At 39.2% G+C, this 239,871-nt stretch overlaps 7 protein-coding genes and 2 long non-coding RNA genes across 11 annotated transcripts in view; 6 read left to right on the forward strand and 3 right to left on the reverse strand.

Moving 5' to 3' along the window:
• Positions 1 to 16,869: 16,869 nt before the first annotated feature.
• On the forward strand, positions 16,870 to 22,849 carry nubp1 (nucleotide binding protein 1 (MinD homolog, E. coli)). Its single transcript, XM_077559306.1, has 10 exons — positions 16,870 to 16,964; positions 17,576 to 17,680; positions 17,957 to 18,090; positions 18,281 to 18,349; positions 18,512 to 18,544; positions 18,997 to 19,087; positions 19,556 to 19,710; positions 20,012 to 20,122; positions 21,207 to 21,393; positions 22,313 to 22,849. The coding sequence occupies exons 1-10, from the start codon at positions 16,934 to 16,936 to the stop codon at positions 22,363 to 22,365; spliced, it is 969 nt and encodes a 322-aa protein (XP_077415432.1). The 5' UTR covers positions 16,870 to 16,933; the 3' UTR covers positions 22,366 to 22,849.
• A 1,356-nt stretch (positions 22,850 to 24,205) lies between these two features.
• ciita (class II, major histocompatibility complex, transactivator) lies at positions 24,206 to 37,369 on the forward strand. Its single transcript, XM_077559296.1, has 20 exons — positions 24,206 to 24,318; positions 25,169 to 25,231; positions 25,751 to 25,798; positions 25,879 to 25,935; positions 26,563 to 26,667; positions 26,758 to 26,823; positions 27,068 to 27,271; positions 27,473 to 27,529; positions 29,551 to 29,613; positions 29,693 to 29,910; positions 30,038 to 31,272; positions 31,454 to 31,969; positions 32,046 to 32,225; positions 32,299 to 32,364; positions 32,484 to 32,564; positions 32,648 to 32,731; positions 34,687 to 34,770; positions 34,844 to 34,927; positions 35,098 to 35,181; positions 35,275 to 37,369. Exons 1-20 carry the CDS (start codon positions 24,252 to 24,254, stop codon positions 35,348 to 35,350), a joined length of 3,438 nt encoding a protein of 1,145 aa, XP_077415422.1. The 5' UTR covers positions 24,206 to 24,251; the 3' UTR covers positions 35,351 to 37,369.
• Positions 37,370 to 37,690: 321 nt separating this feature from the next.
• Positions 37,691 to 39,941, reverse strand: dexi (Dexi homolog (mouse)). The gene is made up of 2 exons (XM_077559295.1): positions 39,055 to 39,941; positions 37,691 to 38,849 (listed from the first exon to the last, which is right to left on the reverse strand). Exon 1 carries the CDS (start codon positions 39,439 to 39,441, stop codon positions 39,172 to 39,174), a length of 270 nt encoding a protein of 89 aa, XP_077415421.1. The 5' UTR covers positions 39,442 to 39,941; the 3' UTR covers positions 37,691 to 38,849; positions 39,055 to 39,171.
• A 297-nt stretch (positions 39,942 to 40,238) lies between these two features.
• clec16a (C-type lectin domain containing 16A) lies at positions 40,239 to 77,198 on the forward strand. Of its 2 annotated transcripts, none has more exons than XM_077558366.1 (23): positions 40,239 to 40,432; positions 40,843 to 40,971; positions 41,407 to 41,540; positions 41,622 to 41,770; positions 43,032 to 43,137; positions 46,493 to 46,616; positions 46,876 to 47,050; positions 47,146 to 47,196; positions 48,646 to 48,762; positions 54,024 to 54,348; positions 55,747 to 55,858; positions 55,938 to 56,038; positions 56,516 to 56,635; positions 56,723 to 56,832; positions 60,239 to 60,283; positions 61,970 to 62,020; positions 62,130 to 62,258; positions 62,375 to 62,495; positions 69,695 to 69,846; positions 71,966 to 72,170; positions 73,208 to 73,378; positions 73,457 to 73,594; positions 75,337 to 77,198. In XM_077558366.1, exons 1-23 carry the CDS (start codon positions 40,359 to 40,361, stop codon positions 75,858 to 75,860), a joined length of 3,363 nt encoding a protein of 1,120 aa, XP_077414492.1. In that variant the 5' UTR covers positions 40,239 to 40,358; the 3' UTR covers positions 75,861 to 77,198. The 2 variants fall into 2 exon arrangements, with proteins under 2 accessions (XP_077414492.1, XP_077414493.1); XM_077558367.1 differs by having other exon boundaries at positions 54,024 to 54,282.
• Positions 77,199 to 80,747: 3,549 nt separating this feature from the next.
• On the reverse strand, positions 80,748 to 83,382 carry socs1a (suppressor of cytokine signaling 1a). The gene is made up of 2 exons (XM_077557799.1): positions 83,264 to 83,382; positions 80,748 to 81,857 (listed from the first exon to the last, which is right to left on the reverse strand). The coding sequence occupies exon 2, from the start codon at positions 81,803 to 81,805 to the stop codon at positions 81,185 to 81,187; it is 621 nt and encodes a 206-aa protein (XP_077413925.1). The 5' UTR covers positions 81,806 to 81,857; positions 83,264 to 83,382; the 3' UTR covers positions 80,748 to 81,184.
• A 13,170-nt stretch (positions 83,383 to 96,552) lies between these two features.
• Positions 96,553 to 97,831, forward strand: LOC144044412 (uncharacterized). The gene is made up of 4 exons (XR_013291263.1): positions 96,553 to 96,841; positions 97,145 to 97,206; positions 97,287 to 97,399; positions 97,464 to 97,831. It is a non-coding gene; the product is annotated as an uncharacterized LOC144044412 (long non-coding RNA).
• Positions 97,832 to 100,445: 2,614 nt separating this feature from the next.
• Positions 100,446 to 203,120, forward strand: LOC144043211 (protein kinase C beta type-like). Of its 2 annotated transcripts, none has more exons than XM_077556526.1 (17): positions 100,446 to 100,881; positions 102,277 to 102,308; positions 129,332 to 129,414; positions 139,241 to 139,352; positions 140,974 to 141,102; positions 148,829 to 148,985; positions 151,159 to 151,293; positions 152,318 to 152,414; positions 157,403 to 157,543; positions 163,365 to 163,538; positions 166,713 to 166,804; positions 167,655 to 167,717; positions 168,740 to 168,878; positions 168,982 to 169,062; positions 169,611 to 169,718; positions 178,178 to 178,318; positions 198,778 to 203,120. In XM_077556526.1, the coding sequence occupies exons 1-17, from the start codon at positions 100,703 to 100,705 to the stop codon at positions 198,928 to 198,930; spliced, it is 2,016 nt and encodes a 671-aa protein (XP_077412652.1). In that variant the 5' UTR covers positions 100,446 to 100,702; the 3' UTR covers positions 198,931 to 203,120. The 2 variants fall into 2 exon arrangements, with proteins under 2 accessions (XP_077412652.1, XP_077412651.1); XM_077556525.1 differs by lacking the exon at positions 198,778 to 203,120 and adding an exon at positions 182,687 to 184,732.
• Positions 203,121 to 213,649: 10,529 nt separating this feature from the next.
• Positions 213,650 to 239,871, forward strand: part of cacng3b (calcium channel, voltage-dependent, gamma subunit 3b) — a 34,075-nt gene continuing 7,853 nt past the window's right edge. The window contains exons 1-3 of the mRNA XM_077555623.1: positions 213,650 to 214,625; positions 233,560 to 233,643; positions 235,626 to 235,766. Of these exons, the coding sequence (XP_077411749.1) occupies positions 214,409 to 214,625; positions 233,560 to 233,643; positions 235,626 to 235,766 (442 nt within the window). The 5' untranslated portion in view covers positions 213,650 to 214,408. The remainder of the gene's footprint in view (positions 214,626 to 233,559; positions 233,644 to 235,625; positions 235,767 to 239,871) is intronic.
• LOC144042722 (uncharacterized) overlaps positions 235,138 to 239,871 on the reverse strand; it is a 13,455-nt gene continuing 8,721 nt past the window's right edge. The window contains exon 3 of the long non-coding RNA XR_013290966.1: positions 235,138 to 235,854. This is a non-coding gene — a long non-coding RNA (uncharacterized LOC144042722). The remainder of the gene's footprint in view (positions 235,855 to 239,871) is intronic.

Below are 239,871 nucleotides of genomic sequence, written 5' to 3' on the forward strand. Positions count from 1 at the left end.
CTAAATTTGAAGAGCACCGTTCATGTGTTAATTCTTTTGACATTTAATGTTATGAGGACGTCTTCAACATTTTTGGATCCACTGCACACACTCATCCTCCTCTTTTTCTAATCAGTTAATTACTTGCATAATTTAAAATGGGGGGAAAATTACCCCAATATTTTGACATGAACAAATATTCTAAATGTGATACGCAAACATTTATTAAATGCTTTACTTTATTGCATGTAATTATCATCCGCTGTCTTGCTAAGGGATAATCTATGGTCAAAATTAATAGTGAGATTAATCTGCATTAATTCATGATTAATGCGATATTTTTTTTGTGATTAATTAATCAGTTAACGCTTTAACTTTGACAGCACTCATTTTTACACAACTGTCATCCTCTATTATACTTCTGACACCAGTAGAACAACTACATGTTGTTAGAGAGGCAAAATTGTATACACTAGTTGACATTTGCATGTTACTATTACTACTACTCAAGCGCTATTTGTTATACTAGTAGCAAACAGTTGTCAACTAGTGCAAAGTTTTGCCTCCCTAGTAACATGCAGTTGATGAGTGAGCCATAGTCACTCTATTAGTGCACAGAAATATCAAAGAGTTGGAAGGCAGTACAGACGCTCCCCTACTTACGAACATTCGAGTTACGAACAACGGTACATACGAACATGTCTGCGCGCATGCGCGCATGTCCAAAAATGTTCGGAAAGAGATGCTGTAAGTTAGATTTTGTATTGCGCACCTTTTTCCGAGTACTGTAGTGCTTCTTTCCGCCGCTAATACCGACGCTTGGCGCTGTGAGAGCTCACCCAGCATTGGAGGCTCAGCAACGTGTCGAGGAGGAGGAAGAAGAAGAAGAAGTCGCTCATAGATAAAGCCATCGCACTCTTCGAGCAGCAAGACCCAAATATTGAACGTTGCACAAAGGTTGCAAATCAATTGAATGATGCCATACAGTGCTACCGCATCATTTAGGATGAAAAAAGAAGAAAACTGTGCAATCGTAGTTAGATCGCTTCTTTCGGCCAGTTTCGAGTAAATCCTCCAAGGAAGATACTCATCAACCCTCATCTTCTTCTCCGCGACCCTCAACTTCTTCCTACATTGAAGTTACGGAGGAGGAAGTAACTTTTGAAGCCCATTCCAGCGACGACGAAGAACCTCTCATGATATAAAATCCTCCTCCTCCTCCTCCTCCATCAAATCCTTAAGCATCGAGTACATCTTCCAAAAGTAAGTTAAACTTCATTTTATTTATCTTATTACGTACATGTACATACTGTGTGTGTCTCTCGCTCTCTCTCTCTCTAACATATGTAGTACAGTACTGTACGTATTCTCTTTAAACATCAATTATAATACAAAATATAGCACTGAAGCAGCTTACGAACAAATTCACCTTACGAACGATCGCTCGGAACGTAACTCGTTCGTAAGTAGGGGAGCGCCTGTATTGGACAAACGTTATTGGTAAAACATGGTGGTTCTACTAGTAAGGCCTAGTTTCCCAGTTATGGGATCTGTTTTGGTCGTCTAACAGAGGTCCCCAACCCTGGTCCTCAGGGACCGGTATCCAGCCTGTTTTCCATGTCTCCCACAGCCAACACAGGTGGAGATCGTTATCAGCCTTCTCCAGAGATTGCTGATTAGCTGATGATATGAATCACCTGTGTTGGCTGTGGGAGGCATGGAAAACAGGCTGGATACCGGTCCCTGAGGACCAGGGTTGGGGACCTCTGGTCTACAACCATACATTTTTTAGTTAGCTGGTCTCCATGTTTACACTAAGCATAAGTCAAACGAAAAGTGAACTTTCTACCTTTACAAACTATTAAATGATGACGTCTATTTCCGTTGCGTGTGTAACTCTTTCCATCTTTATTTGTTTTTCATTCTTGTTCTCCTGCATGCTCTGCTCCATAGCTCAGGATCACACCTCCCCGCACTGCGTAGGGTCAGGCATGCTTACACGTATGGGTCATCATAACCAAAAAGGTATGGCCTTTCTCTAAAGGTGTGGAGATGTGTCATAAAGCACAAAATGACATTGAAGTCTTTCAAGGCAGCAGTATTCATCAATTTACCTGCAAGGGTGTGACATGCAAGTGTTTATTCACCGACACACCCATCTCTAGAGGCATGTCAGCTCTGGGGTGGAGCAATTCTGTTATTAAGTGCTGCCATATGCAAATAATTGATAACAGAAAAATCAACACTGAAATAAAACCTCAACAATAATCCAAAATGTCGAAGCCGAATTAACTTGACCAAAAGAATGCATTGTGAAGGAAGTGGATTCATGTGTAGAGTCATAAGGATATTGTTAGCCAGGGCAGACATGGGGTGAAGAAGAGGGTATTGTCAAGGCTCGTTATGCTGCAAATAACTCTTTGCATTTCTGGGCATCCTCGACACAGGCTGCCATGCAGGAATGAATGCGACTCATTCTGCCTGTTGTAGACAAGCAGACAATCTCTTTTGAGCTAAATGTCATATGCAATGTTAAGATTTTCTGCTGTAGGTAGAAGATGTCCCAATGGGTAACATTCCAAGGTCTTTTTCCCCCACTGCATTCTAATATGAACTTTACAGTAATAAAAAATTTAATAAATCGTTAATAAATTATGTGTTGCTGTCTGTTGAATGATGCAGCTCAGAAGGATCTATGTTACAACTCTACTTTCTAAAATGTTCACTACGCTTAGGGAAGTCCTTCGAGCCCTAACTTTAAGCCCCTTAAACATCTAGGAATAACTACAGAGATTTGTGGGCTAGGACCTCTCTGTTTTGTTTTTTCTCTCCTAGATAAACAGTTTAATTAATAGACTGCAAAATATTGTACAAAAGTCACCATGGAGTGAATTGAAGCTGTTATAATTGTGACGATGCTTTCCCCCCTTACATTTTATTTAGTGGGAAGATGTGCAAGCAATGAACAGAGCAGATGGTCTTTGGGCAGACAGAGCTGATTGGATTCTTTTCAAATGCATATTGCTGTGTAATAACAACAGGTAACCATGGACAAAAATTCTCAATGGCGAACAGTTTAATCTCATAATGTTTACATTTAGTGTGCACACACCGACATACATTACTGTTAAAATATATGCTTTGGAACAGTCACACACAGGAAGCCAAGATGGAATCTCTCGTCTGTTTTCGCAACATAAGACAGTAAACTCTATTTTCATTCCCATTGCACGCCTGGCACGAGGCACAATCTAAATCTGTGAAGTGGTGGGCTAGATTAAGTTTTAGTTTTTTTTTGCAGACCCATTAACTCTTTGACTGCCAGACGTTTTCAGAAAAGGGATGCCGTGGGTGCCAGCCGATTTAAGCATTTTGACTGATCTTTCAAGGTCCACAGACGATTATGTGTTTGGACTATGGAAACACACATACTACCAAATGAATGATTGGACTCTCATCTTTCATCAGAAAAAAAAGTTTGTTTCTACCTTATTCTGTTTTTCAGTAATCAACAATAGAAAATGGTTAGTTTCACCTCTGTTTTGAAACAAACGTCTTTTAACGTCTTTGGCACTACTCCCTAGGATTTTACTAAACGTTATTTAACGTTTTTGGCAGTCAAAGAGTTAAGTAGCGTGGCGCATTAACAAATGGCGTTTTGCGCCATTGTGGGCATGAGCATGGCCGACTTGATTCAGCACAAATCAAAGTGTCTTGTTTTACTCCAAAGGGTAACTCAACAGGAAATCAGACTCTTGCTCCACTCCTCACTAAGGTTTGAAATCAAACCCCACACGTATACACACAAATTAACAAGGTGACCAAATGCACCAGTTTTTACACTCAATCGCAGCAGCTGCGCTCTCTACGAATATAGAGCCTGATGTGTTTATATTCGCACTGACTGAAACAATACACACAGACTCACATGAACACAATTAGGTCAGAACACACTCATGTAGCATGGACAGGGGGGGTGGGGGATTGAATAGATTTCTGTGGGTTGCACACTTGCCGTAGTATCTTCCTCAAGTCCAAAAATACGCAAGTTAAGTGCAACAAGAGAAACCAAATGTTTCTGGTTTTCTACAAGGAGAGCCATGGGAATGTAACTGCTCATTTACCTGCAGGCCATTGTGTGTTTAAAAACTGTGTAAACTTTCTCTGACACTTCTAAGGTGTGAATTCTTCAAGCCAAGTACAGCAATGATACTTTATTGGTTGTCAGTGATGTGCAATATGCGTTTGCTTCAAAGCAGAAGCTAGGAATAAATAAAATGATGTTGCAACACTGCAACAACACAAAAGTGTGTGTGTGTGTGTATGTTTGTGTGTGTGTGTGTGTGTGTGTGTGTGGTCTTGTTTTTGTGGCCAACATTTCGGGATTTCACAGAGTTGTGGGGCCCACCCATCCATGCGGGGCCATTTTGCTCGGCCCACAAGTTTAGACCTCTTTTTGAGGGTCAAGACTTGGTTTTTGAGTTTAGGTTTGAATTGGGTTATGGTTGAGGTTAGGGTAAGGAATAGGGGTAGGCAATAATTTTTAATGGTTGGGGTTAGGGGAAGGGGCTAGGAAATGAATTATGTCAATGATATGGCCCCACAAAGATAGTAAAACAAACAGTGTGTGTGTGAGAGAGAGAATTAGAGAGAGAGAGTTCTTTTCTGAGTTTTTGACTTTTTTAACTTCTGAAGAAAGTTCTCCTTTTTTTAATCCTCCTGTTGAGTTTCTTAGGAAAATGAATGGAAATGTTGTAATGCTAATAGAATGGAAAGAATCATGTCTTTGTTTGGCAGTGTTTACACTGACGCAGCTGCACATGGATGAAGCTTCAGTGTCTTTGTTCATTTTGTCAAAAATTGGCAATAATTGTGCTTAGGGTGTGATTGTAATCGTTTATTTTGTGTCTCTGAGCCAAGTTCAATTCATGTCAGAAATTAGTTTCTGTGAGTAAGGGGGGTTATAAATAAAAACAAAGAAATAACTGTTATCTTAATCATAAACCTTACATTTGTAATGTGATACGTAATATTTTACCTCACATTTTCAGATCAACGGTCAGCGATGTTTTTGTGAGTAACTCATCGTAATTGCCTTACTAAGATCAGTCTCAGTAAAGTGAGGGCATTTCACCCCAGACTGCTCTATTTGACCAATGACTGTAAAAGGCAGCTCTTTTTTTTTTTTCCCATGTTAAGCGCTTACTTATACTCATTCACCTATTGCAATGCAGCATCAGCAGCAACTGGGGCTTCAGTATCTTGCTCAAGGATGCTTCGACAAGGTCACAATGACCTGGGATCAAACCCACAACCTCAGAGTTGCGGGACAACCCCTTTACCACTGATACAAACGCTTTTAGCACTGTAGTCAGTGTCAGCCAAAGTAGGAGTAACATTAAAATGGGAAATCATATTTAATGTAGATCAGGGTTCTTAACAAATATACCACCATTTCCATGACTCCATAAACATTAACCCTGATGTGGATGGTCTTATGACTGGCTTTGCCTTCGGCCCCCAAATGGCTAAGTATGCACGTGACTCAAAACAGCCATTGATTTCCTATTCCATTTGTCTTTGGAGAGTCACATGGTCTGTTTCAACAGACTTCAGAAGAAAGGTGGACTACAGCTTGGATTGCTGGTAAATTCAGTAAGTGCGAACTGAGCCACCACCGTCAGGCAACTTAAAAAACTATTAAAAAGAATCAGTAAAATACCAATAAGCAGCATTATGACGGCTTGGCTTGGCGATTAGCCTTAATTTGAAACAAATTTATGTTCAAGTAACCTTAAAGATATTGCAGCTTTACATTGTATTATTTAAACATTAAGTGCATCATGGACACTACATGGCTAACAATCCACAATAAATTCTCTGGCTTAAACAAATCTCATACCATAAACAGAAAGAAATATAGTATAGCAATCACTGTCACGCTTCTAAGCTCCCTATGTTCATGTTTTCCAGTTTTCTAAATATGTCTCATAAACATTGACAGTATTTTTAGATTTATCTTTGCACCCCTCTCAACAAGAGTCAGAGGAAGGGGGAGAGGAAAAGTTCTAGGAAGTCGTTTCACTGCCAGCGTTGTTCCACAATCACAAATCTTTCACTTGCCCACTCTCTTTTTATCATAATTATCTAATTTTTTTCCATCTCCTATCTTATTGTGTCACTTCTTTTCTCTCTAGTGGAGTATTTGTTTGTTGTTTTTCTGCCATGCTGTTCAATGTGCCTCCTGCTGATTGCCTACACTAGCAGGCCTCTACACTCGCGTGCGCACGCAAACACGCATAAATACACACTCTGTGAGAAACAGGAACAGGGGAGGAGGGGGCTGCTTCCTGTCTGCCTGTAGATAAGTATGCTTTAGAGTGTGCTTGTCTGGCATACTTCCAGATGTGAATGCTGCTGGGAATTGTGGTTTAATGGTCATGCAGGAGGCCAACTGTATGTAATGTACAGGGCATGAAAATAACTGAAACGAAACAACTTATCCAATATAAAATTATTCACAGAACATACATTACTCAATATATGATGAAGAAAATGGGACTCTCAGACTCCGACATTTGTCTCCAATGTTTACAAAACACTACAGACACTTATGTTCATGCTTTATGGTTATGTACTCCAGTTATGTATTTCTGGACTAAAGTCTTAGAAAAACTTTCCGCTATTTTGGACTGTAGGATACCTTTATCTCCAAACTTGTGTTTGCTAGGCGACCTAACAACAACTGACTTACCGCATAAACAATTTCAATCTACACTTGTAGCCCTTACTATCGCAAAAAAAAACAATTCTTGTTAACTGGAAAAATAAACAAACTCTGAATATCGACCAATGGTCTAACCTCCTCATAAATCACATTTTAATGGAAAAAATATCTGCCTCAAATAAAAAACAAATATCAAAATTTATAGAAACATGGTCTACGTATATAGAATTTTTTTAACCTAATTCTGGTTACTTAATTCTGCCTGTTAGCGAGAGCCACTACATCGTGATAACTTACATTGATGTTTCTGCATTTGGCAATTTATTATTATATTATATTATTAGTATGGGATTTTTTTTAATAGGTTTTAGGTGAACTAATGAATACACACACACTCGCACGCACGCACGCACACGCACATACACATACTCACCCACAAAAAATATATATATATATATATATATATATATATATATATATATATATATATATATATAAAAATAAAAATAAAATAAAAAAAGGAGAGCAATGATGACATGTCAAACCGAATGAGCAATACTGAGCTCTCCAGGAAGAAAAAAAAAAAAGAAAAAAAAAAGAAAATAACTGAAACGTAACATGGGGCGCCAGTGTACAAAATTTCATAATGATATGGATTTTCTATTTAGATTGAGGAAAAAATGCAATTTCAATGTGCACGAGGTAGCAAAGACTATTCTGCCCCAGTCAGATACAAAAAGGTACTAAAACACCTTAAGATTGGTAGTAGGCGTGTACACTTTACTGTATTCACCTGTTCAACAATAACAATAGCAGGTAAATGATATGCGTCAGTAGTGACGTTCAGTGTGTGACACCTGATATATGGCAGAGAGGTTGAACCTGTTAACGAGAGTGATAGTAGGGGGTTCTGTTGCCTGAAGGGCTAAGGATGATGGGGCTGCTTTGTTGTTTAAACAAGCCTTGGCCTTAGACTTTTGTGAGCGGGCGTGCGCGTGAACGCGTGCTTGTGTGAATGTGTGTGTGTGCAAATACACTGCTAACTGCCAACAAGTGGCCAGAAATAGTCTGCGAGCCCAGCTAATCTTCCTTCCTTCACACAAACAGTCACACACAAGAGGACGCGCAGTCAAAAGGCTTCCCTTCCTTACGATCATTTTTATCGTCATCCTGCTGACAATACACACGCATACACTCACGCACACACACACGCGCAGAGAGACATAGAGGGGGTGTATTGCCTCCTATCAGCTAGCACATAACAGTTGACACACAGTACATGCAGGCTCTTCAAACCTCAACGTTGTGATGCTGGTTGTGTGACGTGGGAAGGTTTCAGGAGGTCAAAGGTCGCTTCAGGTTGTGTCTCCATACGAGCTAAATACAGCGTCACATTTACACTCATATACACTTGCAGGCGCTCATTGCATTCACATCAATTGTTTAAAATATGGCGACATGTGTAAATGCACAAACACAAGCTAATGATATCATGTTCAAATACAAATGCCCAAAAGTGGTTTTCACTAAAATTGTCATGTTGACTTTTAATTGAATTTGCATTGAATGCTTCTATATGTTGCCCCTCTCATAAGGTTAACAAAATGTTTGTGACATCTCATTATGCAGCAGTTCTACACAACTCAAAACTAACCCTTTTTTTTTTTGATGATTACTAATTAGTACTACTTGGTTCAACTTCAGCACCCGCCAACACTGGTTTGTTTTCATGCTGGCAGAGAGCCAACCCAAAGCTACATCATTACATTACCAATATAACTTCCATTGGTCAGCATTTATTTAGAAAGCAGTGCACCACTAGAATGTACTGCCTCCTAGTAAAATAACAGTTGAAAGTTCTCACCGAGAACCTGTCGTCAACGCCCTTGGCTGCTGCCTGCTGACAAAATAGTACTTGCGTACCAGCAAAGAGTTGGGGCTCGTCTAGCACCAGTTTTGAAATGGATGCTGTTGAAAACAGGTGTATTTTTCCACATGGCCTGTATGTCTATACGTTTTGTCCAACACCTGAAAACATTGAGGACTGTTGTGTTTTCCGTAGGTAGAATCATAATAATAATAAAGAGCAAAATAATTTTGACATTTTTTTTCTCTATGAAAAGTAAGCAGTTTGGTAGAAGTCAATTGCGCTGAACATTGCCAAATAATTCATACGGTGACAAAACAGGGCTTTAAAAGTTCATTGCGGAGTTAAAAATGTTAATTAAATATTCTTTCTACATCATGCATGCTACTAATGCCCAGATGAGTACAAAGAGCCCTGACCTTTTAACTGTGACTGCGCCTCTTAGCTTGTGTGTGTCCTTCATTATGGTTGGTTATGGCCAGAAATGAGTAGAATAGCCAAAAATTTTACTCAAGTAAGAGTAACGTTATGTCAAAATAATACTAAGTAAAGTAAGTAAAAAGCAGTCATAAAAAAAATCACTCAAGTACAAGTAAAACATTTGCTGAAAAGAATACTCAAGTACTGAGTAACTGATTTATTTTTTGAAAAACAATGTCATCAGATAGACAAACACAAAATTATGTGCAAATTCTGGCATCTTCAAATCATAAAATAAATATTTGAACTTGTTGTCTTCTAACTTCTGCGATGGTGCTAAAGCAGGCATGCTCAATGAGTAGTGTCCTCTTTTGTTTCCTTTTTTTGCTAATCACTCACTTACAAGTTAATTGTTTGATTGACGCTAATATGCGAAGATGACGCTCCCTCCAAAAGCGAAGGGTGGCATGCGGGGGGGGGGGGTTGAACGGGTCTCTATAAAGACTCGGTTCCCATCGTCACATTGAACAGCCGTTCAAGACTCGATTCGTTCGTGAACATCACATCACTAGTGTCCGCGGAAATGCTCCCACACAGTCAGTCAAGCGGAGCGCTTCCGTGAAAATAAGGTCAATCTAATGTATGAATGGGGCAACGGGTAACGACTCTAGTGTAGCCCAATATAGCGGCGTAAGAGTAGCGTTACTTCTTTACACATCTACTCAAGTAAAAGTCAAAAGTATTGTGCGGTAAAACTACTCTTCGAAGTACTTATTTTTCAAAAAGTTACTCAAGTAAATATAACGGAGTAAATGTAACAAGTCGTTACTACCCACCTCTGGTTATGGCTGATTAATAAAATGCAACAAAAAACGTAAATCCACTGTATGTTTTTATGTACCTGAACGAGCAACACAAAAAAACATAAAAAAGGGTAACAACGGTCACTATTGCTTATCAAAAACTGGGGTATACTGTAACAATAAACGTGATGCCACATTTTTATGTAACTTAGCAGCGTCATTCTGAACATAACAAGGCCCTGCAAAACAAATATAAAGTCAATGAATAACTCACTATAACGCTAAATCAAGAGCCGTTTGATACATATTGTGAAGACAAAGTGGTTCGCGTGTGCGAGAATCACCTGTCACCGTAAATCCATATTTCAAGCAGGTCTCCTGTGAATGCCCCTTCCTCTTTTTTCTTGGTCATATGTGTTGTGAAATCACTGGGCCTTTTCCTCGTTGCAAAGAAACTTTCCAAATACCCCTCTTTTTTACTCATTTTGCTATTTCTGCTACGCAACCAAGATACTGTAATTAGTATCTTGACATGCCTTAAGAGTGCTATAGACATGACAAGCCGTGGCAGATTTAGGACTCGGGTGCAGAGATAAGAGTTTGGCGCCAGGGCAGATATTTATTAAACATAAGGCATTGCGTTTTGGGGAGAAAAAAGAAAAGGCTATAAAATGTTAAAAACTAAAGGCGCTCCAAAAGGGAGGATGTCTAATCTACAAACAAAACAAAATCACTCCTTAACTAAAACTATACTGTGGCTATACAAAGTTACAAACAAAAGTTCACACAGAAGATAGGACAACAAGGCTGAGGACTATGACTGTGACTGGGCGAGAGTGACTCTGACAAAAACACTTTGGCACAAGACAGGGGAGACGCAGACCATTTAACACATGAGGGTAATGGGAAACAGGAAACAGAGCCATCAGGGTTGACACTGACACCACATGAGGAAGAGCAAGTGACCTGAAGACGAAAGGAGAGTCAGAATTTTCAAAATAAAACAGGAAATGACAAGACAGTAAAAGCCCAGACGAGACAACCTGTGACAAGACACTTGTAATAGAGAGAATCCTGTCACTTCAAATCAAAATGGTTTTTAGCCTCGGATAATGAATAAACTGGAAATACAGTAAGTTTTTTTTGTTTTCATCCTTCTTGTGCAGCCCCAAAATGGTCCACAGCCTGGTGGTTGGGAACCACGGAAATATAGCATAAACATACATACATACTAACAGACAATAATATTCTGGACGACCAAAATCATCAAGGACACCACACAACGTTGCTGCAGTCAGAGACTCTGTTGTCCTCAGACTAAGCAAGTCCGTGCGTCGGCGAAGTCAGGAGCTTGGAATCAACCGGGAGAGTCTGTGCGGAGAATTTTGATGGCAGATCTGTTTGTTAGTGTCTTTACCATTGAAGTTATGCACAGTCCCATGGGTTCTGAACTTGTTGACCCATCTGTAGACATTGAGTGGACAGGAAATTCACAACATCCGAACCGTTCTTTGAATTGCAATTGAGCTGCGTGAATAGACTTCAGCTGAAAATATGCCATCCATCCATCATCTAGCGCTTATCAGGGGGCGCGTCGCGGGGGCAGCAGCTTTAGCAGGGAAGCCCAGACTTCCCTCTCCCCAGCCACTTCAACTAGCTCCTCCAGCGGGATCCCAAGGCGTTCCCAAGCCAGCCGAGCAACAGTCTCTCCAGCGTGTCCTGGGTCGTCCCCGGGACCTCCCGCCGGTGGGACATGCCAGGGAGGCGTCCAGGAGGCAAATTTGGTAGACTCTTAGAACATTAATTGTTCTTGGTAAATCTGAAAAATAAAAATAATTGATTCATTATTTCTAAAGTTATACAAGTTTAGGTGATGACCGTTTTTTTTTTTCGTGTCACCCTGTACTTGGACTGTCATTTTATTTTTCTATAAAGGGAAAGTGAAACAAATCAGAGATTTTATCTTAAGATTGTATGTTCTTCATCCAGCCCTAATTGCCACACTAGCAACAAATGATATAGCACCAACACGCCACACAACTGTGGATGTGAACCGGGATCCCCAAGGGTGGTAGCTTGCAGTCGTAAAAACGTGTCCACACCTGCCCATAAAGGTCAAAGATCACTGTTGTTGGAGATGAAAGAAGGCCTGACTTACAGTTGTTCTTGTTAATCTCAAAGACATTTGTTGATGGTTCAGGTCTGGGCTCTCATGTTATGTGCATCAAACCCATCCAAAAATGTTTTTTATCAATCCCTTTCCCACACACAGTCATGCTGGAACAGAAAATGACCTTTTTAATGCCTAACTTTGCTGGACGTGGTTGGTGGTATCTTATTGTAGAGTTTGTGCAAAGTGAATGATAACAATCGATCTTTGTGTGGGGTTGAATTTAAGTCAAGAGAAAAATGTCTCTCTTACAACCAGGGAAAAGGAGTCCAAATCTCCGTCACTTCTGCAGACACAGACAACGTTTGGTAAGACACTGGAGTGTGTGGCAACAAGGTGCAGTTACAAACAGTTAGAATTATCTCAAAGGGTATGACCCCACAGCTGAGAATATCATGTGGGTGAAAGAATGAAGAGAGAGTGGTTTTAAATGGTAGACGAAGAAGGATGGACATAAGCCTCAGTATGGAATGCTTTACTTTCACAAGCAGGACTGAATTTAACTCTTTGACTGCCAGACGTTTTCAGAAAAGGGATGCCGTGGGTGCCAGCCGATTTAAGCATTTTGACTGATCTTTCAAGGTCCACGGAAATTATGTGTTTGGACTATGGAAACACACATACTACCAAATGAAAGATTGGACTCTCATCTTTCATCAGAAAAAAAAGTTTGTTCTTACCTTATTCCGTCTTTCAGTAATCAACAATAGAAAATGGTTAGTTTCACCTCTGTTTTGAAACAAACGTCTTTTAACGTCTTTGGCACTCCTCCATAGGATTTTACTAAACGTTATTTAACGTTTTTGGCAGTCAAAGAGTTAATATAACGTTCAAACCATTTAAACCCAAGGACATGAAAATATTTAAATATCTTATTATGAATTTCAGCAACATACTGTATAAGAAAAGGGCTCTGTGACACAGATTCTCTGACTGTTGTGTTATATTGTGCTGTGAATGAATTACAGTCAAGCCAAGAATCAGTTCTGATCGAGCCGTACAAATTTTGCCTAGCTACAAGTGGCCTCACAAATGTGTGACGTGACCACAAAATGGATAACTTTAGCACTTAAAGAGAAAGTACAATGGCATTTTTTTTTACTATGTAATGTGCATTCCACCTCAGACAGTACTGTAGGCAGTACTCCCCCCCCCCCCCCCCCGCCTAACTGAACATTTTCTAAATTGTTTAATGCTTTATTGTGAATGTTGACGTCATTAAAATAAAATGGACAACATTTCCGTTACACACGTTAGCATTATCTATGTAACACACCCTCAAAGTTCCTTTTTCCCCTTACTTCCTCTTATATTCCTCAGCAAAAAAGTGACATCTCTACCCAGTCACTCTTTCCCCAGAAAACACACCCACTAAGTCTCCCAGTTTAGATTTACAGATTGAACACAGATCGTGTGTGCGCCAGCATTGTGTGTGTGTGCGTGTGTGTGTGTGTGTGTGTGTGCGCGCGCGTGGTATTGTTCCTAGTGTGATGACTGCTCGTGCAGCCAAGGCTTAACTTTTTTGCTGAGTAACCCTGCGACCAAAGTCTGTCCTGAGTCCAATAGGATGTGTGAGTGTGGCCCACTTGCTGAATTGACAGAATGTGTCTTCATTGACTTCATGAGAGGTTATCTGCTCAACTGAACCACGCATGGAACACAAAATATTCGAGAATCTATCCATGATAACGATATTGCTCTTTGAATAACAATGCCGGTCACACTGTAGTCACGATGTACCCCATGGATGGCAGCAGACCTTTGCAAAGGTGTCAAATTGCATCGTTAACATCAAATCCCAATGATATCTACACAAATTAACAAGGTGACCAAAATATTAGAAACACATCAACAACTACAATTAAACCCACAAATTCATGGTATGTATCCCACAAATAACTTCTAATTTAATTCATGACCAACAGCGTGATAAAGTAGATTTCTGATAGATCAAAGCTTGTATAAGCAAAAAATTGACACAGATCTACTACCTTTTACTACATTGTGTAAGTATACTTTACACACTCAGCCATCCATAGTTGTAATAACCGAAGGCTAAAATGATAACCATGCACCACACAGTCTGTCAGGACTGGAGCATATACCATAGAACGCCTTACAGGTGTGTGCATTGTAGTGTTAACACTACACTGCTACCTTTAGGGGGGGATTTAATTTTTACTTTTGTACTTCCCGAATCAGGTTTGTCCCATTTCATATGACGTTAGAAGTAACATTTAGGGCCCTATTTTCGTTCCCAGCTCAAGTCTAGCGCAAAGCGCAGCCTAACTGTTGGTATTTTCGCAGACTTTGCACAGGTAAAATTGTGTAACATGGCGTCGTTAGCGCCGTTAGCGCCGTTATGCACCATTGTGAGATGGAATGCCTTTTTCTGGCCAATCGTAGCAGCATCCCTCATTTACATTGAAATCAGGGTGGTCGGAGCGCAAGCCGGGTTTGACATTGTGGATACAACATTAGTAGGTAAAGTCCTTTTGCGGATGATGTGGTCGGCAGCACATGTGAGTTTGAGTGAATAAGTGGTGTAAACAGAATCTCACTTTTTATAAGCATAATCTCTTGACGGGCATCTACTGTACAGAATAATACAGGGGGAACGGGGAGAGGACATTGAAGATATATTCAAAAAACCCAAACAACAGCCCCACTGCTCTTTGTTTCTGCATGGAGCCTGGAAGGATGAGTTACATACCCAGCGACGCCTCTGTCTCTACTCCTTCACTCCGCTCTGGACCTCTCTGTTTGCAACTTTGTATACAGTATGTCTGTATCACCTCTTGTGTCTATTTTTATCTCTCGCAATCCTTGTCTAGTGTTGATGTTGCACTCAAATGCAAGAATTCGAAATAAAAATAACAAATCTCTGGAAGTTCCTTGGAAGACTATCTGTCATTTTATGTGATAATATATATATATATTTTATTTTTATTTTTATTTATTTTTTATTCAGGATCCTTATTACGCCAAAAATAAACAACTCTGATGAATATAAAACATCCTTGGTGGAAGTAATAAAGTCACCAGACAAAACGGTCACTGCAGGGTAGAACACTAGCAAAGGTGCCATTAACTGTTTGGCAGTAGGCAATAATAATAAGGTGGCTGGCATATGTAGTGCTGAGTAATTGAACTGGGTGAACTGATAGCAAAGTACTAGAGAGTAAAACTGGCGCACAATTGTTGAGAGCATGAAGAGTGGCGTTGTACCCGCAAATAGCATAGCCTATTAGTAGACATTTTCCTCTCTTGTCTATATCATGCAATGCACAGTATTATGTATGGAATCATACAGTAAACCATCTTGACTTGATGTGTGAATAAATATCTGCCTAACTATATGAATGATAAGGCCATGACCACAATGTTAATGTGGTACTGCACTTCACTCTTCCGTCAAACTGTTTAGTTAGCTCCGCCCCAACTGGCTGAGGGTTGAGTGTTTGTAATTTCCGATGCTCCATAATGTATTTAATTTTTTTTTTTTTTTAAATAACGTCATAAGACGGTGCATCATTAAATTTGCAAATTTTGTTTAAAAAAAAAGAAAGAAAATAAATGAACAAACCATTTATTTATTTTTTATCTGTGTGGGAGAAGTCAAACGTTTAAGTCCACCCTGTGTGGCTCCATGCCTCAAACTGCGTTCTGCATCCAGGGCAACTCGCAAATTCAAGTTTTCAGTAAACATGCAACATGTAGACAGCATTAGTTAGTTTGAATGTATCACAACATATAGTCAGAAGTTTTTTTTAAATTAATTTTATGTTCCCTTTAACATAACAGCCTAGTATGAAACTCCATTAGGCATTAGCTCCATCTGCTGTACGTGTAATGGCAGAACACAGCATATAGGCCTACTGTATCCTTAAATCTGCCTTCTTCAAATGATAATTTGCCACACAATAAATTATACCATCAACTTAAAAATCAATGTTTTGTTGGAGAAAAAAAACATTGATACAGTATATTCCTTTTCATATTTTAAATACAATTTCTTTAGGCTCTCTGACTGCACCTACTTCAAAACATTTCCTCCCTTAATGACTCTTTTAATTTCTTTAGTCCCTTCAATGTTTCTATTTGTCAAGATTTCCACCCTTTCTCTTTTTTTCCTGTCCCAGGCATATTATGTTTCAGTTGTAATATAATAACATAGGTTATTATATTTTGTTTAATTATTTTTGCATTATTGTAGATGTTTTCGCTAAAATTTGTCAAATAAATGTATTTATTCATGTTCCAAGCCTTTATCTCTTCAAGCAAGTGTTTCATTTATTTATTGTAAATACAATAATTATAATAATAATAGCCTTAAATAGGCTAATTTTAGAATTGGCCATTTATTTGCTGAAATAAATGTTTAATTGAACTTCAATTATTATAAACAATAAATCCATTAATCCATCCATTATTTTAAATGAATTACTTTACGTTTTACCTACACGTTCAAACATTTTTGTACCTCCAACAATGAGCTGGCCCATTTATCCGTTTTATAAATCATAAGTGGCCATGACCCCATTGTATCATGTCTGTTAAAGATCTTTGTCTCTTCAAGTATGTGTGCGTGCGGGTGAGTGTAAAATGTCTTAAAATGTTAGCAATTAAAATGTATATTGTTTGGAGTCGCAAGCCTGCACGTATTACAGTGAAATAAATACTGTTTTCATGGAATACGCATGTATCAGATGCACCATCTAGTGGAGAACAGATACAGTTGAAACAAGTACTGTACGATATTGATCTTCAAATTCAGTGCTTATGTAGCTACACTAATGTCCTCTTCTGTCGATGTTTTACTCACTAAATAATTCCAAGATTGCTTGTTTATGTATTTTCTTTTAAAACTCTTATTCATTCCAGGTCCACGTTCCCTGTCCCATTTTAGGTCTGATGTTACACCCGGAACCTTCGATGAAGGGAAGATTAAATGGTCGGACACAAAGATGGAAGATGTACCGTCAAACGCGAACCAGCGTAAGTTTTGAAATGTTTATATTAACAATTCAACTTTAATAAACGAAATGTGAACAGCTAAATTATTTTATTTTTTAAATTATTTTAATTTCTATCGAGTTGTATGTAAATATTGATTTGACTTACTACGTTACAGTTCGACACATCCTATTTTTGCCTATAAATGATCTGTCACTTGTTTTATGTTTTGCCAACGTAAATATTTTTTTTCAGGCAACTAATATTAATCGTGAGGGTTTACATTGAACCTTCACAAAAGTTGTCGAGTCACAATGGCGCAGCTCCCAGCCCATGTTGTGATAAGGAGCCTAGAAATAGAACATTTCTAATCCATTGTTTTCTAGCCACATGACTCTGTTTTAATTTAAACAGAATGAAATGTCGCAAACGCTCGGTACAGTTGACAAGTTAAACACAATTTACGAATACATACGATTTAGGTAGGATTCCATAATGTCGAGATTTGAGACTCTTGTTTCACTATGACTGTTGCATTTTCAATAATGAACGAAAGGTAATGATCATGAATTCATTTAATGCTAGCCGGAACTTTTTAAAAACTAAACACACTGGAAACAGGACTCTTTGACCTTTTTTTCCCTCTCTCTCAGACTGTCCAGGTACAAAGAGTGAGCAGGCAGGGAAAACTTCATCATGTCAGGGCTGCCCTAACCAAAAACTGTGTGCCTCTGGAGCTACCAAGGCCCCAGACCCTGGTACAGAATAACCGCTTAAAACTGAGCTGGTGTCAGTGCTGGTTCATCACTTGAAGTATCTCAATTTTAATGCTTTAGCTTATTAGTAATGACACTAGAAGCTATTGCAGGATTATCCAGTTCTTTTAATATGGCAGTAGTTATTTTGTCAACTAAAACCAGCACAAACCAGCACTGGCATTGTCTTAGTATGAAAAACTAACATTTGGGCTTGATACAAAGTGTAACAAAATTAACCAAATGTATTCTGTTTTTAAATATCTTTGGCCTCTGTAGCCATAAAAGAAATAGGATCAAAACTGTCCACGGTCAAACACAAGATCCTCGTACTATCTGGGAAAGGTGGTGTGGGAAAGAGTACGTTCAGTGCTCACCTGGCCCATGCGTTGGCAAGTGATAACACCAAGGAGGTAATGTTTAGTTTTTTTGACCATTCAAAGGTAGTGGTTGTTTAGATTGGGGTACAGTGAACATGTGACCACATTTGAATCTGTTATTTGCTGTGTTTACCACCTTGTCTCACTCCAATATGACATAAAACAATGGAAAATACAATGCAGGGTTTTACTGTAGGCCTTATTCTTCTTTCTTTTTTTTTAGGTTGCCCTACTGGATGTGGACATCTGTGGTCCGTCAATTCCTAGAATCATGGGGTTGGAGGGAGAGCAAGTGAGTTATATGGCTGCTTTTAACAGAAATGCAGTTATTTAAATAATTCGATTTTTTGAATGTACAGCATGTTTAGATGTTGATTTAAAATCAGTACTTCAGAAACAAGGAATATTTTATGTGATATCAAGGCCACTAAATTGTTTGTTTCCCTACCTGTAGGTACATCAGAGTGGGTCAGGCTGGTCCCCTGTGGTGAGTCACTTTAGACAATGCTTGAATGTCTCAGCAGAAAACAGTAATATTATACAGTCCACTTGCCGCCTATTTCATTAGGTACAATTGCACATAATGAGGTCCATGACAAGTAATTATATTATATATCCTGCCTTTAAAAATGTGTCGCTCATTTCTTCTTGGATTAATAACTCTGGAATTGAATGGAATGTTTTTTATATAGCACTTTAACTACACCATATGGTGTCCAAAGCGCTTTACAATTGAAGCCTCACATTCACCCATTCACACACACACTCATACACCAGTGGTTAGGGATGCCAGGTCCACTGGGATCAAATCTGGCAACCAAAATTTGGGATGTAACCTCTTGTTCTGGATCCCATTTGATGAAATTGTGCGGGTGTACTTAAAACAAATTGTCCATTGAACATAAAATTAAATGTGTATGCCTTGTGCTTGTGTTTCAGTACGTGGAAGACAACCTTGCTGTCATGTCTATCGGCTTCCTGCTCGGTAGTCCTGATGATGCCGTAATCTGGAGAGGCCCCAAGAAAAACGGTACAAAACTTGTCTGTCTGATCTCATCTGATCTACACACTGTGTGTAAATGCTACTTTTGTGTGATATAAAAATAAGACCAAAACAAGTCATTTAAAAAAAATTGCACTGGTAATGTGACCTATAATCTGTTTAAAAAATAAATAAATAAATAAAAACAGCGGTCACTAGAGCAAGTAAGTAAAAAAAATTAACAACTGAGATCATGTATTTGTACAACTGTGAATACTCTTAACCGGGGATAAGGCTCTGTTCAGCATTTACCAGTCACGTTCATACTCATGTAAAATAGGAAATCAGCACTGCCATCTCACCGTTTTAATTGCCTGCCCTCTGATTAACCCCAATTTAAAAAGAAAAAGGCTTTTGAACATGGGCTGTGTGGAGTCATGCAGTGTAAATGAGGAATGATCAAATGAATACTTTATTATTACTTGTACTGCAGTAGTATTTTATCTACCATTTCAGGAATGATCAAGCAGTTTCTGAGGGATGTGGATTGGGGGGAACTGGATTATCTCATTATTGACACGCCCCCTGGCACGTCTGACGAGCACCTGTCAATTGTGCAGTACCTAAGCTCCACCCACGTGGATGGAGCAGTCATAATCACAACGCCGCAGGTACACACATGGACATGGTGCATGCTTATTAGGGTTACAGGTGAGCTGGAGCCTTTCCCAGTCAATCGCAGTGAAAAACAAGTGATGGGCAAAATATTCCCTAATCAACCTAATGTGTTTTGAATATGTGATGTGATGTACCCAGAGAAACTGACCAGCAAAGGGCAACAATCCTTTCGTCTATGAGACAAACTAACCATTCTGCTCCCATTATTAACTCTACATGAGATTTTACCATTTGTCACGTATTAAATGTTTTGAATAATCTCTCATTCCTAATTCACATTCTTCCTTACTGTAGGAGGTGTCTTTGCAAGATGTTCGAAAGGAGATCCGCTTCTGCCAGAAGGTCAAACTGCCAATCATCGGAGTGGTAGAAAACATGAGTGGCTTTGTGTGTCCAAATTGTAAGGTCAGTGGACAGACGGCATGCAACGTTGCATACATATTTGTACATATTTATTACACGTTTATTCTTAATAATTTATCCAGCTGTTTTGAGGGTACAATGGAGGACCTCAGGGCTGCAGAGAATGTTCATGCTTTTAATAGCAGGCTCAAGACCTACCTTTTTAATTTAGCCCTCAGTTGATATTAATGTACTTTTCTTAACTCATTCACTGCATTGGACGGCTATTGATGGCAAAAATTAATTTGAACTATTTCTATTAGTTTTAAAAAAAATTCCACTTTTGTTAACAAGAGTATGAAAACCTAAAAGAAAAAAATATTGTACATCTAGAACAGATATAAAAGGTATGATTAATCGGGAGTTAACTTTTGAAGTCATGCGATTAATTACAATTAAAAATTTTTTTTTTAATAAATCGCCTGATACGATTTATTAAAAAAAAGAAAGAAAAGGTTATTAAAAATTAGGAGCGTCATGCGATTACATTTTTAAATCGTAATTAATTGCATGACTCACGAGTTAACTCAAATTAAAATTTTATATCTGTTCTAAAAGTACAATAAAAAAATTGTAGGTTTTCAAACTCTTGATAACAAAAGGGTAAAAAAAAGTCAATGGCAGTGAATGAGTTAATATTCATATTTCATTTATATCTACTTTTCTTTTGATCTTACCTAACTCCATATTATTATCTATGTTATGTTTTTAGTGGGTTTCATTATTTTGAGTCTTTTTCCAGTGTTCTTCTCGGGGAGCTGGCTCCGGCTGTCGTGGTGCTGTCTCGTGTGGCCCGGGTGAAGGCTGGGCATTCGTCCAATACTTCCTCCGGGCGCCTTGGCAGTGCCCTGGTGGTTGTGGGTGGTGTGATCTCTGGCTTAAGTTTTTTATATATATAGTGTGCGTGTGTGTCTAGGACGGGAGTGGGGTACGTACAACTGCAATTGTGGGGCTTGGGAACTGGGGTGATTTTAATCTATAAAAGCACTTTGTGTTACAATCCTTGTATGAAAACAAAATTTGGATTGATTGATTGAAATGTATTCATCATAACAGGTTTTTATGATGTGTCCTGTTTTTTTTTTAGAACACATCACAGATCTTCCCTCCCACCAGCGGGGGCGCTGAGACAATGTGTGCGAACCTTGATTTGCCCCTTCTCGGCAAAGTGCCTCTTGACCCAAGAATAGCGAAAAGCTGCGACGAGGGCAGGTCTTTCCTCAATGCAATTCCGGACTCACCTGCTGCTGAAGTCTACAAGAGAATTGTGCAGAGTGTGTTTACTTTACATTATTATTAGTACCTTATGTTGGTTTATCATATAAAATCTCAACTAAACACACATTTAGATTTGTGATTGCAAGGTCGCAAAATCTGAATTTTTTTTTAAGGGGGGGTGAACACTTTTTCAAGGCACTGTACAGTACATACATTAATACAGGCAGATTTTATGGTTGAACATGAAGAATAATAAGCTGCAGTAATATAAATATAAAAGCTTATGATATTATTATGATAAAAGCCTGTGAGTGTGAGTATTGTTAAATCCCCTTTCTGCATGTAATGCGTGTGTTCTAATATTAATTTTTAAGGAACTACCACAGAATAGATGCAAGTTTTTAATAGCTTAGTCTTTGGGCTTTTGCATTGTGGGTTAGCTGTAAATTAGCAGACTTTCATTTAGCAAAGTTATGAGATTTGCTTAAATACATTATATGTAATTATCCTTTCTATGTTTGGTCATCTTCAACTAGGAGTAGCAATGAACAGCAAGCCCAATTGTCATCTTTTTGAATAATTTCTCACTATCAGCCAAACTTCTGCTTGAAGGAGTTTGCTCTTGCCAATTTAGCCGTTGTAACTCAAATCATTGCTCCCAAGACAAGGCAAAAAAATCGGCCAAGCGACAGCCGTATTTAAAATAAATAATGGGTCACTCATAAAACGATGTACCGCTGTGTTCTCCCTGTTGAAATGATCCTCACTGAAGGTTACTTGGATACCTTCTCTATCACATAATCTGCAAGGAGAGGGAATGATGAACCGGGTTAACCTGTTCTGTTCTGTATTGTATGGTTTGTGCATACTGTATACTGTTGTTTGGGGGATAGTATGTTTTTACACGAGTCTAACTGAAAGACCATACACACTTGCAATTACAGTATATCATGTTTCTTCCCTTTCCTCTTTCAGGCATCAAGAACTACTGTTCCATCCATGCCACAGACGAGCAGAACGCTATATGAAGCTCTTTTTTTTTTATGGTAGTCCTTGTGGACCAAAGCTAAGACATTATTACATTTAGAGACACACTGAGGAAAGACTAATGGACGCCAGGTGATTATTGTTGTTATTATTATTATTAATCTGTGGGTTTTCATTCACGGAATGGTTTAGTGGAGTCTGAAAATCTGTCAATTAAAAAAAAAAAAAAATTATGTGATTTAAATGAATTTGTTCAACTTTGTAGTACGGGGACAGATGAGAAACAGATGTATGTTGTCTGAATTCCCTGTTAAGTATGAGCCAAATTGTAACAGTTGTAATTATATACAGTAGATCATGTAGTTGCTCCAATATCCTGCTGGCTGACCTATAACCAAGTAAGACATACAGTATGCTCACATTTGTAAGTGGTAATACCAACAACAACAAAAAACATTGAGGAACTTTTATGCTAAAGTGTTTGGAACCATTATGTTCTGTTTCATAGCAACGCAATAAAATGTGGTTTGTTGAGAGTGATATATATACAGTGCAGTGCAAATGTCTTGGGCCACTATTACATTTATTTATTTATTTAGCAATGCTATAATCATAAAAACTACAGTGCCACTAGGTGAAGGGCAGACTTCCACTAAAAAAAATAACTACAGTATTACTGTATTTGTTATAGTTGGCAGACTGCTTCCATATACATGTATACAGATGGGAGTTGTCAATACTATCCTGGGGGTTGGACAGTTCAATAATACACATTTATACAGATTACCACCCAAAAAAAACTTTTCTTCTCCAAAGTTGTGTGTATTTGTTTAAACCTGCTGTGCCTTATTAGTTCATGTTTTATGCATGCACTTAGGCCAATAGCCTACATCTGAAACAAAAAGTTGTCTTCACCAGGTAGTCAAACAAATAGTATGTTTAATAACTGAAGGAATTTAAAGGAATTTTGTCCTCTTTGCGTGTTCCAAAAATGAGGATAGGTTTGATGTAAGAAAAATACACCTTTTGCAAAAATGATTTAATAAAAAAACAGAGAATCTCTGGACAGATAACAGCTTCCGATTTCATCACTTAAAGAACGTGGGATTTCAGAGCGTCAAATGTGCTCTTCTACGTGTACAATAGCTTCTTATAGTTAAAAAGACCTCCTCCTTTTCATTTATAGACTAAACATACTCTCTGGTACTTTTCCGTGAGCAGATGGCGTAAACAAGGTCAGGTGGATGTTTTTGAGACAGAATGTGTTATATAGTTGAAGGATTTTCCCATAGCAAAATCTCACAAACAAGTTGAACCAAATTTACGGTGGCCGTGACTGATGAAGAAAGTAAAGAGTGTGTGTGTGTGTTATTTCAAAGCAAATTTTGTTTTCAAGACCGAAATGTGTTTTCGCACAAAGCGCTGAGAAGGAACTTTTTTTAGACTAAATAATATGACCCAGTTTAAGGTCATATTATACCGAGATCAACACCTTCTGCTCTACTAAGGACACAAAACATCTCGACAAGGTCAATATAAAGAATTAGAATGTTAATAATGTGTAACAATGGTTGATATATGAAATTAGGTATTAAAAATGTTATAATATCTTTCATAACTAAGATTCTTGAATGGAATTGCAGGTTCTTTCCACATCACCCCCAACCAAGGTATTAGTAGATCGGTTCAGAAGCCTCCCCCCTAGGAAATGAAAGCACAAACATTCAGACTGAATGGATTGCACTGTGCTTGGGGAAAAAAATGTTTGTCTCACATAATTTATATTCAGTTTCACATTGGTCCGGAGCACTCACTTCAAGTGCCAACTTGTACAGTACTCGTCGTTTTGTGGAGCGTCAAACAGAAAGTGGAAGTTAATAGAGCCGTCGGTCACTTAAGGACATGAAGCAGCAAGTGTTTGACAAAAATGCATCCAGCTACCAGCGAGAAAAACAGGACTTGGTGCACAACATCCAGTCGGACGAATTGGCCAGGTAAGTTTCATCGTGATGCGCACTTCTTCCCTACATTCCTTCCTTCACCTATGATCTCGTTGCTGAGGTGGCTTGGGCAATGATTAGGGTTCTTCCTGGACAGAGCAGGACTGGGTATCTGTCATACAGTGCAGACGCCCGGTGGGAGGGTGACTTTTGGCTTTTAAGTCAAAATGCCAGGGCCGATTTTTGTGTGTCAGTCCAGCTCTGCTCCTGGATGCCTCTCAAATGAGGTGTTCTAAGGATGACAGCAGTATGTCTCCCGGCTGGAAAGAGATGGACTGTGGTTAGGGAGAGGGAAGCTTATATAAGGTGCTACCAAACCTTGATGTCATATTTACATTTTGAGAGGCTATAATTTCCTAAAAAAATACCCAAACTTCAGCTCGCTGAGTTGATAGCATCTTTGCACCATGCGATTTCTTAATCAGTGTCGTAAAAAGTGGATACAATCGATGCAAAGGTCGTATCTGGAGGAGGGAAAGTAACCTTTGGAACACATTGTGCTTTCAAACATGACAAGAGGATAAACAGATAATATTCATGAACATGTGTCGTGCACCATGATTACACATGACCATACAAAAAGTCATGTCTATGTCGTCTTGACTAGCAAGTTGTCTAAGGGGCAGTTTTTATTTGATCAAATCCATAACACTGTTGTTGGAAGAGGAATTAAAAATCACACATCAGTAGTGGAAATACTGTTCTTGTTTCATGGTGTCATAACTAAGCGGTTAATTATTACCATAACAAATTTAAACATCATTGATTTTCAGTAGTCCAGATTTCCATGAGTAACTCTTTGTGCGTGTTTTTATTATTTTTTTATTATGTGGGTGTGTGACAGGTTGCACGATGCAGAAAACAGACCAGGACCCAGTTTTATGTCCTGACTATGGAGCTTTACCAGGTTAGTATTTTACTCAAGACGAAATACCTAAGCCTTATTATGAAGGTCATGGAAGCTTCTTCATCAGCCCCTTGTGTCAAGTCTAAAATATTATTGAGAATACATGATTGAGATATTAATAAATGCCTAAATATATCGGCATTTGGCTGTATCTTAAAAATATGACAGCCAAGTGGTAAACTATACTTTGACATGGACAAAAAAAAAAAAAGCACTAGCAACAATATTATACACACCTGCAAAAAGACATGTAGTAAAAATGCAAGTTGGTAATATTTTTATTGCTGTAGTTTGTAGCCCTACATTATTGTGAATATTAATAATTAACAGTAAAACACCTCCTGCCATGATGCAGTACAGTTCTTTCAAACTACACCCACCATCATAAACATATTGTTACATATTGCTCTGACATTGTCAAACAAAACTAAGAAATAGCGTATTTGTAATGCCAGAATTGAATCTAGTCCATAATGTTATGACTGAGATGTTTCATCATGTGATAATTTTGTGTTTCAGATGATTTATCAGAATTCATGAACGACAATTACCTGGTGAAGATGCTTGGTATGTTGCTACCAAAAATGAATGCATGTCATTAAAACGTTATAAGATGCTCGTGTGTGTGTGTGCTACTTTTCATCTAGACACAAATGGCCTCTTCAATGATGATCCCATGTTGACTTTTGATGACAATGACTTCAGTAAGAGTCTCTTTTATGTACTTTTGCATGAAAAAACTGTTACATGAAAATAAAAAATGGCATATATTTGAAATCAAATTGCACGTTGAGCAATGCCATTAAAAACAAAAATCTGATCTGATACCATTTTCATGAGGGAAGTGAAAATAAAGAGGAACTTTCTAACGAGCAATGATGCATATTATTGTGGTTATTTGTTGCAGCACTCCTTAAAATGTCAACTTGCAGTATAGTGGAATCAAATACAGAACTGTGTCTTTTTTTGTTTTGTTTTGATAATCTTAGAACATTTCTTTACTCTAAATGTATTTTAAGTTTGCTGTCTAATGTTTTAACATTGTCAATGTAGGTTCTTTTTGTAAATTTTGTAAGCTACTTTGTTTTTTCTCCTTTGCTTCTGAATGTTGTTAACTGTTGTATTTGTTGCTTTCCTTGTGTAAAGTAAATTGAGTTGCCTTGTATATGAAATGTGCGATAGAAATGAACTTGCCTTGCCTAAAATGATGCCTTTGCCGAGGTCATAAATCTCAGGTTTAAATGTCAGACAGGTATTAATTCAATATGTTTATTATGTTAATGTTGTTAGTAAAAAGACCGGACAATTACAACCCTCCCTATGACTTGCAGATGACACTTCCTTGGCAAAAGAGCTGCCAAGCCAACGCAGAAACCAGCAGGCAGATCAAATTATGCTGAAAAGAAAAACAAAAATTCTTCAAAAAAGGCCCAGAGGTGAGCACTCATTCACTTACATAAAATTCCAAAAACGTTTCCATGATAACTGCTAAATAATGAAAAGGTGTTGTTGTTTTTCTTCATCAGCTACATTATCAAAACAGAACCCAACGGCAAAAAAGAACTGTACTTCAAAAAAACATAAAGCTGAAGGTGAGAAATCATGACTTTCCCTTCTGAATATGTATGACAGTTCATCTTAACTCACAGCGCCCAACATTTTCTCCCAAACATTTAGCACAAGACTATGGGCAAGTGCCCGCTATAACAAAACCATGCTGAGTGTGCCGGGAGTGCACGGCAAATGATGTTATTCCGTTGTGACGGGTGATAATGTATAAACGTATGATAGACATGACTAGAATTTGTTTCCCGAGTTCTCTGGCCTTTTCTCCAGGTAGTGACACAGAATCAATGCAGAGTCAGGGAGACCTTTCGTGTCTCTCCCCTCCGCCGTCCCAAAGCAGCCTTCATCTCCATCCCTCCATCCAGTTTGTCACATTCCCAGACACTACATCTCATCAGTTTAAGACACCAACGATCTGTCCTCCAATTATCCACCTTCCATTCCCCGCTGCTGCTCTACCAACATATGTATTGGGTGAGTGAGCAATCATTTAAGTTAACAGTTGCAGGGTTGTTGTACTTTCATTACAACAACTTACATATAAACACTATAAATCATTAAACTGTAGGTTATTTACACTGGGTAAAATACACACACATGGAGGGAGTTCTTTGCCAAAACGTGATTCTCATAACATATTTTCTGTTTGTTTACTCATTTGTCCCATGGCTGCAGTACATGTACCTTCTTCACCATCAGTATCCAAACTCCAGGTGCCACCCTTTTCCATAGGTGGGTGACATTCCTGCACAACATTCAGCAGAATCCAGTAGGATTTTACACACTTCAGTTTATTTATAATTTGCCATTTGGGGCAGTGCGTCACTATACAGTACCTTCATACAATGCTGAAGTTCTTTACTCACTTTGTATGAGGCCCACCACAGTCAATCTGGGCCAGGGGTCTTTTGGATGGCACCACTCCCTGTGGTTGTGGACTGTCATCCCTCTCGCTCTCCCTCGGTGGCTTTCCTCACATGGTTTCTCTGTGCCCCGCCATGTTGTGTGTGTGTGTGTCATTTGATTTAATAATATGTCCAAATGCGTGGTCATATTAACCAATATGAAAATTCATTCATTCTAATACATTACAGTACAATCTCTAAAAATATTAATTGGATTGAAATACCTGTCATGTTTATTTTCAGTCTTGTTTACTCCCTGTCATGTTTAGCTTCTGTTTTCCTTGTGTTTTCCCCTTGTCTTGTCATTTCCTGTTTTATTGTGAAAAGTCTGACTCCTCTCGTTTCAGGTCACTTGCCCTTCCTTGTTTGGTGTCTTTGTCAACCCTGATCCCTGATTATGTCCACCTTTCCCCATTACCCTCATGTGTCATCCAATCAGTGCCCTCAGCCAGGTGTGTCTTGTTATGTCATTAGTGTTGGTGTATTTAGTCGGTTGTCTCCCCCCTGTCTGTGTCGGTTCATTGTTGCCACTGTCGTAAGTCTTTTGCCACGTCACGTTGACCTTTTTTTACCTTATCAGGATCCATGTCATGTTGTTAGTTTTGCCTAAGTTGTTTTGTCATGTTTAGCGTCATGTTTTGTTAAGTTCAGTTTATTTTGTTCTTTGAAGTTAGCTTTTTGATTAGAAATTAAAACCTCTTTTTGGACTGCACCTCTGCCTTCCCGCATCTGGGTCCTAAAGCCCCCACCTTACTGACAATACCAATACCTAGAAAATTGTTCAACTACAAACTTATAACAAAATGTAAGCTACATTTGGTCATTCAAAGCATATATTAAGCAATAAATATTAGAATATTTTGTCAAGAGTAATTGAAAAATATTTATAAAAATCACTGTTAAGGGACACACAGCTCGTGACCATAGGTGAGGGTAGGAACGTAGATCGAATGGTGAATCGAGAGCTTTGCCTTTCCGCTCAGCTCCTTCTTCACCACAACGAACCGATACAGAGTCCCCATCAGTGGAAGCGCTGCACTGATCCGCCTGTCGATCTACCGCTCCATCCTGCCCTCACTTGTGAACAAGACCCCAAGATACTTGAATTCTTCCACTTGGGGCAGGATCTCTATCCCCGACCCGGAGAGGGAATTCCATCCATTTCCGACTGAGGCCCATGGTCTCGGATTTGGAGGTGCTGATTTTAATCCTAACCGCTTCACACTCGGCTGCGAATCGCTCCAGTGAGAGTTGGAGATCACAGCTTGAAGAAGCCAACAGCACTGCATCATCCACAAAAAGCAGAGATGCAATGTTAGAGCCACCAAACCGGACCCCCTCAATGCCTCTGCCATGAAAATTCTGAAAAGAATCAATGACAAAGGGCAACTTTGGGGCCTGATCTGAATTGATCACGGATCAATGATGATCTGTTGCACCACTATAACCCATCCATCCATTACCTGAACCGCTTATCTTCACGAGGGTCGCGGGCGTGCTGGAGCCTATCCCAGCTGTCATCGGGCAGTAGGCGGGTACACCCTGAACTGGTTGCCAGCCAATCGCGGGGCACAAATAGACAAACAGCCATTCACACTCACAAACACACCTAGTAGGGACAATTTTGAGTGTTCAATTAACCTACCATCCATGTTGTTTTTGGAATGTTGGAGGAAACTGGAGTACCCCATAATGGATAAAACATTTCATAACCCAGCGGTTGAGTAGATCAAATAGCCCATCTTAGATTGAGGGCTTTTGACCCATCTAAAAAATAACCCAAAATGCAGAGAGCATGTCATAACCCTGTACTGTACAACTCAGCGTTTGTTTGTGTGTACATTTCAGAGATGATTGAAAATAACGAGTCCACCACAGTTCAACAGTTACCAGCTACCATTGATATACCTCGTAAGTTTTAATTTGTCAGAAGTTTGAATGGAAATCTGCATTGAACCAGCGTGATAGATACGTTTTGTTTCATCCTCAGATAATGTAAAGGACTACATTCAAATTGCCAAAGCCCATATGTACAAAATCTGTGAGGAGATGGAGCCAAGGCTGAATTTAAGCTCTCATTACGTGGATGTGCAAGTGATCCAGAGAGAGATGTTTTGTTCAGGGAAAAAAAACACCAAGAACCTGAACAAAGACCTGCTGGCCATGGGTGATATGGATAGACAAAAACGATTGATTCGTTTGAATCAGGTATATGTTCATCACCAACAGCGTATTGTCGATTGAAACGTATTGTAGATTTTTAAAGGCTACTTATTCATACAATATTGCTGGATAGGAGCAAATGTATTGTAATGTTTCCATTTTTTTTTGATAGATATTTGAAAACTCCAATGGAGATAAACCGAAACGATATATACTACTACTTGGCAAAGCAGGCCTGGGAAAAACCACCCTGATCAGGAAGCTATGCCAGGACTGGACTATAAGCGGCTTCCCACAATTTGATTTTGTATTCTTGTTGAATGGCATAGATCTCATCTCTTCAAAAAAGTCACGCTGCAGTCTTCAGACCCTTCTACTCGACCTCCCCACCCTTGCCACTTCCATCATTAACACTGAGGAAGTGTACGCACAAATCCTTGCAGCCCCCAAACGTGTGCTCATTATTTTCGATGGTTTTGATGATCGGGACTATGAAATTCTGTTTCAAGAAAAAGACTTCACAACCTTGTTAGAGAAAGACAGTAAAGACAAGTCCTCTACGGTTAGACAGCTGTACGCTGCCATCCTCCAAAGAGTGGTCCTTCGAGGATGCGTTCTTCTGATTTCTGTCAGACCAAGAAGCACTACCTGCCAACTAATACGGCGAATGGACTGCCTTCTGGAGGCTAATGGATTTACCCCTACACATATAGAAACATATTTTTCCAGATACTTTGCCGATCCTGATCTCAGAGAATCTGCTTTAAAATGTTTAGAAAAGTCCAGCTATCTACGTCAACTTTGTTGGAATCCTGGCCTCTGTCGACTGGTGTGCTTGGTTTTGGAACACTCTGAAAGTTCAGAGGGTCTTCCAAGAACTTTAACTGAGCTCTGCCATCAAGCACTTTGTATTCAAATGAAAAATGACAACTGGAACTGTTGCTCTCAGGCTGAAGCACACGGCACAAGAAAAGCTCAGGTGAAGCTAATAACAAGGAGGTCAACAAGGAGGAAAGGCCAAATGAAAATAGATGAGATAAAAACTGCTCATGGGGAGATTTGTGGGAAAAAAATTATGTCCCGTTTGTGCGATTTGGCCTGGGAAGGAGTGAAGGCCAACACGTCCATCCTGCCCGAAAAAGTAAGTCTATGCTCAAAACTCAAAACGTTCGGAATCAGTAAGGGACTCTTCCTTGCTTATCAAGTAAGGGTAAAACAGGACAGCTTCCATTGTGAGACAGAGGAAATAAAAAGAGAAGACGAAATGAGATCAAAAAGTGAAAATGCAGAACAAAGGCAAGACCAACGAAGTACGGACTTTGAAAAAACAACAAATGGTAACATCTTGATGTGGACAGATCCCTTCCTTCAGAGTTACCTGGCAGGACTCCATTTGTCCATGGCAAGGTAATTGTTTTCTCTTTATCTAATAGAAAGATTGAAAATTATGAATTGAATTTTTTAACGAGAGACAAATGCAACAGAAGCCTTTAGAAAAACTGATATCCTAAAAATCATTAATTCAATGTTGAACAGAAAATGTACTGTAAGAGTACGGTATATCCAATGCTGAGCTCTCTTTCCCCAGAAATGTTTGGTCTCAGAACCCCCTCCAGAACATCCTTTCCCAGTCTTGCCAAAAGGGACGTCGGCGTTCCCAAGGAGAAGTGCAAGAGCTAACTCGGCGTTTTGCCTTTGGCATCCTGTTCCTTAAAAGAACCGAGTTACGCAGGCTTCATTTAGATGTGAACTCCGACAAGCGAATCTTACTGGCTAAACGTTTTGTGGGTCTTTCCCTTGCTGACCTATGCCCAGATCAGGTCCTGGAAGTGTGCCACTATGTTTTTGAAGCAAGTTTCTCTCATGAAAACGTGAACGGTGACAGTGACGAGGCACCATTGGCCAATCACCTGGCAGCAAACCTATCCGAGGTCCTCACATTTCATGGAGTTCCACTTGGCCCACCGGATGTATATGTTGTGCAGAAGATTCTTGAAAGGGCTGAAAACGGAGGCCAAACTGTTTCTTTGGATCTTGAGAACACTGGGATACCGATTCCAGGACTCAGGTCTCTGGTGGGTCTTGGCAGCTGCAGTACATACAGGTATGGGTTGGTTTAACAAACCCTGACTCCAGACATAGCAGAGTAAACCTTAGAAAGTAATGATGATTTGTTTTAGGGCCTGCATAGCCGATGTCATCTCCCTGTGGGAGCAGGTAGAGCAGAGTGATGAACGGAATCGCCTTCAACATTTTGTGACCAAGTTCAAGATTCACCCTCTGAAAGTCACGCAAGTGTGTCAAATAGAACATCTAGCAAAGCTTGTAAACATTCACATACGCAGGAGACTGTCAGGCTGGTAAATGACCTGCACATTGGTTTATGCAGTACACTGTGACACATACATTAACAAATATTATCTTTACTTTCAGTGAACCTGATCCAATCCTTGAGAAGGGAGTTCCAGCAGTCAAGGAGCTACGCAAACTAGAGTTACAGTGAGTAGTACAGTATTTGTATATTATTACTGTTGAGACCATCCACAATAACTCCAGTATTTGCTTGCTGTGGTATGTTTATACTTTATCTAAATTAGTCTGATGGTCTCTCCTTCTAGGGTTGGTCCAGAGTGTGGGCCCCAGGCAATCACCAAACTTTTGGAGTTTCTACCAAGTTTACATGACCTCCAGCACCTCGAGTAATACAAAGCTCTTCCACTATTTTTGTCTCAGTGTGTCAGTTACTTTATGTATCTCACCAACTTGATCTCCCCCCCTTCAGTTTGGAGGGCAACAACATTGGAGACAATGGAGCTGAGCAATTGGCTGATACATTTGCCTCCCTCTGTTTTCTACAGATACTCAAGTGAGTATGACCACATACAGGAAGTGCTCTTTATTGCTATTGTGACCACAGAATACTTTGGGATTAGTAGAAAGCAAAGATACTATTCTTTTGTAAAGTGTTACAGTAGGTTTGGTGTTGTTGTTTTTTTAACAGGTTATCCTGCTATTTTTAAATGCTTTCACAGTGGATTTTAGGTGCAGTTAGAGCGGGGGTGGGCACACCCGGTCCTCGAGGGCCGGAGTCCTGCAAGTTTTGGATGTTTTCCTTCTCCAACACAGCTGATATATGATCACCTCATCAGCAAAGCTCTGCATAAGTTTGGTTAACGATCCTGTTGATTGGAATCAGCTGGGTTGCAGCAGGGAAACCTCCAAAACCTGCAGGACACCGGTCCTTGAGGACCGAGTTTGCCCACCACTGAGTTAGAGCCATTGAGAGTGTTTCAGACTAGCCCACTTTTATTCACAATATTGCGTGTGCATTCTAGGCATTGGCTCATGCTTGTAACTCCCTCTGTAACCGAGAAGTTATTGTTTAGCATACCATCCACAGTTAGGGTTTCATGAAATAAAATGCACATACTGTATATCCTAGAATTATGCTCAACACACTCATAATACAAGCAGGATCAAGTCTTAAGTAAAAAGCAATGCTTTGCTGATCTTAATTTACTTAAGAAAAAAAAAGAAGCCATTTTAAATGCCATTGCTTTGCTTTTGTGTATCTCATAGTGTACTTACCGTATATTACAGCTGATTTGTATTTGCTTGCTGACAGCTAATTTTGCATACTGCGATTATTGGCCCATTTATTCAAATCATATCTAAAAAGCACAATGACACCAACATCTCTTAGTTCTTTACAATTCTCAGCACTGCTTTGTTCTTCGGTTTGCTCTAGCTTGTATTATGAATGTGGTGACCAAGGTTCTGGGTATGTGTGGGTTTACTTCTATGAAACCATGATTGTGAATGGTATGATAAATAAACTTCCCAGCTGTGTTGGTTGTTTACTATGATGTTAAAGTAATCGTTTTGATTGATACTGACTTTAAGAATTCAATTGTCTTGACAAAGGGAAGTTTTATTTCAAGTTTGCATTAAATTGTAGATTTAATCTTTACAAAATATGAATGTATGTGATACATATATAAATCATGGCAGAGTGTCAAGGGATCCAATGATACTGCATTCTTGGGAAAAGGGCAGTAAAGACACAGGTCTCCAAATTTTCCCCAAGATGTGGAGTAGCCAGCGCATACAAAATAGTGGCCCATGGTGTCAGTAAGTGGGGGCTTTAAGACCCAGATGCAGGAAGGCAGAGCAAGGAGGCAGAGGTGCAGTCCAAAAAGAGGTTTTAATTTCTAATCAAAAAAAAGGCTAACTTCAAAATACAAAATAAACTGAACTAACAAAACATGAAGCTAAACATGACAAAACAACTAAGGCGAGACTAACAACATGACATGGATCCTGATAAGGCAAAGAGGTTAGCGTGACGTGGCGAAAGACATACGACAGTGGCAACAATGAACCGACACAGACAGGGGGGAGACAACCGACTAAATACACCAACACTAATGACATAACAAGACACACCTGGCTGAGGGCACTGATTGGATGACACATGAGCGTAATGGGGAAAGGTGGACACAATCAGGGTTGACAAAGACACCACACAAGGAAGGGCAAGTGACCTGAAACGAGAGGAGTCAGACTTTTCACAATAAAACAGGAAATGACACGACAAGGGGAACACACAAGGAAAACAGAGGCTAAACATGACAGGGACTAAACAAGACTGAAAATAAACATGACACATGGGAAATAGTCATGGTGCTCCAGATGGGCTACTTATTTGTACAGTACAGTATCTTTCAATTAACCTAATACAAAATAAACATTTTAATTAATTACTATAGCAACAATAATATATTGTGTCTAAATTGTGTTGTCCGGCTTTGTCCTTTGCAGTCTGTCGCAGAATTACATAGGAGACATTGGGATCAGAAAGATGGCGACTACATTAAAGGATCTACCCAAACTGCACTGTTTCATGTATGTAATCACATATTCACACGCATTAGTGCACTAGGCTTGTGTACTTCCCTTTCTTTGCCTCTTTTTCCAGCCTCTACAGCAATGTGATTTCTGATGAAGGTGCCGCCACTTTAGCCGCTGTCCTCCCGCACATGGCATCATTGACTGACCTAGAGTAAGACTTCATGACTTGCATCTTTAAAATGTACTGCACAAGTCACTTATGCTGTGATAAAACATATCTTTAGATCTTCTTTTTTTTATTAACTCATGTCATGAAGCTCATGAAAAAACAGGACGGTAATGAAGTGAATACATTTAAAGTGCAACTTGTTTTCCTGACAGCGTGAAGTATAATAAACTATCAGATATCGGTGCACAATGCTTGGGAGCCAGCCTTAGAGAATGTAAGAAAATGAAGACTTTAAGGTGAGAAAAAACTTTTTCCGGCTATCAATGCAGCAACCTAAAAGAAAAATAAACTGTTTTTGACATGTATCTGCTCCTTTTCTTCCATTCCAGGATGTGGAACCCGTGTATTCCGTATGGTGCATTTGAGAGACTTCAGCAGCAGGATCCCAGAATCCTTTGGCATTAGTAGTAATGCATCCACACACCAATTTCTGGTACATTTAATCATATGTATCATATGTGCAGGCCATATAGAACAACAGCATACATAGAAGATATATATATGATTTGTCTATGGTTGACAGTCCAATGTTCCACTCAGTGCTGAAATGAAATTGGCCCTTTGTTGCCATACAATATGTTCTCTATATGTGCTAATGCCACATGTGCATTTGTACAATTATTTGAGACTGGAGAAATGCCATGTGTCAAAGATGAGCAATGTCTGTATGTTTGCTCTGTTAATGTGCTTTTATTTCATACTGTTAGCATTTATTTGTCACTTGGAGTTTATTTTATTTTATTTTTTATTGTATTTACATTTCACACTTGGCTCAGTCATATTTAATGCACGTAATGGAAATAATACTTTACTAAACTATGTCTTTTTGCAATTATATAACTTCAAATTACTCATAGTCCAGTGTGGGCTGCACATTCGGTACATCGCTTGATCCAGCTCTTAAAGCTTCCCACATTTATGAAAATGCACTTTAGTGGGGTTTTCTATCAATAATATGCATCCCCGGCCTGTCTATAATCCAACCAGGTATGAAAAAAGTCTGTCCGCAACTTCTTTGGTTTTCTTCTCCTTTCTAAAAAGTGTGCTTCAAACGGGCAGATTAAATTTGCGTGACTTGGTGACCTTGAAAAGACACGAAAGTACACTCGACCCAGCCCCCTCGGGTTAGTGGCACCACCTCTGGTAAAGGTTTGTCACGCCCACTGAAATTCGAGAAGCTGGCTGCTTCCTTTCTTTTTCTCCCCGTGCTTGCAAATGCTTCGTGGAGAGGGGAAATATTGATCAGGAAAAAGTGGTTGCTTTCTTCGTCCCAAGTCTTTGAGAAGACAGTGGATTAATTTTATTTTTGAAGGACGTGTTCCAACATCATTTCTCAAAGGACTGGCGGGCAATTAAAACTCTAAATTATTTTTTTTAAATGCTGATACTGATATAACATATACATATAATATATACGTATATTATTAAATATAACATGTAATATTTACAACATCTCTTTCTCTGACATTGTTATGTCCGGTCGTACCGGAGGAAAGTGATTCCAATAATCGTAGACACAAAATAAGGACCCACAAGGAGATTACAAAAAAGCAAGATTAGAAAAAGTACAACAAAAGCCGATGGCAACAAAGAGTCAGGATGAAGTGGTAGGAACACAAAACACTTGCAAAAGTCAAGGAGAAAAAAATAACCGCGCTTGCTATAAAAATGCAAGGATAACAAAGAACAAAAAAAACACTTACTTCATGTAGTTCAACTTTGTCAATGTATGTTCTTTTCATAATTTTTGTAAGATACATTTGCTTTCTGTTTTGCTTCTGAATATTGCTAACTGTTGTGTTTGTCGATGCTTGTTGGTGTTGTGTGTTTGTGTAAAGCACATGAATTGCCTTGTGTATGAAATGTGCTATAGAAGTAAAACTGCCTTGCCTCATCTTTACATAAAACTTTGGACACAAGAAAATATGAAATCCTTTTATTTTTATTTTAATCGTTGGATAACACAGTTTCTATTTAAGATGTGGATTCACTTAGTAGCAACTAATCATAGTTTATTTTTTTTTTTTTATTGTGAATCAATCCGAGTGTCATGAATGAGTAGCTTTTGACAATAGCAATTATTGTACGTTCCATTTGGTACAAGTATGCTACAAACAAAACTTTTTCTGATCGTGTGTGTTTTGTTAGATCTATTAGGTAAGGGCTATTTTTGTGTGCAAGGACTATTACTGTTGTCTTCATTGTGCACTGACAGTGACACCCCCTTGTGGATACAATGTGAGCGTGACACGCGTAAAGCACGTGGTTTCAAATAACAGACAGCTAATTCAGTTAAAAAAATGTTTTGCAAATTGTCCACACCCTCCGTTGTTTCACTCGATGCCACGTTGCTTTTTTTTTTTGGTATGTATAGGCCTACTTGAGGCTTGAGCTAATAAATTTATATACAGTAACACTCTTCTTTCATTCTTTTAATATTCAAGGGTACAAAATCAGCATGGATGTTTCAATCTATGTAGTCAAGGGTTGCCTCCAATTAGCAATGAGTTGCAATCGATTGCTAAATACAATTGATTTCAATAATTGCAAGGTGTAGTACTGCTGAAAACAATACCTTTAAAGTTTTTAGGGTTAGGGTTAATAAGTATACAGTGTATGGCAATTATTCTTATGCCATGATCATATTCGTTTATTAATGCATTTGCGCTATTGGCTGCGAAAAATTCTAATGTTTTGTTTTATTCTGCTCAAAAACAAACAAATCAATTAAGTATATAAACAATGTCTGTTTATAAGGTGGTTTTATTCCATTCACACACAAACACAATCTGTGCCTGACTGAAATTTCAAAACCACTCATACATCCATCCATTTTCAATACAGCTTATCCTGCTTGGTGTTGCCAGACAGAAGCGAGAGCCTATCCCATCTGACATCAAACAAAAGGCAGACTACGACAAAGATTGATCGCCTGTCAAAGGGCACATTTAGGGACAAATATTCACACTCACACTATCACTGAGTAGAAACTGTAGCCAGGCTACCTGCACGGAAGTCTGATGAATGTGATCTCACTCATTATTTAGAAGCCAATTTGCTTAATTCAGTTCATTATTGCTTCAAGGTAAACTTTTCTTAAAAGAAATTGTTCAAACCCTAACAGGAATTAAAAAAAGAATAAGATCTAGCTAGATCCCAAGATATCTCAAGACATTTAACCAGCATCGCAAGTCTGTTTCAATTATCTTACATTTGGAAAATAAAAACATATTTACAGGATACAATTGTGAGTTCAATATGAAGTAGCTGCTTCTAAGATTCCTTTTAAGGGTTTCACCAGTTCATGGTTTAGTTTTGTGACAGTGACCCATGCAAACCAGGAGTACAATCGTAGAAATCCTTTATGCTGGATACGTACACTGAAGAGAAATTGAAAGTTTAACGTGCGGAGCAAAACAAAGCAAAACCAAAAACAATTGCCCAGCATACTACTGCATCTCCAGTGTCATCTTTGAGAGGTGCACCCACAAAGCACCAAAAGAAGCAGATGTGAATAAACTCGCATCATGTTTAACACATATCTCAAATTAGGGGTGCCTGCAAAGCAAGTGTACATTCTCCTTACATCAAATCTACTGTACAAACACTCCCGCGCCAGAGTCACTTTAGTCTTTGGAGCAACCGACCGACCGATCTGATGTTGATACAGTGCATATGATTTGCACCAAGCTCCTCATGGCTGGATCAGTACTGTGCTTTATACACAGCCAGAATGTCTTCTCATTTTCAGCACAAACCACTGCCTTTTTTCATTGTGTCCCAAGTGCAGGACACAAATGCTCGTGTGCACGTCGAAGTGGCGGTGCGGTGATAGAATGAGTCTTCCCAAGGGAAAATGGCTGAACAGTTGTTGGCCCAAAGGTCAGTTTCACACTGAGATGACCTGTAATCATATCGAACACAAATGTCATTTTTTAAGGCAACATTTTAAGATTTAAAAGATTTTACCATTATTCATTTTAAATGATCAGCTCCCATGTTTTTTTTTTTAAATGCATGTCCCAAAAGATAATAAATTCATTATAGTCATAGCAGCACATCAGTCATCTAATCAAATTCAGTCATTCAAAATTCCCCAAACTGCTTACCTTGTTCCCCTCTGTCCAAAAAGACAATGAACACCCAGCAGACAGGCCAGGCCTCGTATGACCCTGATCTCTCCATCATCTTCATCCTGCATCATAATCCAATACATCACCACATTATCAGTCCAGATAGCCCTCAAAAACATCCAAGTCTGTGTCCGAATCGTAGGGGAGGGATGCTGGGTCAGAAAGCACCCCGAGGTCCACCAGAGCCCGGTCCATATCCTCAGGCATGAATACTATCCCCACATTCAGGACGATGTACTCCATCAGAAAGGCATAGTAGAGGATGAGGACGTTGACAAAGAATAGGCCCAGATAAAACATATAGGGATGCTCGTCCAAAACCGATTCAACTGAATCGAACTGGGCGTAAATTGCGTGGATCATAGAGAAGAAAGTCACGGTTTAGACACTCCAGTGTTTGAGCGCCATAGCTATTCAAGGACAGAAGTTGTCACAGCTTCAACTCTGCATATCCGGTGCGCTTCGGACGCACATTTCGCCCGTTCCGACTCGAGAAAGTGATGTGTACTATTATAGCTGTACATTGACGAGGGATAAAGACAATAAAACGTGCGCATGAAAGAGTCTCGCGTTCATATCTACTAATAGTTCACTGGCAGTATCAAAATATCACACTATATCACTGCTTGCTATGCGGAATTCAAGCCATGCCAAGTGGCCAGGGCTAAAAACAGTCTCACGCAACGTGAGCAAAAACACGGACCCTAACACAATGCATGTAGTATTTCTATATGCACACTCGTATTGTGAAAACAAACATACTTCTCCGTTTCCTTTTATCAGCCCACACGTCTTTAGCTAGTTACCAACTGCATCAAAACATTGCGGTCTGCATAAAGTGATTCACATCATTGGTCCGACGTCAACGTCATCATTAATTGACGTCTCTATGAAATGACGACATCGGGTGAGCGTTTATTTTCCATTCATCCTTAGGACTTTACGTAAATCCGTAATCCATCCACGACTTTTCCGTGGGTGAGCGATGATCCAGGCCAGACAAACTTCTCAAATCACATTTTGATTTGGCCTCGTGTAGTGGTGCGTTTCTATCTTGTGTACACGCAATAAAAAATAAATGAAAAAACTACAATTCCCAAACATCCCATTTGCCGACCACTGTTACGTAACGATTCCTCGCTCCTCCGGTCTACAATCTATTACCGATTGTTTGCTAAGTGGCTAGCTCCACCAAAAGTGGGTGTAATGGACAGATACAGCCGCTAACATCGGCGAAATAACCCGCCTGTCAAATCATCAACCTCCTTACAACCACAGCCATGTTTGGCAGGTCACGGAGCTGGGTTGGAGGGCAGGGGAAATCGAAAAATATCCATTCCCTGGATCATTTAAAGTGAGTAGCTAGCATGAACACACAAATGCTAACGTTACGTGCATTGTAATACAGTACAGAAATAGCATTTTAGTGACGAACGTCATTATTTACTATTATTTGGCACCCGCTGTAAAAATAACTTTATTTTTGCTGTCCCAAGTATATACTATACTTGCATTTAGTTAACTATATTCTGCTTGGCAACTCAGATGAATATTACGACTAAATTTAAGTGCTATTTAATGATGAGCTCAACACATATGTTGTACGTTGGAAGTGAACTTTTACTCCTTGTCACAAAGTCCACGTTTACCACTTTAAAAAAAATACAAGTGTTGTATTTTTGCTTGGTGAAGATCCACCTCCCACACACAGTCTTGTATATGATTTTTTTTGCTCATACTGTATGTATTTTATGTTGCCTGCAGGTACATGTACCATGTCCTGACCAAAAATACTACAGTGACAGACCACAACCGCAACCTCCTGGTGGAGACTATACGTTCCATCACAGAGATCCTCATCTGGGGTGACCAGAATGACAGCTCTGTATTTGAGTAAGTCACGTTCAACATTTCACATAACCCCTGTATGAGCATTTAATTTACTATTATTTAGATTTTTGTTGTTGTTTGACTGCAGATTTGTTCCCCCGTAATAATTAAATGGCAATCTATTTTAAATTTTTCGGAAATTGTCTTTCAGGTGGGGGACACAATTAACTCAGTATTTTGGGAGTAAGACTCAAATTGTAATTGGATGGCTCAACTAAACATGCTTGTGAATGTTGTAACAGTTGTTTGACCTTTTGACAAATTACACTGGAAAAAGAAGCATTAAAGCATCAACAAACGTGAATACATTTAACATTTATTTCCCTAAATAGTATATTTAAAAAACAACAACATATGTTTGGTAACTGTTGTGTTCAATTCCATAAACTATAAAGCTTAGCCATTAAGATGAAAACATGATTGATTTCCTGTGGTCAGCTTCTTCCTAGAGAAGAACATGTTTGCCTTCTTCCTGAACATCCTGCGGCAGAAGTCAGGGCGCTATGTGTGTGTTCAGCTTCTCCAGACTCTTAACATACTCTTTGAGAACATCAGACACGAAACATCTCTGTGTAAGTATTTGCTTATCAGACCAAAGTAAAACCAAAATAAGTATCGGTTATATAATATAAATTGTCCTCCCTTCTGTGCAGACTACTTATTATCAAACAACCACGTGAACTCCATCATCGTCCACAAGTTTGACTTTTCAGATGAGGAGATCATGGCCTACTACATCTCCTTCCTCAAGACACTGTCGCTCAAACTCAACAGTCACACGGTGCACTTCTTCTACAATGAGGTGAGGCACTGCCGGGTTTTATTTAAATGTCTTGCAGTTAAGCCGTCGCTGATTGACAAAGTAGCATAAACCTGGTTAATTGTTGCTGTAAAAAGGTCATCATGCTTCAATGATTCAATTATTTTGTTTTTAAATGTGCATGCAATGATAGTGCTTTGCTGACTTGAAACACAAATCACACAGTGCTGACCTAATCATTACTATTGTGTCGGAATGGCCTGAACAGTCTCTCGCATGATAGACTTGATAGATCATTCTTAGATAAGACCAAAAGGCTTCAATTTTGAGGGAGACTCGCTGATCAAATAAAAATGCTATTTAACTAATATGGCCAGGATATGAATGAATATGTTTTGCCTTAACTGGGTATAGTTTTATGATGCTTGTTTTGTTTTGGAAAACTGCTCTGGGTTACAATTGAGACTGGTTTCTAATATTTTATCCTTCCTATACTGCATTTATACCATTTTGGCAATAATAAACATAATGTTTGATTAATCATTTTCTAATGTCCAAACCGGGCATTGTTATGTCAGAGATGATTTAATCCTTGCGTAGTATTAGATATTTGTGACATATTGTCTGAATTGTTAATATTAACATAGGCTAGAAATAATGTTGCACTGATGGAGGTGAAATATTTTGCAGTAATAAAAATGAATTCTTTGCTGCAATGAAATAACGTTTGAGAGTGTAATTTTTTGCTGTGTTTGCAAGCATGGCAAGGCTGGTTGATTCTGTTTGGTAATCTACTAATCCCGTCTGGTTGACACAACAGGTGTCAGCAGTCTTTCTGTTGGCCTGTGTGTACAGGGGAAAGTTAGTGTTCGGTGTGCAGCATGTACCTTAAGTGAATATTTGAAGACAATTCTTCTGTATTAATTGACATCAGGGTCGGGTCTTTGTAGTATTATTTGTATCTGCTGATGATGACTGGCTAGGCTGGCTGCTTTCACATGTTGACATACTCAGACTGACAACAAGAATCAATATTAAAACATTTTCTTGTTAACTCATAATTTGAATTTGAAACGGTTTAGCTGAGATCCTCGGGCTTTTCGTTTTTCTGTTGAACTCATGAATCTTTTGGTTCTGTGTTTCCTTGTTAATACACATAATGTTTAGTTGTAGAAAGTTTTTCTGGATCATTTTTTTTTCGGGAAGGGGGGGGCTTCCCTCCCTTCAAATTGGGCTGTCCAGTGTTTGTGTTGCCTTGTGGGGCACTTGCTCACTGGTGCCCCTCTCTGTCTCCCATACACAGCACACTAATGACTTTGCGCTGTACACCGAGGCCATAAAGTTCTTCAACCACCCCGAAAGCATGGTCCGCATCGCCGTCCGCACCATCACCCTCAACGTGTACAAAGGTGAATTTCAATAATGTGCATGACACACATCCATGCAACATTCCCACACATCCTCTTCCATTGATACTGTACACTTTTTTAAATTTGTATTTGTGTTCTAAGAGTCCTTTAATGATACACTGCATGGCTTATAAGCAAATGGTAAATATGTTGTTTGACTGTATGGCCCACCCTAGGGAAGTCGTATGAATGTATTTAGAGTACTAAATATTGGACGACTGACAGTATTGTACAAACAATCTACAATGCCACAAATGTACAGCCTATTCATATTTCATAGATACAGTTGAACCTCCAAGGTCGAACGCAAACTATTCTGGCACATTGATCTTTTTTCTAGATTATAATTTTTTACAACAAATCTGTTTTAGCATTAAACTCTTGCCATCATAAAATGTTTAGAAATTATGCAGGCTGTGATGGAGTTAATTAATGTTTTTTCACGACTTATAAAAGGTAAAGCTGTATTACCGTTATAACGAATTTTTAAAAAAAAATGTTCGGTAACAATACTCACCTTTTGTTGATGCATATTATAGGTGTAGCGAACGTGGAATTGAGGACGGGGTGGTGAAAATGATTCAACATCATGCATCACATGTTTTGCCATTCTTAGAGGTCAGACAAGTGTAAAAATAAGCTTAAACGCTGTATGTAAAAAAAACAAAAAACATGATCACCCGCAAAGTGTTTTCACAGTTACACTAGAGAGAGCTGAAGTTGTGGTTGCAATGAGCAGCAAAGTCTGGTGGGATTGGTTTTGAAAGTTGAAATAAGTACTTTTTCTTATTTTTTCCTCTTCACCTTCACTAGCCGAAATGCCACCACAGAGCAGTAACTTTGGGATTCACAAAGTAAAAAACACAAAACAAAATAGCAAAAGAAATAGCCAGTTTCCAGTTTGGTTGCCTTATCAGTGTTCCTTTTGCAACCACTAGTATTCGTGTTTAGTGACATTGCAAAAAAAGTAGTCAAGGAAGAAGCAAAGTATGCCTGTAATGTTAGTACTTGCATCTTATAAATGATGTCATATGTTCTGATTTAAAGTTGGTTTGTGTGCCTTGAAGTGTATTTCCCACAAGAAAGTTCTATTGTACGTGTACTTTGTGACATTAGGGGCTTTCGACTTTGGAGGTTGCACGGTTGTACCATACAAAATATGTTTAATCCAAAACATATGAAAAGTGATGTGAACAAATTCATTTCAATCTGAAGAGTACAGTACTGCAGCAATGATGCTGCGGGTGTATAACAGGAACATGTTGCTGTTGACAAGGTTTAGCTTGTTTCTACATTTCTTCACTTTGCATAACATTCCATTGCATCGACGTATGTACAGCCGTTGCAAAAATATTTGCAACGGCTGATTTTAAATCTGTCTTGTCCTGCATGTTACCTTGGTGGTCAATTACTGTACTATTCTACCTCTATTTATAGACCACACTCCCAACCGTGAGGAATTAAAGCCTTTTCAAAAATTGTATGAAAAAGCAAAGTACACGTTATGGCTGGGCTATTCAAGAGCTACATGTTCAGCAAAGACATGCTTAGAAGGATGTTGTTTTTTTCCCTATGTGCAAACTTTTTCCTTAAACGTATTACTTTTTGATTCTTCTGGTTGATCACTTTGGATAAGTACTGCAACAACACATGTTCTGGAATAGGATTTGGTTCTGCATTCTTCTTTCACCATGTAACCTGTTTTTAGTATTTCAAACTATTGAACTAAGTTATTTCTATGTAAAACAATGGAAATCCTTTCCCAATATTGATATTGTTAGCAGTTTTTGTGTAAAACAACAAATGTTGTGGTTCCTCCCATCCTCAACCCCATCACAGTCACCCCAATACTTACATTAACACTGAGTTTGTTTGTTTCTCCCCGCCTCCCTCCTCAACAACCACACCTCCTCCTCCGACTCTCCTTGTCCCTTATCCTCACCCCTCCCCTCTGCGTGCCCCATCTGCCTAACTCCAGTCTCATGTAAGTTGGTTCCATTCATTTAGTCTTGTTCTTGGGCTGGGTATTACTGAATCTACTTTTTGACATGATGCTTATACAGGCAGCATGCTGACAATCACAGCTCCCTCAAAAAAAGCTGAGAGTTCATGTTATGGACGTTTTCAATGAGACTCAATTGGGTGGTCTACATTTGCGAAAATAGCTCAAAATAATATGACTGGAACTCACACGTCAGTTTTATTGATACCCAGCCCAGTCTTATCTGTTTGAGTGTATTTGTTATAAATATGGGACTGTATTTGCAATCCCTATGGTTGATCATTATTTATCACCCACGTACATTCACACAGAAATTTGCATGCCTTTTTGTTGTTGTTGTTGTTTTTTGTGGTGATAATGACTGACTTGATTTATGAGCTTTACACACTTATTTTGGTGATTGATTTGATCACTGCTGTCTGATTTATTTTTTTCCAGGGATAAAAAAAAAAGTCTAGTTTGTACTCAGGCTAATTTAACATTTCCCTATGCTTTGACTGTTTTTGGTCTGCAAAGTTTTAAATAGGTGATGACCGCCTTCACTTTCACTCCCTTTTAATGAAACATCTCTGCATATATACATTTTTCTAAAACATTATTTGTGGCAATTACTCCTGCATGAAAATAGAGACACATTTTGAGTTGGTCTCCCCTTTGCAGTTAAAACTGCTTCACGCACAATTTTGGAATGTGCCTCTGTATTTTATTTCTTTTTTTAATTTGTGACTTCAAGGGTCACTGATGCTGAGCAAGAGTACCTGGTACATATTCTTTGTCATTTCTAGTCCCAATGTTTGATAGGGCTGAGATCAGGCTTCTCAAGTTCTTCCACACCAAATTCATCCAGGCTACTGATTCATTGATTTATTAGATGATTACAAGTTGTGTCCCAAGACCTTCGTCCATAATAATGTATTGTTTATCCAAATCAGCATTCGGATACTAGTTAAGTTACTATAGATTTTTTTCTTTTATAATTTGAGTAAGAGTAAGTATATACAGTATATTTTTTCCCATTTGGTCTCCAAACACAAAATCTGTACAACCCTTGACTGAGTGTGACTTAATCGGACTGCAGAATTCATATACCATAGATTTGGATTCATCTAGGTCAAAGGTGTTTATTTCTTTAAAATATATGCAGTAATATAATTATTCTTTTCTTTGACTTTACCTTTGTTTTTTGCACATTATATTTTAATGCCACTGCCAATTTAGTTTTTCTGTTTGCAGTTACAATGTATGTCTTTACGTGCATGTGCGTGTGTGTGCGTGGTTGTAAATTTTTAAGCGTGTGCATTGTATTACAAGCTTGTGGTAACAAGAAGTCTCCCTAACCCTTATATTCTTTAGTGGACAACCAACACATGCTGCACTACATCAGAGATAAGACAGCGGTGCCATACTTCAGCAACTTGGTCTGGTTTATCGGCAGCCATGTCATTGAACTGGACAAATGTGTGCAGACAGATGAAGAGTAAGTGCCTGTTGCCTCCTTATTTCCTATTGCTAAGGTCCGTGTTGTTGCTTATGACCTGTAGAGGTCAGGCTTGTCCTTTGTAAGCACCCAGAAAGACTTAAATCAAAAGTATAAAATGCAGTCCAACTGTTTATGCTGCTATAACTGTATTTTATTTAATTTTTTTTATGTGAACAATGACAATCAAAAAAGATATGTGATTTTAGAGTATCTGTCTTTTAAGTCAATACACCAAAATCTCTCTGTTGTGTTTAAGGCACAAAAACAGAGGCAAGTTAAGCGACCTGGTAGCCGAGCATCTTGACCACCTCCACTACCTGAACGACATCCTCATCATAAACTGTGAATTCCTTAATGATGTCTTGACCGACCACCTCCTCAACCGCTTGTTCTTACCTCTTTATGTGTTCTCATTGGTTAGCCAAGAATTGGTAAGATGGATCAGATTTTTGGGGACAAATAGGAAGAAATCACTCTCTATGACTTCTTGTGACCTTGACTTGGATGTATGATGTTGTTTTTTTAGCATGAAGAGCGAAAGATCAACCCTCAGGTGTCCCTCTACTTGCTGTCACAAGTAGGCAACACATGCACAACACTAAACTAAAAATGCATGGTTAAAGATCTTTGGATGAACAGTATTCCACTGTACAGTACATATCAGATTTGTCTTGTATTCAAAATTTCAACCTTTTGATAAAAACTGCTGCTCCGTATTGATACTGTACATATACAGTGCCTTGCAAAAGTATAGGTTTTCACAAATCACTGTATATACAGTATGTATTATGTGTGTGTGTGTATCTATAACTATTTCAAACTATTTTTAATCATATTAATCAAATCTTAGAATTTGGATTAATCATGATTAATCACTTAATTACAAAGGCTGTTTATCAGCCAAATTTGAAGAGCACCTGTTATGTGTTATTTCCTTCTACATTTAGTGTTATGAGGGCTTCTACGACATATTTCGATCCACTGCACAATCTCATCCTCCTCTTTTTCTCATCAGTTAATTACTTGCATGAAAAAAAATGACCCCAATATTTTGACATGAACAAATATGCTGAATGTCATACGCAAACATTTATTAAATGCATTACTTTAATGCATGTAGTTATGTTTATTGCTCAACAGCCTGTGCTATCTTTAACTGAATTGGTCTTACTGTTACGATACTTTTGGGGAATATAGAATTTGTGTCCCGTGAGGTGAAGATTTTAGACCCTAACGCAGACCAGACACGTATGTTGTAAAACAGTCTTTATATACAAGAATAAAGTTACAACAGACAGCAGGGCTAGATTCAGATGGCGTTGAAGAAACTTGAACTTCAACTTGAGAACACACTTGAACTTGAAACTTGACCATGAAAACACTTGACGGAGAAACATTGGCTAAGAAGCTTGAGTGGGTTGGATGCAGAACTCAAAAGTATGGCCCGCTTACGTGGAAGAAAGCTTGCATGGAAGAGTTGAGATAAGAAACCTCAACATCCTGAGGGAAACCTCGGCTAAGAGACCTCGACGTACTGACAAAAGTGTCACTCAGAAATTCTATCTAAGTAACTAACTAGGCAAACTAATCGTGACTTAAGAGCATAACAACATTCTCATCCTAAGGGACATTTGCATAAGACTTGACAAACTATGAGTGACTTAACACCGCATCTAACATAAAGGACATCGTAACTGCATAAGCATAACACAATGACTTCATGACCTGCATAAGCGTAACTGCATAAACGTTCTCTGCATCTGCCTTAAAAGAGCTGTCTTTTAGCGCACTCTCTTGCAGTTTTCACCTGATCTTCCCCAGATCTTCTGTTTGTTGCCTTACACCATTTGAAGAACTCCAGGCTGCTCTGCAGTCCCGTGTATTGTACTTGCCCTTTGTTAAAGTTACAATGTACTTACAGTATACAGTACAAACATCCAGACAGTAATGGGGGGTGGTGAATTAAGTATATTTACACCTAATTGTACAATGTATTTATGAGTTGTTTCCGCCCTGTATTTCCCAGGTTTTCCTGATCATCCACTATCAACCCCTTGTAAACACCCTGGCTGACGTCATTTTCAATGGAGATCTCTCTGTCTTTATCCCACAGACAGGTGTTCACTACACAAAAAAGAACACTGTAAGTAATGTGCCTTTTTGCATGATACACAATCCAATGTGGAAAATACAGAAACAGCTAGGTCAGAACAGATACAAGTAGTAAGACCACCACCATGGCCATCAACTAGGGATGCACCGAAATAAACTTTTTGGGCAGATCCCGAAAACCGAAAATGAGAAATGCTTGGCCGAAAACCAAAACGCAGATTAAAAAATTATGTCATTTTTTTTTTACGATCATTATTATAAAATATTTATTTAGAACTGATAATTTAACAAAGCACAATATAAATTGAAATGCGTCCACACCACAAACATCTTGGCGAATGGTACATTAAACACCAAATGCAGGGTGAGCATTTTCTGGCAGTGCGATGCTATAGTCAATGTACAGTAGTAGTTCGCACGGATGCGTGCGGTGCGGATGACGCGTTTGTAGGCTATTTGGAGCGGGACACGTACGGTGCGGCTCACTTAAAATCGCACATTCACATTTTCACCAACGTTTAAAAATAAATAAATACATTTCTTCGCACTGACCAATCGACTTTGGGAACGCACTGCAAAGTCACACACGGCGTCCTTTACAGATCTGTAGTCACCCAGAGAGTGTACTGGTAAGTGTTTACTTGTTTAATACTGTTGATAGCAATAGTGTTAACATTAGCTAAAGTATTTAGCATGGCCACCATAATGCAAGTGAAAAAACGGAAGTGCTCGAGGGGCTCTAATCAAAGAAAAAAGGAAGGTGATGCGGGAGAAAGAGTGTCTCACCTGTAATGCAGTACTCGGCAGCGCTCTCTTTTTTCGACCCGCTGAAATGCTGGACAATAGTTTACCAAGCGATGCCCCACCCCTTCTCCGGTGTGAATGAAGCTGGTATTCACACGGTAAAACGCCAGCGAGCAGCGAGATGGACACTCAGACGGACACTCACCCCCGCGTTTGGTGTTTAATTCAAACAAACGCTTGCTTGCAGCGTTTATTTTTTATTTTTCACCACAACATCCTCTTTCGGGCATATTGTTTTGGTTTTAATTTTATTATTTATAACATTTTCGGTGGCCGAATATCCGGTGCGTTACACACAACTGAAAACTGACATGAAAGATGTACCCCAATATACATACATATAACTTGGGCACCCCTGCTCTAGCATAAATAAATAAAAAACTTATTTTTTTTAAAAAAAACGTATAAATACGTTTTGGGGACTATGGCAATATTTAAAATAGAACGTGTTTATACATTTTTGGGAGCAAATGAGTTAAGATCGTCATCTACTATCATGGGGACCCAGGTTGAAGACCATCTCCAGACACATGGCTACATTGTTCTTGAGCAAAACACCGATACCCAAAAATGCTCCCAGGCGCTCTTCCTCAAGTGCCGAGTTTACCAATTCCGGTCCTCGAGGTCCGGAGTCCAGCAGGTGTTAGATGTTTCCGCCTACCAACACACCTGACACTAAAGATCAGAATCGCTATGAGCATGCTGATTATATGAATTAGGTGTGGAGGGCGGAAACATCTAAAACCTGCAGGACCTTGAGGACTTGAATTGGTGAACGCTGCTTTAATAGGTGCCACTAGCAGTATGTATTTGCTGTAATGGGTCAAATGCACAGGTCAAATTTTGTGTACATAACAAAGAAAGAGGATCTTCTTCGTCTTGTGTACAGCTTATATAATACTGCAGTGTAAATTTACAGACATCCATTAATATCAAAACTGCTGACAACAAAAGTTATTAATACCAAGTGAAAATGTCCAAATTTGGTCCAATTCTCTAGTTTTCCTCCATGGTGTCATGCGACTCTTTAGTCTTATAAGGTCTTTGCCTCTCGTGTGCGCCTGGATAGGCTTGTTAAATTTGGTGTTATCACTCTCACACTCTCTTGCCGGTCACTTAAAGTTAAATATGGCACCTCATGGCAAATAATCGAGGCTATAAGAAGATTGCCAACACCCTGAAACTGAGCTGCAGCAGTGAGTCCAAAACCATTAAGGCAGTTTAATAAGACGGCTTCCACTCAGAACAGTTCTCACCACGGTCGACTAAAGACGGAACGTTTGGGGAACTTTTCAATTTACCTTGGTAAAATTCAGTTTGCGCGTTTTTCATCAACCACAATTTCCATGGTAATTAAATTCCCCAGGGGGTATCCGAGTACTATCTCAGCAGCAGGGTCTTGCTGAGCTAGGCTGGAACTTTGAGGGGGCGGGCTGCACTGACCAAGGCTGATTGGTTGGTCAAATTTGGGAGTGTATCGTTTTTATATCGACTGGGCTCATCAAACTCAGACTTCAGCAACTTCATTTGAATAAATTACCAAGAACTCTAAGACGCTGTGGAAACACAATTACAAATTCCCTGCTGAACTTTTACAACCAAGAACTCCCTTTACCCAGAACTCAAAAGATCCTGGGCTTGTTGGTGGAAAAGCAGCTATTGAGTGCACATGCTCAGTATCACATCAAGAGGATGTTTTTGTTTTATATATGTTTTACATTGGCGGGTACAGTGAGATGAGAAAAGACATCAATGTCTTCACTGGTTAGTTGGTGTCCACATTGACGAGTTAAAATCTAAAGTTGTTCAGCTACTACACGCACTGGATGTTAACAGTTCACTGAGGGAACCGTGAATGCAGACGTACTGTGGCATACTGAAGCAGAGCATGATCCACTCTATTCGGCAGCTGGGCTGAATTTCAACAGGATGACGACCCTAAATACCTTCAAGATGACCACTGCCTTGCTTAAAGTAGCCGAGGGTTATCACGGTGGACTGGCCAAGCGTGTATTCAGACTTAAATCCTGTTAAAACATCTGCTGGCATCCTCAAACGAAAGTTGGAGGACAAGTTCTCTTTAATATCCACTAGCTCTGTGATGTTGTCATGCACAAGTGGAAGAGGATTCCAGTAGCAACCTGTGAAGCTCTGGCGAACTCCATGCCCATAAGTGTTAGTGCTGGAAAATAATGGCCAGTTGCTCCAAATTTGGGCCTTATTTGCACACTTTCATTACTCACTTTTGTTGTCAGTGGTTCAGACTTTATTGACTTATGTGTTGAGTTATTTTGAGCAGACAGTAAATTTGTAATTGACAATATAATTGTAATTAATTATTATAATTGACTGCTTGACATGGTAGAAAAGTAATTTCTTCAGTGTGTGTCCCATGAAAAGATAGGAGGGGGGGTTACAAAAAAAATGTCACGGGTGTATTCACTTTTATGAGATACTGTAAGTTCTTTCTTTTCCTTTCTCTCTCCCACCCACTTACTTTCCCTTTTAAATCCTCACATCTCTCCATTTTCAAATTTACAACCCCGCCCCTATTTTCCTTTTCTGTTTTGACCATCTGTTTTTGTAGTTGGGTGGGTGTGAGCAAAGTAGTGAGCGTTTCTGAGAACATTTGTGGTTGTTCTCTGCGCTAGTTTTGTGTTTTTCAGAAGCAGCCTACCTTTTCAGTGAATGTGGGCTGAGGTGTGACCTCTTATAAACAATGATGTTGGTTGATACTACCACAACAGAGATCATCTGCACCCAAACATGCCTGCCTATTTTTTCTATATAAGTAGACACTTTGTGTGTGTGTGTTTTTTTATAGCTGCGGTTTCAAAACGACATTAATGTTAAATCGATTTTCACATTTTTTTAAAAATATTTAGCACTTTTTGGGCAGGGAAAAAAGTTTTTTGCTGGGTTAGCTATTCAGTTCATCTTTTGGTGGTTTTGTGTTATTTTATGTTACAGGAGTCCTTTTTTATCAAACAGACATTTTTTAGTTGTGGACCAGAAAGTGACTTGAGTGTGTGTCTGTGTGGCTTTAATGTACCATGACCTCCATTAATTTCTCAGCAGCGTCTCGAGCGCGTGAGCGGTTTACCAGAACAGAGTCATCTAACGGGTATAGCGCACAAAAGAGTCTGTGGATCATGTGCTGCTGCAGCTCGACAGTACAATTCCACACGTTTCACTTTTGAACTGTTCACTTCTGCTGGAAGGATCAAGTATAAATTGTTTTCGTCTATAGTAGACACACTTAATATTTGTTTTGTCATAATTCTATCACATGCTTACTTTAAAAGTGTTAAAATGAGTCTTAAATCTTTTCATAATTAACCTGTCTTGAGTTAGCTATACATAGAGAAAGACAATGAAATGATGGCAGAGAGCGTCAAAACAGGGTTAACAAAATATTTTCAATGTGCACAAATCTGGTACAACACAAACCATTCCGTGTTGCTGTTTGACCTTTTATTAAGTAAAAAAAATAAAATAAATCCCATTTGACATTCCATTGTATACTTCGATCCTGTAGCCAGATCGATACAACGTAAATAACCAAATAAGATGCAGCCCCTAAATAATACATGCAGGCCCACCCCCCCGAGAAAGACGCTTTTGTTTAAATACATTTGGGAAATGACCCCTTCCGGCACGTGAGTATGCTGAGAAACTGCAGCTGTGCCTGTATGTGTTTTCATGAGAGCGAACACATACACATATACAGTCAACTGTGCTACATGCTCACATGAATGTACATGGTGGTTTGTGCACGTGAAGTAGGTAACCAGAGTTTCAGTTTAAGTGACTTCTTTTGTTTTTGTACCACAAAGACACTAAGAAGCAAAATGAGAAGAAACTGTCCTGGTATTTAGTGGGTGAAAAATTAGGTGCAGGTCTTATGTTTATTTGTACTATGGAGTTTGAACTTCTTATTTGTATTAATATTTGGCTGGAGTGGCGGACATCTTTTTTGGTTCTTAACTTTTGAGGATATTACCTGGCGTGTGTCACTTTTCTCAAATGTTGTTTTTTTTCCCTCAATTACTCAGTTTTACTGTAAGACCCTTTTTTTTTTTAAATCCCCTTGCAGGTTTCTTATCTTGCACACCAGCTGTTTCCTCTGCGAGTGCACATCTGTGGTTGCGTCTTGTATGTGTATATGAGTCCCTGCTTCAGTGATGTTACATGAAATCATAAACTGACTGGGATCAACCTTTCACATCACTACCAATTTCTAGTAAGAAGAGTGCGTGTCTGTGAGTAAGTGTGGCATGTGGTCTTATATCGGTGTCATCTTGGTAACTGAATACCGGCAAAGGTCATTATTTTATATTCACTTTCTGGAAAGAGTTATTTCTCTCGGGTTAGAGAGCACTTCCTAAATCTTATAACTTACATTTACTTTACACAGTACGCACAATTACACATACTTGTACTAGATTTTTGGCATTCATTTATTAATACCCATGTACGGCTTTTCAGGCTAGTTCCGGAGGTGTTCGTCGCTTTACTAAGCCACCAGAATCTTTGGAGCGCTCGCTGGAGCTCTCCCGCCACCGAGGCCGCAAGAGAACCCAAAAGAGGCCAAACTACAAGAACCTAGGCGAGGAGGACGATGACGGGGGTTCCGGGGGAGGAGGCGGCGGAGGAGGAAGCAGCAGCAGCCGGGAAGGGGCAGATGAGGGCTGGGACGATAGCGGCCGAGGAGGCGAGGGAGGCCGAGAGAGGGAGAAGGGAAAAGGTACAGAGGTTGTAGGAGCAGGTGGGAGTTCTAAGGGGAGCAGAGCGATTGGGGAAACGGCGGAAGGTGAGTGTGAGACCTGTTGGACACAGCAGTGCAGGATTGTTTGCATTCGTTTACCCCCCATTAGTCTAAAGTCTGCCATAATGCAACCCCACTTTCTAAAAACAACCTCTGCAGCAGTCCTCGTCTCCAAACGGAAAAGAGAAACAAGCTCCAATATTGTCTGCAACTGCTTAAACACATTTTGTTCACCGGTCTTTTAATTTAGTAAATGGTGAGCAGCAGCGCAAGTCCGTAAAAGGACAAAACACTAGACAGACACTAGAGACCAAAAAATACATGGCATTAATAAATTCTCTTTGCCTAGTTTTGAGATGAAGCCTTCCTGCCTCCCCTGTTTGGCACATTTTAATTTCCCCATGGTGACCACTGATCACACATCAACTCCCTATCATTAGAAGTCAACTGTCCATTTCCACAATGACATATCATCCATCCTGTGCTCCTCACCTGTCCGCCTGTCTCTTACTCGAGCTCTGTGTGCATGTGTGTGTTTTCAGTCAAATGCCTATACAGTGGAACCTCTAAAGTTACAGCACAATCCACTGCGATACTGGAATTTTTCTTCTTCCATAGGCTAATAATCAGTTCTGTGGTCAAGCACGTCTTCCAGACTATTCTCAATCCACTTTACGCAAAAGATCACGTACAGTACGTGACCCGACCCATAAAACAGTTTTGTGGGCTTTCTGTTAAAAAAAAAAAGAAATGAAAAAAAAAAGGAAAATACATGTATATCATTTTATACAAATATGATTATATGTACACATGAGCAAACAGCTATTGTAATCTCTGGTGTCTCTGTGGTGACACCTCATGTTAAAAAAGACACTGTCGACAATAGACATTTAATTAAGATAGTTCACTCGGGTGCTATGTCACAGTCCCCTACTCCATTCTCCCAACTGTAATATAGCTGTGTCACCTAAAAATAATAAAACACACAATCCCAATTTAGAGTACATCACTCTTGCCATGTTCTTTAAGATGAAGTGTTCTGCAAAAAAAAAAAAGAGGTTTCACTGTCCATTTTAGTCTGAGTCCTTCTTCACTTCGACTGATGAATTCTAGGTTTCTGAAGCGCATGTTCTTATTTGCATAATATGTCATACTGTTAAGACAGCAGCAATAGCAGCTTGGACTGTAGGGATTCAAAATGTGGGGTTTTTTTTGTTTAAATTTTCAAATCAAATAGTCATTCAAATCCATATGGAGGTCCAGATTCTTTTTTTAAATTTTTTTTAAGAAAAATAATTTTTGCAAATGTTAAGGTAAATGCAGCGATCATCAGTGAAGTGAAGAGGAAAACACCTTCTGACTTTTGTCCTTTTGATTTAATGTGTAGTTTAAAACGTCATCACACATATTAGATCAGCAAAGTGTGTGTATTTATGCTTATAGAAATAGAGATGGTGGTGATGGATACTTGTAAGGTGTCAGAGTTGACTGAGCAGAACATCACGGATGAAGAGAAGACTGCAGCAGCAACGCGCACGCACACACAGAGAAGCAGGTACACCTTCACATATGCATAAACAAGATGCCATCCGCAAATGCAGAGATTTGTAATTTAATCCTGCCTCATTTCACAGGCCTTTCTTAGAAATGGTGTACAGTGCCCTAGACTGCAGCAATGATGACTACCATGCCCTGTTTGTCCTCTGCCTGCTCTATGCTGTTTCACACAGCAAAGGTTTTATTCATTTACCATTTATTCCCATGTATTTAATTTTTTTTTTTATAGATAGTCGCTCTTAGCTAAATACCTAATCCCTGTTACACATTCTCAGTGAAGCAGCAGAAAACAAAATAACTTTAAGGCATCAAATATACCATGGAATGCAGTAAAGAGCCATCATCAAATGGTCAAAAAAAATTGCACAAGTGACCAAGAACTGGACGACCTTCCTTTTTAATCCACTTATGTGACCTTATGTAACCCCAACTCTGCATTATGCTTTATATCATGTGAGCCTTCCCAAAATGTTCAAAAATTGAAGCATAGTAGTATCCAAAATGAAGAATTCAGATTGTAAAGGGATTTAAGGGTCAAGGTAACTCCCAATTGATTTATTGATAAACTGATTAGTTAATTGAGAGTTGTGTCTGATATATTTCCTTACCTAATACTGTCTTATCTTACTTACCCTTCCACCTAATATGTCCGTAGGTATAAACCGTGACCTTCTGGAGCGACTGCAGTTGCCAGTTCCTGACCAGGAAAGAAGCTCCTACAGTTTGGTACTTGCAGAGAGGTTGATCAGAGTAATGAGCCAGGCAGCACAGCCAGGTAATATGTACATTGCTGTTATTGTGCATGTGACAGACATCCTTAACATGGGCTCATGATTCATTGATGTGTTTCTTCTGTGTTTAGATGGTAGAGTTCGTTTGGCAACTCTGGAGCTCAGCTGTCTTTTATTAAAACAGTCTGTTTTGTCTGGAAGTCCGTGTTTAATCAAAGATGTTCATCTGGCCTGCTTGGAGGTATGGCCACACAATGTTCCTATTGAGGCATGACATACTTTAAATGCACGTAATAGTCACAATCCGAATATATTTTAAACTATTGATGATTCTGTTCTTAACCCCCCCTCAGCCTGTTTGCACACGCTTCCGCTGAAATTTGTAATTGATTCCTACAGTTTTTCATTGATAAGGGTGCTATATCTAGGGCTCTCATTTCAAACACCACATTTGACCCCTTTGTCCATGGCCCTCGTTTGACATTGTTCAATTACTTTCAATGCTGTTTCCTTGAGGTTTATATGGTTCGCCAGATTAAGTCATCCGGAATCAGTTCCTTCTCATTTCTTTGAGACGGTTCTCGTAAGTACTGGTAGATCAGTTTTGGCTATTATCTGGCGTAGTCCCCCAACATTTTTAAAATGCTGTGGTGCACCACTTGCTCAAGAATCTTGGTCCTGACCAAGGTGTGCTGGGGAATTGTAGACCCATTTCCAATCTGCCTTTTATTGCAAAAAAATTGGAAAAAGTGGTCTTCTTTCCTGGATGAACATAACGTCATGGAGGAATTCGAGTTAGGTTTTAATATGCTGCATTAGACAGAATCAGCCCTGTTACAAGTTTTTAAAGACATCGTCTTGGCTAATGACACTGGAATGGAGTCTGTGTCTTGTTTTGTTGGATCTGACTGCAGCGTTCAATATAGTGAACCACGGTGTAATGTTGGCTCGTTTGCAGCACCAGGTGAGCATATTTAGTGGTAGCGCTCTAGAGTGGTTTAGATCCTATTTGGCAGACACACCTTTTTGTGTTAGCCTTGGTAGTCCCGCTCTGCCCCACTTGTCGTATGGTGTTCACACATGGGTTAAATTTTGAGGCCCCAGATGTTTTTATTGTATTTGCTGCCTCTGTGTTCCAACTTAAGAAAGCATGGTGTTTGCTTTCAGTGCTCTGCGGATGAGAGTCAGATCTATGTCCCGCTGAGCAAAAAGGACACTTTCCCATAAGGGCCTCTTTTGTCCTATGTGGAGGAAATAAAGGCCTGGATGGCAACCCTGTTGACTTGACTTGTGTCTCCAAAATTGCAAAATGGCAAATTGGTGCCGTTGTTAAATCCGTCTTTTTTTTTTTAAATCTTAGGCAGGGATGATTAGCATTATTACCGTAAGAGTGCCATACAGAGCAAAACAAACCAAGTGAGCCCAAATACAGTATGAGAGACAGAACGAAACCGAGACAGTTTGCGCCCTCATTTTGGAAAAGAAACGGGGAAGTGCATAAGATGCTGCATCCACAGATCCTTTTCAAAAAATTTGAATACCATGGAAAAGTTCATTTATTTCCATAAATCCATTGAAAAAGTCAAACTTCCATATATTTTAGATTCAGGGCCCACATTTTAAGAGATTTCAAATATTCATTTGTTTATTTTTACATAATTTGGGCTTCTAGCTCTTAAACCCCACAAAAATAGGATTTCAAAAAATGTGAATACTGTTACGAAATCCGCCCAAATTTTGCAGGACAGATTTTTTTTTTTTTAAACTGAGTGTCATCTACTAAACTCAAAGCATCTACACAGGATTCCCCAGGTGTCATTAAATGTATTCAGTTTGGTTCAAATTTCTCTGTTCGGTTCAATATAGGGAAGACTGCAGTCAACTTCTGACAACTGGCCAGAAGAACATAATTGATAGGCTGGGTAAGCCACAAACGTTCATAGCCAAGGAGGCTGGTCGTTCACAGACTGCTGTGACCAAGCATATCAAAGCATAAAGTCTCACGGAAGGGCAAAAAGAGCTGATTGCAACCATCAAGGAGATCAGGGCTTTCATAACCCAGCAATGCCACAGTCTGATTGCCTCAATGCCACGGTGCATTGAGGCTGTTATTAAGGCAAAAGGATTTCCAACCAAGTATTAAAAATTGACATATAATTTTGAAAGTACAATATTTGGATTGATTTTAAGTGATCTTAATTTCTTTCTTTTTTCTGAGAAGTAAATGGTGATTTCTTAACAGTATTCTAATTTTTTTAAATCCTGTTTTTGTGGGGGGTTTTGAGCTGGAAGCCCAAATAATGTAAAAATAAACAAATGGATACTTGAAATCACTTAAATTGTAGGCCTTGAATCTATAAACCATAAAAGTTTTACTTTTTGAATGGAATTATGGAAAAATATGAACTTTTCCGTGATATTCAATTTTTTTTAAAATGATCAGTACGTTAAAGGCTATCAACCTGTTCGATTCTGACACTTAGGAAGAGGACAATGGCATGAGAATTACCGGTAATTACTGACTTTTCTGCTATAGCTGGTTATTTTTGTTACAGTAATGTATATTTGTACTACCGTGTTACAGGCAAGCACTTTTAAAAACGGATTTCATTTAGCCATTTGACGTTATTGCCTCATCAAGTGCTGTAAGTTTTGTTTTGTTGTTATACTGTAGTACTACTACTACTACTGTGCCTGCAGGACGTGCACTGTATTACTTGTTCACTTCAGAAATGCTGTTCAGATGTTAATAAAAGGGACGCTTTGTGTTCCCAAACAGTCATATACTGTATGTCCCAACAATCCCCTCTGTGATAGTGGGAACCCTTATATTCTGATGTGCTGGTAGCATTAAAACACCTGTGGCTTACAGTTGGGTGTGGCTTATACATGTAACAATCTCAAGTAGGCCTATTCCCCAAATTCAGCTACCGCGGCTTATAGTCAGATGCGCCTTATAGTCTGGAAATTACGATACGGAAGCAAGACACATATTTAACCCTTTATCTTCCTCCAGCCAAAACCAACATCTTTAATTCAGCATCACAGATACTGATTATTTATATGTTTGTGCTTTTAAGATAGGCTAGGTATTTGCATTATTGACATTTTACACGAGGAAGATCTTTATAAAAGTCCTTTTGCTTTTCACTCATTGATTGCAACAGAACAGCTGACGTTTGTTGAATGACACGTGTGATATTAGATGTGTTTGAACATACAAATCCAATTGTGGTAAAACGTGTTGCATTTGTCAGCCTGTGATGGGCGTAGCAGCATATACACAAGTCATCTATAAGACTGCTGATTTGCAGGGATTAAAGTGGGTAGTTCTGGTATGCTATTATTTAATATTCCATCGAGGTTGTATTTCTGATTAATGAATAAAAGTCTTGTACAAATCATAATAATAAAAGCCTTTTTAATACGATTTCAATTATTATATATATATATATATATATATATATTTTATACAGTATACCTCTAAGTATGTTTATAGAAGTTGTTTATTTCCAAAAGTTTTATATAGGACTACTGTACATATATACTGTATTGTAAAGTATGTTTGACTATAAGAACTAGTTGTGCTCATATACTTTACATGTCATTTGCATCTGTTTGATATTTCCTGTGTGTCATGTACGCAGGGGGCGAGAGAGGAAAGTCTGCACTTACTGCGGCGGTTTTACAAGGTGATTGCGAAACCTAATGCACACACTGGAACACCTTCAATCAGTACACAATTATTACTGTACATTGACGTACTGCCGACCTGAAAGTAAAGCACTGTTTACACTGTTCCCTCCCGGCACCATCTGATGTTGGTAGCTTGACACAAGGCAGTAAAATGTATTGGTGTGTGTGAGTTTATTATACACTTGTTGACTTTACTTTCTCTGCTTCGATTGCTTTCTCGTTTGGATTCAATTACTACAGTTATATTAAGCATTGCAAACCATAACAACACAGCAGTCGGTTTAATTATTATTTTTTACCTCTATTTTTATGAGTGATGAAGACTATAAAACATGATAACATGCTTTCTCTCTTCAAAAACTGCGATAAACAATAAGACGTATGGCTGACCTGGCTTGTTTCTCTTTGTGCACGTTTTGAAATGAGCTTAAATATTTTAAAAGATTTAACATGCACATACAACGCTTACTGTTGGCATTGAAAAAAAGAGTGATGAAGACATTTGTGTGTTGCTGTATTAAATAACTTCATATACATTTTTTTTTGGATGATACATTTGCAGGGAGTTAATAGAAATAAAAATAATATTGCATCTTAGTTACTCTGCAATTCTCACTCAAAAGTTGGAAGCACCACAGTATGAAATATGAATTGTAAATCTATCTTGGACAACACCCTATTATGAATCATCTTCAAATAAATCTTGAGGATTAAGAAAAGGAAAATTTGCAGAGGGCAGGTCTCAGCACAACACTAGGCAATTGACTTGGTTTGTTAAGTGTACCTTGAGATGACTATAGCTGCTTTTCCACCAACAAGCCCAAGATCTGAGTTCCGGGTAAAGGGAGTTCTTGGTTGTAAAAGTTCCGCAGAAAATTGCGTCTTAGAGTTCTTGGTAATTTATTCAAATGAGTTTGATGACGTAAGTTTGATGAGCCACGAAAATTGTTGTTAGTAGGAGTGTGAATTGCCTGGCGATTCAATTCGTATCACGATTCATAGATCACGATTCGATTTGATACCGATTAATCCCGATACGAATCTATAAATTGATTATTGCGATGTTTTTTTTTTTACTCAAATATAGAAAATACTAATCAGTAAACTTGTACATATACACTGGAAGATTTATATGAAAATGTATTTATCTGAAAATTCAGGCTCAGAACTGAGACACTGCATTTAACAAAACAGGTTGCAGTCTGTTTCATGTTTGAACAGCACTGAAATCAAATATTAAGGCTTAATGTTCCATTAATATAACATTCTTCCATGCTTAATGTTTGAATCCTAACCCTAACTAAGACATTTTGCTGAATATTCCCATAAAAAAATTGATGTTTAAAAATCGATTCGGCCGCATATTGAATCAATTCGAGAATTGCGTGCTGCGATATATTGCCGAATCGATTTTTTCTAACACCCCAAGTTGTTAGTGAAAAAACGCGCAAACTGAATTTTACCAAGGTAAATTGAAAAGTTCTTCAAAAGTTTCGGCGGTGGAAAAGCCCCTTATGAACCCAAATTCACGCATGCAGTAACTAACCCTTAACAAAAGCGATGCAAGTTTGGGATTATATTGGACCTAAACCCCTTATTACTTTGTTATACAGTCCACAAAATGTATTGGCCTGCGTTTTAATACTCTGGATTTAAAATATGTGTTATTCACTGAACTGCAGGGCGAGGAGATCTTTCTGGACATGTTTGAAGACGAATACAGGAGTATGACGGTGTGTTGGCTTTTCTTTTCTTTTCTTCACAAATAAATAGCCTGCTGTTTGGAAAGTGTATTTTTGCTGTTGTTTAAGTGTGTCTGGTTGCGGTGCTTTATCATTTTAGAGTAAACCGCTGAATGTGGAGTACCTAATGATGGATGCCTCCATACTTTTGCCACCGACCGGCACACCTCTGACTGGCATTGACTTTGTCAAGAGGTTGCCTTGTGGAGATGTGGAGAAGACACGGAGGGTATGTCAAGTCATACAAACTCTCTTTATGGTTTTGTTGGTTCTGTGTATCTCAAATAAGATAACTACTGATGACTCTCGCCTTTGTGTTTGTGTGGATGCTCTCACTGCCCTCAGGCCATACGTGTGTTTTTCATGCTGCGGTCACTATCACTGCAGCTTCAAGGAGAACCAGAGACACAGCTGCCTCTTACCAGACCTGAAGATCTTATTAAGACTGATGATGTCTTAGACCTCAGTAAGTCACATACAAACACAAAAAATTACCCCAGGTATACAAACCCAATTCCCCAAAAATTGAGACACTTTACAAATTGTGAATAAAAACTGAATGCAATTATGTAGAAGTGCCAAATTCTAATATGTTATTCAGAATAGAACATAGAGAACAGGTCAAAAGTTTAAACTGAGAAAATGTCATTTTAAGGGAAAACTATGTGGGACAAGGCCGTTTTCACCACTGTGAGGCATCCCCTCTTCTTCTAACAACAGTCTACAAACGTCTGGGGATCGAGGAGACAAGTTTTGAAATAGGAATGCCGTCCCGTTCTTCTCTAACACGGGTCTCTCGAACTGTTCGACTGTCTTGGGCTTTCTTTGTTGCACCTTCCCCTTGTTGCACCTTCCCCTTTATGATGCGCCAAATCACTAGAAGTGAAAGAAGTGGACTGCAGGCTGGCCATTTCAATACTCGGCGGGATCCTTTTCCTACGCAGCCATGATGTTGTAATTGGTGCTGCATGTGGTCTGGCATTATCGTGCTGAGAAATGCAAGATCTTCTCTGAAAGTGATGATGCCTGGATGGGAGCATATGTTGTTCTCCAATCTCAATATACCTTTCCAGATGTGGAAGCTGCCCATGCCACACGCACTCATGCCACCCTATACCATCACAGATGCAGGCTTATAAACTGAGTGCTGATAACAACTTGGGTTGTCCTTGTCCTCTTGAGTCAGTTATGATATATCGTCCCAGTTTTCCACAAAGAACTTCCAATCGTGATTTGTCTGACCACAAAACGGGTTTCCACTTTGCCACACTCCATTTCAAATGACCCCTGGCCCAGAGAAACGCCTGCGCTTCTTTAGAAATGGCTTCTTCTTTGTACTGTCGAGTTTCATCTGGCAACGGCGGCTGGTACGGTGGATTGTGTTCACCCACAATGTTTTCTGGAAGTATTGCTGAGCCCTTTCTGTGATTTCCCTTTCTGTGATTTCCCTCACAGTGCGCATTCCTGTTTGCGGTGCAGTGCCGTTTAAGGGCCCGAAGATCATGGGCATCCAGTATGCTTTTTCGGCCTTGACCCTTACACACAGAGATTGTTCCAGATTCTCTGACTCTTTGGATGATGTTATGCACTGTAGATGATGATTACTTCAACCTTTCTGCGCAACATTGGAGTAATTGGTGATTCTCTACCCATGTTCGCTTCTGAGAGACACTGCCACTCCGATAAGCTCTTTTTATACTCCAATCAAGTTGCCAATGGACCTCATTAGTGGTAACTGGTCTTCCAGCTTTTATTTTTATACGTGCAATTGACTCTTATTGCTACCCGTCCCAATTTTTTTTTTAGATTTGTTGGCACCATGAAATTTACAATCAACATACATTTTCTCAGTTTAAACTTTTGTCCTGTTCTCCATGTTCTATTCTGAACAAAATATAGAAATTTGGCACTTCCACATAATTGCATTCAGTTTTTATTCACAATTTGTATAGTGTCCCAACTTTTTGGGAATTGGGTTTGTATACAGTCAAATCTTGATTGCATATACGGTAATTTCAGGACTATAAGGCGCACCTGACTATAAGCCGTGCTAGGTAAATTTGGAGAATACTCGAGTTTGTTACACATATAAGTTGCACCCGACTATAAGCCGCAAGTGGTTTTTTTGTGTTTTTTTTAAATATATATACATATATATACATATACACACACATATATATATATATATATATATATATTTTTTTTTTTTGTATGTGGGTGAGCATGTGCGTGCGTGCGTGTGTGCGTGTGTGTATTCATCAGTTCACCTAAAGCCCATTAAAAAAAAAATCCCATACTAATAATATAATATAATAATAAATTGCCAAATGCAGAAACATCAATGTAAGTTATCACGATGTAGTGGCTCTCACTAACAGACAGAATTAAGTAACCAGAATTAGGTTAAAAAATTCTATATACGTAGACCATGTTTCTATAAATTTTGATATTTGGTTTTTATTTGAGGCAGATATTTTTTCCATTAAAATGTGATTTATAAGGAGGTTAGACTATTGGTCGATATTCAGAGTTTGTTTATTTTTCCAGTTAACAAGAATTGTTTTTTTAGCGATAGTAAGGGCTACAAGTGTAGATTGAAATTGTTTATGTGGTAAGTCAGTTGTTGTTAGGTCACCTAGCAAACACAAGTTATGAGATAAAGGTATCCTACAGTCCAAAATAGCGAAGACTTTAGTCCAGAAATACATAACCGGAGTACATAACCATAAAGCATGAACATAAGTGTCTGTAGTGTTTTGTAAGCATTGGAGACAAATGTCGGAGTCTGAGAGTCCCATATTCTTCATCATATATTGAGTAATGTATGTTCTGTTTCGGCTGAGTCCAACAACTGGAACCATTTAGCCGTAGGTTTAAATGGAATCATTGAGAAAAAATAGTTTATTTTGGGTAAAACTTTCATTTCAATGGTGGCTATTCGTCCTATTTGAGAAATAGGAAGATTATTCTAGCGCTCCAAGTCACTATAAATGTTATCCAGAAGTGGAGAAAAGTTTAAATGAATTAAATCAGTTAATTTAGGTGAGATTTTTATGCCTAAGTATTTTAAATTACCTATAGGAAATGAGTAGTGTGGGTCCTGGCTTGCAGGGTTCCATGAATTTTCTGTAATAGGCAGAAGTGTTGATTTTGTCCAGTTAATAGAATAATCTGATAACTGTGAGAATTTAGTTATTAAGTTAAATACTTCCCCTAGCGAAGTAGCCGGCTTTTCTAAATAAAGTAAGATGTCATCGGCATATAGATTAATTTTATGTTCTGTTACCCCAGAGTGAATTCCTTGAATCCTTCTTTCCTGGCGTATGGCTAATGCAAGTGGCTCAATAAATATTGCAAATAATAAAGGGGATAGTGGGCATCCCTGTCTTGTGCCTCTCTGTAAAGTAAAGCTCTGAGATATAATCCCATTAGTAGTAACTGTAGCTTTTGGAGAATCATATAATACTGATACCCAGTGGATAAATGATTTCCAAAAGCCAAATTTATTTAAAACAGCAAAGAGGAAGGACCAGTTAACTTTGTCGAAAGCTTTTTCTGCATCCAATGATATAATAACTGCCTTTTTATCATGCCGCTGTGACATGCTAATAAGGTTAAAGAGTCTCCTAATATTATTAGTAGAGTGCCGTTCTTTAATAAAGCCTGTTTGGTCGAGATTACTGTTTCTAGTCTAGATGTGAAAGCCTTAGTGATAATTTTAATATCAGTGTTAATTAGTGAAATCGGACGGTAACTTGATGGAAGGGTGGGGTCTTTTTCTGGCTTTAATAAAAGTTTAATTGCTGCTGTATTCATGTGTGGGCATATGTAACCCTTAGTTTTAATTTCTGTTACTACTCTTAAGAATAGTGGAGCAAGCATTAACCAGAAGTGCTTAAAAAATATAGCCGGATAACCATCCGGGCCAGTTGCTTTGCCATTAGGCATACTATCTAGAGCACTGTACAACTCGTTTATAGTAAGTGGCGCATCTAACGTGTCTTTATATTCAGTAGTTAACTGAGGTATATTTAAGATACTGAGGAATGCCTCAATATGCTCAGGGTTAGGCTTGTTAGTTTCTAAGTATAGGTTACGATAATAGTTATAAAAAATGTGATTAATTTCTTCTGGTGATTGTGTGCATTCACCAGTTGTCCCTTTAATAGCCGTTATAAGAGACTTTTCCCGATTGCGTTGAAGCCGCAAGTGTTTTAATGTTACCGCAATAGGTTCCCGCTACTTTCTTTTCCATAATGAGGGCACAAATTGTCACACTCTCGTTCTGTCTCTCCTACTGTTTTTGCTCTGCCTGATGCACTTGCGCTTCTTTTACAGTGCGCCCCCTTGTAATCTGATGGATAAGCCGCACTTTTGTATTAGCCGCAGGGTCGAATGCAAGTGAAAAAAGTAGCGGCTTATCGTCCAGAAATTACTGTAAACCCACAATCAGATTCTTGCCAAGATATTTACCCAAAATCTTTAGCGGCACAACAATACAAAGTTTTTGATTGACACTGTTATTGGCGAAGCACAAAATACAATAGAGATCCCACACTGTTGAACAGCTGAAGCTGTACATCAAACAAGAATGGGGAAGAATTCCTCCTACAAAGATTCAACAATTAGTGTTTTCAGTTTGAATGTTGTTAAAAGAAAAAGGTGATGTAACATAGTGGTAAACATGACCCTCTCCCAGCTTTTTTGGAACGTGTTGCAACCATCAAATTCTAAGTTAATGATTATTTGCTAAAAACAAGTTCATCACTTTGAGCATTAAATATATTGTCTTTGTAGTGTATTCAATTAAATATAGGTTGAACATGATTTGCAAATCATTGTATTCTGTTTTTATTTATATTTAAGACTAAGTCCCAACTTAATTGATATTGGGTTTGTATATATGTAGGCCTACCTGTGGATGAAATATTGACACATGTAGACTTAGTGGCAAAATTGCATGTAGCATCAGTGGGGTATGCAGCAGCTTTAACAAGTGCCATTGTTAATGTTGGATCGTGACATGTTCAAGCTCTAAAAGTGCTCAATGTGACACAGTGAATGACAGTAACTACCGGTAACTTAAATTATCCCCAAAAAATCATTTGGATTTATCCTCTTTGTTTTTTTTTGTAGAACACCGTTAGGTTAAGTTATAGGTACGTTGCTTAGCAGTGATGACTAAACAAATCTGGCAAGGTTTAGGTAATATGTCTTATTGTCTTAATATGACAACTCAACAACAAATGTGTTACTTCTCTGAAAATTTTGCTCACTGAATATAAATGTAGACATGTCAAAACTGGCAGAAGAAATGAAATAGCTGATAGGCATTCTGTGGGTTTGTCATTAGTTTTGTGGCCTGTTGCAATAGTAACAATTATCTAGAGTTTATCTTCAAACTACATGAAACGTCAACAGTGTCTCAGCATCACCCTGATTCTTTTTATTATTATTATTATTATTATTACTGGTGGTATGCTTGATGTACCGTTGCTTTAATTAATTTATTTAATTTACCAGAATTAAATAAATAGATATAAAATTAATAGTGTAAATATTTAAATTCCCTATAGAGCTGTACTTTTAAATCAAGACAGTAGTTGCAAAATGATTGACTGTAATATTTTAATTAGTTCAGTGTACCTTGCATGATTATCTTTCTTTTCCAAATCTGTTTGACATTATTGTTACGCTGTAAAAAAACAACAAAAGTTGTTTTTATGGGGGAAAAAACTGGCATCTGTGGTTACCAGAGAAATTGTGTAAAAAAATAAAAATACTGTGCAAATGTAAACAACTTTACAGAACAACTTCTACATTTTACTGGTATTTAATGTACAATTAACAGTAACTGCTTCTAAAAATCAAAATTTGCATGTAAATTTTACAGAACAAAATACTTAAATAGTATAAAAGCAACATGTTGTTGTTAAATGGTACTTCATTTGTATAGCGCTTTCTTACTTTACAAGACCCTCAAAGTGCTTTGCATTTTGACTATTCATTTACCTACTGATTACACAGCATCAGGAAGAACTGGAGTTTCTTTAGCTTGTGCATGGATCTTCGACAGTCGCACTGCGCTGGGATCGAACCAACAACCTCAGGGTTGCAGGACAACCATTCTACCAATGAACCACGCCACCCTGTTGTTGTTAAGGTATCAGTAAAGTACTGTTGAATCTAGTTTTAAAAAGTACAGTTTTAGGATATATAATACAAAAGTTGTTCTGTAAAGTAGTTTATTTTTGCACAGTATTTTTTAGTTATTCTAGTAACCACAGCTGCCAGTTTTTTTTCTGTAAAACAAAATTTTTTTTTTTTAAGTGTACTGATAAATTAAGAATTAGGTCTACAATATATCAATTTTAAATGAACATAATACATTTAGTTTAACCTTTATATTCAAATGGTTTTAGCATATATCTAAATATTCTTATCTGTAACATGACTTTGTCAAATGCATGTTTCTTTTGGCATAAAGAAAATGTACCAAAGAACCTACTGACCAAAAGTGTTATTCTAACACTGCTATGATGTAATTTTAACTGTATCCCAATGTTGTTTGTTTTACAGTTTATCTGTGTTTAAATTACAGTAATTTGTGAATTCTCCTAAAGATGTGATCTTATTAACATTTTCTTACTGTCAAAACAACAGTTGTATTTGGTTCAGAGTTTACTATTAATTAATGTAAATTACACAATGCTTCATTGTTTTTATATTTACAGTTTATGTCACTATCTTACAGAAATTCACTGTTAATTCTACAGACATTTTTTACAGTGTAGTAGATTTGCTTAAAGAGGAAGGTTGCACCACACGCAGTAAAAAAGAAACTGACAAAAACTATTCCTCAATATAGTGAAATGTCCTGTATTATGTCATTTGGTGAACTGTCCGCAAAAGTCTTTCTTAGGAATTAACAGCTCTCGAAACTAAATGCGAGTCATGTAAGTGGCTTTGTGGTTGTTAGTTACATTTAGGGAATACAACACCTCCGTTGTTTGTTTCTGTGTGAAAGGTTCAAGTGACACCTTTCTCGGTGGCTTTGACGTAACCCAATACGTCAGACAACAAGCTTTTTATCAAGGCTCTATCTGTCAGGCTAACTAATCCACCCTCCTAAAATAATAGGATTTTTTTGTTTTTGTTATTTTTTTCAAAAAACATGAACAACTGAAAGTAATGCTTCTGTTTTATTTATATAGTATTTTATTTTATTTCTTATTTTTTGTGGGGGGGTTAACAGGAAGTAAGACTCTCGAGATGTCATATGTCATTGTGGTAGAAACATTTTGTCCTTTGAGTGTGTGTCCGTAGTACTCATTGCTGAATCACTGTGCTGAACTCTTGCAACAAGCGTCACACATGAATATCCAGCAAAAAGTACCCCCTTAAAATACCATTCAAAATGGGTAAAACCAACATTTATTAATACTATCTGTTCCGAGTCGTTTTTCAATAAGTGGTGTGCAAAGGGTGGTGCTGAAGAGGCTCACAGCACGACCAACCCAGACCCCAACCCCATCACCCTCAAAAAAAGAAACTCAATATTTAGCTAGCAAATTGGTGTTTTTTGTTGATATTGTGACAGAAAGTCAAAAATGATTTGGACAATTATGCAGTTAGGCTAACAATGTGCTTACGTCTGTTTTTCAGATAATAGCGACTTGATTGCATGTATGGTGGTCAGTAAAGATGGCGGCCAGGCTCAAAGGTTCCTCGCTGTAGATGTTTATCAGATGAGCTTGGTTGAACCAGAAACCAAACGCCTCGGATGGGGTGTCGTCAAGTTTGCTGGCCTATTGCAGGTATTTCCTTGTCTCTGTGTATCTGTGTGTGTACTGTCAAAAAGAAGAGGTGTGTTTTTCCTGATTCTGATTTCTTTTTATTATGGGACTGCTGAGCGTAGCAAGCAGCACATATTACTATCCTACAAAAATGGGTTTATTGCGGTTATTATATCATCTTCCACGGATTTTTCCGCTTAAATGCGGCCCGTACCGTAGATCGCACCGGGACAAATGAGGTATCAAACGATGCGGCTCGATCTGACTCGGTGCGGCATTACTTTTCTAGGAATTCCGAGTTACCATGGCGACGCAATTCCCCAAAAACTCCCAAAAAACTCCCATAGGAAATGAATGGAGAAAGGGGGAACAAATTACAGATCAAGCACCTTTTTCCAAGACACGCTGCGCACGCATACGTTATCCGAGCGATACGAATTTTAACTCATTTTGTAGGAATTTTTCCCATCTTTAGCTCAGTGTCAAAATCTTTTTTAAGGAATGTAAGCTCTCCCCTCTGTGCGGGTTCAAAGACAGTGAGCAAACAGCAGACAAATAGCCTTCTCCCATTGTTGTGTATTGCAAGTGCCAGAGTGGAGCAATAAACTTTAGAGTGGCGGGAACAAATAAATGTACTTCCAAAAGTTTCACTTCAACTCGTCACCATGGCCACAATCTTTGCTCACTAGACATCAAATTCTCACATTTTGTAGTCACGAGTGTCTTCTTTCAGACAAACTAACTTTTATTTGGCTAAGGTGTCATTTAGTACCTTTATTTTCACCTTAAGCAAGAGAAGTCGGACTAATTCGCCTGTCTTTTACATGTTAATTTCAGGCACCTTCCTCTCTCCATTTCTGATAAATCATAAGTTTTCAACCTGCTCTCATTTGGTCATTTTTTATCCGATTAAGAAAATGAGAACATGCTCGTGTTCCCCAAACCCTTGCCGTTCTAACGAGCCATTTCTTGAATCTGTATCTTCAACCGTTAAGTCGTGAGAGGCTTTTGTTCAAGGGGTGCTTCTCTCATGCAATCTCAATGGAATGTGGGGCGCGTGACGGCTCCAAGTCAAAAATGTGTGTGCGCTCTTAAAGTGACAGTGACATATTTTTACATTATGGTTAACTTCCACATTTCTTGACCGATTCCAGTCATTTAAATTTTAAACTGTTCAGCTCATTTACATTTTTTGAAATACATTTTCAGGGACAGTGAGATACTTTTAGTTGATGTTCATTATGGTTAACTTCCACATTTCTTGACCGATTCCAGTGGTTTAAATTTTAAACTGTTCAGCTCATTACCAAAGAGTCAGCAGTCCCATTCAAAATTTCCGCGGGAATTTTTCTAGTTCATTTTATGACTGGTGAAAGAATTTAATTACATGTATTTTAATTATCAAATTTTAGCTTGGTGGGGGTGCAAGGAAAGCCTAGTAGGCCGCCAGGCTAATAACACGGTGGGGGGGGGGGAGCCTGGCTGTACTTCTGTTTAATCACATATCCAGACTCTATCTTCAGCAGACCACACATAATTTGAGTTTGAGACACCTTTAACCCGTGGTACCCAACAAGTAGACCATATACAGTACATCCTGATGGGAAATATATTTATATATATACATAATATATATATATATGTATGTCAGTGTGTGTCAGCTGATTAAAACGTTGCTGCTTAACAGCATTTTCTAACTGCTTTGTTAAGCGTACCATTTTATCCTATGTTGCCTATACTCGCCCATTGGTGCTTTCATGTCCTCCTCTTTTAGAAAAACACACACACTCATAAGCGCACACACCTGCACAAACATGCACAAAGAGAAGCCCTTTTATTCAGCATCACAATTGTGGCCAATAAGGCTGAGTGACTAATAACTCTGGGAAGCCTCTAGCCACAGTGGCTGGTGGGCAAAAAAAAGGTACTGTCAAGCCCAGGTAAATAGTAATAAAAATGTGCGATATAGCAGAATGCAAACAATTAACCATGATACATAGTAGGGGAACACTGCACTCCAACTTGTTTGCATTTTTCTTCAGCGGTCTGTTTCTTCCACTTGAACTTCTTTCCATGCTTTCTCTTGCCCTCTCATTTTCACCTATGAATCCCCATATTTATATTTTTCTCCCACCACCAGGACATGCAGGTGTCCGGTGTTGAAGATGACAGTCGAGCTTTAAACATCGTCATTCATAAGCCCAGCTCCAACCCGCATGCCAAACCGCTGCCGATCCTACAGGCCAACTTTATCTTTGCTGACCACATCCGCTGCATCATCGCCAAGCAAAGGCTAGCCAAAGGTCGCATCCAAGCCCGGCGCATGAAAATGCAGAGAATAGCAGGTGAGCATGCAAAAAAGTGTTTAACGTCACAGTCAGCTTTTTACAGGAATGGCATTAGGCATAAAGAAAGTGAAAGAACACTTCTGTAATCACAGTGCCTTAATCAGATCTAATCTCTGTTAGTAGTCAGGTATTTTGGAATATTAGGTCAAACTTACCTCTAGCCTTTTTTTTGTAGCACTTCTAAGTGCTAAAATTACAGTTATCAAAGACTGTCTTTATCTAAGCCAGCATTGTTCAACATCCAAACGTTTGTTTGTTTCAAACCAGTACTTAACAAGTAGCAATAAACGCTGAGGAATTTTATTAGTCAAATCTAATCAAAGAGAATGGGCCATGTGACTTACTATAACTAATTACTATAACCGCCACTACCCTAAAAAATTGATTGCCCAAATATAATCATTGTTCATTCATAAGCTACTGAACCCTTTGAACTGGTGTATTGAGTTTATTTTTGTTGCAAAAGAGTTTTATATGTAACACATTTAACTTCAACATACAACTTATTTACACATTGTAACAATGAAAGGCTTTTCATATGGTCCAAAATCTGTTTTCTTTTCTTAAATTCTGATGTATTTGTCAATGGTATTCAAAAGACAAACAACAGTTTTATTTAAGGTCACGTGACCAAATGGAACCAAATTGTTTTGTGGTAAATTACAGTCGGTCTGCGTGATGAATGGATTTTCAGTTTTCATCGATGAGTTCAAAATGACAGATTGCTGTTTTTTTTTTTATATAAAGTTGAATTTTATCAACTTCCGTAGTTTTTTTTTCTTTTCTTTTTTTCTGGAGAACTTCAACTTCCGTAGTTAATAGCGCATCCCCGCTGACATGCACTGCTTTCAGTAACGTGTGAACAGGGAGAAGCTTGTTAAATTTCATTTTTGCAAACTTTTTGATTTAATTTGGTTGTTACATTTACTGGGCACCAAGACTTGTGTATTATAGCTTAACAGTATGTTTTTATTGATTTGCATTTGCAGTTCAGTTGCTGTATTTTGTACATTCTGTCACATCTCATTACGCAGCTCTTTTGGACCTACCTGTGCAGCCAAGTACGACAGAGGTGCTGGGCTTCGGACAGCCAGCCAACGCCTCCCCCGGCGGTCTCCCGTTCCGTTTTTATGAGCAGTCCAGACGAGCGCCCAATGACCCCACGGCCAGCAGAGCGGTCTTCGCCTCAGTTGATAAAGTCCCAGGTCAGATTGTGATGATCAGCTCATATCAATCAGTGTCTCAAGCATCTGTGTGTTAATGTATATGTGCATCGTGCACAGGTTTTGCGGTGGCTCACTGTGTGTCGCAACACACCCCGTCTCCTCTCTCCTCCCCTTCAACTCCCTCCAGTGGGAGTGGAAGCACAGGACGATGCGACTCTGTTACGACGAGCACCATTTCAGCTCAGAGCCCCACAGGTACAAAAAGTCATACATATACATTCCTCAGAAATATCGAGACACACGTAAAAGTGCACACAGGGGTAAGCCGAGACTCCTTTAGAGCACAATTTGTGTAAAATTCACACATATTTGCATGCCGCTCTGTTTAAGGTCATCAACTGTAAATGTAAAGAACAGACAAAGATAACCCAACTAAAGACAAAATGCTGTTTTTAAATGGTGGTAATAGGAGTGGTGAACTTTCCCCAGTGTGGCCATCTTACAGAAATGAACCCAAGAAAACTGTGAAGACTCATCCAGGAGGCCACAAAAAAAATGAACCCATGACAACATCTAAAGAACGGAAGGCCTTCCTCACCTCAGTTAAGGGCAGTGTTTATGATTCAATGAAAAGGATGAGACGAGGCAAAAATGACATCCATGGCAGAGTTCCAAGGCGAAAAGCTCTGCTGACCAATAAGATCATAAAGGCTCGTCTTACTTTTTTTTAAAACACATCCGAGTTATTCCCAAGACTTTTGGGAGAATATTCTATAGACTGAGGAGCTGAAAGTTTAGATTTTCGGAAGGTGTGTGTCTCGTTACATCTACAGTAATTTCTGGACTATAAGGCGCACCTGACTATAAGCCGCGCTAGCTAATTTGGGGGAATACTAGAGTTTGTTACACATATAAGCCCCAACTGACTGTAAGCCGCAGGTGTTTTTAATGTTACAGCACCGGGATCCCGCTACTTTATTTTCCATAACGCAAATTGTCTCTCCCTCGTTCTCTCTCTCCTACCGTATTTGGGCTCACTTGGTTTGTGTTTGCTCTGCCTGACGCTTCCTTTATAGTGCGCCCCCTTGTGATCTGATGGATAAGCCGCACCTTTGTATTAGCCGCAGGGTCGAATGCAAGTGAAAAAAGTAGCGGCTTGTAGTCCAGAAATTACTGTAGTGTAAATGTAACTCAGTATTTCAGAAAAGATCATACCAACAGTCAAACGTGATAGTAGTGCAAGGGTCTGGGGCTACATCACTCCTTCAGGACCTGGACGACTTGTTGTGATTCATGGAACCATGAATACTGCTCTTTACCAGAAAATAGGGAGAGGGTTGGGGGGGGAAATTAAAGTGATGGTTTTGGAGCGGTCAGAGTCAAAATCAGGACTTGAATCTGATGCTGTAACATGACCATAAAAAATCATTCATGCTCAAAATCCCTGTGAGTGATTTTGAAGCCGTGATTTTCAAACTTTCTGGTATTGATGTTGTATTTTAATGCAAAAGCAGAGCCATTTATTTTTTGTATCTATAATCATTTTGAAACCTGAAAAAGATCTATCACACATCAAAACTGGAATTTTTACTTTGAAATTCTTTTTTATTTTATTAAAAAAATGTTGCGCTATTTGTGTAACCTATTTCAAAATAAAGTCAAATGAATGTGCCCTCATTTCAGGTAAAAGTAAAGAGGAAAACGACAATATACAAAGTATGGGGTAGACATTGGAATCATTAAATTATTAACAATAATATTATTTATATATTATTGTAATTAATGCTGTTTATTTTTTGTTTTTGTTTTTTTATTATTCGTCTAATTTCATTTTAATCAGAAAAATGAAATACAGCATTTGTGCACAGTTTCAGCAGCATTTTTTACTTTTGTTCAATCATTTATCTGGCTTCTGTTATTCTTCAATTGAAGCTAAAATAAGTGAAAGGATCGTTAATCATCTCAAACACTAAAATGGTCTCCTTCCCCACCCAAAGATGACGGCACGTTCTTGGAGAACACCCCAACGTCCTCGTCATGCGGAGAAGGCGAGGCAGGCGGCGGGGACGTGGCGAGCGCCCCTTCGACCCAAGGCCCGCCGCCGACCCTGGCCCCCAGCCTCACCCCGGCCTCCCAGCCCACAATCTCCCTCCTCACCGACAGCAACGCCGACACCCTGAGCGTGGAATCGCTGACGTTGCTGCCCCCTGCGGACTCGCCGCACCTGCACCCTTGCACCAATCCCCTGTCTGCGCCCGCCCCCTTTCTCATGAGACTGGATGAGCAGAGTGATGAGGAGAAAGAGGCGGAAGTCTTGCAAACTGAGGCAGATGGGACGTTAAAAGAGGATCAAAGTACGGAAATGTTGATACCCACACATGACGCGGTAGAAGATCCGCTGGGTGAAGATGAACCAGAGGGTGAGAACTCTGTGGGGAGAGACTCACCTCAGCGGGTGGAGGAGCAAATAGAAGATGGAGAAAAGCACACGGAAGCACCTGACTCAGCCGAACAAGACTAACGACACACGTTCTCACTGGTGCACTTGAGCACATTTCACACTCAACCAGACAACATGTTGAACCGAACCGCCTGGCTTGGCTGCAGGCTGTTCCCACGCTGCAACCTGAGAAGGCCATTTCAGCCTTTCCTATGGAAAAGACTCACACAGACCGAACTGGTGCAAGGCTCAAAGCACATTTGGGTTCATCGGTTTCACCCACATGAGGTTTTAGCACGCGCCGAAGCGTGTAACCAGCATCTTCTTCTTTTTTTTTTTTTCTTTTTTTTTTTACTCCTGTTTGACAGGATTGTCACACGCATTACTGCTGATGTGAGGCTTTTAAAAGATCGGATCTATTTTTATGTTTTATGTTCACATAGCCACTGACATTTTGTGATGAACGCATACGCACACTGCTGCCCAAGCCTTTTATCTACTATTGTATGTGTGCTGCATCTGCTTACGTCTTAATTAGCCCAAATGTGAAATTCTAACATTGTGTCCCCACTCAAATAGCTGCTTTTGTACGAAATGCTTTGGTAACCTGCGATCTGTTGCAAAATGGCCCTGCAGGTAGAAGTAGATTCAAAACATTCAGAATCAGAGCAGTTAAAAAAAAATAAATAATAATAATAATCCCAACCAACTTCCTGGAATGTGTTTGACACAAGAAAAGTTTTTTGGGCAAGTCATCTTGATTTCTGGATGCTTCCTTGTCATGTGCTTTATTTGGAAGCCGGCAGGCACATTAAGATGAAAGAACACGAATGGAGAAAATGAATAGCAGCGCACCACTATATGTGGTGTCAATGTTGGAGTTGCTCTTTTGTCCTTCCTAGATTCACATGAAGCCATCTTTTATATTGAATGTATCTGGTTGACTCGCCCTCACAGAGCTGACCTAAGATCCGTAGAACCAACAAATAAGGATGGCAAGCGTAGCAAAGGTTTATCACAAAAGTTCACATTACCACTAAATAAAAGATATGCACATTTGGTGTAATTACAGTGGCTATCAACATCGCCATTATTTAACATTTTGAGTTTTTGCAGATCAGACCTCCACAACGGCAATTAACGGAAGTTTTTGTGAAGGTCAAAAACGAATGTAACGCACTATGCCCCTACCTATTGTGGCATTAACTTGGTGTAGTTTACTCTTATAAGGCTTTATTTGTAAAAAGAGATCTTTGACTTTCCGGCGTCATCTCTCCTCTTCTGTGCCATGCTCTGACTTTTTCATCATAAACTTCTCACAGTTGAATTAGTAATTCCACCACTCTCCTCATCTTGCTGCTGTAAATAGCACCAGGGTGAATGTGAAGATATGCTTAAATAAATGACAAAAAAAGAGCATTTCAATGGATGCTCTGGAGTCACTTTTCTTCTCCATCTTGAAGATGTGTCGCCTTGACAACATCTACCTGAAAATGCCATGACAAGCTGCCATTATTTAGTATCTGATTGTAGTGTGTGTGTGTGTGTGTGCGCGCGCTGTACTGCAAAATGCTTCTGCCTTTTAAACATGTAAGTATTGTTAATGACTTTGAAACAGATGAATAAATAAAGAGCTGCAATAAATTATTCTACCTAAAAACACTGAGACTGCAGCATGTTTGTAAATGAGAAGGATCAAAAGTGAATGTATGTCGGTGAGCGGAGATCGTTTTTGCTTTGTGCATGCGTGTCAGAAAACTGACAAAAGTGTTTCCTGATCAACGTTCTTCCTGTTTTCAAGGAAGTCTGTGTGCACGTGTGAATGTGTTCCAGGCACTCCGATGACGTGTGCGTGTGCACATATATCAGTACTACGCTACTGTGGTGTCACCATGAAACTGAAGTTTTTGATTGTGTTGATTCCAAACAGTTAAGGGTACAGATCAACAAAAAATGTGATCCCGTGTCAGATAAGAGCGTCGTTAGATTAACTCCCAACACTTGTCGAGTGTCAAGTTCAATGCTGCCAACACAGAACATCTTGTTCCCAACATGCTCAATGGAAATATTTTCAATCTTTCTGCTTCAAGGACTGAAAACACACTGTTTACTATAATTCATCCATTTTCTTTATCGCTTGTCCTCAAAGGGGCATTGGCTGTGAGATGCCGAGGCACCCTGGAACAGTCACATTCAAATGATGACCCTTTAATTCGCAAGGCATGCAATGACTTCAAATTCTTTAGTATCATTATCTTGCGATTCGGAGAATTACACGAATGTGAGCTCATAAACGAAGATCAACCAAGCAGATAAAGAAAGATACGATTGGGGATGCACGCCAAATGACTAAAGAGGTGTTACCAAAAATGACGTTTCTTCCTGACAAAGAGCTATTAATGGCCCCCAGAACCAGGCTGAACCGCTACAAGAACTCATTCCTGCCGACATCCATCAAATTGCTTAATAACCGACATTAACTAAGTGGTGCAATATATATATATATATATAGGAGTGTGTGTGTATTATTTATTTTAATTATCTCTCTCTACTCTACTGCTGCACTTCTTATTTAATTTTGATTTTATCTCTTTCTATTCTGTTGTTTTTTCCTTACTGTAAACTGCAGGTTCCCCACGGGGAAAATAAAAGTATATCCTACCGTATCGTATCATATCGTAAACCAAATCAACGTCCAATTTGTTTCAACCAGAATGTTCTTAACAGTCACTGATAATGCAGTGGTACATTTGCCTGACTAATAGAGAGACAGCGTGGGTTCAGCTCCCACTCAACGATGGTATGAATGGTTGTCTGTCTGTGGTTGATTGGTGTCCTATTCAGGCTGTCGTCTGTCTTTTGCCTGATGTCCCCATGACACTGAACAGGATAGGCGGTGTAGAAAATGGATGGATGAACACCTTCAACTCAACCTTTCAAATAAGTTGGCAAAAAAAAAAAAAATCACTAAAGCTTAGAGTGAATCTGTCTGATGCTTACTTGAACTGAAAAAGTCTTGTGAGGACTGTTGGAAGACAATTTTAGTGTCTCATTTTTCCCAGGACATGTTGTTTGTACTGTGATGGACATAAATCAGTACCCCCACCCTTTCCCTGAACCGCAAGCTTTTGTAGCCTGGTATTTCTTTTGGCAACGCTGAATGAATTTATTATAAAAATGACATTTGTGATTGTGTGTGAGCATTGGCGGATGGTCAATGTGGTTGGCACTTGTGGGAGTATTTTTTGTAGTGCCACAGACAATACGGTATTCCCAGATGAACTTTGCCAAACTGTGCATGGCGGTTTCCTCTGTGGCATTCGTGGTGAGCAGTGGACTATGCTTTGTTATGTTTGCCAGTCTTGTTAGTTACACTGAAGTCTAGACTGAGCTGTCCTCAGACAAGTCAGATGACAGTTTTCAGTTTACCTCATTTACTGCGAATGACGGCTATAAACGTCAAAAATGAATTTAAACTATTTCTATTAGTTACATTTTTTTCCCACTTTTTGTTAACAAGAATATGAAAACCTAGTTGGTTTTTTTTGTACATTTAGAACAGATATGAAATTTGTGATTAATCGCAAGTTAACTAGTGAAGTCATGAGATTAATTACAATTAAACACTTTAATTGCCTGAGGCCCCAAATTTTTAATAATATTTTCTTTCCTTTTTTTTTTTTAATTAATTCACTGCCGTTGACGGCTATGAACGTGAAAAGTTAATTATAACTATTTCTATTAGTTTTTGGGGGGGTTTCACTTTTGTTAACAAGATTATGAAAGCCTAGATTTTTTTTTTTTATTGTACATTTAGAACAGATATAAAATTTGTGATTAATTATGAGTTAACTAGTGAAGTCATGCGATTAATTACATTTTTTTTTTAAATAACCACCTCTTGCCTCTAATTTTTAACAATCTTTTTTTAAATGAATTTATGGCAGTGAATGAATTAAAATGTGTCATTTTAAATTTCTTAACAAAAAACGAGTGCAAAATGTTTGTATTAACTCATTCACTGCCATAGACGGCTGTAGATTAGTTTCACATTTTTTTATATGAAGTATGAAAACCTAGGAAAAAAAGGTATTGTACATATTGAACAGATATAAAATTTGTGATTAATCTTGAGTTTAAATAATTAAGTAATCAAACAAAAAAGAAAATATTATTAAAAAATTGTGGGCGTCAGACGATTACATTTTTTTATTGTAATTAATCGCATGGTTTCAATAGTTAACTCACGATTAATTACAAACTTTATATCTGTTCTAAACGTACAATACATTTTTTTTCTAGGTTTTCATACTCTTGTTAACAAAAGTGGAAAAAAATGTGAAACTAATAGAAATAATTCAAATGAATTTTTGACGTCTATAGCCGTCAATGGCAGTGAATGTACTGAGCAACAACCCAATTTCAGAATGTCATTTAAGTGGTCGTCATTGCACTCTCCAGTGGACAAAATTAGCAACAGTTTAGTGAAAAACAGCAGCTGTGTTCTGCCCTTACGAGAGGTTGGTTGTGGCCCACGGGCCATATGTTTGACACCCCTTGTTTAAACGTTTATAATTATACATTAAGGATAAGGCATATATTAATCTTTTCAGCTGTCTTATTGGATTCCATTCAGCCTTTTACATTAAAAAAAAATTGCCTATTCAAAATGAACCTTGACATTTTCCACTCGAGACGCAAGCCCCCAAAATTTCCCACTTCCTTATGAGATTTCAATCTGACCCCGCATTCATTCATAATACTGTTGAGTTCACGCTTACTCGTAATGTGTCAGAGCTGCGCCTGTTTCTGGTAAGCGTGTCTGTCATTACTACTAAAGTAAGCCACCCGCACCCACTTGTCACTTTGATGATTGTATTGACCCAACCCCGTCCTTTGACAGTTGGTGATTTTATTACTCTAATTTTCTCTCAAGCACACACACAAAAGACAAATCAAGACATGGTATGCACTTAGTTTGTTTAATTAAAAACAATATTTATATAAAATATCCATTTTTGACCAATGTGTCTGCCTGGCAGACATAACTGAAGTAAAGAGGGTAGCTCCTGGTAATATTAGAGTATTGCAGTGGGCTACAGAATTGAATCTCGTGGTAGGAGCGCCTGCTTTCAAGCGCACCCTCCACCATGCCTCGTCGTTCCAAAAAGTACTGAGGAAAGTGCACAGTATTGTTCTTATTATTATTGTGGTGCTTCCACATCCTATGCGTTCCAAGTAGTCTTTTTCCACATCATCATCTCTGGATTTGTGTGTCCTTAGCCACAGAAAACAGTTTGTGTGCGTTAAAGTGGAGTCGTTGGAGGATGGTGCAGTACCACGCATGTTCTCTAGGTGGCAGCCTCCTGATGAGAGTGTTACAGTCAAACTAAAGCATAATAATGTCATAACTTGTAAGGGAATTCCAAGAGGAAACCTTGGGCGACATTGGTGAGGGGCAGCTCCGAAACGTTCCTCCCACCGCCGCAGAGTTCCATGACGCGCCTCCTGCAAAGCTCCTGCAGTGTGGGCTCGCATTTCCTGTATGGGACCCTCAGGCTCCTCTTGGGAGAGTCGGTGTAATGCTCCAAGAGGGCAAAGAGAGAAGGGAAAGTGCGCTCGTTTCCAGCGAGGGAGAATTTCTGCCACTTGTAGTCGATGCGGACGCTGACCGGCCCGCTCTTGGCGTGATAGGACAGCGTGAAAAAAACGTCTTTCTGCCGGCTGTCCCGGATGAGGTAGCTGCCCGGCGGGGCGTCCTTCAGCATGCGGTGGGCCTCCTCTACTCCCAGGGGACCCCAATAGAAGCCGCTCAGCTCCAGCTGGGCCGCTGTGTCCGTGATGATCCGGCAGTCCTCCTTGCAGTTGAACGTGGGGAAGTGGGTCAGGTACTTGCATGGCGCCAACGCACACTTCAGCTTAGGTTTCGGAACGGCGCGCTGCCGAAGCTGCTCCAACTCAGAAGATTCTGAGCTTGAAGAGCCTGACAAGTGATGCTTGCCGTCTGCCGCGCTGTTGGTTACCATCCTCCAGGAGGACCCAAACCCGCTCCCATTTCTGAACCACCACGGTGGCACCCTAAAAGAGACAACAGGAGGTGGTCAATACGGACAAACAAACCGCATGTCATGGATGACAGTATATTAACAATTTCTCAAAAATTTTACTAATAATTAAGTTGTAATATATTCAATTCAAATGAATTGTTCTAAAAAGTTGCATACCTTAACATTATATATATATATATATATTTATTTATTAGGGGTGGGAATCTTTGAATGTCTCACGAATCGATCCCAATTTTTGGGTCTGCGATTTGATTCAGAATCGATTTTCGATTAAGGACGATTTTTGATTCAAAATGATTTGATTGACAAAGATTTTTGCTTCAATCTATAGATGTGCAAGGAATTGGAATGATCTACTCCAGTCTGACTCACTAATGCTAATTATCGCATTACTCGCGGCACTTTTATCACTCAAAAGAACGGCTCCACACTGCAAAAAAAAACACTGTTATTGGAATAACTTGATCATGACTTTTTCCTTCTACTCTCTAATGTGGCTACAACTTATCAGTGTATTAGACCGCGTGCAACCACACTGCCCCTAAGTGGCCAAATTGGATACAACATGAACAACGCTCCAAATAAAGGCACACACAAACAAAGGTAAGACAGTATAAATTTATTAAAATAAAATCGATTTTGGGACATTTGAAATCTATTCTGAATCGTACTAAATGAGAATCGATTTTTTGGCACACCCTATATATATATATCTATATATATATATATATATATATATATATATATATATATATATATATATATATATATATATATATATAGATATATAGATATATATAGATATATATATAGATATATATATAGATATATATAGATATATATAGAGAGAGAGAGAGACACTTAGTTTAAGTCATTATCCTCAAATTCTGCAGCAGTGGAATCTTGGTACAGGCACAATTTTTTACATCTGGTAATGATCATGCAGATGTAGTTAGTGAGGAATCAAAAAGTAAGTGAATCCCTAACATCTTTGACATGTTGGACACCAGCTTACTTTGTCCCCAGAGCTATGACATTGCTAAATTTGCACAAAGCCACAACTGTTAAATTATAATTCTGTGAGCGAGCCTCTATCTGTTAACTGACGTTCTCGTATTAACTGTTTCGAAACTATTTTAATGGTATTTTTACTCTGACTGCAAGATATGTTAAATGTTTGCGATTATTTTGTGAGCGCTCATGGTGTGAGCTGCAGTGCGATACAAATAAAATAGCTATACAATCATAGAACCCAATTTTGATCGGATACTTTGAAGTTGACTGCTATGATCGTTTTCCAAATCCACTTAACAGCTAGAATGCTACAAAGCAAACGTTTATTTACACTTTTGACTCTCTAGTCTGCAAGTACAAAAAGTCGCCGCGTATGTGGATATCCAGCATGTAAAGTCTTACCGTTTTGTTTCAGTTTTATCCCAAAGGTGTTGCTTCTCTGTCTCTCTCAACCTAAACTGAATCCTCTTTGTGTTTGTCTCGGGTAGATTCTTGCTTTTATAGCCCCGCCCGCTATTCAGCCAGGGTTGGCAAGTATAAACGAAACTGAAACCTCCCTTTCATTTCATGTCAAGCGGCGTGCTTATTGGAAGACTACCACGCAACCACGACATGCATGTCTGTTGAGAGGCGAGTTCTTTATTGTATGAATATTCATGTAACGTAAATGTTTGACGCTATAGGGACTAGAGAGTGTTTAGGTTTTATTGTGCGTGTGTGGGGGGTGGGGTGGGTATTTTAACCCCAAAACTGTGTTAAAAAGTAATGTATTTATAAGAGTGCCAACCACGCCTACCCAATACTCATGTATTAGCATACGTTGGAAAAAATGAGCACCCCCAACAGCAATTTCACTGTTTGACACGAAATTGGATTGGCATTTTGTGGACCCAGGTATACACATACCGGTAATCTCCCACATTGCTTAAGGGGACAGTCAGTGTGTAGAATTTTTCAAATTTTCAATGTTCATTCACAACCCACTATTGACAATTCCAACCATCCTGGCATTTCTGCTATTTCAGTGAAAACAAACGGCATATTTGTATTGCGTCTGCCTATGACTAGCATACAAACCAGACAGATTGTTGTAGTAGTCAATTGAAATATTCCTAAAAAATTAAATGACAACGATCTAAAGTCCATTGCTTTTCAATGCGCGGAGAGCTTCCTTTCCCTGAGTTGATGCTGCATTCGAGGAAAGTGGGAAGTTGGAATGGTCCCATTTGGATTGTCTCACTTCCTACCTCAAAGTGAGGCAAAGGTAAACAACAAAGATGGCTGATTACGATAAATTATTTATTTGTTCTTGTAAATGGTTGAAGCCAATCTGTGACGTAGGTGTCCTTTTCCTCCTTGGATCTTTTGAGTTTAAAGGGGCCCATGCACACTTCCTGGTTTGAAGTCGGAAAAGTCCGACTTCCCACCTTCCTCTCAGTAGGACTTATTAAACGTAGTAATTGGTAATTGCAAAATGCTGTCTATCTGAAACACCATTATGTGTGAGCTACAAAATGCTCATGCTTCAAACTTAGGTCGTTGCATTCTATTAGTTCACCACTAGATGGCAAAAATTCTACACACTCTGTCGCTTTAATTACAGCTGGGTGTTTTCCTGTTTTTAAAGGATCTTTGTGCAGTTTGTCACTTTTTTACTCGCGACTGTCACCTCTGGCTCAAAGCGTAACTGCAACACCTGTGTCAGGCTCGTTCATGGTGCGCGTGCGAGCACGTGCACAATCTTAAAGCGACAGCCACAGTTGACAAACGAAGACATGACTTCAAATGAGGTCATAAAAACTCTGCCCTTCCCTTCCCCAAAGAAACTGTGGCGTGTGAGGGTCCGCACACTACTATAGAGGGAAGATAAAAGCTGATAGATGCAGTCAGAGTAAAACAGTCAGGGCTCTTTGTACTCATCTGGGCATTGGTGGAGTATGCATGGTGTAAAAAGAAAGCTTTACTATTGCCTTTTTAAACTGCACAATGCAGCTTTAAAAATGGCCTTATTCTTATTCTACCCACCCTGGATTAAACCCCATAAATGTACATTGCATTGTGATTTCCTATAAGAATGTTGCAGAAGTGATCATTTGAAAATGGAAGTGAAGACCAAATAGAAATAAAGTGTTGCATATGATAATAGACAAATTTCTGATTATCGGGAGAAATCATTAACATGGTCATTGTCTTCATATAAATGAATATCATTTAATGTTATTAGGACGTCTTCAACATTTTGGGATCCACTTCACACGCTCATCCGCCTCTTTTTCGAATCAGTTAATTACTTGCATAATTTAAAATAAAATAAAAATGACCCCAATAGTTTGACATGAACAAATATTCTAAATGTGATATGCAAACATTTATTAAATGCTTTACTTTAATGCATGCATTTAGGTTTATTGCTCAAACACAACCTGTGCTACCTTAAACGTAGCCATCCGCTGTCACGCTAAAGGATCATCTATGGTCATAAATAATAGTACGATTAATCTGCGTTAATTCATGATTAATGCGCTAATTTTTTGTGATTAATTCATCAGTTAACGCTTTAACTTTGACAGCACTAGTTTTCATGTAATTCCACTGAAAGGGACTCCACAGTTTTTGCTTGGAAGTGGCTCTGAGTTTTGTTTTGAGCTGAATTGACATGTTAGCTGATGGATAATCTTAACTATGTATCATGTAGTGTTTCAATAAAGCCCTGCAATTATGGAGCATATGTGGGAGGGAAAACAAGTTTTGTTACTCTGCTGTAAAAGTTAACTGGAAACGACACCGGATGTTTAATCCGACTGTCTTTCCCATGTACATAATTAGTTGATTGTTTATTTTTTAGGTTTCATTTATGTGAAACAGGGAGAGACTTCGGAGCATGCGCGAGCTTTTTCTATTTGCAGTGCATGTGCACACACCAGTTGTGGCGGATTATTTGCTTAAAACACTGCAGAGAATAAATCCAAACTCCAATGCATGCGTTACAAATTACAATTGAAACTCTATAAAGAAATTAGTTATTGAAGGCGTTGACATCCCAATATCTAATATGATTATTACAGTTGTATCAACATTTTTGCACTGGATCATACTCATCTTATTTAGGCACGTACACATATTTGATGCATCTGACAGGGTGATATGACTGAACATTAATAAACCATATTTAAATGAATAGCTTGCTGAATAATTGAGCATTTTCTCATAACATTTGCATGTGTACTCTTTAGGAGTATGTTGCATTTGAAATTGAGAGCAGAGCAAACAAAGCACCTGTTGTTATAAGTGGAATTGCATGGACTTCCTTATATGGAAGTGGAAAGTTCATTTTTGAAGTTGTTTATGTGATTGTAAAAAAGGAAAAGAAAAAAAAGTGGTCGTGGGGAAATAACTGAACAGTTACCGATCGTCTTGTAAAAGACGTCAGCCCCCTTCAAGTGGTACAATCCTTCACACTTCACCTACCAGCTGTTACCTTGTGCAACCACGTGTGTTTGATACGCTTTCAGCATCCCCTTTCGGTCACACTTCTGCATACAGTGTTTATATTTTCGTCGGCATGGATTGTTAAATTTTCTGGGGAAGGGGACACTTTCGTTCCGATAATCTGCTTTATAAAATCAAGGAAATGCATCCAAGCTGCTTTCACTTTCAGCTCCTATATCACATTTCAAGGATTCGGTGAGTTGTGTTGTTATACCAACACAAGTCTCCACATCAGATGGCACAGAATATGATACCCGTGGTCCCAAGTAAACCCACTAAGTCCCAAGACTTGTGAAACGAAACATAGTTTTGATTATGTAACATACGGTATTTATAGCCATGTCTACTTTTTTCCATTTTGAATTTTACGATACAAAATTCATCCCGTGAAACCACTTTGTGTATTTTATCTGTTTGGATTGTTAAGGAAGTGGAAGCAGAGCTGCGGGGAAAAGAGAAGCAGCGTTTCAGTGAAGCTCTACAGATGATTTGAAGGAAGTAGGAGGAATACACCGAGGCATTTATGACTTGTAACTGCATTACGGTTTATTGCGCAATAGACCACATTAGTCCTCTAAATGTGAAAGCAAACCGGACTACTTCCCTGAATTGCAAATTTGAAGATTTATGGGAAGCAAGTACAGCTGTTATAAATTTTGAGTCAAACAAGCCAATTAAAATGCTTCACAATTAAGGTACAATATAAGAGATGATTCTAAAATGAGATGTTCAATGTCAATAAAAAGTTGAATTTTTACTTTCGTTTTGGTCTGCAGGTGACCAACTGTGACATTTACTGTCAAAGTGAAAGAGAAAGAAGCAGTTAAAAATTCCTTTCCTTCTTACTGGAATAACTTTAAGCGCAAGGAAGCACAAGATGTGTCATATAGGAAATGAGAGTCATGAATGAAATGAGTGGACATCATTTGTGGACTGAATGAGAAGGTTCCAGTGGGGCTGATGGACTGATTCATAGGAATAAGAGTATAGTTACCCGGAATGAGACAATGGGAAAACGAATGGACAAGAATAAATCAATCATAGGCTGAAAACACCCTTTAAGTTCAGCAGCCCCCAACAACAGGGCTGTGGGTTGGTGTTGGAACCTGCTTGTTGACAACACTAAGTAACTTTCACTTTACGTTGATTATGGCGACACCATATGGACAAAAGCAATAATAATAATAATAATATGCCTGAAGGAAGACCACACTTCCCATGAGGACAAGCGCATTGCGCCGTTTTTCGTTTTCTTTTCCATGCTCCGACATTCAAATTGACTTGCGTCTTTGTAACGAATGGGGAAAGGGGGGAAGCGACGTATGCCATAAAGCAGTCAGCATATTTGTAGTTTTATGTGTGGCAGTTTTCCTACCATCCTCCTCAAAGTTGCTTAGTGCCAGTAAAGGTACAATTCAACTAGTTTTAAGTCAATGTTTCATCAGAAGAGCTATGAAAATATTTTGTCAAGGTTGAAAAGTTCCTTAGTTCTACTTTAATGATGAGTTGCTTTCTCAATCATTTGGTTTATTTCTATTGTGACCCATCAATATATTATTTTATGTGAAACCACCTTGTATGTTATGAGAATCCTTTTATTCTGCCATTTTCTTGAAGAAATTCTGACAAAACTGCTGCTCTTGAAGCGTCAATGTCGATCCCTTAGGGCCCTTACTGTTTACAATCTTAATAAACTAATAGAAAAGTGAAAGCTATCACGTGTTCATTAATCTTAATTCATTCATTCATTTACAAGACATATAATGCCGAGATGAGTAGTAGGATAAAGCAAAGGCCTCGCTGCTGGAATGAACTGTTTCACTTTCTTTTGGGACAAATGGAAGCATTTCTGCATAATTGTTCTATCGTGTTCAGGGACACCATAGAGATGGAAAGATTTTTGTCCAGGGGGACTTGGCCGTTGCCCTGCGTGGCTGCCTCAAAGTGCACAGTAGCTGGCCAAAATTCCGCTGACGGCCCACCGAATTTCAATCAATGGCCACATATCAGACGCCCACATATCTGGAACTAATCAAACAGGATAGCTGTTTTCCATATCAAATTGTGGAGAACAAAGACACGATCAGACCAAAGCAGAGCAAAATTCGTATACAAAAGATGCCGGCCCACCAAGCATCTGCCCCGTATGCTTTGATGCTCTGATGTCAGCTTGTGGAATCCCAAAGGTGCGTAAAAAATCCCAAAAGTCCAGACCAGTGGGGTTTAAAATAAAAATCCTAATCAGAACATGTAGATGTTACATAATGAAATGAAACCGCTGTTGGTAGTTTTACAGAAATCGAAAGTCTGTTAACATTAACACGTGTCTTTTTGCGGGTCAAGTATTATATGTAAAACTACAGTGGGTTTATTTGGAAGTGTGACATCACTGAAAGAGGGAAGCAACACTTCTCTGTAATTATTTTTCAAACAAACGGGATCTATGTAAAGCATTTACAGTAACTGAGAAAGTGTTATGTTTTGGTTTCCTGCTGTTTCCTGTTTACGATTTCTTCCTTGTAGTTGCTGGGGAAACAGCTGAAGGGCGGAGCCTGCCGACACACCTGCTGCCCATTAGGCCATCAGGCTGAAATAAAAGCCTGGCAGCAACAGAGAGGAGTGTTGGGTTATTGCTCCGCGATGGTACTCACAAATGCCTGACGTTTTGATACTGCTACCTTTCTAGCGGCAATCTTTCTTTGTGTTGTGGACACCACTAGTAATTAGACTAGTAGCGTATTTTTTTAATCAACTTTGCATGCTACACTCCTCTCTGTTTTATCCGCTCTCCGGCATGACTTTGTGACTTAAAATTGAGTGACTTTCGCCCTGGCTGGGTCTGCCCTTTTTTATGGGGATCCAACAAACACAACCCATACGTGACGAGAGGAACCTTCAAAGTCCTACACTATCTGTTTCGTGATGCTGGTTGACCTCCAGTGCGTTCTATTTTCACAAGAATTTCCCGTTAGGAAATTATGTCAAATGAGTAATCGCACAGATTAATTTATCCATTGCCATTGACGGCTATAGACGTCAAAAATTCATTTGAACTATTTCTATTAGTTTAACATTATTTTATTGTACATTTAAACAGATATAAAATGTGTGATTAATAGTGAGTTAACTAGTGAAGTCATGTGATTAATTACGATAAAAAAAAATGTAATCGCCTGACGTCCCTAATTTTTAATAATCTTTTCTTTTTTTCTTGTTCTTTTTTAAATCGTGTCAGACAATTTAAAATTTTGATGGTAATTAACTGCATGACTTCAATAGTTAACTCACGATTAATCACAAATTTTATTTCTGTTGTAAATGTACAATATTTTTTTCCTAGGTTTTCATACTCTTGTTAACAAAAGTGGGAAAAAAATGTTAAACTAATAGAAATAGTTCAAATGAACTTTTGACGACTATAGCCGTCAATGTTAGTGAATGAATTAATCTAAAGACATACTAATGATTTAGTGGTTCACTTGCTTGACTTCCAAGCAGGCAGTGTGGATTCAGTTCTTACTCGTGATATTGTCAAATTGCATGCGTGTCTTCGCCTGAAGTCAGTTAGAATAGGCCACAGCTAATCTTTTCTTAATATTTTTTAAGCACTTCTGGTTAATGCTTGCTCCACTATTCTTAAGAGTAGTAACAGAAATTAAAACTAAGGGTTACATACGCCCACACATGAATACAGCAGCAATTCAACTTTTATTAAAGCCAGAAAAAGACCCCACCCTTCCATCAAGTTACCGTCCGATTTCACTAATTAACACTGATATTAAAATTATCACTAAGGCTTTCACATCTAGACTAGAAACAGTCATCTCGACAATCATTCATAGCGACCAAACAGGCTTTATTAAAGATCGGCACTCTACTAATAATATTAGGAGACTCTTTAACCTTATTAGCATGTCACAGTGGCATGATAAAAAGGCAGTTATTATATCATTGGATGCAGAAAAAGCTTTCGACAAAGTTAACTGGTCCTTCCTCTTTGCTGTTTTAAATAAATTTGGCTTTTGGAAATCATTTATCCACTGGGTATCAGTATTATATGATTCTCCAAAAGCTACAGTTACTACTAATGGGATTATATCTCAGAGCTTTACTTTACAGAGAGGCACAAGACAGGGATGCCCACTATCCCCTTTATTATTTGCAATATTTATTGAGCCACTTGCATTAGCCATACGCCAGGAAAGAAGGATTCAAGGAATTCACTCTGGGGTAACAGAACATAAAATTAATCTATATGCCGATGACATCTTACTTTATTTAGAAAAGCTGGCTACTTCGCTAGGGGAAGTATTTAACTTAATAACTAAATTCTCACAGTTATCAGATTATTCTATTAACTGGACAAAATCAACACTTCTACCTATTACAGAAAATTCATGGAACCCTGCAAGCCAGGACCCACACTACTCATTTCCTATAGGTAATTTAAAATACTTAGGCATAAAAATCTCACCTAAATTAACTGATTTAATTCATTTAAACTTTTCTCCACTTCTGGATAACATTTATAGTGACTTGGAGCGCTAGAATAATCTTCCTATTTCTCTAATAGGACGAATAGCCACCATTGAAATGAAAGTTTTACCCAAAATAAACTATTTTTTCTCAATGATTCCATTTAAACCTACGGCTAAATGGTTCCAGTTGTTGGACTCAGCCGTTACAAAATTTTACTGGAATAAAAAAAAAAGCAAAGATTAGTCTATCTGCTCTTCAGAAAAGTAAATCCAAAGGTGGTCTAGAGGCACCAAATTTTATGTACTACTATATAGCTAACCAGCTACAATATATCGTTCTATGGGCACAACCCAACAGAGACACTAACTGTTGGCCGGAACTAGAACAGAAGGATTGTAATAACCTCAGACTTCGAGATTTACTCTTTATTACAACATCGATTAAGCGACATAATTGTTTTAAAAACCCAATGATTTCTGCCACCGTGACTGCCTGGTGGAAGGCACTAGAATTGACAAAAGCCCAAGTGGAGCCCTGTGGGCTTTCTCCCCTATGGCATAACCCCGACTTTCAACTTAACAACCAACCGCTTTATTTAGGTGTGTGGGAGCAGAAAGGAATTACACATCTCCACCACCTCTTCTCAGACAATATGTTTATATCATATACATCCTTGCTCCAAAAATACAATATAAAAAATGGAAATTTTTTACATTATCTACAAGTTAAAAATATGATAAAGAAAAAAATTCCAACACTTCGGGGTACGCTCCTACCGCCTGTTTTAGCTAAAGATATTAACAAGCTTTCTCCGACAACAACAAAAAAGCTTTCAAAAATATATAAGTTACTTTCATATACTGATAAAATATCTTTACCCATCTCGAAATGAGAGACAGACTTGTCTATAGCACCGGAATCTGACTTTTGGATTCAAGTTTGTGAAAACGCATTTAAAATGACAAAACACACAAATTTACAACTTATCCAATATAAAATTATTCATAGAACATACATTACTCAATATATGATGAAGAAAATGGGACTCTCAGACTCCGACATTTGTCTCCAATGTTTACAAAACACTACAGACGCTTATGTTCATACTTTATGGTTATGTACTCCGGTTATGTATTTCTGGACTAAAGTCTTAGAAAAACTTTCCGCTATCTTGGACTGTAGGATACCTTTATCTCCAAACTTGTGTTTGCTAGGTGACCTAACAACAACTGAATTCCCACGTAAACAATTTCAATCTACCCTTGTAGCCCTTAATATCGCGAAAAAAACAATTATTGTTAATTGGAAAAATAAACAAACTCTGAATATCGACCAATGGTCTAACCTCCTCATAAAATCACATTTTAATGGAAAAAATATCTGCCTCAAATAAAAACCAAATATCAAAATTTATAGAAACATGGTCTACGTATATAGAATTTTTTAACCTAATTCTGGTTACTTAATTCTGCCTGTTAGCGAGAGCCACTACATCGTGATAACTTACATTGATGTTTCTGCATTTGGCAATTTATTATTATATTATATTATTAGTATGGGATTTTTTTTAATGGGCTTTAGGTGAACTGATGAATACACACACGCTCGCACGCACACACACACACACACACGTACACATACTCACCCACATACAAAAAAAAAATTATTATATATATATATATATATATATATATATATATATATGTGTGTGTATATGTATATATATGTATATATATTTTAAAAAAAAAAGAGAGAAAAAAAAACTTGATTTTTTTTTTTTTAAAAAGGAGAGCAATGATGATGTCAAATCGAATGAACAATACTGAGCTCTCCTTAAAAAAAGAAAAAAAAAGAAAAAAAAGAATAGGCCACAGCTTGAGTGGTATAGAAAACCATTGCACATTTCCTATTTGCCATTAGTAGGACCCTGTCTGGTGGCATCACAAACAACACAAAAAGCCAAAGAAAAAGACACACCTGGAAGTTGGAACCAGTTCTTTAGTTCTGTTTAAAGTCTAAAATGTGCAACCTCAAGGAGTTCTCACTACAATATTTTAAGTTACATTGGTCAACACTATGGATTCTGAAGGCCGTGGGCAGAATAGATGACATACATGTCAGCACACAGAGGCTGAAATCTAATTGGGCAAAAATGTGAACATCCACATACGCTACTGGACGCATTTACAGTCATGAGAAGTGCTATCACATGAAGAGAATATACCGTACTCTTGGGGGGAATATGATAACCAAGGTCAGGAAACGTGGCAAAATTTAGGCTGTAAAGTGGGCCAGTGCTTCTAAAATAATTTAGGCCAGTAGAGAAGCACCACCACTGGTGAACACACCACGCAGAAACGCTTTGTATCAGATTTTGATATGAAGGATGACCATTCTTGTTAATCCGTTGGTATGGAGGAACAAAAATGCCAAAATAAATACATAAAAGTGAAAATAAAAACGGATGTAAAAACATTTAATAAAATTTAAAAAAAGATATATAGAAATAGAAAAAAGATAAATATTTAAATCAATCAAAGTAAAAAAATTAACAAGATTAAATAAAGTAATGATAAATCTAAAAGTGGAAATACATACAAAAATAAATATAAAAATAGAATTAATTATCAATCAATAAATTAAAACGCTCTGCTCTCATATTTATTCACTGTCAACACAAAATGCATTGTGAAATGTTAATCAAATGAGGGAGGCGGTAAGCGTATCTTATATATTTTGTTGTTTTTATTTCCATTTATATTATATCTGTTTTTATTTTTTTATTTTGGTCCTCATAAGTTAGCCACACGAAATTGTGAAACCATCATCAGTATATATTGAACGTACTCTTCCTGCTTTTATGTTATTTGTTAAATGTAATGTAAATTTACCTGTACAGAAAAGCAACAAAGTCTGACATTAATAATGGCAGACAGTTTAGGATTTGGAAGGAGTAAGGTGTCCGCCAGGTGGCGCCATTGTATTGGCTGGCAGGAGCTTTCAGAAGAGGAAGCGATGACTTGACACATTTAAGGGAAAATTAAATAATGGCACAGGTAGGAAGAAACCGTTGAGACACGATAGGCTGTGCTTTTCGAGATGAGAGCTCGTGATGGCCGCCAGGCTGGAAGGAGAACGTCAGTGTTGTACCTCTTTACGTCTTTCCATACAGTAATATATCTCCTCTCATCCAGTCTTCATACTCTAAATAGGAACGAGTGGGTAAGAGCAGATGTGCAGGCATCTACTTAGTGTAATGACTTACTCATCATTCAATTGAGCTTCAAGATAAAAAAAAACAAACAAACAAAGACCTGCAATTGAACTACAACTACACTACAAATACACCAATTCCACTCAAAGTCCTTTGATATCTAGCTGGCATTACTTAGAATTAGGGCTGTGCAATTAATCGAAATTCAATTACAATTTCAATTATTACACTCCACAATTACAAAATTAGCATAATCAGGAAAAAAAAAGATTATTAATACTAATTTTTGAGTTGTTTAAATGTATACATTGCCACCTTTTTAAATTTTACATTTTGTTTCATCCAAAAGGAACTTGCATAATTATAGTGTTTCATTTTATTTGACTTAATATTTTTTATTTGTTTTTCTATGTTTAAACATTTTCTTGTTTTGTACCAAAAAATAAATGATCGTCCTACTGCAAAATGCACATGCTGCCCTCCAACTTCAAATTTTTGCGAACATAAATAAATAAATATATATTATAAATATATATTATTATAGATTCTGTTTGTATGGAGGACCAGTGCCAAAATTAAATCAATGAATACACCATTAAATAATAAAATAAATGTGTCATTTATTAATTAAATATGGAATTAAATAAACCAATAATTAAATAAATATGTCATTAATTAAATTACCTATATATATATTTCTGTATTTATTTATTTTATGTTCCTGTGTTGCAGCGTTTCATGAATTTATTTTATCTGTCAAACTCGCCCGGCAAAGTCAGTGGGCGGGGCTGATTCACTCAAATCTTGTCTTATCGACTGTTTCGGCCTGAAGAGGTTAGAAACTTGTCGGCGACGGTGATGGATTTTTTTGTGCTGATATAGAGTGAACAAGGCTTGTTATTGTGCAAAACCAATATGAAAATAAAAGCGATATTTCTACTATTTTGCTTAAGTACAGTTTTGACTCGTAGGTGTTTCCATTGAAGAGTGATTTGCTTCTGAGGCGTAGTTCTCGTAATGTCCCGCCTCGTCTCTCGCGAGATCTCGCAGTTCTTGTAGGCGGTCACGTCACGCTTACGGTCTCCTCATGAACGTCACGAGAATAAATAGTATGCGTTTATGGAGCTGGCTCAATAAGACTTGTTGTCCCCTGGGAAGCAATTCCAACACAAAAGCGAGTGGCCTTGTACTTCCACCTTCCTTTTCTTCCTTTTACCGGGCGGGGTCACATGACTACAGGAAATGCAAAAAAAGTGACTTCCATTTCAACACGTCTCAAAAAGCACCTCATGAGAACGTAAATCTGAGTCTAATACTAACGCACCTATTCAGGTGAATAGCGCCACGCAGCCTATCGAATTGTGTTTACAAGCTACTCACTCTGCATCAATTCATTATTCTGAAATGGATTAGCCCTAACTTGGTGAGCAGGATGACCAATCAGGTGTTAGGACCTGCCCACCAAATTTTGATGGATGAGTTTGACAGATAAAATAAATTCATGAAACACCGCAACACAGTGACCATGAAATAATTAATTAAATAGAGAAATAATATATATATATATATATATATACAAATAATCATAGTTAATTTAATTAATTAATGACACATTTAATAACATATTGATTTGTTGAATTCCATATTTAATTAATAAATGAAACACTTAATTAATTAATCACACATTTATTTAATTATTTAATGGTGTATTCATTTATTTAATTTTGGCACTTTTGGTCTTCCATATGTTTGGTCCAAAAATAATATATATATATATATATATATATATATATATATATATGATAAATTCTTACATAATTATAGTGTTTCTATTTTTTTTAATCGGTCTTAATATTTTTAATGCTTGTACCAACAAATAAATAAACTTTTGAATAATCGTGATTTCAATTATTGCCAAAATAATCGTGATTATTATTTTTTCCATAATCGAGCAGCCCTACTTTGAATCCTTGGGAGAAGTTTCCATATGCTCCCAGACTCCCACCTTGCTACCGGGCCCCTTCCTTCCCCTCATCCTCCTCCTTTTGAGCCAAAACAGACGGTAGGAACATTTGTTCATTCTCTGATATTGTTTGGTACACAATTAAGGGGTGGGAGATTCAGGCAACTGAAAACTTTAGCCCACAAGTTTTTGTACTAATAAAATTGTGATTACAAATCATTTTTTAGTTGTTTAGTGACATAAAATAGCAGACAGCTCCAGCAAACAGACAGACAGAATTTTAAACTAAACTCTCAGCCAAAGTCATCTTGGATTTACATCCAGATACCTGCGACCCAAATGAACATAAAAATAATAGAAAATGGATTGATGGCCAGTGTTCTCCCGGCCAGTGTAATTGAGCGCAAGAAGAAGAAGCAGAGAAGGTCCTCAACAGAATTCCAGTAAAAGTCAAGAAGAGATAATATGCCTGTGAGTACTGTTGTATGCCATCTTTTTATTTGTTTCTGCACCCGGAATATCTTAAAAGTAGCAGTTTGTCATGTTTATTTTCAGTCTTGTTTACTCCCTGTCATGTTTTCCTTGTGTTTTCCCCTTGTCTTGTCATTTCCTGTTTTATTGTGAAAAGTCTGACTCCTCTCGTTTCTGGTCACTTGCCCTTCCTCGTGTGGTGTCTGTGTCAACCCTGATTGTGTCCACCTTTCCCCATTACCCTCATGTGTCATCCAATCAGTGCCCTCAGCCAGGTGTGTCTTGTTATGTCATTAGTGTTGGTGTATTTAGTCGGTTGTCTCCCCCCTGTCTGTGTCGGTTCATTTTTGCTGTTGCAACTGTCGTAAGTCTTTCGCCACGTCACGCTGACCTCTTCGCCTGATCAGGATCCATGTCATGTTGTTAGTCTCGCCTTAGTTGTTTTGTCATGTTTAGCTTCATGTTTTGTTAGTTCAGTTTATTTTGTATTTTGAAGTTAGTTTTTTTTTGATTAGATATTAAAACGTCTTTTTAGACTGCACCTCTGCCTCCTTGCCCTGCCTTCCCGCATCTGGGTCCTAAAGCCCCTATCTTACTGACACAGTTGTTTGAAGGTTTATAATTACCGTTGTTCATGCTAATTTCTATGAGTACTCGTGTTTTGCAGACGTTATGGCTTGGTAGAACAAATTGGTGTTTAAATCTGCAAGTTCTCGTTTCTTTTATGAGGTTAGTATTACAGTAAACGCCAACTGGTAGTGACAAACTATACAACAAATTATGCTTTTTATACGGTCTCTTTGTCGCAGAGTTTCACCCATTGCGGTTGGTTCTGGAACGTAACCTCCATGATCAACCAGGGGTTCACTACAGCGATCAACAGGCCACAGCATCTGTCGTGCATATGTTGAAATCCGCCTTGGTTGGTGCTGTCTCCAAAATACATGCTGCACAAATGGTGTAACTATGAAGTTCCTCCTGCACAGGTGAAAGCGAGCAGCTGGAGCAGCGCAGCATGCGGGTTGTTTACTCCCTCCTCGGGCCAATAGTGGGAGGAAGAAGCAATGAGAACAACAGCGTGAGAGGGGAATTGACTGGTCCAGTGTGGGGGCCGAAAAAGGGAAAATATGCTTTAAAAAATACAGTCATAAAGTCCTCCAGCAAAACACAACTTTTAGTGCCAACTTTCACGCACAAATTCACAAATGCGATCATTTCACTATAGCCTATTGTAATTATTATTAGCACAATATTGGTTGACAGACTTACTGAGAATGAGCAAATTATTCAAAAGTGCAGTGAATTTGCTTAGGACCACTCTGTATTAAGTAAAAAATTATACTATCCATGCATCTTTCCTGCCCAATCTTTGGAAACACGCTTTCCCTGTTTCACAGCTACATCAGATCCAGAGGAAAAAGAAAATAATGTCTTCTGAGCAAAATGAGTCACCATGTGACATTCTATATATACCCGATCGGCGTCCAGGTACTCACAGGGAACACTTACGTCAGCACCAGAGCCTCTTGATGCCGAAACCCGCCGCAAACGAAGACGTTCCCATCATTTCACAGTCTGCAGGGTCACATGATTATGCAACAATGCAGATATCTGGAGCTCCCATCTAAGATGTTTCATAACAAGTGCGATTTTAACTCCTTGATTAATCAGGCTTGCTAATCTTGCATTGATGTAAGCGGAGTGAATGCCACTTGCTGCAACAATGTTTCACACCTTCTTTGGAAATGTTCAGGTGATTCTTTAACTTAGAAATGTGATGAGCCTAGTTTGTCATAACAAGGAGTAGAAAGGATAGACATCTGTTCTCAAAGGCAGTAAAAGTCTGTGGACTGGCGACCAGTCCAGGGTAGGGTTGCCACCTTGGATTTGGGCACTTAACAGTCAAGCGTGAACTTATTCATACCCCCGGCAAATTTTGAATATGTAGAAATTTTAGCATGACAAAATCCCAAAACACACATCAAAAAATGGTGGGAAAAGGTGGAAGGATAAAGATTAGCGTGATGACAAGAAGAGCTCATTGCTAAAGATGAATGGGTAAAAATATCAGCCGAGTCATGCAAAAAGCTGATCAGCACATATAGGATGCGTTTTATTTCCTGTAATTGCCAATAAAAGCTTTTCTATTGCTTTTTGATGACAAACGTTCGAGAGGAGGACTGAAATTACCGTAATGACAGTACTTTTTCTGTAAAGCACAAGGGTTTAGCTTTCAGACACCATTTGCATTTTTCAGAGGGTGCCAGAGTTATAGTAATCCAAAGTGCACCTACGGAAATGTGCCGCCGGTGGCACGCTCAGTAACAAAGTGTTAAACAGTAGCGCAGGAGACATTTTTAGACTACAGAATTAAGGGAATCAAATTAGCTTTTGGCATTCTTCCTGAAAAAAAAAAAAAAAAACGGGGCAAATCGTGTCCTGGTTGAGATTTTTATTTTCCCAGGACAGCTGGTAAAAAAAGAGAACAATTCTGGGAAAAACTGGATGGGTGGCAACTCTAGTCCAGAATAAGATGGCCAGAATAAGCGCTATAGAAAATTAACGCAACAGCCACCTGCACGATCTAGTAAAATGCAGTCTATAATCACTAATAAATAATTATCATTGTGTATATTGAATGTTTGATACAGATCTTCCTAGCTGTATTGTGCAACTAATGAAGTGTATAGTCAAGTGAATGTATGCTCTTGAATATACTCCGTGAAATGAAAGTCATACAACAAACACAGGCAATCCTTTTGAAGGCAAAAGAAAGCAACTAAGCAGCTGTGCTTTTGTTTTCGGCCCTTTTTCAACCCAAAAATAATAACTACAGCATTTGTTGTTTTCCACTTGTCACGTGATTGTTCTCATTTTGGGAAGCAGCTTTCGTCGGTAGCAGGGTTTCCAATGAGTGTTTTTGTTGGATGAAATATTTCACATTAGAATCCTTTGACCCAAGGTGCAGCAGAGACACACTTACTGACATGTTTAGCCACCATTTTTGTGCTACAGATACACAAAAGAGAAGAACTTTGCAAATGTAGGTAGCCTGTGGTGGTGCTTGCAGCTTCTGTCAGACCCAATGGGTCGACCACTGCTTACCTTCCACAGGTGGTCGGTACAGAGTCCAGTGATTCGGGCTCCCGCCCCTTGTCTCCCTCTGCTTTGCTCTCGCTAGCTTTTGATAGCTTCTACCACTAGCCACTCTTGCTAGCCTGTCCAGCTAGTTCCTGCTAGCTGCTATTGTTAGACGCTCTCCAGTGAGTTCTTGCTAGCCACTCCCACCACCTCCTGCTCAGCGGGCTGCTCACTCGCGCAGTTTAGTCTCTCTGAGGCACCTGTGCTTCAAAATAGTTGCATTCTGATAGTTCACCACTAGATGGCACTAAATCATACACACTGTACCTTTAATGAGCCAATTTTGGAATAATATGTGTCTTGTAAATTTTTCTATTTTACCACTCTATAAGATTCCCATAATGGAATAGTGCTTCTTTTCTTATTTCCACCCAATGTAAAAGTGTCTTATTTCAATCATTTAATTATGATTATCTCACCAACAATTTGACTAAATAATCGTTTTTTTTGTTCAACCTCAGATTTCGAACCTCAAACCCCCCCCCCCCCAAAAAAAAAAATGATTGTGTCTTTTATTTACAGATCAGGACCAGAAATGACAAAATCAGGTGGACCAATGTGATCTAAAAAATGTAATTGAGTTATCTCTCTCTCTGTCTCTCTCTGTCTCTCGCTCTCTCTCTCTCACTCTCTCTCTCTCGCTCTCTCTCTCGCTCTCTCTCTCGCTCTCTCTCACTCTCGCTCTCTCTCTCGCTCTCTCTCACTCTCTCTCTCTCGCTCTCGCTCTCTCTCTCTCTCCTTCTCTCTCTCTCTCTCTCTCTCTCTCTCTCTCTCTCTCTCTCTCTCGCTCGCTCGCTCACTCACTCGCTCGCTCTCACGTCGCTCTCCGTGCTCGCGCTGGGAGGCAAACAAGGAAGCAGTTGCTGGCAGCTTTGCAGCGACTTCCACGCTCGTCATCTCCACTCAACATAGAATCCGACAATTAAACATTCGGCAGCAGCTTCACTTCGTCGTATTTCATTTGCTCTCTTACCAGCTCACACAAAAATTGATTTGTTTTTTTTTTTAAACACAGCTGTGAGCATTATATAGATTTTTTGTCTGGTGCAAACTTGCGGTGACAGTTTAAAGTTAAAACTCAGGCATGGCTGACAGTGCAGCGACAAACAGCGATGGAGAGGACGGACCCCGGGAGCCCATGAGGGGCTTCGCCCGTCAAGGAGCCCTCCGTCAGAAGAACGTCCACGAAGTGAAGGACCACAAATTCATCGCTCGCTTCTTCAAACAGCCCACCTTCTGCAGCCACTGCACCGACTTTATCTGGTGAGCATTGCCTCTGATCAATCAGTGGACTTACTACCATGAATTTTTGTTTGAATGGAAGGACAGCAATTTTGTGTTATTGAGATGCAACCTACATGACAGTCAGTTGAAGTTTGGTGACTGCAGAAACAAGGGAGAGCGTGTGCATGGATGCACGGTGTTCCCAAAATAAACACCGAATTGCGTTGTAGCCGTGCACTTGTTGATGCACAGGTGCATCTGTGGCCAAGTGAGTGAGCTGCAGCCACAGAAAAAAAATGGCTGCTAAGTGCTAATATAGAAAGCCATTTGAGAATGGATTACATCACACCATGTATACAGGTTTTAGTATTTTCTTTGTCCAAGCGTTTTAAGGTAGTAGTGGGGAAAAAAATGTTTTTTTTTAATTAATTAAGACATACAGTAGTTGTTCAACTAGTACACGCTCGGTGTTTTACTAGTGTGCTTAATTGTGTTACCATGTGTACAATATACTGTAACTACAACAAAATGTGAACAAAATCTCTACTAGTGTAACCGTTGGATTAAGCGTGGCTTGAATGGTTATGCCTGCACCCCACTCTGCAGGCATGACCAATTGGTATACTAGTACATGACTGCAAATAATAATAATAATAATGATAATAAAAAACAATCAAACATAACACAATATTGAGCTTGATCCTTCGTTCTGCTTCTGTCCCTTGCTGATCATTTCAATGTCATCAGACCACCAGGATTGCACTCAAGTTATTAAATGATTTTCCGTTTAGTTTGTCCTAATGTCCCACTTTATTTTTTAGCTTTGTTGTGTGTTACTCCCAAAATTACAATTATGCAAGCCTCATGATGATGGCTTTTTAATTTGATAATGGACACGACTCAAGCCAGAAGAAAATGACTGTGTGCGTGGTTATAGACCAATGTTTCCTGTTTACATGGGAAAACTCTCACGCTAAACCCCCTAACAAAAATTTCACAAAACGTATCTAGTGTTATAGTGAGATAATCATAATCATTTTCTCATTTTATTTGCAATTTACTTTAAATTTGTTTGTTTGTTTAGTCGAATAAGAAGCTATTTGTTTTTCTGTTCCTATCTATCTATCTATCTATCTATCTATCTATCTATCTATCTATCTATCTATCTATCTATCTATCTATCTATCTATCTATCTATCTATCTATCTATCTATCTATCTATCTATCTATCTATCTACATGTTGATCTATCAACGTGATGAGCAAGAACAATGAGAGTGCTAAGTGATTGTGTACATCAGGGAGATCATCTATTTGTAGCATCAATATAAAAATGAACACACACACTCACACACACACACACACACACTGTGTGCGACAGTGCCTGGCCAACCTTCTAACCTGTTCTTTGCGTGTGTGTATGTTCTCTTCTCAGGGGTTTTGGCAAGCAGGGATTCCAATGTCAAGGTAGGCCCCCAACCCAACACCGCCTTTCACAATTTAACACAAACTTTTCACACAAGCGTTTTTAGCACATATTTGCGCTAAAATGAGATCCTAATGCTAATGTCCACATAGAAACGTTTGCTTGCTGAAAGATGAGTAAGGATGAAGCGTGTGCAAACAACACGCTGGTGGAGGCCCAAGACTGGAAATGGAGGCTGGACTTGATTATTGAGTCACACAGAGGATCAAACTGTAGGAGTAGGTTCAATTATGCGTAGGGAATGAACAACTACAATGCAAATTTCCACACTTGACAACTGAGGCACTTTGTCTGCGGTTGATCTCCAGAAATACATGCTTCCAACATGCGACATGAAACTAAAGTGACGTTTTTAGCTTCCATTCATGATGTACTGTATAGGCTAAATCTTTTAGTGTTGTTGCATGCAGAGTTAAAGCGCCGATGCTTGCTGAACTGTGGTCGGCTGTAATATATGGACGTCTGGCATCATGCCATGCATGACGGTGGTACAAAGTCTCAAAGTTAGTTTGTCATTTGGACCAGACATTATCACTCACAGTTCTATGGTTGAGGGTTAGAATCCGGGTTCCGGCCTACCTATGTGGCGTTTGCATGTTCTCCCAGTACTTGTGTACATGTTCCTAAAACGTGCATGTGACGTTTATTGAAGATTCTTGTTTGCCATTCAAAGAACTGCATTTGTGAGTTGGTATATTTTAAACAGTAAGACCCTGCATGCTCAGTACAAACAGCAGTGTTACTTCCTTCAATGATGGAGCATAACGGTGTCAGCACATTTTGTAAACCGCATACAACTACTGTTAGAAAACAATGTTGTGACTCAGTAATTGAAACAATTGAAGGCCCAAATCTAACCATGACAAACTATTATTTCCTTTAAGACTTCTCTCTGTGTAAAATGCTTTATTCTTCCTTTCACTCATCACCTCCTGCGCTCTTCTTTTAGTACCCATCATCTGCTGTCTGGACAGCACCTTCACTTTGTGTCTCTTGTGTTCACAAATGATGAACAAATGCGCAGGGACATAGCTGACAATAAGGAGTGATATGCCTGCCTCAGATGTCTTTTCTTTTTATAGATATAATTTATTTCATCATCGACTGGATGTATTCAAGGATTTTCACGTCTCCTAGCAACAGTGGAACACAACTGCCTGCCTATAAGATGGAAGAGGTGCTGTTCAGTACAGCGGTGTGATAGCTGATAATTAGTCTGGGTGAATATGTGGTGCGTCAGTAGTGTCCTTTAAGAATGCATCCGCTGCACTGGGGGGTGGGGTGGGGGTGGGGGGTGCTTGGAGAGGAAGGTAGTGTTGTAGGTGGAGGGGTAACTGGGAATTGGACTTTAAATGTCTTTTTTTTCACGACATTAGACAAAAGTGCCTCCTGTGGGAACATTTTGAGGAAGGGAAAGCAATCATCAGAACACCAGTGAGCACCATAAGTGAACCAAGATGGCATGAAGAGGTGTGTCTGGTTGCAAACAACCTTTGGTGCCATTCGAACCCTTTCATATGAAATGAACCAGAAAGTTCAAGGAAATAATGAAAGACATTGAAATCTGCCGTCTCATTGCGCCTTAGCTGCGATTGTGCAACAGAGGAACTCTTCGTGTCAGCTGCTAGAAAAAAAAACAGCATATGCAACTTTATCAGCATATTTTTTTAATTGGACAACTTTTGATCAAATGTTAAAGATGCCAGAATGAATGGTATATGGGTGATACAAAAGGCACCATGTACTGTACTGTGCATTTGGTTTGGTCGGGAGTCGAGACCAGAGAGTCATAAGTAAGAACACAGCTGGTGAATTATGTTATCAATCAAGGCACTTGATTCACAAACAAATCCAAACTATATTATCATTAGAAAGTCAGCATGCTTTCCATCAAGCTTGTAGCCGCTATATTAGTCAGCGTGCGTGTGTGTGTTTATAAAGGAGAATAGTTGTGAGGTTGGTTGGCTCTTGTATGGTGTGTATCTATTGTTGCTGATTCTTTCTCTGTCTTTTCTCTTGTTGCAACTGTAAACAAGTAGCTGACTTGCCTGCAATGTGCATTCAGGTCAGAGTGCGAAAATGCCGTCCTACTCAATTTGTGTCTGAGATAGAACTAAATTGGAGAGATTTGATTGCCCATTGGTTTATTTATTTAGTGAAATGGTAAAGGTCTGCGCGGAAACTCAACTGAGAAATAGATCCACTGACAACAATACTTGTTGGTTCGAATAATAACATTACCTTTGACACTGCTATTGGGCAGCTGCTGCCCTCAGCTCTGTAGCAAATTCCAACCCTACCAGTGTTCAAATCTCACAAAGTAGGGACATATCAAATACAAGATTGTGCCTTTACTAAGGCCATATAGCATAAATAAGCACCAGGATTGTGTCTGCTAGCATAGTGGAAGAAGTATATGTAAATATAAAGGAATATGTAAAATGAATAAATATAATAAATAAATGAATCTATTTAGCACATTTTGATCAATTGAACAGCTTGAGTCAGATGTCTGCATATGTGCAGGCAAAATGTAGAAGCAATATGAATTCCGCTCATAGAAATATTTTTGAAATGCCACAAACAGAAATTCAAAATTGGGCTCTGACTTGTAGCCGACAAAACACATTTTAACTCTGCATTTCATTGCGTTTGGGTCATTTCAATGCACTGTGACTGTTTGGTGTTAAGTTTTAAACACAATGTTAAACACAGGATAGGCACTTGTGAAGATTTATTTAAAAATAAAACAAAACTTCATTTTTATGCAGTTGTTGTTGGAGCAAGGGACTTATTTTCTATATCTCTAACATGTTTGTTTCTTTTCCACAACACTTCCAATTCCCTTAATTCAGAGGTGGGCAAACTCGGTCCCCGAGGGCCGGAGTCCTGCGGGTTTTGGATGCTTTCCTTTTCCAACACAGCTGAAATATGATCAGCTCATCAGCAAGCTCTACATACGCCTGATAATGATCCTGTTGATTGGCATCAGCTTGTGTTCGAAGAGGGAAACCTGCAAAACCTGCAGGACTCCGACCCTCGAGGACCCAGTTCGCCCCCCCCCAGCCTTAATTCCAACCACTTACAGTGAATGAACACACAATTTAGCGCCCACTATTTGAAATCTTAGGAAATAATGTATGAGTGCATGTGCTTCATACTATTACAAACTGTGAGAACATATTGAGGGACTGCATGCTTGGATTGGTTATGTGTATGTGTGTGAAATTTTAAATGACTGCGTTAACAATCAGTTTCAGTGTTTAAGAGGCTGTTGAGTGTCCTCCACTCTTTCTACATTGCAATAATGGACAAATGTTCCCTTTTGAGAGCTTAAAAGGGACTGATGTGTGTGTCAGGGGAGGGATATTTCCTGTGAAGGGGCTTGTAAAAGGTTCACAGAGTTGACAAGGGGGTAAAAAAAAAAGAAATACAATTTAATTAAACTTAAAATAATAATAATAATAATATATGTCTATAAAAGTCTAAATGAGTTCAAGGGAGAGTATGTAGGATTTAGTGCCATCTAGTTGTAAACTAATAATTCATTAATTTTAAAAACTCTTACTATGGAAAAAAAAGAAGTTCTATCACATCAACATCAACGTACATTTTTTAATATAATGATAGATCTAGTCTTTTCCACGTGTTGAGTTGCCCACGGTGAGAGGCGCAGAGCAGGTGTGGGCATACTGATTGCCCCCCGGCTTGGCGCCTGGCGCCTGTACGTTGGGGTTCACCCCGGTAGACGAGAGGGTAGCCTCCCTCTGCCTTCGGGTGGGGGGACGGGCCCTGACTGTTGTTTGTGCTTATGCACCAAACAGCAGCTCAGAGTACCCACCCTTTTTGGAGTCCTTGGAGGGTGTGCTGGAGAGCCCTCCCTCTGGAGAATCCCTCGTTCTGCTCGGGGACTTCAACGCTCACGTGGGCAATGACAGTGAGACCTGGAGGGCGTGATTAAGAGGAACGGCCCCCCGGATCAGAACCCGAGTGGTGTTCTGTTTATTGGACTTCTGTGCTCGCCACGGATTGTCCATAACGAACACCATGTTCAAAGATAGGGGTGTCCATATGTGCACTTGTCACTAGGACACCCTAGGCTGCAGTTCGATGGTTGACTTTGTAGTCGTGTCATCGGATGTGTGTCTGCATGTTTTGGACACTCTGGTGAAGAGAGGGGCGGAGCTGTCAACTGATCACCACCTCGTGGTGTGTTGGCTCCGATGGTGGGGAAGATGCCTGTCAGATCTGGTAAACACAAACGTATTGTGAGGGTGTGCTGGGAACGTCTGGCGGAAACACCTGTCAAAAAGAGTTTCAACGCCCACCTCTGGCAGAGCTTCTCCCTTGTCCCGGGGGGAGGCGGAGGACATTGAGTCTGAGTGGGCCATATTCCGCGCCTCCATTGTTGAGGCAGCCGATCGGAACTGTGGCCTTAAGGTGGTCGGTGCCTATCGTGGCGGCAATCTTCGAACCCGCTGGTGTCCACCAGCGGTAAGGGATGCAGTCAAGCTGAAGAAGGAGTCCTATCAGGTCCTTTTGACCTGTGGGACTCCATAGGCAGCTGACAGGTACCGGGTGGCCAGTCGCTGAGGAAAAAACTCGGACATGGGAGGAGTTTGGTGAGGCCATGGAAAACGACTTCCGGACGGCTTCAAGGAAAAATCTGGTCCACCATCCGGCGTCTCAGGAGAGGAAAGCAGTGCACCATCAACACTGTGTATGGTGGAGATGGGGTGCTGCTGACCTCAACTCGGGACGTCGTGAGTCGGTGGAGAGAATACTTCGAAGTCCTCATCAATTCCACCAATACGTCTTCCTTTGAGGAAGCAGAGTCTGATGACTCTGAGGTGGGCTCTCCTGTCTCTGGGTTCGAAGTCAGTGACTACGTTTACATGCAGGCAATGTTCGTGTTATGGTTAGAATTTGGGTTTCTGGAACAATCGGAATAACACGTTTGCATGCGCCAGTTGACTCCGTATACATGGCGTTTGGAATAACCCGATGTAAGGGGGTGAAGGACGGACATCATCATGGCGTTGAGGGGGTCCAGTTTGGTGGCCTCAGCATTGCATTGATGTGGTGCTGTTGGCTTCATCAGGCTGTGATCTCCAACTCTTACTGGAGCGGTTTGCAGCCGAGTGTGAAGCGGTTGGGATGAAGATCAGCACCTCCAAATCCAAAACCATGGTCCTCAGTCGGAAAAAGGGTGGCGTGCCTTCTACAGGTCGGGGATGAGATCCGGCTCCAAGGGGAGGAGCTCAAGTATCTTGGAGTCTTGTTCACGAGTGAGGGTAGGACGTAGCGGGAGATCGACAGGCGGATCGGTGCAGCGTCTGCAGTGATGCAGACTTTGTGTATCGGTCTGTTGTGGTGAAGAAGGAGCTGTGGAAAGGAAAAGCTCTCGATTCACCAGTCGATCTACGTTCCTACCCTCACCTATGGTCACGAGCTGTGGGTCGTGATCAAAAGAAGAAGATCCCGGATACAAACGGCCAAAATGAGTTGAGAGTGTCCGGGCTCTCCCTTAGAGATAGGATGAGAAGCTCGGTCATCCGGGAGGGACTCAGGGTCGAGCCGCTACTCCTCCACGTTGAGGGGAGCCAGTTGAGGTGGCTCAAGCAACTGGTTCGGATGCCTCCTAGACCCCTCCCTGGAGAGGTGCTCCAGGCATGTCCCAATAGCAGGAGGCCCCGGAGATGACCCAGGACACGTTGGAGAGACTATGTCTCTCGGCTGACCTGGGAACGCCTTGGGATCCCGCTGGACGAGCTGGTTGAAGTGGCTGGGGAGAGGGAAGTCTGGGCTTCCCTGCTTAAGCTGCTTCACCCGCCACCCAACCTCGGATAAGCGGTAGAAGATGGATGGATGGATGTGCCACACCTTACAGGAGGCTGTTATGTTTCTGAAACGGATAGCCAAAAGAGATGATCTTCGCGAATGTAGTTAGCCTCCGGTGGTGCTTGCAGATAGTGTCGAACCCAGTGAGTCGACCGCCACTTACCTTCCACAGCTGGGGCCTGTAGGTGGTCATCGCTGAGTCCCGTGATTTGATTCACACATAATTACAGTATATCAATACGGTCGGATTAACATTATTGTTGGAACGTTATAGCTGTTGGTTAATGCTACGTTATAACTACTGACCTTTTTTGTTTTTAACCTTTCTCTGTGACTCCACCTCCTGTGTCTGTCCCTTGGGTTTTTGCATGCTGCACTCACTGGCTGCAGATTTGAAAGGGGGTTTGTCTCTGTGTGTTACATGACAGTGTCACAGTGACAGATTAGCAGAGACAAGATTTTACAAAATTGTATAATTTTCGTCTCGATTTTGTTTATGAACTAAAATGTCCGTCTGGCCTTAATTAGTCAATGTAAATGCATACTGATTTCGTCCCAGTTATTGTTTATTAATGAGGGTTTTAGTCTAGTCTAGTCTGGTTTTCGTCCGGTGAAACCTACGTGTTGACCAAAATATTTTTTAGGTTTTGTTAACGAAATTAACACTATTAGTCGCTCCAGCAAGTTCTTGCTAGTGACTCTTGCTCGCCTCTCCCGCTAGCTCCTGCTCGCCAGGCTCGTTCACGCACTCCAAAAAATAATTGCAGGTAGGCTTGCAATGTGTGGTCTCTCAGAGGCACTGTTGTGCTTCAAAATCGTTACATTCTATTAGCTCACAATTAGATGGTACTAAATTGTTCACACATGCAAATAAAAAAAAACGTGAGTATTTGTAATTCTTGTGGTAACGCTAAGTTAAAATAAGTTAAAAATGACTAGGGCAATTATGCTATATGGCTAACGACATATTGATGCTGGACAACTTTAGGTAATATTCAGTGTCTCCTTGTTGAGGCTGGTCATTCTTTTTGAGCACAAAAGCCTAAAAAAGCCAAAGAAACAAACAAAACACATCCAGAGGTGGCAAAATTTCAAACTGTATATTTTCAGGTGTTCAAATGTAGCTGTTCCGGCAGAGCTTCTCCCTTGTCCCGGGGGAGGCGGAGGACATTGAAATTCAGAAAATCAAAAGACATGTAATGTGTCCTCTGAGAGCCAAAAGAAAAGTACTCTTTTCTCTCTGGGTTTATAAATGTAACAGAGGCAGTAGTGTATATCCTGAGATTCACTGGAGTACAATACTGGGAAAGCAGAGGAGGCTTCATTTGACAATAAGTACATCACATACTGTAACTGTAGATTTCCATAATGTATTCAGTGTACTGTTTCATACAGCATTACCCACATGTATAATCCCTTCACAGTGCAACATAACATGTTGCCCCCCCCCCCCCCCCTTTTTAATTTAATTTAATTGAATTCATTTTTTACAGATAATGGGTCATTTATGAGGCTGTTCTTGAAAATCTTGCTGTGTGAGCTTCCGCAGGCATATGACACACAATTACACAGTGCAGTATATTGATGAAAATTGAGCAAGTCCAGCGAGGCGGCTGGTGGGAAATGAGTGAGAGAGGTCCATGCTGCAATGTCACTTGAGCCTGGAGATTTTTTTTTCTGGCAGAGAAGATAATGGACAGGCAAGAAGTGGTATAGAAATGCGAGAGGAGATAAAGGATGTGGGAGTTGAGATGCACTTAAAACAAGCCCGTAAATGTGTTGTTTGCTTCAATTATTAGCACCTTTCAGACGATTTCTTCATTTTTCATTTTGAAGGTGCGTTCCCACTTGTTACTGACTAAAGGTGTCTTTGAAGTTTAATGGCCTGTCTCCTGTGTTTGCCGTTAACCATGGAGCTGCTGGCGGGCACGGTGCCCACACTTCCTCTGGATTCCTAAAATATGTCTTTGCGAGCCCGTCCGGGTTCAAATGACTAAGTGAACATTTGCAAACAGTTGGTGTCTATTGGTGATGCCTCTCACATCTCAGGTGCTTCTGCAGCTCCAACCCGTGTGGGTGGCAGGTCTAAAAACATTCCTCCTACGCACACAAACATGTGCATCCACGAGTTCCCAAAGCAAAGGGGAGCGGATAGCTTCTCTTTTGTTTCCTCTTCTCTGTTCACCCAGATTTTGTTTTTGATCTTCTGTGTTCTAGCACAGCTTCTCCTTGGTAACTTCACTTCTACTATGCCTCAATCTTTCTTCTCAATGTCCCCCAGCCAGCCTCCTGCCTTCTCTGCTTTCACTCCCCTCTTCCCTCTCCATCTCACACTACGTCTCCCCTTCTTCTCTCTTGTGGCAACGTGTTGGAAGCTGTGGGCTTTGATGCTTTTATAAATAGCCCAAGTGTTCCACTGAGAGCAACACCAAATGGGATGGATGGATGCCTGGCTAGATAGATTTATGGAGGAGTGGGGACCGAGTGTGTAGGTGTGAAGAGAAAATGGAAGGAAAACCACAATCATTCAAAAGCTACAGCATAATAGAAAGCATGATTAGGGAAGGTCAAGTGTGTTCTTCTGATCTAAATGACCCCCAAGGTTAATGAGTCGCAATAAAAAATATATTTTTGATAGATTCCCCAACTTGTTATGGTTCAATATGTTGGCAAGATGTGATTAACAAAACAAAATAAAAGCCTTCACCGAAGAGGTTATGATTTCATATCTGCTTGTTTTGTTTTTACGTTGTTGGCCTAAGTCAAGAAGAATTAGATTGCAGATCTGGATAAAGTTGTACATCTAGAAGTATAGTGAGAGGACTTTATTTTTTATAAATTATATCATATTTTAACATTTGTAGCTGATCCAAATTAGGATTGTTCCACTACCTGGGTTGTGGTGGGTGGGGGGTTGTGGGAGTTACGGGGGCTGTAGGCCGGTGGGGTGTCTGGTTGGCCTGCTGTGCCCCGTTCTGCTGCGTTGGGCTTGGGGTGCGGGCCGTGTTGGGGTGGGGGGGCGCTCCTGGCTCCTGGGTTTGCTCTCCAGCCGGTGGCCAGTACGGGGCCCGGGGGTTATGCCTTGGCGCCGTTGCGGCACGCATGCCAGATCCACCACACCAGCATCTACCGAAATTCAAACACAACCTGCTTCTTCCTCTGGTCGTTGAATCGGTGGAAGCTGATGTCTGTGGATCTCACTCTGCTTCATCTATCCTTCCTTCCTTTCCTCAATCTTTCATTTGGTCTCTTGAGGTCTCCCTAATTTGTTGGAATTTAGATGTTTCTGGGGTTGGTGAAAGACTCTGGTTGGAAACCCGGTGGGTAGTAGCTGATGTCTGGTCGGTGCTGGATTTCACTTTTCTTTCTTTGATCCTTCCTCGGGTCTCCTGACAACTTCACGAGTCTAGCTGGATTCTGAAGTATTCGGTTTAGGTGAACGGTATGGGATTTTTAATAGGTTTTAGGTGAATTAATGAGTACACACTCGCACGCACGCACATATGCACACACACACACATGCATATACACACACAAACATACACACGCACACACATACAAACACACACATACACACAAATACGCAAATACAAAAAAAAAAGAAAAAAAAGAGCAATGATGTTGACATGTAGAATCGGTAAGATTACCGAATGAAAAATACTGAGCTCTCTCTCAAAAAAAAACAAAAACGAAAGGGATTGTTCCACCATGGCAGAGGTCTGCACTCTTTCCAATTTGTTGTGCTGTCATGATGAACATTTTTGCCAATTTACAAAAGCTCTTACTTAATTCATTTTCTTTGACTGAGGGTTTCTAGTAGAATTCCCAAGCCTTCTTTTTTGTGGGGTGGTAACGGCATTCAGAGGTGGACTTGGTGTTATGCTTCAGGTTATTGTGCTGCTGCCAAGCCCAACAACACTTGAGCTTCGGCTAGAGGATTTTCAGGCAGACGGCAAAATTCATTATGTCATTAATTAAATTTAATTAATTAGTCGTCCTGGTCCTGAATGAGCTAAACAGACCACTACCTCTTATTTTCTTTGGCATTATGTTTTTTTATTGATCAACTTTTGACTCGTCAGTCCACAGAATATTTCTCAATACGTTTCGGGGGTTCATCCAGATATTTTTGAGCAAATGCAAGATGCACATTTGTTTTTCTTTTTTTCTCAGCAGTGTTTTTTTGCCTGGGAAGACTCCCATAGATGCCATGTTTGCCAAGTGACTTTCTTATGGTCGAGCCATGAACCATTGACCTTGTTGGCAGTTCTTTTGATATCTTTCTTGGTTCTTTTGTGATATTTTGGATGTGTGGTTGCAGTTTTTGGAGTATTTTTGGTTGGCTCAAAACTCTTGGGAAGTTTCAACACTCATCGAGATGGCTCTCACCATGGTTGCCTGCAAATAATACCAATACAAACCACTTTGATTCTCATTTTTGTTGAATTTCTTTTGATTGTGCCATTGCATTGGAAAACAGAGACCCTATTTTCATATGCTGTACGAATCGAAAATCTCTCACCAGATTTATTTTCAACAGGTTCAAAAGTTCATATTAAACAGTTCAACTGCATGGACTTTTCCAACCAAGCTAATGTGACTTTACCAAGTGAGCATGAGCTTCAGTATTAAAATGTATCGATTTTTCGGTCGTGTCTAGCACGGTTTTTCACCTAAAATAACCTTTCATCCAAAACTCAAAAGAAGCATGGACCATGTGTTTTCATTTGAACATAAACAGACCATTTTTATATACACTTTAAGCATGTTTGCACATATTTGCATGCCCAAACTGAATTAGAATTTTTTATGGGAGGCCGGGGGGGTTCCCGGCCAGTCACTCTACCGTAACGACCCATGTTTCCTCCAGTAACTTCTTCCTCTTTTAAGTTTCGGCAGTGTAGAGAAAGCTCTTGTATTTTAATGTGAGAAACTCATTTTGATAAATACATGTGCATATAGGAAGAGGTTGATGAAAGTTTCTCACCATCGAGTGACCTTGATCAATGATCACATTTATGTTTTTCATTAACAACGGTTCATCGAATTCCTCTTTGATCTAGATTCACACCTCTAAAGAGTGCACTGCATGGGTGTATGTTTATCTTCCTTAGGGCTTACTTGTCCTTGCTGCTGACATTTGTGGCCATTGTACACCCGTTGCTACGGTGACACCTCAGAGACATGACGGAGTACATGAGACAACCCATGTAGGTCAAGCCTGTTTCAGGCTCTACAAACAAGACTATACTGTACTTGGACTGTAGGTGTGTTTACTCTTGGTACGATTGGTCGGATTGAGAACACATTAGAGTGAGATCTCACCTTGGAGTTTGAACGTTCGTATATATGGGTGGGTTTACTCGCAACTGCAACCTCTGGCCCAAAGTGTAACTGCAGCATCTGTGTCAGGCTCGTTCATGGTACACGTGCGAGTACGTGCACGATCTTAAAGCGACAGCCACAGTTGACAAACGAAGACATGACTAAAAATCAAGTAAGAAAAACTTCGCTCTTCATACTTATCTGGACATTGGTGGAGCATGCATGAAAAAGCTTTATTATTAACTTTTTTAAATTGCACAATGCACCTTTAATTGAAGACTCATAGATAGAGGCGCAGCATTTAATCAAGGAATATGCAACTATCACTGGTTGTGCCACCATTGGCAGCAGAAACGGAAATCAAGCATTTGCAATGATGGTGATGAGTCTTTGGCAGCATTTCATTTGGATTCAAGTCTGGACTTGGACCCCTTGTCCTGCTGTGTAATCTGAGAGCAATTAATCTTGAAGTCACAAAGGGAAATTCAGAGCTTCGCTTGCAGGGATGTTTGGTAGACAGCAGAATTATTAATTAATTACATGCACCAAGTCATCCAGGCAGAGGTGGCAAATTCAAGTCCAGAAAGTAAAAACCCTGCCACAGTTTTGCTTTAGCCTGTTGTGCTAGCTAGCTAACTGCCTAGCAGGTAACCAAGCACCCGGCTAGTTAGCTTGGGAGCTTGTGGCAGGGTTTCTACTTTTTGGACCTGGTTTTGCCACCTCTGCGTCCAGGTCCTGAGGTTGCTAAGCTGCCCCAGACCGTCACCATGTTTCACTGTTGGCATTGCGCTCGTATCATAAAGATGTTTTGGGCAAAATAAGATGTAATTAAGCAAGTCGATCATTTGAGTGTGTGCTTTTTCGCAGCAACCTTTTTTGTTGTTGTTGTCTTGGAACTCCCCCGTGGATGCCATTTTCATCCAGTTTTTTTTTTTCTTATGATTAAGTCATGAAGACTGACCTTAACTGGCTTCAGTTTTTTTTCTCAGTGAGGCTTGCCGTTTTTTGGGGATGTTGTTCTGTTGTTCTTTTGTGACCTCCGAGATGACTTGCTGTTGCTCTCTTGAAATAATTCTGACTGACAGGACTCCTGGGAAGGTTTAATATTCTTTCACTCCATTTATGAATAATTGGCTCTGATGTGGTTCCAAATTCATAATAAAAAAGAGTCATTCAAAAAGAAGACTGTTCTTATTGAATTTCTTTGGATTGTGGCATGATGCTTTTCTTTTCGCAATCTTGGTTGCTTCACTTTCATTTTAGTGATGTCTTGATTTAACGAATGTGGCGGTAATCAAAATTAAAATTGAGCCCGGCTTTGCAAAAATTGGGGTTATTCACAGTTAACTTGTAGTTTAATTGGGGGATTTGGATTCCGATAATACTGTAAATAAATAATCATTTAGAAAATGTATTTTGTATTTAGTTGGGTTTTCTTTGTGAGTAATTAAACTTGGCTTGATGATCCAAAACATTTAAATGTGATGAATATGGGAGAATAATAATAATAATAATAAATTAAAAAAAACAGAAATCAGGAAGGTTCATGGCATCTTTATAAACACATCAGTTTTGTCTAAATGACTTCCTGCCAAGATGGGTGGCAATTTTTTTGTAGTGCTACTTCCGTAATGATGTGAAATTTGAACTACATGTTTTTACAAGATTACAAGTTTTGTGTGTGTTTTTTGTTTTAGTTTGATGGAGAGCAGCTAACTATGTCACTGCTGCTCCTGAGACGCTTTAACCCTTTCACAGACACATGGTAACCTAGCAACAGGGGCAGAGAGCAGCCATCCTGGACCACTTTTATCATCTCTGCTTCTTCGTTTCCTATTTGCCTTTCTGCTTGAGCTGTTGCTAGCATGGCGGACAATACCAGATCAACTTCTAGCTTATGTGGATATATTTTGAGGAGCGGCCAAACAGTTGAAATGAATGTATAATCTCTCAATCTCCTCCCTACTTTTTTTCCCTCTCCACTCACACTTTGGCGACCACCATGAGTCAATGCTTTGCACTTCTAGCATTTTTTCGTCGTGCAGCGAACGATAGGATGTGCCGTTTATGAGCGTGCACAACTGCGTGTTAAAAGACTAACACGCAGTCAGACAGCATTGGTCCGTTGCCAAGCATTGAGTGAATTGTTGTAGACGTTGCCCTGCTTTGCCAAGCTGCAGCGCACATTACTGTTTACTGTATATACACAAGCACAAGAGCCCTCACACTCCTGTATTTCTCGTTTGCAGTGTTTATTTATTTATTTTAATCTACAATTGTCTTGTATTAGTTAGCTATGACAAAATCCTTCAAAACTATATTATCTGCCCCAATGAAAATGAAAATGTATTTAATAACTCATGATGATTTTATTATACATTTTATATGTTTTAATCTGGTGAAGTACACTTCTGCATTGCTACAAATTATATTTAAAACTAATAACAAAGCTCGCTGAACTTATCGGTTAAAACAAAGAATTCTCACTTCTGTATTGAATTTGATTTAACTGTGAGGTTATGAAGTTAATATTTAAATGACAATATCATTTCAAGCAGAGTATTCATAAAGATTTTTAAATAAATTAATTAAAGAGACTCAGAATCAAGAATGTTATATCCCTTAGAAATTATCAATAGCAATCAAATGAACTATGAGCCAATTGTTGAAAAAAAAAATGTATGCAACAATGAACTTAATCTGAGAAAGACATTAGGGTATTTCTGAAAGGAATCCAGATGATTTTCACCTTGTGAAGGGCAAACATGCAAACCAGGAACCATTTTAGCCACATCCATCAAACTTTAATACACATTATGGATACACTGTTCTTTTTTCTTTTATGTTACAATTTGGGGAGTTTTCATATCACACCTATGCTCCGTATATGTTATCTGGCATTGAGGCCTGAATCTCCTGCTCTCTTCTTCATCTCCAAATTGTCATCCCCCCCTTCCTCTCCCTCTCACGCCCTCTGTCTCCAGAGGTGGGAAATCCAGGTCAAGAAAGTAAAAACCCTGCCACAGTTTAGCTTTAGCTCCAGATGCTAGCTATCTAGCTCCCTAGCTAGTGCCCATGATGCTCGTTTACCTGCTAGGGAGCTAGCTAGCTAGCATCTGGGGCTAAAGCCAAACTGTGGCAGGGTTTTTACTTTCTAGACCTGGAATTGCCACCTCTGTCTGTCTCTTTGTCCATTGTCACTCAAACTGGATTAATGAGAGCTTCAGTAAATTAGATAAAGATGCATGTAGGTGGTTATCTTATCGCTTTTGTCATTGGCAAATGACAAGCCATCAGTTGTATAGCCACATACTCGTCTAGCGATTATACTTTCCGAACCTCGCTTTTAATTTTCTTCCCGCGATGCTCAAAACAGCAGGTAGAGTTTTGCGGGGGAGTAAAGAGACAAAGTGGCAGTTGGGAGGCAAGCGTGAGGGAGGAGGGCAGGTGAGTGGTCCAAAGTTGATATGCAGTATAAGAGGTGTGTGTGCGTGCGTGTGTTCGGCTGGACATGTTCAGCAGCCGGCGATTCAGGTCACATTGTGGAGGCTGGAGTACTGCTGGTTGAAGAGGAAACTAAGAGCCCTCCACAGTCACACAAACACAAGGAGAGCAGAAAGCCTGATCTGATGCACAGTGCCTCTTCTCAAATTGTGGGGGTGGGGGATATAGTAACCAAAATTATCACAGTTACCAGTAATATAATGCAATTACTTAAATGACATCTAAATATTACCAAAAATATGAACTCAGCAACCCTATATAGCGACTTCTTGACAAGAGAAATTGAAAACGGCAATACCTAAATTAATTTTCATTCGTGCAACACAACACTGATCTAGTTAAGAGTGGAGGACTCTATTTGAAAGGGGATTGAATTCATTTAAGGTGTTGTAGTAAGTAGGGCTGTCATAAACAAATATTTTTAGAATTAATTATCCAATCGATTCGGCAGGTGGAATTACTTCCTGTTGGTTCAGATGAATGGTGAGGCCTTATGGCAGGAGACTGGGACAAAGCAACTGTAGAAATATGACATGTTGTTTATTTGAAACATGATGTCTTCAAGAGCTACCAAAGATGACCATATCTGATGACTAGGCTTTGTTTGTGTTTACAGATATCATACTGTATCACAAATGCATAAATAATTGAAATACAGTACATGTCCGTCCGTCCGTCCGTCTTCTTCCGCTTATCCGGGGTCGGGTCGCGGGGGCAGCAGCTTTAGCAGGGAAGCCCAGACTTCCCTCTCCCCAGCCACTTCAGCCAGCTCATCCGACGGGACCCCAAGGCGTTCCCAGGACAGCCGAGAGACATAGTCTCTCCAGCGTGTCCTGGGTCGTCCCCGGGGCCTCCTGCCGGTAGGACATGCCCGGAACACCTCCCCAGGGAGGAGTCCAGGAGGCATCCGGACCAGATGCCCGAGCCACCTCAACTGGTTCCTCTCAATGTGGAGGAGCAGCGACTCGACGCTGAGTCCCTCTCGGATGACCGAGCTTCTCACCCTCACGTACAGTACATGTATTTTAAGTTTTATGAAAACACATTTTTAGTGCGTTTGGGTTCAAATGATTATGTCATCAACCTATAGTTATGCTAGCAGCTAACCTTTTTTTCCCCCGAGTTTGGTCATGTGACATCATTGCATTGGTTCTGTGTTCATGTGTGTTCTGGGTCTTCTGTCAATGTTCAGGGACCAAAGGAGAAGGAAAAAAAACCTGATGAAGCCTTTCAGGTGTATTATTCTTCTGCACCAATGCACAAAAAATGATTTAAAACAAGGTAATCCCAAAGTAATCTAATGTTGGACATTATGGAAATTCGCATTTAGGTACCTTATTTACCGGATAGAATCCAGACTTTGAACCCAGCCAATCCGTTAGAATCAAAGTCTTTTCAATTGAATGAAGTACTCCTATTAAATTGATGTATCAATTATGTCAATCCCAACCCCTCAAATTAAAATGTGCATCATTACATTGCAGGATATAAAGCACCACAGTGAGAGAGCTTGAAATAGAGATGGAGGAGACGAGTCAATGAAAGTTGCTGAATGAGATGGAGATGGGAGGAATGAATGAGGGCGGAGGTGTTGGCTCGACCACGTACAACCATCTTGTGCCAACATTCTTTCACGTCTTGCGCTGAGCTCAAGCTGAAATGGAACAGACAGAAAGAAGGCTACGCATGTGCTCTAAAAATAAAGGACGCTACAGATTAATTGCTTGGAAAATAACTTGCATAATATTTTGTAGTCATTGATATTCACAGAACAAAAAGTTTTAATCAAATTTTGATGGAAGGCCAAGTGCTATCATCTCAATATTAAATCACCTATTCCGCATAAAAAAAATTTAAAAAAAATTGATTCATGCCATTGCTTATGTTTGTGAAGTAGCATAACATAGTTTGCAATGGATAAACCAAGTCAACATCTTTAATTGCTACTCTCAATCAATTAGAAAGTGCCGGCATATTGTGATGCAAAATGTGCATGTCCTGAAAGGAGAGACATGAAACACTTCTGTACTACGGGCAACTCCGAGATTAAGGCGCAGATAAAGCATAACATGAAAGTGTTCCGTCATCGTGAAAGGCTTCAGTCGACGCAAGGCAGGACTCTTTGTGTGTTTGCAATTGATTTTGCTTTGTTTTTACGGTCGTTGCAATTCCTATGATCACCGCCGAGCAGAGGTCACTGTTGGCCTGCTAAGTGGACCCCTCTGTGATTTCCCCTTGAAAAGGCTTTAATAACACAAAAGATGAAAGCAGTGGTGTCCGGATGGGATGGTGAAGAGAAGATTGGTGGATTCAAGTGAGGGAGGGAAAGAGGAGGAATGATAGGGGTGTGCTGATTCACTCTGACCCTACACCCATCTTCACAAGCATTGCGGGTATTTATACTTTGGCGTAGGCTGTTCAACCCCCTTATATAAGGCCGTACACACAGACGCACACTAACACAAACCCAGGGAGAATGGCGTATTTTGTTTGGACTATTGACTTTCTGCCTCCTGTTTATCACCCTGCCCCTTGTCCGCTTGTATCAACGTCTTCCCACCTTGCTCACCAAGGGTGTTTTTCTTCAGCGAGACAGTCAGAAGAGCACAAAATACGAGCAGCAGTCTGTCTCGTCTCTTCACTCGCTTTCTTAAAGCGTTGCCAGCGCTGCTCGTCTGTAGCCATGGATAAGATCTGGTGGAGAGCGTCGTGTCCCCGGTGCCAGTCACAAGTTGAACGAGTCATCTTGCCGTTATATTTTTCGGTTTGGCAGCCTGTTCCTGGTTGCATTTTGAAGCCGTTTGGGCTCAGTTCATCCTTATAGAGTGAATTACGAGTTAAATTTGTGTCCAAGTGTAAGTCATACATCAAATCAATTTTCCCCATTGAAATGAATTGAAATGGCATTAATCTGTCCTGCCACCATAAACTACCATAAAAATGCATGTTCTTTATAGTGAAGCTCCACCTATTCACAAATTCTGTTATGACTGTGTTTTTGGTTGGGTCATGAGGGTCATTGGTTTTTTTTACGTTAATGTTGCTTTTTTTTTTTTTTTTTTTTCTTTCTACAGGAGAGCTCAGTATTGTTCATTCGATTTGACATCATCATTGCTCTCCTTTTTTTTTAATTTTTTTAAATCCAACAAATCAATTAAAAAAAATTAATAAATGTTTTTTTTTAAATACATATACATATATATATACACATATACACACACATATATATATATATATATATATATATATATATATATATATACATATATATATATATATATATATACCATTTTTTTTGTATGTGGGTGAGAATGTGTATGTGCGTGTGTGTGTGTGTGTGTGTGTGCGTGCGTGCGAGCGTGTGTGTATTCATCAGTTCACCTAAAGCCCATTAAAAAAAAAATCCCATACTAATAATATAATATAATAATAAATTGCCAGATGCAGAAACATCAATGTAAGTTATCACGATGTAGTGGCTCTCGCTAACAGACAGAATCAAGTAACCGGAATTAGGTTAAAAAATTCTACATACGTAGACCATGTTTCTATAAATTTTGATATTTGGTTTTTATTTGAGGCAGATATTTTTTCCATTAAAATGTGATTACGTTAATGTTGCTTATGCAGTTACTATGTCCCTTATGATGATAATGTGATCAGTTGCTATGTGCCTACTATACGAGTCGCTCTTAGTTTATCTACTCATCTCTTATTTTATCATTTATACCTTTATTCTGTCATATAGAATTGCATTGCCCTAGCAAGAGTTACTGAGTGGCACTTTTGTCAGTATGTCAAGGTTATTTAGGCAAGGTTTTCTCTCAGCATGTTGAGGTTTACTATCCCCACGCTTCCATGCAAGCTGTTCTTTTGTGTTGCATCCATACATCAAGCCCTGCTCGCTCAGTCAAGGTTTCTCTGTCAAGTGTTTTATTCCAGGCCATCTGAGTCAAGCCTTGCTCTCTGTTACTTTGTATTTTTGTACAAAGGTATATAGAGGCTCCGTTGCCTAACTTTCATGCTCTATCTGCGTTTGGATCCTAACTCTGCGCCTCACATCACCAATTAATCTGTATTTTTTATTAGCATTTTGCTGTATAACTCACTTATTCACATATGTTTGTGCCCTCTCTGTAAGGCACAAAGATGTCACAAGGAAGTATTTGAGAGTTTTATTAGTATTATAAGTATTCATAGTATTGAAAGTAATGATGGGCGAGTACCGATACCAGGTATCGGTGCCAATACCAGCTATATTTTGAGGTATTGGTACTCGAGAAGGTGGCCGATGACTGTTTTACAATCAGGAACTAGGAACTGCATAGAACATATTACTGTCAAGATTTTTTTTTTAAAAAACAATTCTTGTTAACTGGAAAAATAAACTCTGAATATCGACCAATGGTCTAACCTCAATATCAATAACCAAATATCAAAATGTATAGAAACATGGTCTACGTATATAGAATTTTTTAACCTAATTACTTAATTACCTAGTTACTTAATTCATTTGGCAATTTATTATTATATTATATTATTAGTATGGGATTTTTTTAAATAGGTTTTAGGTGAACTAATGAATACACACACGCTCGCACGCACGCACGCACGCACACACACACGCACATACACATACTCACCCACATACAAAAAGAAAAAAAAAAAATATATATATATATATAATTTTTTTTTAATAAAAAATAAAAAAGGAGAGCAATGATGACATGTCAAATCGAATGAACAATACTGAGCTCTCCAAAAAAAAGATAAAAAAATATTTTTTTTTTTTTGGGGGTGGTTGACTTACCTTTAAAAGTATTATTTACCATACCACACGTTTGTTGTGCTTTTATTCAGTTTACTGGATTATTCTTATTTCTTGCTTTCTGAAATGTGCACACAAAAAATACTTAAATACTTTCGATAACATTATAACTAGTGTTGGTACCATCATTTACAAGATCTATTTCAGCATATTATTGATGTATGGACCAACTGTGGTCGACAAAAGAAATATGTCTGGATTCACACAATTATAAAGGTAGTACTGTACAATACTGTAGCTACATGAAGTGGTGTGTGTGTGTTTTGCATTGACGTGACATCTAAATCTGGGCCATCACTGGGCTCCATGTCATTGCATCTCTCTCTCGCTCTTTCGCACGCACGCACACACATGCACTCACATTCTGGTGGCTCATTAGTGGAAAACTGCTGTGCAACATTGGTGTTCTGCCAACATTTCATAAAGAGAATACATGAGAGAGCCGTGAAGAAGAGTAGAGATGATGGAAAGGGAAGAAGAAAATAAATATGATGGGAGCTTTGGAGAAGGAAACACAATGAAAGATGAAAATCGTTTTTTTAAATATTTTTTTTCTGCATAGCTGCAATTAAAACAGAAAATGATCTGATGGAAGCGTTTTAGCTGGCTAAGGAGCCACAAAGTCACAAGCCTGAAAGATTACCGTAGCTGATGTGTTAGTGTGCAAAAGACAGTTCGTTTTTTATCGCCGTGTTTGTATTCACTCTTCATACCGCTGTTCGCTCTGAGCACAACAGGACTTTAATATTGATTGACAAACCAGGCATTATGTAACGATATAAAGTGAATATTAATGAGGGCTGTGCAACTTGAGACACTTCACAGAAATCTGTCTGGGGGGGGAAAACAACCCAGTTGTTACATTGTGAACAATTTTTGAGTTGTGCACTGAGTTTAAAAGTTTACCACTATAATGTTTTCTGAGCTCTGTTTTCTTCTCTCCCCTGAGTTGCCCTTTAGAAGGAAGTCCAAACACAAACAACACTAGAAATGAAAGACCAAAAACCACTTTGACCTTCCAGTAAAGGAGTGCAATCAATATTGTGCAGGCTTATTGTGAAAAGCTTAATTTATCCTGCTTATTGGAGGCTGTCAGGGAAACACGGAGCTCCCTGTTGGTGGAGAATCAATTTAAAATGCCAGTTGCAGCCAGCAAGGTAACACTTTAAGGTGTGCTACAGTTACATCACACGGCTGCCAGCCTCGGCAGTGACCTGGTTACATCCGATTGATTCATCAGGTTGGCACGCTGATCCTTCCCTATAACACGATGTAAGAACTTCTAGGGATGATTGTAAACTAATTAAGTAAAAATGGTCATGTTAAAAGATCATTTTTAACAAACAAAATGGATAAATGTCTGGGCTGAATGTTTAAATGACTTACTGTACTGAACACAACATCTCACAAAAGTGAGTATACATGCCTCACATTGTTGTAAATATTTTATTCGATTTTTTGTGGATTTGCTCCGATGTAAAGTAGTCAGCTTGTATCATTAGATAAAGATAAAGTCCCCTAAAGTAATTCTGGTTACTTAATTCTGTCTGTTAGCGAGAGCCACTACATCGTGATAACTTACATTGATGTTTCTGCATTTGGCAATTTATTATTATATTATATTATTAGTATGGGATTTTTTTTAATGGGCTTTAGGTGAACTGATGAATACACACACGCTCGCACGCACGCACGCACACACACACACACACACACACGCACATACTCACCCACATACAAAAAGAAAAAAAAAATATATATATATATATATATGTGTGTATATGTATATATATATATATGTATATATATATATATATATATATATATATATATATATATAAATAAATAAAAAACATTTATTAAATTTTTTTAATTTGTTTTTTAAAAAAAAAAAAAAAAAAAGGAGAGCAATGATGATGTCAAATCGAATGAACAATACTGAGCTCTCCTGAAAAAAAAAAAAAAAAAAGATAAAGTCCCCTCCAAATAACTTGGCACACAGCCTTTAATGTGTAAACTGCTGGGTTTCCCCCAGCGCATTATTAGCATTTTCCTGCCCCCACCCCGATCACAACAAGGCTAAGCTTATGGCTTGGTTAAAAATAGATGTAGTTATTTAATAAATATGAATTAAAATATAAGAACCTTTATTAATCTAGCGTTAGAGAAATATGCAGCAGCAATAGTGGATACAGGAAATGTGTAAAAATACACTGCACAAAATAGAAACCTGAAAAAACTATTCAATCCAATCTATCAGCAACTGTATGTGTTATTTTATTTTGAGGACTGTTTGTTAATTTTGACATTTCAGATTTGATTACTCTAATTGAATAGACTTGTGTTTTTTACTACTGTGAAAACTATTGATAATATTATTTTTAATTGGATTTTTTTTTTGTTAAAACCGCATTTCAAAACTGTGCCTTTTTGTAAGACTCTACATTAAAGTATTGTTAATAAATATCTTATACGAAAACAAACAAAATAGTTATTTCAAAACATTTTATAAAAAAACATGGTGGGCCTCACTACCACCATTACCTAGAGTGCGCACGTGTGAGTCCCCATTTCCGTTGTCATATCGTTGAAAAATCTATCAGTGCTGTTTTTGTCATTGAATATGCATGCGCAAGTTGTCCACATCCAATTGAATAATGTCAGACCACAGAGCTTCTGTGTGCTTCTCCAGCAAAGTGTACATTTATTACGCTAATATGTCCGATGGAGTCCTGTGACTAACAGTAATTTTTCAAATTCCAAACGCATAAGGAGCACCCGCAAAGTGTCATTGTAGCCTTTGCAAACTTCCTTCCTTCCTTGTAATTGGACCAAAGGTGAGCTGTGTAAAGTGGTGTGCAGTATGATTTAAACAATGCAATCTTCACCTGTGTATACCAAATTTTTTATTTATTTTTTTCCCAGGAGAGCTCAGTATTGTTCATTCGATTTGACATCATTATTGCTCTCCTTTTTTTTAAAAAAAAAACTAATAAATTAAAAAAATTTAATAAATGTTTTTTTTTAAATTATTATTATTTTTTAATATATATACATATACACACATATATATATATATATATATATATATATACAGTATATATATATATATATATATATATATATATATATATATATATATATATATATATATACAGTATATATATATATATATATATATATATATATATATATATATATATATATATATATATTTTTTTTTTTGTATGTGGGTGAGTATGTGTGTGTGCGTGTGTGCGTGCATGCGTGCGAGTGTGTGTGTGTATTCATCAGTTCACCTAAAGCCCATTAAAAAAAATCCCATACTAATAATATAATATAATAATAAATTGCCAAATGCAGAAACATCAATGTAAGTTATCACGATGTAGTGGCTCTCGCTAACAGACAGAATTAAGTAACCAGAATTAGGTTAAAAAATTCTATATACGTAGACCATGTTTCTATAAATTTTGATATTTGGTTTTTATTTGAGGCAGATATTTTTTCCATTAAAATGTGATTTATGAGGAGGTTAGACCATTGGTCGATATTCAGAGTTTGTTTATTTTTCCAGTTAACAAGAATTGTTTTTTTAGCGATAGTAAGGGCTACAAGTGTAGATTGAAATTGTTTATGTGGTAAGTCAGTTATTGTTAGGTCACCTAGCAAATACAAGTTTGGAGATAAAGGTATCCTACAGTCCAAAATAGCGGAAAGTTTTTCTAAGACTTTAGTCCAGAAATACATAACCGGAGTACATAACCATAAAGCATGAACATAAGTGTCTGTAGTGTTTTGTAAACATTGGAGACAAATGTCGGAGTCTGAGAGTCCCATTTTCTTCATCATATATTGAGTAATGTATGTTCTGTGAATAATTTTATATTGGATAAGTTGTAAATTTGTGTGTTTTGTCATTTTAAATGTGTTTTCACAAACTTGAACGTGACGTGTATACCAAAAATTAACTTTTGTTTTTTATTTTTTACTGTGCTGCGCTTGACACAGTCATGAGGATTCTGCACAATATTATTAATTATTCCTTTTCTACCAAAGCATCAATATTATATAAACATAACCATAACCATGAGGGTTATGACAATATCTTGCATAAAATACATGGTTAAAAGTTAATTTATTAGAATTAATTAATGATAGTTAATTCATTAGAATTAATTGACGATAAGCTGTTTTATCAAAATACAAACCGATTTCAAGTGAAGCGTGTTACATTTTGTAAATTTGACTTTGGATTTCTTTCTTATAGGTCTAAGTATTGCTGTACACTGAAATTGACATTTATATTTGTGGGTACGAGTCTGTTCTGTAAATACTATATGCGTGTTTGCTCTGACTATTTGATGTAAATGATGAATAATGAAGGCACAGTGGCAGGATGCCCAGAGTCGGATTGAGATCAGAGGTGGAGGGCACCTTTGGGGTCAGGAACATTTTTCAGGAATATAATATGTCTATCTTCCTGTCAATACATGCTAGTATATTATTAATTCAATTTCATGCACATTTATGAAGCAAATTGAAAATTCATAGATAGCATTTGAACCATCATTTGTATTAAAACTACAGTACAATACGCACTTTTTTCTTTCTTTCTTTCTTTTTTTTTTTTTACAGAATAAGAAGAATGTGTGCTCTGCATCTCTGTTATGGCATATTTATTTAATGAGATTTTGTTTGTTTTGGCCCAAGGGTCATTTCATTGCATAGTGTGCAGTTCTATTTGTGCAATCCAATCTGTGTTTTGGTAAAGGATTTGGCAGAAGCGGTACTCCAAAAGAGCAGTTGCCTTGAAGCAATATGTGCGTACAGCTCTTTCCATTTCCCTCCCTTACCTCCTTGCCTCCTTCCACCCTCGCTTTGTGTATTCAATCTGCGATATGACTGGGACGAGTGGGTGGTCTGATACGTGTGTTGTATCATATCAGTGAGGGGGCGGTGTGACCAAAGAGGAGGATATTGCGTGGGAGTCGAGTACCATTGAGGTGCACATGACTGTGTGTGCATGTGTGTGTGTGGTGGGGTTAGATGAAGAAACGACTTTGATGTAAAGATATTCTCTAATCAGTGCAGGTTTGCCATCGGTTTCTATATTTCTGAACAGCTGACATTTACACCAGTCTTATTTTAAGGTATCGGTACTCGCGGCGATGACGATGCCATTATGGGCCGCCCTCCTGCAGCCATTTTACGATCAGTGACTAGAAATAAGAAATTATATGAATACAAAGTTGCCATTAATTTTTGCCATTTTATTAACAAATACAGGTCAGCGTTGTTGTAAAACACTATTGTGTTTATTGTATATACTGTGTTTTTATGACTTTGGCGATGGTTGGAGCGCGCCACCACTGCCTCACAACCAGGAAATGGGTGTGCGCAACGGTTGCTCCATGATCTGTTTCTTTTTCGGTACTCTAAAGTTTAAAAAAAGAAAAAGAAAAAAAAAGATAGCTGTTTCTTCTTCGGTTGTTGCTTTCTTGTCTTTCCGGTGAACTGCTGTTGATATAGCGCCTCCATAATGGTGCAACACTGCAACTGCAGTTAAAATGCGTTGCTGCCGAGCTCAATCAACACAGCTGGAGCGCTGTGTTGAGCGACATCAGTGGCCCAGGCTGGAGGTGGGGAGCAAATTAGGTGGAGGTGGCCGCCTCTGAATTTTGTACACAGGAAAAACCCTAAATTTACTTTCTTTGTTTACACTTGTGAAATAGCACAATCAATTTACCAGACAGAGATTAGACCAACAACCGCAACATGTTTTCTCAATTTTTCGAAAGCTGAAATGTGAACATTCTCAGGCAGACAAAGATGACAGCTCATCACGTAGCTGATTTTTTTCGTCAAATGTCAAGTAAACAGATTAGATGAGAGGCCAACAGAGACATTTTGTGCAGTCGTGTGACTCTGGGTTTTGTTCGATTGGTAAAATGGAGCCAAATTGTGGCTATGATGGATTGTGAAAGAGAGTCAGCGCCAAGGGCACAAGTCTCTCTGATGAGCTAAAACAAATATGTTGTGCAAGTCAATAATGGATGCATCTAAAAATAGCAAGTGCAATGCAGTTCAATGTAAATAACATCAAATGAATTGGATTGTGCTTGTCTCTAACAAGCACAATTTATCCAAAAAGTTAATGTAGTTTGTTACTAACCCTCTCAGAGTACAAGCTTATTTATATCCTACTTGCCTCGTCACGCCTGCCAGTAGATCTGACATTGATTAGTTTGATGGGGGGGCGGGATGGCAGCTGTGCATCGAGGCTTTCATGTCTTTGTGCACCACTAGATGTTGTCAACCCAGCCACACATTTGAAAGAGTTCACAATCGTTTTTGTTTTTAATTAAAAAAAACAAAAACTATATATATATATGTATATATATGTATGTATATGTATATGTATATATAATTGATTTTTGCGATTTTTCAAACTCAAATTTAGAAAATACTAATCAGTAAACTTGTACATGTACACTGTAAGCTTTGTGTGAAAATGTATTTATCTGAAAATTCAGGTTGCAGTCTGTTTCATGTTTGAACAGCACTGAAATCAAATATTAAGGCTTAATGTTACATTAATATATTATTCTTCCATGCTTAATGTGTGAATCCTAACCCTAAGTAAGACGTTTTGTTGAATATTCCTATAAAAAATGTATGTTTAAGAATTTATTTTTTTAACACCCCTAATATATATATATATATATATATATATATATATATATATATATATGTGTGTGTATATATATATATATATATATATATATATATATGTGTGTATATATATATATGTGTGTGTATATATATATATATATATATATGTATATATATATATATATATATATATATATATATATATACATATATATGTGTGTATATATATATATATATACATATATATGTGTGTATATATATATATATATATATATATATGTGTGTATATATATATATATATATATGTATATATATATATATATATATATATATATATATATATATATATATATATGTATATATATATATATATGTATATATATATATATGTATATATATATATATGTATATAATTTTTCAATTTAAAAACAAAAAGTGTTCCTTGCTAATGTAGATATTTAAACCAAGTCATTTTGTTCGTTACTGCAGCATAAGTGGTGCAGGACTGACAATAAGAGTGTGTGGGTGTTAATAAGACAGAAGCCTCTGTGCATTTCCCACTGGAAGCCATTTAATAAGTAAGGTACATGGCAGATTAAACAGCTTTTGGACACACATAATATCACTCTTGTCAAGCGTGTTCAATATTCGGCCCACTGGGCCATGTTGCGGCCTGTCACTCTTTTTTTTTCATGTCCCGTGCCATATACTAATTTGACACGATTGTTAGTTACAAAATGAATACTAATTATGTCGATTTGGTTGAATTATTTTGTTATATTTTCAGTTGTTGAAACGGATTGACTGAAGATCTCGTCTTTCTCTTCACAGTGTGCTGTTTCGTGGTGCACAAACGTTGCCATGAGTTTGTCACGTTCTCCTGCCCAGGAGCTGATAAAGGTCCGGCTTCAGATGTGAGTATGATTCATGTGTGAGTGTGAATTTGCACATATAGGATGCCATAAAATTAATCAGGTACAGACATTTTACAGACTTGGGCCATGTGCACATGAGCATGGATATCTTGAATAGCACATTTTCCCTATGCGTGTTGTTGGCCTTTCATCAACAGGCAAACAATGTTGTGTCGTTGAAAAGCAAGATTACATTTTTTATTCTGGCAAGGGTGGAAACAAGAGGCTTTTTAAAAATTCCAGCATCACATGGGACTTTTTAAATGTTCACTTTTCTCATTTTTCACCTTGATTTAACAACAAAACATATCTACGGTGTAGTACTGTATGTTTTCATTTCGTGCAACGAGTCATGTGGCCCATTTAAAAAAAAAAACGCATTCATGTTGTCACTGTACATACCAGAGCTTAATTTAAATATGTTTACTATAAGTATGTGTAATCTTCCAATATGGAGGAACGGAGGCGTTAGAATGCACAATTGAGGTGATTGATGTTGATTTCCCTGGCCACGGGTTGGCTAGGATTGGGTACGAAGACGTGTTGTTGTTTTTTTAGTATGCATATATTTATGGCCTTTAGCCTTCAAAATGGTACAAGAATAAACTAGTTCTCAGCCATTCATCAATTAATTCTTAGTTCCAAGAAATGCCACACATGACATACAAAATACTACACGTAACATCATTATTACAGGGGCACACTTCATTTCCTGTTGTGGAATGAAATGTAAAAGAAAAATGTCAGCGAGTGGTTGGAGAGATGCAAGTTTGCTACTGGCATCGCCATGCCCTTGAGCAAGGCACTGTTAAAGTTTTGGAATTTTTCATTTTAGTTAGTTTTGGTTTTTGAATTTAGTTCGTTTTAATTAGTTTTCATGGTGGTATTGTTAGTTTTTATTAGTTTGAGTTATTTCATAAATGCTTAGTTTTAGTTAAGTTTCAATATTAGTTTTAGTTTTTAAAAAAGTGTATTACTTGTACGCAATATTTAAAAAACACCATGGGAGCAACGTCATCTGAAGGTGCTTTTCTATTGACTGCTGCTAGATGACGTCACTTTTGTGTGACACACTTTCAAACGTCCTTATTCCGGTTAATATCAAAATAAATCTACTTAAAATCACATTTAAAATCATCCCCAAAGGCTCATGCATTAAATGAATTACCTAAGACTAAAACGAAGGACATTTTTACTATAATTATAGTTAGTTTCAGTTAGTTTTCATTTTCATTTTTATTTTATTTCGTTAACGAAATAGTTTTTTGACTTTTAGCTTTAGTTTTTTTGTTAGTTTTAGTTAACTAAAATAACCTTGGTCCCCACCCACCAGATGTTTTCTCTTCTAGCAATACTGTAGACAAAGCAACATCTTGATGATGAATCCACTCTTGCTTAATAGTTTACAACTTGCAAAGAGCAAATCCATACCGACTTGAATGTGAAATGAAGCTTCATGAGTTCAGGACGTGGTTCGATATGATTCCACAAAGGTTATGAGACATCTTAAGCGGCATTCGATAATTCACTGGGTTTCTTAATGTAGTTAATTGCTCCATCATCAAAATGAATCCAGCCGGCTGGAATAATACATTTGTAATAATGGCCTTCACCTCCTCACCCGCTCTTACACGAAATACTAGCAAGTGTTACTTTTATCGTGAACTGAACCTAACCAACTAGGCTTTGAAAGAGCTGACAGGTAGCCTCCTTTCTTTCATTTCTATTATTAAATAGAAGACAGACTCTCTAATTTGCACTTTGGATGGGAACTCCTTATTTTCATAGCACTTTCATCACGTCAACGCCATCCTTTCAAGAAGCCAAGGATCTTTTAAGTTCCGTGTCCTCTCCTCCCTCAGGAGGACCCTTCAGTGTGACAAGTACACTTAGTCAACCTCAGAGGAAATGCTGAAATGTTGTTCATTATTTGGCTTATTGTGTAAATGCTCTGTGCAAGTGATTGGCGTTTGCATTGTTTGCTTTTGTCTTACACGTTTTTAACGATGAGAGAACTGTCAATCAGCTACAGAACACCTGTTTTTTTTTTCATTCAACAGATCTTTTTGTTCTGCTTAAATCAGGCACTCTACGTTCTCTGAATAGCTCTCTCACCCGCTGTCATCCGCGCTGCAGTTGCCTCTACCTATTCTATTTAAATGCCACTCCACCCCGGGGGGTGGTGGTGGGCTGCTCTTAATTACGGGGCCTTACCACCACCATGTCATTTTCTTAATGAGTTTGTGGACTTATGACCTCAGTTCCCATGCAGTGCTAATCTAGGCTAGCTTCCTTTTGAACTTGGTGCAAATTTAAAAAGAGGAGACAGGTACGGCTCCTCTGGCTATGCAAGCAAAGAGGAGGTCAAAAATGGAATCATACATCATCTGTTAAGAAGAATAATGATGTTAAAGAATAATTTAGCTGATCATTTTTATTGAAAATGGAGGAACTAACATTTACATTATTTCAAGACTTGGCTGAAGCTTCGAAGAGCTGTCAAGTACAGCTTGATAAGGGCCCAGGACCGACATGGGCTCCGGAAAATATTATGTACAGTCGACTAAGGCTGCACAATATAAATATAATAATAATATAATATAAATTAATTAGATAAAAATGCTTTTTTATTTATTTATATTTTTTGTTATTTTTTCCTCTAAATGCATTTCATTGGGCGTCAAATATGATTTTTTTTTAAATTTTTATATTTTCTTTATTCGCAGGTGTTCCTATCACCTAGCAAAAAGCATTAAAGTGTTGTATAAACATCTCTAGTGAATTGCAGTGAACTCGGCATGTTGGTTTTGCTTTTAAACATAACGATAATATGCTTTACACAGTCAGGATTTTGCGGCCGATTACCAATCAGCGATCGAGTTTTTGAAAAAAAAAAAAAGATAATAAATCACTGATTTGATCAGAAGATGGAGCAATATATCTATTTAATATAAAATTAGTATACTGTATTTACTTTACAGTCAACCGCCACCATTCACAAGGGAAAGGGACTGGCCCGGCCCACGAATGGTGAAAACCCACATATAATTGACACCAATTAAAATGCATGGAGAAAAAAACTAACAAACAATCCTTCAAAACAACAAAACATTGATAAACATTAAATATAACACGTCATATCTTATTGCGCAGAGCCAATCGGGCAAATGAAAACATTACCACCGACCACCAATTTTGCATAAAATGTTAAATATTGTCCGTTCCTGATCCAGCCGATCCCTGACTTGAAAACTAAGCCGGGTGAGGATCCAAAGCCTCTTTCAAGTTATGACTAGACTGCACTGGCTGATACACTTTGCCAAAGCTAAAAGATAACCAGAGCTTCATTGAGTTTGGTTGGAATGCGCGTATGAGCATTAGCTAGCAATGCTAGCTTCTAAAAAGTGGATGTTCCATGTGAACATGCCAACCTTCCTTCATTGTACTAGTCTAGTACTCTGGGCTTGCAGCAGTATATGGAGCAGATTGAGCACTGGTTGACTTGCATGACACAGAGCGTATCCCTCAAACAAGGCTAATTTCAGCAAGACATAAAATAGGGGTTATAATGTATGTTCTAATACTTTCTTGGCATATTTTGACAAAAAAGTTTCCACAGACGTTAAGACACCGTCACCTTCAGCTGTAAATATTTGATTTGCATCGTGACATTTCAGTAATTGAGCTGCGTTAGATTGACTCGTGAATTTCTTAGCCCATGCGCGTTGTTGATGCTGACTTTTTGTATGTGGTAAGGCCAAATGTTTGTCAAGGGCAATAGATTACTGCAGCTATTAAAGAAGATTTACTGTGCATCATCAGTTACGTTGTCACACCACTTTACAGCATGAAGCTCTCCCCCGTCCCTCTCTTTTTCCTCTGTCTCACAACGACATATGTTTAAAAGAAGAAGTCAATTATAGATCTGGGTTAATAGAATACTTGCCCTTCGGGACAAGTCGAGGGATGAGATGAGGCTCTAATGAAACCTACATTCAAAGTCCTCAGCCTGCTAATGGTACTTACTACTTGGGGCTGTGTGCTCGCTCAGTTTGGAGGGGATTCTAACAAGTAAAAAGAAATGCTAGCTAAGTCTATATACTGTACATGCTATGTTTCAACAGATATGTGTGATCTGGTCCAGTCTGGTGTACATCCAATTCGGATTGTTCAGTGAGTAGCCGTGTAGAAAAACAAAACATAAAATGCCGGCTATCCCCGATCGCATTTTCGCTTGCTGTTTTCTTCTTCTGGTTTTGACTGGGCAATGGGCATAATAATTGATTAAATGATAGTTATGAATTTGGTCGAAAGTATGGAATTGAGGGACTACGTTTACATTCAGGCAATAATCGGGTTATGGTAAGAATTCGGGTTTCTGGAACAATCGGAATAACACGTTTGCTTGCGCAAGTTGACAGAGTTACCGCCGTATACATGGCATTTGGAATAACCCGATGTAAGGGGGTGCAGGACGGACACCATCGTGGCAGAAATAGACGTCATTTCTGCTTCTAACTCTAAACGGTCAATAAAATACATTATATTCATGTCACTCATCATGCTAAATAAAGTACTCGGTTTCCTACTCGCTCCAGAAGTGCGGTTCTTGCCGGTACACGCCAGAAGCACGGACTTACTTCGTTTGGATAAAACGGAACTATGTGCGTGTCATCTAATGTTCCTACACGGACGTGCATTGTTGAACACGGCAAGCTGGAGATAAACATTGTTTAAGAATTACGAGTGATATTGCGTCTGTCTGACATGAATAGTTAACGTGTCACAAAATGCCATAGAGGTATGATATAATGTGAAAACGCCGCGGAGAAATCAAATGCGAGTGCAAATAAGCGAAGAAGAGGAAAAGGAGACGAAGAAGAGGTTGTGAGCATGCGCACAACGAAAAGCAATGTCCCGTTAATTCCAGGTATTCTGATTGCGTTTATATGAACCAGTATTCCGGTTATGAAAGGGGTTTATTCGGGTTTTTAGAAACCCGAATAAGAGCATATTCGGGTTATTGCGCATGCTTACATGGCCTTTCAAAACCCGAATATCGCCAATATTCGGGTTTTAAAAGGGTTATTGTCTGCATGTAAACATAGTCATTGTAATGGCATCTTGACATAATTGTGGCAAACAGGAATGCATTACTTAACCATCAAGTCGCTAGGGGTGCAACGGTTTCAGATTTTGGTGTACGGTTATAGTTTGAGAAAAAAAAACGCGATTTTACGAGTATTCTTATAGACATTAAAAAAAATCACATTAGCATTCTTTAAAAAATGTTTATTTACTTTTTTTTATTTTTTATTTTTTATTTATTTATTTATTTTTATTTTTTTTCACAGAAGAGCTCAGTATTGTTCATTCGATTTGACATCATCATTGCTCTCCTTTTTTTTCTTTTTTTTTTTAAAAAATAACAAATCAATTTAAAAAATTTTAATAAATGTTTTTTTTTTTTTTTTTTTTAAATACATATACATATATATATACATATACACACACATATATATATATATATATATATATATATATATATACATATATATACTTTTTTTTTTGTATGTGGGTGAGTATGTGTATGTGCGTGTGTGTGTGTGTGTGTGTGCGTGCGTGCGTGCGAGCGTGTGTGTATTCATCAGTTCACCTAAAGCCCATTAAAAAAAATCCCATACTAATAATATAATATAATAATAAATTGCCAAATGCAGAAACATCAATGTAAGTTATCACGATGTAGTGGCTCTCTCTAACATGTTTATAAATGTTTATTTACAATAACAATAAATGACTGATGAAGTTGCTGTCTTTTAAAACAAATAGAGCACACAAATAAGTAAAAAAAAGAAAAAAAGAAATATAGTTTCAGAACTTGAAAAGCTCAAACTGGCTTTAACTTTAGGTTTACTTTAACAAAGTTAAAATAAATAATTGAATAATAAAATATAAAGTAGCTGCCATTTGAAACATAAATAATACACTTAACAGTGAAACAACATATTAGTTATGTATTTCCCTTCTGAAAAACAAACTCTCCGGAGCCTCGGTCTGCATCAGGGCCAACTGACACTCGCGAGCAGAATATTGTATATAATGTAGGCACCGGATATACAAATTAGACATAGACGGCTCTTAAAATAGGGCCTGGGCACTATGTATAAGTGGACGGTATGTACCCCCTCTTTCTTTCATCTAAAAAAAAAATATATTTTTTTTTCATCTTTCAATTTCTTTCCATTTCTATAAGTCGCTATTCTCAAGTCTAAAGTTTCAAGAAAAACAACATGCTGCGCAAAGCTATATCCACACCAAAGTTTGTTTAGCCAAAAGGTAATAAAAAGCAGAGCAGGCACGATGGAAAAACAAAGTGTGTGGGTGGTACTGTAGCACTCATTAGTAAATAGTGACTGTTGCATTGTTTGCATATGTTATGAGCTGACTTCATGCTTAGAGACTCAGCAGCACGACATATGCAAAAAGTCAATTTGTCTGCGGGGTCCCAGCCACTTTGACTCAACTAAAATATTAATAAGCTGCATCCATGTGAGCACATGACACGGCAATGCAACCAAGACTTTTGTGTGTGTGTGTGTTGTGGTGTGGTGATGGTTACCGGGTTCTACCTTGGCCCCCAGCCCCGCAAAACGTTTTGTGTTAATTGATTCCAAAAATGAACAAAATGAGTGGCTGTCACTCATTTTGCTAGCCTGCCAATTAAGCCACACCCACTTCCTTGAAAGTAAGAAAGTGGGTCTGTTCAGGCTTCTATTGACCGCTGTTCAGCTCGGTTCTAAACAAACCAAGCAATTAAATTTGTTTATTTGCTGTGATGTATTCTTTGTGAGCAATGTAACTCTACTGCGGCGGAAGTTCATTCTAACATTCAAATTAGCGTGCTGGAAAAAAAGATAGTTTTCATTCAGCATTAAACTTAGTTTTAGAAACACATAGATATTATTAAAACCCCGGCAGCTGACGGCAATGAAAACATTTACGGACTTATACTAACCATGCAGTGTACTCATCCTTGCGAAAAGTGAAGCCACCAGCGGCCATCTTACATTGCCACCCGCTAAGGCCGCTTAACTTGAGTACATTGACTTATATGCATTGCTTTCGCATTATTTTCTGTCACTGTGTGTGACATACAGTTGTACTAATTGGCAATTGATAAATGACAATTCCAAACACCCAATCATTTCTGATATTTCTGTAATGCAATGCTTCATTTCCACTCTAACATTACTTGTGTAAATCGATTGGATTACAAACATTTGCCGGTGTACGGGACTCCATGGCGACATTCACGTGTGCTCGATCCCAAAACACGGACGTTTTTGCGTCTTCTGTACTTTCGGCTTTTATTGGTTGTTATATGCATTTATATAAATCATTCGTGTGTTGGCTGGCAACCAGTTCAGGGTGTACCTGGTGTATTAAGAAAATGGATGAATGGATAAATCATTCGTAAATTAGAGGTGAAGAATCTGGTTAGTTTGAGACCAAGTAAGCTTGTTCCCCGACCGCGCTAGTTTCAAGCACTAGCATATTGCAACAACAACAACATTTTTGACTCATCACTTATTTTCGTACACTTTGACTATAATTTCAACTTTTGGGCTGCTGAGAAAGAAAAATAGAGACCTTAATGAGGGTATTTGGAGTAATCTCAAAATAGAAACTTTTGACCACTCGATCTATTTTTAGAAAGAACAGGTCACATATACTACAATCGCATTACAGTAAAATGCATTTTAACAATCTTACAATAATAATCTTTTCCATCTATCCTTGCAATCCTTGTGTTTCTTCTCCGGACACTTGTTTTGACATTCCCTGCACCCGTGAATGGCACACATGACATCACATGACGTCATGTGAATTCTATCTATAGACCAGGATAAGCGCTAAATGCCCATTTCATTTGATCAGAATGTGATTACATGATCTGAGGGGCGCATGCGCAGGAAGTCGGCCATATTTGTTCGCCAACTACGGCAACTACGGCAACTACACTAGGTCAAAATATGTAAGAATTGCCCACCAGTTGATATTCTAACATCAACCTGCTATTCACTGATTGGTTCTTTCCACTTTCTGATCAGGTTTACCCCGCCTCACAAATGTGCTTGTTTGCAAATGTGACCAAGCTGTCATTTTGGAATACATATGAGGAATATGTGGGACTTGAGATACGGATCTACAATGCAACATAAGTGTAGAAAAACATGTTGGAAGGGGAAATTTGTATTGGGAAAAAATGATACATTTCCAACATGCAATTACACTTCTTGGAGACATTATTCATTATCATCATCATTTTTTACATTGCTTGAGCCAGCAGAACTACTTTCACTTACTGAAACTAACGATAAATAGAAAGTTCAATATGTCCTGTCAAAGGTAAGGAAGTAGGAGGAATCTTTTATCCTAATGTTCATGTAATGTATGTAATCAATGGGAAATGTGCAGCATATATTTTTTTATGGTAGCATAGTGGACGGGTGGTTAGTATGTTAGCATTAGCATTGAAAACTCTCAAATGTCCATTGCTGCTGGTTTATATGCAAATTTGCACTACACATTCAATTCAATTGACAAATAGATTTGGAGGACACATTTTAACCCGTCAACTTATCACTTTTCTTATTAGCATCACTAATTTTCATCTTAATATTCCCTCCTACCTCTACATGCAGGGCTGCTATTTCTTTCAACACGGCTGCAGCAACATCACTTCTTCACTTTGCAGAGGGGGAAAAAAAACTAGCAGGAGGTGCAGTCGCCCTTGAGAAGAGATGAGAATCAACAGAGACAAAACTACGTACAGATGCGCATATACACCCACGCAAAGGAAATCACAGGCAGCCGCACAATCATTTAGGCATAACAAGAAGCCGCATACACACTTGTGAACAAACCTTGTGGCGGCTGCGTAGAATTCAGGCAGCAGTCATCTAATTTAAACAATTTTCCAGGACAGTGGTGGAGGAAGGGAAGAAATCAATTTGCATGTTTTTTAGACTCATGACTTTAAAAGAATGGAAATATATATTGTCCCTTGAATTCAAAGGTTCACTTTTGTGCCCTCAGACTTCCTTAAAGCAGTTGTGAAAATATAGCAATATTAAATGGCGACATCTGGCGTATAATGTATAAATGACCTGTCAGCTTGTTATGGATGATCATTTCTACAAAATTTGAAATAATGGAACATCTACAATGCCTCTCTGTTCTCATCATATTTCTCATGTCTTCAAAGTGATTATGTAGATAATGTTTTGTTTTGAAAGAATATACAATAGCCAGTAATAACATAGCCAGTTCATTTGTTAATTTGACTGTCAACCAACCAATGAAAAACATAGATCCTTGGATGCAAGTGTGGATGCCAATGGTTGCAGGAGCCTCTCTCTCTCACGCACACTCATACATACACACACACCTTAGATGGAAATACAATCCGTTTCTGCTCCAGTTATGCCTCACAGATGTTCTTAAAAGAGGAAATTATACCCAATAAAGCACTTGTCATTTGCATAATGCATTTAGATAATTTCTTATTTTTATTTAATAATTAATCAAATGTTTTGGTCATATTTAGATTGGGAACATGTTCACATTTGGTGTCTCCATCAATTGTGAGGAATTTTGGTCAAAATGTTGAAGTGTTGTTTATCAACTACCCCTCCAGGCACAGCCTCTTCACTCTTGCTTGAGAAAATCCAGAGGATGACTGTTATTGATTTGGATCGGTGAAAGTCTGCACAAGGAGGCTAGCTTCTGATATTAAATGTTGACATTTCTCTGTCTGCAGGATCCGAGGGCTAAGCACAAGTTTAAGATCCACACCTACTCCAGTCCGACTTTCTGTGACCATTGTGGCTCTCTGCTGTATGGTCTCATTCACCAGGGAATGAGATGTGACCGTACGTACTAACACATATAATATCATGTCTTAAAATATTGTGTTTGGTTATCCTGACCTGGAATACTACACACCCCTGTCCAAATGCCAATTATTATTATTATCCATCCATCCATCCATCCATTTTCTTAGCCGCTTTTCCTCACAAGGGTCGCGGGGGGTGCTGGAGCCTATCCCAGCTGGCTTCGGGCAGTAGGCGGGGTACACCCTGAACTGGTTGCCAGCCAATCGCAGGGCACACAGAGACAAACAAACATCCACACTCACAATCACACCTATGGACAATTTGGAGTGTTCAATTAACCTGCCATGAATGTCTTTGGAATGTGGGAGGAAACCGGAGTACCCGGAGGAAACCCACGCAAGCGCCGGGGAGAACATGCAAACTCCACCCAGGAAGGCCGAAGCCCGGACTCGATCTCACCTCCTCTGCACTGGGAGGCGGACGTGCTAACCAGTCAGCCACTGTGCCGCCCATTATTATTATTATTATTATTATTATTATTATTATTATTATTATTATTATTATTATTATTATTATTATTATTATTATTATTAATTTATTTATTTATTTATTTATTTATTTATTTATTTATTTATTTATTATTATTAGTAGTAGTAGTAGTGGTAGTAGTATATATTTCATTTCATGTCTTTTTTGTGATGTTAAAAAAAGTTCAAGATAAGTCATTTCATATCTTTTTTCCACCATTAATGTGACCTATAACTTACTGTATGTATGTGCGTGTATATATATATATATATATATATATGTGTGTGTGTGTGTGTATGTGTATATATATATATATATATATATATATATATATATATATATATATATATATATATGAAATGAGTTTGAATGTGACACAGCCACATCCCAGATGGCCGCATCTCATTTACAAAAGTTATTTTAAGAAGAAAAAACAACAATTCAGTTGTACAAGTTACAGGTCACATGAATGGTGGAAAAAGTTTTGTGTTTGATGTTCTCATTTTTTTTGTATCAGAAAAAGCTGCCATCTGTAGACTTTAGATTTGATGCCTTCTTTTATTTGTCAATTAATTACTGCATGCCATATTATGACAAATGTGGACAAATGCTGTACATGTATTCATCAACTACCCTTAAAGTTGAAGGAACATGCCATTTTCAGCTAACGTGTTCATGCAGTTGCACAAACTTATGAAATAATAAAATAAACTTATAAATAGGATAACAAAATTTGATAATTATAAACACTATAGTATAATACTCTGCCACTTGAAATAATAATAATAAGCATACAGTACCGGTAACTTAATACAGCCAGTCAAAACTGAGCATTGTTATCTGTACAGGATATTGTATACCATAAAACTATGTCGGCTTGTCTAAACATGGTGGACGATGGATGTATGAACACGGATACGGGCGGTTGAATACTTACTCTATTATACAGTAGCTGAATGAATTCATTTTATTTCATTTGTGTTCTCCAATCACTTCCTTGTATTTCAAACAGCAATATTAGTATAATGAAACATGTTTTATGGTTCTGGCTGTGCACACATTATAACCCCTTTCACAAAAGCAAATCGATCTTGGTGCGGTCTAATGAAATCTTTCTTGTGTGTTGCAGACTGTATGATGAACATACACAAGCGCTGTGTGGCCAATGTGCCGAGTCTGTGTGGAACAGACCATACTGAGAGGAGAGGGCGTATTTATATCAGTGCGGAGATCAAGACTAATGTGCTCACTGTTACCAGTAAGTATTGCTCTCTACACACGCACACAGCAAATGTGATCTGTCTCCCTCTACTGGTAGAGTTAAAGCAGTTCAAAATGTCATAATGGTAATTGATGGAAAACACACATTTTATTTAAAATATAATATGTCAAACACAAACTTGACTTGACGGACGTTTTTCACTGGGTATTCAACATTAATGTGTGAGCCAACTTTTTTAGACAGATTTTAGCTTCACGTCAACGTGTACATTTGTAATTTATTGGTACGATCAAATAAATGCAGCTCAGGGAATGTTTTTAAAAAGCTGGCTTTGTGGAATAGCATATACTAATAGTGATTGGCATTGTTCTGGTATACCGGGAAAAGCAACATAACACCCATGCTTTTAAAAATCATCTATTTTCTATACTGCTTTTCCTTATTAGGGTCATAGATTTCTTGAGCCTATCCAAATTTACCTCAAGAATCAGGGACAGTCCAGGAAGTACAGAATACCTGAGGAAAAAAACACAACTACAGGGAGGACATGAATACTTTGATATTCCAACGGTGCTTCAAACACTCGTCGACCGCTATTTTACTGTGATTACTAAGTGTTAATATGTTACTTTATATGTCTAACAGAAAATGTGGTCTTAACATGACCAATTTAACATTGTGGTACTGGTACATAAAAAAATGTTTGTTTGATTTTATTTTTAACAGGAAATTCTGTCCAACTGTCCTTTATGGAAATGTTATCCTCATGCAAAACCGCTAGGTGGCAGCAGAGATTTATGATATGTTTGCCTTGTTTATCCCATAGTGCCAGTGAAAACCTGCATAAAATATAAACGTTTTTTCTTCTTCAATGAATTGATTACTTTAACATATCAGAGTTGGTAATGTAAGCATGCATTTATTATTGTGTATCATTTGCATGTGTGCAGAAATTCTTTGCAACATGCTGGAAGTTGCATTTATTCAACTTACTAGATAGCAAACTAATACAAACATTTAGACAGATCAAATCATGACATTCACAACACAAAAATCCACCTTTTGTTGAAGTATTAAAGCAGAAAGACCAAAATACGTCACAGTATACAGTACATTGACACAGCTGTACGTGCATGATCTAGTGCTGTTCAGAATCAATGTTAATCTAAAACACGACATATTAAAAAAAAAAAAAAAAAAACTAAATGATGTACATCACACTAGATCGCCACAGTCACGCTAGTTGAACTTGGCTTGATCTGACCAAACCAATCAGTGGATGGAAAAATGATGGCGTTGCTGTTGACCAGCTGGTGCCTTTCGAGGTAAATTTTTAACTGCTAAGGCAACAGTGCCAATTCTTATACTGTATCGTTTAAGATATTGATTCTGAAGGCCCTGGGCAGATTATATTGATATAGCAATTTTACGGAGAATGAAATCGGATTGGCCAAAAATTCTTACAACCACATACATGTAATGTACTTGTAGTTGTGCAGTCAGAGGCAATACTCCAAAATAAAGAGAATGTTGGGAATAAATTAAGAAGAAGAAAATTACGGTTTAAACACAGAGAAGGCCTCGTTGGCTCACCACTGCTTTATTCTTTTTCGCAGTTTGCAGCGTATTGGTGCAATATTTATTTGCACCCACAGGGGTCAGTAAATACACAGCAGCTGTTGCCACCCTCCATTGCAGTGTGGTCGAGATTTGAGAGCATAGAAGGGCTGTGAACCGGCTGTAAAAGCACCAGAAATGACCGAGCAACTAAACGTTGCACACTGCTGGAGACGGTTGCCGCATGGAGCTCAATTCAAAGCAGCAACAAGAGTACAAAGTAACCCTTTATTGATCACTTTTAGGTCACTCTTGTGCATCAAAGCTGCGACTTAGTGGCAGAACAGCATCTATGGAGATGGAGGGCAGTCAGGCGAATTGGCTCAAGGACACAGTGACCAGCAGGGGAAAATGCGCTCTTCAGATTCTGTCTTTGGAAGTTGTCCTCATTTAGTACTGCAACACCCGCAGATCTCGCAGGCTCACAGACTCGTGACACAATATGACATCAGAATGCATACATTGAGTACCTATAGTATTTAAAACACAAAGGGCCAGATCCACTAAAGGTTTGCGGTAGCTTTTGCGCGGCGCTAACCGGTATAAATGGAGCAATCAGCACGCGCAGATGGGGGAAATTCAGCTCTAACTGCGCTGTCAACCAGATTGCGCCCCGGTGGTTTTGGGGCGGTCGTAAATGAGGTCAATTGCATACATTTGGCGGAGAAATTGCCCACCTCTATGCAAATGAGACTCATTGATAAACAGCACGCCGCTTGAGTGACGCAAACAACGTATATGAAAGGCTGGTGTCAACTTGGCGCTTCCTCGATCCTGTAGATCATGGCAGCAGTTGTTGCGGCACGGAGAAAGCAGTGCCTGCCCCCCCTCACGCCGATCACGCACAATGTGTAGGGTGAGAGAGAGAGGAGCGGCGGGGAGTGGGTGCGGGGCATTTTGCTATGTTGGTTTACAACACATGACATAACCCGGGCTGATCGCGATCATTTTTATGTGACTGATGCATACTGTATGCTAGGGGTGGAGGAAAAAAATCGAGATTGCAATATATTGTTGTGCTCTCCCACTTCCCTGACGTCTTCTTGCTGTGCTTTGATTTCTTCAATGGATTTTCGCACTATTCTAGTTAATAATGTTTAGTATCACAAACGATGTAAATTTTTGCCCATTCGGCATCCATTGCAGTCTGATCATCCTGGAAGGGGGATCACCACATTTGCATCCCTTCTCAAGGTTTCTCATTTTTTGCCTTTTTTGTGTGTGTTTGTTTTGTTTTCCCTTGCCCTCTTGTGGTTCGATTAGGAGATGTCGTTGATATTTGTCAACTGCGGGCATGTTGTGACTCATGTGTGATTAAGGGCTATAAAAAATAAACTTGACTCTCTGTTGCAATAAATATATCGATACACTAACGGAAGTATGGATATTTTATGACAGCACACCAACGCGACACATATAATGGATTTACCCCGTCACTCAGACATATTCAGGAAGCTGGAAACATACTAAACGTGCATGCCGCCTACTCACACTCAGAAAAGGTCTTTGCTTCACAACCAACACTACCATACAATAAATTCCACTGTAACTCTTCGTTTATCTAGACTTAAATACATGGGTTAGCCCAATTAAACTATACTGTATAATCACATTTCCATTACACACATTAAAATAAACAACACCCAAGCATATAAAGACACACAGACCGTGTTCTATTTACTGTAAGAGTCCTATGAGACTATTTGGCATGCTACCCTCTTTATAGCCAGAATTTGCTGGTCACTTTAACAGGCATCATCTAATATTTATTGGTCTGCTCCTCTGAGGGTTTCATACTGGCTATCGGGCCTGCGCTGCTGTGGTTAACCTCTCTCGTAGAGTAGTGCAAAAGGAAAATCATATACCGTTCTTTCCTCGTTTTAGGATTTTTACGAAATCGTGATATACAGTTTGTCAGTCTTGATTTACATGGATGCTCCCTGCAGAAAGTACAGCTAGCAACTTCTATTTTTACTATTTCATACCCAAATTGTTTTGTTGTTGTTGTTTTTGCACGTGTTTACCAGCCTCCTAAGCACTGCTCATCATTTTAGCCTGTGCACTTAAAGAAATCTTGTTTAGTTTGTTTAGTTTAGTTTGTTTAGTCTCCCTCTACTGGTAGAGTTAAAGCAGTTCAAAATGTCATAATGGCAATTGATGGAAAACACACATTTTATTTAAAATATAATATGTCAAACACAAACTTGACTTGACGGACGTTTTTCACTGGGTATTCAACATTAATGTGTGAGCCAACTTTTTTAGACAGATGTTAGCTTCACGTCAACGTGTACATTTGTAATTTATTGGTACGATCAAAAAAATGTAGCCCAGGGAATGTTTTTAAAAAGCTGGCTTTGTGGAATAGCATATACTAATAGTGATTGGCATTGTTCTGGTATACCGGGAAAAGCAACATAACACCCATGCTTTTAAAAATCATCTATTTTCTATACTGCTTTTCCTTATTAGGGTCATAGATTTTTTGAGCCTATCCAAATTTACCTCAAGAATCAGGGACAGTCCATGAAGTACAGAATACCTACAGGGAGGACATGAATACTTTGATATTCCAACGGTGCTTTACATGGATGCTCCCTGCAGAAAGTACAGCTAGCAACTTCTATTTTTACTATTTCATACCCAAATTGTTTTGTTGTTGTTGTTTTTGCACGTGTTTACCAGCCTCCTAAGCACTGCTCATCATTTTAGCCTGTGCACTTAAAGAAATCTTGTTTAGTTTACATATACTTAGAAACAAATACAGCTAAGACATTATTTTATGTGTTTTTGAAATCGATGGCAGCTGATTTTTAAAAAGTGTTTTTAACCGTGTAAATTTCACTGAACATACTACTCAAACTTTATCATCATCTCAGGACAGTCAACATACAGTACCGTACATTTCTATTTCATAGTTGCCCATTCAGATTACGTTTGCGTATCTTATTCTGTGGTAATGGTTTTAAACACACAGACTGGAATGAACTGCGAGAAAGTGCCACCTAAATGCTGAGGTGACTGCTAATTTTATTCACCTTTTAACACACACTCCCGCAGACAGTTTACCTTCTTCTTGAGATTTTATTGTTGATGGTTTTAACAAGGAAATCAAATCGGCACTCGACACAGTAGCTCCCTCTACTCACCCCCGCCCCTGCATGCTGAACAAATGAAACACACTTCTAAAAAGAACATCATCAGCCCTGAAAGAAAGTGTGGCGGAAAAATAAGATTGAAAATGATGTCCAAATATTTAAAACCTATGAAACCTTATACAGTAAAGCAATCAGAAATGCAAGGCAGGCGTCTTTTTCTCATTTCTTTTCCAATGAAACTGCAGAGCTAATAAGTTACGCACCAGCGTCAACTTAAGTCTGCCTTTTTAAAGGAATACTTAATACTAAGATTGTTTTGAACCTTGTTCAATAATTTTCTGAATACCAAACATTTAATGTTTTTCTTGGGGGGGACAAATTGCAGGACCAAGACGTCATTGCTAAATGTTTTAAACAATATCCAAATAATTAAGGGCATGACAACACTCTCTGTCCTCGTCTTACTAGATCGTTTTTAAATCATACCTTACTAGTTAAGAATATTTTTGTCACCATGTGTGAAGACTCGTCTGGAGGTCACACATTGTATTGTGGCGTTCCCCAAGTTTCAATTTTAGGTCCAACAAAGCTTTCATAGTTATGCTGATGATGGTCATTCATCTATTTCCATTTCCCCTGATGAACGTAATCTGATTGATGCTCAGTTAAAAAAAAAAAAAAAAGTGTTTTATAAATGAAGTCCTGGATGAGAGATAATTTCCTACAGCTCAACCAAAAGTGATAAAAGTCAAAAGGACAAAAGAGATGTTTTACTAATCAGTCCTTTGGAGCAAAGAAAGAAATATGACAGAATTGATTATTTATTTATTTTTACTCAATCTGAAAATAACAATAACTGAGCAAAAATGTATCCCACATTTTAATAGCATAACAAAATCTAGTTTTCAAAACTGGATTTTATCACCTAAAAAAATGTTGCCCGTTTTTCTCTAGAGAAAACACAGAGGCGCTAATGCATGCTTTTATCTCCAGCCACATTGATTACTGCAACACTTTCCTTTCTGCTCTGGACTAGTGGTAGAGTGTCTGACCTGAGACTGGGAGGTTGTGGGTTCAATCCCTGGCCGAGTCATACCAAAGACTATAAAAAGACCCATTGCCGCCCTGCTTGACACTCAGCATTAAGGGTTGGAATCGGGGGGTTAGATCACCAAATGATACCCGAGCGCGGACCCTGCTGCTGCTCACCGCTCCTCAGGGGATGGGTCAAATGCGGAGAGCTAATTTTGCCCCACTTAGTTGGGCGCAGGGTTATTCTAGTTTTGGAATTTTACATTTTAGTTATTTTTTATCTCGTTTGGAGTTTTTTTTTTAATATATATATATAGTTAGTTTTAATTAGTTTTCAGGGTGGTTCTGTTATTTTTTTTAGTTTTAGTTATTTCATAAAAGCTTAGTTTTAGTTAGTTTCAGTATTAGTTTTAGGTTGTTTTTTTAAATTGTGTATTACTTGTGCGCAATATTTAAAAAACACCATGGGAGCAACGTCATCTGAAGGTGCTTTTCGTTTGGTTGCTGCTAGATGACTTTTGTCACTTTTGTGTGACACACTTTCAAATGTCCTTATAACGGTTAATATCAAAATAAATCATCCTGATAGGCTCATGCATTAAATTGATTACCAAAGACTAAAACAAAGGTTCTTTTTGCTATCATTATAGTTAGTTTTAGTTAGTTTTATAAACATAAAATTTAGTTTCAGTTAGTTTTTGTTTGTTAAAAAGCACTTTCGTTTTTATTTTGTTTCCTTAACTAAATTGTGTTTTGAATTTTTGTTTTAGTTTTTTCGTTAGTTTTAGTTAACTAAAATAACCTTGGGTGGGCGTCACAATTAGTGGTACTTTCTGGTCTTCCTAAAAAAATAAAAAATAAACTATTAGTAACTTACAATTACTGCAGAATTTAACAGCCCTTCTGCTGACGATGACCAGAACGAGAAAGCACATTTAGAGGCCCTACATTGGCTGCCTGTGTGGAATCAATTTAAAGATTTGTATTGGTTTATTCGACCCTTCATAGTCTGGGCCCCTGTTTTCAAGCTTCTTCTATTTTTTTTTTTGCCATATCAACGATCGCACAATCTTAGATCCTTCGGTACCAACCTCAAACCATTTCATATTTTGAGCATTTTGGAGTTTGACATCACACTTGGCAACTATTATCTTATTATTTATTATCTACCGCTCTTTATTTTTGAAACCTATGTTCCAGTGTTTCCTCCCTGGGGGGGTGGGGGTGGTCGGCTAAAGCAGCTGCGATCATCTCTGGCTGTGGAGGGTGTCGCTGTGGGCGCAGTCTGGTCTCTTGGGTGCGGGAGGGTCTTATAGCCGAATCTTTTTCGTGTGGTCTTTACTTCTCCATCTGCCCCGGTGAGCTCTGTGCAGCTCTCTCTCTTTGGCTATGAGCGGAGCTTGGTGCTGATGGCCCTCCGTGATGGCGCACTTCACTCCACACGCCATGTTGTGCATTTTAATCGTCTTTTTAAACCGTTACAGTTTTTATATATTGGATGAAAAGCGTGGGCTGGTGCAGGAAATATGGGGGTTAGAAACTGGGGGTTGGGGAGGGTTTTCTACGAGGGCTTTCTGGAAAGTACTTTTGCCCACGCAGGGGTTTTGGATGACAAAGGTTTCTGAATTTCCTTCAATGAAAGAAAAACAAAGGTCAACAGCAATTGTATCCATGGCAATGATCAGACTTTGTTTCCCCTCCAGACAATAGGCACATTACACAAAACAGATTGTTAAATGATGTTTAATGTTGCATGCAATTACATTTGGATACTGTGACAAAAACGTAAATGGTAAATGTTTTCACTTATTTGCTCTCTCAAAATCAATTGGTTGAATAGAAATTGTAAACGAGAGACTTGTAAGTCATTTTCATGGCTTATTTACACAAGTGAATGTTGCACCCAATACATTTTTTCACAGTTCTCTTGGAATCTTATAGACTCATTCGTTCACATCTTGATATTTCCCTATTTTGTTATCAGTGCATCAATTTCTCCGTCCTTTTCCCTGCAGTCAAGGAGGCCAGAAATCTCGTTCCAATGGATCCCAACGGTCTGTCAGACCCGTACGTGAAGCTTAAACTGATCCCAGATCCTCGCAGCGAAAGTAAACAGAAGACCAAGACCATTAAGTGCTGTCTCAACCCTGTCTGGAATGAGACCTTTAAATTGTAAGGCCTTTTTTTCTTTTTCACACCAGCCTTGATCATTTTCTATTTTATCTATTAATTAGCTGCTTTTCCATCTCTGCCTTTCTTCTCATCTGCCTCCATCACTTTCTCCCAACATGATCAGTCCCCTCCTCTTTCATCTTGTGTTCCTCATTTAGTCTCTCACTCGCTCAATGTAGTCTTTTAAAAGCATCACATTACGCGCCGCTTTCCAAGTGTACGTAACCGCTGGCGCTCAGATAACAACATCTGGCGTCTTATATTCATAAAACCTCGCTTTTGGGGATGTTTCCTGCCGTTGAATCTCGTTATGTGTTTAATAAACCATCATCGCAGCTCTCATGGAGGAAGACAGACTTAAATTATGAATCATTTTGGTGTGTGAATTGGGGCATTATTTTGCATAAATCAAAACAAAAAAAGAGCATAAACAAGATTGAAACACATACATTAAATGTAGTTTAAAATAGGGATGTTTGGTACCACTTTTTTTTCAGGATGATGCCAATAAGAGTAATTAACACTTAAGTAGTCATCTTGTAGTTTCAATGCATAAAATTCTCCCAACAAAAAAATGACATAATTTTAAAGACACACCTATATATCCCAATATAGCATAATTCCTCAAAATTGCATAAAATAAGTGGCAATTTTCTATTCTTCTCATTTCCACTTCCTGATCGTACAACGGCCTCAAGAAGGAACCAATACCGCTATTGGCCTCTGTAGAAAGTACTGATGTCTTAAAATAAAGCCTGGTTCACACGGCAAGATTTTAAAATTGTCGGCCGACTTCCAAACTCTGAGAGAAAAAAAATCACGGGAGTAACAGTTTTGAACGTACCGTGTTTGGTGTGTAGCCACTGCACAATCAACACACTACACACGAGCCGAGTTCATTCATGAATGTGACGGGAAGTCTCGCAAAACCTCTCGAGATTAAACGTGACTTCCGAATCTACAAACATGCAAGAGAGTCGCGATACTTCCTGGTTTCAGCCGAAAACGCTGCACAAAAAGGCGTTGTTTAAAGTAGTGTAAATGGGCTCTGGGCGGCGAGGCATCGCTTTGCCCTCGGTGCTGGCAGCGCGAGTTTGCGTCCCACCCGGAGACCACGTTGTGTAGTATGTGTGTGCACGTATAAAAAAATAAAAATAAATGAATAAATAAAAAAAGGAGTGTAATAGCACAAGCACGGACTTTCTGTTGCGTCGTGACTGTTTTGATTTTGGATTCCCCGCCGGCTTCCTCGCCGGCTCGCTTTCTGATTGGCTGCTCGTCACTGTTAACCGGCTGTTAATCGGGCCAAAACAATCCAACATGTGGAATATCCCCGATTTCAAGTCGTAGGTCCTTCCGAGCGCCGATATTGGGATGCGCTGGGTGTGGTTTGCGTGTCGGCGCGTCCTTGCGATTGTCGATGAGGGGAAATTCGGGGCGAAATCTGGCCAATTCTCCTGCCGTGTGAACCAGGCTTAAGGTAGCCTGCTAGTACTTACTTACCCATTCATAATGACTACAATGGTGGAATATGAAAGTTTGAACACCAAATGTTGGTTGTTCTCCAAAATTTTCAGACTACTTTTAGGAAATAATGGAAAATAATCAGTTCCAATCATTTAAGTCATTTAAGTATCTTACTGAGGGTCGAATGTTTGCTACGCTAACAAAAGTTGCTTTCACTCAGGGTTCATTCAACATTTCATAACCATTCTCTAAAAGTCTTAAGGGTTCCCTAAATAGTTTTGTTGTCCTCGCAAAGAAAATGTGTTCAAAATTTCCATGCGACAATAAAAACATGTAAAATATTTGGCCACAACAACTTCAAAACACAACGAAACCCTCGTGTCCTAGTACTTTTGCATGTGATTTACATAATTTACGTAACCTCTCATGTACTGAATATTCTTCTACTTAACATTCATTCAACATATTGGTAGTTTTGTCTTTGTGCTTACGCAACCAAAAAGCCTGACGGCCTAAAAACGAATGCACTTTGTCACAGCATACAGTGTACACACATAGACTCACAAGGTGAGAAGAATACCAATTACAAGCTACAGTATATGTGGAGTAGGTCTTGGCAAATATCAGCGTAGGATTTGGATCAGGGCCATTAAACTAGATGAGAGTACCCTTGATCCTTGTCTGATGGGCATTGTTTCTCTTCAAGCCACCTGAAGGAGTGCGATAAAGACCGCCGTCTTTCCGTGGAGGCGTGGGATTGGGACCTGACCAGCCGCAACGACTTCATGGGATCGCTGTCCTTTGGCATCTCCGAGCTGCAAAAACTGGGAGTGGATGGATGGTGAGATGGAGGAGGAGGAAGAGGAGGGGGCGTGAAGGTGACCTTGTTCATTAGCGCGCTGTTGGAGCACTACTTTGGTTTGGGCTCCTTCTTATTGTGGTGGCACCCTGTGCCAAAACATCTTCCCTCTGCCACTTTATTGCTTGTTTTCTCTCCTCCGTGTTCACTCTAGCCTTCTTTCATCCCTCCTTTCTGCTGACACTACTGTCAGGGCTTTTAATGAGATGCCAGCATTTGAGGCAAAATGGAGGTATAGAGATGCCGTAGGCGCTTTTCAATGACATGAACATAACATCTGCTTTTCCGAGCTAAAATTTGCTTTCTCTTCATTATTGTCCTCTATGGGAGGTGTCTTTAACATTTAACATTTGACAAAGCTAGCTTTTATTTTCAGTATATCTGTTTAATAAAGTAATGCTTAGAGAGGCATTCTATTAGGACGTGCCATAAAAATAATGCTTCAATATTTTACTAAATAACTTTCAGTGGATTTTGCAGTGCTTGGAAACATACAGTGAGACACAGTGAAATAAATGCTTCTTCTCATCTTTCCGCTCTTTGTTGTTTTCTGACACAAGTTAAAGTGAAGGAGCCAAAAGTGTGACATTCCAGCAGTAGATGAAAGCGAGAAAAAGTCAAATCCTGTGTAAATAATTCAAGGCATATATTACAATTATATTACAAGAGCGAAGGTCATAGCACTAAAATCCTCCCCAAGGTAATTGAGTGTGAATGTAGAGGTTACGTGGCGAGTTCTGAGAAGTCCAACGTGGCATCAGTAATGGACTAAATGTGAAATTGTCTTCTATCGATTGTGTGAAATGAGAAGCGTCTTCACTCCTCTGTCAGGCTTTGCAAGATTACCATGAAGGAGAGGGAATTGCTAAATAATGAGCCGATCATTCTTTCGCACTTTAAATTGGCGTGCTAACTGTCGGCGGCCTTGCCTAATGGCTGCAGTTAATGTGTAAATTGTATAAACTAATTGGGAATTGATTTAAGTGGAAATATGCTCTGTCCTCAGGTTTAAGATGCTCTCCCAGGAAGAAGGCGAGTACTTCAACGTTCCAGTTCCGCCGGAGGGGGAGGAGGGCAATGAGGAGCTACGGCAGAAATTTGAGGTGGGCCTGTTTACTATAGCCGTGTGTGTTTGTGTGTGTTTGTGCGAGACACTCTCTGGGAGAGCTGTTAGCAGTTGGCAGGCACACACTTAACATCCAGTCTGGCACACTGCAGGGGTGTGTTTGTGTGTGCGTGAATGGGTGGATATGCGCCAGTCTGATCACAAGGCCCTCTTATTAACACATTGGGCACAAGACTACTGTCGCCTCGACTTCCGCCTCTCATTCTGCTGACACTGACTGCTAAATGTCACATAGCCGCTGTGAAGTGTGTTGCTCCCGCAGTCAAGAGATCATCCAGGGCCGAGCCTGCACAGTCCACGAATGCGTGCACAAGATCAAATTCCTCCAAAATCTGTCATCCAAACGGTTTGAGGATTAGGATCTTGTTGTTGAACCACAAACAACCGAGCGCGATTGTCAGGGATGAAGCAGGTTGCCCGAGCAACTGTAGCTTGATTGTAACAATACAAAAAGAGGAAGCAGTCGTCTGAGCTAAAGTGTGGATATTTGTGAGGCTCTTGGCAATGATTTCACCATTCATTGACTGCACTTGCGCTTTTTGGCCACAGCTACATTTGAAATTATAAACATATGTATATAGTGTATCTAAAAGTGAAAGTTGTGGCTGACAGCTGGCTACTCATGAATGGATAGACCATTTATCGGCCAGGCCGATTTTCGGCGCCGATATTCAGCATTTTGGCGAACATCAGCATCGGTTTTTTTGACGAATCATATAGCCGATCATAGATCCATTAAAATTGTGCTAACTTTAGGAACAATTTAATTAAATGTTCAGGCAAATTTATAAGAGATGCTCATGACCCTGGGAACTCTCTGCACCTTCTATTTTTCTTTTAAAGTAAAACCAGATGAGTACAAATTTACCATTTCTGATATTTTGAAATTTTCAAAACAGGGAGCTATTTACTTTAATTTTAAGACATGCTAATGACACTAGGAGGCGCCTGAACTTTTTGTTAACAATTTAAATTTTAGTTTGTTGACTAAGAGTTTTTTTTATTTTTTTTATTTAAACTCCAATATTTTGCAAATCTTAAAAGTTGTTCAATAAACATGTGCTTAAAAATCTACAAAATTAAGGCTTGAAGTTTGTAACAAAACAAAAAAAAGTTGACGCCTTTTAGTAAAAATAAATATCGGCTCCAAATATTGGTTATTGGCCTCCTTGACTACCAATAATCGGTATTAATATCAGACCTGGAAAAAAACAACATATCGGTCTATCAGTATGCTACGCTAGAGTTCAGTTGAATTTGGGTTTTTAGGTGCACCAAAATGACCACTTTCACAATCAAATGACATCCAATTGAAGAACTGTATTGAAAATGTGAAGCTATACTAATAACCGCTTTTGAGATATTTAACGTTTTTTTTATAGTTGTGCTTTTAGTTTGTGTTGAATCATTCAGTTCCACACCAATCCTGTAAGTGGCCGTAAAAGTAGCTGTGGCAACAATCCACACTTTTTATCTCGAGCTGGAAAAAAAAAAAGAAGAAAATGATAAAGAAATAATGTTTTTGCAAAACTACTAAACAATCATAGCAAAAAAAAAAAAAAAAGTCAATTAATGAGCATTATTGCCTCTGTAAAAGCAAAGATATTTCAATAGATAACTTTAGAGCATACACACTGTCTCCAATGTAGTGTGTGTAGCCCCTAAGCTAGACAAAGTGTGGTCTCTGTAAGAATTTCCCCTGCCACCTTTTGTTAGCCAAACATGCTACGGCAAATCCAACATCTAAAATGAAATTATTTATGCTCCTCGCTGTCCCATATTCGGGGATGCTTCCACACACACAGAGCCATAATTGTCATTACAAAATTATCCAGCATGCAAGTTTGGCTAATAACTTTATCTGACTGATTCATCACTGAACCAGCTCATGGCATTACGCACACCACGGTGGTCTAATGTGTGCATTTTGAAATGATAATAAATGCTGCAGTGGGATTTATGTCATGCTGGGCTACCCGAGTACACCCAACATTGCTGCATGGGGAAGCCCTAAATACATCAATAAATTGCTGCATGTGTACTCTCAACAGCCTGCTCAATTATGGATCACATAGTGCTTCCTCTTTTTGCAGGCCACTTTGATTTATGGAGAGCATCTTCCCAGCCACGTTAAATTATCATCCTATGCACAATGTTTTGTGCAGGCTTTATTTGAGGAGTGTGTGATTATAGTTTTGTGCCCGCTTAATATACATTTCCCGCATTTGTCGCTGCTGCTCCCTCCCCTCATTATGTTTTTCCTCTCTCTCTTTTGCTTATCACTTTTGTCCTTGATGCCCTCCTGCGAGTTTCTGTCTCTTTATCTGTTTTTCTTTCACTACGTCTCTTGAAGGTCATGGTCCTTGCCCTTGGACACACTGTGAGAGACATTCAATGCAGGCAGGGGGCACACACACACACACACACACACACACACACTTACTCTCAACCCCAAGGGTGATGCAGAGAGGGGCAAATTTTTGCAGTTTACTGGGGTCGTATTAGTATTATTATTACCGTATTAGGTCAGCATTTACATGCAAATTTGTAATAATCGCTATGAAAACGCTCTCTAACACACCCTGGTCACTTCATTAGGTACACTTGAAGGATTCAATGAGCTCGAATACAAGAGCACACTATCAATTTTGAATGACGGAAAACAGATTAGATACATGGAGACACACGTTTTCAAATAATGACATTTCATTTAGCTTTTCATTGATTCACAACTGTTCTCTAAGATTTTTCTATTTTGAAAACATTTAAAGTCAACCACGCACCTAAAGCGGTGGTTCTCAACCTGGGTTTGATTGAACCCCAGGTGTCCGGTGAGTCTGTCTCAGGGGTTCGGCAGAGGTCAAGGCACATACCCGATTCAAATGATTTGTGATGAGTCTGACACACTGTAAAGTTCAGATGGGAACGAACGTTCACCGGTTCTTTTATCTTGAATGCTCGTTATACTAATAATAACCACCAGGAGACTGCATATTCTCAGTTGAACTATTGACTTGGATGCCAGAAAGATTGAGTACACAGCTGTGGAGCCTTTTTTTGCTGAATGCGGAAGAAGGTCTAATCTATTCAAAATTGTCTCTACTCTTATACTGTATTGGCTGCCCACCCACACGCAGAGCGGCTCAGCCTAGCCCATGTGAAAATGTGTGACTGATGGTCGTAACTGGTTTCAACTGGATAAGTGTGCCAGAGTGTAAATAGATAAGAAGACGGGAAGCCAGGACAGGTCACAGTGGCAAATGGCCTAGCTCAAGTCACCTAGGTTATCATTAAGAGGCCTAATCTAACAACACCATGCTTGGCCATCATTGCTTGACTGGAAATATTGCAGGGAATTTGGTGCGCTCAGTAGTCAACTTGTGCATGTTGTGATGGTACGTTGTGTGATTTCCTTGTTATTTTAATCCCTTCATGCTAACTATGTTGAGCAAAAAAAAAAAAAAAGTAGCCGGTCGAATATGTGCAATCTCAATTCACAATTTCACATGTATAATGGAACGTATGGTGTTCTCCAGGGTTCAATTCTGGGGCCTCTGCTGATTTCATTGTTTCTGCTGCCCCCGGGTTCCATCTAAAGAAAACAGCAGTGGCTGTTTTAAAATGTTCTATAAATAAAACATTGAACTAAAATACAGGACATGAACAAACAAACAAAAAGACAATACCATGACTTAGGACTTAAGAGACTATGCCAAAGTGGAATTCAAAGCTTCGGGAGTGATCCATTCAGCATTTTCTGCTACTTGTTAATGTGCACATGGGTGTGGTTTGTTGTTAGTTGGGATTGTCAAAACAAATGGAGACTGACTGACAAAGCCTTTGATCCACTGAAAAGTTGGGAAGTGTGGGGCGCTTCACACATTCACAGACGTCACTTTTTGAGAAAGTGCAAAAATGACTTGAACCCCCCCAGACTAGAAGAAAGTGAAGAAATCCGTGTGGATCAGCAATTTGGGATAAGATAGGGGAAGATGTCCTCATCCTGCACTTTGATTTTTACGTATTCAGGCATTTTTGTTCAAACCCAAAGACCTTGTTAAAACTGAAGCATGGTCTTACAAAATGCAAAATAATATATGAACCATATATTTTTGTAAGCAAGATGTCACAAGAGCGGGTGACAAGGTCAAGGCCGAGTCTGTTCAGGGAGCGACATGGTTGGAAAATGAAATACATTAATGAATAGCGTAAATGGTTATGAAGTCAGATATATAGAGATTAAAGTGGTAGTACTGTATAATGAATCAGATGTTTTGAGACAGAGGTGTCAAAACGGGGGGCTTTAGGACCCAGATGCGGGAAGGCAGAGGTGTAGTCCAAAAAAAAGGGATTTAATTTCTAAAGTTCAAAAACATAAAACAAAGCATGAACTTGAACTTGAACAAAAGAGGGAACAAAAAACAGACAGCAACAAAACATGAACTTGAACTTGAACTAGAACTAGAACTTGGGAGGGAACAGAAAACAGGGCAGCATGACATGAGGACAAACATACATACCACAATGCACCAACACAGACAGAGGAGAGACAGCAGACTAAATACACCAACACTAATGACGCAACAAGACACACCTGGACCAGACACAAGTGGCTGAGGGCACTGATTGGACAACACAAGGAAGGGCAGGGTCACAATCAACAAGACAAGGAAAACACACAAGGAAAGCAGAAACTGAACATGACAGAACCAAAACCAAAACATGACAGAACCAAAACATGACACAGAGGGACCAAGCATCGCCAAGTAAAGAGTGGTAGAAGGCAATTAGTAATTACATCTGTATTCCAAAAATAAGTTATTTCTCCTACAATGAAATAGTGACTGCCCCATCCAAATAATCCTTTAATGACTTATGTTTATCCTCTTAAAGACTGGAGTGTCTTTAGATGTCGGGACGTTCTGCAAAATCATGTTCTTACGTTTGTCTGTCATCCTGATCCAGAGAGCTAAAATTGGTCCCAGCAAGAACACCGAAGGCAAATCTGCCAACGCAGCCCGCTTCGACTCCAACGGCAACCAAGATCGCATGAAGCTGTCTGACTTCGAATTCCTGATGGTGCTGGGAAAGGGCAGTTTTGGCAAGGTGAGGTATCTTTGTGTTGAAGTCCACGGAGGGCCTTGGCTCGCAACTTTTGTTGCTGTTTATGCCAAAGGTGTTGCGGTTTGCGCACTCACATTCCTTCCTTCAGCAAGACTTTGTCAACTGTAATTTATGCCACTACAATCTGATTTAGACATTTTAGGTTTCTCTCTACACCTCTAGTTAATTCTGTAAATGATTAAGAGGTGTAATAGGAAGGCAAAGTACAGCTGAGCAGAAGGTCTAAGCCACACATCCAACGAATCAATCGTGATAAAGCGCAGGTAGACAAAGATAAATGAAGGCAAGGAGACAAAGATGTGACAAGTGCTGAGCGATGAAAGGAGAGAGACGGATGGGCGTGTGGCTGACGTGAATGAATTTAAAGAGGCGGTGTATAAAAACAGACTGAATGGAGCGACGTGAGTGAGCAAGCAATTGGACACCTTGGCAAGGTGGCAGCTGACGTGAATGAATGAGAATCGAGGCAAGAAAGCAAAACAGAGAGAGCCAGAAAGCGAATTTGCAAGGGAGCGACCAAAGCAGCGGGGAGAAAGTGACAGATACGCAATGAGAGAGGGACAATTGACTGCGTTTTAGACCTTGGGTGCCTGTTTCCATGGCAACAGGCACCACTGTGCCGTGTCGGTGCTGAAAGCCGAGTCGAGGGTCTAGCATTGTTGGAATGCCAAACATGCATCAAGAACAAATGCTTGCATGGATTCTTAAAAAGCACAATATGTGCAGCCTCAGATGGAAAACACGCAAACACACACACGCACGCACACACACACACACACACACAAGCACCATTTTTTTTTTGTTTTTGTTTGTTTTACTATCTTTGTGGGGCCATCTCATTGACATAATGCATTTCCTAGCCCCTCCCCCTAACCCCAACCATCAAAAATGATTGCCTACCCCTATTCCTTACTCTAACCTCAACCATAACCCAATTCAAACTTAAACTCTAAAACCAAGTCTTGACCCTCAAAAAGAGGTCTAAACTTGTGGGGCCCAGCAAACTCGAGTGGGCCCCACAACTCTGTGAAATCCCAAAGTGTTGGCCCCACTATATCACCAAAACAAGACTACCCCCACACACACACACACACACACACACACGTTTGTTTTACTAGCTTTGTGGGGCCATCTCATTGACATAATGCATTTCCTAGCCCCTCCCCCTAACCCCAACCATCAAAAATGATTGCCTACCCCTATTCCTTACTCTAACCTCAACCATAACCCAATTCAAACTTAAACTCTAAAACCAAGTCTTGACCCTCAAAAAGAGGTCTAAACTTGTGGGGCCCAGCAAACTCGAGTGGGCCCCACAACTCTGTGAAATCCCAAAGTGTTGGCCCCACTATGTAACCAAAACAAGACCACACACACACACACACACGCACACACACGTTTGTTTTACTATCTTTGTGGGGCCATCTCATTGACATAATGCATTTCCTTGCCCCTCCCCCTAACCCCAACCATCAAACATGATTGCCTACCCCTATTCCTTACTCTAACCTCAACCATAACCCAATTCAAACTTAAACTCTAAAACCAAGTCTTGACCCTCAAAAAGAGGTCTAAACTTGTGGGGCCCAGCAAACTCGAGTGGGCCCCACAACTCTGTGAAATCCCAAAGTGTTGGCCCCACTATGTAACCAAAACAAGACCACACACACACACACACACACACACACACACGTTTGTTTTACTATCTTTGTGGGGCCATCTCATTGACATAATGCATTTCCTAGCCCCTCCCCCTAACCCCAACCATCAAAAATGATTGCCTACCCCTATTCCTTACTCTAACCTCAACCATAACCCAATTCAAACTTAAACTCTAAAACCAAGTCTTGACCCTCAAAAAGAGGTCTAAACTTGTGGGGCCCAGCAAACTCGAGTGGGCCCCACAACTCTGTGAAATCCCAAAGTGTTGGCCCAAATATGTAAGAAAAACAAGACCACACACACACACAAGTACCGTTTCATGAAGTAAACTGCCAGTGTTGTCCAATTCAAGAAGCATATTGATAGTACTGGTTAGTTTTGGTTGATAGTGTCAGAGGGGTATTAATGTTGAATATTTTAAATATGTTAAATAATTGTCATCGTAGTTTGCAGGGTTGTACGAAGAGATCTCATTACTGCAAATTGCAACTTCAATATTAAGCATACAGTGTTGTTACATTAAACAAATTATCTTTACTATGCAGAGTTTTTGTTTGTGTAAAATGACATCCTATATTTGCTTTACATTCTGCTTAGCAATGTATATCACAGTAGTGTGAGTGGTGAGTGAAATGTTTCGACATAAGACGACTCTTACTCTCTGTTTATTGGCACTCGCAGTTAATTTTAACTATCAAATTCAACATTAAAGCTACTGAACACAGAAAATTACTACTGCCACATGTGGTCGAAAAAAACAGCACTTTCCCTTCTTCTTCACATACACAATGCACACATAACGTCACATCCGCAGACACGGGGTAGCAAATTCAAACCCGAATCCTGTGTGAAAACTATTGGCCAGAGGCTTGCAGGAGTTCCCATTGTGAACAGCTATGGTGTTAATCTACAAATTAAAAACATTTCAATCATAAATGGTTAAATGGAATCTGAAACAGCAGTGACATGCAACAGGTAATGTTCATCGACGCTGAGCCTGGCGGCGTTACAACAAAAGCCTGGCGGTCCGCCATTCTTTTAAAGCACTGGGGGAAACCCCTAATATCCAGTTTTAAATTAAAGGAAATGTTTTTAATACATTATAATAAATAATTAATGAATTCATAAAAAAAAAAAAATCTACACATTACTAAAATAACAGTTGACTAGAATTAATCATAATGTACAAATTATTTAATTATTTCCATTGGATTTAATTTTGTTATTACTGTATGTTAATTATACAGTGCAATTTTTGCAATTTAAAACACATTACAGAAAGCTGTTGTTTTTTGGGTGGAAGCTGGAACGGATTACTGGCATTTGCATTCGTTTCAATGTGGAAAAATGATTTCACATACAGTACAAGCGTTTTGCGAGCGTGTTTTTTTAGTTTTCAATTTAAACTTTTATCTCAAGGCATCACTGTATTATTTTATACATTATTTTAGAGCTTGTATTTACAAGTGCTGAAATACTGGTGTTCAGTATTAAACACGGGTGAGACTAATTAATACAAGGTTATAATCAAATGAATGTTGTTAACACAAGCACACTATCAGTAAGCCCGTCCCTGATTTCGACACTGCTGCGGCGGACATTATCAGACGTGACAGTTCAGACTAATACAACTCGGCGCCGTGTGTTATAACATATTGCGCTATGATGCACTGCAGCGTGGTGCAGTAGATTGTGGTTTTGGCCGGCTTTCGCTGGGTGCATCCACCGTGCAAGGTCAGCAGACGGAACACTGACTGTGGCATCATTTACCACACGCGACAGTTTGTGTCCCCAGGACTGCCTTTCTGTCAAATGACCCTGAACAACTTTATTGGCGTTGACGCTACAGTAACACGCCTCCATTCAGTGTTGAGTTTGTGATTGATACTGCAAGCACATGACCTTGATTTAAGACGCTGCAGTGGGAAGATGAAATAAGAAGCCTCAAGCGCCATTCATGAAGTGTACAAGTCAATCTGTTGCAACATTGGTCTTCTGCTTGAAGAAAACTGGTTTTGTGATATTTTGTGGGGCAATCCTCGTCCTTGTGGCTGCATGAAATCAGTTTCAAGCCAGATGGTCATTCGTCTTGTTTCATCTTCCGAGAGTCCCGCTGACACCAGATGGAAACGCACGTGAACACAACTCATTGTGAAATGATAGCACCTGCGCATATCCAAAGTTGCTAAAGATCATATACTGCATATGCTTGAACTGTGGCCGCCCTCTTCACCCACGCACACACACTGCTAGTGTGTCCATCTGTGCAGCGCTCCCTGTAGGATCCAAGGCCTAATAAAGCCTCTATATTATCATACCTGAATATTTATAAGGCATAAACAGCAAATCTGCTCATTTTCTGATCTCGTAGGTATCGTGAAGTACCAAGTGGGTGTTAAGTCAGTCATAGTTTCCTAGAAGTTGAAGTGCATTCAACTTTGCTTGACTTGCATTTTTGCTTTTCAACGCTAATGCACTCAATAAACATATTAGAGAGTTTAAAAATGAAAGCAAAAAAAAAAACCCAAAAAAAACAATTGGATTAAAGACCCTCTATTGAGGTTCCAAAACTCAATTAGCCTTTTGGGGAACACACACACTGTTATCCATTCTAATGGAAACTGCGGTGTCTTTAATATTCTTCTGTTCATTGCCTCTTTTTTTTTTTTTTTTTTTATTAAGATAAAACACGTTCATGCTTATATTGGTTTTAGACTGATAAGCGGGAGAGTTTAAAGGAATAGTTTTAGACTCTAAATGCTGATAATGCAGTTCAAACTGTCCTCGATTTAGGAGACTCTTTTGGAAACCCCCACTTAGCGTTCAGAATATGCGTGTCATTTTGCTATTACACAGCAAAATTGCCATTGTTAGATTAACACTGAAAGTGTTAAATCTAACACTAGAAAGGTGTTCATATGTGTCCACACCAATGAGTGTAAATCTGACACTTCAAAGTGTTACATTTTTCACACTTAACAGTACAGTGTTACTCCAACACTGTACAGTGTTAAAAATCTACACTGGGTGGTGTTGAAAGTACACTAGTGTCAATGTTAAACATTTAATTCTGCCAAACTACGCTTAATTCTGCTGTTTAGACACTTACGAGTGCATTCCGCTAGTGTCAATATTCACAATTTAACTTAAACTACACTTTACTTTGGTAAATGGTACTTCCTAGATAAAGCATGTTTTCTCCTTACAAGCGCTTTATATTTTGACTACTGATGACACTGCATCAGGAGCCACGAGGTGGTGGGGGGGGGGGTCATATCTTGCTCAAGCACACTTTGAGATAGTCATAGTCAATCGCGATTCTCATTTAGTATGATTCAGAATTGATTTTACTGTAAATGTCCAAAAATCGATTTTATACTGTCTTACCCTTGTTTGTGTGTGCCTTTATTGGGAGCACTTTTCATGTTGTACACGATTTGGCCACTTAGGGGCAGTGTGGTTCCGCTCGTTCTGATACACTGCTAAGTTGTAGCCACATATAAGCAAAAAGTCAAGTTATTCCCATTAAAGTTGTTGTTTTTTTGCAGTGTAGGATGTTAAGATGCTTCTCTGTATACTTTCCTGAAGCGTTTTGTATAGTAGTAGTAGTAATAGTGGTTCTTTTGAGTGATAAAAGTGCCACGAGTTGCGCGCTACCGGAGAAGAATTTTTTTTGCATATCTATAAATTGGAGCAGAAATCATCGTCAATCAAATACTTTTTAATTTCAAATCGTTCTCAATCGATAATCGATTCTGAGTCGAATTGCAGACCCAAAAATCGGAATCAAAATCGAATCGTGAGACAGTCAAAGATTCCCAGCCCTACTGCTTGCTGCATATTTGATCGACCACTGGAAATTTAACACTGACCAATTTGCTGTGTAGTTTGCATTCATATTGAGATTTATACAGTGCTTTGAGCTACCACATTTGGCCAACTGCATACACTCCCTCATCTAAAGCTGGGCTACGAGGACAAATGAAAGGGAGAGCATATAAGGAAGAAGTGCTAATAAAAAAGAGGGGATCACAATATAACTACAGTATATATGTAATATACTGTAACTCTATTTTATCTTTATTAGTGAAGCCCTTCTGTTTCTACGCAATTGTGCATCTCTGTCTTCTTCTCTTTTTAGGTGATGCTTGCAGAGCATAAAGGCACAGAAGATCTGTACGCAATCAAGATCCTGAAGAAGGACGTGGTCATCCAGGATGATGACGTGGAATGCACCATGGTGGAGAAGAGGGTGCTAGCGCTGTCGGGAAAGCCGCCTTTCTTAACACAACTGCACTCCACCTTCCAAACTATGGTAGGTTAGCGCGTGGGTTTTCTTTTATTTGGTTGAAATGTTGGATTATTTGGACAGGGGGATGGATTCATGCAAATGAGAATTAATTGTGGAGTGGGTTGACATTGACAGTTGAATGATAGTGTTGTGGACACAAATTATGAACTCAGCCACAATACATGAGCTTGATACTATGTATGAATTTAAAAATAAATGTTTTTTCTAATTGTGATCTACAGTTCATACTAATGTACAGACGCTCCCCACCTTACGAACGAGTTACGTTCCGAGCGATCGTTCGTAAGGTGAATTTGTTCGTAAGTTGCTTCAGTGCTATATTTTGTATTATAATTTATGTTTAAAGCCTATATAAGTATATTGAAGGTTTATATAAGTATGTTTAAGGCTTGTACAAGTAACCTGCATTGGTTTGTACTGAAAAAAACTTTTAATAAAATGGAGAGAATACGTACAGTACTGTACTGTACTACGTATGTTAGAGAGAAAGAGCGAGAGACACACACAGTATGTACATGTACGTAATAAGATAAATAAAATGAAGTTTAACTTACTTTTGGAAGATGTACTCGATGCTTAAGGAGATGATGGAGGAGGAGGAAGAGGAGGATTTTATATCATGAGAGATTCTTCGTCATCGCTGGAATCGGCTTCAAAAGTTATTTCCTCCTTCATGGGGACCGGCGTTTCTTCCTCCTCCCCCTCGACACGTTGCTGAGCCTCCAATGAGCTCTCACAGCGGCAATCGTCGGTATTAGCGGCGGAAAGAAGCACTACGCGCAATACAAAATCTAACTTACAGCATCTCTTTCCGAACATTTTTCGACATACTGTACGCGCAGAAATGTTCGTATGTACCGTTGTTCGTAACTCGAATGTTCGTAAGTAGGGGAGCGTCTGTATATCTAATCATTTTCCCTTTTTACATACCTTTACTGTGCTTAGCAAAATCATCCTACCACCTGTCAGGTCTAAAAGTGTATTATTTGTTCTAAACAGGAGTGAGGAATTTCAAATTTAATTTAATTTAAGGCAGTACTGTATTGTGTGCTATACGTTTGTATGGGTGAAAATCTGTAATTAAAAACAGTTTTTTAAAATTTGTAAAATACATTTTAAAATAAATGTAAATTCAAAATAAATGTTCAATTGTTTCACATGACACATTTTTCAAGAATTAGGAGTTATACTCTGTTACTCTCCAAGTAATGCATAAGATCAACTTGAGGAAACAAAAAAGACTATCACACTCGCACAGTTCTCCAAAGAATAAGCAAAGCATGCTTGTTTCAAGTTGTTTATTTGTCACTCCAAAATGAACTTTACTGTAAAGATGACACATAAAACCAAAGATAATTTAACGTTGCATAATGGTTTGTTCGATTAAACACTAATGTTTAATCAATTTATACAATCTGGTCAAACAAAAACCTGCTACCTTAATGCTAACGTATAATGGTAGACACCATCAACGGGCTAACTATGCTAAATTAGCGTAAATGTAATTTTAAACCTACAAACGACTGATACTTTATTACACACGTAGCAGAAGCACATACAAATAAAGCCTATAACATTACATGCAGGAACAACATCTATTATTGCAATCTTGCCTCTTTTTTTTACTCTCTTTCTACACTGCATCTAAAACCGTGAGCCCGGTACTGCCCAGCATGTTGCAGCGCATCTTACCACACTGAAGGCACAACTCTCAATTGCGACTTACCGCTAAAAAAACAATCGCTGCGCTATAGAAAGGGTGCATAACTCATTCACTGCCGTTGACGGCTATAGACGTCAGAAATTCATTTGAACCATTTCTATTAGTTTAACATTTTTTTCACTTTTGGTAACAGGAGTATGAAAACCTAGAACTATTAAAGTCATGCAATTAATTCCAATTAAAAATGTTAATCACCTGATGCAATTAGAAAAAAAATGAAAATATTATAAAAAAAAAATAGGGGCGACAGGCATTTACATTTTTTTTATTATAATTAATTGCATTACTTTACTAGTTAACTCACGATTAATCACAAATTTTACATCTGTTCTTAATGTACAATTAAAAAAAATCTAGGTTTTCATAATCTTGTTAACAAAAGTGGGGAAAAAAAATGTTAAACTAATAGAAATAGTAAAAATTAATTTTTGACGTCTATAGCCGTCAATGGCAGTGAATGAGATAAATAAACCGTTTATAACCAGGGTTATTCGTCTGATAATCCGCGTAGGGAGGTTCTATAGCCACTCTGTTTTACAAAAATGTGAAGACAAGGAATGAAATTGTTAAAAGCAAAATAAACAGGAAGCTTGAACGTTGTTTCCCAAAAATGATGCAGGTAGCAAAAAATAAAGGCAGGGCAAGTTTTATATTTGTTTTTGTTTGTTCAAGTGAAGTGAGGCGAATCAGTGCGCGCCATCCACTGGCACCGCCGCTGGACTCTGACGTCTTTAACTGCGTCTCACAGCTGTAATACGCAAACCAGATCCACGGTGGGGAGTCGTGCTCAACTTGTGACGTATAATCCATAATATCGCACTAAAGATGAGTCAACAGAGGCGTAAACATAGCTGCGCTCAACCCCCGAGAGCATGTCATTTACGTCCGTATGCTTAATATACGTGTGCAGACTTTCCTATGCGTATTGATTAGTGAGAATAATGTGCTTGGAAGTGCGCTCGCAGTTGTTGTTCAAGGCAAATCTCGTTGACACGCACACACACACACACAGTAAAAGTGAGCGTGTTAATCCTCTGCGGCACTAATTCTCCACGCGGCAGACTGCTTCCTTCCATACGGCGCTTATGCACTTCTGACACACTCATATTTATTGTCAGCTGTAATGTGTAGTCGTATACGTTGATCACTGTAGAAACATACGCTCACGATTAGCTCACAAAAATGACCGCTTCTGAGATTTATAGAATAATAGGGAAGCGCCCGCAACCGCATGGACACACACTAGCCCACATACAGGAATCTTTATTGGCAATTTCTGGTGCTAATGGCGCCTTAAATGGATGTGACTCTACTACCTCAGTTGTAAGAGTAAGTCTTTATCGGTCCATTTTCGCTGCCGGTGTCATCCTCTTTTTCTCATTTGAGCCATCACTCGCTATTGTCCTTCCTCGTAATACATTTCCCCGAACCCTTTTTGACCTTATTTTCTACAGGACCGCTTGTACTTTGTCATGGAGTTCATCAATGGCGGAGATCTCATGTATCAGATTCAGCAGGTCGGCAAGTTCAAGGAGCCCCACGCTGTGTGAGTAGACAGGCACACTGACGTCCAAAAAAATGGGGTTGACTTATGCAAACTTTCACCGTTTTTTTTTTTTTTTTAAACATCATCGTGAACGGGGCCATCCGCAGGGATGAGAAGCGCTATTAAAGCCTGGGGGTGAAAGATTTTGTTCTCCCCCGATGAGCATCACCGCTGTGAAGAAGTTCAAAGCAATGAGTGTATTCCAGCAGCTCCAGCGTGAACTCGAACACCTCCGAAAAGGCGGGAAATAATTCATGTGGCTGGAGAGATGTGTGATGTCAAGTCGAACACAACACACTGACATATTTAACAAGCTGGCTGTCAGAGAGGCTAAGAGCCTTGTTGGCGTTTGCCCTTCATGTGCTTGCTTGGCAATCAGTCTCTTCAGGTTTGCGTGTGCAAAAAGTGCATTGTTCATAATTGGGTTTCTTCTTGTCCACAGACTGTATTTGGACTTATCCTGCCTTAAACCTTGTACGTGTTTTCATTAAAAAAAGGATAAGGTCACGTTAGCCTTGTGCGACAGCGAAGGCCCTCCGGGTATCATTCTGTTCACAGATTAAGCACTAAATAGAGTGTGCATATTCGTCACCACTACGCACACACTCAAAATGCCTCCTGACGTCTTTTACAAGCGCATTACCGACAAGATGTGGATTGTGCGCAGCCTTTCATACGTGCTCGGCTGCGTGGTCAGTATGTCCAGACTGTTGATCTTATCAGCTGGCCTTGAAGAGACAGCGCTGACCTTTCTACAGACACACACACACACACACACACGCGTGCACGCCCTATCCTTTCCGTCAGCCTCTTTCTAATTACGGCAGTTTTGTGTTGTGTTTATTTGTAGATTCTACGCAGCAGAAATTGCCATCGGGTTGTTCTTCCTGCATCAAAAGGGCATCATCTATAGGTAACGTCTGTAGAGCAAGACAAGAAATCCATGATATTTACACTGGCTTGTCGAGACTCGATGGCCACAACTTTAAGTTATGTCAATCAGAAGATATGTTAGATCAGAGGTCACATTGAATTTTTTTAAAACAATGTCCTTCATAGATGAGGTTTGGGGAAAAAAGGTGTGCATGCAGAATATGTAAAAAAAAAAAGAAGTTAATAATCATAATAAAATAATTCTCATTTTAAATTTGTATTGTTTATAATTATAATTTTATCACAATGTATTAATTAACTTTTTTTATTGACCTAAAATATGTCATATTTAAATGTAGCTTTTTATTTTTGCTAATAATTATTTATTTTATCATTTACCATAAAGTAAAAAAAAAAAAAACACATAAATTTTCTGCAACAAATAATACATGTCGATATAATGTAAATGCTCCCTCTTCAACATTGAGTAATAAAGCTTATTGCCCATTCCTGTTGAAATTGGTAGACTGTTAGTGTCAACTCATTAGTGACACTCGCGCATGGCTCTTGCTTTATTAGATTTGTCATCATGTCAGTCTGACTTGTTTGATTGAAAAGTCATCATGTGTGAGGTCATACTGCATCTGCCGTTTGATCATTGCCCATTGACAACAGCAAAAGTGAAAATAAGATCCCCCAAAATTCATGCAAATGGAATCTGGTTTAGCGCATGTGCCACCCATCCTCAAATTCATACTCTGTATGAATGTGTGCATGAATGGCTAAATGTGAGGCTTTTGTACAGAGCTTTAGGCATTGCGATAGTGTAGATAAAGTGCTATATAAACACACTGCATGTGCCATTTTACCATTTACTGTAAATGTGTGTTGCAATTAATATCACCTTACTTCTATTTGCTGCATTGTAATTACAATATATTGATTCACCACTGAGGATTATGGATTTCTTCTTCCAACTGAATTGTCTCTACGCCTACGAAATGAAGAGAATACCGAATTGTGTACGAATGAATTCCTCTTTCATTCTGAATTTGAACACAGAGACCTCAAGTTGGACAATGTGATGCTGGACAGCGAGGGCCACATTAAAATAGCGGACTTCGGCATGTGTAAAGAAAATATGAACGATGGAATCACCACCAAGACCTTCTGTGGAACACCAGACTACATCGCACCAGAGGTAGGCTGCTTCTTTGTGTTGGATGTTGGCCTCTATGTTGTATATCTATTTCCCTGTCACTTTGTTCAGTCAATAGTGTAATGATCCATCTTTTGTATTTTAGATCATAGCTTACCAGCCTTATGGGAAATCTGTGGACTGGTGGGCCTTTGGAGTTCTGCTTTATGAAATGCTGGCTGGGCAGGTGTGTGTGTGTGTGTGTGTTTGTTTATGTACGGCAGTCGAAGAAAACAATGTCATTTTAATAAGACTGCAGTCAAAAGGCATTTGTGTTTCCATGGTTTCAAAAAGAAAGAAAGAAAGAAATAACACTCATGCGTTTGTAGCCTTTAATATTTGACAGTGTGTAATGAGAAGTTGAGTTATTAAATTACATCCCTTAATGACTTTTCCCTCACTCGGGCATTAATAATTGTTAGGAGATGATGTGATCGTTCAAATGCTGCACATCTCATTTGGTTTGCATTTAGAGAGATTTTTTTTATGTTGTTGAAGATCCACTGTATTCTGACATTGACAAGTTGAAATGAGGAATATGTACAGTTTTTTTTTCTAATGTACAATTAATCGAACACATATATTGTCTGATCAATAATAGGCAGGTTTATGAGGATTTGGCAACAGTAAGCATGTTCGTGACTCCATTGCTTGTTATTGAAAATTGTGGAACCGGCAATTATTATTATTATAGGTTGGTGTATTAATTTTCTCTCCGTTTGATTCGTACCCCAGCCTCCGTTCGATGGTGAAGATGAGGATGAGTTATTTCAGTCCATCATGGAGCACCATGTCTCCTACCCCAAGTCAATGTCCAAGGAGGCTGTGGCTATCTGTAAAGGGGTGAGTGTGCACATAAACCACAATCTCACCATTCCCCACTGAAGACGGTCCCTCCTTCACACAACATATGTAAAAGAAGAGAATTGGGAGAAGGCGACGTTTGTTTGAGAAAGGCGGGCAGGAAGCGCAGGGAGGAGGTGAGCGGATAGAGAGCGAGCGAGCGAGCGAGAGGGACATCAAAATTATCTGCATAATTAAAACCATTGTGAGGGAACATTTATGTGCAGTGAAACAACATTGTTCGCTTTCGCTATCTGTCCTGCTTCCATCTCTCTGTCATAAGCGCTCTCCTTCCCCGTCCTTCCCTCTGCCTGCACTGCTCCATTGTTTTTTTCTTCTTTCATTGCACATCCTCTAACACACACACACACATACACGCACACTGCACTGCACTGCACTGCACTAATGAAATGGCTTGAGCTGTGGGAACTCTTCAGAATAGACTGGACAGTTAAAATGAAGCCGTCTAACTGGGCTGTACTTATCAGAGCCATCAATACGCACAGCCTCTATGTCCGACTTCGACCTTTGTGCCTCACTAACCGCACTAAATTGTGACCACGCACACACACAAGCTTTGGCCACGGATCAAGTTTCATCAATATTCAGCATATTTAACTGAACTCTGCTCTCGGATCGTCTTTTAGTTAATGAAACGCATGCTGGCCATAACATTAGATACACCTCAGCAATTTTAATGAGGCTTTAGTAGAGCTGCCATGATCAAATGATGAGGCTGACTTTGACTGACACTTCAGCACAGAGACAAATTCATTTAATCGCATGTTTGTTATGGTGGTTCTGGTTTGCATTAGTGTAGAATTAACCAATCAGAGGGCTAAGAGCCACAATTTTTACTGCGTTACTGCAAAGAACCACATCATACACATGGGCACACAGAAACTGCGCCGCTCTCGTCCCCTCACTCTCTAGCAGACTCCCCATCATTGCGTGGCTTTTTAGCCCATGCAATGTTCCAAGCAAGCTGATATGAGTGTTTCATACATTTTGGGGTCAACTTTTCTGCCTGACCTTTCAAAGCGAGTAACTTGTGCCTGCAAAGTTCAGTCCTTTTTTGGACATTCCTGGTTGATGTTTGCATGGAGCAAATCGAGACACTTTTTGACGTTCTACAATAGAATCTGTTTTCAATTAAAGAATGAAGAAGTCACTCAGTGACACCCAGAAACGCTCCATGCCGTGGTCCCTGCCCCTCACTCGTACACAATGAATGAGGTTGACGATGTTCAGTGTGAAAAGGGCTTTAAGAGCTGGTCTGGAAGCATTTAGCATAGCATTTGGTACATGGACTTTCAGAGGAGAATCATTTTTAAGGGATACTTGACTCATTGAGCCATTTTCAGCAGTAAAAAAGTTAATATTTTGTTCAGAATGAATTTGCTAACGTCATTATTTTTCATGTACAATTAATACTTTTAAAAACACATTTTTCTACTTGCTGTCGACTGAAGATAAAATCGATAATGACCAATCACGGCTCAACTGTTTTCTGGGTTTGGTCAGCAAACTGAGCCATGATTGGTCGTTACTGTCATGTTTGGATCTGTTTTCCTTGTGTGTCTTCCTTGTCTTGTTAAGTGTGATCCTGCCCTTCCTCGTGTGATCCAATCAGTGCCCTCAGCCACTTGTGTCTTGCCCAGGTGTGTCTTGTTGTGTCGTTAGTGTCTGTGTATTTAGTCTGCTGTCTCCCCTCTGTCTGTGTGGGTTCATTGTTTTTCCCCCTTGTCATGCTGCTCGTTTTTTCCTTGGTGTTCCCGCCCATGTTTTGGTTCATGTTTTGTTTTATGATTTGTTTTATCTTGTAATTTGGAAGATCGCTTTTTTTCATAGAAATTAAATTCCTTTTTTTTGATTGAACCTCCTCGCCTTGTCTTCTTCCCGCATTTGGGTCCCCAAGCTGCCCCCCCCCCCCCCACCCCACGTTAGTGATGGGACGATGATACCTCAAGGAGTGTATTGACACATTACACAAACTGTATTGACACTGTATTGACACTGTGTTGGTCACTCAATAGTGACCTCTGCTGTAGATCTACAATCATTGCAGATAAACAAAATGAAAATAAGATGGTAAAACGTGCATGCTGTAAACCTTAATATTAGCTTATGAATTTATATTTATAAAATAAATTTAATACATTTTATTTATTCACTTGCTAGTCTTTTACTTAAAATATGATCTCATCTTTGTATAATTTCAGTTGGTCCATTTGCTTGCTGAGTTGTTTATTAGATGCTCATATGAGTTGGCTTGTAAAATATAGCAAATTTGTATGTAATAAAATAATATTAATATAATAAATAAAATTAAATAAAATAAAAGTTAAAATGTTTAACTTCTGTATGGGATTTTGTTTAAAGTTTTAAACCATATGTAATAACACACTAAAAATAGATTCTGTCATACATTTTTATTGAGAAACAAAAGTTTTTGAAGTGTGATTGCTCCAAGGCGATTTCTCCTCTTGGACACCAGTTCCCCTGCCTTAGAGAACACTCGTTCACAGGGAACAGAGGAAGCTGGCATGCATAAATATTTAAGTGCCAGTTGATAAAGGTGTGGATACTTTCTCTGATCAAAATGATTCCAGACTTGTGAAAATTTTCTAGAACGATCCATGAGTGGAAGCAAACAAAAATCCAACAGGCACAGGTACAGGTAAATTTACAGCAACAGCAAACAGTTTAATCTCCATCCAACAAACACGCAACATGTTGATACAGTTTGTCTACCTATAAATACAATTTGGCGAGGCACATCCAAACGACACACGTCCTGTTTCGGTCACGTGATTTTTTTTATTAAAGCGATACACGCGCCGATACGGGGTTTCACACTTGCGCACTCGGCACAGTGCTGGCGCGCCAGTGTTGTTCGTCCCATCACTACTGACAGTTACCTACTTCTTCGGCAGAAGTGAAGTCATCTTCAGTCGTCAGCAAGTGGGAAAATGTGTATTAATTGTACATGAAAAATAACGACGTTATCACATTAAATATAGACAAAATATCTTCTTAGTTTTGAAAATGGCTTAATGAGTCAAGTATCACAGGTTGCTGCATATGATTGGAAAATAATTGATTTGCCTCTCGACATGGTGAAGTATGTGGTTGATCCAAGGACATCCACACACATATAATACTGGAACCAGTACTTAGAGAAACACAATGAAAAGAAGAGAATGGACAGTTGAGAATAATAAATACAACTTCCAGGATGAATTTTTGAATTTAGGTTATAAATGTAAGTCAGTTCTTCTGCTAGTGTTTAGGCCAACAGCTCACCATTACTAAGGCAGGGATGTGATTTTTCCGCTAATTCGCGTAATTCCGCTTTTTTTATCTCCCCCCCACAAAAAAAATATATTGATTTTTTTTTTTTTTTTTTATGTAGTTCATTGTGTATGCACATGACTCCGACAGATAACATCTTCTGCTATAACAAAGACATTTGTGGTATGCTCTGAGTTACTTTTCATTTGGTCATGATACAATTATTTGTTCATGAAATTTGAACTCTTCAACATTATTTATGTGTTAACTTAGTAATCACATTAGTTAGATATGATGATATTCTCAGTGATAGTTTTTAAAAGCAAAGGCAGTCCAATGTTTTTGAATGTGACTGATTTTGAGTTGACTAAAACTGCTATTTTATATGGGATAGTTCAATATACATTGAAAATTTATGCTGTTGGACCTAGCTGGGTGCCAGCGGCCCCCAGACCCCCGGCTAAATTTTCAGATAATTTCACTTTGGTCAAATCACATCCCTGCTAAGGTGTTGCTAATATTGAGTCCCCTTCATGCAGCTTCAGAAGTTACCGAAATATTGGTTGAAGAATATCTCTCTAAAAAGGTTGATCAAAACTCAGCATTATTAGCTTAGTTAGAGAAGGGCATAATTTATACTTCGATCGTGTGGGTGTACCTAATGAAATGTCCGTGTATATACACACACACGGTACAACATCAGCACTCACTGTGCCAGCATGAATCCGTTCTCGCAGCCATTCAAGACGTTCGGCGCACTTTCACTAGCAAATTGATGACAACAATGTTCACTCTTTTGGATACAGACACACCCGCATATGCGCACACATATACAGTACAGGCCGTGTAATGTATTAGTGATGATTACTGGGTTGTAGTGGATCACCATCGGAGCGTGAAAGCTCGCCTCCGTCCACCCCCACAGATCCCACCGCGCCCTGCCAGCAGCGGCTTGCAACGCATGCGCGCGCGCATCAAGGCTACTTGAAGCCCGACATGATATTTCCATTTGCAAGAAAAACCCTCGTCTCAACTGCGTTTTTCGCACAAGGGAAGACAACGTGCAAATGTGATGGCTAACGTCGCCGCAAGAAGCCTGTCATGTTCATATTTTGCTTATCGGAATACAGTGCGAAGAGGTGCGAGGGTTTCTGCTCCATGTATTGGAAGTAACAGTGGAGAGTTTTCCAACTTGTTTGTAGGTGGAAGAATTCATCGTTTGAATGTGGTGAGCGTGTGCGTGCACGTATGGGTTTGTACAGTACAATGTGTGTAAAGGGAGCGATCAGAGATATTTCCACTCCCCTGATTCTATGCTAGCCAACATCTATATTTCATAACCAGCAATGGGGCTACACACATTCATGCTAACAGAAGTAAAAATGCATTGCTTCGATGTTCTATAGAGACATGCTGTTAGCTACACAATCATCACCTTCACATGACTTTACAGCACAGACTAATTGAACACATTTTGTTCCTACTCATACAAAAGCGCACACACATACTCTCGCACCACCACATGAGATGAGATTCACTTTTTATGAATTGGAGCAGCACTAATGTATGAAATAAGAGGGCATGTAGCTCAAAGTATGATGCCATAATCATCCAAATCATTGAATTATCGGTGTTTTGATGAGGCAAATATCGAATTATTTATTATCAAAAATGTTATTTTGTGATCTTATTTTACCATCAACATAAAACAAGTGACTTGTAATTGCACATAACTCAAATGGGAAACTCCTCCCTCCTCCAACACAACTGACTCAAATGATCAGCTCAAGCTCTGTAAAAGCTTGATAACTACAGACGCTCCCCAACTTACGAACGAGTTACGTTCCGAGCGATCGTTCGTAAGGTGAATTTGTTCGTAAGTTGCTTCAGTGCTATATTTTGTATTATAATTGATGTTTAAAGAGAATACGTACAGTACTGTACTACGTATGTTAGAGAGAGAGAGAGAGAGACACACACAGTATGTACATGTACGTAATAAGATAAATAAAATGAAGTTTAACTTACTTTTGGAAGATGTACTCGATGCTTAAGGATTTGATGGAGGAGGAGGAGGAGGAAGAGGAGGATTTTATATCATGAGAGGTTCTTCGTCGTCGCTGGAATGGGCTTCAAAAGTTACTTCCTCCTCCGTAACTTCAATGTAGGAAGAAGTTGAGGGTCGCGGAGAAGAAGATGAGCGTTGATGAGTATCTTCCTTGGAGGATTTACTAGAAACTGGCCGAAAGAAGCGATCTAACGACGATTGCACAGTTTTCTTCTTTTTTCATCATAAATGATGCGGTAGCACTGTATGGCATCATTCAATTGATTTGCAACCTTTGTGCAACGTTCAATATTTGGGTCTTGCTGCTCGAAGAGTGCGATGGCTTTATCTATGAGCGACAGGCGTTTCTTCTTCTTCCTCCTCCTCGACACGTTGCTGAGCCTCCAATGCTGGGTGAGCTCTCACAGCGCCAAGCGTCGGTATTAGCGGCGGAAAGAAGCACTACAGTACTCGGAAAAAGGTGCGCAATACAAAAACGAACTTACAGCATCTCTTTCCGAACATTTTTTGACATGCGCGCAGACATGTTCGTATGTACCGTTGTTCGTAACTCGAATGTTCGTAAGTAGGGGAGCGTCTGTATCTTCTTCATGAATCAGGTGTGTCTGTGGAGGGAGACATGGGAAACAAGCAGGACAGTGGCTCTCGAGGACCAGGGTTCCCTGCCACTGCCTTATAGTGACATTGGGGGAAAAAATAAGTTCCTTTTCCTAATGAAAAAGTTTCTCATTAGAATGAGAGTTTTCTTGTTTCCCATTTGAATGCGAATGTTTCGCATTAGTACCAGAAAGTTGTGTATGAAATGTGCTATATAAATAATGCATGCACGGGAGACCCTCTAACTACATTCCGTTTTGAGTTTGCATTTCTGTGTGAAAATAACTTTGGTTATATTTTCACCTGTGGCCAACTCCGCCCACTACCCTGTTTGCCAAAGACTTGCTTGAGGAAATCACTCTAAAAGAAAATACATCAACAGTATGACACGACGACCACAATGACACATAAGTGCTGCAGACGTCACACACACCACCCCATGAAGCCCCGCCTCTTAAAGGTACTTTCACGTACCACAGACACTGCAATACATACAGTATTTTCAATTCATTTTATGCTGGTAATTTTCAGTGTATAAATATGTTTACAATGTATTTAAAAGTGTGTTTAATGAGTTGAAATGTGTTTAAAGTGTCTTGAATTGGTAAAAAAAAAAAAAGATGAATTCCCGCATTAAACCGGATTTCTCTTTATGTATACGCGTTGATTTGCATTTATTCACTACTGTGTGTTAAATATAAAACTGTATTAGAAGGAAAAATGTTAACGCATCCTTTCAGATATTTACTCAACAGTCAACAAAAAAGTCTTTCTACATACCCAATCTATTTCACTGCCACAGGTGCAGTTGCTGCCTGAGAACAATTTTATCTGTCAGCCTTTCTTTGGTCCAGGAAAAAGGAGGACGGAAGCAGCCGAGTGTGTAATGTCCCGAGTATACAATTCCTTTCGATATTTTTTGTGTTTGTTTAGGAAAGCTTGTGTATGTGTGAGCGACCCACGCGTGCTCGCGTGCACGCATCTGCATTTGTGTGTTGCGCAGTTGGCTGACCCGTGAAAAATGTTATTTTAGTTGTAATCTAATGAGCTATGACTGCTGTTCCTCAGGGAGGCACGCCCCACCTACACAAACGCACACATACACACTGACGTCACGGACTTTCTTAAGGTTTTGCCTGGACGCACATCATAAATGCTCTTTAATTTTGCCCGCGGGAAAACAAACATGGTAAAAGACGAGAGAAAACAACAGTTGTTTCTGCAGGCTTCAGGGTAGTTGTTTACTTAAGTTCATAGAGTGTAGATTACTTCTTAAAAGAAAGAAAAGCCAAATGAAAAGATTTCAATACCAATATCCAGTAATGATCTATTGTACAGAATATCCAAAGAAGTGCTGAATGGAAAATAACAATTGACATTAATTATTAATCAACTAGAAAATGCAATTTCTGTAGAAATTGCATGTGAAGGCTGTGAGGCTGAATGAAAACTGTGGAATGATTTGGAAAGATATTGAATGGCACAGAATGCTACAGAATGACCTGGAAGGAGCTGAATAAATGAAAGTTAGAACGATTTGAATCGGTGAATAAATGAAGAATCTATAGCAGAAAACCCCAAAAAGGGGGAATGAGTTAAGAATGAAGTAGGGAATGGGCTAATAATCATCCCTAAAGTAAAATGAAACAGTTGAATGTTTTGAATGTCCCTTTGAAATTATATAAATGTGAAATGTTGAATCTGCCATTAAGAATGAATGGGGGAAATTAGGGTACAAAATCGGGAATTGTGGGTAAGGCGTGAACATTCGGAATACAAAAAAATTGAACCTAGAATGGCATGACTATTTGGAATATGTTAAAATTGCAATGACAAGAAACGGATGAATTATGTGGAAGTAGATAGATGCCAAAAAATGGGCGGGAAAATATTAATTAGTTTAAAGTATAGAAATAAAGCCTTCACACAACTAAATGAAACCCAAAGTGGAAATGTTCTCCACTCATCAAGTGTGAAATTAAACAACCAAGTAGATCTTTTGTTTTTCTGCCCATAATGTTGAGAGAAATGTTGTTACTTTGTAAATAGTTAAATTGCATGTTTCCATATATAGAAAAAGCTTCAGAGTATGTAAAACAAATGTATTAATAGCATTTAGCAGGTATTAGTTTTAGTATATGCTGCGGGCCGCTTAAAAATGGATGGCGGGCCGTAGTTTGGAGACCCTGGATTAGCCAGGGGTGACTATACGCAAGTGGCATTCATTTGCAGTCTGAGGGGTGAACAGCTCTTGCAAAAATACAAAAACGTCATTAGATTTTTTTGCAAAAGTTGCTAACACTGAATAGCTACGCTTCTCAACACGGTACAACACGAGACCTTGAAAGTGAGGACACACAAGTTATGAGGCAAACAACACTTGAATGTCAACAGCCCCAAACAGTTGAAACAAACAAACATGAACAATTAAAATGAGACAAATCCTGCATGTGCCATGAGAGCAGAAAGCTAATAATCTTCATTCTCTCTGTCTGGCCAGTTGATGACCAAGCATCCAGCTAAGCGACTAGGCTGTTCTCCAGAAGGCGAGAGAGACATCAGGGACCACAGCTTCTTCCGCTACATGGACTGGGAAAAATTGGAGAACAAGGAAGTGCAGCCGCCGTTCAAACCCAAAGCCGTAAGTTTGACCCGCTGTGAAGGAAATGTCATCCAGGGGTCGAATGCTAAACCGCTGCAGTTGACGTCCTCTCAGCTCTTAGCTCTCCTCTGTCATTTTATATTTTCTGTCTCTTTCCTCTCCTTTGAATGGGACAATCACAGGTAGGTCAGTACAAATGATAGGATGTCTTTTATTATAACGGAAGTAATATATGAAAGACGACCATAACCTCGTTAAGCGTAAATGTGTTTTTGTTTTGTTTTGGACTGGATGAGTTCATCTGACAAAGTTCAGAGCCCACTCACATTCGGTGCAACTCGTTTAAGTCAGCTGAGGTCAGTTGGAGTTGAGAGTAATCCTCCGGGGGGGGGGGGGGGGGCTTAGGTGAGAGGATACTAGTCAGACAGAGTGACCGAAAACAACCTTGGATTTGTGTGTGTTTTCTTTCTCACTACATAAAATGTAGTTGGATCAGAACTAGCAGCTCAATGATGTCATCGTGATTCACACACGCGGCATTATTATGCGCACGCCGACTCACGCGGCCCCAAGCCTCACTGCTGGGAAACGGTGTTTCTGGGTTGGTGGGTTTTTATGCGGCTGTCTTGACCTGCTGCTTTGTGTGTGCGCGATGTGCCTTTTTGTGTGTGATTTTATTATTGTATGTGTGTGTCTTGCTGCGGTGTGTGTATTTGAACATGTGTGTATTTGGACAACTGTGCGAGGGAGGGAGCGCATCTGTGTGTGTACTTGTTTCTGCAAGTGTACCAGTCCTAAAAAGTGAAGCGTGGTCCTGCAGCCATCCTCTGGGAATGCTAATGTTTGCTGTCCAGTAATTCCTCTTGTCCATTTAGCATCTTATTATTACTCGCGTACTGAGGAAGTGCCCTCTTTTTAGGAATTTTGTGGGCAAATGAGATATTTTTCACCTTAAAGCTGGGCAAATGACACGATAATATTTTCAACACTTGTGCTTCTGAAACAGCCCGTCTTGATTTTAGACTCACCGGCCACTTTAGTAGGTACACCTTTTCAAAACAAATATACAACTATTCTATGCATTACGGAAATGGTGAAACATTCTGAATTGTATCCAAGCCATAGGCCAATATTAGATTCTGACGGTATGATAACCGTGAGCAAAAATATTGTGGTACCACAGTATTAAAATTACTCTAAATTAAATCTTTAAAAAATATATATTTGGGTAAATAAAAACAGATATTTTTTTTCATTCAAAACAATCCATTTTATTTGTAATCAATATATAGAATATTTAGTAAAGTTTGTTATTAACTCATTCACTGCCATAGACGGCTATAGACGTCAAAAATTAATTTGAATTATTTCTATTAGTTTAACATTTGTGCCCACTTTTGTTAACCAAAGTATGCAAACCGACATTTTTTATTGTATTAGAACAGATATAAAATTTGGGATTAATTGTGAATTAACTAGTGAAGTCATGCAATTAATTACGTAAAAAAAATTGGAATCGCCCGACGACCCAAATTTTTTATAATTTTTTCAAAAAAAAAAAACATTATTAAAAAGAAAAAGGAAAAATAATTTAAAAAAAAAAATAAAAAAAAAAAGATTATTAAAAATTAGGGCATCAGGTGATTAAAATTTGTAATCGTAATTAATCGAATGACTTCATTATTTAACTCACGATTAATCACAAATTTATATCTGTTCTAAATGTACAAAAAAAATCTAGGTTTTCATACTCTTGTTAACAAAAATGCAAAAAAAAATGTTAAACTACTAAAAATAGTTCAGACGTCTATAACTGTCAATGGCAGGGAATGAGTTAATCAGTGTCCCATCACCGGTGAGCTATTTTTAGAACAGACCTGTAGGCTACTTATGTTTCCTTGGGGCTAACTAGTACCCACTGGCACTTTTTTTTTTTTGTTAGTTAGTTTTTTTTAAATAATCCACATGAATCAGAGCAAAAAGGTGTCCCCTCAAAAAAGACAAGAATAACTCATTACCGGTGACAGCCAGTATTTGCGGTTATTAAAACCTTGACTTTTACTTTTTAAAACCACGATAAACCGTCAAACCTGTAATCGGCCCATACCTAGTCACCACACCTCAAAATATTCTCAAACCTTCTGTAGACTCTTTATAAGGGAGAAACCTTTTCAAGGGCCCCTTCATAATCCCAATTCCAATTAAGCAAAACCGCCACTTGTATACCTAAATGGAAGGAATTAAAAACATGCAAAATGTCATAATGTTAGATTACAAAATCCGATTTTTTTTTAAAGAGTAAAAAGGTTGTAATCTTGAAATACCAAATACCAAAATGTATTTTTGTTAAAATAAAGTTGTAGTTTTCAATATTAAACTAGAATATAATTCAAATCAAAGTTTAGGATGTGAAGCAAATCATTTGAATCTGTGAATTGATGACTGGTCACAATCATATCAGAACTTTTAATTGACCCACAGCTGAGGTAGAAAGTGTCATGTAATGTTATTTTGCTTTGTTGGCCGGCGGTGCCAATATGAAGGTATGATGATATGACATGAAAAATGCACTGCAATGCTAGTACAGGAGAATCACATTTACTTGACTTCAGCCAGGTGTACCTAATCTAGTGGCTGGTGAGAGCATCCTTTGAGCTGTCAGCTTTACTTGGTCAAGTGCCACGTTGCAGGTTTAATGTGCTGGGTCTACCTTACTAGTGTGGTGCAGATGTCTGACTGTTGGGATTATTTACAGACAATCCATTGTTGGCCAATATAAGTGTTTGGTGTGTCACATATGAGTGTGGTTGCGTGGAGTAGCGGTTTAGGAACGTGCGGCGACTGGACCAAACATCTGACTGACTGGTTGGTTGGCTTTTTGACTCCCACAACTGTTGATGTGGCCTGCCACTTCCAATTTTTATTTCTGTGGAAATGTCTTCATCTGTTTGGCCATCCTTAAATGTTCATCCCACCACAGAATTCCATCCATCCATCCTTCTATTCAGATGATCTGTTCACCCATGTCTCCGTCCATTCTCACATTTTTATTTGTCCGATCTGTGCGTTCACATTTGTATCACGTTGGTCTCTTTTATTTGCATGCTCACAGGCTGAGTCTCAAATGAAACTTACCCTGGAGTGCACTGCACCTTTTAACGGAAACCTTCTGAAATAATAACTGGACAACTCTCAGTGCGTTTTGATACAAACAAAACCAAATGACATGCTTTGAATATAATAAGGGTGAGATCGCAGCATTCCAAATTGCACCCTCAATTGTCCCATCTGGTTACCCAAACAGGTTAAAAGGCACGTAATTAGCTGAAAATACCGTTTGGCCTCGTGTATTTCACATATTTCCCTAAACTATAAACACGGTGGCTTCATTTCATTTGGCCTTCAGAGATACACAGATTTAATGAGTTTTGCAGTTTTCCTCCGGGTGACGTTGTCAGAGGATATCGTATCCTTGTTTTCTTAATTAAAGCTAAGCGCAGTGATGGAGACGCACACACAGAAAATTGCTTGTCTTAAAGCCCCCATGAGGCGTGCTGTCGGGAAAGTATCATTTTTAAGTTAATAACTTGTTTCATGCTCATAGAGGGCGACACACCTCCTGGGCTTAAAGGCTTTTTTGGGATGGTCCTCATGGTCAAACTGAGGGAGGGAGAGGAAGTCAACAATAACTTTTCCTGTCACTTAACACAAGTGAGCTTTCGTACATTTTACAAGTCTTGTCGCTTATAAGTCATGAAAGCAGGATTTTGGAAATTCAAAAGGAACTAAGTGCACCTCCATAGTATGTTTGAGACTTAAGTGGCCTAATGTTCAATATGAATTTGAATGTGTTTCAAATATTTGGAAAAAGGAACATGTGTTCCTGAGCTGTGCTGGGATTTATCCGAGTCATCTTGTTTCACTTTAAAAGTTCAGTGGTACCTTTACTTACAAAAAGGAGTGAATGTGCAGTGTGACGTTTGACTTAATTGCACTTTACATGTTATCATTTTTGAATTTTTTTATTATTTGCCATTATTCATTTTCTTTACTGAAAACACATAACAAAATATTGAGTGTCGTTTGTGGGATCTGGAACGGATTAATGGCATTTCAGTTCATTTCAATGAGGATAATTGATTTGATTCATTTAAATTGAGCTTGGCCTCGAAACAAATGGAAATCGTAAGTCAAGGTACCGCTGTAGTCCACAGTGATCCAAATCGGCAGCAGCTGTAAACCGGAGCACTTATTTGAAACCATGTTCAAGTGATGTCATCTCACTCCCTACCTCAACCCGCCACTCCCCCTCTTCTTTTGTTCCCCTCCCCTTTATCCATCCGTTCTTGTCCATCCCCCGCTCTTCCCTCACCCCCGCTCCGCCCCCTGCCCCTCCCTCCTCAACAGTGTGGACGGGACGCTGAGAACTTTGACCGTTTTTTCACGCGCCACCCGCCAGTGCTGACCCCTCCTGACGAAGAAGTGATTCAGAACCTGGACCAGGACGAGTTCCAAGGATTCTCTTTTATCAACCCAGGTTTCCCTGGAAGCGCTCCTACTGCCCCTGCCACCGAGCAGGCTTGATTGAAGCTCATTTATGGACACTGGGACACACACACTCACACATACACGTGCACACCTACTGTATACGGTACATACGTACGAGTCTCTGCAACTTTCAACCCTCAAAACATCTTAAATTCGTCATTTGTTACTGGCACAAACGAATGAACACATTTCTTGTTCACACTGCAGCAACCAGTCCCTTCAGTTTACTAGACATTAATATGAACTGAAAACCGATTAGAACTGATTTGGCCAGTCATTTATCTGTCCAGGATTTCTGAGTGAACAAAACAACAATCATCTGTGTGATCAATGTACACAGTCAAAGCAAAAATGCCAGACAGCAACACTGATGTGCCAAAGTGTACTCGGTGGGTGCATGACGTTGGATAGGGACCAAGCTTAGAGACAAATTGTGAACATTTACAGTTAATTTATGCCTTCCACTTGGTAAAGATTATTAGTAATTGCTTATACATTTACAAAATGGCAGAAAACCACTATTTACGTCTAAATAAAGCTCCTCAACTCACTTCAACATAGCTTCTTGTTACCAAGATGGCGGAAAAGCTCTGCTTTTGTCTAAATTAAGATCCTTATTTCAATTGTATTTTTCTACAGGAATGTAGTCAACAAAGTAGAACAGCACTCGTAGAGAGGTACGGAATGTGCAACTGCTAAAGTGGAATAACATTTTTTGACTGGCAATTACGTTCAAAAGTATTTGCAAATATGTTGAGACATATTTAAATCAGAGGTATTTAAAAATATATTTAAGCATTGATTGTTGATCAATAACCTCATAGTTTGGAAAATGAACACTTCACCTCACCAGCATCTTACTCCGTTTGTACGTTTTTTAATATTATATCATGGTAAATGTTACTTTTATTTATTTATATAGTAGCGAGTAGCAATCTTGAAGTTGTGTCATGGGAATTAGTGTCCCAGCAGCAGTTCCAACTGAATGAAAAGGCTATGAAGGTGTCACAACCAATGAGGCGTGGAAAGTGAGTGAGCGAGCTTGTGTTTGGAGACAAAAGCATCTGCATCAAGTGGACAACTAAAACATTCAGCCCTAAAATATTGAAAATAAATAAATAAATGAAAGAGAAAAAAAATATATATATATATATATATATATATTCAATATTTATACAGACGCTCCCCACCTTACGAACGAGTTACGTTCCGGACGATCGTTCGTAAGGTGAATTTGTTCGTAAGTTGCTTCAGTGCTATATTTTGTATTATAATTTATGTCTAAAGCCTATATAAGTATATTGAAGGTTTATATAAGTATGTTTAAGGCTTGTACAAGTAACCTGCATTGGTTTGTACTGAAAAAAACTTTTAATAAAATGGAGAGAATACGTACAGTACTGTACTGTACTACGTATGTTAGAGAGAGAGAGCGAAAGACACACACAGTATGTACATGTACGTAATAAGATTAATAAAATGAAGTTTAACTTACTTTTGGAAGATGTACTCGATGCTTAAGGAGATGATGGAGGAGGAGGAAGAGGAGGATTTTATATCATGAGAGATTCTTCGTCGTCGCTGGAATCGGCTTCAAAAGTTATTTCCTCCTTCATGGGGACCGGCGTTTCTTCCTCCTCCTCCTCGACACGTTGCTGAGCCTCCAATGAGCTCTCACAGCGCCAATCGTCGGTATTAGCGGCGGAAAGAAGCACTACGCGCAATACAAAATCTAACTTACAGCATTTCTTTGCGAACATTTTTCGACATACTGTACGCGCAGAAATGTTCGTATGTACCGTTGTTCGCAACTCGAATGTTCGTAAGTAGGGGAGCGTCTGTATATATATATATATATGTATGTATATATATATATATATATATATATATATATTCAATATTTATATATATTCAATATTTATATATATATATATATATATATATATATATATATATATATATATATATATATATATATATATATATATATATATATATATATATATATATATATTGTCTCCAAACACAAGCTCGCTCGCTCGCTCACTCACTTTCCACGCCTCATTGGTGCGCATTGGAACACGATCTTTCATATGGTATGCGCCTTGTTTACGTAGTGACAGCACACAATATTCAATATTAAAATGCTCGAAATCGGCCTGGCACTGTCTGGGTTGTTTTTTGATAACGTGTGGCATTAAAAAAAAAAAAAAAAAAAGAACCACTGGACTAGAACATGTATTGCTTCATTCACAATTCAAGATTTTTTTGGGATGTTTTTTCAAAGTAATACAAAAAAATCAAATGTCTACTACTACTACTTGTCTTATTTTCCTGCTGCTAGGCCTACTAAATTCCTAAAGCTATTACAGTATTTTGAAAGGATGTCCAAAAACAAAAAGGCGGGGTCGGGGTGGTGGAGCAGTTTAAGCTTGCAACGTGCAGTGTGAACAAACTTTGTGTTAAATTAATGAAAAGTGACATACACATAGAGAAGAACACACAAATACATGGTTGCCCAAAAAAACTAAACATGTCAGCATTCAAAGTGTTTTACGTTCATTGTTTCCCCCATCTCCTTCCTTCTTGCACGCTCTGAGTTTGGCTTGCAATTCTGGTGTGCCCCTTAAAGCGTCGATATTAATCTTAGCGTCTGTATGTTTATTCTTATCTATAATTGGAATGCTTGACCTTCTCATGCATGAGTTTCTATATCAGTACTATATCAATAAGTTGGACTTGACACTGTATTTTACCATCATGCCCACAGAGACTTTGGAGGATGTCTTGTGTGCTGTTTGGGGATCACGATGGTAAAATATGCTTTGAATGGCGCGTTAGATAGACAAAACTTCTCTTAGAGGACGAGCAGCTCCTTTATCTGTGTTTGACAAAAGCATGGCTCCAACACGTTTACATAATATATACTGTATGTGTGTGATTGGATGAAGATGCACTTTGCATGCCTGACCTCCCAGCACCATGCCTGGCTGGCCCCCGTGCTTGTGTTTGTTTGGACGGCCATCTTGCTTCATGCGGATGGAGCGCTATCTGACTTGTTGCTCCACAGCCGTGTGGAAGCGGAATGAAAGGAAAGCAGTTTGAATACATGTTTGCACGTCATTTTGCTGAGGTGGGAGCACCAAAGAGGGGTTTGATGCGTTGTGACCATTTGTGGTGTTGCCTAGCGACACAACTTCCAAGTCCCCCCGCTCAGGATGAGATGACGTTATAAGTGCGACGTTTGCATGTGCAATGAAGGTGTCCGTTCAAACTACAGCAGCACGCAATGTAACAACAGGTCACTGAAGCAGCAATGATGTTTGTCTTTTGTCTTTTGTTCAATTTAGCAATAATTGTGTTGATGCATTTGTCACTGAACCACCATCCTCACTTGAACTGACACATATTAGTGGTCTCTTTTTTTTTTTTTACCCCAATCAACTTATTCTTACTAGAATCACTTCATCCCATATCAGCCAGCACTATGCTGTGCATTTCTACAGCTGATCATTCACTAATTTATTAAAAGTTTATGTTTTCATTGACAGACTTTCCCACTGACTGGCCACAACATTAGGTCTACCTGCACAATCTAGTTTTAAAAAAGCATTTTTGATTAGCACTGTCAAAGAGGTATATCATATATACTGTATATCGCATGAAGTCTTATTAACAAACAGTTCGAGCTGAAGTTATGCGACTCATAGTCATACGACTTGTGTTTGATATTTTGACATGTAAATAGCCTGTCACGGAGCAGCGTGATGTCTGTCGGCGTGTGAGGTGGAGGACCCAAAATGCAGGGAGGCAGGAGAACCACAGCAGGAGTGCAGGCGAGACTGCCGTGCTTTATTTTACAGAACACACTAACCAGGGTACTGGTTAATGCTAACTAAACAAATAACTGAAAAGATACAAAATCAAAATGACAGACAGGACTCTGGGGGTGACCATGACAAGCGGCAATGATCCCACACAGACTGATCATCAGGGAACTAAATACACCCACACTAATTGGGGTAACTAGCCACACCTGGGGCCAGGCACAAGTGGCTGAGGGCCCGGATTGGTCAACCCGCGGAGGGGCGGGAACCCACTCAGGGCCCTCAACCAAAGCCAGATCTTCCCAGACATGACATATTCTGTTATGAAAAGCAAAAGACAATAAGACAGTAAATTGTTATTCCCAGTTTGATTCATTTTTAGTTATGTCGTTTTAACAACAATTAAAGCTATAACTACGGTAAGTAGTGTAGATAAAACATAGAAGACAATAATTAAAAGAATCCTAGTTCATTAATAACTTAACTTAATCAAACATTATTTTCTAAGTTAAATATACAAGAGCTCCCTGGCATTTACAATACAGTAGCTGCAGCTGTAGATGAGAGATAGGACCAAAAGCAGTGCAGCCTCTGGCTAGCAGACATCATGGCTCGCAATTAGGTCAAAATCGTTGTCTCGTTAATGTAAATATTTCACCACCAGAAAAAAACTAGAATGACACAAATGTTCAGCTGCATTTAAACAGCCTATCCTGGACTCTCAGATGGAGCGCAGCAAGAACAAATGCCATTGGTGTTTTCATGGCACTCGTTCAGACTGGACAGACAGTTACTGTTGATGGTCTACATTGTTTATTTGCTAGAAAGAAGGCAAACTATTGATGCTGCACTTTCCTGAAAAGAAAAGATCAGTGCTGGGATATTTAATTTTAATTCCATATAACTGTGTTTTATTTTGTGTGTTTTTTTTTCTATATAAATGATGTGACTTTGCAACAATAGGGAAGCCCAGGTCCAAAGATGACAACAAGTTGAGACCCACCGTTCTAGATTATGCCACAATGATCCCAATGATGTACTATGTTGTCCTCAAGATAGTCACCTGTATGAATAATATTTTTCAAAAACATATTCAGATGGCACATATTTGTCATTAATTGCTCTAATGCAACTTCATGGTGTCTTTTGCCACTGTTTTGTGTCATTTCCAGCTGAATATGCATTTGGCAAATTAAGAAACAAAAAACAACAAGTCAAACTCATTAAAACCGTACATGAGAGAGTTCAAACCCGATGCTAGGCACACCAAACTTGACTGTGCAATTGGTCATCATGTTGTGGTTAGTCAATCATTATAAAGTACCAAAATATCCTGTTAGAATGTGGACTTGTTTTTGATAATATTATTTTAAATAATATAAAATATTGGTTAATTCGGCTCCATAATTCTCATCCATTACTATGAGTGTGTAACGAAATGTAATGACTTGATGCAGCTAAAAAGCACTCGAATGCACCTCTGTTGTTGTTATAAAAGAAACTGTGTCATAGAAAAATGCATAGAAATCTGCGCCCTATGGTCAGTATGCAAAGGTCAAAAAATAACAGGGATACCAACAACAACAAAAAGATTCCTGCATGAAAAAGGTGTTTAATCATTGAGCTTTTACAGTATTTCCATGTAAGCCATTAGGGTGCTTCATGTTTTTGTGTCTACAGCGCTTCGAACGTGTGATCAATCAGCTCTTTGGTGTGCAAATTATGTGGAAAGAAAAGGCTTTTTACAATGTTGCCCATGTGGCAAATTGCCATGATTTTTCAACACAAGGCTTACAATAAAAAATGAGAGTTAGATGTGTGCAGGGGCTTGTCATGTGTGCTTTCATAGTGGTCTGCAGAGTTTATGCTTCTTCCCTATCTGTTGTTATTGAACTGGTGCAACATGCAGTGGAGGAGCGAGATTAGAGTGATGGAGGCTGACAGATGGGGAGTAGACTGGAGAGTGGAAGGAAGGGAAAGAGACGAAGAAGAAGAAGCAGAGAGGAGGAACGCAACAATGAAGGAGGGCACGGAGAGGGAGGGAGGCGAGTGAGCGGCAAACCAAGCGAGGCAGGCGGCTACGACAGGCTGTGCATATTTCATGGCTGCCACTTATCATAAGAGCCTTTCCTTGATGGGGGAAGCGCAGGTTTGATGACTTCAAGGAAATAACATGCACAACACGGCCTACATACACACAGCCCTGCTGAGCCACTAAAGCCAGTCGCTGGTTGGAATGCTGCTCCGGCTATCTACAGTGCACGCCATAAACACACATTGGTTCACAAACACAAAAATAATTTGTATTAAATGATGATATGATGAAGTGCATACCTACATATGGGAATCAGCATGACAAAATCAATACAAATGAAAAGGATTATTTTTCTACAGTTTCTTGGCCGAATGTAAACACACAAATCAAACAAAATGCAAAGTTGACAACTTTAGACTAGGTCTTTTTAAACTAGCTTGCTGTTCTCAGCCATGTTGTTAGTGCAAGCAATGCATGTCAGCTAGCGACAACAGATAAATATTTGATATAATTCATTTACAATTGTTAACTTTCTTTGTGTTAAACAGTATATAAATGTTTAGGTTGAAATGTTCGAAAACTAAATTGTGATTGTGAGGGGTTCCTTTGAAAATTCCCAGACTCCAAAAGTTTGACAAAACTTCCTCGTACACACTGGTTGCAATGGTTCTAGAATGTTGCCTACCACAAAAGTTGAAGAGATAGTGTGAGGGTCAAAATCCACGGATATTAAATCAAGGTGAACGTAATAATTAAATTATCATGAAGAAGTCAATAATGTCAGCTATGGAAGTTGTCAGGGTTGGGGGGATGTGGACCCAAGTGTTTGGAAGCAATGCAAGACAGGAAAGAAGTCCAACAAAAGGGGATTTAATTCAAGCAAAAAAACTAAATGTTGGTGTCGATAAATAAAATCAAAAATGTCCAAAAACATAGGTCAATGCTACAACTAAATCAGGAACACGACGAGACAATAGGAGGTGGCACGGGCGTGAAAACAACAATGCACCCACATTGACCACAAAAAAAAACAGCAAACTAAGGCCCCGTCCAGATGAAAGCAAAGCCGGTTTCGTTCCTCAAACAAATATTGTACACACAGAAGCATTTCAAGACTTACGTGTGTCCAAAAGAAGACGCTGAGGACGTTTAACGGCTGTAATGTATATGCCAAGTCTGGAGTGGCGCTGTAGCGCAGCCACAGAGAGTTAACGGAAAGCGTAGAAGAAGAGTCAGCGAAGAAGACAAACACTTTTTATTCTAACTTTATTGCAATCTACAGAACAAACATGACTTTGCATTTATCAAAAGAACGTGAAAAAGACGAACACAGGAGAAGTGACAATGGCGGGTGATTCAAGTACAACACCGCTTGTTGAATGTGGGAATTAAGAAGCTAAATATTTTGCTGCAAAAGCATAAGCAAGCTATGGAGGCTGCGCAAAACGACCAAGACACGGCTATCCTGCCATTGTTGTTGACAGACTGACCTTTGCACTCTGGAGCCCGGTTTCAAAAGTGATCGGTTATAAAGCTCAGAAACCGCGCCATCGTGTGGACGAACGGCTTAAACGGTAAACTTGTGAGAATACATTGAAACTGGCTTTCGTGTGGGTGGGGCCTCAATACACACACTGATTGACACAACAAGACACACCTGGGTGAGACACAAGTGGCTAAGGGCACTGATTGGCCAACACACGCGGAAGGGAAGATACCAGGCGGATGTGGTTGCAGATGACGAGACAAGGTGAGAGGCAAGGAACACATAAAACACTGATCACAGCCAAAAGACGACAAGAACTCCCAAAAAACAAACAAAAACCCAACCCCACAGAACCGAATCATGACAAAAGTAAAGATACAAACTTATACTACTTTTGATGAGCATGGAAATAAGAGTTCACAGTTCATTCAGAGTAGGGCGAGAAAGAGAGATATTTTCTTGCGAATAATATTCCAAATAACCATTGCCTATAGCTGAATACAGTCCAATGGTCATTACTTTTATAGTAATAAAACTAATCAAATGTACAAATGTGACCTTACATTTTTTTTGTATTTTTGGTGAATTATTAATGTTATATTAATGTGTTCAGTTGTGCTAATGCAAGATTGATTGAAGTGACAATATGTCATGTAGTGATCACCTATAAGTGTCATATTCATTTCTCAGGCTAAACAAGATTTAGGCTACGTTCACACTGCAGATCTTGATGGTCAATTCCGATTTTTTGGGTGAAATCCGATTTTTGTGAGTAAGCGTTCACGTTACCTATTAATTGCGACCTCTGCTGTGTAGACGTAATGCGTCCCCAAAGTGACCCGCATGCGCAAAAGAAGATACAACGTCACTCACAACTCTGTGATTGCGGAAGTAAATACGTATGGTCCAGGAGCATGTCAGGACCACGGACTTTTATAAGTCCGTTGTCGGGGCTCATATTTTTACCATCCCATATCTACAGAGGAGTGATGCAGGAGGAGGTAAAAATAATATTTTGCAAAAATGAGGCAAGCCTCATCTCATGGAAACGTCACGCCATTGCCACGCGTAATAAATGAGCCGTCTGAATGGCTAAATTATTCATTTCACCACCACAAATGTAATTTCTATACTTCATGTTTCAAGTGGGATTAAATTAAAGTTAAATATAAAGTCACATGTTACTCGAGACAACTTTGCCGATTCACGTATGTCTCCCGAGACTTGCGGACCTCGCAGATACGTCAAGCATAAATCAAGCTTAATGTCCCCGCCCGCGCGGAGCGCATATTGGACTTTTCATGACGTCAAGGTCGGATATATGCGACCTGGCCGTTCAGACTGCGGTCGCATTGCAAAAATTCGGATACGTATCCGATCTAGCACCACATGTGAGAGTGACCCAGTTCGGATGTGAAAAAATCGGAATTGAGCCGTTCAGACTGACATAAAAAAGTCAGATACACGTCACATTTAGGCAAAAAAAATCTGATCTGGGTCTTATTTGCCTTGAGTGTGAACGTAGGTAGCCTTAGTGAATAGTTCATAATTGTAGCACATCTAAATTTCCCTATAACTAAACGTTTTATCTTGTACTTAAACAATACACAAAAACGAGCCAATGCTGCTGCCTTAAATTCACATTATTGCACTTATGGTGGCCAAAATCTGTATTACTGCTCATATGTAAATCCCCCAGAGCAGCCTTTAATGTTATTATAGGAATTAAGTGTGACAATAAAGAAATGAGACTGTGGAACTTGGTCACACACACACATACAAAATCCTAAAAAAGAAGGACAGAGTAAAATAGGTAAGCAGTCTGTAGCCGAGTGATGGCAAGCATGGTAACCGTGCCAGCAAGCTGAATTGTTACGGTATTTGTTCACAAACACCATGAGAATCCATCTTGTACTGCTCCCGCTGATTTCTTTACAACCAACCTTTTTTAGGTAGGACCAATCAGGCGTTGTTTAGGGCAGGACATGAAGCTGTGACGAAATCAGGAAGCCCGAAGCCGTTACTTAACAACAAACCTAACGTGGGCGAATGCACGGACGCTGCAATTAATTCTGTTCTCGCAGAAATACTTAGTTTCCTTTTTGAAGAAGAACAGCAAGAGGCGCTTTGTGCATTTTTAGCTGGTAAAGATCGTGCTTTTTTTCCCTACGACAACATTCACATTCGTTGCTGTGCTTGCTCAAAACAAAAGTTTGGTAGGCGTCCAATCAGCTCGTAGTATTCTACAAAATATCCCGCCTTTCCCTAGCAAATCACAGTGGAGCGGTCCCAGATTGATATTGTAGAGAATTCTCTTGAGTGAATCACAATTATCAACCTGGCTATTGCCAAGTTACAAGCTTGGTGCCACATTCTTGTTTCTTTGTTGTCACACCTCAAAACTGATTTTAGCAACAATACATTTTGCCATTTTTTACTTTTGGCCTTCAAATACAGTTTCAAGACAAAATATGTGGACCCTTTTCAATTACTGTTCCTTGATTTCTAAATAAATGTGTTTTAAAATGTGATTGGATCATTTAAGTCACAGCGACAACGTTTTTTTTCTTGAACTTTCTTTTAAGTTTGATTAATAAAAATATTGGAAAATATTTTCCAAAAGTGGGCACTTCCATCATTACGTTATTCATGGTTGCCCGCTGGTCAGCGAGTGCTTTATGACCTAAAGCCTCGAAAAAATACAGACGGAGAAGCGCCGTCAGCATTGACCCGGATTGACAGACATAAACCTGCTTCCGTCTGTGCTCAGCCTGTGTATTTATTTGAGGCTTCGCGAAAGTGCCCACCTCTGACACTTTCACTTGCCCAAGCGTGGCTCACATTGGAACGCCTCTGGAGTCAGGGCTCGAAGGCAAGCACCTGATGGCAGGGCCTGCATTGCCGGGGCAGCAGCCCAAAACGGTAACGTGGATCCCGCTTCCCATAGGCTCACCACCTTTGTGAGGGGCCACAGGGATTGGGTGCAATGTGAGCTGGGCGGCAGCCAATGGCATGGACTTTGGCAGTCCAACCCCTAGCTACAGAAGCTGGCTCGAGGGAGGTGAAATGTCAACTCTCTGGCAGGAAAGGAGCCCAAGCTGATGAGTGAGGTCAAAAGGTTCAAACTAGACGTAGTCCTGTTTTCCTTGATATACAACTTCGACTCTGGTACCATCTTGAAAGTAGTTGGACTGTCTTCCACTCTGAAGTTGCCTACGGATAGTCACCAAACAGGTGTGGTCATATCTATTGACCCCCGGCTCAGTGCCTGTACATTGGGGTTCACCCCGGTTGGTACGCCATTGGTGTGGGTGCTGCAGAACGGTCCTGCTGGGGACTTCAATGCGCCTGTGGGCTATAACAATGAGACCTGGACCAAATCCTCGCCCGATTCGAACCCGAGCAGCGTTCCGTCATTGGACTTCTGTGATCATCACGGATTGTCCTTGACAAAAGGATCTTCCATGAGTCGAGTATTCCCACAATCCGCTCATGTCCCTATACGGCATGTCTCCGTATATGGTCAGGTATCAACTCCCACTATTCACTTCCCATCAGGAAGAGGTTGCTGTTCCCTCTGTCAGTGCCCAGCGCCACCATTGTTGGACCGTCTGGAGGCATGCCAGATCTGTCCCGCACAACACAGCACAACTGTCAGTTGGCCGGTAGGCATTGGTCCCCCCTCACCCTCTCGACCGGACTATCGCCTGGGCAGATGGTTTGGCTGTCCACCCGTGACCTTCCTCTCCAGACTGATTCCTGTAAGATAGCCCCCAGGATCATTATACCATTTGAAATGGAGAGGGTCGTTAACCCTTATGCCGTCTGTCTAAAGTTAGCCTCCCTCCGTATCCATCCCACTTTTCATGTCCCTCCTGAAACTGGTCTCCTCTTGCTCCCTCAGCCCTCCTTCCAAACCCGTTCCTCTACCCATGATCATTAATTACTACCTACACTGTCCGAAGGATTTTGGATGTACGTGACCATGGTCAGGGTTTTCAATATTTTGTTGACTGGGAGGGTTACGGTACTGATGAACGTTCCTGGGTCTCTAGGTACCTCATCATTGATCCTTTCCTCCTCCAGGACTTCTACCAAGAATTCTCTCACAAGCCAGCTAGGGCAATAGGTGGTGCCCATTAAATGTGCTTTATGAGTTCCATCACTAACATTGGGAACAGCGAGCCAACATTGTACTCATTGACACCTTTTAAGATTTATTAGAGTTTATGTATATTTTTAACGGTTAAAAGGCACTTAAGGTTAAAGTGTACCTCATGTGCCCCATTTTGAGTTATTAATGGGGAAACGGAGCAATCCTATAAAGTTTGATGAATATCTGGTGTTCCCATTTTTTTGTGTCTAGTCTTGAATTTGCCAAAATAATTCTATCCATCATTCCATCCATCTTCTACCGCTTATCCGGGGTCGGGTTGCGGGGGCAGCAGCTTTAACAGTGAAGCCCAGACTTTCCTCTCCCCAGCCACTTCTCTGGCCGAATCCCAAGGCGTTCCCAGACCAGCTGAGAGACAAAATAATTCCGCTGGTTTATTTTAATTCTTGTCACCATGTTGGGGTTGATGTGACGTCACCACCTCAACAGGCTGTCACTCGCGCCCATTTGTTAAGATTGAGACATACACCAGATCGCTTCCCTATGGATGTAAATCAGTTATCTAGACTTGGATATTTATTTATTATTATTTATTTAAACATAAAGGATATAACCTGACCCTACAGACAGGCTTCCGGCTTGCTTACGTTGGGAGATTACTTACATGTGCATACAGCACCTCATCTGTCGCGTCCCATCTGTCAGCAAATAGGCGTCTTTAGTGACGAACTGACAGACCTTCTGTCAGTATTGACTCTGGAGAGTTACAAGAATGACCCATGTTAGTCAAAAAATGCCGCCGGGGAGATGGCCGAGCCAAGACGGCTTTCAACCTGGTGACGTCACAGCTTCGCTCCTTGCAGGCAAGTATGGCTGCGAGCACTTGCTGTCATGGTTTCTCGACAAACATATTCCACACGCTATTATAAGACTTTAGATGGGGAAATTCTTTTCCACGTACACAGTGCAAATTTGACAGCGGACATAGACTAAACAATAATAAATATACAATAGACAGAGTCCACTCAGCGGGGCCTTTAATTTAATGGCTGAAGGAAGCTTGCTTTAATACAACCAGTGTTACAAAACATGTTTGGATGCAGTTTTTCTTGATAAACCATTGAGCACCACGGGTACACTTTAAACTAGGGAATTTCAATACAATTTTTTTTCAGACCGATACTGATATGAGTATTCAACTCCTCAGTACTCACCGTTACCAAATGCAGATACCATTAGTACTTTTGATTAATAAAATTTCCACGGGAAAGAAAAACAATGACAGATAATTTTAAAGAACGACCTATGCATAGCAAATTTGCTGCTATCATTCGGGATTGCTACATCTATCAAGACTACTTTCTTCCAAAGTTTATCCACAACTGCTATCTGGAAGTCCCACAGGATCTTAGCCTGGTTGTTCTCGACCACCTGCGGCGTTGAATGTCATCTTCATTCTGGGACCTCTAGTCCATATTTAGTACACTATTCCTACTACCTGGCTATGTCGCTCTATGTATGCCTTGCCTTCCAGCATCTTACACACTGCTGTGATTATGTTGCACCATCTCGGGGGCTTCTTGTTCTATTCTGTTCTGTTCTTGTGCTTCCATGATTGGTGCCTCCTTACTGTCTTTCAGTCCAGCCTTTTCCACTCACTGGTATGTTTTCTTAATGTCAGCCACTTCTTCGATTTCGCAATGGTCCATGCTATGCAGGGGTTTGTCTTTCCATGACAGTCCATCTGGCTCCTTCTCCTCACTGGGCTTCTGGCATTCATTAAGCAGGTTGTCCCTTGGACCAGCAGGTTGAGTGAATTTGAAATCTGAGAAACTTTGCTAATACATTGTAAAGACTGTGAAGACACTGGACAGAATATGTTAGTTAACAGGGCAACAGATAGAGGCAGGAATCTGATTGGACAAAAAAAAAAATCTAACATATCATGTACACTTTCTGGAAGCAGTGAAGAGAAACACTTTGAAATATAGAGAGTAGACAGTTGGGAATAAATTAAAATAATTTCATAAAATAAATATTAGGATGTAGCTTGTGAATGACGGTCAGTGTTTCTGATAGTGTTTAGGCTGCCGCATTCATTGCGTCATTCACTGTGAGGCAGCTGCACTTAATGCAAATGATTTTGAACAGAATACTGTAGGAGAGGATGCTGTCTAAAGTTTGTATTGGCGTGCATGTAATAGCTGGTGTACACAGTAAGCCGCCGCAGTGCCGGAGCGCGTGTGATAATTAATTCCAAATGTTGCGGCCCTAAAAAATGAAAGCCAGTGGCTTCGGCACAAAGCAGCCAGCGCTTATCAGCCCAAAACAGGTCAGCGTTCGATACCCGCCTTTCATTCACCCTCCTCTCCTCACTGCCTCCCACACACACACACACAGTCGCTAATCCTCTGCTTCCTGGAAAGTGATGGCGGGAGGCAGGAAGTAGAAGGACAACTTGGAATAATGACTCTCAATGTAATAATCCTGTGAGGCTGTGGTTTATATGTGCGTTCTATCGCCACATCTCCACCAAAGGCCACTGATGTTTATCTCTTCTCTTCTTCTTCCTCCTCTCATATCTCCATCTTTCTGCCTCACAGCATTAAGCGACATTCAAGCGTGCTCAGACGGAACACATTAGGAGCTGCCCTACATGGCTGCCAGCTGTGTGTGTGTGCGTCTGTGTGTGTGTGTGTGTGTGAGTGAGTGTGCATGTTTAAAGTCCTTGCTGTGTAGAAACTGAACGACAGTAAATTGATGAGCTGACACATTTAGAATACCCCTGCACAAATAACAGCTGAAGACACGGTCAATGTTAATGTTGTCACAACAACCATTTTAAATGACATGCAAGTTTATTTATTTTGTGTCTCCTGCTACACTTAAAGCTACCTTTGCAAGATCTGAAAAAGGCTTCCCTCTAAAAGCAGCAGTCAAAAAAAAAAAAGATTTAAATATGCACTCATATGTGACTACACAGATGTTTCAAAAAGTTGACACAGTGGAACCTCTGTCAACCGCAAGCGATGTCTCGGCACACCACCAAACTAAAACCACCAAAAGCTGAAATAAGGATGATCTTGTCTCAATATACTCAAAAATGTACGTAGTAAAATCTGGGGCTGTTTAATTGACCACAAAGCCAATGTTCTGTTGTCAAGAGGATTTACGGGTTAATTGTACCTTCTGCTATCTGGTAGAAGCGCATTTGTTCAGCCTGTTATTATACGTTTTGGTCCATTAGTTTTCCATCCATTCATAATTTACTCCGTATCCAATAAAAACTCAATTCAAGATGACTGAAGTGGTCCTGGCTAGATGGTTAAAAGCAGAAGAAGTCAAACCAATGAATGCTCATGCTTAGTATGAGTTTTAAAATCATGTATTTTTGAATGAACACTGTTTCATCAGTTTAGTGCAGACCAGCGTTTGTGTAAGTACAACAGCAACTTTATCACCCTTGCTAACATTTGCACGAAATGAGTGGTCCACCAAATATTTTATTTGGTGGACCAAGGTCTCTAGTGCAAGCCATCATGGTATGGAAATAACTCAGGGGCTTTTACTTTAAAAGGAATGTCAACCCAAAAAAACAAATCTTGATATGTTCTATGCAGCCACATTAGTCTTTTTCAGTATTTTGGTCAATATTATATTGTATGAGCTAAGCAGCAAAATCCAGCAGTTTTTATGTATATCAGAAGGCAACCATTTTGCCACTTGCTGTCGAGTGTAAATGACGTCACAGTTGTTCAGGTCTCAGGTAACAACCAATCACAGCTCAGCTTCAGGAAACAGGTGAGCTGTGATTGGTCGTTGCCTGAGCCCTGAGCAACTTTCATGTCATCTCTGGTCGACAACAAGTGGCAAAATGGCCGTCTCCTGCGATGGATAAAAACAACTGGATTTTGCTGCCTAACTCGTATTCCACAAATGCATCCAACACATTATTGTCAAGAAATGTTTAAGGTTGAGGTCAGAAAACTACAAACAGTTTTCCATGCATATATACCTCCTTTAAAACTCTCCTCTCAGGTTATGCAGCTTTTTAGTCATTATCTGATCATACACACGGAACATAAGGAACAGAAATCATACAGAGATCAGAATCTGTACATGCAAAAATACTTGCCCTTTTCTAAAAAAAAATAAAAATGATTAACTCAATTTCTTAATGTCAGACAGACTTGCAGTTGAAAAATATCTGTAGCTCAAAATTTCATCAAGACAATTATTTAGTTATTAGGATATTCTTGGCCTGAGTCAAAATTGACCTGCAATGTGCTATGTATGTTAGCTATAATAATAATAATATTAGTGCCGCTGTAGCTGCTCACTGTCAGTCTCTTCAGAGGGTGCAGGTGTACCTAATGAATTGTCTTTCTTCTTCTTTCCTTTCCACTCATCCCATCGTTTAATCACATTTCCGCCCACATTCACTCTCCCTCCACATCCGTGTGCTCTCTTCGCCACGTCGCCCCGCAGAAGACCCGTCGGGACACGTGCAACTTTGACAAAGAGTTCACCAAGATGGCGGTGGACCTGACGCCCACAGACAAGCTGGTCATCATGAACCTGGATCAAGACGACTTCATGGGCTTCTCCTACACCAACCAGGCATACGAGGCTCCTAACTGAAGCCAAGTGGACTGTTGATGAGAGAGGTGACGCGCGTTAGGCTAGTCCATTCAAAACACATAAATAGTATCGTCCAACTCAAGTTACGCAATACACTGAACACCAAAGACTTTCAACGTATTGTGTAAAAAAATAAACGAATCTTTAAAGAAAATGTGAAATCATATTGAATGTAATAATGAATATGTTGTTAGTCTTAAAATGTTAATTGGGTAATGGCTCCTTTTTCCCCATCCTTATGTTCTGACTAAATTGTAATAAGAATAGAGGTCAACCGCATCGGTCAGCTTTTTTTTTAACTATAAGTTTTGTCTCAAAGTAATGTTACATTTATACTGTGGTTGAGCAAGTTGGCCCAACTTGTTATTCTCCAAACCTGTGAGCCACTCAAACGTAATGTGACAAAGGTCAAAATTGGGAAAAAAATATCCCTTCCTAATAGTTTGATATCCTCACTTGATGGCTTTTAATAGCCAGACACTCTACTGGTACATGACGCCTCTCATAGTAACCTGCAAAGACATGACAAAGTGTAACCCAATACAGTGAAACCTACAAAGTTGAACCTATTCCATTGCAAGACGTTGGTCGAGTTGTTCCAATTAGAAAATATTGGAAATGATCAGTTATGTGGTCAAACATGGTAGCGAAATCAGAATGGTCAACAAAAGACTAAAACTGTGGCGGGAGATCTCCCAGACAGAGCTTTCCCTTGTAACTACTTTATGGCCCGGGAAAGGGCAAAAGGTTACTTGCTGTTCGGTTGCTTAGCAACCATCAACAAATACGGCAAACTTGAGCCTTGCCCGCCATCCTCCCTGCACTGTCCTGTGCATTACACTGTGGCACACGCCATTCAAAACAAGCATGATGTACAATTTTCTAAATTCAGCATCTTAGTGATGAAGTGCTGCCTCCACAAGTGAAAACACACTTTTAAGTTTGCCTCTTTTTTTCTAGATCAATCCGCTACTTGACTTGTCACAATGCTATAGCTCACCGGTGACCATGGTAACAAAATCTATACTGCAGGAGAGTGGGGTGGTGTGAATTGCATGAGATAGGACTGCCCCTTTTAAAGCAGCCTTATATAAGAGAGGCAAAAATGGGGCATGTGAAATATGCTTTTTGATTCTCGGGTTAAATTTCGGAAGAAGAATTTATCAGTTAACTTGAACTGAGGCCTATTGTTCATGTAGCTTTCGTTGTTCAATTCTTGTATTCTCCTAACAGTATGCAGTATGGTAAAGCTGCTGCTTCTTTTCTAGTTAGTATTTTAAAAGGGCAGAAAAAGCACAATGAGGTCCCACATGATGTTTTTTTTTGGAAGAGCTTCAGTCGTGTTCAACTTTTGAGGTTCTCACTGTGTCACGAGGCAGCTTTAAAGTAGCAAGTTGTAAATGCAAGAATAGTGGAGAAAGTTCACGTTTAGGGTGTCGTTGATGCCGGTGGATCTGCAGAAACTGAGCGCTCAGGCTTTTCCTTCACTGTCCACATAAACCATGACTGTGCTCATTTGTGCATCTTGACCATTGTTGCCTTTTTCAATCAGCAGCCATTCATGGCACTGTGGAAGTGCTGGCACATCACTGAGGAAAATGCCTAAAGAGGAAACTTCTTTGAAACATTTTCTCCTGTTTTTCTCCCGCCATTTCTTTCTCCCAGCTGCCCTTTAATTATTTCCATTTGCTGGGTAATCCTTGCTTCTGTCGATGCCCACTGGGTAGCCACAAATGATGTGATGTCAAAAGGTTGTGGCAGTCACCAATGGGGCGCACGAGCACACGCAGCGGCTGAGGAGATGCGTTGACAACTCCCAAATGAGCCATTTTGCAAGCAGCAATAACATCAGCAAAGCTGCTGATCCTACAACCAACACATTTGTGCGTGCGTGCGTAAAAATATATGCATGTATTGAGTAACTGACGTTTGTAAGATGCAAAATGTGTGTGGATTCAAGGCCACATTATTTCAAATTCAACAAATCTGCCCTCCAGCCTTCCGCCACTTTACAGTATAATGCCAGCATGCCCCCCTGCACTGCACTGCACTGCACTGGATTGCAGTGTTCTTTATACACTGCCATAGTGTACTAGCATGATTGAGACTTAGAATTATTAGGTGAAGCGTAACAAGGCAAACGATGTTTTCCCCTGGAGGCACACGACACACTGCAGGTCTGATGCACTCAGGCACACACACACACGCACCCTTACTTAACAAGCGCATATGTATCATGCGTAGATTTAAACCCAAACACATAGCATTTCTTAACTCTTTGACTGCCAGACGTTTTCAGAAAAGGGATGTCGTGGGTGTAGGAAACACACATACTACCAAATGAAAGATTGGACTCTCATCTTTCATCAGAAAAAAATGTTTGTTTCTACCTTATTCCGTTTTTCAGTAATCAACAATAGAAAATGGTTAGTTTCACCTCTGTTTTGAAACAAACGTCTTCTAACGTCTTTGGCACTCCTCTATAGAATTTTACTAAACGTTATTTAACTTTTTTGGCAGTCAAAGAGTTAACGCTGTCGTCAATATTTTTTATTTTATTGAAATGTTATGTTCAATCTAAGATCCACTACAGGAACGCCCCCAAAACTTCCGTTTTTCCAAAGACGATGATCACTTTTGATTGACAGTATCATACAGTATATGATAGGTATTCATTTACCACAACGTTGATTATTGCGGTTGTAGTTTGCAGTGATGTGGAATAGTGACAATGGAATCAGTAGCAATGATCCAAAGTACAGCAATTGTGCGATAATTGTTAATGGTAGTGGAAGGAAAACCCAGTGCAGCACTATATCCATGTAATTGAAGAAAGGGACTGTCAGACATGCACATTAAGCAAAATAAATAACGCAAAACTGCACTCATGATATTACCCTAAAACCTAGTCCAAGGAAAAGATGATTAGTTTTTAGGATTAAGGAAATTATTTTTAATGTAACGGAAAATAAATGTATTTTTTAATAATAACTAAAACAATCGAAAGAGTACTTCGACTCCTGAACACATATGAGTCGTGTGTACATATATATTTTAATGATAGAGAGCAACGTCAGCACTATTTTTCCGCTTATCACATGATGTTAGCAAAGCATTGCAGCAATATGTTTGCACTGCATGATATGACCATGTGTTTAAAGTTCATCCAGACTAAAAGCATCACGGTACTTGTAATAACAGAATTTCTGGTACAACTTTTTGTGGTTGGACGCCAGTGTAGTAGTTTGCTCAATACACAGTAGGCTATCTAATGTAACGATTTGGCCAGTTCTCAACCACTGAGCCACATTGAGTTGTGAAGCATTTAATCTGGCCCGACCACCTTGTGTGGATGTACTGTATATCAGCTAAGCGCTGTACAATTTAGGATGTACCAGTCCCTTAAGCTTAGAAGAAGCTAATGTACAGTTCCGCATATACAGTCTACAATTATGTTTTGTCTGTGTTCCTTTTGGTAGTTCAAAAATCATCTCTGTATATTTCCCTAGTTATTATAGACCTATAAGCACACTTTAATGTTATTTCTAGAGTTATACTATGCATGCATGTGTTTTCTCTCTTTCATATCTTGTACTACATGAGCTGAATCGGTCCTCTATAAAATGGTGGTTAATTGATGATAACTGTGTGGTCCATGTATCAATAACTATTAAACCAGGGCAATGTTGTTCTTCTTTTGTACATGTATACATATGCATTACATGTTGTGTGTACATATAGGTATAGGTAAGAGTCTTCCATGATGATAGGAGACAATTTAAGGGTAATTATACTGCGATACAGAATTGCTGTGAATGATAATGACATTTTAGCTAAATAAAACGAAACCAAATGTTAAATTCCCCACCGGCCTCTTGTTTTAGATTTAGTTTAGCCCTCTATTCCACGGTGCAGTGCTCTTCCCTGCACCTTACAACCTCAACTTAATTCCTCTCATCAATCCTTCCTGCCCTCTTCTTCCGCATTCTCTCCACCTAACATGAACTCCTGAAATACTGCCAACTTTTCAAAGTCCACGCCTGCCTCATGTGCTAGTTGCACATGCTAAACGCCAAGTAATGATAGCGCAAAATTAAAGTAGAGGTTTGCTTTGTGCCATAGCTCACAAATCGGAAAATGTGTACTGTGATGTTTATGATTGTAGAATAATAAATTATTGTGAAACGTCACGCATTTGGCTTTCTTTTTCTTTCTCTTCGGTGTCGAGAGAGCAATTTAAACACACATCGTAAGAACTTGGACAGCGTTGAAGATCAAGATGCACAAGCTTTTAATGTAAATCTGATGAAATACGATACGATATACTTTTATTTTCCCCGTGGGGAACTTTTTCCTTTTTCCTTTTTCCTTTTTCCTTATCCCATCGTTAGCAACCTTTTTGTCCAATGTAATTTCAACTACAATGTATTATTAATGGGACAGAAACTGCTACAGATTATGTAATTGTTATCTTATACAGTATTGCATTCTTGTATGGTATTTCTGGTTTAAATAATTGCAATGTAACCGGGGCAGTGTTAAGTCAGGTAGGTCCCCACAGAAATGCACATCCCGCCGCTGAGTAACACAAATCCTTACTTGAACTGCTCTGTGTAATTAGAGCACAATTCAAGATGGTGAAGTTTTGTTTTACAGGACATGGTGGACACGTGCATGGACAAATTGGTGATGACTTGGTGGAAGAATGAATGGATGATAAGTGTATAATAAGGAGTTTAGAGAACAGCAGGTTTAATTATCTTTGTTGTTTGAAATTTCCCAAATCAACTTAAGTAGGAACCACCACAAAAATACAAATCATCGTGTGTGTGAAGCTCTTCAGTAATTGGAACATACAGTTGCCTGAATGTGCAGCAATATAAAGAGAAGCCCCCTCCACCTGGAAGAAAGCTTTGTGCACTACATATTATGGCAGATATTTCTCCAATCTGCAGAGAAGACCGGACGTGATCATTATTGTGTTATTAGGAGGAGGATGTTATATCTTCCAGCATATTGGTGGAAATAAGGCGCACCTGCTTTATGCTACGCCTCACAGCACTGGATGGCAATAACAGCTCCCCTGCTACGCTAACAGTGCTACCAAGCGGAGCTCATAAGCCACTAATTGCTGCCTTTTTATTAATTAACAATCAGATTTTTTTTCAGAGTTGATCAGGACAACAAATGAAGCATTATTTCTAATTAATTATTTAAAATATGTCAGATGTCAAGCCCTACTAGGTTCAAAATGTTAACAAGATATCAGTGATGAGGGTGACCTCTGATTGATGTAAAGTTACCCAGGTGAAGTGGTGAGGGGGAAACAAATGAGGCCAGAGGCTGTAAAAGGCAACACTGCAGCACATTGGGAGGAAGCGGTCGAGAAAAAGATGACAAAAGCAAAGTGACAAAAGCAAAAGAATTTTATTTATTTCATTCAGCGGATCTCGAAAATGCTCAAGAGCATGACGGAGAAGCTTATTGGATTTATTTCACACTCTCGCTCTCACTCACCCAACGCACACTTTCATTAACCACAACATACACTATTTCACTCTATCAAACATACAGTATGCCTTCACCATTAATTCACTCTGTGCTTCCTCTCTTAATCAATATGTCAGTCTTTTGTCTAATCACACACTCACTTACACACATTATCATTTCCCTTTGACATGATCGGCCCTCCACTGTATTTCCTCAAACATAAGCCTCAATTAGCCGCTGGGTGAAGAATTTGAACAAAATAAACGACTCTTGCCAAATAGATTGCTCTTTCAAATGCAGTTGGGTAAATGAACACCGCTGGCCACTATTATTCAGCATCGTGACAAATCTTGTCTTCCCATTGTGTACATTTGTTGTTTGGGGAAGAGAGGAAAACGTACATCACATAACCTAATGAGATCCAAGAGCAGTAGCAAAAAAGTAATAATGCTCTGGAAGGAAATGTTCGATTTAAGTCTCGACTGATGAGATGATACTCCCCCATCACATGCACACGTACACATGGTTTCCTCAGGCCGTGTCTCTGGCCATGAACGCCATAAATCACAGCTCTGACATATTAGCTTCACGCCAGAATCATGCCACACATCACCATATGTCCTCTCTTTGCCCTGGAGTTATCCCCATCTGGTATAGCACACACAACAACACAGGGCTGAGTGCACACACATTATTTCTCCCTGCACAAGCAACAGTATGCAAGTATACACTGCAATTAACAAGTTACAGATGCACAACAGCACCCAAATTGGAGTCTACTTTATTGTCTCCTTGCAGGGTTGGTGTTTTCAGTTATCTTGGTGCTGCATGCGGTTCACTGTCTGGTTTCTCTGAGGTTTACTAGAGTGCTTCTTCATCTCATCTTCCTCCTCCTCCTCACAGCCTCAGAGCGCTGGCCTGAGGCGTGAGAAGGTTCCAGCTCACTGAGCACCAAGCCTGCAGTTCTACTCTCTTCAAGAACCGGGCGAGCAAGAAGGATGGGAGACTGTGTCAATGTTGGTTTAGACATGATGCCTCCATGTTGCAACTATGCTGGAGTGACTGCGGACTGAATAGTCACACACATCAAAATTAACTGTTTTGAAGCACACTGTTTCTGTGACAATTGCCCCAACAAATGTTTCACATAATATAGTCATTAGTCATCATTCATCAGTTTTCCTAAATTAGTTAAGTAAAATGTATTCATTTATTTATTTATTCATGTATTATTTATTTTTAATTGATTTGTCTAATTATTAGAGCTGTCAAATGATTAATTGTATTATTTTTGATTAATCGCAATTAATCACTACGCTTTTTATCAAAAAAAAAATATTTGAAGAGCACCAGTTATGTGTTAATTTTTTCTACATTTAATGTTATGAGAATGTCTACCGCATTTTTGATCCACTGCGCAGTCCTCATCCACATCGTCCTCTTTTTCTAATCAGTTAATTACTTGCATAATTGAAATTGGGGGGGGGGGGAAATGACCCCAATATTTTTGACTAGAACAAATATTCGGAATGTCAGACGCAAACATTTATTAAATGCTTTACTTTAATGCATGTACTTTTGTTTATTGCTAAAACACGACCTGCGCTACCTTAAACGTAACCATCCGCTGTCAAGCTAAAGGATCATCTGTGGTCAAAATTAATAGTGTGATTAATCTGCGTTAATACAACTTTAATGCGATAATTTTTTGTGATTAATCAATGGGTTAACGCTTTAACATTGACAGCCCTAATCATCCATCCATTTTCTTAACCGCTTGTCCTCACAAGGGTGCCCTAATCACTATACAGTATAATTCATTTTAATTATAGTAATTAAAAAAGAGCAATAATTATTTTAATTACCTTAACTCTTGTCGCATCAATTTAGCTGTTTTTTTTTTTAAATGGATACTTGACATACTTGACTAATTTAGCCAGTTTCAGCAGTCAAGGGTTAATATTTTGTCCAGAATTAATTTGATAACTTAATTGTTTTCCATGTACAATTAATGTCTTTAAAAACACATTTTTCCACTTGCTGTCAACTGAAGATGACATCTCGCGTGCTGAGGGAATAGGTAACGACCAATCACGGCTCACCTGTTTTCTGGGTTTGGTCAGCAAATTGAGCCATGATTGGTCGCTGGGAGGAAACTGGAGTACACAAAGCTAAGTCCATTGCTATAAATAATGTGATTTCTTTATAAGGTTTGTCACCATACATGAAACATTTCTGTTCTATCTTCACTTCCGCCATGTCCTCCTCTCCTACAGCCCTCCGTCATTCCTTCTGCCAACTTCCTCCCTTATTCATCCTTACTCTCCTTCCTTCAGTCCACCTCTTATCGGCCCCGTCCCTCTCTCCCTTTTTCCGCCTTATGCACTCCTATTCCCTCCGTCCTTCCTGAATCGCTCTCACATCTTCCTCCCTCACTTTTTGCCTGCCTCTCTCCCCTCACTGTCACTCCTTCAACATCCCACCCGCCTGTCTCTCACTCGAGGTGGGACGCCATGCTTCTCTTCCTGAAGTCATTTCTATGTTAATGAGTCTCCTTGTGAGATAACGCGGGCAGCGAGGGCCTCGTGCGTGCATGCGCACACACGCACGCACGTCCACACGGCAAAGGGGGATAGGATAGGACCTGTCACTGCTCTCTCTCTTGTTGATCTGCTCCTGCGTTTATGTATCTGTAATCCCTTTCTTTTCACTTTCCCTCCCTCCTCCGTGTTTTTGATCCTTTAAATTCCTCGCTTTCCTCCTCACTGTGACAGCTGCTGTCAGTCAGAGCATCATCTGGAAGTTAGTGCACCAGACAGTCCGTTAGTTGGAGCGCTAAAACATTGAGTCAGTTTGGCACATAGCATGTGTGTATAATCGGAAAGTGAACAAAGACTCCGGTCTGCTGCGGCCAAAGATGGGGCAAAGTCTCTGCATTTTGAGTGATCTGTTGAAATAATATCACTTTTGTCTTTTATGGGTGTCTTTATACACATACAATAATGGTCGATAGAGATTTATGGGCATCCATTATCAATGTCAGCACAGTGGAATAGTCATTTTCAGGTTGGATGACCAGCCATTTATTCAGATTTGGAAACATTTTTACCCATTTTACTTAATGGGGACAGAAATGATCTGTTTTGTTCCAGCCAATGTTTTAAGTGTCATTTTAACATTCTTAACTTCCGTAGTTCGATTTTTTAACCACTCCTAAATATTAACATTTAAAACTGTCAAATGTTAACATGTTATCATGAATGATGTAGATTGGCACAATGCGAAACTGATTTGTGTCGCAGCACTCACAGAAATGATCAATGCCAGACGTACATTTTATGTATTTAAATCTATTTTATTTTATTAAAAAGCATTAAAATTACATACAATCTGCATAATTTAATCAATTCTAACATTTATTAAATGTAATTAGTTAATATTTACTAATATAGTTTAAATAATCAAAGTGGTAAAACAAACAAGATTGTGTTGTTTAAAATGAATGTGATTGGTTTTCATAAGAGTTATGAGAAGTGAAATGAGGAAACCGGAAACAATTTAGTGCGCAGTCTGCCGGAAATTAAAGAAGAAGAAGAAGATTCCTACACTACTCTTCTTCAGGCACTTGTGGGTAGACGCAGTCATACATGTTGGTAAGTAATCCGAGACAATCCATGTATAATTACTCCCAAATGTGTCCACACAACATCACATCAATATCAATTCATTTATGATCAAATTGACGTAGCTCGAGATTATTTTAAGCAGTTTTATCTTGGTCACGTCGTGGACATGCGGCGCTCTCGGTAGCATAGCTAATAAGCTGGCTATTTCACAATTTCCACGCTCGCTCGCGTGAGCTATCTTGTTGGGTATAAAAAGATAACTATTTCACAATACCCGCGAGCGTTATAGTTAACAGGCTCGCTACTTCACAATAGAGGCGCTCACTAGAGTCATAGCTAACAAGTTAGCATTTTGGCTAGCTTGGTAATACAGCTTGATAATGGACTAACTTAACCCTTCGGAGTCCGTTATCATCATAAGATGGCTACTAGTAACATCAGTAGTTATTTCATCCCCCTTGTCCACAATAATTAGCCTATTCATTTTGAAACAAGTTAGGCTCTGAAACATTACATGCGTGAACCCTCTCAAGCCTGCGCTGCTCAGTGAGATACGGGCTTTATAGAGTACTATTAAATACTGGCCTGGAGTTTAAAACAGTGTTATATGTTAATGAGTTTAATTCGCACTTATACACCCCCCTAAATACCTTATCTAACTCTTGGTGTATTTTTCTTGTTCTCCTCAGGTTCTGTGTTCTCACCTCCTTGTTGCAACATAGATTTTGTAAGTATTTTGTAAGTCAAAAGATGTACACATCAAACTGTTGCACAGTTTAAATGTAGTTCATATCAACAATGAATTCATATGAATTACAGTTCATGTGATGTTAAAATAGTTCACAATATCAAGCTAAAATGTTTGAAAAGGATCTGGCTTTTTTAAATGCATTTTTTTGTAACATGAAAGCTGTTAAACCCTAACAGCATCTCATCCAACAAATAACCAATTTGATTTGTTGTTCTTTGTCTTCATTCACAGGTGTTGTGAATGTGGCCTTGCAATTTGTGTGACAGTTTGTTATCTACAAGGTATGAGCTTTTAAAACATTTTAGGCTGAGACATTTTCACCATAGCCTAACAGGCCAGTATCTGTGTATTTCTCATGACTGTCCTTGCACATTTACAAGCTGGAAGACATTTTTGAGTCATTTATTGAACTTGTTTCTTTTTTATTGCCTAATGTCATGTTTTGTATGCAAATTATTTTTTTTTACAATTGAAAATTCAACTTTATTTTACTGTTATTTAAAGGTTAGTGGCTATCCCAAGACAAATGTGAATTATAATAAATCTGTTAAATCAACAAGGTGATCTAATTGTTCATTTGTACTGAATGGAAAATAATTACATAAAGGTCATGTATTGAATAATTCGGTGTATTACATAAGATAAATAAAATTTCATTCGAACAACTATATGCTATTCATTTTGTATAGTTAACCTGATTACTATGCAATTCAAACAATATACTTTATGTATTTTAAATAAATACGCTCATTATTACTTAATTGGAGTAATTATACTTTATTAATACTAAATACATAAATCTGAGGATTATGCATTTAAAATAAATAGGCTTTATTACACTAATAAGTATGTATCACATAAGTTTTATTTGGTAGGTTTGTGTTAAAATTATGTTTAAAAAAAAAAAAGTAAATTGGAATTTGTCATGTAATAAAATAAAAAACCCGGATTTTGTTTGTAATTTAACATTAAAGTTAGCATAAATTATTCTTAAATGTTTTTGCAAAAAAATGCTTACATTACTAAACCATATTAACTCTTTGACTGCCAGACGTTTTCAGAAAAGGGATGCCGTCAGTGCCAGCCGATTTAAGCATTTTGACTGATCTTTCAAGGTCCACAGAAAATTTTGTGTTTGGGCTATGGAAACACACATACTACCAAATGAAAGATTGAACTCTCATCTTTCATCAGAAAAAGAAAGTTTGTTTCTACCTTATTCCGTTTTTCAGTAATCAACAATAGAAAATGGTTAGTTTCACCCAAATGCTCTGTTTTGAAACAAAAAGCGGAGAAATCAAGCTTTTTGTGAAACGATATTATTTCATGCACTCTAGTGAATTTGACACCTTTTTTTTCCATGAATGATGCCACAAACACCTAAACAGTGCTTTACTTCTGTAAAACACTACCACCAACAATAAAAAAGTGTTTTTTGATAGCAAAATATGTTTATTTACATTCAACAGTGTAACAATTTGACAAAACAATTTGGCAAACTATTTACAAATGTGTGCAACCGTGGTACTATTTACAATTGTGCGGATGTTTCAAATACAGTTTTTCTTTTTGTAACACTCCCCTGCGTGCAAGGAGACGCAGCAGGATTTGCACAACAGACTAGTTTCAATGTGATTGCAGACGCTACACTTTTTTGCTGGCTTTTTTTCCGGGGAATAGCAAGTATATACTGCAGTGTGTGTTTGGCCATGTTGCCATCAAGTCTACTCTCAGGATCATGATACGGTGACGTTACGGTGGTGTTACGTCTGGCTTCCTCATTGTCCTTCACTTCCCATACCGGGTGGTTGATCCATCTTATCCGCTCCATTCATGGTGGCATCGTAGTCCATAACCAGTGTCTTCTCCGCGATCAGACTGTACCCACTCCTCCGATGAATATGCATTGGACTCGGGGCACTCTTCGTCGTCCGATTGAACGTCCGCCTGAGCAGAAGTGCTCGGTTGTGCTCCGCGTTTTCCGGCGTTAGCATCGCTAGCCGGTGAGGCTGTATGATGTGATCATAGCCGCCGCGTCAACGCTTCCAACTTCGCCGTCAACGCTTCCAACTTCGGCATCAACCTCGGAGTCACCATCATCATCATCGTCGTCATCAATATGCTCTTTAGCATTGGTCGATGCTTTTCGTCTTTGAAAAAAATGCTCAAGCGTGAGCTTCTTGCAACCGGTCGCCATTATGGCTTCCTCAGCCATTGTCCCCTCAACACTCTAGCTCCGCCTCACGTCTTCTACTGACGCCTACCCAATCTTGTGCAAAGAGAGTCATCGCTGCCATCTAGGGGCCAAAAATAGGCATTATACTAACTAGATCTGCTTGATACTTTCAGCACAGCTGGCCAAGGCTTTCCTCCACCCGTTTCCAAAAAAACTTGGTGAACGTCTTTTAACGTTTTTGGTGCTCCTCCGTAGGATTTTACTAAACGTTATTTAACGTTTTTGGCAGTCAAAGAGTTAATAATTTCTAATATTGAATTAAATGTACAGTGTAATGATCATGCTAAGCGGGGATGATATAAACACTTATGTTTTTTGCAAGAAGGGTAGGGGGGGGCTTCCACGATGAATGTCTGACGAGGCAGCACTTTTTCTGCCAATTTTATTCTCTTTTCATGCTGCTCAAGTCGAGACGACAACTACGCCGAATGAAAAGGTGTGTAAAAGAATTATTTGTTTGTGCCATGTATTAATTCATAATGTGTTTCTAATGTAAGTGATGCTTGGAAAAGATGCCGCCATTGTTTTTGAAAGTATGTCTGCACCGTATTGGCTGTTAGCCACTGGCTACTAGTTCGCTAAAGCCCGTACCACCTGAGCGGCGCAGGCTTGCGAGGGTGCGCACGCGTACTGAGTGTTGCTTTTTTGGCAGGCTTCCTCAGTGTTGCAAAATATTGCAAAGACACTTGCAACACTCCTTCAAATCCTCTCTATACTTGCAAACCATTTCTCTTGTCGCCATCAAATTTTGAACATGTTGGAAATGTGTCTGTTTTTCTCTAAAATGTTCTGTATTCTTCTGTACTGTTTATTTTTCAGCTAATATTGTGTTTATTTTGGGGGTATTTTAGTTAATATTTTTTATAGTTGATCATTTTTGTCTGTTTTTGTATTTTTTCTCATTTTTGTCTAATATTGCTTTCTGTCTAACATTTTTGACTTAGTATTTTTGTGCAGTTTTTTTAAAACTATTTTTAATGTGCTTTTGTTTTTTCACTACTGGCTTGTGATATATTAGGATTACATTGAGTTTCACTTTGTTTTGAATGTGTCCAGTTACAAGGAGTTTCCTGCTTGCACAATGGTAACATAACAGCTCCATGTTACTATTGGGGCTAAACTGTGAAAAAGATGACAACTGTGTACTGCCTTCTAGTACTTTAGTGACATTCTTAAATTCTACTAGTTAACATCTAGCACTTCACTATTAGTACTAGTCTGCATGTCAGCTGGTGCAAAGTTTTCCTCAATAGTAACATGTAACAATACGGCCTTGTCGTAGCATGTTGAATTGTCTTCCGAGTGAGGACAAAAGAATGCTACGTGGCGCTTAAACTTAAATTTACTACATGCTCAAATGGCTTTCCATAGTAATATCCCTGCTACTTCTGGAATACATTTTTATTTTATTTCATTTTTAAAAAGTCACGCTAGGTGCGTGCTGAACTGAGCGCTCACGCAATGAGCTCATTATTTTTGTTGTTGTTAGAGGTCAAAGAAAAAGCAAAAACCACAGCGAGGGATGGAGGAGCTCAAAAGTTAATCATTTGATGGTCTGCTTAACTGAGTTCTTGTTTGACATGATGATGTCTTGAGTATTTGTCATTACGCTTGACTTCCATGCCGGCATTGTGGGCTCAAATCCGACTCAGTGACTGTGTGAGTGTGAATGGTTCATGGTGTAGTCTAAGTCATCTGGAATAAGCTTCGGATCGTCTGTCACCCTGAACAGCATAAGTGGAACAAAACAAGAGTTCTGAATTGTATAATTTCAGGACACACCAACCTCTGAGTTTCCACTGTAACTACAAAAGACTATCTAGTTTTGTTTGTTTGTTATTTAAATGTATTTTATTATGTATGTGTGTGTTTATGCATTGGAGGTTGAGATAGTCATATCTGTTCTTTTAGACTGCTTGTGGCATACACACACAATAACACTGACTATGTTAACTGAACTGTGAAGCTCACACCGCCTTGTGTAGAGGCCGTGCAGGAGTGGAATCATTAAAAACGGTCCGTGGCTCTTTAAGTGGCGTTTCTGCTTCTCTCCCGGGTGCTATTCTTCATGCATCACTTGCTTCTCGCTCTCCCTCTCTCTCCTGTTCCTTATTCGTACTCGCCCTCCTGGTACTGGTAAGAACAGAGGCGCGAACTCCCACATTCAGTACCACGGACAGCTATCCAGACGCATGCGGCAGAATCTGGCGCCGCCGGCTAGGGGCGCGGCACGAGCGTCAAATTTGCACTTTGCTGCTTTCTGACGAAAACATTCTAATAACCTTTTGTCTAGAAATCTTCTATGGTGGCTCAAAAAAAACGCACCCGCGCGCACACACCATCATACAAGTGGCCTGTTTTCAGTCAAACTGAGTGTTCCTTCTCCTCATTGACACAAGCTCCCCCTCGTGGGTTTTATAGTCTTGCAATGGTGGGCGGGATGATGAGCAGAACTCGCACGCAATTGGCTACTAAACGACACTTTCCCCCCACTTGACCAATCAGGAGCGAATGGCGTGGCCCCAGGCGGACTTTGAGGAGACGCGCGGTTAGTTTTAGTTTGCGTTGGTTGGACCAAGGGGAGGAGGGGGAGGAGGAGGAAGAGGAGGACGAGTACTAGGAGGAGGCGAAGGCTGTCACTGTTATTTTTCGCCCCTCTATTTGTACCAACAGGCACGTTTGTTGACGAGAGCGAGGATCTGTTCTACGGCGGGAATACTGCACCAGTGTGCCCACCGTGAAGACGTCTCCATTTTGGTGCCTCTTTAATGTAAAACAGCCGCTGTGTGTCAAGATCAAGAGTGGACGAGCCTCTAATGTGGATTTCGAGGGAGAACATGTCAGCGTGTCAACAGCTGGAGAGGAAAATACGACAAAACTCGGTGCGCTCTCACAGTAGCTGACGTGTGGGCTTCGTGTGTTGGGAAGGGGGGAAAACCTTGAAATTTGGTGCTATACGACGTGTTCCACATTTACAGCGGTGAGTTGTCGTTTAGAGGAGAGGGGGGGAAAAAAGGTGAAGATGCTCGCTGTGCCGGCTGCTAGCTGAGTTGCTAACTGTAGGCGAAAGGAAATAAATGACTGAAGAAGGCGGACAATGTGTCGTCTTTTGGGCTGAGTGAGGACAGTGTGGGCTAGTCGAGGACTACCGGTGGTCGTTAAAAGCTCCGGTGTGTATGTGTGCGTGGTGTTTTGATGCGCCACCTTCCCGCCCTTTGCCACCAGCCTCACGGGACAGCAAACCTCGTCGACATGTCATCCCAGGAGCCTGTTTGTTAAATTTACCCCCTCCCCAAATCTCGCGTGGAAATAGCGGAGGGGGAGCCCATAAGAGAGGAGGTGAACACAGATTAAGCCCAAACAAGAGTCGCCTATATGAAGATGCTGATGTGTGACCGCGGCGTCCAGATGCTCGTGACGACGGTGGGCGCGTTCGCCGCCTTCAGCCTCATGACCATCGCAGTGGGGACAGACTACTGGTTGTACTCGCGTGGGGTCTGCCGCGTGAAAAGTAGCGGCGACAACGACACGAGCCGCAAGAACGAGGAGGTGATGACGCACTCCGGCCTCTGGCGGACCTGCTGTCTGGAAGGTACGTGACCAGTCTGGATGACCTGTACGCGTGCGCGCGTTCATCGTTTGTCTTCCACTCGCAACGCATCAGCTACAGCAGTGACTAAGCCCGTATCACAGTTTACTCATATATCAACTAATTATCCCCCTTTGAAGAAATGCCATTAATCCGTTCCAGACTCCCAAAAACCACCAAAAACATTTTTCGATAGGACTAAACAGTTAATCGAATTCAAATCAACATCATAGTGGAGTAGAATTTAATTTTCAAAACGTAAAGGCTGCAATTTTGGGGGGAAAGGAAAACACCCGTCTGTATGATTTGTTCTTTCATTAAGTGCCTAGATAAATTTAGTGTTTAAGAAGTGCAGTGCAGTTACCGGTACATATTGTTTCATGAAACATGAAAAGCGGAAGTGATAAAGCCACAGATGTCATGTCTTCCTGATTCATGTTTATGTCACACTTGTTTATCTGAATTATCTGAAGTTGTCATAGGGTAGGGTAGGATTGTGTTTGGGAGTGAGGATCCAAATGCAGGGAAGCAGGAGAAGCAAGGCAGGTGTGCTCACAAAAATATATGTAATTACAAAAACATAAAAGAAAAACAAGGTACTTTACACCAATAAACAAAATTAATTAAAGTAAAAAAAAAAACATATTCAAAGAAACAGTAAAACTTACATGGAAACGTGACAACCGAGAGAACAGTTGCAAAAATGATCTCACAAAGACTGAACAGAAGGAAGGAGCTAAATACAAGCAAACTATGGAGACAATGACAAACACCTAGACACAACACAAGTGGCTGAGGGAGCTGATTGGTAACACAAGGGAGCTGGGGGGCTGATGAGAATAGGTGGATACAAAACCAGTGGTGGGCACTTTAATCTCTCTGTCGGTCTGTCAATAGGTGGGTTTCCATCTGCCTATTTTTATTCAAATTTTCAAGAATTGCGAAAAAGAATGCAAACGCCAGAAATTCGAAAAAAGGCCCAAAATTCTCCAAAACGTTTTTGCGCTTGGAGGGGGTGGTTTTTGAAGCGTATCGGAAAAAAGAAAATGCGCATTTTGCTGATGGAAACAGGTTTTGCAAATAAGCGACTACAAGACCGGATACACGTCGCACGTTTTGACCGATACTACATCACGCACCTTTGTAGTTATAATAAATGGCGGATGATACAGTATGATATGTTTGGGGAGATGAAGAAACACAATTTTTTAAATAATTAATTAAAGAAAAAAAACATGAATGCAATTTTAAATGGCTTTATTAACACCAGCTCTCAATGTAACGACACACTTCACTTACATGCGGGAGGGAAGCCAACAAGACAAACTACTTCCGTTCAGTCCCTCAAAACCAACATTCCCACCTGGAACTCCCCATTGTCACAAAGTTCCGTCACTGCAACGTCATCTCGCGGCGGATATTCGCAAAAGAAGAGCGGATGGAAACGGGCATAAGTCGCATGTCCGTTTTGCGCATTTTCACAAAATTCGCATAAACATTTCGAAACATTTGGATGGAAACCTGACTATTGACGTCACAACCTTTTAGCAAGTGCTTTATGACGTGAAGCATAAAAAACAACAAACAAACACGGAACCGCCGGTACTGACCCGGATCGACGGACGAAAACCTGCTTCAGTCGATGCTCAGTCCAGTTTGAGGCTTAACAGTATAACGCACTCGCCAAAAATGTGGTGATCCGTCAACGACGGTAGAGATGAGAGACGAAAGTGACAAACTCTGCACAAAACCATAACAAGACAGACATGACCCGCAAGAAAATGAGACAAAACCAAATTTAAATCTAAACAAAAAATACAAATTATGAATTTAGTAAATTAACAACTTTTTGAATCAATTGAAGTACATAAACAAAATGTCTATTAATTTGCGGTTCATTTGCCTTTTTTTTTCTTTAGCATAAACCCAACCTATAAGACAACAACATGTATTAGAAATCTGATATTGTTATACAAATGAACTTATTGCCCAATGCCCATGTTTGTTTTAAAAAAGACATGGGACGAGGACCCTGAAAAAATTATTGCTTAATAAATCTCAATATTTAGTGAAAAAAGTTGCCATTAGATTATTTTTCTAAATTATTCTCCCTTAATTTGTTAACCCTAACCCTAATAAAAAACATAGCACTATTATAAAAAAATATATATATATATATCTTTAATGACTTACCAGTGACCAGACTTAGAGTTTTTTTTAATTACGCGTATGTGTGTGTGTGTGTGTGTGTGTGTGTGTGTGTGTGTGTGTGTGTGTGTGTGTGTGTGTGTGTGCGCAGGTGTGTTAGAGGACAAATTACCTCTGTGCAATGATTATAGCTTAAAGTTGACAAATCACCAATCATGTGTTTTGGCATGAACAACATGTGCAAGTTCCAACTGTCTGCGAGGCAATGAAAGTATCTGAATGTGTGCGTATGAGTGAGTATATGAATGTGATTGGATGAAGGACTGGAGGGGTGGAGCCAATGGAACCGAGGACAGTGGAGAGCGTGACTGAACTATCAGTGATGTGATCGATTAATCAAGGTCAACTCAATTATCATTACCTTAGCGTTGACTACAACAACAAAAAAAATTGCCCCACGAGAGGAGCTGCTTCAGAAATCCAGTCAGCGTTCTGCAGGCGTGCAGCTACGAAAATACCAAAAGAAAGAAAACTTTACCCATGCGCACATGTAGGCCGCGCTTTGCTCTGGACATGCGTGCACTGGCAACGAAAATTGGGCCACTAGAGTGTGCATATGTGCAAATTGCCTCTCCACTGTGTCCATCATTTGTGTGATCATCTTTTGTCTTCCACTCTCAGACACATCAGCGGCCCCATTACATCAAGTGGTGTGCGTGCGTGCATGTGTTTTTGACTATCCAATAATCCTATGAATCAGCCTGTGTCCGCTATCACAGAACAGAAATACCAGCCTTGTTTAGTTGTCGCTGCAGGTACAAAAACGTGCAATTGACTTATATATTTAGGCAAAATCCTGGTGTGTACTTGACCAAGAACATGCAGATCTGTTTGACAGCCACATTCACACACAGAATGTCGAAATTGCAGCTATTTTAGACTAGATAATCTGCTGTCTTTATTTATCGTTGTTTTATTAAAGGTCTACAGTTAAAAAAAAAAAAAACTTCCTAATGAAAACGCTTTTACAGGCTATCAAGTGCATGCCAAAGCAACAGATGGCACTATAACCCTAACTGTGGTTATTTTAGCCAATCAGTCACATCTGATACTTGATATACAACAATAATAGTGGCAAATTGAGGGAAAAGGGGATATCGAAGAAGATTTAATACTGAATGTTGGACTCGACTTTAAAGTCTTAATAAAATATGTGACCTAAAGTTTTGTTAAATATGAACAAAATGTATTTTTTTTAAGTGTTTACGTGGACAATGTGCACACAACCAACAAGCATGGTGAATAAACAAAACAGATGTGCGGTCAAGTCCATCGATGACAACAGGTGGAAACACTGAAACCTGTCACAACAGCAGCTGTGGTAAAAACCTGCTCAATCCGTTTTATGGCTGACATAGTCATGACCCAGGGTATCATTTTGTATTAGTGTATGAGGAGTGGTAAGCACTGTTGTCTGACAGCAAGGAGGTCCTCATTGGTTAGTTCTTTCCTGTGAATGATTTGCATGTTCTCCCTATTTTTCTGTGGCTTATGGTGGTCTATCGCAATGTGTCAGCCCAGTGATTGACAGGCGATGCAGGGTCGGAGGCAGGATACACCCGGGGTGTTCTGTGCCGCCTAAATCAGCGAGGATCAGCTCCAGCTTCCCTGTGTCCCTGAATAGGACAAGTGCAATTGAAAATGAATAACCTTGTATGGCATGTCAAACGCTGTGCTAAATCCTGTGTTTGAGTGCTGTGATATCTCTGCTTAATATGGCTTTTACTAGCAATCTTTGGGAGGGCAGGCTACAAACTTCACTTCACCTCACCTCACCTCAGTCTCACTTGAGAAGCAGTTTGTCACCAAGGCAATGTAAGAAGTAAAACAGCTTAACTCAAAAAGTCAGCAACATTTAAGCTACAGTAGATCCCCTTCAGGAATCAAAGCAGAAATAAACAGGAGGCCTTTTGTATACTGTTATTGGAGGAGTTCATATTACTTATTCTATAGGAGGTCCATGTAACGCCCATGGAAACGGACTCTCATAAACAATGATGACATTGATAGCATTATACATTGTTGTAGTTTCTATTAAAGCCTCTCAGAATAGTTGCTGTTTGAGGGGTTAAATATTTTATTTTCAAAGCTACTTTCCTCCTCATATGCAGAGAAGCTGCTCAAATCGACATGAAAAATGTAATCCTTCACCATGACTTGAACATTGTGATGTCCTGTCAAATACTTGACTTTGAGCTGTCTTCTAACAATTTTCTGCATTGGCGCAGGTCAGCATTGCATTGCCTCTAGATAAAATATGTGTGTATGTTTTGTGCGCAGTCAAACATAACCATCTCATTCTGGGGGGCATAGGAGGCTATTACAGGGCCAGATGGTGCAGGTCTGAGGATCCACTGATGCACAGACACACACTCTTACTTTTGTAATTGGATGAGTAAATAGACAAATTCAAGGATATTCCCAAGATATCACATAAACAGAGCAGTGGGGGCAATACAGAAAGTTAACACAATGTCAGCACAATGTCAGTGTGCATACACACACAAACTCTGGCTCACATGCAAAATGGCATGCGAGGGAGAATGTGCTCAGTCATGTACAAACACATGGTCTCTGGTCATCACTGTTTTATCGTTCATAACAGCCTCATAATTTGACAGGAAATTGACATCTCTGACTGATGTGCTGTCCATGTGGCTTCAGAGACAGACTAAGTGGGAGACAAAAAGTAGGGGAGGTGTATAACATTTTGCGTGCACGGGTCTTCTGTATAAAGCAGTCATGCATACCCAATGCAGCACATTTGACTCGCCCTCCCCCCTCACACAAGACAGTTAAAGTACATTGAATTTGTTCTCCTCCACTTACAAATGAAGTCAAGATAGTTCTCATTTGGGTTGAGGTGAGCAAAAAACGGAGTGGTAAAATTCCAGACTTAAAATTGTGGGCGTTCATTTTCACTCCCAAGTAGTAGTAATGTTAACGTTTTCTGAGTTAAATGGTGTTTAGAGTAGGTGTTATTTAACCTAGAGTTAGATTAACTCTACAGAGTGTTAGATTAACTCCACCTTTCCTCCTCCTTTTCCTCCTTGCTTATCACTGGGACACAATGACATTCAAACGAAAGGTGTTTGGGCCCATGACGTCATGATCTCTTCAAAAAAGTGTCCTGAGCAAGTTGATTGTCCTCAAAAGAAACTTTTGCTTCTTGTTTGTGGTGAAATGAATGATGCCATACCACTGTTTGGTCGAATAACTGATGTCATATTGATCACATTGACATTATTTTCAAAGACTAAGGGATGTGGTGACTGGATGGCTCAGTGGGTAGCACAGCTGTGCTGGGGGTCAAGTCCTAGTTAGGGTGAACTTTTAAGCGGGAGTCAAAAAATTAACACTGATTGTGAGGCATAACGGGTGTGTCTGAGATGTTACTTACTAACTCTGCTTATAGTGAGTTAAACATCTCGCCCAGTGTGAAATGTTGAGCTATTTTAAGTGGTGATTTAACTTGGGAGAGTGTGAAGCTATATAAAGTCTGGAAAAAGTGCTCAAATCAAATCTGTGGTTCAGCACTGGACCTTTTGCTGTGAACCGGCAGCTCCAGGGAGTTCCCACCTGCGGAGGAAGATATGGAAGTTCATATGGTCTACTTTGGAGCTTTTTCTGTTACTTATACACTGGTATGACCTCCCACTGCTCATTAGACAAGCCCCCTCACTGTCCATTTTTACATTTGGTCTTAAATCCCATTTTTATTCTTTGGCTTACAAGTTGAAATACTTATGTTGTTCTACCATGTATATATATATATATATATATATATATATATATATATATATATATATATATATATATGTATATATATATATGTATAAGTAGATGTAAATGGTCTTAAGTAGAATAACTAATGTCACCGCTTATTTCTGCCACTGGCCAGGTGTGTGTGTGTCTGGAGCTAGCAGGCCAGTTAACCAAGATAAAACAGCAACATGTACTGTTGTAGTGTATTTTTATGAAAGAGGATCATTTTTTGATTATTCATCGGTAACTACAGAAAATTGATTAACTTAGGCCCCGTCCAGACGGAAGCAAAGCCGGCTTCGTTCCTCAAACAAATCTCGTACACACAGAAGCATTTCAAGACTTGCATGTGTCAAAAAGAAGACGCTGAGGACGTTAAACGGCTGTAATGTATATGCCACGTCTGGAGTGGCAAAACAAAACAACATGAAAAAGACGAACACAGGAGAAGTGACAATGGCGGGTGATTCAAGTACACACCGCTTGTTGAACGTGGGAATTAAGAAGCCAAATATTTTGCTGCAAAAGCATAAGCAAGCTAAGGAGGCTGCGCAAAACGACCAAGACACGGCTATCCGCCATTGTTGTTGACAGACTGACCTTTCCACTCTGGAGCCCGGTTTCAAAAGTGATCGGTTATAAAGCTCAGAAACCGCGCCATCGTGCGGACGAACGGCTTAAACGGTAAACTTAAACTTGTGAGAATACATTGAAACTGGCTTTCGTGTGGGCGGGGCCTCAATACACACACTGATTGACACAACAAGACACACCTGGATGAGACGCAAGTGGCTAAGGGCACTGATTGGTCAACACACGGGGAAGGGAAGATACCAGGTGGATGTGGTTGCAGATGACGAGACAAGGTGAGAGACAACGACTTCGTTTGTCATCGAGCTTGTCATCGAGCTGCGACCATTACGTCATCACTGGAGGAGTATCCTGCATATGGTGTTCAGACGGACGTGTACGGGGCGCGTTTTGAAATCTTTCCACTCTGGAGCTCAGTTTCAAAAGTGATCGGTTTCAAAAGTGATCGGTTTCAAGCTCCGCGTGGACAAACGGCCTGAACGGTAAGAAACTTGTGAGGATACTTTGAATCTGGCTTTCGTGTGGATGGAGCCTTAATTGATATTTTTAATCAGCCCCAATTAATACCAAGTGTGCTGATCATTACAAAGCAAACACATAGTTTGCAGGTGGTTTCCTTCTTGCGTGGTATGCATTGGATGTTTTATTTGCACAGGGGGGCTGAGGTGATGAATGAGCACAGAAGGCAAGGATAGAAAAGGTTAGGGGACGGAACACACATGAGTGGAGACTCAAACGTGAATGAATGACGCACATGGCTGGAGGAGGAAAGGAGGGTGCCAAGTGATGGATGAGCGGTGCATGGCCTCTGTTTGGGATGAATCCATGGGGAGTGTGTAACTCTGCTGTAGACCACCTGGTAATAGAGGCACTTTTTTTCCTAAAATGATAGAGACAAAATGATCACCCAAGTGGTAGAAGGAGGGAGGAAGAGAATCGGATGAATTGGAAATAGGCAATCAGTCAAGATGTGGGGTGCTGTCTGTCTTAAAAATAAATAAAAAATAATCAACTAACTGATGTAGAAGGCAGGAAGCAGGCTGGGTAAAGACAGACAACTTGTCTAAATTATTGTGTTAGATAAATGAGGGAAAGAAAGTGTTGAAAGGTGTGTGTGTGGGGGGGGGGGGTGGATGAAGATGAAGACAAGGGATGCATCACTTTGCTGAGGATCGAACTGGAAGAGAAGGAAGAGCCTCACTTTTACTGTCAGAGTCCAAAATAGTCACACTCAATTTGGTGTTTTGTCTTTTGCCTTTTTGAAGGCTCACTATGTGTTCATGGTTATTTTTCTGTATGGGGATTTTTCTCAATAGAAAGAAAAGAAGGCTAAAAATAAGTTATATGATAATAAAAAAAAAAGTGCCTGGTATCATTGTTTGTTGGACCAGACCAATAGGAAAATGATTTTTTTTTTTTTTAAATGTTAATATGTTTGGGAAGCCTTAAAAACTATGTAGAATGAATGAAGTCTCACCAAAGATTCAGAAAAAGTCTTAGTCAAGGCAGACTTAAGGATAAATCACAGAGGAAATGATGGTGGAGGAAGAAAGGTATAGAAGGGGAGTGGAAAATATGTCTCCTTTGGTTGAGCTCTGGGAGTCAAATGATAGCGTGAGAAATGCCAAGACAAGCTGGGTGGCAGAAATGACAAAAAGACGAAAACCAGGATGGAAATGGCTGACCAGAAATGATAGGGAAAGTGTGTGCGAGTGAATGACAGAGCGATGTCCTAGGCAGCAAGAGTTGTGACTAGAAGAACACAAACAAATTTAAAAGGGGATGAAGAGGCTCGATAATTTTAAGTGCTGCGTGTTACGCGGCTTTGTCAAGACTTTTTAAGTTCCGATCTGAGGAGACCATTTGGTATTCTAAGTGCGCTCTCACACTCGCACTCACTGGTTCATTTGGATCAAACTCTAGTAGAAGCCCACTAAGATAATACCAGTAGAGGGGATAAACAGCAGAAGCAATAGAAACAACACTTGGGCTCTGTCATCAGTCATAGCTACTGGTAAACATCTTCCCCTACCCTAACCCTGTTATGGCACTGAAACTTCATGGTAACTTCTTCTCTTCTGGTGCATATTCTTCTCAGTCCACCGTCTTTATGAAAGAAGACTTCCTGATGTGTTCTAAGTTCACTTTAAAGAAAATAATTAGGTGTGTAAAAATGAGTTTTTAGTTTTTTCCCCCAAATTTTTTAACGTGCGATAGATGCCCCTTACTTGGAAAAGCCTCTACTGGGGGAATTCCAGTCGCACATCAAAATTTAGCAGTAATAAATGCATATATTTGTGGAGACCGAGGCCAAGTTGTATTTTACAATTTTAAAAATGTGCAGAATTTCACAAGTTACTTCATGTTAAAGATTAGATAGCACTTAATATTTAAAAAAAGAAAAAGAAAAAAAAGAACTGAGCTGTCACCACCGTCTTACAAATGCAATTATGCCATCTAGTGGCAGAAATTTGACCTCAACACAAACATTTTATCACTTTTTTTTTTACAGTACAGCACAATTTTTTTTTATTTTAACTCAATTTTATGAATTATAATGTATAATAATGAAATTACTGTAGCAATGACTAAAATATGTAGCCATATTTCTGTTAGTTTGAATAGTTTTCACTTCAGAATTTTTTTTTATTGTACATTTAGAACAGATGTAAAATTTGCGATTAATCGTGAGTTAACTATTGAAGTCATGCAATGAATTATGATTAAACATTTTAACCCCTAAAAATAATACATTTTTTGTTGGTATAATGTCTTATGATTCCAGAAAACGCTTCATTTAATAGATTCCAAATCACGGTTCGTTTGTTGGTGGTAACAGCCAGAACACTTCTAGAGTGTTGGCGGGCTCTAGCTTTACACATAGTAGTTGTGTTCCTGTTTCAAGTTTAATAGATATTGGATACTGTATTCAACAGATCACTCCACTACCGAGTGAATTATGAATGAATCAAACATGAATATGCATTGGAAGGGCTTGTATTTTCTGTCGGGAGTGTCTCTACACTTGCCAGAAAATACTTTGAAGCCAAAGGTCACACAGCAGCTTGTCTCAAAAACGTTCTGTTCATTTGTCTTTGAGTACATTTTAAAATACAGTTAGAGGAAGCCAAGGATGAATTAAAATCCATGTATTAATGTTTGCCTTTTGTGTGGGTTGCGTGTGTGTTACCGAATAAATGCACCCCTAAGAATTCAGGTTCAAGTACCTTGGAACTGTTGATTTGTATTCTTCAAAAGCAGTACAGCATAGCCCCAGTTTAAATGTCTGCTTTTGAATTGAGGGAGGGAGTCAACCTAAGGGGATGCGATGAGAACATTTGGAACAGAAAAGTGTTTTGGCAAGAGAGGGGTGAATATGTGTGCTTGAGGATGAACAAGCTGAAGAAAAAAATGGGGGGTGGGGCGTGGGGGGGGGGGTAAATGTGAGATGTGCATCCAAGCACAACGCACCTCGCTCCCGTTCATCAGCCATCACCGTGGAAACTAGCTTCTTCCTGCCTCTCCCTCTTTCCCTCTCTCTTGCCTGGATCCTCTCTCCTTCTCCTGAAAGAAGTGAGAGAGAAAGCGAGGTAGACGCACATTAGGAGAGGAAGAGAGGAAGTGGTTCCGTCACCCACGCTGCGCTGTCAGAGGCGCTCGGAAGAAACAAGCGGCCCAATTTGATCTGCTTTTTAACTTGCTTTTCCTCACCCTCGCTCACCGCATCCTCGGCGTCTTCTTCTTGGTCATGCATGTGCTTGTGTGTGCATCTGGCTGGTTTGGATCGCACGCAGCTTTTGGAACACGCACCATCTGATTAGGGACAGCTTGGAGGCATGTTATGCCTTCATTAGTGAGCGTTATCGGTGGAGGGGAAGAGATGCGACAAGAAAAGGTCCCTTGCTGGATTTTTGAACAGATGTTGTTTGCTATCTTGACTCCCAAAGCAACCAGGTTGGGGTGAAAGAAATTATTTTATTCCGCCAACTTTAACGTTGGGTATGTTACCAGACATCCCTTCTGATATTCCATGTACAATAAAGTCAAACTTCGGTTCACAAGCTTAATTCATACCAAGACTGGAGAATGTTTGCAAACAGAAGTCATTTGTCCCAATTCAATTATTGAAAAGTGATTGGATCCGTTCTAGCCTTAGAACCAACCAATGTTTACCTTGTTTTTATGTGTTTAGTTAGCAAAATAAGTATAGTCACAGTGACCCCTTTAGCCACACCAGCTGCCATTATTGCTGCTTTGTTCTTAGGAATAAAATAGTACAGGTGATAGATTTCACCTGACCGAACTACATAGCAACCCTTGTTCTCGCGAGCCACTGTCCTGCCTGTTTTTGATGTCTCCCTCTACAAACACACCTGACTCAATGAACAAGATCGTTATCAGGCTTCTACAGAGCTTGCTGATGAGCTGATCATTTAACTCAGCTGTGTTGGAGGAGGGAGAAATCGAAAACGGATAGGACAGTGGCTCTTAAGGAACAGGGTTCCCTACCCCTGACTTAGCAAGATCAAAAAACACAAACATTGATTCTAGGGGTGTGCCAAAAAATCGATTGTCATAAGAATCGCGATTCTCATTTAGTACGATTCAGAATCGATTTTAAATGTCCCAAAATCAATTTTATTTAAATTATTTTGTACTGTCTTGCCTTTGTCTGTGTGTGCCTTTATTTGGAGCGCTGTTCATGTTGTACCCGGTTTGGCCACTGAGGGGCAGTGTGGTTCCTCGCGGCCAAATACACTGTTAAGGTGTAGCCACATTAGAGAGTAAAAGGAAAAAGTCACGATCAAGTTATTTCAATAAAACTATTTTTTTTACAGTGTGGAGCCATTCTTTTGAGTGATAAAAGTGCCGCGAGTAGCGCGCTAATTAGCGTTAGCGAGTCAGACTGGAGTAGAGCATTACAATTCCTTGCACATGTATAGATTGAAGCAAAAATCATTGTCAATCAAATCATTTTGAATCAAAAATCGTTCTTAATCGAAAATCGATTCTGAATCGAATCCCAGACCCAAAAATCTGAATTGAATTGAATTGTAAGACATTCAAAGATTCCCACCCCTAGTAAGCACAATTAGGCTTCCTAATAGCACTATCCCTTGCATGTTACACTTTCTTGGGAGCTTGAAAGCAAAAAAAACGAAACAAAAAAGTAGCTTTGTACATTAAAAATGTGATGCATGGAGAACGATATTTAGGCTGGGGGTGAGAAAGCACGGTTGAATGTTCCATGGGGATGAAAACCAAGACTTTTGTGTGTGAGAGTTGGAGCTTACCTGCGAAATCTGAGCAAGAGATGTGTGACATCCTTGGACTGGTCTCCAGCCAACTATAGGGCACATCGGAATAATCTTTATTGAGCCAGCATGGAATTTGTTTCGGTAGTATGAGTCATTCTGGGCAAGGCAAGGCAATTTTATCACAGTACACTTTAGCACAGTTCATACACAAAGCAACTCAATGGGCTTTACACAAGCAAAGACACGACAACACCTATAAGCATCAACAAACACAACAGATAACGACATTCGGAAACATAGCGGAGAAAACAATAGTATCATACAAACATTACTAAAAGAACATACATTGACAACAAAACACCGAAACAAGAAACTTTAAAAACATTTAACTCTTTGACTGCCAAAAACGTTAAATAACGTTTAGTAAAATCCTAGGGAGGAGTGCCAAAGACGTTAACAGACGTTGTTTCAAAACAGAGGTGAAACTAACCATTTTCTATTGTTGATTACTGAAAAACGGAATAAGGTAGAAACAAACTTTTTTTTCTGATGAAAGATGAGAGTCCAATCTTTCATTTGGTAGTATGTGTGTTTCCATAGTCCAAACACCACATTTTCTGTGGACCTTGAAAGACCAGTCAAAAATGCTTAAATCGGCTGGCGCCCACGGCATCCCTTTTCTGAAAACGTCTGGCAGTCAAAGAGTTAAGAGTAAAGAAAAAAAGAAAGAAAACATAATTAAAAAAAAAAAAACTCCAGTGAAATAGCATCAAGAAACTATAAGATGAACATTTAGGGTGTAACATATTGTGCAAATAATCCACAAAAGTGCCAAAGCTATTATAATGAATTCGGTATAGCAGGGATGTGCAAAAATTGGCACAAATTTGCAAAATGCCACTATAAAATTGTGAGTCAACTGTTTAGGGAGTTAATGACAAGAGGGAAGAAGTGATTGGAATGTCTGTTAGCTTTAGTGTGCAATGTGCATACTTGTAGTACCCGAGGAAAGGAGCTGGAAGAGGTGGTGACCAGGATGTGAAGGGTTCAAAACATTTTTCTCTGCCCTTGTCGTAGTTCTTACTCAAGAGTGGGTTGGAGGATAACTGATGATCTTCTCGGCAGTCTTAACTGTCCGTAGCAGGCGGATTTTGTCCATCTTTGTGGCAGCACCAAACCAGACTGTGATGGCGACCACGGGACTGATTCAATGACAAAACATTCACACTCGTTCATTCGCACCCAAGGACAGTCGTAAGAACCATATAACCTGCTATACCATGCCTGTTTTAGCAAGAACCTGAGTACCTGGAGAAAAACCACACAAGCATAGGGAAAACATGCACCTCCATAGAGAAAGGTTCAAAGGTTCGACTGTGTCGCTGCTTGTGTGAACGCCACAATACAATTGGCTCGATGTTTCGATGCTAGTGCTTTGTCTTTTAAATAATTAAACAGTTTGCTTGTATGAGTTTGGTGTGTGTATGTGTGTGTTTATATGGGAAGTGAGAGAGTCATATGAAGGGCACACAGCTGGCACCTCATACGCAACTCATCACAAACGTTGGAACATTTGGGTGCTCACACTGTTGTTTGTGTTTGTCTTCTGTTTAACCTTGTTTGAAGGCACTGCGTTTGCTTGCTTTCAGTGCATGCACAGCCTGTTACCGTCCAGTAATTTTACGAGAGACACCAACAACACTGATGATGCACATGATGCGCCGTGACCTTCCTTTGCAATCATAAGATAGTGTTGAAAAGGCTGTGTCAGTGGTGGGCAACTGGAGGCCCGTGGGCTGCATCTGGTCCATGACCACACTCTGGGTGGCCCCTTGTAGAATCATGTGTTTATCTGTTTATTTATTTATTTATCTATCTATTTATTTGTTTGTTTGTTTATTTATTTATCTATCTATTTATTTGTTTATTTATTTATTCATTCATTCATTCATTTTGTCTTTGATTTGGTCCGTACGCTTCTAAGAAATGTCCAATTGAGGGAACATACATGTTCATGTGTTGTAATTTCACCCTGGAGGACAAAGTGTGCCAACATGACACATGAGATAAAACACAGAAACACTCAAGCAAAGGAACACACCGAACAGTGAGTTCCATTCTCTGAATTCCCATAATGCCATAGTGCTGCCCTCGGGCCACGCTGACCTTTGGGAGGCACATGTGTCCAGATAGATGTGTCCGCTGCATTTATGTACTGTATGTGCAATGCAGAGATGACATGCAGTTTCCTTTTGTATTCTTTATAGTCGCTGTGGGTTCCTCAGTTTGTCCGAATAGAAACACAAAATAATGATGGAACATCTGCAGTCGCGTACACGGGCAACGTCCAGCGCACCAGGCCTTAATGAATCTCTATTATTCCAGTGAGTGTGTGCGCGTGCGTGTTAGCATCAGGAGGATTCAATACCAATCCGTCCACTTACAAGTCAGGAGGTGTAATGAATTTCCAGACTGCCAAAGCTGTGATTGATGATTCCTTATACCTTGATGCACCCAACAGGAACAGCTCAGACCTCACTTGCCTTCTGTGACGCTACTGCAACTTTTATCATCCAATCAGATGAGGCCTAAAGAGTAACATTCAAATATGGAAATCGTTTGCCAACAAACCGTTTTGAAAAAGTAAGGTCAGTTCATGTTAATTTACATGTATATCATGTGAGATATTTCGAGACGTGGAGAAATACTGAAACTTTGCTTCATTTCAAAAAACAACAAAAACTTTGAACTCTGTCACTTGTTCAAGAATAAATTGTATATGAAATCTCAAACACAGCCGTTCCGTGACACCAAATGAGGTTGTTCCATGGGGATTCATGTGCATGAACTTGGTATTCTGATTAATACTGTGTTTGTGGAATATGAATGAAGCAGCAAAAGCCATCTCGGCAGCCATTTTGCCACTTGCTGTCGACTGGAAACGACATCACAGTTGCTAGAACTTAGGTAACGAATCATGGCTCAGCTTGTGAATGTCACATGACCAAACTCATAAAACAGGTGAGCCGTGATTGGTCGTTATCTGGAGCCCTGAGCAACCGTGATGTCATTTTGGCAAAATGGCCGCCCCCTGAGCTGGATAACAATGGGTGTATTTTGATGCTCAATTTATATTCCACAAGTGCAATATTAATCAGACGACTGACTGTGTTTAGACTATACAGCAATCCACACCACACTTTTTGTTTTTTGTTTTTTCAGAGACACCACACTTAAAAACATGTGTATATCTGTTCGGGGGATGAAGTTGTGGAATGGTCAACCTGACCAACTTTAAGCAAGTAAAACAGCTAGACAATATGAAAGAGCTGGTTGTGGTTTGTTTTTCTTTTTGGATTTATAAAACTATGTATTTTTTCTGTACTTTTCTGATTGTCAATGATGGAGGATTGGTTACTAGATACTCGGTTCTATGGTTACCTATATTTTTATTTATACTCTCACTCTCTCTCTCTCTCTCTCTCTCTCTCTCTCTCTCTCTCTCTCTCTCTCTCTCTCTCTCTCTCTCTCTCTCTCTCTCTCTCTCTCTCTCTCTCTCTCTCTCTCTATATATATATATATAGATAGATAGATAGATAGATAGATAGATAGATAGTACATGTTATTTTCCTCGGCTGACATGGTATACATTATATATGTGTGTGTGTGTATATATATATATATATATATATATATATATATATATATATAGTATTGCATGTGTATATGTACTTTTATATATACAGTATGTTTGTTGATGTTATTTTTTTGTATGTGTGTTTATGTGCTTTTCACGATTTTGTGGGGATATTGGTGCTGTCCGAATAAATTTCAATTCAATTCAATTCAAACATATCATTGTAAAGAAAATTTTAGGGTTGACTTCCCCTCTAGCACTTATACTGCCAAGATTTTTTTCCTCCCTGCTCCAATTCTCAGGCAAAATTATACTTTACATCCACAACAAAGTTTACTTTTCTGAAAATATAGTTCATGTTGAACTGACACAAACTTCCACATAACTCGACTTTTATAAGCATCAGTTCAACACTAGTGTGTGCGACACTGGGTGGGTCACATTCCAGCTTAATGGCTGTGTAGACATTGACATATGAACAGAGTCTGACCGTTAAGACTGCAACTTCTTAATTCAAATGTGCAGGGCCAAAAGGCCCCGGACCAGAGTTTGAGCAGGGGAAGGTATATCGGCCCTTGCTTGGCAGTATAAGTGCTAGATAATATCGTAACATTCCTAAATGCTATACAAGTATAAAGAGAAGAGCCCCACTGTATGATATAACTACGTCAAACTACTCACCCTTTGAAGTGTGCTTATAAAGGGGAGGTAATAGGAAAGTGTTACTGGCACCTAGTGGTGTTTCTTAGATGCTGCTGGAATTATTGCGATTTGTATGTGTCAGCATGCAGCGTAAGAACACATCTTGAGCTTTTTGCTTGCTTCATTGGTATGCAGATTTGATTCATCCTGAGTTTTACTAAAGAAATAAAAGTCCCATTCTCTGTCAACTACCAAAACGTAAACACATCTTACAGACACTATGGCCACGCTAAAAAGCAACGCGCATACTGAAATAATTGTAGAGCACCCGGCTGGATGTCAAAACGTATTCCTTGAACCGAAGATGATAGCGGCATGCACTGATGTGCAGCAGCTGTCTGCAGCAGCAGCAATGGAAGAGTGCAAGACATCAAACGGTGTGCAGGCTGTCAGATGGACGGCGCGCTACATCAAATGTTTGGTCCCGTTTAATGAGAAGTCTCAAGTCAAGTAATTAGCTTCACAGGGTTTGCACTTTAGCTTGTTTCCGCTGAGCCACATTTGACCAATTACAGCGGCCACAGACACATTTTTGTTACTTCCTGCAGGGAATCGGGTCTCTATTCAGAGAGGAAATTCAATCAAATTATCTCTGCTGTGAATGTGTTGGTAAAAGTTCAACATTTGAGTTTGAGAGCGAGGGAGCTGACAAATATGTCCCAATGTGAAACAACCAAAGTACCACACTGCTTTTTGGAACGTCCCAGCCAATTTAAAAGACGTTATACTGTAGTTGTGACCTGTTTTAAAACTAGCTCAGTACAACTCTGGGATGAGTGCCAAAAGAATAAAGAGAACTACTGAGACTTTTTTTTCTTCTTCTCTCAGGCTGGGATTTATTGTCAAGTCCGGTAACAAGAATAACACATTGTGCTGCAAATGGAGCAGGATGGAAAACTGTAAGACACGTAAATGATCTGCATTAATTGTAATCATTAAAGCCCTGAAATGTGTCAGTCAGCGTAGCAACCATCAAGCCATGACTGCTCCTGCTGGATTACTCAATTTATGGAGGATGTGAAGTGCGAGAAACTCTTCATATGCAAATGCCTCAGCAGCACATTTCCTCCCGTTCCTCCTCTGCCGTTCTATGGCCAAACCTCTTTCACAAGCACTTCCTCTCTTGCCACCCTCCTTCATCTCACCCCCAAACCATCACCTCCCCCTCATCCCCTGTGGCGTTGACCATGTGTGAATGGGACAGGATGATGGGAAGAAATTAAGCCACATGCGGCGAGCGCGTGCACACATTCCCACCTGTGAGTGTGCGAGCACTGGGAGGAGGACTTCTTCCACAAAGGAGGATGAGTCACTCTCTGGCTGACACGAGGCGTGCTCGTAGCATCCGCAGCCCAGTCGATATCACACAAACACATACTTCCCCCTAACAAACACAAAAACACACGATATAAATAATCCAGAAGCTTTCACTTACATGCATGATTGATAGTGTTCATGTATCGTGTTACGTAGGCTGCTTTAACGTGTGCGTGCGTAATTGTGTGTATGGGTGCGTGTGTGCGGGGCAGGCATGATAAGACTTTTCATTAGTGTTTGCCCACAAATAGCCTGAAGGTTACCTGTCCGCTATCATCTGCCATCCTTTTTTTTTCTCCTCTCATGCTTTTTTCTTGTATGTCTGATCAGTTTGTGTAAGAGTGTTCTTAGTACATGTACGCACACACATACGGTGCCGCTGCTACCTTAACTCAATTTCGGTGACTCGTATATTAGAGTCAAAATAATAATGATAATAAATACAGACAACGAGGAGCTTATTATACAAATATTTCATTGTTATTTTTTTACAAATAAAACATCCAATGCATACCCGGTATTGCCAAAAATTACTAAATTCTCAAATTGCTAATTATGCTGTTAATTGATTAATCGTTTACTGCCTATACCTTGTTTAGTTTCAAATTGTTCAAATACTTGAAATTTCAGTTTCAGATTTCTCTAGACCTCCATGAAAGCAGCCTTATGATCTTTATGTGTTTTCAAAATAAGATAGAATTTGCTTTTATGTTGGAAACAACGATCAAAGTTTTTGCCTATTTTCTGACATGTTACAGACCAAACCAAAAACCAGAACCGGAATCATAATTGTTTTTTTTGTTCAGTTTGAAATAATGTCGTGTATTGGAATAAAGGAATGGAAATTCAAACGTTTTTTTTTTTTTTATCTGATTCATTAAAAATCAACAGAATATTTGTTTATTAAAATATTATTTTAGTTACATGCCTATCCTATATCAAATACATTTTAAGCAATACAATGAATTAAACTACCATGCTCCTAAAAGCACCACATTTGTTTTCATAGTTTTATTTTAACAGAGAAAAGGCACTGTGCTGTAAAATATGAATATTAAACATAATAAAAGAGAATGTAAAGAAATAAAAAGCTTTTATAAAATGTAGTTAAGCTAAAAAAGTCCAACACGTTGTTAGTTTGTGTGTCAATGCATGCCTTTAAGGGGTGTGGCCTACTGTGTGACATCAGGAGCTGGAGACAGTCTAGTTGGCCATTCACCTGTGAAAGTTCATCAGCAACTGTGGCTCTCCTTTTACTGCAATTTTTTTTCTCTTACCTCCTATTACAATATCCCAGAATTTTACCACGGGTAGAAAAGTAATAGGCTGGAGGAATAAAGCCTCCAGTGAGACTGAACACAATTAAAGCCTGGAAATCAATGTCTGTGTTTTACATACAGTTAATGGCAAGTTAAACAAATGCTATTTAACACTCAACAATCCTGTTCTGCCTCTCTAGGAACTTTCCGAGGTGTGTGTAAGAAGATCGATCACTTTCCAGAGGATGCTGACTACGAGGCAGATGCCGCTGAATACCTCCTGCGTACGTTTATCAATAAACACGCATCACATTGCACCATACTTGATCCATAACAATGTTGAACTTTCAGTACAGCATCTAATTTCATTTTTAGGCTGTGACTTCCTTTTAGACAGTTAGACATTGATGGCGTAAGATATAATTTGTAATCTTTTGCGTGTCCAAAAAATTGAAGATGAGATTTCTTTGTGAAAAGGGTCCTTGCAAGGATGATTTATTACAGAGATCTCCGGTCACACAGTTGAATATCACGTAAAGAGTGCCATCCAAGAGTGCGTGCCTCCCCCCCCCCCCCCCCCCCCCTGAGAGACAGCCCTTTATTACAATCAGAGTTTGAAAGAAAAACGCCTCTTCTCCTCCCATCGAATACGAAAAACAGATTGATTCTCACGATATTCTATGTTGATCTTTCATGTGAGAACAAAACAGAATCTCAATATGCCAGCTTGCACTTTCATCACTTTTAGCCAAAACATGTTCTCAGTGTGCACTTTCTCAAAACAGAATCTCAGTAAACAGATTGAACTTTCTCAAGCAGGACACTGGAAAGGGATTTTAGACAAAAAAGAAGATAACAGATAGGTCAAGGTCGAGTTATATTGAGTTTAACATTATTTCACCTGCTCTACACATCTATAACTAAATTCAACATGGTTAAAATATAAAATAAAGAAGTAATAATGTTAACAACATATACAGTTCAATTTCCCTGTGATGTCTAATCATGATACCACATATTAAAATAATGATGACAAATCCTACTGTATGAATGGCAACTAATAGCAAAGGACATCCTGCATCTAAGCTTGACAGGCCTGCCGTACTTGCAATTACTGATTGGACAGTTGCTGCTAGAGGCAGCAGTCCTGGCTGGCTTAACAACATCAAAGCACTGAAGAGATGGATAGACCACTCTTACAGTACGCTGCCTTGACTCAGATAAATGTATATTGTTTTCTACTCTTTCCCTGCAAGGTGAAAGATTCTCTTTGGGAAAGATGCCTAACCAGAGAGCGAGTGATTTTAACCAGCGTACAGGCTTTTATCATCAACTACAGTTTGTTAGGGGGGGGGAAATGACAAACCATCCTGTTATTTCCACATACATCTATAAAAGTATTAGAGGAGAAAATGGTCGCAGGATGTGTTTTTGTCCTCTGATTGTTAACTGTAAAGATGGATGGAGAGGGAAATATTAACAGCAACAGGGGGGTGGGAAAAAAGAGGGAGACAAATCAGCTGGAGCCTCTTTTTCATTGCTCCATTGAACACAGAGCAACATCCCCAGAGGCCGCCAATTCGAGCACAAGGTTGAGAGCCGGCCAGCCAATAGGGAGCCAGGACCTAGTGACCGGCATTTCATTCAGCCCAGGGGCGTGGGCTACGGGGGCGGGGCCTATATGCTCAACCCCGTAAAACCATTGGTCACTGCTCTTTCAGGAATGCTGGTTATGTTTTGTAATCAACAAAACAGTTTATAATTGCTTCCTTCAAAACAACGCAGCCCAGTATGACGGGCTGTTTGCAAGGATCCTTCACTATGCCATCACACTGCGTGCACATATGGGATCCTGACAAATATTTCTCATTATTTGGCCCGCATATGTGTCAGTGAGTCTCTCCATCTGTCTTGCCTTCATCCAGTTTTCCTTTCTCGCTTTGCTCTGCTTTAACATGTTCAAGATCACTTGTTTTTATATGTTTGGATGCCAGTCTGTAAAAATGTACCTTTATGACGTGAAACGGGTGCATATCAATGCCATCGATTTATTGACTTCAACTCAACTTTCACCACATTAGCATCAAGTACAAAAAAAAAAAAAAAAAATCTCTTGTGGTTAAACCCTTAGCATTCAGTTTGAAAAGCAGCTCGGGGGCACTCACTTATGCGCTAGTCATTGTGACATCCATTGCTGCTATTTTGGTAACCTGTACTGCGGGACTGCCAAATTTCATTAAGCAAACAGCTTGTTTGAACCAAACAGGTGCAGTGCGTGCCTCCAGTATCTTCCCCATCATGAGTGTGGGTCTGCTGTTCTTGGGAGGACTCTGTGTAGCCGCCAGTGAGTTTTACCGCAGCCGACACAACGTCATCCTCAGCGCAGGAATCTTCTTTGTCTCCGCAGGTCAGTGCGCACCGCAAATGTGTCCCGGAAGTGGCATCAAGTAGATCCGAGTGCATCCTTTCTGCTTTGCGCATTTCTTGTCTTGCTGCTGCAAATGCATGTTGCATATTAAATAGTGCTGTCAAAGTTAAAGCGTTAACTGATTAATTAAGCACAAAAAATGATCGCATTAATTGATTAATTAATTAATTAACGCAGATTAATTGCACTATTAATTATGACCGTAGATTATCCTTTAGCGTGACAGCGGATGGCTATGTTTAAGGTAGCACAGGCATTTAATAAATGTTTGCGTATGACATTTAGAATATTTGTTCATGTCAAAATATTGGGGTCATTTTTCTCCTTTTTAAGCAATTAATGGATTAGAAAAAGAGGCGGATGAGCGTGTGCAGTGGATCAAAAAATGGTGAAGACGTCCTCCTAACATCTTAAAATTTGGCGGGACAAAAATGTTGATAAAAAAAGACTTTTTTATTAAGCGGTTAATCGTGATGAATCAAAATTCCAAGATGTGATTAATCTGATTTAAAATTCTAATCGTTTGACAGCTCTAATATTAATGTCAAGTTCCTTTCTTGTACAGGTGTTCAAATTGAATTGTTGTTCAGCTGCCCTCTTTTAAGTAATTGGAGCCGGGGGTGGGGGGGGGGCATGTTTACTGTACTTTGTATTTCAAGTTACCCTTTTGACCTTGTCATAATAACGAACATGAAAATAAGAGCATGAAAGTATAGTGAATGCTATCATTGTAATGTTAAATGGATACTAAAATATGAATTAATTTATAAAATGTCGATGAGCCCCATCTAGATAAAATGAGTAAAGGCCAACATTATCGTGATCCTCAGTCATTTTGATACAATATTGATCATTCTAGTTCACACAAAATGAGGCTGAACAATATTTCCAATGCAATTAACATTGGATTGTTGTAGAGTGCAATTTGGAAATTGCAATGGCTGAAATTTGGGAGAAAAAAAAAAATATATATATGTGCATATTTTATTTGCTTATATAGTGTCTAGATAAGTTCAGTCCACATGTTTGCATATCATTTTGTGAAAAGTTGGAGTGCTTAGTCGTGATGACTGCCTATAAAATATATTGAAAAATGTTTTCCATAATAATGCATGTTGCATTTGCCTTTATTTTAGCTTAAGCCTAACACCAAAAGATGTATACAGTACAGGCCAAAAGTGTGGAGTTATATACTTAACAACAACACAAAAAAAGGTGAAATAAGTGAAAATATGTTTTAGATTCTAGTTTGTTCAAAATAGCCACCTTTTGCTCTGATGACTCGGCATTCTCACCTCTGGGAATTCCTTCCATACTGTTGGAAAACCATTTCGGGCGACTACTCTTGAAGCTCATCTAGGGAATGCAAAGAGTGTGCAAAAAAAATCATCAGAGCAAAGAGTGACTATTTTGAAGAAAGTAGAATATAAAACATGTTTTCAATTATTTCACCTTTTTTTACCTACATTACTCCATGTGTTCATTCTTAGTTTTGATGCCTTCAGTGAGAATCTACAATGTAAATAGTCATGAAAATAAAGAAATTGACACATTAAATGAGGTGCGTCTAAACTTTTGGCCTGTACTGTACATAATAAATCTTTTTTATTTATTTATTGCAATACAGACAATGGGGGTGATTGCAATAAGATTAATATTCAAAATCATTCAGCCCTAACACAAATACACAAATACTGTATACAGACGCTCCCCACCTTACGAACGAGTTACGTTCCGGACGATCGTTCGTAAGGTGAATTTGTTCGTAAGTTGCTTCAGTGCTATATTTTGTATTATAATTTATGTTTAAAGCCTATATAAGTATATTGAAGGTTTATATAAGTATGTTTAAGGCTTGTACAAGTAACCTGCATTGGTTTGTACTGAAAAAAATAAAATAAAATGGAGAGAATACGTACAGTACTGTACTGTACTACGTATGTTAGAGAGAGAGAGAGCGAAAGACACACACACAGTATGTACATGTACGTAATAAGATAAATAAAATGAAGTTTAACTTACTTTTGGAAGATGTACTCGATGCTTAAGGAGATGATGGAGGAGGAGGAAGAGGAGGATTTTATATCATGAGAGATTCTTCGTCGTCGCTGGAATCGGCTTCAAAAGTTATTTCTTGCTTCATGGGGACCGGCGTTTTCTTCCTCCTCCTCCTCGCCACGTTGCTCAGCCTCCAATGAGCTCTCACAGCGCCAATCGTCGGGAATTAGCGGCGGAAAGAAGCACTACGCGCAATACAAAATCTAACTTACAGCATTTCTTTCCAAACATTTTTCGACATACTGTACGCGCAGAAATGTTCGTATGTACCGTTGTTCGCAACTCGAATGTTCGTAAGTAGGGGAGCGTCTGTATACTGATGTTCAACATTTAAGGGTCTATATCTTTTCAGTGTGGCCAGCACTCTTCACAAGGCAACACAGCCAAACAATATTGCTTTCATTTTATCTACATGTCCTGAAATGGAGGGACTTACCTGAAGCCCCAAATATGCTCTATCGTAATGAATTATATATTCAAATATCAACACGCGTGTGTGTGTGTGTATGTCAGTGTCAATAAGTGTGATGCTGAACAGCCACATAGATCAAGCAGGTTCAGCTCTAATCATTTACTGTATGTGTTGAGGACCATTCAAAGCTCACTGAGGAGAAGGCCTGTGGAGTCAGATTGTGGAGATTGGACACAACAGCCGAGCCGATTGAGATTTGAAGCACGCATTGACACAGACGCGCATCATCAGCCTCTGTTTCCAGACACATAGGATATCTCATAAACACACACACGCACGTCTGCTCTTGCCCCCGACACACAACAAGGGCTGTAATTGCTGTTCAGTCGGATGTGGAGGGCCCCACTGGGGTTTTGTAGGAAATTCTTCAGGCCAAATTGGTAATTATTTACCACAAAAGTGTGAGGCTGATTGTGCTTAATTACAGGCGGCTAATTGTCCCCATTCTGTACGTTCCACCACTCTGCATGAGCACTGTATTCTGGACTAATAATATGGAATAGGGGAGACCAGCTGTGTGTGTGTGCGTGTGTGTGTGTGTGTGTGTGTGTGTGTGTGTGTGTGTTGTCTCTTTCCCCTGCTCCATGACCGCTCTGCTTCACATATTCCTTTTTTTTTTTTTCCTGGATAGCTCAGTATTGTTCATTCGATTTAACATGTCATCATTGCTCTCCTTTTTTTTTCTTTTTATATATATATATATATATTTTTTTTTGTATGTGGGTGAGTATGTGTATGTGCGTGTGCGTGCGTGCGAGTGTGTGTGTATTTATTAGTTCACCTAAAACCTATTAAAAAAAATCCCATACTAATAATATAATATAATAATAAATTGCCAAATGCAGAAACATCAATGTAAGTTATCACGATGTGGTGGCTCTCGCTAACAGGCAGAATTAAGTAACCAGAATTAGGTTAAAAAAACTCTATATACGTAGACCATGTTTCTATAAATTTTGATATTTGGTTTTTATTTGAGGCAGATATTTTTTCCATTAAAATGTGATTTATGAGGAGGTTAGACCATTGGTCGATATTCAGAGTTTGTTTATTTTTCCAGTTAACAAGAATTGTTTTTTTTCGCGATATTAAGGGCTACAAGTGTAGATTGAAATTGTTTATGCGGTAAGTCAGTTGTTGTTAGGTCGCCTAGCAAACACAAGTTTGGAGATAAAGGTATCCTACAGTCCAAAATAGCGGAAAGTTTTTCTAAGACTTTAGTCCAGAAATACATAACCGGAGTACATAACCATAAAGCATGAACATAAGTGTCTGTAGTGTTTTGTAAACATTGGAGACAAATGTCTCCATGAGACAAATATGCTTCACATATTCCTTGACTGGATGTCCATCACATCTCTAGCTTTACTTTTTAACCATTCAAAGATGAAAACTCAAACTAACTGACCAACTAATTTGAAATATATTTGCAAACTCAGAAGCTGTAAAGTCAAACCAAAGCATTTGACAGTGATTGAAGTAGAACACCGGCAATCCCGTTAAACACATTTAAATGTTGATATCGTCGTGCTCATGCAGGATTTTGTTACATTT

Source organism: Vanacampus margaritifer, chromosome 2 (assembly GCF_051991255.1).
Source record: "Vanacampus margaritifer isolate UIUO_Vmar chromosome 2, RoL_Vmar_1.0, whole genome shotgun sequence".
NCBI classification, from domain to species: Eukaryota; Metazoa; Chordata; class Actinopteri; order Syngnathiformes; family Syngnathidae; genus Vanacampus; species Vanacampus margaritifer.

Excerpts from the sequence above, each read along its gene's own strand:
- dexi (XM_077559295.1), bottom strand. The coding sequence starts at position 39,441 with ATGATCCACGCAATTTACGCCCAGTTCGATTCAGTTGAATCGGTTTTG.
- clec16a (XM_077558366.1), top strand. The coding sequence starts at position 40,359 with ATGTTTGGCAGGTCACGGAGCTGGGTTGGAGGGCAGGGGAAATCGAAA. Across the intron at positions 62,259-62,374 it reads ATGTGGAGAAGACACGGAGG|GCCATACGTGTGTTTTTCAT; the intron begins GTATGTCAAGTC and ends CACTGCCCTCAG. Across the intron at positions 73,379-73,456 it reads CTCAGTTGATAAAGTCCCAG|GTTTTGCGGTGGCTCACTGT; the intron begins GTCAGATTGTGA and ends CATCGTGCACAG.
- socs1a (XM_077557799.1), bottom strand. The coding sequence starts at position 81,805 with ATGGTAACCAACAGCGCGGCAGACGGCAAGCATCACTTGTCAGGCTCT.
- LOC144043211 (XM_077556525.1), top strand. The coding sequence starts at position 100,703 with ATGGCTGACAGTGCAGCGACAAACAGCGATGGAGAGGACGGACCCCGG. Across the intron at positions 141,103-148,828 it reads TAATGTGCTCACTGTTACCA|TCAAGGAGGCCAGAAATCTC; the intron begins GTAAGTATTGCT and ends TTTTCCCTGCAG. Across the intron at positions 178,319-182,686 it reads CGCCGTTCAAACCCAAAGCC|TGTGGACGGGACGCTGAGAA; the intron begins GTAAGTTTGACC and ends CCTCCTCAACAG.
- ciita (XM_077559296.1), top strand. The coding sequence starts at position 24,252 with ATGCATCCAGCTACCAGCGAGAAAAACAGGACTTGGTGCACAACATCC. Across the intron at positions 26,824-27,067 it reads AAAAAAACATAAAGCTGAAG|GTAGTGACACAGAATCAATG; the intron begins GTGAGAAATCAT and ends CCTTTTCTCCAG. Across the intron at positions 29,911-30,037 it reads GATTGATTCGTTTGAATCAG|ATATTTGAAAACTCCAATGG; the intron begins GTATATGTTCAT and ends TTTTTTTGATAG.
- nubp1 (XM_077559306.1), top strand. The coding sequence starts at position 16,934 with ATGGAAGATGTACCGTCAAACGCGAACCAGC. Across the intron at positions 18,545-18,996 it reads GGTCAGGCTGGTCCCCTGTG|TACGTGGAAGACAACCTTGC; the intron begins GTGAGTCACTTT and ends CTTGTGTTTCAG. Across the intron at positions 20,123-21,206 it reads TTGTGTGTCCAAATTGTAAG|AACACATCACAGATCTTCCC; the intron begins GTCAGTGGACAG and ends TTTTTTTTTTAG.